At 40.7% G+C, this 288,358-nt stretch overlaps 1 pseudogene; it reads right to left on the bottom strand.

Annotated features, from left to right (window-relative positions):
• Positions 1 to 31,749: 31,749 nt before the first annotated feature.
• LOC147451344 (uncharacterized) lies at positions 31,750 to 34,575 on the bottom strand (annotated as a pseudogene).
• Between the last annotated feature and the right edge of the window lie 253,783 nt (positions 34,576 to 288,358).

The following is a 288,358-nucleotide window of genomic DNA, read 5'->3' as shown; positions in this document are numbered from 1 at the left end:
CTTGGTCTTGTACCGATTGAGGACATGGAACTTGTCCAAATGGATGTGAAGACAGCATTTCTTCACGGGGATCTTGATGAGAATGTTTACATGCAGTAGCCTGAAAGGTTTGTTCAGGAGAACGCATCTCGTGAGGAGCTAGTATGTAAGCTCAAAAAGGCACTTTATGGCTTAAATCAGGGTTCAAGGCAGTGGTATCATAAATTTGATGCATGTATGAGGTCTCAAGGATATAAAAAAAGCGAAGAGGATCATTGCTTGTACACAAGAAAGCTAGATGATCATTCTAGTTTTGTATGTTGATGACATGCTTATAGCTGGGGAAATCCATTGCGGAAATTGCCAACTTGAAGAAAACACTTAGCAATAATTTTGCAATGAAAGATTTGGGGGATGCTACACACTTTCTTGGCATGCGAATCAAAAGAGATCGCAAACGCCGTATTCTTGAGTTATCTCAGGAAACATACATTGAGAAAGTTTTGCAGCATTTCAATATGCAAGGGGGGGAAAGCATTGAGTACCCCAATGCAGGCATTCTTGAAACTCAGCAAGGAAGATGCACCCAAATCTGATGCTGAGCGAGCTGAAATGGCTAAGGTACCATATTCTTTAGCAGTGGGGGCAGTCTCATGTATGCTATGGTGGCCAGAAGACCAGACATTGCTTTTGCAGTGGGAGTAGTGAGCCGATATATGGCAAATCTTGACAGCAAGCATTGGGAAACAGTGAAGCACATTCTTAGGTACCTCAAAGGTATGTCAGCAGGTGTTTACGCTTGGGGAATAGTGATGCATCATCGTGGGTTACGGCAATAGAAGATCGACATCTGGCTATGTCTTCATATTTGATGGAGCAGCAGTATCTTGGAGGTATTCTTGAAACTCAGCAAGGAAGATGCACCCAAATCTGATGCTGAGTGAGCTGAAATGGCTAAGGTACCATATTCTTCGGCAGTGGGGGCAGTCTCAGGTATGCTATGGTGGCCAGAAGACCAGACATTGCTTTTGCAGTGGGAGTAGTGAGCCGATATATGGCAAATCCTGACAGCAAGCATTGGGAAACAGTGAAGCCCATTCTTAGGTACCTCAAAGGTATGTCAGCAGGTGTTTATGCTTGGGGAATAGTGATGCATCATCGTGGGTTACGGCAATAGAAGATCGACATCTGGCTATGTCTTCATATTTGATGGAGCAGCAGTATCTTGGAGGTCATGTCTTCAAGATTATACGTCGTCTTCCACTACAGAAGTAGAGTATGTTGCATTGTCGGATGCAAGTAAAGAGGCCGTATGGTTATTTAGCTTGGTCAGAATTCCTAGCATTGATGAGACTCCGGTGATATATTGTGGTGCTCTTGCATTGGTAAGGAATCCCGTGTTTCACTCCAAATCAAAACACATTGAAGTCAGGTATCATCTCATGAGAGATTTCTTGGCCAAAAAGCTCATTGATTTGATCAAGGTACACACTAATGACAACCCAGCAGATGCTTTGACAAAAGGATTAGCTTTGGAGTGGTTTACACATTGTAGTGAGTTGATGGGAATAGGTTGAAGCCACTAGATTTCTTCACGGTTGTACATACCAGGTCACTTGGGCTGCGTTGGCCTTCAAGTGGGAGTTTGTTGGGATTCACGCCAACTGGCCGGACATCCCACTTACTACTAACCCATCTACTAACTTAACCATAAATACACTTATTCTTTAATACAACAGAATAAGGAGCTGCAACAGATAACGTTGTTGTGCACTCCACCCAAAGTAGGTCTCTCTCTCTCTGCTCTCGCACTTGCACTCGCACACGCTTCCCTTGGCACCTTCACCCATGGTCCACCACAAGAGAAAGAAGAAAGGGATTCTATCTACATTGATGTTGCAATACCTACCAACATTCCCCAATGGGTGAAACAGAGTAGAGCCACTTCATCCTTTGATTACCTTGATTGTTAACACTTTGGATGGTCATGAGCAACGAGTGTTCTTGCCCCATGCAGGAAGTATTCGTTGCTGATGCTACTTAGGCTTATAGATCCAAAGCGATAAGAGCAATTGAAGCAATTGGAAGGGATACAAAGTGATCAAATATTGAAAATAGATCCACAAAGTACAGATAGGGCCAAACATGTTTATGGCAAGTCAATGATGCAATACCATGACCTTCCTTAGAGGTGTGCCATTTGTGCTTCCTTATGCAGCAATTATAGGTGCTATCCGTTCCTGTGTAATCATTAGGAGATGTGCATATTTGTTGCTCATCATTGGATATGCTTGAGGAGCTTCTTGTCCGAAATGTCATCACTTCTAGAATGCATTGATTGCATGGTATATGCAACATGATCTCACGCCAGAACATTGTAGGCTATTTTCAACGGATGAAAAGAGAGTGTATCTCTCTAAATTTAGTCACCTATACTTTTGTCTTGAAGGCTATGGTTACATCTGCAGTAGAAAAAAAAGCTCCCTCCAAATCGGGTCCTTGAGAGAGATTTAGAGGGAGCTTTCTTCCTCTCTCTCCCTCTCTCTCTCTCTCTCTCTCTCTCTCTCTCTCTCTCATCGTCTATCTATCTCCCTCTCCCTCTCTCTCTCCATACCCTTCTCTCATATGTGTGTGTGTGTGTGTGTGCGTGTGTATATATTTACATACACACACACACATATATATATTTATATCTATATCTATAATATTTCCCTCCCCCTCTCCCTCTGTCTCCCTCCCTCCCTCTCTCTCTCTCTCTCTCTCTCTCTCTCTCTCTCTCTCTCTCTCCACCATGCTCACAAGTGAGTGAGCACACACACATATATATTTATATCTATATCTATATCTATATCTATAATATTTCCCTCCCCCTCTCCCTCTGTCTCCCTCCCTCCCTCCCTCCCTCTCCCTCTCTCTCTCTCTCTCTCTCTCTCTCTCTCTCTCTCTCTCTCCACCATGCTCACTCAATGAGCATGGTGGAGAGCTCTCTCTCTCTCTCTCTCTCTCTCCACCATGCTCACTCAATGAGCATGGTGGAGAGAGAGATGGAGAGAGAGAGAGAGAGAGAGAGAGAGGGAGAGGGAGGGAGAGAGAGGGAGACGGGGAGGGAAATATTATATATCTATATATATAATATATACACACACACACATACACACACATATATACATATGTATATTTATATAAATATATTTCCCTCCCCTCTCTCTCTCTCTCTTTCTCTCTCTCATATATATGTATATATGTGTGTGTGTGTGTGTGTGTGTGTGTGTGTGTGTGTGTGTGTGTGTGTGTGTGTGTGTGTAGAGAGAGAGGGGGGGAGTTAGATAGACGGGGTGAGAGAGAGAGAGAGAGAAGGGAGAAAGCTCCCTCCTAAAGCTCTCTGATCCACGAGGGAGCTTTTTTTAATTTTTGCTACCGCAAGTAAAAATCAGAAAAAAGTTTCCTCAAAAAGCTCTCTCGATTCCCATCCCCATGTTCGTGATGACTTCTTAGACTAATTTTCCTTTCTTTTGGTCCTAAGTAGGACACAATAAGCGGAGAGCACTCACCAAGGGAATATAATCTTACAAGAGGATGAACATGGCCCTTTTAGGTGAGCAATAAAGCGAACGAGTTCACCTAAGATATGAGAAGCTAAACAATTAATAGCGACAGGGGTCTTGGATATGAGATAATACCCCAATCATGATGTTGACGAATAAGGACTCGAGTATCAAGACTAAGGTGCTAAAGAGGAGCTTGAAATTGAGTTCAATCAGGATGAACTAGCCTTCTTATGAGGGAAAACAAGGTATTCCATTGGTTTGTCACTTGTGAAAATTGCAAAAAATCCAGATGGTTCACTTTCAAGAGATGCAATGACACAATCACCTTTACCCAAAGAGAGGAGAGAATTGCAAAAGCAGTAGCAAAGGATATGTTGACTCCATCCCAAAGGATCTGTATCTTCCTTTGGAAGATCCCATACAGTAAATAGGAGAGGAACATCTCGCTCAGGAACTGTGAAGGATCGCCATAGCCGTCGCTAGAGATTAGGCGCTCTGAATTAGCCCACAATTGCGCCATAGACATGGCTAAGGTATAGCCATTCGTCTTTATACTTCTTCATACCTTCACTGTGATACCATTCCAATTCTTCAACGTCTCCTTTACCTGCCCTCTAGTAAAACTCATCAGAGGAGGGGCCATTCTTTGTGAGTTTTTTGTAGTAGGTTACCACACAGGCTACATAGCTTACTCAACGATAAAGTATCCATCTTTAGTTGTAAGTTGGAGATAGTGTTGCCACAAATTGAGGAAAGGGTAGTCTTTCTGAAGAGCAGAATGGTGAGTCTCGACCTCTAGAAAATGGCTAGCATGGTTATGAGTTTTTGAAAAATGGCAAGGCCAGGCCATCAATAGTTTAGGAATTTTTGGAGAGTATTGTTCCGCTTCATCATAAGAAGATGGATGTTTCTCTTAGCCTAAAATTCCTTGTGCTTGCACTCCCTCTACATAGGGGAATTTCCCCTCATTCTAGCTTCTCCCTTCCCATGCTCACCTCCATAAAATTGACCTTTAATGACTTCCAGATCCCGCTTCCATGAGTGCAGATGCATTCATGGGCTTCGTTACACGGATGACGCCTGCTCAGATGGCAGAGGCTTCTCAGTACTAGGTAGCCAGAGGCACAGGTACTACGCCTCCGGGATTCACACCAGAGGGTCCGACGCCTAGGGGAGGGACGCGTACGGGGTTCAGGACGCCTATGGGTACGACGCCTTCTTCTCCCATCACGGCCGTTCGACACCTAGGGGTGGGGCAGAGGCGGGTACATCCTCATCTCCGCAGCATAGGCGCACTCGCCGATCTCGGCGATTGTCAGGTGGAGGTGTTGGTTGCTGTGGAGGAGGGTCCACAGATGCTTCGACCCCTACTCGCTCACGACCCCCGTCTTACCCAGGCACACCTCTCGACACACCTCTTGGCACACCTCGGACACCTTGGGGGGCACACGATCCTAGTGCCTCCAAGCTCTATACTGTACGGGGAGATGGTTCTGTTGACATGGATAGAGTCGGGACTGAGATGCGAAAGCGGATTCGCCAGCTTGTGGAGCTGCAGTTTTCGACCAGCATTCTGACGTCTTGGGATCAGCAAGAAAAGGAAAAAGTCACTTACATAGTGGAGACCATCCTGAGAGAGTACTAGCCTGCTCCGGGTTCTTCCGTTGTTTCGACGCAGTGGATCAAGGGTGTTGCACGGGACACCATCAAACATCGACGAGATGTAGCTTGGAAGGCTTTCAGGACCGGCTCGCCGAAGCCTTCGGGCATCCCACACGAGACGTGGCTGCAAATCAGGGAGGATGAGCGGACAACGGCCACGCGGTTCAGATAGCAGCGTGAGGCCGCGTAGGTACGACAAATGACTAGGGGGACATCTCATCTTGGCAGCGGAGACTTCGACACCTTTCGCTATGAGTTTGTGAGTTTCTAATCCAATCTTAACTATGGCGTTTTTTAAAACGCGATGAATAATGTATTCTTATTACTTTGATTTTTGTATAAACGTAGAATCTTGCAATGCATCGAGCTCCATCACGCAAGGAGGAGTCAGATGGATATCGCAGAGGTATCTATGAAGTACTGAATGATCTTGAAGCTTCAGGAGAGCCTGTAGACTAGGAGGCCTTACAGTCTCGCAGATTGCTTGAGGTGAGACGTTAATATGTGTGAGTTGATTTAATTAAGTCAGTATATGTGAAGTAATATCAATACTAGTTTTGTGAGTTGTCCTATGTGCAGGTTGCAACGCCTAGTCATTAGTGGACCAGATTTCATATGTATGCTTTGTGAGACACAGACACGCTTCTGTGTCTCTTTTTTGTATAAACAGTTAGTGTTCAAACAGTTATTGTTTCCCTTATGGTTATGATTATTGTCATTGTCATGTATAGACAATTATTGTTTCTCTTTCTGGTTATGCTTATGGTTATTGTTAATTTTGTTTATGGTTATGGTTATCTGCATTATGGTTTTGATCAAAGTGGTTATAGCTGGTTATGGTTTTAAGTTATGGTTATGGTTCGTTATGGTTATGCTTTTAAGTTATGGCTATGCTTTTCAGTTGGTACGGTTGTCTTTCATTGGCCTTAAATCTCATGTGAGATCCTACATGGATAGCATGTAGGAGGCGTATACATGATATGGTTTTTTTTGAAAAGTTTATGTAAAAACAAAGAGAACTCTACCGAAATTTCTGCGCGCGGGAGCATGGTTGATATTTTGGTGCTGCTCGTTTTCTTGGGCAGAGGGCAGGAAGTCTGGCTGTGGCTGTGTCCATCTTTTAACTGGGCACAGGCCAGGCTACCTGCCCTCTACCCAATTTTTTTTTCTGCTATGGTCGTCGCTATCCGCGTCGCTAATAGAAACTGGTTTCACAGCGATGCGCATAGCGACGGGCCGCGTCGATATCTACGTCGATAACACGTTTTTTTGTTGTAGTGTTAAGACTTTGGTGATCCGTTTACAGAATGAAGGAGTCCCCAATAAATAGTGCTTCCATGAGTCTAAGGCATGTAGAACTGTGAGGAGTTCCTTTTCATATATGCCTAGAGCTTGCTCAACAGGGTCGAGCCTTCAACTTTCATAGCCTATGCCTTGCCCTTCTTGGAGCAAAACAGCTCCAAGGCAATCACCACAAGCATCACATTGGACCTCAAATGACTTTGAGAGATCCTATAGTGTAAGCACAGGTTGAGAGGTAAGCTTTTCTTTAAGCTTTTTGAAAGCATTGTTCTCCTTGGCAGACCATGTGTACCTAAAATTTTTCTTTGTTAGGTCATGCAATGGTCCTGCTATTAGTGAGAACTTTTCTATGAAGCGTCTATATTATGCGCACATATCTATAAAGCTTCTTAACTCATGAAGATTCCTTGGTTTAGGCCATCCTTTTATTACCTCCAACTTTGATGGATCCATTTGGATGCCATCTTGAGAGATAATGTGACCTAAATACTGAATCTCTTGTAAGAAAAATTCACTTTTCTTTCGATTAACATAAAGTTCACTTTTCTTTCGATTAACATAAAGTTTATTCTCTCTTAGAGCTTGAAATATTACCTAGAGGCGTTTCTTGTGTTCATCTAATGAATTAGAGTAGATGATGATATCATCAAAAACACTCCAGTAAAGGTTCAGTGAGGCTTGAATAGCTTCTCCATCAAGCGGTTGAATGTGGCTGGTGCATTGGTCAAGCCAAAAGGCATGACAATGTATTCGTAAAGACCAAATGTAGTGCAAAATGCGGTCTTCACAATGTCTTGATCAACTATCCTTATTTGATGATAGCCACTTTTTAGGTCAATCCTACTGAAGTAGCTAGGTGGACCCTTGTAGCTTATCAAATAGGTCTTCTACCCGTGGAACGGGAAACCTATTTTTGATAGTGATCCTATTTAGTACTCTATAGGCGACACACATACGATATGTGCCGTCTTTCTTTTGCACTAGTAGCACATGATAACAAAATGGAGATGAGCTAGGCCTAACCATGCCCTTCTCGACTAACTAATGCACTTGCCGCATAATCTCCTCTTGTTGAGCTTGAGAAAATCTATAAGGAGGTTTGTTAGGCGGTGAACTTCTTGGAAGAAGTTCAATTGCATGGTCATCATTACCTCGTTTAGGAGGTAGCTCACAAGGGATGTCGTCAATAAAGACATCCTGAAACCCCTTGAGAAAATTGGATAACTCTAATTCCTTTTAATTGTATATACTTTCTTTTGCTAAAACATTAGGTTCATTTTGAGAATCTTTAACAAAAATCATGTACATGGAAATAGATCTCTTTATTGACTTGTTGAAAGCTTGTGTATGTACAATGGGTATAGTGTTACCCATTTCCTTAGCATCTATATACATATATTTTTTCCTGAACTTAAAGGAGATTCTCCTTTCAGGGAATTTAACATTGGCAGCCATGCAATCAAACCATGGTGCCCCTAGGATTACATCCTCATGCTTGAGAGGAGAGATAAAGAAGTCCTCGTTGTCCACATAGCTTTGGACATGGAGCCTCAATTTCCCAATTAAGGGAGTGACTGAAGCTTCTTGCCCCTTGAAAGCACCATCTGTGGGTAGGACATCTCCCATCTCATAGGCTTGTATGCCTAGCTTGGTGGTCAACTATATAGATATAAAATTGTGAGGAGAACCAGGGTCAAAGAGAATAAAAGCATCATGTTCTCTTACCTTTCCCCAAGCATGGCATAGAGGAGATCCTTTGTGGTGAATTTCCTCCTCTTGGATTTCGACCAAGGTAGCTCTAGGAGGTTCATGGCGGGTGTTTTTTTGGGGACAAGCGCGGTACGCATGCCCTTGCTCGCCCCACTTGAAACAGTGGTTATCCTTGTGATAAAGCTCAAGCTCTTTAGGAGAGAGTTTATTTTTGCCTTTATAAACTCCCTTCTCTTTAGATTTGTTGGAGTTGCCCTTAGGAGACTTTTGGACATTGTCCTTCCCCTTAGGCTCATTGGAACCCTTGTTTTCCATAGGCTTAGAATTTCTTTTAGCCCCCATTTGGAAATTAATTCGAGAGGCCACCATAGTATGGTGTATAACCGCCGATATAGTGCTTGGCCTTTGGGAGTTGACATACTCCACCATTTCTTCAATGAAGCCCGCACAAAATTGTTGCTTTTGCTCTCCAAAATCCAACTTTTTGAAGATAGTGGCATTGAGTTGCAGGTCCCAAAACTTGTCTACATATTTGTGAATGGATTCATAGGGAGAAAGCTTCAAGATTCACCATTCGGTGTACTTTGTCTTTGGCACCGGTGGCCAAAAACTACTTCATAATGGAAGCTCTTAAAGCTTTCCATGTTCGTGGAGCTTCATCGTTGGCCCATAGGCTACACCACCATTGCCTGGCGGACTTTTGAAAGTGCATAGCTACATGGAGTAGCTTAGAGGACTCCGTGAAGCCCTCATCTCCAAACGCCGCATCGAACTGTTGGATAAAGGCTAAGACTTTGTCTGTAGCACCAAAGGTGCCATCATAGGTAAGAAAAGAGATGCTCTTTCCTCCCTCTTTGAACTTCTTGAGGTTGGATGACCTCTTCCATGCGGCATAGGATTTCCTATGGCCTCTTCTTTTTGATGGTTCAAAGGTTGCACCATCACTTTGTTTAGAAGATGAAGAATTTGAGGAAGATGGAGAAGAGGGTGACCTCTTTCTCACCTTTTTCTTGCCTTGATCTTCATTGTCTTGACCCATCACTTTCATAAGAGGAAGAGGATGAAGAAGATGGAGAAGAGGGGGTCATCTTTCTTGCCTTTTTCTTCTCTTGCTTTTTGTCATCCCTCCTTGAATTATGGTGTGGAGAAGTATGCAATGGTCTTCTCCGTTTTGGAGGTGATGGAGAGTGTTTATCCCGCCGTCTTTGTGGAGCCATCTCGATCGAGGTGGTGGGAGACTCACTTATTTCTTGTTCCTTCGGTAGAGACTCTTGATTTCTCCTTTGAGAAGGAGATGCATCATCAAGGAGAAAATTTTTGAGCCCTTCATATGGATCCTCTTCTTCTTCTCGAATCGGAGAGAGGCCTCTTTTGGAAGTCTCGCAAGAAGGATGCTTCCTAGGTGCTCTCTCGTCATGGTGGGGAGCTTGGAGAATCCCATGAGCACGAAGTTGCCGTTGCACTTCACTTTGGAGGGATGGACTGCCCAGGCTTGTTGAAGCCTAGAAACAAGATAGTTAACAAGCATCGGGGCATCCTTAGTAGCCTGCTCATTAGCAAAATTAAAGTTATCAACATTAATTTCACTCTCTTTACTATTGTCAGCCATTCTAACACTTTTAGGTGTAAAATTTTTAAGGTGTACTTTGGCACTTCAAGCCCTAGTTGCTACTCCTCTTTACCCCTTTAGAAAAAGCACTCAAGCTACTGTACCCGTGGCTCAAATACCATTAATTGTAAGGAATAGAAGAAAGGGTCGTTCAACACCAAAACATCACCGGCTCCTGTCAAGCTTCTAATAGCTCCATAGTGGTTAAGACATAGACAAGCCCCGTAGGACTCCACTATTAAGACCATAGCTCTCGACGGTGATGCCCCGTTAAGTGCACAAAGGCAGGTGCACTACAAGGCTGAAAATCCCTATTCTACTTACTCACATGCAATTAATAGTACCGACCATTTATAGCTAGCTTGAGGACCTACCTTCTTCAGCAAGAAAAGAGAAACCTTGTGCTCTGATACCAATGTAACATTTAATGGCCTAGTAACTTGTGTGTAGCGAAAAATAGCATGAACATAGTGAGCATCTCAGTAGAATAGATTCCTAATGAGATTAACAATAGTGCTTGGGTGGAGAGAGCAACAAAAAGCATAAAACCTAGTTAGATAGCATGAACAATACTTCAAAAGAGAGAGAAATTAAGCAATTGACAACAGTTGAGGACCGTATTTGTATGGAGCCGGTCCCCCCTCCAAAAGGCTTTGTATTATGGTTTCTCCCATCAAGAGAGACATTTTACAATACAATTCTTTGTGTTCCTTCAATACTAGCTAGTGCAATGAAGATGGAAACTTCATGCACTAAGCAAAACACTTATCAAACACAACATCAATTCTCACACCCAAGAACTCACACACCTTTGAAGATGGTGAGAGCTAGAGGGGTATGAGAGTAGATTGAGAGGAAGAAGGAGTATTCTTATGAGAAAGATGTACATCTCCTCACATAATCACTCATATTAGCATAGATTAGCTTAGTAACTAGCATGGTATAGGAAATGAGCATTCATTGAATCTTGGCTCTTAGTTGGATTTGCATCACAAAGCCAAGAGTTGTTGGTGTAGGCCTCCCTTCTCACAAGCTTGGAGTAGGTGGTAATCTTTCCATTAAAGCTTGAGAAGGAGAGAGAGTCTTCTTTGCTTCATACATGAGATTGTGTGAGTGTGTGTGTGTGTGTGTGTGTGTGTGTTAATGCCTTGCAAAAATCAGCCCCCTCTCTCTCTTGGTCGACCCCCCTTGCTAAATGCTCATGCTACAACCCTATTGGTGCTACAAACGGAAGACGTAGTGTCCCTGCAAAATACCTCGAATAGCATGATGGAAACAACAAAACACCGCAAATATGCATACCTAACAAAGCTTGTGAGCATATAATCAAATCGTACTCGAACAGAGAGACACGGAGAGCGAAAGAACATGTGCAGGCGCACCTCGATCCTAGAGTGGAGTGCTACACCGGCACGTGAAGAGAGAAGAGAGGAGAGGAGAGAAGAATAGACAGACACTGGGTGCAATCTCCCCCCGTGCAAGAGTCCATTTCCCTCTTGCACGTATTTGTTATATAGATTTCTTGAATGGTCAAATTGGTTACAAACTGGCCGGCCGGTCATAAATGGCCAAAGCTCATAAAAGAGCACTTGAATAATAAAATGTACATGATATACATATCCATTCACATAGGCCAAGCTGGGTCTAGTCTTTTCCACCTGTCAGCTGCAATAAATAACAAAATATCAATTCTATAACATACCTGTCCGTTGGAAAGCAACCGTCCTCAGTTGCGAAGATAAAAATCTGCAAACAATACTTGTCAAAAACAATGATTAGAAATTTGTATCAAATAGTAAAGAAAATCCATAAAATTAGACAACATTGCTTATGCCTGCCGTTGTGAGCGGGATGAAAACACACACAGCGCCTCTATAACGACCCGTCACACACTCTTGGGAAGATACACACACACACTATGGGGCACCACTCGGCTTAGACAACACACCTGGCCGAGACAGGGAACACACCTCTGGAGTGAGAGGAGAGAGACTATCCACTTGCCCACTCCACACAGACACACACACACACACACACACCCAAAAAACTCAGCTCAAAAGAGGAGAATTTCTGATGTTTAGATACAATTGAGCTTGGGCCAACACCAATGGGGCAAATAGCTCACACACTATGGGTGAAAGAAGCCAGATACAATCACAAACTGGAGCAGAAACTTCGCTCATAGGAGGAACTTACACAGAAAAACAGCAGGAAAAGAGTGAGGAATTTGGCAAAATGGACAGCGCCATCGCGTCCGGAACGGCCCAAAACCCCAGTCTACAATGTCAAAGTGCTCAAATCCGACCTTGGATGAGCAGTTTACGGCCAAAAAACAGGCTCCAAAATGGGCAAAAACACACCTGCGGCTGTTCCTCCTCTCTTCTCCACGTTTTTTCTGGTCTTTTCTCTATTTTTTCAGTTCCCACACTTAGCTTTATTACTTGGGCACCCTTGGCCTTTTAGATGACCTCAAACGGACCCCGAACAGGCCAAAAACTGACCTCGCAGTGCATAGTTGTCACCTTTTTGCATCATTCGCACACCTGGCACTCAGCTTTTTTCCAATAATGCATCTCGCCACCACGTGAAGTGGCCCCAAAAAGTGGTCCTAATGATGACCTTTCTGCATAATTATCACAAGAAAACACCCAAGCTGTGTCCGTACTCATCCACGTGCAAGTATTGACCCCGTTCGGCCTCCTGACGCCACTAGATGCCATCTGACGCACCTGCTGACCTCACGTCGTCGGCCAGCGGAGAGCTTCCTCGAGAAGTTTTACGCGCTACCAACTCCTCATTATTGTATAAAAAACACACTGGTACTGGTAATAGTGAAAATCGCTGCACTATGTACATGTTGTCCTACCTGTACACATGTGGGCCCCACATAACCACCTGGCTAAGGAAAATGGGCAATCCTTTATTTGATGCACCATGCATGTATATGTACATATGCGCAATCCCTTGCTCCAAAAAACTCCTGACATAATTTGCCCATCCCCTAGCCTGCTAGATCATTCATGATCAGCAGCAGCAAAGAGAGATATGAGACTCGCCGCATCACAAGTCTCCTCATCCTTCACCAACATTTCTTGCTCCACCGACAACTCATCTTGTTCCACCATCATCAATCTAGCATGATACAATTTAAGACGCAATCCATTTACCCTTGACGTATGTAGAACACCATCCAGGTTAGCCAGCTGATATGTGCCATTTGGAAAACACTCCACTACCTTGAAAGGGCCTTCCCACTTAATCTGAAACTTCTTTTGGAAGGTGTTGTCCAGCTTACTATTGTAGCGCAAAACCAAGTCATGTTTCTTGATACCCTTACTTTTAACCTTTTCATTTATCTTTGCCAAAGCCTTATCCTGCATCTGCCCATAATGTTCCAATGCGCTCATCCTATCCAACTGGACCTCTTAAAGCTGCAAAAGCCTTTCTTTGAATGCATCACTAGGCGGCCCAAGCAACTTCTCTAACATCTTGACCGCAGGCAACTCTACCTCCACAGGCAATAGTGCTTCCTTTCCATACACCAAATGAAATGGAGTAAACCCTGTACCTGTCTTCACCGAAGTACGGTAAGCCCATAATGCACTAGGCAATTCCAAATCCCAATTCTTTCCTTGGTGCTCTGTCACTTTAGAAAGAATTTGTACCAACTCACCATTGAACCTTTCATTTAAGCCATTACACTGCGGGTAATAAGGAGTGGTATGCTGGTGCCTAATCTTCATCTTTGTGCATAAGAAGTCTAGCAGTTTAGCTCTAAATCCTGGCCCCTTATCTGAAAGTAGCTCTAATGGCACCCCAAACTTGCAACATATTTCATCATACACAAATTTTGCCACATCCTTTGCAGTGATCTGTTTTACTGCTGTAGCCTCTGCCCATCTAGAAAGATAGTCCACTGCCGTCAAAATATAGCATTTGCCCCTGCTTGTGATAGGTAACGGGCCTATTGCATCAATCCCCCACTTTTCAAACACATCAAACGCCATAATGGTTTTTCGTAGCTCTGGCTTCAACACTCTCTTCCCAAATGCTTGACACCTATTGCAAGACCTACACCAATGGTGAACATCCTTGTGCAAACTAGGCCATACATACCCCTCTTGCAAAATCTTATGCAAGGTGATCTTTAGAGCAAAATGGCCACCACATGCGCCTTCGTGATTCTCTTCCAACACTCTGTAAAGCTCCTCCCGCCAAGGTACACGTCTCAACACGAGATCAGCCCCTTTCATGTATAAGACATCACCAATCAATTTGTACCTGTATGCTCTACGCACAAAGCCATACTTTTTAGACTTCTGAATCTCCTTTGGAATGATTCCTGTTAGCAAAAACTCCTCTTCTTGAGCCAAACTTTCCCGGCCATGATAAAGAGGTAAAGTGGTCCTCAACACAAATAGCTCCCCAATCATGCCTTGAGCTGCTTCATGTGCCTCTCCATTTAGAGCACGTTCAATGTGTCTGATACTCCATGCTTCAAACTTTTTTAACAGGCCTTTAATTCTGAAGCACATTTCCTTCAATGAGGTGTTCTTGCTCTTCCACACACCCAACACTTGCTTCACCACTAACAAGGCATCACCTTTTATGCTCAACCTTCGAACCCCATGCTTCAAACAAATGTGTAATCCGGCTTCCAATGTAGCATATTCAGCCTCATTGTTACTATGAGCATCCAATTTGAACCCTCTCTTGCATACTAGCTTCCCCTCTGGATCATAAAGTGCTATACCCCCTGAAGCTGCATCATGGCTCTTTCTGTATGAACCATCAAAGAACAACACATGTGCATTGCTGATCTGTGGCACTTCTTCAACTACCTTTCTCACCACCTCTTCCTTAACAATAAGGGGATTCTCCTTGTAGGTCAACAAATCAGCTAGGGTAGCCCAAACTCTTGCAGCTCAATTACCCATTTCTTCACCACATTTGACATGTTAATACCATTAATTAACTGTGGCAAAAAGGCATAACTCGTCAAGAAAACAAAAGGCCGTGGTAGCAAGTAATGACGAAATCGTCGACAAGCAAATATTACACTAGCCATCACTAGCTCTACTTCCGATAACTTTCTCTCCGCTACCAACTTCACTCGGCTTGCACAATACACTGGCCTCATATAATGGCTGCCCTTCCCCTTTTGCAATAGCATGGCTCCAATGGCATCATCCCCTACTGATGGATTTACATAAAAAACTTTCTCCCAATCAGGAGCCTGCATGGCTGACAACCCCCCTAACACCTCTTTCACCTCTTGAAACACTTCTTCACACTTGTCATCCCATTGCAATGGATCATGCTTTGCCACTTGTTGTAATGGATAAAGAAGCTGCGAAGACAATGGAATAAACCGTGCCATGTACTTCACTTTGTGTATAAAGGTTGCCAATTGCTTCGTACTCATAGGTGATGGAAGAAGAATAATAGACTTCACCTTATCTGGATCAGCCTCAATGCCATTTTCTGACACCATATGGCCCAATAACTTCACCCTTGGCTGTGCTATATGACATTTCTTTGGATTTAATTGTCCTCCACATTCATCATATCGAGCCAATACCATCTGCAACTTCTCATGATGCTCAGCCCTACTGCTATAGACACAGAAGTCGTCCATAAAAGCCTTAACACAACTACCAATGAATGGTTCTAGCACCCAATTTGCTCTTTCTTGATAGAAAGATGGTCCATTTGACAACCCAAACGGCAACACTGTGTAGCAATAGCAGCCCCATGGCGTAATAAAAGTTGTCTTTGTGCGGTCTTTAAGAGCAATCTTCAATTGAAAATAGCCTGAAAAACCATCACACACACTGTACCTCTCATAACCTGCCACTGAATCCAAGATCTGATCGATGAATGGAAGAGGATATGGGTTCTTCTTAGTGGCTGCGTTTAAGGGTTTAAAATCCACACAAATTCTCCACTTCCCATCCTTCTTTGGACTGACTACAACTGGACTCACCCATTCTGTGGTCTCCACTGGAACTATGAACCCTGCCTTCAATAACTTGTCCACCTCTACCCGCAAGGCTTCCATTTGCTCTTGACCCATCCTTCTTAGCCTTTGCCGCACTGGCTTAGCACCTTCTTTCAGCTCTATATGCATCTCTTCACCCTTGAACCCTCTGATCTCTTCATATGAAGTAATGAACAAATCAGGAAAACTAGCCAGCATATGCAAAAATATATCCTTCTCCATAGCTGAGAGGTCTCCACTAATCATTTGCGTCATTAATTCCTGCTTCTTTGACAACTCAACCTTGGTTTGCATCAACCCTTCAATCACTTCATAAGGTCCTTCACTTTCATCTTCAACTTCATTCGCAAATGCGACTAAACCACACTCCCGGATTTCTTTATCCATCAAAAGAAATGCAACATCAACATCCTCATCACTGCTGGTAGTGCTATCACTGTCCTCATCTGTCACCGTGGAAGAGTCTTCATCACTAGACTCATCCTCATCTTCATAAAGCTCCTCTAATCGTTTCCTTGTGTCCATATTATAAAGCTTCTTGGTACCTGTCTTTCCATAGAGGCTAATTGTACCATGTCGCCAATCTTGAACAGCTCCCACTGCACGTAACCATGGTTTGCCCAGTATAATAGGATATGCTCCCAACCCTGCTGGCATCACATGAAAATCAACCACTGCCTTTGCATCATATGCCTCCACTTCTAAGCTCTTTACAACACCCAAGCATTTTACTTTTTGATGGTTTGCCAATCTGATCCGAAAACCTGACACCCCAGCCACTGTGAGACCCATCTTCTCAACGCATGAGTGTGTTATGACGCATATTTGGGCTCCGCCATCCACATAACCTTGTCCCAAATTTTTCCTTTTATGCCACACATCTACTATTGGACAAATGTCTGGTAGCTCGTCCATTGCCAACACCTTCACTGAACCTCTCTCTGGCTCTTTCTCCATTGGGTTAACCATCCTCTTCCACTGTCGCTTTAGCTTAGGCACCATCTCTATAAGCTGCCCAAAAGTAACATCTGCCTTCCTGCTCGTCAGATCCTCCTTCAAGTCATAGCTTAATTGCCCATCCCCTAGTGGAAAATCTGAAACATGAAACTTTCGACGAGCTCTCCTTTTCCTCTTGGCCTTGACATCCTCGCCTTCATGGCTCTTTCCTTTCTTCTTACTAGGACCTGGGGCACTTCTTCCTTCCTTATCCTCTGTGGTCCTCTTCCCAATAGGCATCACTAATGTATCCTCTAGCTTTGATGCCTTCTCCAAGGTGACTACACTTAGCACTTTTGTCTTTCCCTTTTCCTCCTGGGTCAGTCCACTGGTTCCTTCGTCTCCCTTAATTTCGATGCCATAATCATTTGATCTAGTTAGCACCTGTCTTGGCAATGGATACATGTCTCCCCCCATCCTTGGTGGCTTATCACATTGCGGGCTGATGTGACCCAACTCTCCACAATTATAACATGTGGGCGTCTGCCTCCAAAACCTACTATTACTTTGTCCAGCACCATTCCTAGGTCTTTCTTCACCTCCTGGCTGATTTGCAAACCGCCCTCGACCTCGATTATTTCCCACTTGACCTAGCATGTTTAGGCTGAGATTCTTCATCAGATCAACCACTTGCCTCATGTCTTGCCTTAGGCCATCATCTTGCACTGCTGTAGTGACCACTGCTGGCATAACCTGAGTAGTAACAGGAACCACTGGTTCATGATGAACCCCTGACATGCGCCCTTGTAAAGACTCTATAGGCTGAAATTCAGACCTCATTGGCAAAGACTCCACCCCTAACTGGCTCATTTTCCTCAGCTTCCACTCTTTGTTCCTTGCTACCTCTAGTGCATCTTCATATGTCCTAGGCTTCTTTAGCTCCACTCTCCAACGTATATTCTCCCAAAGACCAGCCAAGAACCTGTCCTTCTTCATCATGTCAGGCGGGGGTACCTGTGGTGCTAAAGCCTTGCACATTCGCTCCCATGCCAATGAAAACTTACGTATGTACGCATCTACTGGCTCACCTTCCTTTTGCACCAAAGCCTGTACTTCTTGCCACACTTTGTCAGGGTCTTCTATCTTCACAAACTCCACTTCCAATCCATGCCTTAGATTGTCCCAACTCAATCTTATAGGTGGATCAGCCATACGCAACTCCTCTTCAAATGCTTTGGACCAAGCTCGTGCATCACTCTTCAAACAAATTTGGAGAAGGCGTAACATTTGCGTAGGGTCATGAATCTGGTTGCTAATGCAGGCAACCTCCATCTTTTCCAAAAATTCTTCCACATCTTCATCACTTCTTCCATGAAACTCGGGATAAGAGAAAGCCATGGCTACCCAAATTATGATGCTTTGAGAACCCCTTCGAACACACGTGCAAGAACCCAAAACTTTTCACTTCCCAATCCCTAGAAACTTCAATGGAGCTCAACTTTAGATAAGGACAAACACATGACCATCAAATGAGTTTTCATAGTTGATCATCGGAATGACAACAGGCAAAGGACATTCCAGGATCTCTCTCAATCTTCTTGGCCCAAACATAAAGACTATGCGCTGCTGGAAAAAGATCTTCCTGGACACATGAACATTAATCTGAATTCTTTGCGTTAAATGAAAAGGAGTGAACTGAGGGCCATTTTGATCATCCATTAAAGCCAACCATGAAGCTCCCAAGAAGGCACACCTGACTCAACCTCTGATTTTGCCAAAATCTCAACAGCATAACAGCATAAATGGCTCAAAATACCAAAAAACCAGCCATCATAACTTGGGAAAATTTCGACAGAGTTTCCCCAGAAGTAGAGCAGTAGGAACCCAAAATATAGACTGTATCTGTATGCATAAACTGTCAACAATAGAACCCGAGCATCAAGTAGGACTCACTAGTACATAGCCTATGGCGAGGTCACAAAAAGGGTGCTCCAGCTACCTGTATCACCGAAAGGATCTCCACATTTGAGAATCCCCCAGCTCAATAAAAACCTCACGCTATCGACCCTCACACGAAGGCTAATGCAAATCGCGTATAGTCAAGTCTCAGAAATGACTATCTTCCAGACCAAGTCTCAGAAATGGCTGGGACTGCCAAATAAAACCATATATGGCTCCACAAAGGCGTACAATGGCAGTTTCCACAAGTAACGTACAATCCAACAGACAATGCGCTCAAATAGGCGCCAAGTGATGCATTCCCACAACAACTGCAAGTGACATCACTGTACTCCAGCTACCTGTACCTGTGTGAATCACCTGTACCTGTCCCTGTCCCTGTTCCTGTAACCTGTAACCTGTAACCTATAATCTGCAACCTGCAACCTGCAACCTGTAATCCCGAAGCTCGAAGCTCGAAGCAGAAGGTACTCGAAGAAGATCCTCAGTGGGGGCGCCAAAAGAATGTGAGCGGGATGAAAACACACACAGCGCCTCTATAACGACCCGTCACACACTCTTGGGAAGATACACACACACACTATGGGGCACCACTCGGCTTAGACAACACACCTGGCCGAGACAGGGAACACACCTCTGGAGTGAGAGGAGAGAGACTATCCACTTGCCCACTCCACACAGACACACACACACACACACACACACCCAAAAAACTCAGCTCAAAAGAGGAGAATTTCTGATGTTTAGATACAATTGAGCTTGGGCCAACACCAATGGGGCAAATAGCTCACACACTATGGGTGAAAGAAGCCAGATACAATCACAAACTGGAGCAGAAACTTCGCTCATAGGAGGAACTTACACAGAAAAACAGCAGGAAAAGAGTGAGGAATTTGGCAAAATGGACAGCGCCATCGCGTCCGGAACGGCCCAAAACCCCAGTCTACAATGTCAAAGTGCTCAAATCCGACCTCGGATGAGCAGTTTACGGCCAAAAAACAGGCTCCAAAATGGGCAAAAACACACCTGCGGCTGTTCCTCCTCTCTTCTCCACGTTTTTTCTGGTCTTTTCTCTATTTTTTCAGTTCCCACACTTAGCTTTATTACTTGGGCACCCTTGGCCTTTTAGATGACCTCAAACGGACCCCGAACAGGCCAAAAACTGACCTCGCAGTGCATAGTTGTCACCTTTTTGCATCATTCGCACACCTGGCACTCAGCTTTTTTCCAATAATGCATCTCGCCACCACGTGAAGTGGCCCCAAAAAGTGGTCCTAATGATGACCTTTCTGCATAATTATCACAAGAAAACACCCAAGCTGTGTCCGTACTCATCCACGTGCAAGTATTGACCCCGTTCGGCCTCCTGACGCCACTAGATGCCATCTGACGCACCTGCTGACCTCACGTCGTCGGCCAGCGGAGAGCTTCCTCGAGAAGTTTTACGCGCTACCAACTCCTCATTATTGTATAAAAAACACACTGGTACTGGTAATAGTGAAAATCGCTGCACTATGTACATGTTGTCCTACCTGTACACATGTGGGCCCCACATAACCACCTGGCTAAGGAAAATGGGCAATCCTTTATTTGATGCACCATGCATGTATATGTACATATGCGCAATCCCTTGCTCCAAAAAACTCCTGACACCGTCATCCACATACTACCTATTCTAGTTTCCCATACCACTAGAATAAGCAGTATATGTCATACCCTGATGAATCAGGATATCATTGGTCACACTCATCATCAATCTCGTAATGTCAAATCTCATCACATAAACACTGCCATAATAATCACCAGATACGAATTCCCAATCCAATTCCAATTCCACAGTATAAGTCCAAATCCAAATCACTTTCATTATGTACCTGGGTAACAAAATCATACCAGTTGCAGTGGTGGCCAGCCGCTGCAGCATGATTTCGTGATCGGTGTTGCCTCAACCGACGAATCTACACCAATAAGACGTGCTGCCTAGATCGGAGAATCTGCACTAATGCTGCCTATATCGGCGGATCTGCATTTACCATTGTGACTTTGCAATTTGTCAGTGTGCTGTTTAAATCGGCGGATCTGCACAAATAATTGGTGTTGCCTAAATCGGCGAATCTACACCAAGGTGAGCATTTACACACTACCTAAATCGGCGGATCTGTGTGCATGTGACCAATGGACTAGACAAGACATAAAAAGACAAAACATTTACTACTTGTGTGACACCACGTTGGAGTATAGTTGAGTAACATAGTACTTACAATTTTTTTTGTTCACTAACTCAAAGCACCACAACTTATATGAGTAGCTGCATAGTTGAATATCAAATCCTCTCAATAGAAATTACACAAGGCATAACTTTACCGATGGGTAATGGCACCCGCTATAAGAGAATATATATATATACACAAAAGATTCTTTTTTTTGGGTGGAAATTGGCCAATGTTTTTATTCTTATTTAAAACTGCTTGAGTTGGTCTCCCTAAATATATGTATCAAGAAAACAATTGATAAAGAAATGGAGAGGGTAAGTATTCGCATAGTAGTATATCAAGCGAGTGCGTTAGAGAGGAGATGGATCATAATAACAAGATCTTAAGACAAATGATATCAGTAGATACTTTTTGGAAGTGACTCGTTAAAGGGAATCAAAATGAAATAGAGAACATTGAGAAATTACGTACCTATGGGTGGTTCAAGGAAATGGCGAGGAGTCAAATTGTCGAATTCTAAACAAGTACTTTAAAAGGGAAGGTTAGTAGAAAAAGAATCATTTGGTTAATGTCAGTCAAGATAAACAACTGGATTTTATAACAAAATTTATAGACTAAACCAAAATACAAATATTAAGCCACTTTCAATGCAATTATGATTAATATAAATTTCACAACTGTGTAGTGCGCATAAAGTTTAGATCGTACAACATTTTATAACTGCAAGTTGTGAAGGAAGCATGCAAAAATTATTGACTGAAGATGAGTATCAATGTTACAAAGGTTGTAAAAACGAGTAAATGTTTCTGTACGAACACGTTATATACTTATGCAAAATAGTCACAATTTTTTATCATTCTTAATATACATTAATAGTGTTTTATTTAGAAGACTTGTGGAAGGCTTCTATGTCACTAATGAATACATACAACATTTTGAGATGTCTATAGCGAGGTGCTAGTCTTGCTAATGGATCAAACATACAGCTCTTGTTGTGAAGGTAACGTGACTTAAATTTATATTTGGAGGTATTGGAAGGCATGTAACATGTCGCAAGCAGGTGTATATACCCATTGAGTTGTTTCTTAACACAAAAAGAAAGAAAATGGAAGTTGTTCCTACGTTGAAGACTAAGTGCTAGTATGTATAACGGAAGAGGAGGGGGAGGGAATACTAGCAGAGGCAAGGATTTGCCAATTGTGTCAAAAAGAGCCAAAGATAGAGTTGCATATGTCAGTGTCCAGTATATTATGAGATATGAGGCCACTTTCATTGTTCATTTAGTCAGGATCAAAGATTCCTCGGGTTGTTTTCGCTAGAGTTGGACAAACACTAGGAGAGTCGCTTGAGGAGATGAGACAATGAGAGAAATTTACAGAGGGAGATCATTGACTTCTTTAGAGCAGAGACTCGGCAGTTAGATGAACAAGCTTTATAGCCGACTTCAGAGTCCGGCAATACCAAAGGTATATTGATTATCGATAGAGTCATTAAGCTTGGAAGAGCTAGACGGTAATGTTTTATACGAGGGCCACCATGACATTGATGGAGGCGGTTATTGACCCGTTATTTACAACATGCTTCATGAACCAATGAGCTGTAATTTTCCGCCAATTTATTTTGTATCCAAACATTGTATTAGATCCACCAAGATTGTATCGCTTGGATCTCATAGGTCGTTAGCAAGTGATGCTACAAAGCAATTATGTGATTGCCGCTGTGATCACTAAAGCAATAGCTAAGAAGACAAACAAGATAGCTGTGAAAGACTACCCCAATTACAAGCAATTAATTAATGATTTACATAAGGGTGTGAGTATGAGGCCACGGTTAGAGAACCAGGGGCGTGCATTACCATAATTGATGATGGTCAGAAGATGTTGAGAGCATAATCCATCGATTGTAGCTAGCAATTGATAAGAATACCATCACTAGGGGTGCAAGAAACACAGGTAGGCCCTGCAGCTGATGAGGCATTTGGTGAACCTCCACCACCATTATATCTACTGCATGCTCACATGGAGAAAATGACCAGCAAAGACTCTACCGTGGTTACTGCAGCATGTGGATGGGATGATGTTTTCTGGCAAGAAGTTGGGCTTGAAGATGTTGTTGAAGGAAACTATGCAAAACTTTGGCAAAGTGTTGCATTTCCATGTTATCCATTAGGGTCTGGCTTGACCTCCACTATTGCAAAGCCAAGAACCTCATTACAATATCGATAGTTGGGCTTGAAACTATTGTGCACTTCCTGAGGAGCTTGGGTTGCTAGAATGAACTCCTGTTGGAACGGCACTCGTTGATGCTCATGCTGGTGGCATAGGAGTAATGAAAGGGGTGCCTCAGAGCTTGAGGGTGGCAAATTTTGATGAACCTTGGCACAATAGATGGTGCTGGTTTTGGGAAATCTATCTGCCACATGGATGTTTCAAAGAAGAAGATTTTCATTCCTGGTGTATGGGGACCTTACTGGTCAGCTATGATACCTGAATAGTATCATTGAGAATCATTCAGCAGCTCTTAGCCAATCGTGCAGCTGCTAAGAAGGTTTCTATCTGTGAACTTCTTAACAAAACCTTGGGACCGAGCGCCCTTTATCGAGTTGGTGAGGCTGGTGCATGGCACTTCTAGGAGTTGCAGCTGTGTTTTTACGACAGTAGGAGGTGCTGGGCGGCTCTAATAGGAGAGAGGGTGATGTTGGCTGGTGTGGTTGGTAGTGCTGCACTACAGGCTGGGCCACGTCCAGATGATAGAGGTAGTTATCTTGTTCACTAAAAGTCTCCAGCTATGGGCAGTTCACGGGTGTAAAAGGTGCAGTTGTTATGAGTTTTCAACAGGGGACATAGAGTGAGAGAGGGATGAACGGGTGGATTGCTCTCAATCCACCCACCACATGCACAACTGAGGGTAGTAGCTTACCGAGAGAGAGAAAAAGAAATGGCTGCATTCATGGTGGGTGGCATGCAGATGAAAGTGCAGGTCGGCCGCCCCTTTTTTGGTTTGAAAATATGCATGACGGAATCCAACAATGGGCTGCGCACCACCCGGAGAGAGAGAAAATGTTCGATGTCTGCATGATAACAAGAGGGAGAGAGATACTGTCATACGGTAGTTGTGGGTTGAATGGTTAGGGGTGATTGGTTGCCTGCATGGAGTTAGGTGGTTGAGCCGAGAGAGAGAGAGAGAGAGAGAGAGAGAGAGAGAGAGAGAGAGAGAGAGAGAGAGTTTGATTGGTCAAGAATAGCTCATGCGTTACCGAAAGGGGCGGGTTGTTGGTGGTCGCATGCTGGCCCGTTGGATTTTGGTTGGTGGTCTTCGCCCTGTGTGTCCCTCAGGCTACCCTGTGGGCTCCGCTTTGCTCTTGTCGGCCACTTGTCATAGGAGGGTAGGTATGCTCCTGCTCGTGCCTGCTGCAAGGGTTGCCAGGTCCCTGCCTGAGGTGGCGTCATACTATTTGGGTGGCATGCCATGCAGGGGAGAATACGGGGTAGGGTGCCGTGGGTTGCTGCGAGTTCTCGTTTCCGGGCGTAGCTGCCGTCATAATTTTCGCAAGCCTTATGTCTGGACTTACACTAGGTCTCTAGGCCTCATGTCCCTGGGCCTTGTCTCCCTGGAAATTCTTCTCAAATCCGAATTAGAGAGAGACCAAAAATACGCAGTCTAGAGGACAGTGTGTCATATTAAGAGCACACCGGTGTATGCGTGTGAGGGTCATGGGTGGGCAGTGCCATCATGCCCTTATGGTATCTACCCCGCCGTTTTCATGGAGCTTCGAGGGATCTAATGTTATGCAGAAAGTGTTAGTCGGTCGCATTTGCATGCATGTGCCGCTTCATGCTAAGTGACTCGTTTTTTTTTTTTTTTTTAAATGCTTGAAACTCCATAGCACAAATGGTCGTGCCCCTGTGTTGTACAGGGAGATATGGGTTCAAATCTCATTGGGGTTAACATATGCACAAACATAAATAATGTCACTGAAAAAAAAATTGGTCAATTTTTCATATTGTAGTTGATAGTCCAACAAGATTGTACTCATAAACTCGCTATGTAACTAAACTTCAACGCTTTACTTAGCTTCGCATGCGTAGTATCTTGCAGGTTGTGCGTCTACTCTTCATGTCGCAAGCCTCCTTGTCGCCATACCCAACAAGGCTTCTCGTCTTCATGTTACTTTGTGTAGGTAGACTTCTCGGTGTGAGGTTGATTGGAGCGTAGCCAGGGCTGTGATACCACTGCTACAAACGGAAGACGTAGTGTCCCTGCAAAATACCTCGAATAGCATGATGGAAACAACAAAACACCGCAAATATGCATACCTGACAAAGCTTGTGAGAATATAATCAAATAGTACTCGAATAGAGAGACACAGAGAGCGGGAGAGAGCGAAAGAACATGTGCAGGCGCACCTCCTAGAGTGGAGTGCTACACCGGCACGTGAAGAGAGAAGAGAGGAGAGGAGAGAAGAATAGACAGACACTGAGTGCAATCTCCCCCCGTGCAAGAGTCCATTTCCCTCTTGCACTTATTTGTTATATAGATTTCTTGAATGGTCAAATTGGTTACAAACTAGCCGGCCGGTCATAAATGGCTAAAGCTCATAAAAGAGCACTTGAATAATAAAATGTACATGATATACATATCCATTCGCATAGGCCAAGCTGGGTCTAGTCTTTTCCACCTGTCAGCTGCAATAAATAACAAAATATCAATTCTATAACAATTGGACCTCCCTAGGCCTAGCCAATGGAAATTAAGCAGTGTAAGTGATAGCCTTCTGACATGTGTCCCCCTTTCCCCTTTGTGAGAGCTTTAGGTAATTAATATATGCGACTAAACTCTCATTGGACCCCTTTGCCTCCTAGCCAATAGGAATCAGGCAAGCCATTGGGCTGTTGAATACTCATTGGTCCCCTTCGAAGACTGTCCAATAGTCTTCTAGAGAGCTTAATTCCTATTGGTTCTTTTATTAAGTGTTTTTAAATTAATTAAACTAGATTTACTCTAACTTAATTCTCCTTGGTCCACCTCCAAGGCCATCCAATAGGATTTGAGTACACCTTGTGGGCATCTGGCCGGGTTAGGGAGCTGACATGTATCCCTCTTTTCCCTTGTGTACAAATGAAGCTTGTGGTGTGTGTGTGTGAGTTTCTCTCTCATGCCCTACTTGCAAGGATTGCCCCCTCCTATGTAGGGATTATGAAGACTTTTTGTGACACACACAAAGCACCCAATTCCCCTAAGTCTTAATGGGCTGAACCTTAGGGTCTTTTAAGCCCATTGTTGCACATTGCTCTTTTGCAGATGGCGCCCCCTTTGGATCCCTATTTTCCCTCCTTTGGATCCCTACAGTGGCCGGTCTGCTAGCTTAACCAATATCTAGCTTTTTGCTCCCCTTTCACTTCCCCATATTAAATGATCACTTTAACATGAGAAAATCATTTAGGAGAATTAGATATTGATTATTGTGACATTGCTATCTCCACACTTAGGGGATTTCACATCATTTTCTACAATGCTTGTGGACCTTGTTGAATAAGAAGAACCCTTGCGAGTGCCAAAAGACATTGTATGTAAACTAAGAGATGAGAGGCAACTTTCCTTAACCTGTTTACTTCAAAAATGTTTGCTACAAAAATGCCTTCCATATCTCTAAATTTTTTTGTCTTCACAGCAACGTGTAGAGGGTATTCTGCTCTTCAATCAAGGCTATAGATCACCCAAATCAAAGTTTGGATGAAGAAGTTATGATCAAAAGAGTGAACTGCTCTCTACTAGGTCCAACAAAACGGCTACACTAGAGAGAGAGAGAGAGAGAGAGAGTAGAGAAAGAGAAGGAAAGTGTGTAGAAGAGAGAGAGAGAGAGAGAGAGAGAGAGAGAGAGAGAGAGAGAGAGTGCTTTACAAGAGAAGGAAGAGAGAGATCGTTATTGTTGAAGGGAGCAACATCTTTGATTGAGTTGTGTTAAATATTTGAAAGAGTGTGTATGTTTAATGATTCAGATGTGTTTTGTTCCTTGTGTATGTGCGCTCGCCAAGGAAAGAAATCTATGAGAGAGAAAAAGAGTGGAGCCTCAACTATCAAAGGTTGAAAAAGAGAGAGAATATTTTTGGAATCTGCTTGTTGGATTCCAAAAAAGCGCAACCTGAAAAATGCTCACCAAAAAATCATGTCCCAAACGTCTAATGTGCTCGGAGTGCATTGATAATCAACATAACCAACATGAACCTTTGCGAGCAAGATGATGCGACACTAGTAAGTAGTTAATTCTTGTCAGTTCTCATTGTTGTTTCTTAGAATCATAATCCGATGTTGTTTCCTTGCTGTCTGCTTTGGAGATGGATCTGTTTGCCCAATGGAAAGGTGGATCTAACATGGAGGGTGATTCAAAGGAGGCCGCCCTGTGGCATTATCTCCCAAGATTCAATGAAGAGATGATCTAGGACATTCACAACGAGTATACGGACTATGCATTAGTTGAGATGTACAAGTGTAGACTATTAAACTCTGTTTTGGCCGAGTTTTTTGGTAGCCCTAAATGACCACAAATGTATTCTTATAAGCAGAGAGGCAACAATCTGTAGTTTTGGTGAGAAAGGGGCCGAATGCCTTTTAGGATATTACAGCCTTTGCCTTAGGAAAGGAATAACAAGAAAGGAAGATATTATATTAGGCATTGATAAAAAATGAGCTTTAGGGAGCCTAGATCAAAGCTGCTTTCAATGATCTTGTAAAAAGGCTATCTTAGCCATGTGCATTGCACGTCTCAATGTATCTTTGAAACTTATAAAATTATCATATTGAGTAAAGTTTTGTCTTAATCCATGTGCGTCATGTGCAATTTACGTACTAACATGATGTTTGCTTGCAACCCCGAGCCCCACGGGTCACTATGAGCTAATGATCTGATCCGGTGAGAGAAAGGGAAGGGATGGCGAGAAGGGGAAGGGGATAGAGTAGATACAGTCTTATGGGTGGAGCATTAGAGAGTAGTTGATTCTCTCCTCCTTAAATTTACCTTATAACCAAACAATGGGAAATGGGCGGGCGCTCGACCACAACCTAGTCACACGGGGCCTGAAACACGCCTGAAACACAACAATCTCGCACTTGAAGACCAACGTGGCCCAAGTGGCTAAAGAATGTAGGGTCTACTATGTACAAAACGTGAAGCATGAGTGTAGCTTCACCCTACACCCATCATCTCTATGAAATGTGCAAACTGCTTTGAGGCTAAGCTCTTTGTTAAATCATCCACTAGGTTTTCATATGTGTGAAATTTGACTAACTCAATGTGTTTGCTAGCCAAAATATCCTGTACCACATGATACCTGACCTCTATGTGTTTTGACTTGGAGTGAAACACGGGTTTCTTTGCTAACACAATCGCATTATGACTATCACAATGTAACATTGGAGTCTGGTGTATACCAAAATCTCCCACTAGAGGAGATAACCACACAGCTTCCTTAACTAGAACTAGAAACTGCAACATACTCTGCCTCGATGGTGGAAGATGAAGTGAAATTCTGGATACATGATCTCCAAGAAACTGTCGCTCCAATAAACAAGAAAACGTAGGCAGATGTGGATCTCTTAGTGTCCACACAACCCGCATAATCAGAATCATTTTATCCAACTATGGATGCATCACTGTTCCCAAAGCATAAGCACTTGCTGGTTGAGCCCTTGATGTATCTCAAGATGTGCTTCATTTCTTCCTAATGGTTTTCTGCCTGGATTTTCCATAAACCTGCTGACCATTCCCACTGTATATGCAATGTCTGTCATGTGTTAACCATGGCAATCATGAGACTGCCAATTGCCAAAGAATATGGCACCTTTGCCATCTCTGCCTTTTCAACATCCAATTTGGGATAATCATGCTTGCTAAGTGTTTTGTATGCTGCCATTGGGGTACTCAAGGCTTTTCCCCTTTGCATATTAAAACATTGCAATACCTTGTGAATATACACTTTCTACGAAAGTTCAAGTATACCACGTTTGTGATCTCTCTTGATACATATACCAAGAAAGTGACGTGAATCACCCAAATCTTTCATAGCAAATTACTCGCTTAAGACATCCTTGAGAACTGCAATCTCATATTTTGACTTCCCAGCTATGACAATGTCTTCCATGTACAAAATCAAAATGATGAGGGAACCATTGTTCAACCTCTGTATAAGCAGTGATCCTCTTGGCTCCGTACATAACCTCGGACTGATTAATGTACTTATCAAACTTGATGTACCAATGCCTTGAGCCTTGCTTTAATCCATACGCATAGTAAAGAGCCCAATTATGACAGGCTATGTGTATTTGGGTGTGAAGCATTCTCACATGTACCAAAAGAGCTAGACCCCAAATCACACCCGCGCAAAGTAGTGTGGTTGAAAGGATGAACAAAACCATTCAAAAATGGTCACTTCTATGTTGTCTACGGACAACTTACCTCAAGAATTTTGGGGAGAAGCTGTTACAATGGCTGCTTACTTGATCGATCAGTCACATAGTACACCACTAAAGTACAAGGTTCTGCAAGAGATGTGGATGGGAAAAGAGCCCAATTATGACAGGTTACGTGTATTTGGATGTGAGGCATTCTCACATGTGCCAAAAGCGCTTAGACAAACAAATCACACGTGTCTGACATTATGCAGCATAAACTCAATGCCATTACACATAGTAAACTTGATATTGCCCACATCGCATATATTAGGCTCTCCCTATGCCATACATGGAAGTGTATATAAAAAACCACTCCTTGTGGGGAGTCATGTGAAAGCTAGCACCTGAGTCCACAATCCGATTCTGTGCATAACACTTGTCAAGAGCTAAGTTAAACAATGCATATGGACTCAAATCCGATGCGAAAATCAACACATCATTTGACACTTCAAAAACTTTTCAATGGCTAGAGACTCAACCACATTAAGCTCTTCAATCTTCACGATGCTTTTAGGTTTTTCAGACTTTGATTTCTCTTTGCACTTATCACATTGCATTGTGCAAAAATCTTTCTTCAAGTGTCCCTTTTTATGGCAGTAGTAATACTCAACATTTCTCATGTCTTTGCCGTGACTCTTGCTACGACCTTGCCTACAATCTTGAGAACAACCGCGGCTATGACCACGTTGTTTTTTCTTGTCATGATTGCCACTAGCCACATATGCACATTGGTGAAAACTAGCTTTCCATTGGGTGCATAATTGCTTATGACTGTGTTGAAGGTATCCCATGACGATGGTAGCGAATTCGTAGGAAGAAAATGGCCTTCATTTCATCATCGAAATTGAGACCTTTTGAAGTAAGCTGTGAATACACGTTGTTGAGCTCGTTGAAGTGAGAACTAACATTATTGCCTTCTTTCATGTTCATGTGTATCAATTTCTTCATCAAGAAAATCTTGATCAAGGGGCTGTTGCCATCCCAAGCCTGACATAGAGCATCCCACAAATCTTTGGAATTGGCCTTATCCATTATGGTAAAGTAAAGGATTCACCAAGGTGTAGGTGAATGGTTGCCATAGAAAGCTCATTCAAGTCATCCCACTCATCATTAGTGTACACATTCTCTCTTCTTGCAAACAAGGGTGCTATCAAGCCTTTGTGATCAAAACATCTTGCATACGTTGCTGCAAAATGACAAAGTTTGAGCAATCAAACTTTTTGATGTCGTACTCTTCTCTTTCGGAAGGACTACCCGTAGCCATGATTAAGAGAATGTATCAAAAAACTTTATGGCGAATTGCCTGGGATAATTTTGGCAGAGTTTCCTCTAGAACAAGAGTGAAAACTCAAATCAACAGTAGTAAGATCATTGTGTAAGGACGGCTAGAAGTGCAAAGAACGCATAAAACGGACTCGCGAGAAAAAATCCGGTAGAGTCTCCTTTGTAATGAGGAGTCAAAACTCAACTACAAACATCCATAAACTACTTAAAGAGAACAACTAGGAATCAAATGCTAAAAACCACTATTGTGTGACCGCCACCTCAACGTCAAAAGCACAAAAAATCGCCCAAATACATATCCTATGGCGAGGGTACCGTAAGAGGGGAACTCTAGCTGCTTGTATCACCGATGGTATCTTAACATTTGAGAATACACCATCACCTATTGACCCTTTAAAGGCTAAAGCAGACACACAATGACTAGCCACAGTCTCAGAAAGGGCTCTTCCGGTGCGAGCCTCAGAAACGGCTGAGAAAACTGCCAAAGTAGCCAAAAATGGCTCCACACATAGTACAATACTTAGTCTCTGCAACTCAACATACATGAGTGACTGCGCTCAAACAGGTGCCAAGAACTGTTACATGCACTCAAAGTGATCCCTGTAGGGATATTGACTCTCAAAAGAGCTCAATAGCACTATGATGTGCTAAAGCAAACATGCATCTGTCAACGCATCTATCCATCGAGAAACTGTTGTCAAAAGGATTGCCAAAGTCGCATAAAAGGCGCTCTATCTGTAAGTGTCTAGAAACCTCGAGAAAATGTGTGTAAACGTTCTCAAAATCCCCATATAACCTACATGTTGGTGTAGATATGTGCTGATTTCTGCTGTCGGACAAAAATGCATAATCAAATAGCCGCCAAAGGTGATCGGAGTCAAAACGAGAGTGCGAGCGTGCGCTCGGTGACGATGCTAGGTGTCACTCCTCTGTGTGGTAAAGGCACCTCACCCGTGTGTGTGGCAAGCACATCCATCCACAAGAATGCTCGCGTCGGGATTGGATATTGGAAATCCACCCGTACAAAGAGTGTCTCCAAAATCGGTGTCGAACCAAGTCGAATTGGCGCAAGACTCTAAAATCGGTGTCAAAACGGCTCTAATCGCCAATGTCAATGTCGTCTCTCGTCGCCGGACGGGAGTCTCCAATGACGAGACGAGGTGTCGAAGTTGCAAATCCTGCTCGCTCTCTCTCATTTGCTCGCTTGCTCTCTTTCAAGCTCTCTTGATTGCTCTCACTCTCACTCTTGTTCGCTCGCTTGCTCACAACTCTCAAGCTCTCTAACTCTCAAACTCTCTCAAAATTCTCTTGTCTACCCAAGAAGAAGAGTCAATCTCTCTCTCACATGCCAGATGTTTGGAGATCGGTGTGTTGGGGAGTCTGGGGGGTGGGGTAGAAGGCTTCATGGGAGCGGACCCTTGCACACAAAAGGTGTGTAATGGTTTTAAAAAAAGAACGATTTTTAAGGCCTTTGTCCAAGACTGTCAGTCTGGCAGTCTGACGAGTCAAACTCTAACGAGCGAGGGGATGTGTGTGCGGTGTGTGTTTGGACCTGCAATGCCCAGCGCTGCTCTTGCTTGTTCTTGCTACTCAAAGTCTCCTGCTGCCGATTTGCCATGCTTCGGGACTGCCTTGCCTGCACCTCGATCGATTCCCGATTCTGCTCGCTGTTGACCTGTCCAAGGCCTCAAAGCTCGCACACTCAAATCAAACTTGCAAGGCTTGCCTTCAATTTGCCAACACAAGATTCTCGACTTTATCTGCTGCACAATTTTCTCTTAATTGCCTTTTGTATACAAATGCCTTGAGCTTGAGTGTCTTGCCTTGCTCTTGCTCACAAGCACTCTTGCTCTTGCCCGTTGCCAGGCCTTACAACTGCCCCGATTTCCTGAGCTCGGCTCCTTCCAATTCGATGCTCAAGCCTTCTTGCTACAGAATCTCATTTCCATGGCTTCCAAGATTCCCCCAAGCTTGCCTGCAGATTCTCAAAGCTTCCTTGCTCGGGGTTCCTTCACGCGCCTGGTAGACTGGGGCTTGGGAGTCATTCTCTTGGGCTCTGATACCACTTAATACCACTTAATGGATCTGCGTCAGTGAGAGAAAGGGAAGGGATGGAGAGAAGGGGAAGGGAATAGAGCAGACACAGTCTTGTGGGTGGAGCATTATAGAGTATTTGACTCTCTCCTTCTTATTTACTACTTATAACCAAACAATGGGTCATGGGCAGGCTCTGGCCACAACCCGGCCACGAGGACTGAAACCCAACATGAACCCCGCCACCCTGCACTACGCGGGCTATCGAGCCGTTCCATGGCCCCATGTGCCACGGAGCTACTTTTGGTTGTTTGACCCTGCACTACGCGGGCTATCGAGCCGTTCCATGGCCCCATGTGCCACGGAGCTACTTTTGGTAGTTTGATCGGGGTCAAACAACCACAAGTCGCTCCGTAGCACACGATGCCACGGAACGGCTCGATATCCCACATAGTGCACAACAACGGGGTTCATACGGCTCGTGGGACTCAAGAGGGGCACCACGTGAGCTATTTTTGCTACTTGCCAAATTACACAGATCTTGGGAGCGTTGAAACATTTGTTATGAGAAACTTGTGGTTTCAATGTATGTCACGAGCAATTTGGGTGCAAATACAGCTGATTTCTTGCACCTTCCGAGCCCCATGGGCTGTATGAACCCCGTCGTCGTACACAGGGCAAAAAATCGAGCCGTTTTGTGGCCTTATGTGCCATGGAGCGACTTTTGGCAGTTTGACTAGAATCGTCAAAGTCGCTCCATGGCACACGGGGCCACAAAATGGCTCGGTTTTGTACATTGTGCATGTCGACGGGGTTCATACGGCCCATGGGGCTTGGGAGGTGCAAGAGATCAGTTGTATTTCTTAAAAACCTTTGTTCAGAGGACCTTGCAAATTTAATGTACATAACGAGCAATTTGTGTACTAACATGATGTTTTCTTGGAAATCTCAAGCCCTAAGGGCTGTATGGACCTTGTCGACATGCACGTGGAATAATATCGAGTTGTTCCGTGGCCCTGTGTGCCACAAAACGCCTTGATATTCTTCCACGTGCATGGCGACGGGGTCCATACGACCTGTGGGGCTCAAGATTGTCCACGTTAGCCCTTATTTGTAGTTTTTAGCTCACAGATTGAAATTCATAACCATCATCAAACAATACATTGCAATTGCCAAACATAGATATGATAATTTCATTTTCAAAATAGTGATGAAGCTGGCAAACATGCCTCTTGAGAAGTTACAATGGCGTTGCTATCTAGGTTTTACGAAAGCAATCATCATAACACAGGCAAATTGCTAAGCTTATATATGAGGGCTTTATAGTCGCACGCTTAGCATGGGCCATTGCCAAAATGGTGTCTTGCAAGAAGGATACAGTGATATCGTCCACTGATTTCTGCAATGCACCTAGTTCCACTGCTTCCACCCTTGTTACACTGTCTGAGTACTCATCCATAATCTCTTTCACAATCTGGGAAAATGGGACCTTAGGGACGATAAACTATGTACTCTTCTAGTACTTGCGGATTTCACGCAATTCACATGTGTCGGGTCTCGAACGACGCTTCTTCTTGAGAGGTGGTGGTGGTGGTGGAGGCTGGGCAATGCAAGACAAAGGGGAATTATTGTTGCGGTATTTCTTGCGTCTTTCATCACTCTGGTTGGCCTCCTTTGCAGTTTGTGGAGGATTCCTTGTCTTCTTCACTGTCTTCCCTCCTGGTGCATGAGTACTTTCACCCGTTGCTCTAGCTGGGGTTGTTTGGCCTTCTTTGGAATCTTATGAGGTGGCTTCTTGGGGCTCTTCTACGTGGCCTTCTTGGACCTTTCCTCCTCCACTCTCATTTTTGCTTCTTCTCTTTCCCTTGCAAGGTGGCCTACCTCTTCCATCCATGACCTTTGTGATGATTCTTCTATCCTCCTCGCACTGCCCAAGGACTTCTCATAGATTTCTTAAATCGCACTATTACAAACCTTCTCTATGACATCAACCACCTGCTCATGCGACAGTAGTTCTAAATCAGTGTGCCATTTGGACAAGCTATAGAACACAATAAATACCACCACAACCAATCCAAATCTAGCACTTCATTCAAAATTGAGAAATTTCTCCATACAACTTGAAACTTATGTACTTTTGCCTATAGGCCACATAAGACATACATCTCTGGATCCCCTTACCTATATTGGGTCTTCATCATTTCCCAAGCACTTTGGAACACATTGATGAGCATCCGAAGGAATATTTTCCACCATTTATTGCACTGACACACTTTGGTTGCACTGGGAATGAATATAACTATATAACATGCTCAAATGAAAGAGCAAGCGGAGACAAACACAATACAATAGTCAAAACTTAATTTGGATTTTCAAAAAGGAAGTTACGATGATTACAAAGTTTCTCTATGTAGTAGAGAAACTTCAAAGTCCTCTACAATGATTACAAAGTTTCTCTATGTAGTAGCAGTTGTTCTCATACAATGCTTATCCCAAAATGTTATGGTTGTCACTTTAATTTTGACATTTATAGCTAGGGCTTCCAAAAATGGCCTTAAGACCAACTCCTATGGATTACACCTTGACAATAACGATAGGAGAATCCAAACCTTACAATTTTATAGAAGGGTATCAACAATTTAATAACACAAATATGGATTTTATAAGGAGATCTAGACTAGAAGGGTTTTTTTGCATGAACATCTACAAACACCGAGTCTCCCTCCCTTCCTAGGAAGTTTTTATCCTTGACATCATTTAGTCAAGATCAGGGTATTGTGCTTGGATCACATGCCCGTACTTTGCAGCTTTTGCTTTGGCAATAGCTATGTGGGTATTACTACAATGGGTTTGAGACAACTGCACTATGGTAGCTATGTGCCAAGCTTGGAGATCCTTTATCAGTTGATTGAAGATTGAAGAATTGATTTCAAAGAAGCCAACGATAAAGCTCTCTTCAAAAAAATTTATGTAATGGATTGGCAGAAACATGAGCCTTGCATATAGCCCCATGATGATAATTTTGAAAGGTATATCTGCAAGCTGGTCCCATCATAATCTTGTGTTGCCTTTGATAAAAGAATTTCTAGGTGGACTACTCCTTCCACATCATTAAACGCTTTGATTGTAGAGATTAGTAATTTGGAAATATTACAGAGAATCTAGCATGGTAGATCTAGTACATCCTTGAGCATGTCAAGGGTAGACCTTTATGTTCTCAGCATAAACGTTTTTGATGGTAACATGTGTGAGACATGGATTTCTAGTACTAGATAGCTGAGCATAGACTTCCTCCTATCATTGCATTGTTGCAAGTGTAGCCAAAGTTTTTCTTCTAGAAACAAGGCAATAGGTTGGGTCAAGACTTATGTGTTGGGGTGCTGCCTTGTACCATGTCTCATCGCTTGGTATTTGTCTAGCAATTTATTTTTCCACAGAGGTTGGTTATTCAAAATCTACTCAGCCTTCTCCCAGGGGATTCACTATGTAAAGAGGGGTTTTAAATAGGGGTGGCATAAGCGTATACAATAGAGGTAACCCCCTACTTATTTCTTGATGTCTACCGTAGGTAGAGAGGGGCCGGCAAGGAGGGGGGGATTGGAGGAGGAGAGAAAAATCTGTAAGACTTTATGAAAAACCTCTCAACATTGTCAAATTTTGACCTAAAATTTTAAAAAATCCCATATTTTGCATTCACATACATGAACTAATGTGGACGCTATGAAGAGGATTTGTCCACATAATTTTTGGATGATCTTTCTTCCTTGCCCTCCAAAAGAGCATCATCCATGCGGTTGGAGTTACAGGCCCCTTTACTATAGTCCAATGCATCAACCAATAGTCAAACACCGAGCTAAATAGTGGGCCAAGGTCTAGTGTTCAGCAAAAGTGTGTCTTAGCTTACACTCATGCCGCTTCAAAAATAAAAAATGCCAGCTGAGAGGAAAAGTAAAAGGACAATTTCGATCTATATTTTAAGAAAAACAATGTAACAATGTGAAAACTCACGGTGGCTTGCATAATAATTTGAAAATGCAATGTCTACTCCATCACTAGCAAGTCTAGGCTAGCAACAAAGAGGTATCTTATAACATAAGCATAGTATTTTGATTGTACAACACTTATGCAGGGTGCCAAAAGAAGAGCAATGTGCTAATCACAAGAGAGCATGATCACATTGTGTACAACAAGACTCAAGAGCACGGACAATAAGAAAAATTGAAAAGTCATAATTTGTTAGTAGTCTCCTTAAAAGATCATGAATTACTTTAGCTACATGGGAAAACTACATGGAATCATATATCCAATTTTTACCGTAGCGATGCCCAAAGAGGTGAGGCCATAGTGATGCCTCCCCTTTTTGCCAATGAAAAGCATTGGTATTTTCTTAAAATTTTATTTGATGAAATTGAAGAAAATGCCAATAAAATCTCATGCTCTTTATGTTATGGTTGGTGGTAGACTCATAATGTCACGCAATTTTATTGGGTTGTATTGAGGGTGAGCTAGGGTTACGGGATAGTTATCATTAAGTGCTCATATGTAGGGAAGCTCAAGCCTCAAGTTGAGCCTCCCTCTCTTGTTTTCCTTCTTCTACTTCTAGATATGTGCTTCGTCGTTTGACTTCTGCTTCTAGGCTTGCACCAACCTTGTTTACCCCCTCTTGACTCTTGCGTGTAACATCCTGAGGTGTTCGAAGAACCCAGTTTGTAGATATGGAGATGGCACAGCTTGAAAAGCCATCTGAAAGTGATTCCCCTCATTAGCTTTATATATTTTTGCAGGTATCTTTACCTCTAAGCTTGCCTGAGTAAGCCATGGCATCCAGGTCCCACTCTCCTTGCTTGCACTCTCATATCTTTTTTTTTATAAAATTGCTATAACTTTGCCTTCTGATAGGCACGTTTCTTTCTAGCTTGCGCAGGCAACTTGCAGGCGCGTTGGCGAGTTTCTTTCCAACTTGTGCAGGAAGCATCGGCCACTCTGCATGTTTTGATTAACACTAGAATGGTAATAGGACACTTTTATGTCCTTGGACACTTTTGTGTCTTGTTAAGTGACCATTTTTCTTGAATTATTTGAAGAGTATGAAAATGAACTTTTAGGTGCTATATATCCACAAAGTTGCCTTATGAGCTGAAAAAAACTTAGCATTTTTTTTATAGTATCGATCTCACCATTAACCTTACTCTTGCACAACATTTTTTGAACCTAAACTGTGTGAAAAAACGGGTCCTGTTTTTGGCTTTTTTTCAATTTTTGGCAACTATACCACTCTAAACTTCATGTTTGTGAGGTTTAGATGGCTAGAGGGTAAGCCTTCAAAGTTCTCAACATGTTTTGTGCTTGTAGGGAGAGCTAAGTGTTAAAATTGAAAGTTATGACCAATTTACAAGAATTGCATAATCCAGTTTTTTGGCCAAAATTAGCACTTTTATGATTTTTTTGGTGGCTTTCTTGATATCCAAATTCAATTTTGATTGTGTAAGTGTAGTGTATAACATAAAGCTAATCTTCCTTGAGTTTTGAAGGACCTAATATGTTATATAGCATAGTATATGATGATGGTTGAGTTTTTTGATTGCTGAAGAATACGATAAATTTTAGAGTAGCAAGTATAACTTTCTCAATATTGCTAGTTTCTTAGGCCAATTGTGTGTATTTTGTAGGTAGTAACCATATCTAATCATAGACTACAAACTTGGCTAGATATTAAGTAGTTTCCATGGGTTTCTAGAGGTCATAATGCTAAACCCAATTTTTTCATGTTTGCTGTATTTAGCACTTTATCATTGCCCCAAGGTTCCAATTGTAAGAGATCCAATATCCTTTTGACATGCTCCATGGCTCCTTTTGAATCCAGAGGCCCAAAGGGAACTAAGAAAACATGTATATAGTATCTGTATTGAGCGTGACTATAGAAACTTTGATGATAGGTCCGCCGAATGGCACAAATGAAACTTTTTTGTACCTAATTTTTTTGCCCAAAAAAAAATTAGTGAGGTAAAAGCAACCATATGTTTTGGTCACCAACCCATTGAAGTTAACTGGGCATTTTATCTCATGTCCTACAAAAATCTCCACTCTTATTTATATGCAATCAACCGTAAGAAATTGCTATTTTGGGCAAAATACACTCGTTCATCAACTTTGGAGGCTTGTAGTGACCAAGGGATGAGAAAAATTACAAGTTTCTCATTTTTTCCATATGTAGTAGTTATTGAACTATAAGCTCATGAAAGGATTTTTCAAAATGAGTGGATCTACTATGGTTTTGGATTTTTTTCCCAAAACCCTAAAAGGACACTTTTATGTCCTGTTAGGTTACCATTCTAGTGTTAATGCTTTATTGGTGCATTTTGTCCATTGTCTTGTATTTTGTTTGCTTGGACATCGATTGGTTGTGCTCTTGGGTACACTCACGTTCGACAAGAATCTCCAAGCACAGTTGGTGTTGTTTCCGTAGGAAAGATGCTAGCGGTTCAGACTGTACCTGTGCTTTGGTTCATAGTAAAGATGCTAGCGGTTTAAACTATAGGTGCTTTGGTTTGAGCTAAGCCGAAGAGCCAACAGGGTTTGAGTTCAAACCCTTTTGAGGCTTATGTACTGAAGAGGCAAGGACATATTGAGAACATACAATTTGTTTTTTGATTAAGCTTTGATTTTATTATATCATTGCTCTTAGAGCTTTCTATTGCTCTTTTCTGTTGCAAGTCTTATGTTGACGGTACAGCTCTGCCCAACCAAGTTATTTTAGTTCTTGTTGTGTAGAAGGTTTTTAATGCCACTTACATAGCCTTTTCTTAAAGATTAGATGTGAAGTTGGTAATTATTCTTTTTGTGTGATTATAACGTAAGTGAGCATTTCAAAGATATCAATCAGGTTTTACAATTATTAAGCTGTGGATTTCTTCCAAATCATCATTATAAATATTGTGCTTGCACACTAGACTGAGCAAACTTTATTCGATGAATTTTCATTATGGCAATTCATTCAATATGGTTGTATGCTATCATGACAGTGAGTGCCATTTTAAATATAAAAAAATAATTTATATTTTTATAGTTTGCAAGAAATGCAACAAAAAAGCAGTTATTTTCAATAATAGAAGCTCTTTTATCCTTGTGCTGAAAGAGTAGTGTCAATAGTTTCTTTGACACTTTTATATATGGACCTCATGGTATATTTTTTGTCTTTCCCCAAAGGGTGAGGCTTTACTAATTCCTCCCCTTTTTCTAATGAAGAATGGATCGGTATTTTTTGGCCTTCCCAAGGGGGGTGATGGTTGAGGCCTTGGTGAAGCCTTCCCTTGTGCGGATGAAATAGAAAGGGGGAGATTAATTTTAAAAAATACGTTATCTTTTATTGACAGATAAAGTTAGTGGGTATTCATTGTGGGAGGAACACTCTCAAGAAAATGATGAAGCACGATGGGTCCATGGTCTGGTAAGCTCGAGAGTTGAGAGACATAACAATTGATGCATAGTATTTGTATGTTGCTTTTCTGGAAGTTCTATGATGAATGTTTACATGTTGCTTTTTTGGAAGTTTTATGACAATGATGGAATTCTTAGTCAGGCATGTCAAGATCAAGATTCAATTGCGTGGTGCTCTCTAGGTGTAGTCACTTTAATTTGTGTGATCTATGCATAGGATTTCTTGCCAAAGAAGCATTTGATTGTAGGGTAGAGATTGTTTGGTTGGTATAGGAGGCTCCAAGACAAAATTGATCTATAAACTCGTGACATTGGACATGTGTAGGTCTAAAAAAATGCCATTGGAAGTAGGATATTTGTACACTTGGTTGTATCTTTGACCCTTTAATGTATGTGACAATGTAGAAAACTTCTTGTATGACTATATATAAGCTATTCTATTGAATGTTTCTGGATGGAAATTAGCAACAACAGTTTTTTATCACTCTACTCCAATTGATTGACTTTGGATGCGTGGCAAGAGGTTGCATTGTGCACAACACTTTGAACTCCAACCAATATGTCGGCATTTGAAGCAGTCATAGGACTTACCATGCCTATAGAAGAAAGGTGAACTTAGGTGAAGTACCAAGGCTTAAGATAGCCATAGCTTGTTATACACATAATGCGATTAGGTAGGAGGTTATCGACGCGTTGGATAGAATTACACAAAACAAATGCAAGAAGTGCACGAGGAGTATGCAAGTTGTGCAAGGAGCATAGTTATGAAAGTTGCTAGAGACATTGGTTGCATGTTGTGCTACTAGGTGAACTTGAAGGTAATCGTTCTTGCCCTTTACATTATTAACTTAAGATCTAGAGCGATAAGGAACACATAAGGGTCCCATGGGCCCTCCCATTTTTTAACATAGGAAAACATGAATCCTTCAGTAATTCCCCCAAAAAAATTTAACAAGGGTCTAATTTGGTCATGGTGCAAGTCCTATTTTCACAAATGTAACTATCAAAATTTTTGAAATTAATGTTAATATACAAAAAAAACTATCAAAATTTCTAAAAATGAAAATATTTACAACCTGAACACGTATTACAGAGCGGGTCAAGTTGACTATAGAAGCATCATAGAAAGGGGGTATATGGGTACTTTAGCGTTTGTAGATAGGGGGTTGGGCTAGTGCTTTGGGGTCCGTAGATAGAGGTTTTTTTCCATATGGTTGCACGCAGGTGACATCCCCCCCAAGTATAAGTTAACCTCCGAGAGCCTTCTTTACTGTGATGGCTATGCCTTCACTGTGTCTAAGTTGTGAGGTTTAGGCTCAAGGTTCATGTAAGGTTTCCACCTTTCTAGCTACAAGGAAATGAACTCAAAGCTTTAGGAGAAAAAATTGGGCATACAAAAGGTAAAACACTATCTCGAAAGCGGTTAAAATTGGTATTTTTAAAATCTTAAGCACGACAAACCTATAGGTAGAAACTCTCAAAACTGATTTCGGGTAAAAACTTACACTGCTATCCTCTCTGGAAGATTCAATGCCACTTTAAATTGAAAAAAAATTTGAATGGTTTTTAGTAATCATTAAAGCTAGGACTTTTCATTATAACCCTTAGATATTTTCCCAGAAAATTTTCAAAATAGCATAAAAATTAGCAAATTTGATTTTTAAAGCAGACACGTACCATCACTGACCTGCCAGGGACTGAATTAGAAGCAAGGGGTGCCATTTTGAGCCTGGGTGGTGCTTGAGCTGCAAGAAACTACTAGATCAACCTATGAGAGCCTGTGATGCCATAAAAGCTATAAATAGGACCCTAGGCTTCTCATTTTCAGTCAAACTCGAAGTCTTGGCCAAAAATCTCTCATACGAGAGAGTAAATTTACAAAAATCACTAAGAGAGAAAAATCTAAGTGATTAAGCGAGGTAATTATGCTAATCTCAATTAATTAGCAATTTATTTATATATTTTAAAAATTAATCTATTAATTTTAAAATATATTAGACCACTATCTACTATTAAGTACTTTATTAGACATTATTTAGTTGTTGATTACTTAATCTTAATGAAGATTAATAATCTACTTAATTACTAATCATAATTAGGATTGCAATTAGTTTTGGCTTAATTAATGGGAATTATATTAATAAAGCTTAGTTAATTTTAAGATAACCATCATAACTTAATTATACTAAGAAGCTAGGAAAATCAAATCATAATTTTATGATTAATTTTGTAAATTAATCAGGAAAAAATTACCTATTTTCAATTATAAAACCAATTGGAAACTTAGTAAACCATCTTAAAAAATCACAAGAAAATTATCAGAATTAGAAAACATTGTTAAGAGCATCACAATTATCTCATTAACAAAAAATTAGTTTAGGTAATTAATAAAGCTAAAACTTACTGCTTTTAGCTATAAATTAAAGTGGGAAATTAGTTAACTAATTTAGATAGTTAGAAGATAATTACTAGAGTTAGCAAAAATTACTAGTTAACTGGGATAATTATGTCATTAATAAAAAAATAGTTGAACTATTTAACTAAGCTAAAATTAACCAATTTTAATTGTAGATTAAAGAGAGAAATTAGCTAATTAGCTTAGATAATTATAAGGTAATTATCACACTTATTAAAAATCATCACTAAGCCATGATAATTATCTCATGAACAAAAACTTACTTTAGCTATTTAGTTAAGCTAAAATTATCTAATGCTAGCTATAAATTAGAGACAAAAATAGATAATTAGCCTAGATAATTATAAGGTAATTACTAGAATTAGTAAACATCACCAATAAGTCGTGAAAATTATTGCATCAACAAAATATGAGTTTAACTATTTAATTAATCTAAAATTGACTAATTTTAGCTATAAATTAAAGAGGGAGACTAGATAATTAGCTTAGATAATTAAAAGGTAATCTTTAGAGCTAGCAAACATCATTAGTAATCTCAAAGAATTAGTTCATTAACAAAAAGCTAGCTGTTTATCTATTTAATTAAGCTAAATTTGATTGAATTTAACTGTAAATTAAAGGGGAATTAACTAATTACTTTAGATAATTATAAAGAAATTCTCAAAGTTAGAAAAAATCATTAGTAAGTGGAAGTAATTAGCTCATGACCAAAAAGTGAGTTTAGCTATTTACTTAAGCTAAAATGGATTGATTTTAGATGTAAATAAAGAGAAAAACTAGGTGACTAACTTGGATAATTACAAGGTAATTATCTAGTTTAAGAAACATTATCAACTAGCTGTGATAATTATATCATAAGTTTTCAATTAGTTTAAGTAACTATAATAGATGAAAAACTCTATTTTTTAGGTAAAAAGCTAATTAGGATAAATAAAAATTATAGCCAAAAGTTTCTAGAAAAATTATTGGAAGTATAAACCACTGATAGAAAGATGAGGAAATTCAATCTGTAGGAGACAATAAATCTAATAAATATTAAACAAAAAATAAGCAAATTTTAGGCTTAATAAAGAAGGGATGCTTGGTTTTGTGTGGGATGCAAGTTCAATGATATTAAATCAAAAGTTGAGATATATCAAAAACCTTCCTCGATTCCTACTAACTCTACTGCCAATCAAATCAACAAATGTAGTGGAAAGTGTCCACCAACACTAATTTTTTTGTGTTTTGGTTTGCTTAAAAAGTACGTCAATCCTTAGACTTTGACATACTCTAAGCTATCAACCACTCAAAATTAAAAGACCTAATCTAAGCCTAAAAGTCCTTGGTGAGTATGACTATTCCCAAGAAACCTCTACACAGCTGAAGTAGACGCACCTCAACCGTGCGGTTTCTAAAATTTGGTTTTTGTACTCTAGGCAGACGTAGGGGAAGTTTTGGACAATTCTACGAAGCCCTAAGGTTTTTGTCTACTTTAGATCACTTCCATCCCCGGAAATGGTGCCAAAATGTTGGGCTCTCCGAATGTCGAGCCTCACTTTATTATTGTAGTGACAATGAGAACCACAAACACAAATGTCATATTGTGGGACGAGTCGAGTCGACTAGTGCATGGAGGCTACAAGAAGTTTTCAATCCCTCAGAAAACACACTCACTCGCTATGTTACTCAAAACCATACTCAACTGCATGTCAGAGGGAAATAGCTAGATCTACGACACTACAAACAAATCTCAACGATTCACAAAGAAAACGAAGTCCAAACAAGAAATAATTTCTAGGATAGGTAGACAACAGCTAAAGACACATGCCTAAACCCTAAAATTCCCCTTTTGAACATATCCCAAAATCGTGCCTATTATCTACAGGGTAGATTTGACCTCACTATGTTTAGCCCCAAATGCACACTAGAGCTTAGCAATGATATCCCTACACTTCTCTTATGCTTAAAATGAAATTTATTGACTAAATCCTAAGTTATGACCAGATTAAAGAGTAGGTGAGAAATAACAAAAACACAGTCTTACCGCAACAAAGTAACAATGCCGTGAAGAGATTTCACCTCTGAACACAACAAAGAAGACAACAATTCAAATGAAGTATTCATGACGGTGTTATGAGCTTGAGAAGAAAGTAGGAGAGTACTCAGTGCTCTGCGAAAGTGTCATCATAAAAAAAAAAACCCCTCTAGGGTTTACGAAAATTGGCTTTTATACCAACCAAAGGTCTTGGGTTAAAACATTCTAACTCTTTTGCTATTTACGATTCCATTGATACAATCTAGAAGCATTTATCCCCACTCTATCTAGCTCATAATCACATGACTGTTTATAAATTAACTCCAAAAATCAAAGAATTACAAGTTCTTAGGGCTATAGATATCCATATGGATCAAAAAAATGAAAGATTACATCATAGCCTACGTATAATGGCTCCAATTTTAGCAACGTGCTAACATGTGCATACATATATCTGTTTGACAGTGCCAAATAGTATATGTGCACACTGTAGTCAAACCAAATGGATTTGCATCTTCAAAATGCAGATATGCAGAATCTTAAACCTTATAGTTTCTACATGCAAACACTTTCTATTGACCCATGGGTTAACAATAACTCACTTTTCATACCAAATCCTTATTTCTTGAGAAATGTCAAATGATGCGGATTATGTCTAAAAATATCATATATAATGAGTAGCTCTTCTATTTGCAAAAGCCAGGTGCAATGGCACTTCCAGATTGTAAATACAAAGCCATTTGACCCATTGAACACTATTTTAGGTCTAACCTATGGTAACATTAGTATATAAGGTACCTAGGTCATTGTGTAAAGAAAACCTTATCATAATCAAAGTTTTGAGCTGCCATCGACTGGGGATTTTATATTTGCGAGCTTCTATTTTTGAGCTGTTGCAATTGAAACTTTATTTTCCATCTTTTTAACACACATTACACTATAACATCTTAAAATATCATTGTGGCATGAGAAAAGTCTACACTTGATTGTACATTCCTTCAATTACTGAACAATTAAATGCAACCTGCATGCATGTCTATGCTTGAGGGAATGTAAGCTTAAGCACTCTCTTATTAAATTGAAATGGAACTTAAAAAAAAACTTACCATTTGTAACTAGTTTTGATTACCACATTTTGATCTTGTTGAGCACACCACCACAACAAAACAAAGAACCCTCCTTGGGAATCTAGATCATCATGGATATATCATGATTCCCCCCCTTTGATAATCCTAGTCCCAACATTGGCTCTAATAATACAAGCATACATTGTCTCAATCATAAGGATGTTCTCATGGTGCACCTGCTCAAAATAGTTAGGATCTTGTTGGTTTGGCCCAATAGAAATACACTTTTCAATAAAAGAATCATAAGGGAAAACTCTTCAAGAAGGAAGCTTTGTAATTAAAGCATCATACAAGATAGCCCTTCAAGAAGGAAGCTTCTCTAGGAGGCCCATCCTTGACATCAAAGAGCATCAAGATAACCTTGCCTAGAAGTTTCATCATGGACATGCTTCCCCATTCCATGGGGCGAATCCCAACATACAGTCTAAGGATAGAAGCATAGGCCATCTCAATTACAAGAATGTCCTCATGGAATTATAAGAGAATGCTAGGAGAAGGGATAGTCTCTAAGACACTTGGGCTTGATGTATAGCACCATGCACACTTGGCATAAATATTGACAAGAGAATTACCACATAGTATGATACTAAGTAAGCAATTTCTAGAACACCCCAAACCTAGTTGAGTTTACCTTGCAATCAAAGCACTCTAAGAAAGGATAATACACAAAGGTAGGGCAAGTTGCAGTACACCACAAGTTTTGCCTTCCATGTGACAGCAATGGGAAACTTAGAAGGAGTTCCCAAGTAGGAAGGAGTGTTTTTTAGGAAACGTGGAATGAGAATTCTAGTGTGTGGTGTGGTTAAGGATGGTGAATTGGTATTGATGTAGGGTTTTGCGTATTGTAATGGGTATTTTCATTATCACATATCTCGTTAGATTCTACCTTCAGCTTGTGCCAAAAATTTCAAAGTATTGCAAAGTAATCCAATGCTATGTAAGTCTTCATTTTGATGTGTACATTTTTTCACATTTAATCATGACATGTAACAAGATTTAGAGACTTGATGATGCATTCAAGCATTGTGTTTTGATCAGTAAAATTATTAAGTTCTATAATACATTATCTTTCATAGGTCACTTTTATATAATCATCTATGTGGATCCAAAACTTGAAAAAAATGGTAATTTTACTTTGTAAAGTATCTTTCATAGGTCATTTTTTGATAATCACACATTCTTTCAATCTCTGGTGCAATTTTTTCCCAGATTCATCATTTAACGCAAGTGCAAGTTTCAAGTTATCCATAAGACAACAAACTACATCCAATATGAATAATATTGACCATATACTACAAAACATCTGGACTAGGTATCAATATCCTCTCTCTCTCTCTCTCTCTCTCACACACACACACACACACACACACACACACACACACACACACACACACACACACACACACACACACACACACACACACACACACACACACACACACACATAGAGTCACATGCACATATACTAGAGTACATTGTCCATGAATTGAGTTCCTCTTAGATTGCTAATGCAGACCCACCCAAAATGAAGCCTAGCATACTGTGATCAAAACATATACTTTGCCCCAATTATTTCATGTTGGTGACCTACCAAATCCCAAAATGCATGCTTCACCTAAATTATGTTTACAATTTGTTTTGAGAAATATTTCCACATGACCCCCCAATTAAGATGGTGGTTTTCCAATGACATGGCCTAGATACAGCTAGCTGCTCTTAAAGCTTCTGCCAATAATAAACCTAACTTCCAAATGGAGGGTCCCATTTTGAGAGAAGCTTAAGTATTACTTGCGTTTAGTGACTGCCATCGTCAAAACAGGCCTTTCGCTATGTATCAAGATGCTTACAACATGTTTTAGACGGTTATTTGGACAAACAATTTGAATCGTAGAGTCTACATACATATGAAATCTTTGTACGTAGAAAATGGGATACACCAATAGTCGTATATGGTCACAAAATTCTCATGACCATGTAATTCCAACCCTTTCCTTAGGCCATCACGTGGTAGCTAAACCGTTTCTAACCAATTAGTAGGTATTTCTACCCATAGAAGAGTATCCAACTCTTGCCCTTTCCTTAGGCGATCATGAGGTAGCTAAACCCTTACTTACTTATTAGTAGTTATTTCTGCTCCAGGCCTCTTAGAGTCTTTCTCTGGTTTGCTCCATGCCTACTCTATGAAACATAGTTAGGCCTTTCTTTTGGTTTATGTGGTCTTTAATTTCTAGAGCACTGTTATCTATCATGAATGGTACTTTATCTTAGATTGCAACTCTCACCAATAGCATAGGAGATGTTAGGCCAAGCATCTCCAACACACTGCTTGTTTCTTGATGAAGTCTTTCTCTAAAGGTGAAATAATAGCTCTTATTGGCAATTGAAAGCATGACCTTTGAAAATAAGCTAATTTTGAGCAATCAAAAGCATGGCCTTTGCAAAAGAGGCTAAATGATGCAATAATTTTGTACCTGACATACAAATATAAAATTTTAATATCCACCAAAGAATGAAAGGCAACATTTTTTGTAGAGCTCATGTTCCAAGTTTCTTATACAATTCTGATGCAGGAGTGGGAATGCATCTGAACATGGAGCTTTTGTTGTGTATGCCAGGAGATTGTGAGAGTATATGGAGCTTTCAAAGCTTTAAGTTTTATTTTTAAGTGTTTGAATTTTAGCTATATCAAAGGAAATAATGTTCCACCTATAGGGATATCCTTGGCAAAGGGTGTCTCAATTAATGCATGGGGTGGGCATTATTTTCTATGTAGACAAGGCCTTAGAGTATGAAGGATTCTACATTATGAGAAATCTTTATATAAGACCTCAATGGGGAGATTCTACTTTGATATCACAATCATTATCTACAGAGTTAACTAAGAGTGAGGAGTTACGTAGGTTATGCTAAGCTAGAGCTATATTGGTATGCTTATGGGCACTGGCACTCCCTGAGGTGGAGTAAGTTAAGTGAGCTCGGGTTTGGCTAAAAGAAATGTGAGATTTTTGGTGGGAACCACACCTTGTTCAAATTATTTAGAGGAAAATCAAAATCTTTTTATGTCGCATGCAATGATTGGTGACCTGGGCTTGCAGATGAAGGGCCGCCATCGAGAAGGGGTGCCATTGTGAAGGGCTCAAAATTCGGGTAAGTGGAAAGGAGCTAGGCTTGAGTTCAACCTACAGCGAGAGGAAGCACGAGAAGAAAAGGGAGGGGTGCACTTATAGATTGGCAAAGAGAGTGGGAGATCAGAGACGAGCTACAAAAGGGGTTCAAGTGGAGATAGAATCCAAGGGGACAATACTAACTACTAGTCATGGGCTGATTGAGAGGGTGAATTGCCATGTCAAGAACATGAAAAGGTGCATCCCGCAAGGATTACAGGAGGAGGGCTCGAGCTCAAAGAAGACCAAGAGAAAAGCACAAGGAGCTTTAGACCAATTTCCACCTAGTAAATATCATCCCATTTTATTATTTTTCTAGATTAAACTAGAAAATCTATAGAAAATATAGCAAATGCAACTAGCAAAAGTGAGGCCTTGCTATGTATTTGCTTCATAGAACTAGTAAAATCATGCTTCCTACAAGATCGCTATATAGTAATCTAATGTTCTTGCTAGATGGATCTAGCAAAATGGAGTTTCTTTGTGATTATTGTATAGTATATATAAAGCATGGGGTGCAACATTTCCTACATAGTAATAGTTTTTACACATTTGCTCTCTAGTAATTTAGTGTAAGTGATTACTATATAGTAAGTCATAGGTTGTAGCATTTCCTACATAGGAAATTTGCTATCAATAATTTAGTGCAAGTACATTGATGGATATAAAAAAATTCATTTTCTATATAGAAAAATGTGTGTTCTTATGAAATTTATATGAGTTAAATGTTCCGCCGTCACTCTCTCTCTCTCTCTCTCTCTCTCACACACACACACACACACACACACACACACACACACACACACACACACACACACACACACACACACACACACACACACACACACATTTCCAGCATCGAGTGGGTTCACTTGTTTTCCTCATAGACATGGTCCAACACAATGGATTATGTTTTAGAAGCCCAATTTCATACCCTCTATTCAAGACTTTATAGTCATGCCATGCCTATTGCGGTAGAAGTAGATCGCAATTTCCTCACATTTATCGTCTCATTCCAATTTAGCACAGCTCGACTAGCACATGCACCTACGCATATTCAATACACTTTTACTTCAAAGATTGATTCTGTCTACATAGATGGTATCTACAGATGCTTATGCACAAATGATCCAAGAGACCTTTAGCCGGGGAGCTCACTTATGTATTAGCAAAAACATAGACGCATACCCACACACTGAGCCTGGGCAACGACATGTTCTGGAAGCACACCCCAAAATAGCTAGTATGACGAGGAGTGTAGAGAGACCTGAGCCTGCCTTCAAAGGGAGGTACTTCTAGGAGTCATTACTCACAAGCACTCACAGATTGCTTCTCGACATTTGGTACGACGGAAGAAAAGGGCATTTCTAGCTCGGCTAGAGCAGGATTTATGTTAGTTGTTTTTTAGCCAGGATTCAGGCGAGGCATGGAGACTCTTCCATATGCACCCCCCCCCACCGGTCATCACTTCTACGGAGGTGGGGGGTCACTATGAATCATCTCTCTACACAGTCTTGGGGCATCCACCTCTTCCAAATCCTGTAGACCCATGCCCACACACATGTGCTTTCTTTATCGCTGAGATGGTAAAGAAAGACATTGATAAGATGAAGACTAGGAGAGAATATGATCACCATGGCGTGCCAGAAGAGCATTTTATACATGCCAAAGATTTGCTTGCAGAGCATCTAGTAGTGATGTTCAACCATGCCATGTGCAAGGGCCTACCTGATACTTGGAGTTTGTCCACGATCGTACCTATCTTCAAGTCAGGGGACCCTAAGGAGCCTGGGAACTACTCCACTATCATGATTGGACACACAGTGGCACGATTGTACACACTTCTTGCAAATATGATCCATCATCTCTTCTTGCACATGCTCTCATTTGCTGCTTTGTGAAGGCCATTCAGCATTCTTGGTCAGCGCAATGCCTAAATCCCTGCAAGCCTTCAAAGAAACCTGACCCTTTACATTCTATATCCTTCGACGATGCTCCGAGAGGAAATGCATTTTGCTAGGGTTCTTTTGAATATACAGAGGACGATGATGCCATCATTGAAGACCATATTAGGTATTTTGGTAAAAATCTCACATTATGGGAATCTCCAAATCGACCGAATTCATGTAATTTGGGAATTTTCCACTTAAAGTGGGAAAAATCGAGGTGTGTGGCTAGTAAATAAAGTGAAAATCTCATAGGATTGTGGTGTTGATAAACACCAAAAGTCAAGAGGATGTACAACACATGGATTTGAATAATAACTATAAATTACATAAAACAAAGGAAGATACAAAAAAGATTTTGTTTACAAATTGACTAGTATAGTCACAATAGAAGCTCCACATAATTCTACTCCACATTTGATACCATATCTGAACTTTGATCCAAGTGTGGCTGATGTGCACGAGTGAGGCCTTCTTTGGCTTTTAGAGCATGTCTTTCTAGAATCTTTATTCTAGAAAATGGTCCTTCTTTGTTGGGTCTCCAGGACCAAACAATTGCATCTATAGTTTCCCACACTTGTGGGTCCTTATAGTTGACAGCTCAATAACCCTTCCAACAATTACTGTAAGCTTGAGTATCTATCATCCCACTTTTTCTCGCGCAAGGTGCCCAATATTGAATCAAGAGTTTTCTGTAGTTTGGTGATGTAGGTTCATTATCAATGTCAGATAAAGCCATTGCAAGCCACACTGGATAGATTTCTGTGTCACTCGGAACAAGCATAAGAAAGTCACCTTGGTGCACATCAGACATAGGGTCAAACTCTTCCCTTGGCCTATCTCGTTGAGGCCCACAAAAATGATCGTTCAACTCTTCAAGGCCTAGGAATCTTTCTGCTCCTTGTTGCAAATTCATTGTAGTGCTTTGTAGGTGAGAATATTCTTGAGTTTTTGGCCAAAACATTTCATACAAGACTCCCTCTGATATGATTGCTTTTCCAATCTCTTCAATAACCTTACTCCAATAATCTATCACGGGTCTATAATATCGCGGAATACTTGAACCATTCCCTAAATTTTTCCAAAATTTTATTTAGTTCTTTAGCCCCAAAATGACTTCTTCGTGGGCCTTGACATACTCCGCCATTTGTACTAGAGGTGGATCTCCATGTGGTAACATTGGCTTGCCTTCTGTGTCTGTTTTCCAAAGGCGAATACTTCCACTCCAACTTGATACACCAACATGTGCCTTATATTGCATCATTGGTGTCTCATCCTGCATAAAGAACCTGAACTGAAGCGGTTTGGAATGTCCAACAAGTATGTCTTGTCCATCACAAAGATAGCCATCACAATATTGCTTGAAATCGGGGATCTTTGTGAGAAAAAATGGAGCTGGAGATGAAGATGAGCTGTTTCGTAATGTATCCATCAAATGTGGCAAAGTATAGGTTTGTGTAACTCTCAACTTCTCTGAAAACCTACTAAACATGGCGTCAATGTCCTCATGTGTATGCCCAACCATTAAAAATCCCAGCTGGATGGTTTTGAAAACACCCCTTGCAACAAGCATTGACAAATAGGCAAATAAGTATCGATTTTTGTTTTCCCCTGCACAATTATCCAATTGTAGCAACAAGTTCTATGGCAATCTGCGAAATGTTGACCCCAATTCCTCTTATGCAATTTCTGACGACTGCACAATGGGCTCTTTTCCATCACTCAAGTTATGGTAGTCCAAAGCATCCCTTGAGTTCAAAGCATGTAGTAGTGAAATATTGCTCCTTGGAAGTCCATTTGTTACTAGATCACCAAGAGGATGCTTATCTATCATCTCGAGGTTATGTAAACAATTAGCAATTGAGCCAATTGTAAGATTTGGATCAGCTGGCCACAAACCATTCAAGACAAAGTGTCCGTAATGACCTTCTCCATGTCCATGAGTGATCATGCCAATCAATGCCACCTGTAGATTATATCCTGAATCCACACCCTTGGGAACAATGCGTAATCTAGGAATGGCAGTCTTCTTTTGATCCATCTTATCATGGATTATGCATACATATTTTTGTGGTTGAGTTTCTGAATACGTTGTCGTGCTGTGACACGTACATAGTGGGAACGCATGCTACAAAATCTATCTTGTATTTTTTTTAGATACATAATTATATTTCCTATAATGTACATATGCATATGTAAGTATAAAAATAAGCTTTCTATCTCATCTTATTATTTATCTCAAGGGTAATGTATTCTTACTTTACCATCAAAAAAATACTATGGGAAAAGTGTCAATAGCTCCGCCTCTTTAACTTGGGGCAAAAAAGCATTGATTCTTTATTTCTACTATTTCATTATCATCTCACACCCTAGCTAGATCCTATATCTAGGGTAAACTCCAATATATATATATTCTATGTATTTTTTATACTTTTCTTATATTTCTTTTTAAATAGCTACTAGGAGAGAATCAAATCCTAGTGGGACACTAGGTGGCATGATTTCAAAGATACACTTATTTTAATGCATTATTGCAAGCATGATTACAAAACTTTGTCAAGGAGAAATGTCATGATTCCATATGGCATGAGGTGTCCTTTGGAATCAAATGAAAGTCTAGGCTAAGGGGACCACATGAAGACTTTTGCTGCCAGAAATGGACCCTATTTTGATGAATTTTTTACACAAGGTTCCAATCCGAATTGGAGAATGATTTTAAAATGAAAATCGTAGCTAATGAGCTGAAGTTTCTGCCCATATTTTTACTTTTTTTATTTGGAGCTACGGTTGAGGAGATATGATCAAAATACTGGACCCCAGTCTGCCCACATCATGCAGGGACAGCTCATTTCCAACTTTTCCAATTCCTGTTCACACTGGCTCCTCTCTTCTTGTGTAAACCCTTGTGGGTTCCCTTCACCTATAAAAGGGGACCTCTTCTTCCTTGGAAGGAACTCAAGCATTCAAGCCATTGATGAGAGGAATTCTTGAGGGAGTGAGTAGTAATGCCTAATTGTACTTAGCCCCATTAACATAAGCCCAAGCCTACACTTTCTCCTAGAGGAAAACTAGCCATTCTTGTACGCCATCCTTGGAGGATCAACTCTAATCAAAGAAGGTGTTGTACTTGGCGTATCAATCAACGTTGAATTCTCCCCTCTTCTTCTCTCTCCATCAATAATGGTGCCGAAGGGTTTCAAGTAAGATGTGTTCTACATTGATGTTTTCTTGATTTCTTGTTGTTTTCATTTTCATCTCTAATCCAACATATATATATGTACCTAATCTCATCTCCTTAACCAAACCTATCTCTCTCATTCTTAGTAATTCATCCTCTCTAGGTTCTCTTTGCTACAGGTACATCTCTCCCCGCAGTATCCTTATTGCCTACGGGCAAGAATAGGGCTTGGGAGGGAAACTTCTCATCTCTTCACTTCTCTCGTATCCATTTATCATATACCTCTCATAGACTATAATTTTTCTTTTGATGTAAGCGTAGTTATCTTGCTATGAACCAAGAGGATTTGTACACACAATTAATCCCAATCACTAGACAAATTATATATTTATGGTAAGCACAAAACTACAATTCCAAAGAACAATTCGTAGCCTATTTGGTCAGCCAAGATTGAATGCCATTAACTCATCCATTAACCCTTTCATATTACCCATGATACGATATGACCATAGCCTTGATGTTTTCATCTTCGTATTGTTTTGACATTCTCTTTTGCGTTCTTTCTTTGTGTGTGTGATGCAAGAGAGAAAGAGTGAGTCTTCTTTGATTGCACTTCTTTCCAAACCCTAGTCTTCATGGCATCTATGGTTTAACTCCTTCATATAGTTTTTGTTGAGTTCTCTCACAAACTCTCACAGCCATAAGCCGGTGCTTTCCTGGCAAGACCGCAAATTTCTCGACATATTTTTGGTGAACCCGACGCGAATCTGCTAGGGTGAGAGTTTGTGGGTAACCATGGGTGATCATGTTGAGCAACAGGGTATGCATTTTGACCCAGCAACAATGCAAATGTTTCAAGCATTTGCAATGTTCATGCAACAACAACATGCTACTGAAAGAAGGGAGATTTCAGCAACGAAGGCCATACAAGCGGTCGTCAACAGAATGGATCAGTTCAATGGCAAAGATGTAACCAAGTACTTACGCGAGTATGTGAAGGAGATGGAGCTGCATCGCGTGTCAGAAGGTGAGATGATTCAAAGCTTTGAGCTAGTTGTTGCTCCAGAAATTAGGGAGCATGTTAGGGCAATTAAAGATGGGCATGGGAGAAATTGGAAGAACTCAAAGTAGCTTTAAAGGAGGAATATTTCATGGAGGACTCGGAGAGAGTGACCAAAAGGACATTCTTAGAATGGGTAGTCAAGCCAAAGCAAGGACTATCAATAACAGAGCTACTTAGGGAATTTGAGCGGCGCTATGCACAACTCACTAGGACAGAAAGGGCCACACTAGATGCAGAGAAGACAGATCTTTTCTTACAAGCTGCAGGTAAAGAGTTTCAAGAAAATTTGGAGCTTCTTCTTGAAGATAAAGATGCTGAGCAAGGACTAAAGACCGACTGGAATGAGGTTGAAGGTGCTGTCTCACTGCTTGCCAAACGACAAAGAAGAAGGGACAAGATGGTAGTAAACACTACAAGTCCTTCCACCTCAACTTCTGACAAAATGGTAAAGCCTACTTTTATCGCTCCTAAGTTTGATGAGTCCATGCTAGATGAGCTTGTGAAGGGAATGCGTGACTTGAAGGTGAAGTTTGCAAAGCTTAAGAAAAAGGCCAACCATCAGGGCCACTTCCTAGGCAAAGACAACAGCCCAAAGAAGGGTTTGTTAATAGATGTATTTGGTGTGATAGTACAAACCATGTAAGAAGGGATTGTGATGATTTTAGTGATGCTTTGTCAAAAGAAGATGTTGTCTTTTTTAAGGATGGTAAAATCCACTTAAGAGAGACAGGTCTACCCTTGAGAACTAACTTTGGGAAGGGGGGAATGCAAACCTTAGTTGAAGATATGGCAACCAAGCATGCCACCTCTTCAGTTGAGGCAGCTACTTATGGAGTAAAAATTGAACATTTTTGTGATGAAGAGGTGAGTGACCATCATGGTCAAATTTGGCCAAATGTCATGCAATTAGCTAAAAAGGGAAAGCTTACAAAAGAGATTCTACATGAAGCAGGTGATTGCATACGTCTAGAAACAGGATGGAATGATCCAGTGGACTCATTGTCAGTGCATGCCTACATTACAAAATGCCAACAAAATGAGGCAATTGTAGAAGAGAAGCGCAGACGTGAGAATGATGATGAAGGACCATAAAAAAGAGCTTCTAGAAGTGGGGGAAGAAGCGACTCAATGCCTTCTCAAACACCCTCAACACAAGGAGCATCTCCACCTGAAGTACTCATGGAGGAGTCTACAACAGGAAAGAAGAAAGAGCCAACGAAAGGTAAGACAAAAGGCCCAACTTATAAACTACAATCTGATATTGAGGTTGCTACAGATTTAAAGAAAGTCTTGGAGGAAAGGATCTTGAATAGCAAGATTGAGTTTACTCTGGGAGAAGTTCTTGGCATTGCAAAGCGTGAATTCCATGAGGAGATCATTGACATCATCAAGAGAAAGAGGCAAACCCTTGCTGAAGTTTCTCGTCCACAGGTTGAAGGGGAAACCTCAAAGACACAAGGGATGCAACTGCAAAATAAGGAGAATGATGGAGCTGTGGTAGGATGCTACCAATCTAGTGGGAGAGTGAAGCAAGTGTATTTCTCAAATGATGATGAAGAAGTTGAAGATATTCCTAGGAGTTACTATTCACGAAGTCATTGGGCAAGGGCTACTACGAAACTTTGGTCAAGGTAGGTGATCTTGAAGAGCCATTTGTTGCCTTGATTGACCATGGTTCAGAAATAAACATAATGTCAAAGAGTCTCTACAACAAGTGCAAATGGCCAATGGACACAGATCATGGTTGGATGGTAAAAGTGGCAAACAATTCATCCGGTGAATTGTATGCAGCATGTCCAGGTGTGAAGGTAACAATAGGTGATGTAAAGATTGACCAAAACTTCTTTGTACAGGATACATCTTCATATCATCTCATCCTTGGACAACCCTACATTGTGGGAGTTCGAATGGAAACAAAGGTAATGGACGATGGTTCAGCATATGCTAGAATACGTAGCAAAGATGGTAAACGAGCTGTCCAATTTCTCACAGTCGTGTGTAAACCATGAAAGAAATCGTGACAACCTCAGAGAACATCCTCTACCAAAGGTAAGCAAAGAGTTTCATGATCATAGAGAAATGATGGGTTTTGGCCAAGTACCATTGTAAAGCGGGATTGCAGTGGTACAGAAAGAAAAAGGGTCTCGCTTGATCCAAAAATAGGTGAAACTTTCTCGATGAGCTCCTTGGTAACAAGGAATGGATCAGTATGTTTTACAAAACTTGAAGATTTGAAGAGATATGAGAGGCAATATGTGCATAATGTACAAATAGGCATGAAAAAGAGTGGGTTGCTAAAGCCTACTGAAAATGTTTTGGGTTTGTGTGAACAAGTTTCTTTTGTAGATACTATGGGTGAGCTTGATGCTATAATGAGGTCTAGTTTGCATCTTGAAAATGAAGTTGTGGAAGTTTGCTCTATGGAAATGTATCAAGTAATAGAAGCCTTTAAAGAAAGCCAAACAGTTGGCCCAGAAGTCCATGTTGAAACTAAATACAAGAGTGTAGCAAAGAAGGTGAAACCAGTAGCTTCACCCTTACCACCCAACAACAGGGAAAAGATTGAACAGGCTTCTTTACAACCAAGTTTGCGGAATCCTAAAAAGATCGGGCATACCTTCACAAAGGAGTCCTTTCAAGAGTTGCAGATTGGTTGCGAGGAGTTTCTAACACAGGAGGAGACAAAGTGCTTCAAAGAAATGCTTTCAAAGCATGGTAAGGCTTTTGCATTTGAGCCACATGAGATAGGATGTGTTGATCCTTATATTGTAGCTCCTATGGTAATTTTCACAATACCTCATGTGCCTTGGAATCTGCGGCCTATTCCGGTTCCAAAGGCTCATTTGCCAAAGTTAGTAGAGCTACTGAATGAGAAAATCAAAATGGGAATCTTGGAGCCTTCTTGTGCTCCATACTCAAACAGGTGGTTCACAGTTCCAAAGAAGAATGGTTCTCTACGCTTCATCCAAGATATGCAACCAGTGAACAAGGTGACAATTAGAAATGTAGGTACAGGTCCAATTGTGGATGAATTTGCAGAGGCGTTTGCAGGGAGGGCAATCTACTCAATGGGGATCTCTACTCAGGGTATGATCAATTTCAGCTTGCAATCGAAACAGAGACTTGAAAACCATGAGGAACCTTTGGGTTTGGTAAGGATGTGTACCTTGCCACAGGGAGCAACCAACTCGGTTGCACATATGATGAATGGGATGAATAAGGTCTTACGTGACTTTATTCCTCAAATCACAATGCCTTTCATTGATGATTTGCCTATCAAAGGATGTGAAGAAAGTGACAAAGATGAAGCTTTGGATCTCAAGGGATGTCGCAGGTTTGTGGTAAATCACATAAATGATTGTGATAAAATTTTGTCTAGGTTGGAAGAAGTGAATCTTACATTGTCAGGGAAAAAGTCTATGTTTGGTGTCAAAGAAGTGCTCATTGTGGGGCACATGTGCGGGCCATATGGTAGGAAACCTTGTCCATCAAAGGTAGATGCCATCCAAAGAATGAAAGAAACATGCACTAGCATCACTGAGGTTAGAAGGTTTCTGGGAGCATGTGTCTTCTATGTTATTTGGATTCCACATTATGCACATGTAGCTGATCCTCTTTATCAGCTGCTTAGAAAGAATCAAAAGTTTAAATGGACAGAAGCACATGTAAAATCCATGAAAAAGCTAAAGGAGTTACTCCAGTCAGCAACGACTTTGAGAAAGGTAGACTATGAGTGTCAAAGGCCAGTGATTGTGACAGTAGATACCAGTCCTACAGGGATTGGATGGGCAATAGGGCAAGATGACAAAGAAGGACACAGGTATGATGGTAAGATTTGGAGCAAAGGTACTAAGTGCTCGCCAAAGAAACTATCCACAGATAAAGAGAGAGTTATGGGGTATGGTTACAGCCTTGAAAAGTGGGAAAGAGTACCTAATTGGTGCATGTGTGGTTGTAGAAACAGATTGTCTACCACTTCTTGGGATGATTACAAGCTGCTCAACACCAGACATTGCTATGTTGCGGTGGATTGCCTACATTAAGTCCTTAAATCCCGAGTTTAAGCACATTGCAGTTAAAGACAATACAGTGGCAGATATGCTATCAAGGGCAAGGTATGAAGATGAGTCACAAATGATTGATGAGGGAGATGATGTAGGCACAAAATTCTATTCTATCTCTCATGTCAAAGGTAACAATGTCTGCATGACTAATTCACTTGAATTGTTCTTGAAAGATCTTTATGAAGGTGATTGGATTTCTATTGGAAGGTACTTGAGTACTCTAACAAAATAGGATGATTGGTCTGAACAAGAATTCAAGAGGATACGCAGGAAAGCATATGGGTACTTTTTAAGGGATGGTTACTTGTGGAAGCATCCTAAACAAAAGGGTGCTACACCACAACGGGCTATATGTAAAAAAGAGACTCAAGTAAAGCTCATGCAAGAGTTTCATGAGAGTCTATGGGCTGGAACAGGGGGGTGTGTGGGCAACCTTCTCCAAGTTGAAAGAAAAATACTGGTGGAAGGGTATGTATAAAGATGTATCTCAGTTTGTAGAGTCATGTGTAACTTGTCAAATGTATTCAAATGTTCGACATCGTGATGGATTGCACCCTACATATCCACTAGCCATGCACTATAAATGGGTTGTGGATCTAGTCACGATGCCTTTAGGACTCTGGCAGATGAGATACTTGGTTCTTGCACGAGAGGACCTAACTAACCAGGTTGAAGGAAGAGCATTAAGAGCTAAGACCACAGAAGCTGTGTGCAAATTCCTTCTTGATGAGGTGATTTGCCGTTATGGTGTGTGGGAAAAATCACTGCAGATCGAGGTGAACTGGATGCCGAAGAAGCAAGGGAGTTCTTTTCTAGATTAGGGATCAAGCTTTCTCTTACTACAGCTTACAACCCTGAAGGCAACGGAAAGAGTGAAAGAGGGCATCCTCCTATCATCAAAGCTTTGGCCAAGGCTTGCGAAGGAAGAGTTGGTGAGTGGCCAAAATTGTTACCATATGCTTTATGGGCTGATCGTACAACACATAGCTCAGTAATTGGCTACATGTCTGCGGAGCTAATGCATGGTCAAAATCCAATGATGCCGATTGAGATACAATTCCCACATGGAATGTACTACCTTGGCAAGAGGGGCTTAGTAGGGAAGATCTCCTTGCACTACGTATAAGGCAGCTAGAGAGAAGACCTGGAGACATTGAAGCTGCAAAAGAACGACTCAAAAATGCAAGGTTGAAAAACAAGGACTATTTTGATAAGAGACATCGACTCAGGAGCAAAGCAATTGGACAAAGGTGACTGGGTTTTAGTGTATGATAGTAGCCTTGATAACCAGCATACAGTCATGCGTAAGTTCTCAAAAAGATGGTTTGGACCGTATGTTGTAAAGCATGTGCATGAAAATGCTACTTACAGCTTGTCTGAACTAGATGGTACAGAAGTAAAGATTCCCATTGCAGGAAAAAAGATTAAAATGTTTAAGAGAAGAGGAGACAATGATCTCGAAGATATGGATGAGGAAGAAGAGAGAAACACAGGTGAAGATCAAAGTGAACATGAAGCCCTGGAATCATCCAGTAAAGAAGAAGACAAGGAAGATGTACAATCTTACAAAGAGACAATGTGGCACATACCGGAGGATGTGCAGGTTTAGAGGGGGTGGATGTCGTGCTGTGACACGTACATAGTGGGAACGCATGCTACAGAATCTATCTTGTATTTTTTTTAGATACATAATTATATTTCCTATAATGTACATATGCATATGTAAGTATAAAAATAAGCTTTCTATCTCATCTTATTATTTATCTCAAGGGTAATGTATTCTTACTTTACCATCAAAAAAATACTATGGGAAAAGTGTCAATAGCTCCGCCTCTTTAACTTGGGGCAAAAAAGCATTGATTCTTTATTTCTACTATTTCATTATCATCTCATACCCTAGCTAGATCCTATATCTAGGGTAAACTCCAATATATATATATTCTATGTATTTTTTATACTTTTCTTATATTTCTTTTTAAATAGCTACTAGGAGAGAATCAAATCCTAGTGGGACACTAGGTGGCATGATTTCAAAGATACACTTATTTTAATGCATTATTGCAAGCATGATTACAAAACTTTGTCAAGGAGAAATGTCATGATTCCATATGGCATGAGGTGTCCTTTGGAATCAAATGAAAGTCTAGGCTAAGGGGACCACATGAAGACTTTTGCTGCCAGAAATGGACCCTATTTTGATGAATTTTTTACACAAGGTTCCAATCCGAATTGGAGAATGATTTTAAAATGAAAATCGTAGCTAATGAGCTGAAGTTTCTGCCCATATTTTTACTTTTTTATTTGGAGCTACGGTTGAGGAGATATGATCAAAATACTGGACCCCAGTCTGCCCACATCATGCAGGGACAGCTCATTTCCAACTTTTCCAATTCCTGTTCACACTGGCTCCTCTCTTCTTGTGTAAACCCTTGTGGATTCCCTTCACCTATAAAAGGGGACCTCTTCTTCCTTGGAAGGAACTCAAGCATTCAAGCCATTGATGAGAGGAATTCTTGAGGGAGTGAGTAGTAATGTCTAATTGTACTTAGCCCCATTAACATAAGCCCAAGCCTACACTTTCTCCTATAGGAAAACTAGCCATTCTTGTACGCCATCCTTGGAGGATCAACTCTAATCAAAGAAGGTGTTGTACTTGGCGTATCAATCAACGTTGAATTCTCCCCTCTTCTTCTCTCTCCCATCAATAATGGTGCCGAAGGGTTTCAAGTAAGATGTGTTCTACATTGATGTTTTCTTGATTTCTTGTTGTTTTCATTTTCATCTCTAATCCAACATATATATATGTACCTAATCTCATCTCCTTAACCAAACCTATCTCTCTCATTCTTAGTAATTCATCCTCTCTAGGTTCTCTTTGCTACAGGTACATCTCTCCCCGCAGTATCCTTATTGCCTACGGGCAAGAATAGGGCTTGGGAGGGAAACTTCTCATCTCTTCACTTCTCTCGTATCTACATTTCTCACATACTATCCTAGATGAATAACCCACATGATGATCATTTCTATCGCTTTCACTCTGTACGATCTATTAGAATTAACGTATGGATTAGCCGTAAAATACACTTTCAACAACGTATAGTGTTTCTCTTCGGCCCTGAAAGGCTCAATGAAATACTTCTATCACCGGATCCCATCATACTACCTCTCATAGACTATAATTTTTCTTTTGATGTAAGCGTAGTTATCTTGCTATGAACCAAGAGGATTTGTACACACAATTAATCCCAATCACTAGGCAAAATATATATATTATGGTAAGCACAAAACTACAATTCCAAAGAACAATTCGTAGCCTATTTGGTCAGCCAAGATTGAATGCCATTAACTCATCCATTAACCCTTTCATATTACCCATGATACGATATGACCATAGCCTTGATGTTTTCATCTTCGTATTGTTTTGACATTCTCTTTTGCGTTCTTTCTTTGTGTGTGTGTGAGTGCAAGAGAGAAAGAGTGAGTCTTCTTTGATTGCACTTCTTTCCAAACCCTAGTCTTCATGGCATCCATGGTTTAACTCCTTCATATAGTTTTTGTTGAGTTCTCTCACAAACTCTCACAGCCATAAGCCCGGTGCTTTCCTGGCAAGACCGCAAATTTCTCGACAACGTGCGCCATGCATAATATAGGATTATGAAACTCTTTTGTTGTGCCATGTGAACTTCTCTCTCCCTCAAGAGAAGAGCTCTCTCTTCAAGAGAAGGTTTAGCTTCTAACCTTGCCTTGATTGAGCTACAAATATTGCACTTAGAGAACTCACTCGTCTTTGTTAAAGTGACATGTGGGTACTTTTTGTTCCAAATTCTACCAAAAGAAGATTGGGATAGCTTCTTCTCATAGCCCATTTGGTCAAGTGTCGTGTTGATTTCACATAAAATATTCACTTGTTTGTATGTTGATGGAATCACCAATTGAGTCTCTCTTGAGCCATCTAGCAATGTTCTACTTCTATGTGGCATCTTCTTAGAGTTGTTTTCCACAAACTCATTTAGTAGTGCTCTTGCTAAACTAGTATGTTGAAGTCCCCTTCTCAATGTACATGTGTTCCCATGTACATATTGGCGCACACCATTTTCAAAGTTCTCCTTGTATCGATAAAATGATGTCTTTGGTATTCCATGTAGCTCATACCATGCTCTACAACAAACAATAGAGCCATTTAGCCTGAATTGGTATTGTGACTTCTCATCTTTCTGATAACATATAGAAAGAACATCATAAACATAATTAGTGCGTGATTTTTGAGACTCTCCCCAAAATTGTTGTCGCAACCTTGTCACCATATCACGATCTGCAAATTGGCAGCATTTTTGTGCACAACAATCAATGCATGATACCCTTTGAATTGATTTGTTTGAAAGGTAAAAAGTCGAAGCTGGTGCTGCTTTTGATTTTTGAGTCCTGTTCATGAAAGTGTATCGTCTCTTCCTTGACAACTAGACAACATTACTCCCATCAAGTTTTTTTCCAACATTGCCATCGTTGGATACATCCTTATATGTAGCATGCATGCCATCAACAGGAACAAAGCTTTGTAATGGGCTCCCATTCAACATTGTTGTCTGCTTGATGGGCCACTTTAGCAAAGTGATGCTACCCACTTCAACCACATCATCAATGCTTGCATTTTCTCTTTCAATACCCACACCCACACAATCAGGACCAAGTTCTTGAAAGTTGACATAATCATGTGGAAATACATATAAGATGGTCCCTTCATTCATGGTTTGCATCATTGTGTCATCTTTTAAAAGGACCCTCTGATTTCTCCAAGACTCTCGAATCATTGCTTCAAATTCTGGGCTTGTCATAGGTATTGCATCTGTAACTAGAGGATCAGAATGATCATGTTCTTCATCACCATTGTAGCTTTCGTGTGGATCAATTAAGTTCCCATTCAATAAAAAATATTGCAAAAGAAGCTTTGACCATCGAACAGCACTCCATAATGAGCCTTGGAGAGATGAAGTATCCAGTGTAGGAAAAGGTAGGACCACATCCTTCAAGCATTCCTCCACTAGTATGGAGACATTTCCCAGCCCTATCTTTGTACCACCACAAGTGGAATCTGGCTCTGTTCTACACGCACAACCAATACCAACGATTTCATTGTCAAGTATCATATGTACTTTCTCCCCTGATTCGAAGTCCATCCTGTAAGTAAAAAGATTACATTGTTAAATCCATAGTTATAGAAAAATACTCTTCAAACAAAAATTCATGCTACAACATGAAAGGACCTTGAAACCAAAGCCTCTTTGCTATATGAGAGCATAGGTTGGACAAGTGGTGGACCTAGTTGTAATACCCACTGCCACCTATCAACTACTATAGGACTATGCTTTCCAATGTCCAAGTATCCCTTGAGTCTTTCAAGGTTGAACACGTGGTGGACCTTGAAACAAAAATCCCCTTTCTATATCAGAGCATAGCTTGGACAAGTGGTGGACCTAGTTATAATGCCCAATATCCAAGGTGAAATACCTTAGGACTTTTCTACCTTGCTTGCCAATGTTTACGTAGCCCCTCATTTCTTTAATGGAAGTAAGGTTGGACAAGTGGTGGACCTTGAAACCAAAGCCTCTTTGCTATATTAGAGCATAGGTTGGACCTAGTTTTAATACCCACTGCCACCTATCAACTACTATAGGACTATGCTTTCCAATGTCCAAGTATCTCTTGAGTCTTTCAAGGTTGAACACGTGGTGGACCTTGAAACGAAAATCCCCTTTCTATATTAGAAAGGTTGAACACATGGTGGACCTTGAAACGAAAATCCCCTTTCTTTATCAGCGCATAGCTTGGACAAGTGGTGGACCTAGTTATAATGCCCAATATCCAAGGTGAAACACCTTAGGACCTTGCTACCTTGCTTGCCAATGTTTACGTAGCCCCTCATTTCTTTAATGGAAGCAAGGTTGGACAAGTGGTGGACCTTGAAAGCAAAGCCTCTTTGCTATATGAGAGCATAGGTTGGACCTAGTTGTAATACCCACTGCCACCTATCAACTACTATAGGACTATGCTTTCCAATGTCCAGGTATCCCTTGAGTCTTGCAAGGTTGAACACGTGGTGGACCTTGAAACCAAAATCCCCTTTCTATATCAGAGCATAGCTTGGACAAGTGGTGGACCTAGTTATAATGCCCAATATCTAAGGTGAAATACCTTAGGACTTTGCTACCTTTCTTGCCAATGTTTACGTAGCCCCTCATTTCTTTAATGGAAGTAAGGTTGGACAAGTGGTGGACCTTGAAACCAAAGCCTCTTTGCTATATTAGAGCATAGGTTGGGCCTAGTTTTAATACCCACTGCCACCTATCAACTACTATAGGACTATGGTTTCCAATGTTCAAGTATCCCTTGAGTCTTTCAAGGTTGAACACGTGGTGGACCTTGAAACGAAAATCCCCTTTCTATATTAGAAAGGTTGAACACATGGTGGACCTTGAAACGAAAATCCCCTTTCTTTATCAGAGCATAGCTTGGACAAGTGGTGGACCTAGTTATAATGCCCAATATCCAAGGTGAAACACCTTAAGACCTTGCTACCTTGCTTGCCAATGTTTACGTAGCCCCTCATTTCTTTGATGGAAGCAAGGTTGGACAAGTGGTGGACCTTGAAAGCAAAGCCTCTTTGCTATATGAGAGCATAGGTTGGACCTAGTTGTAATACCCACTGCCACCTATCAACCACTATAGGACTATGCTTTCCAATGTCCAAGTATCCCTTGAGTCTTGCAAGGTTGAACACGTGGTGGACCTTGAAACCAAAATCCCCTTTCTATATCAGAGCATAGCTTGGACAAGTGGTGGACCTAGTTATAATGCCCCTCCTTTCTTTAATGGAAGAAAGGTTGGAAAAGTGGTGAATCTTGAAACCCAAACCCTTTGGCTATATATAGAGGATATCTTGGACAAGTGGTGGGCTTAGTTGTAGTATCCAATGTCCAAGCTTCAAGGTGAACTATGTAAAGACCTTACTTCCAAAAACAAAGTCGTACAAGTGGTTCTCCTTGAAACCAAAACCTCCTTAGTGTATTAGAACATAGCTTGGAGAAGTGGTGGACTTAGTTCTAATGGTGAATGTCCAAAGCAAACTATTATAGGATCTTGCTTCCCAAATCAAGTTTGGACAAGTGGTGGATCTTGAAACCAAAACCCCCTTACTCTATTAGAGCATAGCTTAGATAAGTGGTGGACCTAGCTACCATGGAAAATGTTCAATCTGAACTGCTGTAGGACCTTGCTATTAAATGTCTAAGTAGAGCTAGCTTCTTTAATGGAATCAAGGTTGGGAAAGTGGTGCATCTTGAAACCAAAAGCCCTTTATTGTATTAGAGCATAGCTTGGACAAGTGAGGGACCTAGTTTTAATGTGTGATGTCCAAAGAAAAGCATTACAAGACATTGCTTTCCAATATTTGAATTGGTCAAGTGGTTGAAACTAAGTATAAAACTTTGACAATTTTCTTCTCGAATTGCCAAAAAGCTAGTTTTAGACACCCCTAAATGAAAATGGTTTAGGGTGGCCTTAAACAATGTTTTTTCAAAGACTTGAACAAAAGGGTTGCCGAAGAGTAATGACAATTTATTGTGGCTTGAAGTGCCTGAGTATGTGAAAACAAGCCTAGGTTTTCCACGAGGCAAAAGGTGGCATAATAAGAACATTGGAAACTTAGGATTGACCATGTGGCCTAAACTTTGGCAAGTGAAGTGGTGGCCAAGTTTTGTGGCACAGTGTGCACTTGGTCCTATATGTGTTGACCACTTGGCTAAATCTAGGACCATAAGGCCAAACCTTTGGCACCTTAAATATAGTATGGGACATAATCTAGAACTGCTATAGTAAATTAGTAGTATAGCTAATATATTAATAATTGTATTATATTTAAGTATATGCTAATGCCACAATGGGGTGACAAGGCAGCGCTTCCACGTGAGGTTTGGGGGTAGCACTCTTGATGGGGATGTGGAATATAGCGCTCTCGATGGTGGGGCTTGGGAGGTTGATTTTGGGATATTGTTCTGGGCGGGGTCCTGGGGCAGCGCCTTAGGCGGGGTCCGAGGCCGCGCCCCGGGCGGGGTCAAGGGGCCGTGTGAATTGGTTAATTTTTTATATTGCTTTTGTTTTTTTTAATCCTATGATAAAAATGGACTTGTAGCATACGTGGCATTCTAATAAACCCTATCAAGATTAGGCACACAGAGAGCGCACGAGCAACGCACACAGAGAAAGGAGGCGAGCAGCAAACACACAGAAAGCGCACACGGATCGCACACAGTTGGATTATACATGCACGTAGAGGAGCAAGCTCGGCATCGTACACAACACACAGGTGGAGTGCACAGGATTGAAAGTTCGCGCACAAGATAAAGAAACAGCAGCGTACACAACGCTTTCCAGAAGGGCAGGATCGGGCAGTCTTCTCAGGAGACATTGCACACCTCACGAATAGAGAAAAAACAGGTATTTCTCTCTCTCTCACTCTCTGTCTTTCTCCATATAGAGAAGATGGTTCTCTGTAACTCTTCTTGCACACACACTCTCTCGTCAAAAGACAGAGATACATAGTTTAAAAGTATCCCCGCACACATACACATATTCCCACACATCGTCTTCCTCTCTGCCACATACATAACCACAGTGAAATCTGTTATCTTGCTGTCTCTCTCTTGAAAATACATGCACATATTCCCACACATCGTCTTCCTCACTTCCACATACATAACCACAATGAAATGTGTTATCTTCTTGTCTCTCTCTTGAAAATACGTGCACATATTCCCATACATCGTCTTCCTCTCTTCCACATACACAAACACAGTGAAATCTGTTATCTTTCTCTCTCCTCTCTCTAAAAAACAGGTATTTATCTCTCTCTCTCTCTCTCTATCTATCTCTGTATCTTGCTATCTCTCTCTTGAAAATACATGCTCATGTATGTGTGCGTCTGTGTTATCTATGTGTATGTATGTATATTTGTGTTATTTCATTGTAATACTCATACATAATGCAGATACACAATTACACTTAATTACGATATGCACACTAGTATATATACATACATAAATATCACAAATAACTAACACATTGTAATACTAGTAAAATTGAATGGAAGACTTACTTGCGTGATCTGTTAAAGTCGATTCTTGTAGCGAGTTCTGGATGTATGCTGAGCTGATTTTCCTCTAATCCATTTGTAGATATGATTGTAACTTCTGTTTCTCAAAAATAGTAGTGTTGTTTAGTGATACACCTAATGGACATAAATGGTTTAAACTAGGATATGTAGACAAAAAATACGTGTATTTATTTGGATGAATATATACACTTTTTGGTGACCCTTACCACAAGTGGTGGACCTTGAGACCAGTGGACTATAAGGACCTCCAAACAATACCTTGTACACTCAATCCTTCTTGGTATCTAGGTTGGACAAGTGGTGGACCTTGTTCAAATTCTCTAACCACTCTCTCTAACATGGTGACATAATTTAGGTGTGATAAATTCATATCTATGCAAACTAATATCAGTTTAGGCTTGTTAATTTGAATTTGTTTGAATTTATGTACAATATAATGATTTGGGGTTTGCATATTTGAATTTAGGTGGTATAATGATATCTTTTTGTGGTAAACTTGAATTTAAAATCAATTTCGCGTGGAATATTTTAAATTTGAGTAGTAAAATTTAAATTTTTATAAAAAAGTTTGAATTTTAAAATTTGGGCGGGATATTTTAAAATTTAGGCGGGATATTTAAGATTTGGGAGGGATATTTTAAATTTAGGCGGGAAGGTTTTGAATTTATAGCGAGATCTCCCTTACATAAGAGAGTATAGGTTGGACAAGTGGTGGACCTTCAAGCTAGAGCATCCATGCTACTGGACATGATAGGTAGGGAATCTAGTTGAATATTGTATGTATAATATATATGTAATATATCTAGCTTGGACAAGTGGTGGACCTTGGAACAAAACCCCATGTAAAACATATCATGCACATTCCAAGTGGTAAAAAAAATATCATTTAAGATATAGCCTTATAGGTTGGACAAGTGGTGGACCTTAACACCCAGATATTCTTCATATAATGACATAGAGTGGAAAACTGGTGAATCTTGAGACCAAACCATGCTACTAGCGATAATAGCTTGGACAAGTGGTGGACCTTGAAAGTAAACCCCCCATCTACGAAATATCGTGGGTTTAAGGTATTTTGATGGAGCCTAGCATCTTGGAGACATCGTGCATCTTGCTTCTCTTCATGTTTCAATGGAGCCTATCTTGGACAAATGGTGGAGCATCCTTCTCTCCATGTTTCAATGGACCCTAGCTTGGACAAGTGGTGGACCTTTGCTTCTCTCTATTATTCAATAGAGTTAGCTTGGACAAGTGGTGGACCTTGGAACCAAACCCCCATGTAAAACCTATCATGGTCACTCCAAGTGGTGAGAAAGAATAACCTTTAAGATATAGCCTTATAGGTTGGACAAGTGGTGGACCTTAACACCCTAATATTCTTAATATAATGACATAGAGTGAAAAAGTGGTGAATCTTGAGACAAAACCACTCATGCTACTAGCACTAATAGCTTGGACAAGTGGTGGACCTTGAACGTAAACCCCCCATGTTTCAATAGAGTTAACTTCGACAAATGGTGGAGCATCCTTCTCTCCATGTTTCAATGGAGCCTAGCTTAGACAAGTGGTGGACCTTTGCTTCTCTCTATGATTCAATAGAGTTAGCTTGGACAAGTGGTGGACCTTGGAACCAAAGCCCCATGTAAAACCTATCATGGTCACTCCAAGTGGTAATAAAGAATAACCTTTAAGATGTAGCCTTATAGGTTGGACAAGTGGTGGACCTTAACACCGCATATTCTTAATATAATGACATAGAGTGGAAAAATGGTGAATCTTGAGACAAAACCACTCATGCTACTAGTGATAATAGCTTGGACAAGTGGTGGACCTTGAATGTAAACCCCTCATATACGATATATCGTGGGTTTAATGTTTTTCCATGGAGCCTAGCATCTTGGAGACATGGTGCACCTTGATTCTCCTCATGTTTCAATGGAGCCTACCTTGGACAAATGGTGGAGCATCCTTCTCTCCATGTTTCAATGGACCCTAGCTTAGACAAGGGGTGGACCTTTGCGTCACTCTATGTTTCAATAGAGTTAGCTTGGACAAGTGGTGGAACTTGGAACCAAACCCCCATGTAAAACCTATGATGGTCATTCCAAGTGATGAGAAGAATACCCTTTAAGATATAGCCTTATAGGTTGGACAAGTGGTGGACCTTAACACCCACATATTCTTAATAAAAGTGGTGAATCTTGAGACCAAGCCACTGAGGCTACTAGCAATAATAGCTCGGACAAGTGGTGGACCTTGAATGTAAACCCCTCATCTACGAAATATCGTGGGTTTAATGTATTTCGATGGAGCCTAGCATCTTGGAGACATGGTGCACCTTGCTTCTCGTCATGTTTCAATGGAGCCTATCTTGGACAAATGGTGGAGCATCCTTCTCTCCATGTTTCAATGGACCCTAGCTTGGACAAGTGGTGGACCTTTGTTTCTCTCTATGTTTCAATAGAGTTAGCTTGGACAAGTGGTGGACCTTGGAACCAAAAACCCATGTAAAACCTATCCTGGTCACTCCAAGTGGTAATAAAGAATAACCTTTAAGACGTAGCCTTATAGGTTGGACAAGTGGTGGACCTTAACACGCACATATTTTTAATATAATGACATAGAGTGGAAAAGTGGTGAATCTTGAGACCAAACCACTCAGGCTACTAGCAATAATAGCTTGGACAAGTGGTGGACCTTGAATGTAAACCCCTCATCTACGACATATCGTGGGTTTAATGTTTTTCGATGGAGCCTAGCATCTTGGAGACATGGTGCACCTTGCTTCTCCTCATGTTTCAATGGAGCCTACCTTGGACAAATGGTGGAGCATCCTTCTCTCCATGTTTCAATGGACCCTAGCTTAGACAAGGGTGGACCTTTGCTTCTCTCTATGTTTCAATAGAGTTAGCTTGGACAAGTGGTGGACCTTGGAACCAAACCCCCATGTAAAACCTATCATGGTCACTCCAAGTAGTAAGAAAGAATAACCTTTAAGATGTAGCCTTATAGGTTGGACAAGTGGTGGACCTTAACACCCACATATTCTTAATAAAAGTGGTGAATCTTGAGACCAAACCACTCAGGCTACTAGCAATAATAGCTTGGACAAGTGGTGGACCTTGAATGTAAACCCCTCATCTACGAAATATCGTGGGTTTAATGTATTTCGATGGAGCCTAGCATCTTGGAGACATGGTGCAGCTTGCTTCTCGTCATGTTTCAATGGAGCCTATCTTGGACAAATGGTGGAGCATCCTTCTCTCCATGTTTCAATGGACCCTAGCTTGGACAAGTGGTGGACCTTTGTTTCTCTCTATGTTTCAATAGAGTTAGCTTGGACAAGTGGTGGACCTTGGAACCAAACCCCCATGTAAAACCTATCATGGTCACTCCAAGTGGTAATAAAGAATAACCTTTAAGATGTAGCCTTATAGGTTGGACAAGTGGTGGACCTTAACACGCATATTCTTAATATAATGACATAGAGTGGAAAGTGGTGAATCTTGAGACCAAACCACTCAGGCTACTACCAATAATAGCTTGGACAAGTGTTGGACCTTGAATGTAAACCCCTCATCTACGAATATATGGGTTTAATGTATTTCGATGGAGCCTAGCATCTTGGAGACATGGTGCAGCTTGCTTCTCGTCATGTTTCAATGGAGCCTATCTTGGACAAATGGTGGAGCATCCTTCTCTCCATGTTTCAATGGACCCTAGCTTGGACAAGTGGTGGACCTTTGTTTCTCTCTATGTTTCAATAGAGTTAGCTTGGACAAGTGGTGGACCTTGGAACCAAACCCCCATGTAAAACCTATCATGGTCACTCCAAGTGGTAAGAAAGAATAACCTTTAAGATGTAGCCTTATAGGTTGGACAAGTGGTGGACCTTAACACCCACATATTCTTAATATAATGACATAGAGTGGAAAAGTGGTGAATCTTGAGACCAAACCACTCAGGCTACTAGCAATAATAGCTTGGACAAGTATGGACCTTGAATGTAAACCCCTCATCTACGACATATCGTGGGTTTAATGTTTTTCGATGGAGCCTAGCATCTTGGAGACATGGTGCACCTTGCTTCTCCTCATGTTTCAATGGAGCCTACCTTGGACAAATCGTGGAGCATCCTTCTCTCCATGTTTCAATGGACCCTAGCTTAGACAAGGGGTGGACCTTTGCTTTTCTCTATGTTTCAATAGAGTTAGCTTGGACAAGTGGTGGACCTTGGAACCAAACCCCCATGTAAAACCTATCATGGTCACTCCAAGTAGTAAGAAAGAATAACCTTTAAGAAGTAGCCTTATAGGTTGGACAAGTGGTGGACCTTAACACCCACATATTCTTAATAAAAGTGGTGAATCTTGAGACCAAACCACTCAGGCTAGTAGCAATAATAGCTTGGACAAGTGTTGGACCTTTAATGTAAACCCCTCATCTACGAAATATCGTGGGTTTAATGTATTTCGATGGAGCCTAGCATCTTGGAGACATGGTGCAGCTTGCTTCTCGTCATGTTTCAATGGAGTCTATCTTGGACAAATGGTGGAGCATCCTTCTCTCCATGTTTCAGTGGACCCTAGCTTGGACAAGTGGTGGACCTTGGAACCAAAACCCCATGTAAAACCTATCATGGTCACTCCATGTGATAATAAAGAATAACCTTTAAGATGTAGCCTTATAGGTTGGACAAGTGGTGGACCTTAACACGCGCATATTCTTAATATAATGACATAGAGTGGAAAAGTGGTGAATCTTGAGACCAAACCACTAAGGATACTACCAATAATAGCTTGGACAAGTGTTGGACCTTGAATGTAAACCCCTCATCTATGACATATCGTGGGTTTAATGTTTTTCGATGGAGCCTAGCATCTTGGAGACATGGTGCACCTTGCTTCTCCTCATGTTTCAATGGAGCCTACCTTGGACAAATGGTGGAGCATCCTTCTCTCCATGTTTCAATGGACCCTAGCTTAGACAAGGGTGGACCTTTGCTTCTCTCTATGTTTCAATAGAGTTAGCTTGGACAAGTGGTGGACCTTGGAACCAAACCCCCATGTAAAACCTATCATGGTCACTCCAAGTAGTAAGAAAGAATAACCTTTAAGATGTAGCCTTATAGGTTGGACAAGTGGTGGACCTTAACACCCACATATTCTTAATAAAAGTGGTGAATCTTGAGACCAAACCACTCAGGCTACTAGCAATAATAGCTTGGACAAGTGGTGGACCTTGAATGTAAACCCCTCATCTACGAAATATCGTGGGTTTAATGTATTTCGATGGAGCCTAGCATCTTGGAGACATGGTGCAGCTTGCTTCTCGTCATGTTTCAATGGAGCCTATCTTGGACAAATGGTGGAGCATCCTTCTCTCCATGTTTCAATGGACCCTAGCTTGGACAAGTGGTGGACCTTTGTTTCTCTCTATGTTTCAATAGAGTTAGCTTGGACAAGTGGTGGACCTTGGAACCAAACCCCATGTAAAACCTATCATGGTCACTCCAAGTGGTAATAAAGAATAACCTTTAAGATGTAGCCTTATAGGTTGGACAAGTGGTGGACCTTAACACGCGCATATTCTTAATATAATGACATAGAGTGGAAAAGTGGTGAATCTTGAGACCAAACCACTCAGGCTACTAGCAATAATAGCTTGGACAAGTGTGGACCTTGAATGTAAACCCCTCATCTACGACATATCGTGGGTTTAATGTTTTTCGATGGAGCCTAGCATCTTGGAGACATGGTGCACCTTGCTTCTCCTCATGTTTCAATGGAGCCTACCTTGGACAAATGGTGGAGCATCCTTCTCTCCATGTTTCAATGGACCCTAGCTTAGACAAGGGGTGGACCTTTGCTTCTCTCTATGTTTCAATAGAGTTAGCTTGGACAAGTGGTGGACCTTGGAACCAAACCCCCATGTAAAACCTATCATGGTCACTCCAAGTAGTAAGAAAGAATAACCTTTAAGATGTAGCCTTATAGGTTGGACAAGTGGTGGACCTTAACACCCACATATTCTTAATAAAAGTGGTGAATCTTGAGACCAAACCACTCAGGCTACTAGCAATAATAGCTTGGACAAGTGGTGGACCTTGAATGTAAACCCTCATCTACGAAATATCGTGGGTTTAATGTATTTCGATGGAGCCTAGCATCTTGGAGACATGGTGCAGCTTGCTTCTCGTCATGTTTCAATGGAGCCTATCTTGGACAAATGGTGGAGCATCCTTCTCTCCATGTTTCAATGGACCCTAGCTTGGACAAGTGGTGGACCTTTGTTTCTCTCTATGTTTCAATAGAGTTAGCTTGGACAAGTGGTGGACCTTAACACGCGCATATTCTTAATATAATGACATAGAGTGGAAAAGTGGTGAATCTTGAGACCAAACCACTCAGGCTACTACCAATAATAGCTTGGACAAGTGTTGGACCTTGAATGTAAACCCCTCATCTACGACATATCGTGGGTTTAATGTTTTTCGATGGAGCCTAGCATCTTGGAGACATGGTGCACCTTGATTCTCCTCATGTTTCAATGGAGCCTACCTTGGACAAATGGTGGAGCATCCTTCTCTCCATGTTTCAATGGACCCTAGCTTAGACAAGGGGTGGACCTTTTCTTCTCTCTATGTTTCAATAGAGTTAGCTTGGACAAGTGGTGGACCTTGGAACCAAACCCCCATGTAAAACCTATCATGGTCACTCCAAGTAGTAAGAAAGAATAACCTTTAAGATGTTGCCTTATAGGTTGGACAAGTGGTGGACCTTAACACCCACATATTCTTAATAAAAGTGGTGAATCTTGAGACCAAACCACTCAGACTACTAGCAATAATAGCTAGGGATAACCATTAAGATATAGTCTTTCAAGGGGTGAGAAAGAATAACCATTAAGATATAGTCCTATAGGTTTGACAAGTGGTGGACCTTAACACCCAAATATTCTTAATATAATGACAGAGAGTGGAAAAGTGGTGAATCTTGAGAGCAAACCACTCATGCTACTAGCGATAATAGGTTGGACAAATTGTTGATCTTGAATGTAAACTCCCCATGTACAAAATAACGTGGGTTTAAGGTATTTCGATGGAGGCTAGCATCTTGGAGATATGGTGCAGCTTGCTTCTCTTCATGTTTCAATGGAGTCTATCTTGGACAAATGGTGGAGCATCCTTCTCTCCATGTTTCAATAGACCCTAGCTTAGACAAGTGGTGGACCTTTGCTTCTCTCTATGTTTCAATAGAGTTAGCTTGGACAAGTGGTGGACCTTGGAACCAAACCCCCATGTAAAACCTTTCATGGTCACTCCAAGTGGTCAGAAAGAATAACCATTAAGATATAGTCTTATAGGTTGGACAAGTGGTGGACCTTAATACCCAAATATTCTTAATATAATGACACAGAGTGAAAAAGTGGTGAATCTTGAGACCAAACCCCTCATGCTACTAGCGTTAATAGGTTGGACAACTGGTGGACCTTGAATGTAAACCTTCCATGTTTCAATAGAGTTAGCTTCGACAAATGGTGGAGCATCCTTCTCTCCATGTTTCAATGGAGCCTAGCTTGGACAAGTGGTGGACCTTTTGCTTCTCTCTATGAGAAGAATAAAGTTAGCTTGGATAAGTGGTGGACCTTGGAACCAAACCCCTATGTAAAACATATCATGGACATTTCAAGTGGTGAGAAAGAATACCCTTTAAGATATACCCTTATAGGTTGGACAAGTGGTCGACCTTAACACCTAGATCTTCTTTATATAATGACATAGAGTGGAAAAGTGGTGAATCTTGAGACCAAACCACTCATGCTACTAGGGATAATAGCTTGGAAAAGTGACTGACCTTGACGTTAAACCCCACATGTAAACAATATCGTGGGTTTAAGGTATTTCAATGGATCCTAGAATCTTGGAGACATGGTGCAACTTGCTTCTTTTCATGTTTCAATGAAGCCTATCTTCCACCAATGGGGGATCATCCTTCTCTAAATGTCTCAGTGGAGCCTAGCTTGGACAAGTGGTGGACCTTTGCTTCTCTCTATGTTTCCATAGAGTTAGCTTGGACAAGTGGTGGACCTTGAAACCAAACCCCCATGTAAAACATATCATGGTCATTCCAAGTGGTGAGAAATAATACCCTTTAAGATCTAGCCTTATAGGTTGGACAAGTGGTCGACCTTAAAACCTAGATCTTCATAATATAACGACATAGAGTGGAAAAGTGGTAAATCTTGAGACCAAACCACTCATGCTACTAAGAATAATAGCTTGGACAAGTGTGACCTTGAATGTAAACCCCCATGTACGAAATATCGTGGGTTTAAGGTATTTCAATGGATCCTAGCATCTTGGAGACATGGTGCAGATTGCTTCCTTCATGTTTCAATGGAGCCTATCTTGGACAAATGGTGGAGCATCCTTCTCTCCATGTTTCAATGGAGCCTAGCTTGGACAAGTGGTGGACCTTTGCTTCTCTCTATGTTTCAATAGAGTTAGCTTGGACAAGTGGTGGGCCTTGGAACCAAACTCCCATGTAAAACCTATCTTGGTAACTCCAAGTGGTGAGAAAGAATAAAGTTTAAGATATAGCCTTATAGGTTGGACAAGTGGTGGACCTTAGCACCCAGATATTCTTAATAGAATGACATAGAGTGGAAAAATGGTGAATCTTGAGACCAAACCACTCATGCTACTAGAGATAATAGGTTGGACAAGTGGTGGACCTTGAATGTAAACCCCCCATGTACAAAATATCATGGGTTTGAGGTATTTCAATGGAGCCTAGCATCTTGGAGACATGGTGTAGCTTGCTTCTCTTCATGTTTCAATGGAGCGTATCTTGGACAAATGGTGGAGCATCCTTCTCTCCATGTTTCAATGGACCCTAGCTTGGACAAGTGGTGGACCTTTGATTCTCTCTATGTTTCAATAGAGTTAGCTTGGACAAGTGGTGGACCTTGAAACAAAACCCCCATGTAAAACCTATGCTGGTCACTCCAAGTGGTGAGAAAGAATAACCCTTAAGATATAGCCTTATAGGTTGGACAAGTGGTGGACCTTAACACCCAAATATTCTTAATATAATGACATAGAGTGAAAAAGTGGTGAATCTTGAGACCAAACCACTCATGCTACTAGCGTTAATAGGTTGGACAAGTGGTGGACCTTGAATGTAAACCCCCCATGTTTCAATAGAGTTAGCTTCGACAAATGGTAGAGGATCCTTCTCTCCATGTTTCAATGGAGCCTAGCTTGGACAAGTGGTGGACCTTTGTTTCTCTCTATGTTTCAATAGAGTTAGCTTGGACAAGTGGTGGACCTTGGAGCCAAACCCCCATGTAAAACATATCATGGACATTTCAAGTGGTGAGAAAGAATACCCTTTAAGATATACCCTTATAGGTTGGACAAGTGGTCGACCTTAACACCAGATCTTCTTAACGTAATGACATAGAGTGGAAAAGTGGTGAATCTTGAGACCAAACCACTCATGCTACTAGAGATAATAGGTTGGACAAGTGGTGGACCTTGAATGTAAACTCCCCATGTACAAAATATCGTGGGTTTAAGGTATTTCAATGGATCTTAGCATCTTGGAGACATGGTGCAGCTTGCTTCTCTTCATGTTTCAATGGAGCCTATCTTGGACAAATGGTGGAGCATCCTTCTCTCCATGTTTCAATGGACCCTAGCTTAGACAAGTGGTGGACCTTTGCTTCTCTCTATGTTTCAATAGAGTTAGCTTGGACAAGTGGTGGAACTTGGAACCAAACCCCCATGTAAAACCTATCATGGTCATTCCAAGTGGTGAGAAAGAATACCCTTTAAGATATAGCCTTATAGGTTGGACAAGTGGTGGACCTTAACACCCAGATCTTCTTAATATAATGACATAGAGTAGAAAAGTGGTGAATCTTGACATCAAACCACTCATGCTACTAGTGATAATAGGTTGGACAAGTGGTGGACCTTGAATGTAAACCCCCCATGTACGAAATATCATGGGTTTAAGATATTTCAATGGAGCCTAGCATTTTGGAGACATGGTGCAGCTTGCTTCTCTTCATGTTTCAATCAAACCTGGCTTGGACAAATGGTGGAGCATCCTTCTCTCCATGTTTCAATGGAGCCTAGCTTGGACAAGTGGTGGACCTTTGATTCTCTCTATGTTTCAATAGAGTTAGCTTGGACAAGTGGTGGACCTTGGAACCATACCCCTATGTAAAACCCATCATGTGCATTCCAAGTGGTGGTAAATAATACCATTTAAGATATAGCCTTATAGGTTGGACAAGTGGTGGACCTTAACACCCAGATCTTCTTAATATAATGACATAGAGTGGAAAAGTGGTGAATCTTGAGACCAAACCACTCATGCTACTAGGGATAATAGGTTGGACAAGTGGTGGACCTTGAATTTAAACCCCACATATACAAAATATCATGGGTTTAAGGTATTTCAATGGAGCCTAGCATCTCAAAGACATGGTGCATCTTGCTTCTCTTCATGTTTCAATGGAGCCTATTTTGGACAAATGGTGGAGCATCCTTCTCTCCATGTTTCAATGGACCCTAGATTGGACAAGTGGTGGACCTTTGCTTCTCTCTATGTTTCAATATAGTTAGCCTATATTAGACAATTAGTAGACCTCGAATCTCTCCATGTTGTCTAGAGCTGAGCTTGGACAAGTGGTGGACCTTACTTCTCCCTTCCCTTAGTTTACTAGCTTAAATGATCACTATGTATACTTGCTTAGATCTAGCTTGAACAAGTGGTGGAACTTGTATTCACACAAACTTAATCCATTACAAAAAAGTATATGTTAAAATAACATTTGGTTTTTTTTTGTTTCAGGAAAGATGGCTCCAAAAAAACAGGTTGCAAGGGTTGCTGTCTCAGTTGACTATACTTGCAATGATCTTAGGAAATGGTATTTGGACATACATGGTATAGAGGGTGCACAATTTCATAAGGTGCATCTATTTATTGCCAAAAAGGAGAATGACAGCTTGTTTGAAGATGTTGGACAAGTTGTGGAAGCATCTGTCTCTGTAGTTGATAGTCATCCAGAGGTGGAATGCATTGACATTCTAGTTCCAATGAATCTAGAATTTCAACTATCTCCAGGAGCATATGCATTGGAGCGCATGTCTAGAAACAAAGAAGAGACAATGTTTTCTCGAGGATGGAAGTTTGCAGAATCAAATCCAAATATCACAGCAGATCAACTTCAAAGCTCCATCATTGCCACACTACAACGAAAAAAGGTGAAAGCTTCACGACCACCATCCACAAAGAAGCAAGCAAAAGTGCAGAAAGTAGAAGCTAAGCGAACTAGTTCCATTTTGGATGTAGACAAGGCATCTTTGGCATCCTCATCAACAGAGGGTTCAATGTCAAAGATGAGAATTGTGGATCCAGATGTTTTAGAAGCTGAGGCCATGAAAGGACAAGAAAAAGATACAGGTGGAATGAATAAGTACATAAATTATTTTCCTTTCCAATATAGGGAATTTGATATCCCTATTCAAAATTGTTGGCTTGCTCCTGATCACTATAATGCACGTATTATGGATAAAAAACACGCTGAAAGTGTGTTATTTGGATTTTCACGGAGTACGACCAAGCCTGCAGCATGTGCATATTTGATGCCTGTTCGAAATGCAAAATCAAAGAAGGGGACTCCTTTGGCAGTAGAAGAGGTAGAGGAGCAAAAAATTAAAGATTATCATTATTGGATTCTTGATGGGCAGCATTCAATCTATGCTGCAAAAGTTTTGCTTCACAATGAACAAAACAACAAAGAGATCTTTGAAAGACTGATTAGCGTGTATAAATTTAGAAAGGCTCGCATTGTTGTGAATGCTCCTCCATTTGTTGCAACTGCTATATCTGCCATTGCAAATGAGGAGGCTCAGGCATTGTATGTCAAGCAACCTTACAGCCAAATATTGAGACATTTACGGAGTCAATGGATCTTCTCAGGACGACCACCAAAGGCAGCAAGTGGAATTGCAGAGGGACATGCATCTCGTGCCGGATGGGATGTAAGTTATTTTCTTTGTCTTTTTGATAGTGTTTAATTAACAAATCTTGCTCAATAGTTTAATTATTTCTCTATTTCTTTTTAGGCTTTTCTTCGATTGGCAAGAATGAGTGCAGCAGCAAGTTGGATTGCTAAACAGGCACACATGGTCACGTACTCTGATTTAGTTTATGATTGCTGGATAGAAATCATTGAAAATCTAGAAGAGGAGAATAAGAAACCCCCAACAACTGTATTTAGATACCTTTGTGGCCTTGAGGAATCAGAGGTAAAGACTATTCAAGAAGAGATTAGAGATGAGAAGATTTTACTGTCAAAGAGTGCAAAGGATGGTGATGCAACTGACATGTATGATCGAATCAAGCAGTTGAAGCAAGACAAATTGATTCAAGATGCACTTCTTGAAGGCTTCAACAATTTGAATGAGTCTTCACCATGTAAAGACTGGGAGGAGGTGGTCAAAATGTATAACATCAATGATGTTGTTTATAAAACAATTTTAATGCTATGCGAGGAATGGATCAGATCTAGTTTGACGCGTGGAACAAAGAAAATGGCTTTTCCAGATGGAGCAATAAAATACATGCAATGGGCAATTCACCTTCAAAAGGAGAAAACTGAGCCTAGAGATTTGCCATGGTCAATCTATGTGGTGAGCCTACAAATGGAAGGCAATCTCTACTTGATGCGCCACTTCAATAATAAAGTGCCTATTGGCTTATGTGTTTTAGATATGACAAAAAACGTTGGAGGCAATTTGAAGTGGAGTGAGGAGACATTTAACAATGCTTTGGATGGGATCTTGGCTATTGCTGGAGGGTCAACAGATCCTGGATTTGTCTTTCTTGCATTTGTGGATTTCACTAACTTCACAAAATTGCAATGTGCCTTTCACGCCATGGGAGATAATCTGAGCTACCATTGTTGTGGTGCATTGCATCACTTTCCATCAGCTCCTTGCAAAGGAGCAATTCAATTCCTAACAGTTATTGCCTTCTTGGGACAAGGCAATGCATTTGAAGACCTGAGAAGAAGATCAGAGGAACATCCCATGCCAATTGATTGTTCTCTTCTTCAAGTAGCAGATAACGATATGTCAGATTTGCAATATTTGGAGGCCAAAAAAAGAGCTTTGGTCAAGCACTACATTCGTACATATTGTTTTGAAGACCGCAAGCTTGTTGATGTTTTTGGTGATGGCTCCTTGGTTGCACAAGAAGGAATACAACAGAAAAAAGAAGTTATCTGCTTAATTGATAGTGTGGAGGAGGCAAAAAGCATGGAGACCATGCTGCTAGACTTTGTTAAGTCTCATGAAGATATAGAAAAATGGGCTGGACTTCAACAATCCACTTCGCAATCAGGCGACATTGTGCCTGTTACAGAGGAGTGCTCTCCACAAAGAGAAGAAGAACAACAACAACACCATCCTCTGTCAATGGAGGACTTTTTGGAAATGGAGACACGTATGTTTTGAGTTTCTTGTGCATGTTAGTGTTTCTTGTTACTGATTTGATACTCTTAATGTTAGATTTTTCTTTATATAGTATTGATTGAGTTTGTATTTTTTATCTCAAGCATTCAAGGTTTGAATGTAAATAGTAAATTACTTGAGTTTTTGAATGTTGGATCTGTAGACTAAAACTATAACATTTAATACTCACAAAGACTTAATTACTTAAGAGCTTGAACTCAATAAGTTTTGGACCTTTTATCAATACCCCCTTGATATGATACATTAGATCGTAGCATGGTTTTGAACCTAGCTTAGACAGGTGCTGGAGCCTAAATTTAAACTAACCTTGCTAGAAGGGAGTTTATGTTTGGACTTTGAGAACTAGCATAAGTAATCAATTAGAGCATAGATTAGACATGTGGTGGTGGCCGGCCTTAGAGACCAAAATCTTAATGAGCTTGGAAAGGTATTTAAGTACTGCAATTTACTTAGTTTTAGTACTCATTAAATGCATAGCTTGACAAAAGGTGGACCTTACATGGATCCTAATTTCAAGAGGTGTGGTAGACCTTCAAAACAAGCTCATATAGCTTGGACATGTGGTAGACCTTGCATGAAGACTAGTTTAGACAAGTGTGGTACACCTTGTAGCCAACACCCATTTGTTATATTAGCTTGGACAAGTGGTGGACCTTGCTTTTATGTTTCAATGGAGCATATTTTGGACAGGTGGTAGACCTTGTTTCTCTCCATGTTTCAATGGAGGTTAGGGTTATTTGAGTGGTGGACCTTGTTTTTATGTTTTAAAGGAGCATATTTCGGACAAGTGGTAGACATAGTTTCTCTCCATGGTTCAATGGAACCCACCTTAGACAAGTGAAGTACCTTGAAACCAAACCCCCATAATACAACCTACTAAATAGGTTGGAAAATTGGTGGGATATGAAACCATCCATGATAGAGCATAGTATAGGTGAAAACGTAGTGGTCCTTATATCAATTACCCATGCATAGCTTGGACAAGTGGTGGACCTTGATTCTCTCTATGTTTCAATGGATCCTATCTTGGACTAGAGATATATCTTACTTAGTTCCATGCTTCAATGGATTGTAGCTTGGATAAGGAGTGGAACTTCAAACAAAACTCCACAGCATAGCATATATTAACAATTCATGGGTTTTATAGAGATTGTCTTGCCTATTTTGGAGAGTTGGTACACCTTTATTCTCCATTCTTCAATGGATCTGAGGTTGGACAAGCGGAGCTGGAGAAGTGGTCAACCTTAAAATGAAACCTCCCATGCTACAACCCATCATAGATCGTATATGTAGTGGACCTTGAAACTCTTTTATGTCCCTAGCTTAGAGAAGCATTGCACTCTTGATTATCTCCATACATGAAGGCAAGGTTGGACAAGTGGTGGACCTTCAAACCAGAATCTCTATGCAATAATAGGCAAGTGGTGGAGCTTGTTTTCTCCATGTTCCAATGGAGCCTAGCTTAGACAAACAATGGAGCTTGCTTCTCTCCATGTTTCAATGGATCCTAGCTTAGAAAAGTGGTGGAGCTTTGCTTCTCTCCATGTTCCAATGGACCATAGCTTAGACAAGTGGTAGACCTTGAAAAACACCCCCCGTATACAACATATTATGGGGTTTTCATGTTTCAATGGCTCCTAGCTTGGACAAATGGTAGAGCTTGCTTCTCTTTATGTTTCAATGGATCCAATCTTAGCCAAGGGTGGACCTTGAAACAAGAATCCCCCCCCCCATGTACAACGTATTATGGGTTTTGAAAGCACTGGGAGAAAATAATAGCTTTGATAAGTGGTGGACCTTGCTTCTCTCCATGCTTCAATGGAGCCGAGGTTGGACACATGTTGGAGAGAAGATGGTTGCCCATGAAATAAGACCATGCATGCTATAATCAATCATATGTTGTACACATGGTGGACCTTGCAATTGTTTTATATGCCTAACTTGGACAAGTGGAGGACCCTTGATTACCTCCAGATATCAACAACAAGCCAAGTTTGGACAAGTGTAGTACCACCAAACCAGAATCTATATGCTACAATAGAGTATAGGTAGGACACGCGATGAACCTTGATATCAAACCATCCATGCTACTAGAGATGATAGGTTTCACATGTGGTGGGTGGAACCTTGTATGACTGTTCCTTGAAACTAACCTCTAGGCTACAAGAAAAAAGAGATGGATGAGGAGGCTAGACTACTTTTGTTGCATCAATGCATCCCATGTTACCACATATACTATAGGGTTCTTGGATAAGTGTTGGATCTTGTGTCAATGCTCCATGTCTAGCTTGGACAAGTGGTGGACCTTGGTTCTCTCTATGCTTCAAATGGGCAATAGATTGGAGACACAGTGGCCTTTTTTTTCCAATGATTTTATTTTTTGGAAACCTTGGAGGCACCATGTAAGAGGCACTCTAAGTCTTCCATACAATGGACCTATTGGACTATAAAATAATGATATCTTTCTTTGATATTGTCATTATTTTATGCATAATATTTTCTTCTTTTTGCAGACACAAAGGAGTTAAGTGATATAAAAACTAGATGTATTTCACACTATGATTGGCATGAAGATCCTTTTGGGACACCAACTTTTCCTATTCCCAAAGATGTAATTTTCCATATTAACGGTGTGGATTTTGAAGTGCGACTTTCATGTATTGAAGGAGCTGGTTATGGGCTATTTGTGCATACTACCCTGGAAAGTGGTTTGACTATTCTAAACTATGGAGGGCATAAGTATAGATTTCAAGACTGGAAAAAGATATGCAAAATATTTCCAAGAGCTTATAAATATTCTCTTCTAGAGGATCCAAACATAGAAGAAGAGGAAGATCAATCATACATTATTGGTTGTGTAGAAGAAGGAAACGTGTCGGGCTATATAAATAGTTCTCACAGTACAAATGTCTGTCCCAACGTACGCTATACATTTGATCCAAATTTGCCACCTTGGCATAAATGCACCTCTTCACACATCAAGTCAGAAGAATATGGCCATGTATGCATTGAGACTATTTGTCAAGTTGAAGCAGGAGAAGAGTTGTTTGCTGACTATAACTTTACTTGACATTGTAAAGTATTGTACATGGATGGAAATCTCAAGTACATGCATCATTTTCATTTTTCATGGATGAAATCTCAAGTGAATATAACATTTGATTATTGTTTAGTTTATGCTCAACGAGAATCTAGAGTGCTCTTATGCTTTGTGTGTTGTCTAACATATTTGACTACCTTGGCCATAGAATCTTGATTCTACTCTAGATTTGTGATAAATCTTACCAAAATTTAATCAATGTCTAGGTTGGACAAGTGGTGGGGCTTCAAACATTACTGTCTTAAACAAGTGGAGTTATCTTACTTGAATAAGTGGTGGCCTTTGAATCCAAATCTAAGCCAAATCTCTAATTATTTTCTTGTAGTCTAGGTTGGACATTTGGTGGACCTTGTATCCATGTTTCCTCAACAAGGGTGGCTTTTAGTTTTCACTTTAAGTACTCATCTTTAATAAAGTGTAGGATGGAAAATGTTGAGTTAGTAGATTGTATTTTAGACAAGTGGTGTTTGGTGTACGAATGCTGAAAATGGTTGCAAGGATTCTAACAACGACTTTACCTTAAATAAATTTCTTACTAGGAGTTCTACATATAAATATGGTGAATAAAATTCTAGTGGTTTTGAGATACCATTTGTGTGTGTGTTTTCTTAGATTCACAAACTGGGATGGATAATGCTCCTATGGTTCAGTCAACAACTATAGAATCCATAGATTCTATGGTTTCTAAAGTGCCCAAGATGGATGATATTTCTATACTAGAGTCTAGTGTTGTGCAACTTGAGCAAGCTTCCAATAATGAGAACCAAGAAATCGATGCTTCAAAAATGCAACATACATCAAAAGAGACTGAAAAGTCCACTCACGAGCTATTGCCAATTGGTACTACGTCATGTAGCGTAGATGTTGAGAAATCCATGCTTACAATTATATTGGATTTAAATGGTCTATTGTTGAAACGTTCCCCTCAACCATCCTCACACCACAACTCAGTGCAAATGGATTCAAAAAGATATATTATACTCAGGCCAGGTTGCATCCAATTCTTGAAGACTATTTTACAAAGGTTTAATGTTGCAATTTGGTCGACAGCTACTAGGAATAATGTGTATCAAATCCTTGCAGCACTAAACAACTTAGCTGAGGATACATTGCCTTTCTTTGCAATTTGGTCGCAAGATGTTTGCTACACCGCTCAAACTCAAAAATTGTTTAGACCCGACAATCCAAACGTTGAGGCAATGTTCAAGCCTCTAGCCAAAATTGCCATGGGGTTTGAATGTGATCCACAAAGAACAGTGCTTATTGATGACTCTCCTTACAAGGGATGTATTTCACCAGCAAACAATTGCATTTTTCCACCACAATTTGATGCTGAGAAGATGGTTGACAATATGCTCTTGGAGGAGCTACTGCCATACTTGATTCAGCTTGATGAGAGAAGGGATGTGCGTGATTTAATTGCTTCTAATCGTTATGGACAACCTATAGTGACAAATGATAGTGAATACAAACAAATCATGGAGTATTGGAAGCAGAAAAATGATGTTTGGTCAGCTAAGGTGTTCTTTACAAGAAGAATACCACCTGCAAAAGGTGACAGAGATGAAACTATCATTGAAGATGCAAGTGACACAAGCCACCGCAATGAAATGAGAAGAGCCCAAATACAAGAGATCTTGGCAAAGGAGCGTACACCCATTGAAAGCATGAAGGCGTCACAATTGACCACTTTAGCTAGGCAATTGGGTTGTAACACAAAAGGAGTTTTGAAGGCAACCACAGCAAAGGCTTATATAAATAAGGTGAAAGCTGAGAACAATCTTCTAAGGCTGGATAGAAAGCAACCCTAAGGTACTAGTGACATGTCATATATTCTTGATACACATGCTTGAACACTCATGTGCATGGTATCTAACAAATCTTTCTTTTTATTCCTTCTTGCAGGATCTTACAAAGGATACTACTAGATGGAGCTCAATCAATAGAGATTTTGATATTTTTGCTCAAAATAATGAAGCAGTCACCTACATTTTTTGTTTATCAATTTCTTGAGAGACTTTATTTTAGTTTGTAATCATCAAATGAAATGAAAAGTATCCTTCTTATTAAGATTGTTGATCTTTTTCTTGTTCAAACCTTTCAATTGTGATTTATAGTTTTGTTAGCATGAGATTGTGCTTTTTTAGTTTGAAAAAAACTGTCAAAGATCCAAGTCTTTTTGGCTTTACTTAAGTTATTAATTGTGAAAGATCCAAGTCTTTTTGCTTTACTTAAGTTATTGATTGCCTATGTAATAGTCCTTAAAACAATATCGGATGGCTTTCTTGCTCCCATGTCTCACATTGGTCTTTAGGTAAGACAAGTGGTGACCTTGAAAGTATGGTCTCATATCTCGATCAAGTGAAGAGACATGAAGCTTAAATATCACTACTATGTATCTAGTGTTAAACTCCATCGAGACAAAGACTAGATAGCCAAATTGCAGTCGAGTTTAAGTGAAAAATCCATTTGAGCTAAGGTAAAACTTATAGTGCCTCATTTTTCTAGGATTCTACCCCATCAAGGAAGTTAGAATCTAGCACAAACCAATTAAGACTCTTTTGGAGCCTAGATAGGACAATTCGTGGAACTTATGAAACTTATTATTGAGTTAGAGTCTAGTTTAGATAAGCAAAAGATCTTCAAACCAGCACTTGACTTTCTTACTATTCAATATTCAAAGTCCCTTGAGGCTAACAAATTACATACCCACTTGTAACCTAACTAATGAGTAATTATATAGATCTAAGCAAGTATATATAATGAGTCTTCAAACTAATAATCCAAGGGAAGAGAGTAGCAAGGTCCACTACTTGTCCAAGCTCAGCTCTAGACAACATAGAAAGATGCTAGTTCTACTAATTGTCTAATTATAGGCATGGAGAAATGATAGAAGGTTGACCACTTGTCCAACCTATCATCTCTAGTAAGATGGGAGGTTTGGCCTTAAGATTCACCATGTAACCAACCTATACATCATTGTATTATGAAGAGTAAAAAAGCAAAGCTCCACCACTTGTCCAAGCTAGTTCTAAAATCCACATGGAGATAAGCAAGCTCCACCATTTGTCGAATCTCTCTTCCATTAAAACATGAAAAAACTCATCTATGTTGTACAGGGGGACTTTTTTCCAAGGTCCACCACTTGTCCAAGCTAGGATCCCTAGTAGCACGAGTGGTTTGGTCTCAAGATACACCACTTGTACACTCTATGTCATTATATTAAGAAGAACTATGTATTAAGGTCCACCACTTGTCCAACCTATAAGGTTATATCTTAAATGGTATCCTTTCTCACCACTTGAAATGCCCATGATATGTTTTACACGGGGGTTTCATTCCAAGGTCCACCACTTGTCCAAGCTAACTCTATTCAAACATAGAGAGAAGCAAAGGTCCACCACTTGTCCAAGCTAACTCTATTCAAACATAGAGAGAAGCAAAGGTTCACCACTTGTCAAAGCTAGGCTCCGTTGAAGTATGGAGAGAAGTAACCTCCATCATTTTTCCAAGATAGGTGCCATTCAAACATGGAAAGAATCAAGATCTACCATGTCTCCGAGATTCTAGGCTCCATTGAAACACCCTAAAACCATGATATTTTGTACATGGGGTGTTTACATTCAAGGTCTACCACTTCTCTAACGTATTATACCTAGTAGCATGAGTGATTTGGTCTTAAGATTCACCACTTATCCACTCTATGTCATTATATTAAGAATAACTGGGTGTTAAGGTCCACCACTTGTCCAACCTATAAGGGTATATCTTAAATGGTATCCTTCACCACTTGTCAAGGTCCATCACCACTTTTCCAACCTATAAGGTTATATCTTGAATGATATTTTTCCTCATCACTTGTAATGTCCATGCTATGTTTTACAAAGGGGTTTTGTTCCAAGACCCACCACTTGTCCAAGCTAACTCCATTAAAACATAGAGAGAAGCAAAGGTCCACCACTTGTCCAAGATAGGCTCCATTGAAACATGGAGAGAAGGATGATCCACCATTTCTCCAAGATAGGTTCCATTGAAACATTGAGAGAAGCAATCTCCACCATGTCTCCAAGCTAGGCTCCATTGAAATACCCTAAACCCATAATTTTGTACATGAGGGGTTTACATTCAAGGTCCACCACTTGTCCAACCTATTATCCCTAGTAGCAAGAGTGGTTTGGTCTCAAGATTCACCACTTGTACACTCTATGTCATTATATTAAGAAGAAATATGTGTTAAGTCCACCACTTGTCCAGCCTATAAGGTTATATTTTAAATAGTATCCTTTCTCACCACTTGAAATGCCCATGATATGTTTTACATGGGGGTTTCATTCCAAGGTCCACCACTTGTCCAAGCTAACTCTATTAAAACATATAGAGAAAGAAAGGTCCACCACTTGTCCAAGCTAGGCTCATTGAAACATGGAGAGAAGGAACCTCCACTGTTTCTCCTAGATAGGCTCCATTGAAACATGGAGAGAAATAAGCTCCACCATGTCTCCAAGTTGCTAGGCTCCATTGAAATACCCAATACCCATAATTTTTTGTACATGGGGGGTTTACATTCAAGGTTCACCACTTGTCCAACCTATTATCCCTAGTAGGTTTGGTCTCATGATTCACCACTTGTCCACTCTATGTCATTATATTAAGAGGAATTAGGTGTTAAGGTCCACCACTTGTCCAACCTATAATGTTATAGCTTGAATGGTATTTTTTCTCACCACTTGTAATGCCCATGACATGATTTACATGGGGGTTTTGTTCCAAGGTACACCACTTGTCCAAGATAAATCTATTGAAACATAGAGAGAAACAAAGGTCCACCACTTTTCCAAGCTAGGCTGCATTGAAACATGGACCTTAATACCAAATTATTTCTAGTAGCATGAGTGATATTTTGTACATGGGGCGTTTACATTCAAGGTCCACCACTTGTCCAACCTATTTCCCTAGTAGGTTTGGTCCCAATTTCACCACTTATCCACTCTATGTCATTATATTAAGAATAATTGGGTGTTAAGGTCCACCACTTGTCCAACCTATAAGGTTATATATTGAATGGTATTTTTTCTCACCACTTGTAATGCCCATGATATGTTTTACATGGGGTTTTTGTTCCAAGGTCCACCACTTTTCCAAGATAACTCTATTCAAACATAGAGAGAAACAAAGGTCCACCACTTGTCCAAGCTAGGCTCCATTGAAACATGGAGAGAATGATGCTGCACCATTTATCCAAGATAGGCTGCATTGAAACATGGAGAGAAGCAAGCTTTACCATGTTTCCAAGCTAGGCTCCATTGAAACACTCTAGGGGGTTTTATTTCAAGGCCCACCACTTGTTTAACCTATTATCCCTAGTAGCATGAGTGGTTTGGTTTCAAGATTCACCACTTGTACACTCTATGTCATTATATTGTGTTAAGGTCCACCACTTGTCCAACCTATAAGGTTATATCTTAAATGGTATCCTTTCTCGCCACTTGAAATGCCCATGATATGTTTTACATGGGAGTTTCATTCCAAGATCCACCACTTGTCCAAGCTAACCATATTCAAACATAGAGAGAAACAAAGGTCCACGACTTGTCCAAGCTAGGCTCCATTGAAACATGGAGAGAAGGAACCTCCACCATTTCTCCTAGATAGGCTCCATTAAAACATGGAGAGAAGTAAGTTCCACCATGTCTCCAAGATGCTAGGCTCCATTGAAATACGCAAAACCCATGATATTTTGTACATGGGTGATTTACATTCAAGGTCAACCATTTCTCCAACCTATTATCCCTAGTAGGTTTGGTCTCACAATTCACCACTTTTCCACTATATGTCATTATAATAAGAGGAATTGGGTGCTAAGGTCCACCACTTGTCCAGCCTATAAGGTTATACCTTGAATGGTATTTTTTCTCACCACTTGTAATGCCCATGACATGCTTTACATGGGGGTTTTGTTCCAAGGTTCACCACTTGTCCAAGCAAATTCTATTGAAACATAGAGAGAAACAAAGGTCCACCACTTTTCCAAGCTAGGCTCCATTGAAACATGGACCTTAATACCAAATTATTCCTAGTAGCATGAGTAATATTTTGTACATGGGGGGTTTGCATTCAAGGTCCACCACTTGTCCAACGTACTTTTCCTAGTAGGTTTGGTCGCAAGATTCACCACTTGTCCACTCTATGTCATTATATTAATAATAATTGGGTGTTAAGGTCCACCACTTTTCCAACCTATAAGGTTATATATTGAATGGTATTTTTTCTCACCACTTGTAATGTCCATGATATGTTTTACATGGGGATTTTGTTCCAAGGTCCACCACTTGTCCAAGCTAAATCTGTTCAAACATAGAGAGAAACAAACGTGCACCACTTGTCCAGGTAGGCTCCATTGAAACATGGAGAGAATGATGCTCCACCATTTATCCAAGATAGACTCCATTGAAACATGGAGAGAAGTAAGCTCCACCATGTTTCCAAGATGCTAGAGTCCATTGAAATACCCAAAACCCCTGATACTTTGTACATGGGGGGTTTACATTCAAGGTCCACCACTTGTCCAACCTATTATCCCTAGTAGCATGAGTGGCTTGGTCTCAGGATTCACCACTTGTCCACTCTATATCATTATATTAAGAAAAATTGGGTTTCCATATCTAAATGGATCTTTGCTTGGATAAGTGGTAGACCTTGAGACCTAAATACCCATTCTACACTAGAGCATTGGTTAAGCCTTATACACTTCAAGCATACCTTTAACAACAAGTAGTAGTTATTAGTTGACTTAAGTCTAGTTGAACTCCATGGTATTGAGACTAAGAGAGAGTGTAGCATAAAAAAGAGTCAGGATTTTAATTTGACTTTCTTTCTATTAATGAGTAGATCATAGATGGATTTTGGTATCTAATAAAACCTTAGGGTAGACAATGTAAAACTCATGTCTATTGTTGTGTTTGCATTAAGTGTTCTTGTTCTTTAATTTCAGAACCATTACAGAAAAATGGATTGGCTATATGCTGGCATAAATTGAAGAAAACTATTGAATTACCCATCCAACCTCCTCCAAGACCTTGTCCAAGGAATGAATCACCTCCTTATCACCTACCACTTGCTTTCAAGGACATCAAAAGAGTACTTATCTTGGATCTAGAGGGGTTACTTCTCAAGACAGTTGAAATGAAACATGGAGATTCTATGCCATCTTGGGCTCAACACATGCGACTTGTGGAGGACAAAGATGAAGTTTATCATGTGGTGCGACCAGACGCACAAAGTTTTTTGGATTTTTGTGCTGAATACTTTGAGCTATGGATATGGAGTTGCTATAACTTAACAAGGGTGCAACGCATCACACAAAAGTGTTTTCCTGAGCAGTATACCAAGTTCAAGGTGTTTATGAGTAACAAAAATTGCCAAAATCCAAATATCATGTTAGGATTTACAAGGGTTTATCACAAAAATCTGAGTGATATTTGGAAGATATTTGAGGATTTGGATGCAAACAATACCTTAATTTTTGATGACACTCCATATAGGGTGATGTGGAACATGCCAGGGACATATCTTATATTTCCAAAGATGTGGAGGCAAACTTCCGAGCAACTTCAAAACTTCTTGCAGAGAACCATAATTCCATGGTTGGTAGGATGGTTGTATGCAAGAGATAAGAGAGTCTATACATACAACACAATTGTAAATCAGTATAGTGATTCTGAGACAAATTATGTCCTTGGTGTGTACTTGTCAACACGAAAGCATTGAATAAATATGGCTATAAGATGCTTTTTTTATTCTAGTGTGTATCTTTCAACATTTGTATAATTTGATATAGTCTTTTTTTTTAAAAAAAGGTGTGTCAATTTTATGAACACTTGAATGGAGTGCACCCTACTCTAAGGGGACTTCAATGTACTATTGGAGTGCATCCTATTGTAAGGGGACTCTGATGTATTGCTAGAGTGCACCCAAATTTTTGGGGACTCATTTTTTATTTGATTGGGGCCTATGTTGGGTCATATAGTAAACGAAATTCATTTTTTGTCAATTCATATCGAGGTTGCATTTATTTGGAACTATGAAAGAATTGATGTTTGATGTCAAAATAAAACTTGTAAGTGTGGATCAGAGAATTCATGGACTTTAAATATGTGAGAGGGATCTTTTTCTTGGGCACAAATGTTTGCTTCAAGAATTTTGTCATTACATACTTTATGTGAAAGAGTTTTAGAACCTAAAAGACTTTGAAAACAAAACTATGGAATCTAAGTGCATGTATTCTTGAATGGCTTGAAAGTTGATGTATACATGCATGTCGCCTTGATGAAGATTTAGATCTGACAAGATGGAAAGATATAATTCTTGGACGTTACCTTTGTCAATTTGGTAATAACATATTTAACTTTCTTTTAATATGGGTGGAAAATATATTATTATGTGCATTTGGAACCTAATTGCTTGACCTTCAAACCAAGATTCCTATGTTATTTTTTCATATACTTTTTTGTACTGAATTAAGATTGTGGATGCAAGGTCCACCACTTGTTCAAGCTAGATCTAAGAAAGTATATATACTGAGTCTTCAAACTAGTAAACCAAGGGAAGAGAGAAGCAGGGTCCATCACTTGTCCAAGCTCATCTCTAGACAACATAGAGAGATGTTATGTCTACTAATTGTCCAATATAGTCATGGAGAAATGATAGAAGGTTGATCCACTTGTCCAACCTATCATCTCTAGTAAAATGGGAGGTTTGGCCTTAAGATTCACCATGTAACCAACATATACTTCATTGTATTATGAAGAGTAGAAAAGAAAAGCTCCACCACTTGTCTAAGGTAGTTCCAAAATCAACATGGAGAGAAGAAAGCTTCACCATTTGTCCAAGATAGGTTCCATTAAAACATGGAAAACCTCATATATGTTGTACATGGAAGCTTTTTTCCAAGGTCCACCACTTGTCCAAGCTAGGATCCATTAAAACATGGATAGAAACAAGGCTCCACAACTCGTCCAACTTTATAGCTGCGAAGTGTACCGGTTGTCTAAACTAGGCATGGGAAAATAATAGAAGGTCCACCACTTATCCAATATATTATCTCTAATAGCATGGGAGGTTTGGTCTCAAGATTTAGGAATTGGCTGACCTGTATTTCATTGTATTATGATGAATTTGGTTTTAAAGTCAACTACTTATCCAAGCTATAAGTTTATATCTTGAATGGTATTCCTTCCCATCACTTAGAAAACCAATGATATGTTGTACATGGGAGGGTTTGTTACAAGGTCCACCACTTGTCCAAGCTAGTTTCATTGAAACATGGATGAAGACAAGCTCCACCATTTGTTAAAGCTAGACTCCATTGAAATCTAGAAAATCCATTCTATGTTGTACATGGGGTTTTTGTTTTAAGGTCCAACACTTGTCCAAGCTAAGATCCATTGAAACATGGAGTAGAGAAACACTCCACCACTTGTCCAAGCTAGGCAACATTGATAGTAGTTGGTTTATTTTGAAGATCCACCACGTGTCTAAGCTAACTCTATTGAAACATAGAGAGAAGCAAAGGTCCACCAACTGTTCAAGCTAGGCTCCATTGAAACATGGACAGAAGCAAGCTCCACCATTTCTCCAAGATAGACTCCATTGAAACATGGAGAGAATCAAAGGTCCACCATTTCTCCAAGCCAAGATCTAGTTGTCCAACCTATAAGGTTATATCTTAAATGGTAATCTTTCTAATCACTTGGAATACCCATGATATGTTTTACATGGGGGTTTTGTTCCAAGATCACCACTTGTCCAAGCTAACTCTATTGAAACATAGAGAGAAGCAAAGGTCCACCACTTGTCCAAGCTAGTCTCCATTGAAACAAGGAGAGAAGCAAGCTCCATCATTTCTCCAAGATAGGCTAGCATGGATAAGTGCACCTTGAAACCAACCTTCCTATGAGGCAATAGAGCATATGCTACATATTTTATGTATGCCCCATGCCTCAAATTAAGAAGTTATAGATTAGAAGTGGACCTTGCTTAAATGTCACATGCAATAAATTAAGGAAAAATGGCCAAGTGGATTGTATTCCTCAATGGATCCTTGCTTTCACAAGTTGTGAACCTTGAGTCACTTTTACATTAACTTGGACAAGTGGTGGACCTAGAAACCAAGCTCTCCATGTTGAGATAAGTTGTAGGTAGGACAGTAGAACATAGACAACGATAATGGATGCAATATACTCCTCTCCTAATAATCCAATTGATTGAAACCATGATATTTTAGTTGTTTTCATTGTGTATTGTATGTGCATAAAGTGGAATGAGACCTTAAGAAAACTCAAATTTTTGACAAAATCTCTATATTTTATACATGATATATTGAAAGTTGTCCAACCTGGGAATTGGGATTTTCCCACTTTACCTAATATGGTCTTATTGAGGCATTTCTTGCTTCCACAGGAGAGGCACCTGAAGTGGCTGGTGACAAGACTCCCATGTACCCTCTGAAATGTCTGTCGGGCCTACTAACAGTGATGTTCAACCTTTCTATTTGCGAGGGCCTACCTGATACTTGGAGTTTGTCCACGATCGTACTTATCTTCAAGTTAGGGGACCCTATGGATCTTGGGAACTACCGCACTATCATGATTGGACACACATTGGCACGGTTGTACGCATCCATCCTTGAGCAACACTTGAGTAGATGGGCAAAGACAGAGGGTGTAAGGGAAGTAGGATAGGCGGGTTTCATGAGAGGTTTCTTTACTCTTGATCATATTCTGACACTCAGAGCCATTATTGAGGAGGGGAGATTACGTGGGAGACTTCTCTATTGTTTCTTTGTGGACTTGTGTAAAGCCTTCAATACAATGCCTAGAACTAGATTGATGCACATATTGCAAGAGACGAGGGTACCCAAAGAGTTTATTTAGGGGATCATGGCTCTATACAAGTCAGTAGTGGGGCATGTACGCACTCATATAGGGGAATTTTGATTTGGTTCACTCCACTGTTGGGATGAAACAGGGTTACCCGCTATCTCCTGTACTATTTGACATGTATTTGGATGAGGTTGCTGACTACATTGAGAAGGATGGTGATAGAGGAGCACAATTGGGAGAGATATGGATCTCACTATGTCTATATGCTAATGATGATGTGTTAATTTTTGACTCCTCGGAGGGGATGCAACGTCATCTAGATGCTTTGTACACATTTGCCCACAATAGTGGATTGTCTGCTAGCCTGAGATCTCTCAAATGAGTTTCGGGCTAAGGCCTCAGTGCCACCTGAGATTACTCGAGCTGAACTAGATACCAAAAGCACATAAATGCAGCCAAGTACAGGAGTTTGTTCAATAGCACTCAAGGGGTTTTTCAGGACTACTTCCTTAACACTGTTTCAATTTTGTTTGTTGTACTAATTTGTACGGTTCTTGTTTGGTAAGCTTTGAGATTTGGTAGTTGCCTTTTTACAATTTAGCACTTTTAAAGCCTCTGAGTATGGCCTCGTGTACAATTCTAGGTTCCATACACTAATAAGCTTAGCAAATGTTTGGTTATGCGCATAGCCCATTTCATTTTTTCAACTTGTAGAGGAATTAAAATTAAGGAAAAAAACCAAAATATCCTCTAATTGTGGAAATTCCCGAAATACTCCTAATTTTTTAAAAAAAATCAAATATCCTCAAAATTTTGTCATAAATTCTCAAAATGCCCTTCAAAATTTCAAAATACCCCTAGTAATGAGAATAAATGTTACCAAAGGAGATTAAAATTTTTGTAGCTTTTGATAGAGTTTGAGTTGGTAATGTAGGCTGAGGAGATAATTGTTTCATTATTTTTAGACATCTTTGGGACAACGTTGCCAAGAGACGTTGGAGCTGCTCCCACCATGCTCGAGCGATTGGAAAAGAGAGAGAGAGAGAGAGAGAGAGAGAGAGAGATCAGAGCTGCTGGCGCGCGTTGTCGAGACCAGAGAGGAAGAGAGTACCCAGCTGCTGCGGCTTGCCTCTTCTACCGTCGCGTGCAGAGATTTCTTGTCAAGATTAGATTTCTCTCTTACGTCCGTCGTGTGCTGCAGAGATTTCATCTGCTCAATCTTCGGACGTTATCGCCGGGTAATTAGCAGAATCTTTGTGAACTTTAATCTTTTTTAACTCCTCCACTTTGTGGAAATTCCCAAAATACCCCTCAAATATAAAAAGTTCCCAAATTACCCCCAATATTTTGTCATATATTCTAAAAATGCCCTTCATATTTTCCAAAATTCCCAAAGGGTTTGAGATTAAATTTTTCCAAAGATAATTTTATTTGTAGATTTTGATAAGAAGACTATTAATTTGTTTATCAATACTAGATTCGTAGCTTTTTGATAAGAAGACTGTTTGTTTATCAATACATCTACAAATTTTTTTGTTTATCAAAATATTCTTAGCTTTTGATAAGAAGACTTTTGTCCAATTATTTTTCGACATTCAGCTAGTTACGTTCTAAGCACCCAAAAACGGATCTCAATTGTCACAAAAAGGAATAAAGATTTGAAAATCTCGAACAATCCAACCAAAATAGATACAAGGGTATTGCTGAAATTGATTTAATTATATACGACACTCAAAGATAAATCCCTATTGTGAAAAAGACTAAGCTATGCAAATTTTTTGTTTTGTTTTTTTTCGGGGGGGTTTTGGGGGGGGGGGGGGGGGAGAGAGAGAGATACACTCATTTGGAGCCATCCATCCAAACTCAGCCACTCATTTGGCTCATTGTTGAAATTGTTCTAAATATATAAGACACTCAAAGATACATCCCTATTTGAGTGTCAACTTGATTATAAATGGTACTCAAATTTCTTTAATAGATGGCACTTATTTGGAGCCATCCATCCTAAATAGACGGGTATTTTGGGGGTTTTGGGGGGGCGGGGGGAGTGTTTTGATACTCAAATTGATTATATATGACACTCAAATTTTTCTAATACATACACTCATTTGGAGCCATCCATCCAAACTCCACCACTCATTTGGCTCATTGTTGAAATTGTTTTAATTATATATGACACTCAAAGGTGGAAGGCACACACACACACACACACACTCACACACACGCACGCACGCATAGAGAGAGAGAGAGAGAGAGAGAGAGAGAGAGAGAAGGGTATTTTGATTTTATGTTTTTTGTTTTGTGGTAGCTAGGACAATGGTTGCAAAAAAAACACCGTATAAGGTGCGCTCGGAGTTGGTGCATAATATTGTGACCAATTTGGGGCAACATGGTGCGGAGTATGATCCATGGGTAGAGAGACAATATTACTTTTTATTTGGACACACAAAACCGCCAACCATAGGAGTCACCATTTTTTTGGACGATCCAAAGGACTGGTACTTTAACCTAGGAATCACTTTAATTAAAGAGACACTAGGTCTTGTTAGTTTTTACAAGATTTCTTCTTGTGGTTGCAACATCGTACCCACCTATGTATTGGGCCTTAGGTTGAGCTATTTGATGACTATGCTACCTAGGAGAAAGATAATAATTTGTGATCTTCCCCCATTATCTCCTGAAATTGGGAATAGAAGAATGTTTCTATGAAATCAGCAATTTTTGTGAGGTTAAAGTATTCTGTGCATTTTCATATTTGTGTATCTTTCATTGCATAGATGTGCTAACCTTTGTCACGGAGATAGATTTTTTTTTTGATGAAATGCGTTAGTCCCTCTTTGTGTCTTGGATTGGAAGCGTCTTTTCTTGTAACCATTGAGAAATTTAAACATGTTCAAAGTAGAAAAATCTTTCAGATCTCTAGTCTCTCAACTGTTCGATCCCAATTTGAGTAGCTTGTAACTAGTAATGCAAGGGCGCTTTGAATTTCATGTTTGATAGATCTAATTATGTTTGCTATGCTTTTAGGCAAGGATGGCTACAACAATAGGTAGTCTGGAGATCCATAAGTGTCAATGCAATTATAAATGCAAGCACTCAAGTGTGGGATGGAAGTTCATAACAAGGAGAACATTTTATAACCATCAAGTTCAGGACTCTTTAGGGAAAGTTCATCCATTGGTTGGTAAAACCCAACTCACACACATACAGAGCCATGAGGGAGATACTACTCCCTTGCAAGGAGGCATAGAAGCAAATGTACACTCGATGGGTTGTACGCAAAATGCGACAAATAAAACCGCTTTTGGTACTTGCAAAGTCTAGGTGGACGACATGTTCATCTATCAACCTTTTATAGACATCAAGCAATCATGCATAAATTTGACATACCGAAGAGTGGATTTGGCCTCTATGGAGGTTGTATGATCTCTATGTCTTTGATCTTTCTATTGGCCTAGTGTCTGATGCCATTCACACATTATCGATCACTAAATGTCTTCAAAAAGTATATCTCCCACTTGATGGAGAATGCCTCATCAAGACTCAAGAAGGAAATTGATGATATTGTGACAAAGGTTTCTAAGCTGGTGCCTACATCAATTTGATTTGGTCGATGGCCAAACTATCCTAGAATATATTATGATAGCTTCAAGGCATAGGAAAATCAAAAGTTCATATATTGGTGCTTGCCCTATCTTATCAAAACAGTAAGAAACATCCCTTTTGACATGGAGATATTGGGTGTTTTGTTAATAGAAATAGCACACTACTTTTACAACTATAGTAGAGATCATGGATGGTCTCTTAATGGTATTGAAGTTGTGACTAAGCTCTTACAATCATGACGAGTACGAAAAGATGACATGGTGGGTGCAACCTCCTCACCACTTGAACATGTTTTTGGTGAGTATATGGACCCAATATGTTAGTGTGGTCTATTCATATTTTTCCAATTTATGTTCATATTCTTTCATGTCTAATGAGAAATTTCCCTACTTTCACGAAATGGTGAGCTTTTAGATGATGTCTTGCACCATGGCCTGCATCACTCCTATGGGGGAGTTCTCTGAGAACTTTGAAAAAAAGAGGGGGACTCGAGCCTCCCATAGTCCGCACGCGCAAAGATGATGGGAGGGCTCCAACCCCCCCTATTGTTTCAAGGGAAAATTACCGAAATACTACTCTAGTTTGTGGAAATTCCCAAATACCCCTCAAATTTCCAAAGTTTCCAAAATATCCCCAATATTTTGTCATAAATTTCCAAAATGCCCTTCAAATTTCCTAGAATTTCCAAAATACCCCTAGTTGTGAGATTAAATTTCTCTAAAGATAATTTTTTTGTAGCTTTTCATAACCAGACTGACTGTCTCTCAATACAAGAAATTAAAACTAGACTTTGAGTTGGTTATGTGGGCTTTGGAGACGAATTGCTTCATTATTTTTAGACATATTTGACAATAAGTAGCTCAAAAAGACTCAAGCATGGAATGCAAGGTATGTCGCTCTCTCTCTCTCTCTCTCTCTCTCTCCTCCTGCTATTAGCAAGTTAGTGTCTGCCTTGTTTAGTATACTATAAAAAGAGAATGACAATCGTGCTTCATTAGGAAGAGAATGGGGTCTAGGAGGGCCTCTTTATTTGACAGTTTAAGGGAAGTCAAATCTCTAGTATTAAGAAAGCAATCAAAGAACAACATCTGAATTTAAACAGGCAAAAGGACTAGTTTATTTGAATTCAAATTTCCCCCCCAAAATGAAATTTAAATTCTAGCGAGTAAAACCATATCATGTAGCATATCTACGGAAAGAACTAGACGTGAAGATTACAATCTATGATATCCGATCAAATCAGTGATCATATGTAGGAGTTATGGAAGACCGAAAATCATAAATTTGTCCACTCCCTTTTTAGGGGGGAAAAGTGCATCTTGTGACCACTCTTACACCTCTCTTACACACCCACCATTCTTGCACACATGGCGTGCATCTATTTGTCAAAATGTTTATCGCCTTCATAATTTCATGGAAAATAAAGAGGCCCTCCTAGACCCCATCCTCTTCCTAATGAGTCAACAACCGACATTTGTTGCATGTGTGGTGTGAACTAATGCTGTGTGTGTGCCAATGTGAAAGGTCACACATAGACATCATTTGAAGCGTCATCTAGATGGGTGATTTCATTTGGAGAGACGTCCTCACTTGTAACCTATTGAAAATAGCACACAACTTCTTTTCTTTGCCACAGGTCAACCCAAGCAGTACCTTCAAGTGCATGAAGACCTTTTATTTTTCAAAAATTTAAATATTTTGAACTTTTCACCTACTCAAAATATCCAATTCTTTTGAGGAAAAAGGGGGGCAAGAGTTTCCCAATCATCCGCGTGCACGTGGATGATCGAGGGGCTCCTGCCCCCCTTTTATTTTTCAAAAATTTAGATATTTTGACCTATTGACGTACTTGAAATATCCAAATTTTTGGAAACAAACTAGGGCGAGAACCCCTTGATCATCCGCGTTCGGGCGGATGATGAGGGTATCTTGCCCTATTTTTTTTTTTAAATTTAGATATTTCAAGTACATCAACAGGTCAAAATATCCAAGAGAGATAGATAGATAGATAGATAGATAGATAGAGAGAGAGAGAGAGAGAGAGAGAGAGAGAGAGAGAGAGAGAGAGAGAGAGAGAGAGAGAGAGAGAGAGAGAGAGAGAGCCTATAGTGCATTGTCTAGGTAAAATTCCATATACACGAAGATTCTAGTCTTGTGTGTGGCGACCCTTGGAGTCAGGGTGTGTGCATGGCTTCCTTCTCAAGTGCTGACTCCCAAGTGCTGCTCCTGATAGTGACCTCTTAGTGTTCTTTTATAGGTGAATGCTGCATTACTCTAGGATAATTTGATGAGGTTAGGGCCCTAAGCCGGAAAGACAAAGCGAGGAGTTGGGTCCCAGACGGTTGACCCTTGCTATATTTTAGGAGAACTTTAAAATGATATCTCTTAGGTGGGCCTTTGTGACCATCACCTAGAGAGAGGTGACAATATACACTTGGTTTTCTATACAAGGTTTTGGCTTGAAAACGGAAAAAATAGATTACACTACGTATGTTTACTATGGAGATGTGTCGTGAACAAGATGTCGGTGAATGGCCGGCTTTTTCTAGTGCGTTGGTGTAGCATGTTTGTCATTTTCGGGGCAGACGGGGCATGCCTTCGGCGTCATTTCTTGATTGATGGTCGCCATCACATGATTTTGTCATTCTTCTTTCGTTGTTTTGGGCGTTAATGTCAAGTTTCTCGCGGTTTTCTTTTTGTGCGTGCGTATGGCGTGCATGTACTTGTGTGAATGGGTGTGTGCACTCATGCATGCAATGTACTTGTGTATGTATGTGCATGTGCTCATGAGTGTGTATGCGTGTGTGTAAGTGTTTCTGTATGGAAATAGAGGGAGAGATATAATTTTAACTGAAAGAGGGAGAGGGATGGAGAGAGAGCGAGAGATAGGTGAGAGAGAGACTGAGGGAGTCCGTGTGGGTGTGTATATGGGGTTGTGTGTGTTTTTGTAAGTGTGTGAGAGTGGGAACGAGAGAGAGAGAGAGAGAGAGAGAGAGAGAGAGAGAGAGAGAGAGAGAGAGAGAGAGAGAGAGAGAGAGAGAGAGAGATAGTGAGCGAGAGATGGGGAGAGAGTGAGAGGGTGTGTGTATGTGTGTGTGGGTGAGTGTGTGTGTGTGTGTATATTGATGGGGAAACAAGAGAGAGAGAGAGAGAGAGAGAGAGAGAGAGAGAGAGAGATCCTATAGTGCACTCTCTAGGTAAAGTTCCGTATACACTAAGATGCATCTGTGAAGACGTAAGGCGTGATGGCAACACTTTGTACAATGCTGAGCCTTTTAGCAAGCAACAATTGGATGCTATTACCATAATCAGCATGCCGAATGAAAGTGACACCATTAATGTGCAGCACATCATCAACTAAGATAGTTTCCTTAGATTGAGATAACTTCTTGAAAATTAGCAGCAAAGGTAGGGCAGGGAGGCTTTTCACCCGGTCTCCAAAGCACTTTGGACAATATCCAAAGTGATCTTCACACGGATAGGAGGTTGGCTTGGGATTGGTGGTGTCTGGATTCACAAAGTGCACTGGGAGCACTCGCAGACGGGAGGCAATCTTGTAGGCAAGCCCTCGCCTCTTTGCTTCAGGAGGATTTAGGGGTGAGAGTCGTGGTTGCAAGTTGGAGGTTGAAGTTGGTTGCTCACTAGCCTTTTTCTTGCCTGTAGTGGTCATGTAATCCTTTATTAATGAGATTAAGCCAAATGTTACCTTACGCTTGAGCACGCGCTGTGGCCTTGGGCCACTTAGGTGTAGAGGTGATCTTCCTCCTCTTAGTCGGCTCCTCAGGAAAGAGAGGTCTGGTGATGCTTTCTCTTCCCTTAATGTGTGTCACAATACCTTCGTGTATGTTGATGTAGAATATTTCAAGCTCGTGTGCGTTGGAGGTTTCTGGAGCACTCATAGGTTGAGAGGAGAGGTATATCAAGCTCTTCTTCTCACTCTCCTTCGTTGGCGACGATCACGAACAAGGCATGTAGAAGAACTTACTTCTTGAATTTCAATGACACTGCAACCTAGTAACAAGACCTCGATGAAAGCTTTTAAGGCCTCTAAAGCCTCCTCCTCTTCTGTTCTCCAATTTGCAAACTCCTCACGCCATTCATCCATGTTGTAGATTGCACATCTTCATTGCTTGTGGACTGAAGGTCTGTGTAGCCCTCCTCAGTGGGGGCACCAAAATGATAGCGGGAAAAAGAGCAGTGCAATCGCGTGGCCTCTGTACTCGTGCACACTCCAAAAACCACGCCTCATGCAAACAAGCAAAGAACAAAACAAAGGGGGCACCACCCTAAATTAAGAGGTTTAGGGACCTCACACATAGTGCACATAGGCAAGTGAGACTTCTGGCATTATGATGGCATCAAAACATATGGCAAAACACATAGAAAAGAAGCTTAGGGACCTTATGTAGCATATATATACACAAGACATCAGCTTAACAATACAACGGCATCTGATCATACATAACAAGGATATAGAGAAGCAAGCCAAGGATGGCATAATCCCTTGTCAAAAACAATCAACCCAGCAAGTAGGTATGATCCTACTAGCAACACATCAATACCTTAGAGAATGATGGCGAGGATGGTGGCCATGGAGCATGAGAGAAGAATCCTTATTTAGGTTTTAGGGCTAGTAATGTAGCATACTAGAGAGAGAGAGAGAGAGAGAGAGAGAGAGAGAGAGAGAGAGAGAGAGAGAGAGAGTAGAGCTCCATCCATAGCTCCTCGTTGTGAGCAATGTCGTCATAGCTTCATTGCTTGGTGAAGTGGGTGAAGTGTTGGTTTTGAGTGAGAGAAGGCCTCCTTATATAGGTTTCTGAGAGGGTTTAGGATTAGGGATAAACATGCTTAAATCCGTTGATTGGGGTTACTTTTTGCTTAGGGTGGTTAAGAGATTGAGGTCACCTGATATGTCACCATCAAGATATTCTCTAGAGTGATGTGAGAGGGGAGGGTAAATGCTGATTTTTCTGATTGTGACACATAGGGATAAGGCCTTGACCAGCATTTAAGAGCAGGTAAGGTGGTTGTTGAAACTGGAGGTTCTGCACATGTCAAGGGGGGACCTGCGGGGAGGAGGTGGCAGTTGGGTCCTCCTGAATATCAAATTCTCAAAAAATCCTCAACCATGGCTTCTTTTGACATGTGTTCTTTGAAAAAATCAGCATGTCTCTTTTCAACTCAAAAGTCTTTATCCCTGTTGACTGACCTTTACCATAAGATTTTCCCCTTTTCTCCTCCTGTAACTGCATTGTTGATGCCCAATCACTGCTTCTAGTAACAGTGAACTGTTACCTACCAAATACTTATGGTGCAGTAAAAAATATTTACCATGGGTAAAAAAGGTTACTGTAGGTAAAAAGTGATTTGTATTTACCATGTAGGTGAAAAATATTTACTGTAGGTAAAAAAATATTTACTGTGGTAAAAAAGTGAAAACGGAGTATGCTGTGCTGTGAGTCCACACGAACATCCTCGTGTAAATTTCACTAGAAATTCACACCTAGAATGGGCTATTCTGTAAGATATAGGTTGTAGGCATGCATAAGAGCTCGTTCCCACGTATCTTCTGTCCATGGCACTTTTTACTCTTTGGTGCTTGTGAAGTAGATTTTTCTTCTCTTTCGAGATCCCTTGGACTAGAGTATCCTCATCTCCCCAACAACTGACTGTGCCTTTATTGCATCTTCAGAAGGGGTCCTCAAAACCATGCATCACCCGCAATACCTAATACACTTGGTAGAGGCACCTAAACACATCAGAGACAACCTCAGCTTCTGTCCTCTACCAAGGGTTAGGACATGGAAAGCACAAGAAATCTTACAAAGAAGCCAACCCACTTGACTGAACTACCCAAAGCTGCCGGGTGTGAAGGCAGGTGAGAGAATAAGTGTACAATACATGGTGAAAACCCTAACGGGTGCCATAAAGTTGTTCACTGGCTCACCTGACCTTACATGCATTATGATGAGAAAGATATGCAGAACCATCCTAGCAGTGTTAGAGATCTTCAAGCCAGGCCAGGTGAGTGACAGCATATTCTTCTTCCAGGATACATACAGATGTGCTTATGATATGTCAGGTCAGCCTTCCAGGAGGTGATACATGCGTTGTATCAAAGAATTATGTTTCTACCATCCTATCACCTCCAGGCTTTTGAAGAAGCATTCTACACGGGATTCTTCACCATGCATACAGATATCTTTGGCCCAACAATGCTAAATCTACATGCACGGTACGAATCACTGCTAAAGATGCGGGAGACCATAAGATGAAGCAAAGGATCAAGGCCATGTTGGGGACGACATGAACAAGGAGGGGGGGGATGTAACTACTCGGCGGACTATTATTTTTGTAATTATTCATTCATTGAGGAAAACCCGATTTTTCACCTTGTAAATATTGGGACTTAGAGAAGTTTCCAGATTGTATCCTAGTTTTGATAGTTAGATTGAGTAGATGGTTGATTTTGGAACTTTAGGGTTTGAGAAGTTGTAAGGTATATATACCACATTTTGACCTTAATGAAGGACCTTTTGTCATTTTAAACAAGTTTGAAGTCTGTGAGTGAGCGTACTGTGTACGTGAGAGAGAGTCTGAGCTTCGTCTTGACGCTACGTGTGCTACGGTGGTCGGAATCGAGTGTGGAGAAGTGCAGCGTGTTGCCCCCGACTAGAGCTACAAGCCGATACCAACATTGCGCATGTACGGTCCGGCTTTGGGAGATCCTTCTACGAGCTTCATCGGTTGTTTGGGTGAGCATACGTTATCTGATTTTGCATTGCATCATATCCACGTGTTCACATTGAGTAGAGCTACACATTAGGCACTTCAGATTTCGGAAACAAAGACCTACAGATTTTGGCCAGACATCCTACGTGTTTTTGCACCGGGTGTTTTGGGTCGTGATTTTGGTTTATAGACCTTAGGGAGAGAGGACTATAGGTATTAGTAGAGTCTCCTTCAAGTTCTATGGTGTTTCAAAATTGTTTGATGGGTGTTCGGCTCTAACAAGCGTTGTAGGAAGATTCCTCTTTTGCACTTTTGAAGACTGTGAGTTAGACAATTGGTAGGGACCTCTGTAGGAATTAGTTAGGAGTCGATCAAGTGTAGGTTGACACCTTATGCTTGCTTCCACGTGCCTGCGAGTCGAGCTTCATCCTTAGCTGACATTACTTGTTAGGTGAGTTCTCGCTGTGCTGACGTCCGTCGCGGCGTATCCGTCCAACAGCCATTCTACCCATTGAGGTACAGATAGCCAGCTTGGGAGTGATGGCTAGTGAGTTCAACGCCCAATTGCCCATCTCCGCAACCACACCTTGGATCTAGAAAGGCTTCGACTAGATAGGGAATATTCAATCAACCACTATGCAAACACAAGCAGAACGACGCTAAATAATATTCAATCAAGGGCTTAAAGGAAAGGGTCTAAAGAAAGGGATTTTAGTATTGAGATGCGACAATAGATTGGACACTAGGAAAGATAAGAAGTTTCAGTCCAGATGGGAAGGACCATTCATTGTCAAAAAGCGATACGCCAATGGTAGCTACAAATTGATGGAAGCAGATGGTCTCATTCACAACACCACAGTCAATGGATGGAGGCTAAAAAGGTACTTCTTAAGGTTTGATCCAGAGTTCATACTAGATATTCTAGAGAAGGGAGAGACCTCCAAATCCCCTGCTAGGGAATAAGAAGTATAGCTGGAGACATGAATGCCTCTAGCCAGATGCCTTAAGCCAGAAGGGGAGGGCTAATGATGGCCGGCTTTCGGAACCTGGCCATGAGAATCAACCCCAAAAGGGGGAAGCTTAATAATAATTAAGATAAACTAAAATATTTTTATCTTCCTACTTGCGCCACCTCCCCCCCCCCCCCTTGCTCTTCATGCGCATGCAGGTGGGCCGCCCCCCACCCCTAGCACCACCCTTACCTCTCCTCCATTATCCACCTCTCTCTCTCTCTCTCCTCCCTCATTTGGCACCAACAACTTCTCTCTCAGCCAAGCTCTCTCTCTCCCTTGTTCTTCACTAGCCAAGAAAGCGGAAGGATAGTCTCTCCCTCTCTCTCCATTCACACCCACACACACTCCCTCGCTCTCTCTCTCACCGTCGTTGATTCCCACTCTCTCTCTCTCTCTCTCTCTCTCTCTCTCTCTCTCTCTCTCTCTCTCTCTCTCTCTCTCTCTCTCTCTCTCTCTCTGTCCCTCTGTCGGCAATCAGGTGCAAAAAATCTCTCTCTCTCTCTCTCTCTCCCTCTCTCTAGCTCTCTCTCTCTCTCTCTCTCTCTCTCTCTCTCTCTCTCGTTTCCCTATCAATACACACACACACACACCCTCTCACTCTCTCCCCATCTCTCCCTCACTATTTCTCTCTCCCTGATTCAGCCTCCCTCTCTCTCTTTCTCGTTCCTGTATTGACAAGCCATGTAAATCTCTCTCTCTCTCTCTCTCTCTCTCTCTCTCTCTCTCTCTCTCTCTCTCTCTCGTTCCCACACTCACATACTTACAAACACACACACAACCCCATATACACACCTACACGGACTCCCTCAGTCTCTCTCTCACCCATCTCTCTCTCTCTCTCTCTCTCTCTCTCTCTCTCTCTCTCTCTCTCCCTCTTTCAGTTAAAATATATCTCTCCCTCTATTTCCATACACAAACACTTACACACACGCATACACACTCATGAGCACATACACATACATACACAAGTACATTGCACGCATGAGTGCATGCACCCATTCACACAAGTACATGCACACCATATGCACGCACAAGAAGAAAACCGAGAGAAACTTGACATCGACGCCCAAAACAACGAACGAAGAATGACAAAATCACGCAATGGCGACCATCAATCAGGAAATGAGGCCGAAGGCATGCCCACGGCCGGCCTCGAAAGTGACGAACATGCTACACCAACTCACTAGAAAAGCCGTCCATTCACCGACATATTGTCCACGACGCATCTCCGTAGTAAACATACGTAGGGTAATCTATTTTTTCCATTTTCAAGCCAAAACCTTGTATAAAAGACCAGTTATATATTGCCACCTCTCTCTAAGTGATGGTCACAAAGGCCCACCTAGGAGATATCATTTTAAAGTTCTCCTAAAATAAAGCAAGGTTCAACGTCTGGGACCCGATTCGTCGCTTTGTCTTTCTGGATTAGGGCCCTAACCTCATCAAATTATCCTAGAGTAATGCAGCATTCACCTATAAAAGAACACTAAGAGGACTATCAGGAGCAGCACTTGGGAGTGAGCACTTGAGAAGGAAGCCATGCACACACCCTGACTCCAAGGGTCACCACACACAAGAGTAGATCAGGAAGAGTCGAAGTGATCCGAGGTGCTGACCTTCTGTGGCTGATCAGGCTCATTGGTCCCAAGGTGGTGCAACTAAGCTACGCTCTTGTGTGTAAGTATGGATGCCAATAATGAGAATGATGATCCCCGCATGTTTCCTTTCCATTTTGTGCATCATATCCGTGTGAATATTTGTATTGATAGAAAAATCTTTTATCAGCAAAGAATAGCCCTATTGTTTGGAGCCGAGAGACTTGGGAAAATCTTGCGCTCTCCTCATCCTGTCATTCTACCCTTACTAGACTATTACCATTCCTTTGATGTGTCGATCTTCATCCTATTTTGACTAAGTTGTGCTAAAGCACCAAATTGTAATTACCATACTCTATTTTAAAATAAATTGGAGTTGTTTGTGTAATTGTTTACTCTCTCACTTATGGCCTTCCCTAATTTTTATGGTAAGCCTGGGGAGGTTGCTCCAGACTTTTTGGATAATTTGGAAATGGCCTTTCTGGTATCGGGAAGGGATGACGAAGCTACTAAGTTAAGGGCCTTTCCTTTGGTCCATAGGGAAGGTGCAAAATTATGGTATCAAACTTTGGCACCTGAAGAAAGAAGAGACTGGGAGTCCTTAAAGATGGCCTTCATCGAAGAATTTCGCCGCCATGAGCCTCCAGAGGAGATATGGAGACAACTCTTAGAGCTATACCAAACATCACCCAATGACTATAGAAGCTATGAAAGAAAGTTTTCCAACCTGTGGGAGAAATGGTGTGCATCACTAGGTGAAGGAGAAAGGGCACCAGAATGCCTAAAGAAGGACTGTTTCTTGGCAGGGCTTTACCCCATCCTTGAGAAAAGGTAAAAGGTAAATTCCCAGATACCTTTGATAAAGCTATGACTTATGCAAGGGAGAAGGATAGGAAGTTAAAATTCCAAGCTCAACTACAAGGGGGAATGGAGCCTCCACCGCTAGCTCAACCTACGGCAAGGGTAGTAGCAGGGACAGAAGCAACAGACCAAGAGTCCTCTCAACAAGAATTACTTCAACAAATCACCAATCAACTAGAGAGCTTGTCCATCAATCTGGTTCAAGGTGTAAGGGCTCCCCAGCCAGGAAGTGAACGAAATAGACAAGAAGGACAAAGGCAAGCACGTGAGTACATTTGCTACAACTGTGGAGAGGTAGGTCACGGCATGTATTATTGCCCCCATCCACGACGCTATCAAGGAAATGGTAATCAAAGACGGCCTCCTCGCCAGCAAGTCACTCCTCCTCGAGCTAGGCCACTAAATGGACAAAATGCACACGTGGCTCCACCAATCCAAATATTGAGACCCCCTCCTCCACCACCACAAGCACCAGCAGAGATCCCTCCACTACCATCGGGAGGGGAGGACAGGGCTATCTCTGTCATAAGTCTTGACAATGGTAAGGATAAAGGGAAAGAAAAAATGGAGGAAGCTGTTGCCATGCCAATAAAGAGAGTTAGGAGACAAAGAACTGATGAAATGGAAGCTTCAGAGCCGGATAAAGGGAATGAGGGTTTCTCCCAAGTGATAGGAGACAAGAAAAGGAAGAGTAGGTCAAGGAGGCACATAGGAGTAGAAGACTTTCCACTTGGGTAGGATCCATACCTTACGACCTGGTAGCAGATGTGAGTAAGCAAGGACCAAAGATTTCATGGCAGAAACTCCTCCACCTTTCCCCAAAGATGCGTAGAACCTGGTCTAAGATGGTCAGCACCAGGAGGGCTAAGGCAAAGTCAGTTGGGTCTATTAGTGCAAGAGGCATGAAGGATATCGTGCCAGTCATTGATGCAGAGATTAAGAGTCAGCGAGTCTCCAATGTGTACGTAGATGGTGGAGCCGAGATTTGTGTTATGACAGAGAAATTAATGCACAGGTTGGGTTTGGAAGTAAACGAGCAAACTTCCTTACAAGCTAAGATGGAAAATAATGTAAGGGTGGCTTGTGTGGGAAAGGTTAATGGAGTGAAGGTTTCAGCTTTTGGTGTGGAAATCTCAATTGATGCTTATGTGATCCCAACTAAGGGGGAGGGCTATTCGCTAATCCTTGGAAGACCTTGGCTTATGGCTATGAAAGCTAGGCAAGATTGGGAGACAGGTTCCCTTGAGTTGCGACCAAATCATAAGGTAGGTGGCAAGCAACAAAAAATTGTGTATGACATAAAGCAGGGTAGACAACAAGACCTAGAGATGAAGACTTCTATGGATGAATGGAGCACAAGCAGTTGCTCTTCATCTGAGGATGAGTCATCTGAGGAGGATGCTAGCTCTTTGGAAGTCATGGGTATAATACTGCTAAACCCAGAAGGAGAAGGTGGTCAAGACTCTCTAAACAAGGAAGAAGCCACAGGCTTAGAGGAGATGCTAGCTAAGGACCTACTAGAAGAAGAGAGAGAACCCTATTTGCAGGTACTAAAGAAGCATGCTGGCCTTTTTATAACTGATTACGAGCACATTAAAGGAGTAACGGTAACCCAACACCATATCCAATTAAAGGAAGGTGCCGTCGACCTTGTTGGTGATGAGGTATTTGCACAGGTTGAAGCTCTAGTAGGTCATGTTTCTGAGTATAAAGAGATGGTTGTGGAGACGTTTACAGAGGGTTTGGATACAGGTTTGAAAAGTGATCAGGTTTGCTTGGCTATGCAGCAAGTGGAGGCAAATGGTAGGGTCTTGCTATGTTATGTGATGCTATGGATACATGTGTTATTGGAGGTTGCTTTACATATATTTTTGTGTCAATGGCGAGGTTTTTTTGAAGTGGAATATACCATGGAGGGTTCTGTAGCAGATGGTAGGATAACTGCTTATGATTCAGGTTTCTCAAGTGATGGCAAGTATGCTTATAATGGACACGAAGGATTATGGATGCAGGGTGACGAAGCTCCGTGCTATAAAGAGCTGGAAGGGTGGCCTGTCTATTGGCCTACAAGTGCAAAGGAAGGCTTGGATATACATGTTTTACAGGTTGATGGCAATGAGCAATGCTTTACTTTTGATCCAGGTGGATTCTACACCATGCATGGGGGAGCTTTGAGCTTTCCATTTGACCCTGGAGGGTGATGCAGTAGCAGATGCTTTTTTCTCTATCTCTATCCTATCTATATAGACACTATACTATCATTTTTCTTATACATTCTATAGCTCTATGTTATATAATTCTCTTTATATAGTCATCTTTTACCTAAATAATACTATGGTTGAGAATGAATGCTCAACGAGGGGTTGGGCAAAAAAAAAAAAAAAGGAAAAAAAGAGAAGAAAATAAGAAAAAAAGAGAATGCTACCAGTGAAAGCGGATATTGACAATGGGTGGGGTATGGCTTTCAAGGGTCTAGGAGACCAATTGTTAGTCATGGATGGATACAATTATTCATCAGAAAGGACTAAACAGGGTGCATCAGCCAAGAAAGCAGTAACATGGAAAATTCAATTGGTACCAGGTGGGTAAGTATTCAAGAGAACCCTATTGTAGCACAACCTACAGCTAGAGGCATCAAATACCTCTAGCTTAAGGGGGAGGGCTATATGATGCATGGTTTTTAGGACCCCTTCTGAAGATGCAATAAAGGCACAGTCAGTTGTTGGGGAGATGAAGATACTCTAGTCCAAGGGATCTCGAAAGAGAAGAAAAATCTACTTCACAAGCACCAAAGAGTAAAAAGTGCCATGGACAGAAGATACGTGGGAACGAGCTCTTATGCATGCCTACAACCTATATCTTACAGAATAGCCCATTCTAGGTGTGAATTTCTAGTGAAATTTACACGAGGATGTTCATGTGGACTCACAGCACAGCATACTCCGTTTTCACTTTTTTACCGACAGTAAATATTTATTACCACAGTAAATATTTTTTACCTACAGTAAATATTTTTCACCTACATGGTAAATACAAATCACTTTTTACCTACAGTAACTTTTTTTACCCATGGTAAATATTTTTTACTGCACCATAAGTATTTGGTAGGTAACAGTTCACTGTTACTAGAAGCAGTGATTGGGCATCAACAATGCAGTTACAAGAGGAGAAAAGGGGAAAATCTTATGGTAAAGGTGAGTCAACAGGGATAAAGACTTTTGAGTTGAAAAGAGACATGCTGATTTTTTCAAAGAACACATGTCAAAAGAAGCCATGGTTGAGGATTTTTTGAGAATTTGATATTCAGGAGGACCCAGCTGCCACCTCCCCCCCGCAGGTCCCCCCCTGACATGTGCAGAACCTCTAGTTTCAACAGCCACCTTACCTGCTCTTAAATGCTGGTCAAGGCCTTATCCCCATGTGTCACAATCAGAAAAATCAGCATTTACCCTCCCCTCTCACATCACTCTAGAGAATATCTTGATGGTGACATATCAGGTGACCTCAATCTCTTAACCACCCTAAGCAAAAAGTAACCCCAATCAACGGATTTAAGCATGTTTATCCCTAATCCTAAACCCTCTCAGAAACCTATATAAGGAGGCCTTCTCTCACTCAAAACCAACACTTCACCCACTTCACCAAGCAACGAAGCTATGACGACATTGCTCACAACGAGGAGCTATGGATGGAGCTCTACTCTCTCTCTCTCTCTCTCTCTCTCTCTCTCTCTCTCTCTCTCTCTCTCTCTCCCTCTAGTATGCTACATTACTAGCCCTAAAACCTAAATCAGGAGTCTTCTCTCATGCTCCATGGCCACCATCCTCGCCATCATTCTCTAAGGTATTGATGTGTTGCTAGTAGGATCATACCTACTTGCTGGGTTGATTGTTTTTGACAAGGGATTATGCCATCCTTGGCTTGCTTCTCTATATCCTTGTTATGTATGATCAGATGCCGTTGTATTGTTAAGCTGATGTCTTGTGTATATATATGCTACATAAGGTCCCTAAGCTTCGTTTCTATGTGTTTTGCCATATGTTTTGATGCCATCATAATGCCAGAAGTCTCACTTGCCTATGTGCACTATGTGTGAGGTCCCTAAACCTCTTAATTTAGGGTGGTGCCCCGTTTGTTTTGTTCTTTGCTTGTTTGCATGAGGCGTGGTTTGTGGAGTGTGCACGAGTACAGAGGCCACCCGATTGCACTGCTCTTTTTCTCGCTATCAGCGGGTACTTGGTAAGCCATGCCTTCCTCCACTTTGGCTGAGAATCCACTATGATCTTTACTCCTTTTGGCCTCGAGGTGTCTGCGTTGTAGAGAGGGACCATTGGCTCTTCTCTGATTCGCCTGTTTATTGTTGCCACCTCATATTTCATCAATGGATATGGGGAGAGGGTTGAAGCCATTCACGCCTGAGATTGCTGGCGTTGATTTTTTGAATTTTCATAGATTTGAAAACCCTCTGTTCCCATTCCAAGGCTTCCTTTGTGCTTTCTCTGAGCTTTGCCTCTATTGCTTTACACAATTTTTCCTCCTCTTCTTGTGTTAGATTCTGTGGCTCTTGAGAGGATCCTGCTGTGCTTTCCTCTGGCATCGGTGTGTCCATAGGATCTGCCACATTGTCGAGGTCGATGCCCTCATTGGCAGCTGGTCGTGAGCTTTCTGCTTCTGCTTGTTGCCGGCCTTTCAACTCCTCAATTTGCTTGAGGAGTGTCTGCTTTTCCGCTTCGGCTTCTCCACCCATAGTCACGAGGAGGTCATTGAGTTCAGCGTTTACTTTTTCATCATTCTCAAGCTTTATCTTTATGCTCTCCAATTCTTCTTGTAGGGCTCTTTGGCTGTACTCCATTCTGGTTTGCATTGTGATAGAACCTTCAGCCATCATCAACCTCTTCTTCTTCTCGAGAGTCAGCTCCTTCTAGAGTTCTTGCATCTGCTCTTCATATATTTGACTCTCGGAAATGATTTGAGTCGAGCTCGTAGCTCTAAGTGTAGTGGGTGATTCTCGCAGCCTCTGGATGGTTTGATCTTTGATTTTTAATTGGTCCTTGAGCTCAAGGACTTCATCCAGGCTTGCTTCTTGTTCTATCTCCGCCTTTTCCTTGGCATTCCTCCTGGCCTCTACTTCTTTACTTTCTTTTGCTAGCTGGAGCGTCAGATTATCCCGTTCTTTTTCGGCATCTCGCAATGACTTGCTGAGTTGCAGACACTCTTCTTCAGCTGCTTGTAATCTTTTTGTTGCTGCCTCATTTGCTTCTTCCTTTGCTTGGCAGTTTTGTAGAGCCGTTGCCAAGCTGGCCTGGAGGTCAGCTTCTCTCTCCTTTTGTCCTTGGCTTTGTTCCTGCAGAGTATCCCTTTCCATCTTGGTCTTTTCTTCGGTGGCCTTTAGAGTTATCAATTCTTCGTCTGATGCCACAGATTGTGCTCTTATTCCAGCTAGCATTGTCATCACCACGTCCCAATCATTAGAGGGCGGGTGCAGGTCTACCATGTTGGTAGCAATTTCCTTTAGCTCAACTAGCCGGATGCCTGGCATCTGTTCTTTATGCCCTGTCCTCGCCAAGTCGAATGCGACTGTGGCGGCTTCTTCCCTTGTATAGCCTGCAGCTAGCAGGTCCAAAAATGCATAATATGCCTCCTCTAGTTCTTTTTGCTCAGACGCAGGCTTGGCCTCTTCTTTGGGCTCAGGTTCTTGCCTTTGCTCTTGCTCCTCAGCCAGGTGTTCTTCTTGATTGTCCTCAGCCTCTTTATCTTCTGTTGGAGGGTTGCTAGGAGGTGGTGATGGTGACGGTGATGGCTGTGGGCGTAGATAGGACTTGCTTTACCTCAGTGAACTGTTGTTCATTCACCTGCTATCTCAAGTGGTCCTTCCCCTACAACAACTCACCCAAAGGGATGTTTTCTCATGGAGTGAAGAGAATGAACAACAGTTCACTGAGGTAAAGCAAGTCCTATCTAAGCTTCCCACTATTCCCCCCCCCAAGTGGGACGAGCCATTCTATGTGAACCCTAGTTTGGGAAATGATACTCTGGGAGCAGTACTAATGCAAAAGGATCCCCAAACTTCTTTCATGCACCCTATTTACTTCTCTAGTCGGGTCATGACCCCATCAGAGAAGGGATTCACCGAAGTAGAACACATGGTTCTGGAACTGATGTTTGCTACCACAAAATTCCGCTCCTATCTCTTGCCTAGACCATTTGTAATCCTGACAATGGAAGAGGTTTTTCCTTATGTAATGCGACACATGGATGTCTCATCTAGGATCTCAAAGTGGTTAATTAGACTACAAGAGTTTGATTACACCATGCAAGTAGAAAACTCCACCAGGGCTAGTCTAGCAGGAATTCTCACTCATCGCCACTACGAGAGAAAATTGAAGGTCAACACGGAAGCAAAGGAAGGAACACCAGATAAAGAGAGCCCTAAGCTAGAGAGAGATCACTCTCTTTTCTTTGACGGAGCATACAAGAGAACAATGGATCAGTCCGCAGCAGGCATGGTCATTTTCAATGAACAGCAGGAAAGAGTATTCTCCATGGGGCAGTTATCACACTCCCACTCTAACAATGAGGCAGAATATGAAGCCCTAATGCTTGGGTTGGAACAATGTATTTCACACAAAATTCAGCGCTTGAATGTGTTCGGCGACGCTTTACTTTTGATAAGGCAGATAAATGGCACCTGGGAGTGTAAGAATCAGGTTTTACTTGGTCAACTTCGCCAAGTTAAGGAACTTCTGAAGAAGTTTGAAGCGGTAAGACTCTTCCACATTCCCAGAGCAGAAAATCAAGAGGCAGATGCACTAGCTAAAGAAATAATACAAGATGCTTCCATAGGATCAATCAAATTAAAGCTACCCCTCTTTCAAGGCAGTGACGCTATGCCTGATATCATCAGCTTCCTGAATACAGGGGAATGTCCAACAGGACACACGAAAGGCCAAAAACAATGGCTGGTAAGGAAGGCTACTAGGTATCGCCTTATAAATGACCACTTGTATTGTTAGGGCAAAGATCAAATTCTCAGGCGGGTGCCAACCTCCAGTGAAATCACTGAGGTAATCTCAAGCTGCCATGACGGCGTCTGCGGTGGTCATTTTTCTCTAGATATCACCAGTAGGAAGATTCTACAAGCAGGATACTTTTGGCCTAGTTTGAACAGAGATGTACACCATTGGTGTAAAACATGTAAGACCTGTCAAGTGGCCAGTGATTGCACGCTAACCTACGAGCCACAAACCCCTATCATTTCATATGGTCCGTTTGAGAAATGGGGAATAGATGCAATTGGTCCCTTACCAAGGGCCGAATTAGGTAAACTATACATCATTGTGGGGGTAGACTACATGACGCGATGGGCAAAAGCAACGGCCACCACCCGCATTACAGTCCAAGAGGTGGCAAAGTTCATTTTTGAGCATATCGTTTGCCATTTTGGCACTCCTCTTGAGATAATATCAGATAGAGGACCAGGATTCAGAGGTGATGTGGTAGGAGAACTGATGAAGAAGTTAGGCATCACAGGTCGGCATTCCACACCATACTATCCACAATGCAATGGTCTGGTAGAGAAAGTAAATGGACTGATTTGCAAGATCATCACCAAACAGGTGAACAACCATACGGGACATTGGGATAAACATCTCATGGCAGCTCTTTGGGCCTATAGAACAACGTTCCGAACATCACTAGGTTTCACCCCTTTCCATCTAGTTTATGAGAAGGAGGCAATTCTACCCATTGAGGTACAAGTAGCCAGCTTACGAGTCTTGGCCAACCAAACCCACCGTCCAATCGTAAACCTTAGAAACCACATCTTGGATCTAGAGAGACTACAACTGGATAGGGAAGAAGCAATCAATCACTATGCGGCACAGGCAGAAAGACGCCGACTCACTTTCAATCAAGGGCTTAAAGAGAAAGGATTGGAAAAAGGCATGTTAGTGCTACAATACGACAACAGATTTGATACCAGGAAGGATAAGAAATTTCAGCCCAGATGGGAAGGACCATTCATCATCAAGAAACGCTACGACAACGGCAGCTATAAGCTGATGGAGGCAGATGGGAGAATTCACAAGACTAGAGTCAATGGATGGAGACTGAAGAGGTATTTTCTTAGGTTTGACCCAGAACTCGTTCTAGACATTCCAGAAGAGGGAGAACCCTCTAACTCTATAGCTGAAGAATCTGAAGAAGGGCTAGAAGCATGAATGCCTCTAGCCAAAAGAGAGAGGGCTAATGATAGCCGGCTTTCGGAAAATCAAAGAAAAAAAAGAAAAAAAACTCATTTCACACCCCCCCCCCCCCCCCCCCACTCTCAGTACCCCCCACCGTAACTCATCTTTTCCTTCCCGCCCCACGGGCATCAGATAAAACTCTCACACTCTCTCCCCCCCATTTTCTTTACATACCATCCTCCCCCTCTCCCCCCCCCCCCCTCGATTTACAATCCCCAGCCAGGCAGAGATTAGGAAGAAACCCCCCAACCCCTCTCTCGTGCTCCCTCGGTGTGAGCCGCGTGAGACCCCCCCCCCCCCCCCCCCCCCTCTTCGGCCCGCCAATATTCCCTCCACCGACCCCCCCCGCCCCCCCTCCCTCTTCCCCACCCTCCTTCCGCCTCATTCTCTCCCCCCCGGCCCGCGGATATATTCCCCCCCCCATTGACTTAGTTGTCCTTCGTCCTTAAGCCCATGCAAGACACACCACCCTCCCCCTCTCCCTCTCACCCACACAAACCCATGCCCCGCCATACCCCCTCTCTCCCTCACACACTCTCTCTATCCCTTATCCCCTCACCCTCACCCTCCCCCTCTCCCTCTCACGCCTTGCGGCAGCATGCCAACTCTCTCTCTCTCTCTTTCTCATCCGGATGCCGCCAGCGCAAATCTCTCTCTCTCTCTCTCGCCTTGCGGTAGCAGCCACACACACACACACACACACACACACCACCACACCTTCCCCCCACCTCTCCTCTCTCTCCCATGCGCAGTCCGCAGCATACCACTCACTCACAAACACTCTCTTGCGCGCAGTCCGCAGCATACCACACACCCACACACACTCGCCTTTCGGCAGCAGTTGAAACACACATACACACACACCCCACCACACTCCTCCCCCCTCTCCTTCCGCCATGCGCAAACAATCCGCCATCCGCCACAGGAAAAAAGAGAGAAAAATATACATAAAAAAAATATATATATATACATTATATAACCCCCCCCCCCCCCTTTCTCGTGTTCCCACGCACGCATGCGCACATACATATACATATACGCACTCACCCACAAAAAAGAAAAGATATACACACACACATGCTCCCACACATACATACATACACATATGCATAAACGCCTATGACATGGACAAACGGAAGAAGAAGGATCCAAAGCACGTGCCACCAACGACAAAAATAGAAAATGCGCCGAAGGCATGCCACGGCCGACTCCGAAAAGAAGTACGCTCCACACCAACGCACCGGCAGCTCGCCATTCGCCGGCAACACGCAATCTCGATGCCATCTCAATAATTTTAGGTTATTTTACCATTATCTTTAGTTTTCACCCAAGCCATTGTAAATTTCCCTTTTGTAAATATCCTCTCTCTAGGTGAGGATAACAAAGGCCCACCTAGAGATTCCCATCTTTTAATAACCATCCCCAAAACAAAGCAAGGGTCAACCACTCCAGGCCCACCACTTGCTTTGTCTCCCCGATTAAGATTACCCTAACCACACTGGGATTACCATAATCCAAGCAGCCAACACCTATAAATTGGAACTGAAAAGTCACTATCGGGGGGGGAAACTTATGTGGAACCAAGCATTGGGTAGAGTGTAGTGGGAGGGATTGACACCATCACCATCACGGGGAGAGGGTTTAGGGTCTTGTGTGTTGGGTTTGCCTTGGAAATTGCACCATGTGAAGGGACTCACACCCATCTCTTGACTCCAATGGTCGATGCACACACGTATGCACGCTCTTGGCAATGAACATTTGCAGTCATTGAGTCGCCCTAGAGAACACACCAAGTAGGTTGCACCATCTCTTCCCCCTACCTCTCTACCACCACGGCATGCCACCTTGTAAATATTGTAGAAATAATTCACCTTCACACCCCCGAGGTTGTTTTTATCAATTGCGAGTGTTCTCTCTCTCTCTCTCTCTGTGTAGGCTTGCGGTGTTCATATCATCGTGGGCTTTGCGTCCTAGCCGCTCAAAGCTAGGTGGTGCCCCTTGTTTGCTTTACCGTGGCAGGCTCGAGGCGAGCCATTCGGCCCTCGGAGTTTTAGAGGCCGTTGGGGTTTGGGGTCTGCTTTGCGTCCATCAGTGGGTGCATCCAAGATCCATCACTTGGCCATTCTAATCAGATCTTGCAAGGTGGATGCAATGGTTAGTTTCTCCTACATCCATCAACTTCCCATTTTAAACAAAATGTGTGCAATATGCAGACCTTAGATCAACCACTTGGGCATTCTAAGCAGATCTTGAAGGTGGGTGCAATTTAGATCCACCACTTAGTCATTCTAACCAAATCTTGCAAGGTGGATGCAATGGTTTGTTTCTCCTACGTCCACCACCTATCAATTTTAAATAGTGTTTGTAGGAAAGGTAGACCGTAGATCCACCACTTGGCCATTCTAACTATGTCTCAGAGTTAGGTGCATTCAACACTTGGCCATCATAAGACTTGTATTTTTACACACATTTTGTGGGATGAGTAGACCTTAGATCCACCACTTGGCCATTCAAAATAGATTTGGAAATTAGTATGTGCATCAAAGAGCCACCACTGGGCCATTCTACCCAAGGCTTGAAATGTGGATCCAATTGTTGGTGTCTCCTAGATCCATCACCTTGCAATTTAAAATTAAGTGCATGAAAAATTTAGAACTTAGACTCCCCGGTGGGCCATTCTAACCATGTCCCGAAGCGTGAGTGCATACAAGATCGTACACTTGGCCATTCTGGCCATGTTTTGGAAGGTGTGTGTAATGGTTGGTGTCTCTTAAATCCTCCAATTTATAACTTTCAACAAAGTGTGGGAGAAAGGTAGACATTAGATCCACCACCCAGTCATTCCAGCCAATTCTTGAAGGTGGTTGCATCCAAAATCCACCACCTGGCCATTCTAACCATGTCTTGCAAGGTGGATGTAATGGTTAGTTTCTCCTACATCCACCAACTCGCTATTCTAAACAAAGTGTGTGAAATATGTAGACCTTAGATCCCCACCTAACCATTCTAATCAAGTTTTTAAGGTGAAATATATAGACGTTAGATCCATGATCCACTCCCTGTCCATTCTAACCATGTCTTAAAGTTAGGTGCATTCAACACTTGGCCATCATAAGACTTGTAATTTTACACAAAGGTTGTGGGATGAGTAGATCCTTGATCCACCACTTGGGCATTTGGACTAAGATTTGGGAAGTAAGTGCATAAAAGATCCGCCACTCGGCCATTATAACCAAGGCTTGAAATGTGGATCCAATGGCTGGTGTCTCCTAGATCCACCACCTTGCAATTTCAAATAAAGTGTTTGAAATAGGTAGACCTTAGATTACCTAGTGGGCCATTCTTACCAAGTCCTAGAGGGTGAGTGCATCCAAGAAGCAACGCTTGGTCATTCTAGCCAAGTTTTGAAAGGTGGGTGCAATGGTTGGTGTCTCCTAAAATCCTCCAATTTACAACTTTCAACAAAGTGTGGGATAAAGGTAGTCTACCTTAGATCCACCACATAGCTATTCTAGCTAATTCTTGAAGGTGGTTGGATCCAAAATCCACCACCTGGCCATGCAAGGTGGCACTTGGTCATTCTAGCCAAGTTTTAAAGGTCTCTGCAATTAAGATCCACTACTTGAAAATTTTAACCAATCTTGCAAGGTGGATGCAAAGGTTGGTTTCTCCTACATCCACCAACTTCCCATTTTAAACAAAGTGTGTGCAATATACAGATCTTAGATCCACCACTTTGTCTTAAACCACCACTTGACCATTCTAACCAAATCTTGCAAGATGGATGTAATGGTTTGTTTCTCCTACGCCCACCATCTATCACTTTTAAATAGTGTTTGTAGGAAACATAGACCATACATTCACACTTGGCCATTCTAAACAATCATTGGTAGGTGGGTGATCCACAACTTGAACATTCTAACCATGTCTTAAAGTTGAGTGTATTCAATACTTGGCCATCATAACACTTCTAATTTTACACAAATTTTGTGGCATGAGTAGACTCTAGATCCACCGCTTGACCATTCTGACCTTGAAATTTCAAATAAAGTGTGTGAAAAAGGTAGGTCTTATATCCATCACTTGGTCATTCTAAGAAATTCCTAGAAGGTGAGTGCATGCAAGCTCGAACACTTGGCCAATCTAACCAACTTCTAGAAAGTGGATGCAATGGTGGATGTCCCCTACATTTACAAGCTTCCACCAACTAACCAAGTGTCTGGGATAGGGAGCCATCAAATCCACCACCTAGTTATTCTAACCAAGTCTTGAATATAGTTGCATCTAAGATTCACCACCTGGACATTCTAGACAAGTCTTGCTAGGTGGATGCAATGGCTGGTTTCTCCTACATCCAACACCTTGAAAATTTAAACAAAACATGTAGGCTAGGTAAGCCCGAGATCCATCACTTAGCCATTCTCACCAAGTCTTGAAGGTGGATGCATCCAACATCCACCACTCACCCATACTAACCAAGATTTGGGAGGTGGGTGCATCCAAGATCCACCAGTTGGTCACTCTAAAACACTATCAATAGGTGGGTGCATCCAAGATCCACCACTTAGCCATTCTAATAATGTTTTGAAGTTGGGTGCATGCAAGGTCTACCACTTGGACATTTTAACCAAGTCTTGAAATGTGGATACATTCTTGACACTTCAAATAAAGTGTCTGAAAAAGGTACATCCTAGATCCACTATTTGGACATTCTAACTAGGTTTTGAAAGGTGGATGCGGTCATTGGTGTCTTCTTCATCAATCACTTTCCAATTTTGAATAAAGAGTCTGGGATAACTAGACCCTAGATCCACCACTTGGCCATTCTAAGCACTCTTCACTTGACCTTAGATCCACCACTTGGCCATTTTAACCAAGTGTTAGAAGGTAGATGCAATGATTGGTGTCTCTAGATCCACCTCATTGGAATTTTGAACAAAGTGAATTCAAATTTTTCCATACAAATTCAAATTTTCCTGCTTGAATTCAAATTTTTCTACTTCAATTTGAATTTTCCCACTGAATTCAAATTCCCAGGCTCTAGTTTAAATCTTTCTGCTCAAATTTTCTTGCTTGAATTCAATTTTTCTTGCCTAAAGTTAGATTTTCTTGTAGATTGAAACTCAAAACTGAGATCCACCACTTGGCCAACCTTAACATATAAGCAATTGTGAAGAAAATATATGAGACCATGCCTCATGGATATATTACAACATGAGAGCAAGGTCCACCACTTTTACAATCTCAATTTCAACTTGAACCTCAACCCTAAACCCTAGGGCCAACTAGCATCCTATGTGAAATTAATATGATAGATGGTCTCCTAGATCCAACTCATTGGAATTTTGAACATAGTGAAATTCAATCTTTCCCACACGAATTTAACTTTTTCGCTTGAATTCAAATTTTCCCGCTTCAATTTGAATTTTCTTGCTTGAATCTATTTTTTTTGGCTCGAATTTTTTTTGCTTGAATTCAAGTTTTCCTGACTAAATTTAAAGTTTCTTGCATAGTGAAACTCAAACCCAAGATCCACCACTTGGCCAACCTTAACATATAAGCACTTGTGAAGAAAACATATGAGACCATGCCTCATGGAGATGTTACAACATGAGAGCAAGGTCCACAAATTGTCCAATGTCAATTTTAACCCGAACCTCAACCCTAAACCCTAGGGCCAACTAACAGCCTATGTGAAATTAATATCATAGCTGGTCTTTCTTCATGTTTAGATCTTTGTTCATTTTATCCCACTAGGTCTTTGTCACTAAGCTATTATACCTTTGTTGAGAAAGAAAACTGAAAGTCACAGTTTGAGATGTATTGGATATAAAGAAGCCAAGCAATACCAAAGCAAACCTGAGTGCAAGAATTAGCCTCACCAAATCTCACAAGTAGGTCTAGTCAAACTTACACTATCGTGTATATTATTGTTTTTACCTATACGTATGTACGTTTAAATATGTGCGTAGAACCTTTACAAAGGAAAAATAATCACACAGTGACTCATACATCTATACATACAATTCATGAATAATATCAACACAATGGATGTACCTGCACAAGAAGGATAGACAAAGCCATAATTGAAAAGTTTGGATTCCATCTGAATGTTTGTGTGAGAGAGAAAGAGTATGTATTTGATTATGTATGCTTATGTGTCCCTATGGTTGTGCATGTGAGTGAAGATAATATTTAGAGGAAGAGAATATGTGTGGGTTGTATGTGTGTGTGTAAAAGTAGGCAGACAAAAGCAAAGAACCATGTTGGTTTCTTGAAATCTTAAAACCGATGCAAATGAGGGTGATAGACAAAAAGACAAAGAGAGAGATTTGTAATACCTGCACCTTGACAAACTCTTGAGCGCTAAACATCAAGAGATGCGGTTTATGACGATGTGAAAAAATTTTGTGCAATTCAGCTCTGATGTGACCTACGTGTATGACTCTCTTGGACAATGCACGATCCTAGTTTACAGGAGCTACAATCTTCCCTTGGTTGCAAGTGCAATATTCTTCTATTTTGCCTTAGTTATACTAAATCAACTTTGTTTTTGTTGAATCCCCGTTGTTTTGTTGAATCACCTCTGTGTTTGCCAAATCACCTTTGTATTGCTGAATCGCCTCTCTCTTTGTTGAACCGCGTCTATTCTATTGAACATCCTATGTTCTACAACTTTTCTTTTCTTTTGCAAGTCCTCTTTGTTCTACTACCTTATTTTTCACTATCTTCTTGTAGTAGGTTATCTAAAAATCTATAACGCGTGCTTTTTCTACTTAAAAAACAAGGTTAAAATTTGAAAAATTTTCTTTCAAATTGGACGTTTTGACCCAGACCCTGTTGTGGGGGGCGTGCTCCCAAACCCCCACAAGGGTTGTTGCCCCCTAGATCCCCCAGACCCCCACCAAGGGCATTGCCCAAGGACCCTATTAAGGACGTGGGCTTAAGACCCTATCAAGGATGTTATTCCTAATCCCCATCGGGCGTATCATTGGGGGTACTGAATATGGAGAGTTGAAGTGTTTGATCTATGAGAAGTTGTAGGATGGGTGCTACTATGTACACATTTAGGTTTCAAGATGCAACACTTGTCCAGATGTGCAATAAAAACTCAATTGAATCCTACATATAAGAAATATCCTATGATATGTCTCAATATGAAACATAGAAAGATGCAAGGTCCACGATTTGTGCAAGCTAGTCATAGGGAGTTGATGAAACAAGGTTAGAAACACTTTATGGCCATAACATCATATCTTATCTCCAATCTACTATCTCTACTATCATGGATTCATTGCTCTCAAGATATTCCATATGCCCAACCTATAGTCCATGCCGGCACAAGGTCCCATGTTTAAGTTATGCATGGACAATGGATGAAAGTTAAAAAGGCTTAGCTCAAATGAAGTAGAGAGATCCACAAGGTCCATTATTGATGAAACATCCACCACTTGTCTAAGTTAATCTTTATTTTTTGTCATATAGGATCACAAGGCCCGCCAATAGTCCAATCTATGCTATATTGGAGCATATAGAGGCATAAGGTGAACCATTTGTTCAAGATATGATCCAATCAAGCATAGAGCACCATAAGGTCCCCCACTCATCCATGCATAACTTTATTATAGTGTAAAGAGAAAAAATGTCCACCACTTGTCTAAGCTAAGCTCTTTTGAATCATAGAGGGCCATAAGACCAACCATTACTCTAATGTATACTCGATCAAAACATAGAGAGCCATCAAGTACACCACATGTCCAAGATATGTTTGTTTCAAGGATATAGGACCATAAGGTCCACTAATCACTCAAGTTGTGCTCCTTTCAACTATAGAGGACCATATTGTCCACCACTTGCTCATTCTATGCTCTATTGAAGCATAGGGATCCATAACATCCACCAAGCTATGCTCCATTTCAAGGATAGTGAGTCAAAAGGTCCACCACTTGTCGAAGATAAGTTCCACTCCAGCAACGAGAGCCACAAGGTCCACCACTTGTCCAATATATGTTTTGTTGAAGAATAGAGAGCTATAATGCGCACCGCTTGTCCATCTATGCTCCATTCATTCACAGAGAACCATAAGGTCCACCACTTGTCCACTCTATGCTCCATTCAAGTATAGAGAACCATAAGGTCCACTGCTTGTCCAATCTATGCTCCATTGAAGCCCATAAGGTCCATTGCTTGTTCAACCTATGATCTATTGAAGCATAGAGAGCCATCATGTTCACCACTTTCCTTCATTAAAGCATTGATAGCCACAAGGTCCACCACGTGTCCAATGTATGCTCATTTTAAGCATAGTGATCCATAAGGTCTACCAATTTTCCAAGCTATGCTCCATTTAAGCATACGAGTCCACAAGGTCTACCACTTGCCCAAGCTATGCTATATTGAAGTATAGAGTGCCATAAGATCCACCACTTGTCCAAGATATCCTCCATTCAAGCATAGATATCCATTAGGTCCACCACTTGTTGAAGGTGAGCTTCATTCAAGCATAGACAGCCACAATTAAGGTCCACCACTTGTCCAAACTAGGCTATATAATATGTGCATGAAAACACATGTACATTGAGAAGAGGGCTTAAACATACTAACTTAGCAAGAGAATTTCTCAAAGAATTTGTGTATAGCAACTCTGAGAACATTCCACATAGAAGTAGAACAATGCTGGATGGTTCAAGGGAGTCTCAATTGGTAATTCCATCAACATACAAACAAGTGGATATTTTAAGTGAGATCAACATGACACTTGAACAAATGGGGTATGAGAAGAAGATTTCCTAGTCTTCGTTTGGTAGAATTTGGAGCAAAGAGTACCCACATGTCACCTTAACAGAGACAAGTGAGTTCTCTAAGTGCAATATTTGTAGTTCAATCAAAGCAAGATTGGAAGCCAAACCCAAACTTGAAGAAAGAGCTCTCCTCTTGAGGGAGAGAGAAGTTCACATGGCACAACAGAAGAGTTGCAGAAGACTATATTATGCATGGTGCACATTTTAAGAAACTCAACCAGATAAATATATATGCATAGTTCATGATAAGATGGATTAAAATAGTCAACAATTCCAAGACTATGCGTTGTTCTCAAGGGTATGGATTCATATTAAAATTGGCAGTGGCACTAATTGACATGATCACTCATGGACATGGAGAAGGTCATTATGGACACTTTGTTTTGAATGGTCTATGGATCTAGCTGATCCGAACCTTACAGTTGGCTCAATTGCTAATTGTTTACACAACTTAGAAAGGATGGATAAGCATCCACTTGGTGATCTAGTAACAAATGAGCTTCCAAGGAGCAATGTTTCACCACTACATGCTTTAAACACAAGGGATGCTTTAGACTATCACAACATGAGTAACGGCAAAGAGCCTATTGTTCAATCACTTGAAATTGCAAAAGAGGATAATTTGTGGTCAGCATTTTTCAAGTTGCTAGAGAACTTAGTGCTAAAACTAGATATTGTGCTAGGGAGAACAAAAATCAAGATTTATTTGCTTACTTGTCATTGCTTGTTGGAAGGGGAGTTTTCAAAACCATCCAGCTAGGATGTTTAGTGGTTGGACATACACATGAGGACATAGATGCTAGGTTTAGTAGGTTTTTAGAGAAGTTGAGGGTTACACAAACTTATACTTTGTCACATTTGATGGATATACTAAGAACTAGCTTATCTTCATCTCCATCTCCATTCTTTTTCACTAATTTTTCAGATTTCAAGAAATACTGTGATGGCTATCTTTGTGATGGACTGGACATACTTGTTGCTCACTACAAACCACTTCAATATAGGTTCTTTATGCAAGATCAAACACCACCGATGCAATATGAGGCACATGTAGGTGTTTCAGATTGGAGTGGAAGTATTCATCTTTGGAAACTAGACAGTGAAGGGAATCCAATGTTACCAAAAGGAAATCTTGCTTTGGTATCAATACACAATATGTTAAGGCCCATGAGGAAGTGATTCTAGGACTAAATAATTACGTAAGGTTTTGGCAGAATTTAGGAGGTGGTATAAGTGTGCCAAGGTACTATAGACTCGTGATAGATTATTGGAGAAAGGTGATTGATGAGATTGGAAAAGAAATTAGATCAGAAGCATTGTTGTATGAACATTTTTGGCCAAAAAATTAGGAACATCATCAATTACAAAGCAATGTGATGAATTTTGAACAGGGATAGAGAGGTTCTTAGGCTTGGAAGAGTTGAATGATCATTTTTGTGGACCTTAATGAGATAGACCAAGGGAAGAATTTGACCCCATGATTGATGTGCAACTAGATGACTTTGTAAATGCTATTGACAAGTGACACAGAAAAATTTCCTATTTGGCCTGCCATGGATTAGTCAGACATTGGCAAAGATTCTACATCACCAGAATATAGAAAGATTTTGATTCCAATGCACTCATTCTATCCAGTTGAACCTCTTGTAACTGTAAGAGCCTCTCTTTGAATGCATCACTAGGCGGCCCAAGTAACTTCTCTAGCATCTTTACTGCAGGCAACTCTACCTCCACAGGCAATAGTGCTTCTTTTCCATATACCAAATGAAATGGAGTAAACCCTGTACCTGTCTTCACCGAAGTACGGTAAGCCCATAATGCACTAGGCAATTCCAAATCCCAATTCTTTCCTTGGTGCTCTGGCTTCAACACTCTCTTTCCAAATGCTTGACACCTATTGCAAGACCTACACCAATGGTGAACATCCTTGTGAAAACTAGGCCATACATACCCCTCTTGCAAGATCTTATGCAAGGTGATCTTTAAAGCAAAATGTCTGCAACATGCACCTTCATGATTCTCTTCCAACACTCTGTAAAGCTCCTCCCGCCAAGGTACACGTCTCAACACGAGATCATCCCCTTTCATGTATAAGACGTCACCAATCAATTTGTACTTGTATGCTCTACGCAAAAAACCATACTTCTTAGACTTCTGAATCTCCTTTGGAATGATTCTTGTTAACAAAAACTCCTATTCTTGAGCCAAACTTTCCCAGCCATGATAAAGAGGTAAATTGGTCCTCAACACAAATAGCTCCCCAATCATGCTTTGAGCTGCTTCATGTGCCTCTCCATTTAGAGCACATTCAATGTGTCTGATACTCCATGCTTCAAACTTTTTTAACACGCCTTTAATTCTGAAACACATTTCCTTCAATGAGCTGTTCTTGCTTTTCCACACACCCAGCACTTGCTTCACCACTAACAAGGCATCACCTTTTATGCTCAACCTTCGAACCCCATGCTTCAAAAAAATGTGTAATCCGGCTTCCAAAGTAGCATATTTAGCCTCATTGTTACTATGCGCATCCAATTTGAACCCTCTCTTGCATACTAGCTTCCCCTCTGGATCATAAAGTGCTATACCCCCTGAAGACGCATCATGGCTCTTTTTGTATGAGCCATCAAAGAACAACACATGTGCATTACTGATCTATGGCACTTCTTCATCTACCTTCATCACCACCTCTTCCTTAACAAGAAGGGGATTCTCCTTGTAGGTCAACAAATCGGCTAGGGTAGCCCTTGTGCTGTCTTCCACTAGAAAAGAGAACTCAAACTCTTGCAGCTCAATTACCCATTTCTTCACCACATTTGACATGTTAGTGCCATTAATTAACTGTGGAAAAAAGGCATAACTCGTCAAGAAAACAAAAGGTCATGGTAGCAAGTAATGACAAAATTGTCGAGACAAGAAAATATTACACTGGCCATCACTAGCTCTACTTCCGAGAACTTTCTCTCTATTACCAAATTCACTCGGCTTGCACAATACACTGGCCTCATAAAATGGCTGCCCTTTCCCTTTTGCAATAGCATGGATCCAATGGAATCATCCCGTACTGATGGATTTACATAAAAAACGTTGTCCCAATCAGGAGCCTGCATGGCTGACAACCCCCCTAGCACCTCTTTCACCTCTTGAAACACTTCTTCACACTTGTCATCCCACTGCAATGGATCATGCTTTGCCACTTGTTGTAATGGATAAAGGAGCTGTGAAGACAATGGAATAAACCATGCCATGTACTTCACTTTGTGTATAAAGGTTGCGAATTGCTTCGTACTCGTAGGTGATGGAAGAAGAATAATAGACTTAACCTTATCTGGATCAGCCTCAATGCCATTTTCTGACACCATATGGACCAATAACTTCACCCTTGGCTATGCTAGATGACATTTCTTGGGATTTAGTTGTCCTCCACATTCATCATATCGAGCCAATACCATCTGCAGATTCTCATGATGTTCAACCCTATTGCTATAGACACAGAAGTCGTCCATAAAAGCTTTAACACAACTACCAATGAATGGTTCCAATACCCAATTATCCCACTCTTGATAGAAAGATGGTCCATTGACAACTCAAATGGAAATACCATATAGCAATAGCATCCCCATGGCGTAATAAAATTGTCTTTGTGTGGACTTTAAGAGCAATCTTCAATTGAAAATAGCCTGAAAAACCATCACATACACTGTACCTCTCATAACCTGCCACTGAATCCAAGATCTGATCAATGAATGGAAGAGGATATGGGTTCTTCTTAGTGGCTGCATTTAAGGGTTTAAAATCTACACAAATCCTCCACTTCCCATCCTTCTTTGGACTGACTACTACTGGACTCACCCATTCTGTGGTCTCCACAGGGACTATGAACCCTACCTTCAATAACTTGTCCACCTCTTCCCGCAAGGCTTCCATCTGCTCTTGGCCCATCCTTCTTAGCCTTTGCTGCACTGGCTTAGCACCTTCCTTCAGCTCTATATGCATCTCTTAACCCTTGAACCCTCTGATATCTTCGTACGAAGTAATGAACAAATTAGGAAAACTAGCCAGCATATGCAAATATATCTCCTTCTCCATAGTTGAGAGGTCTCCACTGATCATTTGTGTCATCAATTCCTGCTTCTTTGACAATTCAACCTTTGATTGCATCAACCCTTCAATCACTTCATAAGGCCCTTCACTTTCATCTTCAAACTCATTTGCAAATGCGACTAAACCAGACTCCTGTATTTGTTTATCCATCAAAAGAAATGCAACATCAACATCCTCATCACCGCTGGTAGTGCTATCACTGTCCTCATCAGTCACTGTGGAATAGTCTTCATCACTAGACTCATCTTCATCTTCATAGAGATCCTCCAATCGTTTCCTTGTGTCCATATTATATAGCTTCTTGGAACCTGTATTTTTATAGAGGCTAATTGTACCACGTCTCCAATCTTGAACGGCTCCCACTGCACGTAACCATGGTCTACCCAGTATAATAGGATATGCTCCCAACCCCGCTGGCATAACATGAAAATAAACCACCGCCTTTGCATCATATGCCTCCACTTATAAGCTCTTTACAACACCCAAACATTTTACTTTTTGATGGTTTTCCAATCTAATCCGAAAGCCTGACACCCCAGTCACTGTAAGACCCATCTTCTCAACGCATGAGTGTGTTATGACGCATATTTGGGCTCCAGCATCCACATAACCTTGTTCCAAATTTTTTCTTTTGTGCCACAAATCTACTATTGGACAAATGTCTGGTAGCTCGTCCATCGCCAACACCTTCACTGAACCTCTCTCTGGATCTTTCTCCATTGGGTTAACCATCCTCTTCCAATGTCGCTTTAGCTTAGGAACCATCTCTATGAGCTGCCCAAAAGTAACATCCGCCTTCCTGCTTGTCAGATCCTCCTTCAAGTCATAGCTTAATTGCCCATCCCCTAGTGGAAAATTTGACAAATGAAACTTGCGACGAGCCCTCCTTTTCCCCTTGGCCTTGACATCCTCGCCTTCATGACTCTTTCCCTTCTTCTTACTAGGACCTGGGGCACTTCTTCCTTCCTTTTCCTCTGTAGTCCTCTTTCCAATAGGCATCACTAATGTATCCTTTAGCTTTGATGCCTTCTCCAAGGTGACTTCACTGATCACTTTTGTCTTCCGCTTTTCCTCTTGGGTTAATCCACTAGCTCCTTCTTCTCCCTTAATTTCGATGCCATAATCATTTGACCTAGTTAGCACCTGTCTTGGAAATGGATACATGTCTCCACCTATCCTTGGTGGCTTATCACATTGCGGGCTGATGTGACCCAACTCTCCACAATTATAACATGTGCGCGTCTGCCTCCAGTACCTACCATTGCTTTGTCCAAAACCATTCCTAGGCCTTTCTTCACCTCTTGGTTGATTTTCAAACCTCCCTCGACCTCGATTATTTCCCACTTGACCAAGCATGTTTAGGCTGAGATTCTTCATTAAATCTACCACTTGCCTCATGTCTTTCCTTAGCCCATCATCTTGCACTGTTGTAGTGACCACTGCTGGCATAACCTGAGGAGTAACAGAAATCATTGGTTCATGATGAACCGCCAGCATGCGACCTGGCAAAGAATCCATAGGCTGAAATTCAGACCTCATGGGCAAAGACTCCACCCCTAACTAGCTCATTTTTCTCAACTTCCACTCTTTGTTCCTTACCACCTCCAGTGCATCTTCTTATGTTCTAGGCTTCTTTAGCTCCACTCTCCAACGTATATTCTCCCAAAGACCAGCCAAGAATCTGTCCTTCTTCATCATTTCAGGTGGGGGTACTTGTGGTGCTAAGGTCTTGCACATACGCTCCCATGCCAATGAAAACTTACGTATGTACGCATCTACTGGCTCACCTTCCTTTTGCACTAAAGCCTCTACTTCTTGCCACACTTTGTCAGGATCTTCTATCTTCACAAACTCCACTTCCAATCCTTGTCTTAGATTGTCCCAACTCAATCTCACAGGTGGATCAGCCAGACGCAACTCCTCTTCAAATGCTTTGGACCAGACTCGTGCATCACTCTTCAAACATATTTGGAGAAGACGTAACATCTGCGCAGGGTCATGAATCTAGTTGCTAATGCAGGCAACCTCCATCTTTTCCAAAAAGTCTTCCACATCTTCATCATTTCTTCCATGAAACTCCGGATAAGAAAAAGCCATGGCTACCCAAATTACGATGCTTCGAGAACCCCTTCGAACACGCGTGCAAGAACCCAAAACTTTTTAGTGACTCAATTCCCAGAAACTTCAATGGAGCTCAACTTTAGATAAGGACAAACACATGCACATCAAATGAGTTTTCATAGTTAATCATCGGAATTACAGCAGGCAAAGGACATTCCAGGATCTCTCTTAATCTTCTTGGCCCGAACATAAAGACTATGCGTTGCTGGAAAAAACTCTTCCTGGACACATAACCATTTATATGGATTCTTTGAGTTAAATGAAAAGGAGTGAATTGAGGTCCATTTTGATCATCCATTAAAGCCAACCATGTAGCTCCCAAGAAGGCACATCTGACTTATCCTCTGATTTTGCCAAAATTTCAGCAGTATGACAACATAAATGCCTTAAAAGACCAAAAGACCAGCCATCATAACTTGGAAAAATTTTGATAGAGTTTTCCCAGAAGTAGAGCAGTGAGACCCAAAATATAGACTGTATATCTATGCATAAACTTTCAACAATAGAACCCGAGAATCAAGTAGGAACCACTAGTACATAGCCTATGGCGAGGTCACGAAAAGGATGGTCCAGCTACTTGTATCAACGAAAGGATCTCCACATTTGAGAATCCCCTAGCTCAATAAAACCTCACGCTATCGACCCTCACACGAAGGCTAATGCAAATCGCGTATAGTCAAGTCTCAGAAATGACTATCTTCCATACCAAGTCTTAGAAATGGTTGGGACTACCAAATAAAACCAAATACGGCTCTAGAAAGGCGTACAATGGCAGTTTCCACAAGTAACGTACAATCCAGCAGACAACGCGCTCAAATAGGCGCCAAATGATGCATACCCACAACAACTGCAAGTGACACCACTGCTAGTATATCACTGTACTCGAGCTACCTATACCTATACGTGTACCTGTCCCTGTAACCTATAACCTGTAACCTGTAGTTTGAAACCTGTAATCCAAAGTTGAAGATTGAAGCTCGAAGCAGAAGGTACTCGAAGAAGATCCTCCGTGGGGGCGCCAAAAGAATGTGAGTGGGATGGGAACACATAGAAAGCCTCTATAATGACCCGACACACACTCTTGGGAAGATACACACACACACTATGGGGCACCACTCGGCTTACACAACCCACCTGGCCGAGACAGGGAACACACCGATGGAGTGAGAAGAGAGACATTTCCCACTTGCCCACTTAACACAGACACACACACACACACACACCCAAAAAAGCTCAGCTCAAAAGAGGAGAAATTATGATATTTAGATACAAATGAGCTTGGGCCAACACCAAGGGGGCAAACAGCTAACACAGTATGGGTAAAATAAGCCAGATATAATCACAAACTGGAGGAGAAGCTTCGCTCATAAGAGAAACTTACACAGCCAAAACAGTAGAAAAACAGTGAGGAATTTGGCAAAATGGACAGCGCCATTGCGTCTGGAATGGCCCAAAACCCCAGTCTACAATGTCAAAGTGCTCAAATCCGACCTCGGATGAGCAGTTTACGGCCAAAACAGGCTCCCAAAACCCCAAAAACACAGTTGAGGCTGTTCCTCCTCTCTTCTCCACGTTTTTTATGGTCTTCTCTCTATTTTTTCAGTTCCCACACTTAGCTTTATTACTTGGTAACCCTTGGCCTTGTAGATGAAACAGACCTCGAACATGCCAAAAAGTGGCCTCGGAGGGCATAGTTGTCACCCTGCTACATCCATCCGCACACCTAGCACTCAACTTTTTTCAATAATTCATCCCGCCACCACGTGAAGTGGCCCCCAAAATATGGTCCTCATGATGGCCTCTCTGCATAATTATCACAAGAAAACACCCACGTTGTGTCCGTACTTCTCCACTGTAAAGAATGAGGATGCAAGAGAGCTACACAAGACAAGCACACAAGCACACAGAGATGGAAAGCTTCTTCTTCTTCTTCACAGAAAAGAGAGTACAAAATGACCAAGTGCTAAAGCTGAAAAGTAGCACATATGTACATGCGGTCACTAAGTGTGAACTCGCTAGAAGCGTACTAGGCTGGCACTATAAGTGTAGTCCAGCTGTAGAATCACTGGCAAAGATCCTCCGTGTCGGTCACCTAATGCGCCAGTGAGTAAATGCCGTAAGCGGCCAAGACCCGTAGTGGATGCCAGCTCAAGGTGTAGAGCTCGACATCTCAACATCCACGTGCAAATATTGACCCCATTCGGCCTCCTGACGCCACTAGATGCCATCTGACGCACCTGCTTACCTCATGTCATCAGCCCACGAATAGCTTCCTTGAGAAGTTTAACGCACTACCAACTCCTCATTATGATAGAAAAAAAACATTGGTACTGGTAATAGTGAAAATCGATGCACTATGTACATGTTGTCCTACCTGTACACATGTGGGCCCCACATAACCACCATGCTCTAGAAAATGGGCAATTCCTTATTTGATGCACCATGCATGTGTATGTACATATGCACAATCCCTTGCTCCAAAAAACTCCTAGCAACGCCTGGAGTGTTGGGTTGCTATGTGAGATATTTGGGGTGGTTTACAAGAAGGAGAGGGGCCTATTTATAAGTTAAAGACCTCTCATTAAGATTATCAAAATCCCAATTTACAAACTAACAAATAAGGATTATGATTTTTTATGAATATCAAAACATTGTAGGACTTATTTGTCTGCTGAAGTCATGGATGTGGGCTCAAAAGAGAGCATTATTGATGGTAGATAAGATGAATGTAGAGTTTTAGGGAAGGGCGGAGAGAGAGAGATAGAGATAGAGATATATATAGAGAGAGATATTGAGAGAGAGAGAGAGAGAGAGAGAGAGAGAGAGAGAGTTACTATGCATATGTAGGCTTGAGATGAGGTGTCTTTTCTAGTTAGATCAATGGCTATTTGGTGTTAGTATGCTAGTGGGTTTTATTGTTAGTAATTTGTAGTTAGTAGAATGGGATATAATTACATGGCATATGCACTCAAGGTGCATTATATGATATATAAAATGATGAAAAGTAAGAGAAGGATTAAAATATACACCATTTTGATGGAAACCACAAGATGGAAAGGGAACTTTTCACCTATCTCCTCTGCAAATGAGCGGTTGTAGAACTTTGTCGGTGTAGTTCTTGTGACCATGGAGAAGTTAATTTTCCATGATAAAACTCCTCCTTTTGTAGAACTTAAGCTTGGTTATTTACTATTTTTTTCTCTTTTTGTGAAAGGATGAAGAGGTTATGGTAATATGAGTTTGATTCTAGAGAGAGAAATTGAGCTATATGTGTTTAGAGATAATAATTTTGAGCTATGGAGGAAGGGAGAGATGGGAATGGTGAAGAAGATGAATGAAAACCATGGAAGTTTCAAGTTTGAGTGAGGGATGGAGAGAAATGAGTGTGTGTGTGTGTGAAAGTAACAAAGGAGGTGAGAGAAGACTATGGGTTACTTTGTGAGAAAAGTGGGCAGCAGACTGGGGTCCACTTAAAAAATCCTATCTCACCGGTGGTAGCTCCAAAAATTATCAAAATAATCAAGGTGATTATTCCGCTCTTGGTACATATTTTTTCTTCTAATCACCACTTCAAATTAGTAGTGAAGATATATTTTAAAAATTCCACAAAAATGTCTAGTTGTTTTCACAAAAAAGTCTTCAGTGGCCCCCCTTTTGTTGAATTTTCATATAACACCAAAGGGGACCCCCTCCTTGCATGAGATCATGACCTAATTGATTCTTAGGGGTTTAAAATATGCATGGTTTGCGGATTATGCATAAATATAATATATGGATATGATGGGAAAAAACAAGCTAGTAAATATAAACAATTCATGGAATCTAGAATCGTGTGGCCTATATATACAAAAAATAAGTATATAAAAATATAGGGAATCAAATGAGGAGGGTCCTCATTTTTTTCATTGATGTATATTTATTTAAAAGAGATAAGAAAAAATACCTGTAAGAAATAGGAATTTAGTGAAAGGAAATGACTGATAATGAAAGGTTTTTTTGAGGTTTTCCTTGGAGTGGATTCACAAAAAGAAAAAGAGAAGCTTGCATGAAAATATATCTATATGGAATAAAGAGTGTTCAAAATGGTAAGAAAAATTGTGATAATGGTGAATCAATGTACATAGCATACATAGGCAAATAACGCACACCTAGGTAGAAATAATGATGAAAACTCCTTATATTTATGCACTATACATTATGAAATATTTACACACAAATGTGCCACAATATATATATATTTATTTATTTATTTTATTAAATTTTTTGGCTCAACTAGCCCAATGACTAGTTAGCTGAGGGTTCTAAGGAGATTTGGGAAATGTCCCCTAACTCACACACGCCTATGTACAATGAAAAGGTGGGGATAGCCACAATGTTTGGGTGATTTTGATAGGTGAGGTAGCTCACTATGGTTAAATACGGAGAACCAAAAAATAGCTATCATTAGCCCTTCCCCAAGATGATGGTATATTCATGTACCATCATAAAGCATCTTTTCCAAAGACAATGCTTGTGAGTCCTTGACCATATTTTTATTGTTTGGCCCCTTGGTATTTTGGCTCAAGTTACACTCATGATTCATGCAACAAAACTCACATGAGATAGTTGCCTTTTGACAGATATTTGGTAGATCCTTTAGTAGAAGGCGACTCAAAGAGGGATTCAGGCGATACCCGTTTACCTTCCTAGAGTTCTCTTTACCATTCAAGTCGATAAGCTAATAGTAACTTGAATTGAAAGCCTTCTTGACTATGTATGGCCCCTTCCATCTAGTTTCAAACTTAGCATCAAAATAATTATCAACTCGATTGTCATACCTTAGCACAAGATCTCCTTGATGCCTTTGTCCTTCAGTTTCTTGTTAATTTTTTCTTTTGCTTGTATAGATTTCCACGTGTAGCACTCGTAAGCTGCTTCTCTTTTCCACTCAAGTTCTACTAGGGTAAGAAGTCGATCCATCCATGCTTCTTGATTATCTTGTGCTACTTTGCCATGAAGTCGCATTGTTGGAATGTTGAGCTCGATTGGCTGCAAAGCCTCTTGATCATACACCAAGTGAAATGGAGTGAACTCTATTACCTCCCTATATGTGGTTTGATATGCCCACACGGCACCATCCAAGAGGTCATCCCATAACCTAAGTTGCATTTATACTCCTGTATTTAAAAAATTGTACGTATATTATGTAGTTATACACTGTATATCCGTACTATTGCGTATATCCACGTAAAATGTACTTCGATTGATATATATTTCGATCGAACTATTATTCGATCAAAATATAGTGATAGTGATTGTTAGAGAGAGGTATAGAAAGTTGCTAGAGAGAGAGGGTAGTAGAGAGAGAGAGAGCAGGTACAAAGTGAGCAGAGTGGACCCGCACAGAGACAGACAGAGCAGGTAATTTTTTCTTGTACTGTTTTTTTTGGAAATTTCTTTGCTAACACTGTTGTTGTGAAACTTTGCTCGCACCTTAGTGTTAGTTTATGTTTTGCTTTTTACTACTGTTGCTGCTGTGGAGCTTTGCTCACACCTCATCGTTAGTCTGTAGGTCTAGACCCCCGTCCTTGATTGTGTTGATCCTCATGATGCATTGCAAGGGGGGTTAGACTTTAGATGCTTCATCCTTGATTGTTACGGACCTCTGTTTCGCATTGTAGGGAGTAGATCAGGTTGTTCATTAGACTTTCCATCCCTAGTTGTTGCTGACCACCGAGTCGCACTACAGGGAGGAGTTAACTAACTTACATCTTTTCTTCCTAATTTTTGTTGACCATTGTGTCACACTATTGGAAGATCGAGTTTAAAAAAATAGATTCCTTGTCTCTGGTTGTTGCTGACAACCGTGTTGCACTTGAGGGAGGAGTTTAGGGTTGTTAAATCCATTGTCTTTGGTTCTTGCTTACCATTATGTTGCACTGCAAGGAGATTGGATTTAATAGATTTCTTGTCTCTAGTTGTTGCTGACCATCGTGTTGCACTGCAAGGATGGGTTTAGGGTTGTCAAATCCATCATGTTTGGTTGCTATTGACCATTGCGTTACACTGCAAGGAGATTTGATCTCATAGATTCCTTTGGTTGTTATTGACCACCATGTCACACTGCAGGGAGGGGTCTAGGAGTTTTAAATCCACCATCCTTGGTTCCTGCTGACCATCACGTCGCATTGCAAGGAGATTGGATCTAATAGATTCCTCATCTCTGGTTGTTACTGACCACCGTGTTGCACTGCTGGTGAGGCGGTCCTGGGTGGGCCCTTAAGGCTCCCGTGCTGCTCAATTGGGGCTGGGGCAACCACAAGCACAACAAAACAACAAACCCACAACCAAAATCCAACTTCACAAGGGGCACCACCTAGTTTAAAAGCAAACTAGGACGAAAAACAAAGGAGAATCATTAGAGCAACCCAAAATCAAGTAAGGGATTTACACTAACCCTAACACCAATGGAACACTCTCACGCACTAAAACACGAGAGAGAGAGAGAGAGAGAGAGAGAGAGAGAGAGAGAGAGAGAGAGAGAGAGAGAGAGAGAGAGAGAGAGAGAGAGAGAGAGAGAGAGAAAGTTGGTGTACAACTTAGCTTCAACCTTATGATTTGCACAAGAAGTCACCTAGAGCTTGCGGATTCAAGTGACAACATTTGGTTATAGCATCACTAGAACTTTGTCTTAGGGTTATGGGAGCCCTCTCACCATCCACTCTTTTACAATGGTAGCCAACCAACAATAGCCAATGAATCACAAGGACAAGCAACAAAACAACAACCTTCAATGAAACAAGTCACCTTATGAAGCTGAATGAGTTTGTCAAGCCAAATTTAATGAGAAGCGTGAGCCTTTGGACATGAAATTGCACCAAAAACTACCAATTCATTGATGTTGGGATAGATACAACAATGGTAGAAAGAATATCTTCTACTCGCACTCACTCAACTAGCTCAAGCTTTTCTATGAACCAAAGAGATGGTGTATAGAAAGCTTTCTCTCTCCTTACAACCAAGATAGAACTGGCATGTGCTACGCTCAATCCAGTGTGCAATGGTGTAGAGATGCCTTTTACAAGGAGAGATGGGTTCTATTTATAGGTTTTTGGAAGCTTTTATTAGGATTAGTTCTAATCAATTTTATTGACAAAACAAGAGATTAGGAAATATTTTGATTTTTTTAAATGGGAGTGGGTCTTCCTTATCCCTTAAGCCACATGGATGTGGGCTCAAGGGGGAGAATTATTGAGAGTGAGATGAGTAACTTGGAGGTGCCTACTCTAGTAGATAGTAGAGGGTGCAACTTACAAGAAGGGTTAGTTGTTAGTGATCACTAGAAAATGTTAGTGACGTATTTACAAAAGTGATGATGAATTGATTGTCGAGGAACCAAGGGTGAATGAGGTGGATAAGCTCTTGAGATTGATGAAACTTCTAAGAATTATGGACTCACCCTTATGAAAATGACTGCCGGTTCTTCTTCTTCTTCTACTTCTGCTTCTTGGGCCGCCTTCACGATTCATCTCCACGATGAAGATGAGGATTATTGATGAAAAACCTCTGATTTACAGAGGTTATGCAAGGATAAAGTGCTAAAAGTTCATGCCTTTTAGAGGAGTTAACATGAAATTGTAATTTGGGGGTAGCAGAGAGCGGTATGAGAGCATATGTGTATGTAGAAGGCTATGGTGGTAAGAGGGGAAGGAGAGATGGTGAAGAAGGTGAGAGGGCATGGAAATCTGTACATTTGAAAGGATGATGGAGAGAGATGAGTGTGTATGTGGGTGGGAGTGTGAATATGTGAGAGAAGAGTGAGAGGATCCTTGTGTGCATATAGTGGGCAGACTAGGTCACACCAACCAATTCACCAAAATTCGTGCTTTTCTCCAAAAATGCTGAAATATTTATGTAAAATAACTCATCTCACGAGCTTCATTTTGTATGTTGACAAGTTTTGCTCATTCGGATGATAGAAGGGTAGCAAAACTCACCCAAAAATATGTGTATTGTGGGACTGCAAAGGTGCTTATGTGGGACCCTTTTTGGTTGAATTCTCCTTATACATCCATGAGCCATGCCATGACCTAAGGAATCCAAGTGGCCCTTGTCACATGCATGGATGATGAATTTTGAAGAATAAAAAACAATTGCACATGATAGACCTAGTGTTTGGATTTTTCCTAGCCCTTGTCTTTATGAGCACAGGGTGTATGGAAAAACTTATGTGCAGGACCCATGAAGGAATATCATGATAGGAGTATTTTATTTTGTTTTTGGGTGAAAGAGGAAAATATGCAAGCAAGAAAATATCTGGTGAAAGTGTAGAAACAAATTTTGACTTCCACGAGGGTGCGGGATGAAATGTATAGGTTTATTTTGTAAAAATAAATATTATAGGGTATGTACACACTAACATAGAAATATTTCATGCCTTGAAAGGATGCAAATAGATTTAGAAAAAATGCACACTTAGGAATATGGATTTATATAAATACAAAACTTTTGTAAAAAAACCCTTTATACTTAGGTACTTTATTTGATAGAAAATATTTACATGTAAAGAGGACCGTAATATTATAAATTTATATTTTTGTCTCCTATTCCAATAACTCGCTCAATGATTTGATAAAATAAATGTGATAAAAACCCTAAACGCATGCACACTATTTACAATGAAAAAACGAGCCTAGTCATTGTGCTAGGGTGTTTCTTTGGGGTGAAGTGGCTTCTTAAAACATTTTATGAGAGCCGAAAAAATGCTATCATTTAGCCCTCCCCTAGATGATGGTACATTCATGTACCATCAAAAGGCATACCTTCCAATGAGAGTGTTTTTCGATCCTTCGTGATATTTGGTGCCTTAATCGAATCTTCATCTTGTAGTACCAAGCTCAAAGACTTAGATGGTATTGTAGCTGTTTGTTGCTCTTGTAGATCCTTTGGTAGAGCTCGACTCAAGTAAGGCTTTAATCGATACCCATTCACCTTCTTGGGGTGCTCCTTGCCATCCAAATCCATGAGTTGATAGTAGCGTGAACAGTAGGCCTTCTTTACAATGTAGGGACCTTGCCATCTAGTATTGAACTTACATCAAAGTGATTGTCAAGGTGATTATCATACCTTAGCACCAAATCTCCTTCCTTGATCCCTTTGTCTTTCATCTTTTTGTCGAGCTTGTCCTTTATTTGCGTAGCCTTTCTTTCATAGCACTCATAAGACGCCTCCCGTTTCCATTCTACTTTTGCGAGGGTGAGAAGTCGAGCTTCCCATGCTGCTTCTTCGCCTTGTGCCACCTTTCCATTAAGTTACATCGTTGGGATGTTGAGCTCGATGGGTTGCAAAGCTTCTTGACCATAGACTAGGTGGAAGGGTGTGAACTCTGTCGCTTCCTTGGTAGTTCAATAGGCCCATAATTCTCCATCGAAGAAGTCATCCCATAGCTTTGTCTTGTTCTTTACCGTCTTTTGGATGATTCTTGCAATGATGCCATTAGCCTTCTATACCAAACGATTTGATTGAGGATAGTAGGGTGTGCTATGCCAATGTAGAATGTGAAGCTCATCACAAACTTCTGTGAGTAAGCCCTTCCTAAATCCCGGACCATTATCAGAAACAATCTCCAAAGGTGTACCAAATCTGCAACAAATGTGAGTGTACACAAACTTGCTAATTGTCCTCTCATTTACTCTTACCACACTTTGAGCTTCTACCCACCTAGTCATGTAGTCTATGGCCACCAAGATATACAATTTTCCATTTTTAGTCCTGGGCAATGGACCCATAGCATCAATGCCCCATTTTTCAAACGGACTGTTTGCAAGGACTAACTGACGTGGACCATGTAACAGACGCTTGTTTCCATTAATCTGACAATTGTGGCAGCTTTTACACCAATGTTGAACATCAATGTGCAAGCTTGGCCAAACATACGCGGCAAGCAAAATCTTTTTCGCAGTGAGTTCCTGTGCAAAATGACCACCACACGTTTCCTCATGCAAACCTTCGAGAATGGATGGAATATCCTTGGTTGTCGGTATTCTCCTGCAAACTTGATCTTTTCCTCTTTGGTAGAGGGCACCTTCCAAAAACAAATAAGAACTCGCCTTCTTAATGAGCCTCCTCTTTTGAGCCTTTGTGAAGCCTTGTGGAAACTCGCCCTCTAAAATGTAGCTCACAATGGGAGCCAATGACTCCATCTCCTGGTACCTTGGTTGTTTAATCACTATTGCTGCCATGATGACCTGCACTTCACCTTCAACACATGCAACTGCTTTTTGGGCAAGCAAATCAGTATCTTCATTTTGTTTCCTAGGAATATGATACAATTGTACTTCTTCAAATTGATTGAAGAGTTTACGGATGGCATGAAACTTTTGCATTAGCCTTTCATTCTTACAAGCCCAAATACCTAGAATTTGCTTCACAATGAGAAGTGCATCCCATTTTACCATGAGACGTTGTATAACTTGGCCAATGCACATCTTCAAACCATGAAGTAGTGTGTCGTATTCTGCTTCATTGTTGCTAGTTGAACCTGGTAGATTGACCTTCTCTTTCATCACCACCTCTCCACTTGGGTTGAGCAACACTAGCCCTCCCCCTGCTTTTCCTGTGGCTTGTCGAAAAGCTCCATCAAAGAACAAGGTAAAAGCATTAGGAGTACTTTTAGGTGGTGGCAATGGTAGGGTCTTTACTTCAGGAACCTTTATTTCCTTCTCATGTACCTTATAAAACTGAGAATCCCTGCCAATTGTGTATGTACACTATCTTCTACCGTGAAAGAGTATTGAAACTCTTGCAACTCCATAATCCACTTTGAGATCCTAGTACTAAGATTCATTTGAGATGACACCCAAGGGAACAAATTTTTTGCAGAGTGAGAATTACAAAAGGTTTTGGTAGCAAGTAAGATCCAAACTTTCTCAGTGCAAAAGCATCATGAGTTCTGCCTCCGTGTAGCCTCTCTCTAAAGCATTCATGACCCTACTAGCAAAGTAGATGGGTCGCATCCTGGTACTGTGGGTATCTTATTGTAATAAAACTGCACCAATCGTTTCCTTCCCAACACTGGAGCTAACAAAGAATGTGTACTCCCAACAAGGAGGCATGAGTGTTGGTAGCTCTGACAGAATGAATTTAATATTACAAAAATACTCTTCAAGATCATCAGACCATGCAAATTCTACTTGTGTGTCATAAGTGAATGAAGCGGGACATATACTTCACCTTTTGAATGAATGAGATGACGTCCTTAAGAATCTTTGGTGATGGTAGCTCAATGAGAGCTTTTGCCTTTGCTGGATCCACCTCAATACCTTTATAGGAAACCTTGTGACCAAGCAAGATCACTTCATCCTCACCTATGTGGCACTTGCTGGGGTTGAGTTGACCTCTCATGTTGTAAAGTTGTTTTTAACCTTCTTCTACCTTTCGTAGACACAATGATTGTGAGCTATAAATGTAGAAATTATCAATGAACACCTTGATTGACTTTCCAAAGAATGCTTGAAACACCATGTTCATGAAACGTTGGAAAGTTGTAGGAGCATTTGTCAGGCCAAATGGCATAACTCTAAAAGCATAACAACCCCAAGGAGTGATGAAGGTTATTTTCAATTTGTCCTCCAAAGAAATCCCTATTTGAAAGTAGCCTGAGTAGCCATCACACATAGTGTACTTCTCATGACCAGCTACCTCATTTAGTATCTCATCCTAAAGAAAGTGATCTCTTTTTGTTGCGTCGTTGAGTGGACGATAATCCACACACACCCTCCACTTACGGTTTTTCTTAGGAGTGACAACAACAACAGGAGAGACCCACTCTAAATTCTCCACTGGATAAACGAAACCTACAGCTAGAAGCTTTCTTACCTCCTTGAGTAGAGCCTGCTCCTTGATGCATTAGGAAAATTTTGAACTCGTTTTTTGGCCTTTTAAGAGTGCCACATCATCAAAATTGTACAAAAGAAAGCAACCCGGTAGACCCCTCTAAATATTGCTTAGAACCCCATGATATGACCTATCATTGGAAAGTTCTTGAAAAATGGATTCTGAAGAGCCAAGGTCAGAAAAGTTTGGATGACTTCTATGAAAGTTATGCCATTTTTTTTCAATCAGCCAGGTTTTGTTACCATTACGGTAATCTAAAATCACCTTTTTCTAGATCTACATTAAGGAAATGTCCGATACATGCATGCTATATATCAATAGATAGCATTTGAAGAGTAGATTCTAAATATCCAATCTCCGACAAGTTTGGATCTTATTTGAAAAAAATTACCGATCCCCACTTTTTGAAAGCTATGCCACATCAACAATTCTTACAAGGCCCATTTTTGAGTCCAAACTTTTCCTAATGACTCCTAGCCTTCGTAGCTTTTGAGCCTTAGGTGTGGCCTCTGGTTTCAACTCAATCTTGTGCTGAACAACATCTACTCCATGCACATCAGTGTAGTATTTAGCAAAAAGCCTAGGAAATTTCCTTAGCACGCATTTGAACTCCTCTCTTTCGTCCTTAGTAAGTGTTGTAGACAACATACCTTCTAACATTCCTTAATCTTGCACATTTTGGTTCTCTTGAGTACCTACCTCTTCCAAACCTCGACAAGAGGCCTCCTGGTTGTTTGGATTAAACCTTACCCCCATGACTTCAATGGAAGACTCCTCTTCAGTAATGTTGTTGCTACTTTCTTCTTCTGAAGTGTTAACGGTCCAATGTTCTTCCGTCTCACTTTGAGATGATTCTTCATGGAGCTCCTCTTGGCGTTGCTTCTACATATCAAAGACAACCTTCTTATGATTGTCATTCCTGCAAATTAGCTTTCCACTCTCCCAATCCTGCAAAGCTCACATTTCATTAGCCATGGTCTTCCTAGGATAAATGGGTAACCATTTCCTTTGTTAGACATGGCATAGAAATCCACTGCCTTCTTAATGCCAAAGGCCTCTACAAAAATATTTTTACAAATGCCTACAAACCTAGCTTTGCTATTGTTTGCCGTCTTCACTTTGATTTCAGGTGTCTCATGGATGTGCATGCCTAGTCTTTGTACGAGTCTCTTTGTCATGATGCAAATTTGTGCACCCCCATCCACTAGACCTTTCCTAACCAATCTTCCTTTGATGTAACAATCTAGCACAGGTGTAATATCCTCATTCATTTCAGCATGTGAAATTTTTACAACAGGCACACTCTCTTTTACCTTTCTCCTAGTGCTAACTGCCTTTGTTAAATCCCTTCTAACTTGTGTACATAATGCAAGGAATTGAGGCCATGAAATATCAGGACCCTTACCGCGCATGTCTTCCAACAAGTTGTATGGAGCCATACCATGTCCAAGAGGGAAGTCTTGGAGATTGATACGACATTGAGTCCTCTTAGCTTCCTGGGTCTCCTTTGCCTTCTTGCCTCGTCCATCGTCACTCTGTGATGTGACACCTTCTTTCTCTTTACCTTTTCCTCGGCCACGCTTAATGCCATTTGCTTCCATGTCAACCTCATTTGAATTTGTCACCTCTACCACATGCACATTTGGATCTGGCAAAGGTGGAACTCCTTCTACCCCTTGTGGAGGTGTTCTTCGTCCATTTGGTCTTTTGTAGAAGCCTTGGTTGTTGACCAGTTCCCTTACCTACATTAATCACTGGGTAATTCAAGTTAGGTCTCCCTGGCTCCCCATGGGGCCAAGGACAATTATACATTGCAAGACTCTCCTAGGTGGTGAATCTCGCTCTCCAGACTTCTTTGCTTGTCCCTTTGGACCTACAACTTGTGCAAGGTGAATTGACAAGCTGCTTAAAGATTCATTTAACTTCTCAATCACTTCCAACGTTACCTCAGGAAGCTCCCTAGATGTTGATGCCTGTGACTTACCTTTGGGTCTAAGACCTTCTATTGGAACCTCCCCCCTTAAGCACTTGAGTTTCCTATATTTCTCAGCAGCCCCAGTTTCAGCTCCATCAAAGGTAGCAGGTGCACCGGCCTCAACTTTTACCTTAAGGTCTGGAAAGAGTCCGGATATGAAACTCTTCTTCTTTAGAAATTCTGCACCATCACCAGGGCTAGCAACATTTCGTATCCATAGAGCCCAAAGATGTAGAAACTATTGCTTGTACAAGTAGTAGTGATCTGAGTCTTTTTGCTTATGAGAAACAATGTCTTGCCATAGTCTTTGAGTGTTTTGGGGATCAAAGAAGTATTTCTCGAAATGATTCAAAACTTATGTGTAATTCCCCTTAACTTCCTCAGGCAAAGAGTCAAACCAAGTGCTAGGATCTTTCCTAAGGACCACCTCAAACATTTCTACACATTCTTGATCAGTTACTATCCTCTTGATACGGCAAGACATCTTGAAATTTGCTAAAAATAATTCTGATCCTCTCTAGGCTCTCCAAAGAAAAGAGGATATCCAAACATTTGGCGTTGGATCTCCATTGAATTGATTTCAAAGTGACGCACGTTTTTGTTTTTTGTTTCTTTAAAATATTTACACAATAATATTTTCTCAATTGCAATCTATTCTACAACAAAATAAAAATATTCACATCAAATGACCTATGATAATCAATAAGAGGTAGGATGACAGGGTTTGGTGACACGAGAATTTCTCCTACTCTTTGGGTACCAAACATGAACACCATACGTTGTTGAAAATGGATTTTTCTACTAATTGCAATGTTTACTCTAATGTGTGGAGTGAAATGAAAGGGGAAAATCTCTATTCCTGGGCCATTATACATGGTCTATGCATGCCATAATTCTTAAAACAAAACAAGAATATAGACGTCCAGACTAAGGTCGTACCTAATGAGACGCAAAATAAAAGGATTTACTGAAGCGTTTATCTCGTCTAACCTAAGAGGACCTAAAATTCTACGAATTACACATTGAAATTGCAATTTAGTCCTAACAATTATGTGTGCCTTTTGCCTTGCAATGGGAATGAAGGGATCATACAAATTCTTGTGATTCATGCAAACTTCTTGACTATGCTAAAGGTTGATCCTACACAAAAATACACAAGCCGTCCTCAACGGGGGCACCAAAATTGAGGCGGTCCAGGGCGGGCAACAAGAGAGGCGACCTCTAAAAACCCCTCAAGGCTCCCGTGCTACTCAATTGGAGCTATGGCAACCACAAGCACAACAAAACAACAAACCCACAGCCAAAACCACACTTCACAAGGGACACCACCTAGTTTAAAAGCAAACTAGGACACAAAAAAAGGAGAATCCTTAGAACAACCCAAAAGCGATAAAGTGCTAAAAGTTCATGAAATTGTAATTTGGGGTAAGTAGAGAGCGGTATGAGAGCATATGTGTATGTAGAAGGCTACGGTGGTAAGAGTCGAAGGAGAGATGGTGAAGAAGGTGAGAGAGCATGGAAATATGTACATTTGAAAGGATGATGGAGAGGGATGAGTGTGTATGTGGGTGGGAGTGTGAAAATGTGAGAGAAGAGTGAGAGGATCCTTGTGTGCATAGAGTGGTCAGACTAGGTCGCACCAAACAATTCACCAAAATTCGTGCTTTTCTCCAAAAATGCTGAAATATTTATGTAAAATAACTCATCTCACGAGATTCATTTTGTATGTTGACAAGTTTTGCTGATTCATATGATAGAAGGGTGGAAAAATTCACCCAAAAATATGTGTATTGTGGGACTGCAAAAGTGCTTATGTGGGACCCTTTTTGGTTGAATTCTCCTTATACATCGAAAGGTGAGCCCCCCATGAGCCATGCCATGACCTAAGGAATCCAAGTGGCACTTGCCACATGCATGGATGATGAATTTTGAAGATTAAAAAACAACTATACATAATAGACCTAGTGCTTGGAATTTTCCTAGCCCTTGTCTTTATGAGCACATGGTGTATGGAAAAAAATATGTGCATATTTTATTTTGTTTTTGGGTGAAAGAGGAAAATATGCAAGCGACAAAATATATAGTGAAAGTGAGTGACAATGTAGAAACAAATTTTGACTTCCACGAGGGTGCGGGATGAAATGCATGGGTTTATTTTGTAAAAATAAATATTATGGGGTATGTACACACTAACATAGAAATATTTCATGCCGTGAAAGGATGCAAAGAGATTTAGAGAAAATGTACACTTAGGAATATGGATTTATATAAATACAAAATTTTTGAAAAAAAACCCTTTATACTTAGGTCCTTTATTTGATAGAAAATATTTACATGTAAAGAGGACCGTAATATTCTAAATTTATTTTTTTGTCTCCTACCCTAATGACTCGCTCAATGATTTGTTGAAATAAATGTGATAAAAACCCTAAACGCACGCACACTTTTACAATGAAAAAGCGAGCCTAGTCATTGTGCTAGGGTTTTTCTTTGGGTGAAGTGGCTTCTTAAAAAAATTTATGAGAGCCGAAAAAACGGCTATCACTGGGAGAGGTTTAGAATTTTTAAATCCATCGTTCTTGGTTGTTGCTGACCATCATGTCACAGTGTAAGGAGATTGGATTTAATGGATTCTCTATCTCTGGCTACTGCTGACCACCATGTCACACTACAGGGAGGAGATATATATTTTACATACTTCAATCCTGAATGCTTTGACCATCGCGTTGCACTTTAGGCTGATTGGATTTAATAGATTCCTCGTCTATAGTTGCTACTGACCACCATGTTGCACTGTAGAGAGAGGTTTGGTAGTATTAATTATTTGTCCCTGATAGCTGTTGCCTTCAGCGTCGCTCTGCAAGGTGATTGTTATTATATGCTTTTTGTCTTTGATTGTTGTTGACCACCATTGCATCACACTAAAGGTAAAAATTATATATGTTTTAAAGTCTTTCATTACTGTTGTTATTATGGTGCATGAAATGTTTCGATCTTTCATTAATGGAGGTTATTATTGTCCATGAAATGTTTTTTTTTAGAATATTTACAATCATATATGTAAAATTTCTACCTATTCTAGATTTACCTTACTTATATTTGCTCTGATTAGTGATGCTTTGATTTTGTCTCTCTATGGAGATTCATACGATTTCTTGCAACGAGCATTTGATCCCACTATAGGAAAAGTTCGATGATTTTGTGATTGAACTCGTGGAACAATGTTGGATAAAGCTTTGTAGTGCATTAACTAGACTTGGAGTCTAAGAGTGAATGTAGCTTGTAGCACAGCTACATTCAAACTTGAAGAGCAAAGATAAGATTGAAGGCTCTTCAAAACATTCTAGGATAGAAGAGGATGTACCTCCTCCATCAGGTGCTCAACCCTTAGCTATACACCTGGATGATACAATATGTCCTCCGATCCTACACTTACTTGGGGAGATTCCATCTTTCACTTACAAGCATGCCAATTAGGTGAGGGACGTTTTGCAAATGTGAAACAAGTATCAGTGGCTCATCCTCTCTTCAAAGATCCTGTCTATACCACGACAAAGATTTACAAAGACCAAATAGGAAGCAAGCCGACATTACATATTGTGCTAGAGGAGGCAGCTGCTACAACTGTTTAGCATTGTGGCATGATATTGCCTTGTGCTCTTTTTCGGTATAGAAAAATACCTATGCTGATCTTCAAGCTTTGGAATGGAGGTCATCTTGAGCAGTGGATTCAGGCATGTCATCATGATGGAAGAAAGCCTGCAATCAGAGAGTTTCAACACAGGTCTCGAATTGTACAACAGTTCACAGACAACATTTTGCCAATATGCAATGCTCTTTTGTAGACGATTAAATTTATGCATAGTCACGAATTCATTCACAATGATCTACACACTAGAAATATTCTAGTTCATTTTGGCGAGCAGGGAGTGCATGTTGGAATTGCGGACTGGGAGCAAAGCACACCATCAAGCATGTTTACAACATTTCCCAAGCTACCAAATCTCACCCCTCAATGTAGAGCTCAATTTGAATGAGATTATCCATGGACTATCCCTGGACTACCCCTAAAAATATAAGCACTAATCCTCCTCCTTTCACCAAGGCATCTGATATATATAGTCTCTCATATATTCTTAGACGCTTGATTGTGTGTATTCCAAAGCCAGTTGAGGTTCTCAAGCATGAATTTTTGCAAAATGTAAATAAACATCTTGCAAGTGAGAAATCTCTTAAACCCTTAGATAGACCTAAGATACGGGATTTAAGCCTTTGTTTGAATGGAGGCCATAATGTTGGCTATCATATTGTAATCGAATCTGGCTTGAGGCTTGTTAATTATTAAACCATTAATCAACTTTTTTGACATTAATGGTGTGCAATGTGTGGTGATATGTAAAGTGTTTCATTGATGGTGTTCAATTACATCTTTAAAGTTATTCAATTTGAGGTTTTAAAGTATTTCAAGTTGGATTGCTCGATTCTCTAAAACAGCTCTCATTTCCAACTGTTAAGACCTATTTAACTAAAGTTTATTATTTTGCATTTCAGTTATGGAAGATATTGCTCCCGACCACAATGCATAGTAGCCTAATGATCCTTTGCTTAATCATGCATTGGCTCAGCAAATTTACAAAAAGGAAGAGATTTGGGTGGCTCAAGGAGATCTCAATGCTTTGGCTGCAACCCATTGGCTGCAACCCAATAAGACGAATCAGAACTTCAAGGGGAAACACTGAATTACAGGCAATGCAAAAAGCTATGTCCGAATCACTTTGTACGCAACACATTATTCCGAGTCAGTGGAAATGCTAAACATTCCACTCCATTGAAGGTTTCCGATTTGCAACACACTGTCCTCGCAGAAATATCCTTGCAAGATTTATCCAAGTGTACAGATCACCACCAAACGATAATCAAGTGAAAATTTACTTTGTACAACAATGCTATTGCTACAAGTGGTGTTGGCAAAGGACGCCCAATAGAGAAGATTCATGCACGAGAAGCTAATCAACAAAGACCCTCCTCGCAAGAGAGTATATACATACTTGCCCAAAGAAACTGCAGTCATTGAGAAGCTTGCTACCCAAGGCGTGGATTTGGCAAGTCAAGCAAAGACCCTAGCCATGTTGCGTGCTCATATAGCAGTTCTAGAAAGAAAGTTGGCATGGTATGAGGCAATGTATGGGTCTGTTAATGAAGTGGAGATGGGCAATTTGGGTGCAAGTGATTCATTTGGCCAATCAAAATTTTGTATATCTGGCCTATTAGGAGATGTAACCCATGATTTAAATTAAATCTCCCTCACAATACTAAGCTCTTTTTGTATCTTAAATCTCAAGATTTGTAACAAAAACCTCTTTCTGGTATGTAAATATTTATTTATTGCAACAAATGAACATGTCGCCTGTTGTTACAATTGTGTAATTTTTGTTCTCTCTCACTCTCTTTTTGACGATGATATGGAGCAGATGGAGAGAAAGGGAGAAAAAGAAAGAGGAAGGGAGTGAGTGAGTGAGATAGAGAGAGATTTTAAAGATAAACTCTACAAAATTGATAGAGAATAGGATACAAACTTTATAGCTCATCCGCCCCCTCAATCACAGGCACCATGTCATCAATTTCTTCAACATTTGAATATTCTGGATCAATATCTTTCGGGTTCCATTCCAATTCATCATCGAAATTCAGATTGGAATTGCTTAGTGTGTTTGAAAGCACCCGAAGCTTTCTTCTGTGGCACATGTGGCAAATCTACATCTCGTTTAAGACTTAGTCGGCTTCTCTTTTTACTATGCACGAAAGCAAATGAAGACCACTTTCTTTTACAGCTACCACTTGAAGCCGCAATAGACAATAATCTCACAGCCACATGTTGAAGTTCCACTTTTCCTCCACCACATTTGATTTCGTTCATAGTATATGCCGTCTTCTGTGTGTATGCCACTTGTCCATCCACATTGCCTACTAGTTGAGTACACACTTTCTTGAAATCACTGATCACTTCATTGTTTGAATATTGCTCGTGCATCTGGAACTTAGGATCTAAAACAAAACCTACTCCATGCAAAGGAGTATGCAGCTGCTCCTATCGTCTTTTGACAAGTGACATCATCATGGCTTTCTCTTTTCCTGCATAAGATGTACAGTCTAGTGGCTTCATGCATATACCAGTAAACCCGTCCAAAGATAGAGGCTTCTTTATCCACTAATCATATCAGATGAGTGAAGGGTTTTGTGATAGTAACAATTTTGTCTACATTTCTTCAAAAAATAGGAAAGTTTACAAGATGATAGCATTTGGCTGCGGGGCAGGTTCATACTTGGGATATTTATCAAGCCAAATGTCCCATCTTCTATCTGACACTGTTTCAACAAGGGCCACATTAACCTGTTACAATGTTGACAAAATGTAATATGCTGTTGCGAAACGGGTCACACAAAAAATCTGTAAATTTTTAGTGGGGGCCTTTGCTCTGAACAAAGCATAAGAAAATGAATGCTCTCTTATAAACTTCACCAAGTGTTATGCATCTAGAAGAGTTTGTTTAATAGAAGGAACTCTTCCATAGTCCTTTGAGGGTAGATCCAAAATGTGAGCAGCACATGGAACCCATGTTATCTCTTGTACTTTGCTTCAATTGCTTTTCTAGCTGCTTTGTAGCTAGATGCATTATCTGTGACAATGGTTGTCACATTTTTAGGTCCTCCTGCCCTTCTGATCAAACGCTCATACACACCAGCAAGATATCCCACTAGTTTTATCTTTCAAGGATGTATTGATCACCTCCAGAAAGATGGAACCTCTTAGACAAATCAACATCACATCAATCAATGGTTTCTTCTGACAATTTGTCCAACCATCTAGATCAATTGTGCATCCATACTATGGCACATAATCAAGAGTTGTACACTGTACACTTTAAAATATTTTCTCATGGATTTTTCATTTTATCAAAGTAGTTTGTATGCATCTTATTATAATCAGGTACCACAAAACCCTTCTTCGCTGCATGCTCATTAAAGCATCTTTGAAGATAGGATTTTGAATGACATTATAAGGAATTTCACATGCAACAAATTCTTGCGCCCACTTAAGATGGAGTATAAGAAGCCATTGTTTACCAAATGCTTGAGGCAAAGTAGGACCACTTGATGCAGGTTCTCCTCCAGTCCATGCTTCACTTTGGCTTATGTTAGCAGAGCTTCTGGTAGGATTAGAGCTACAATCCCCAGCAAAGGATGAATGATGCCCTCCTTGACCTGAAGTAGGGGTAGAGGGAGGGTTTTGATCATTCTCGAGTGTCATCTCGATGTCCCTAGCCATAGATGAAACAATCATTTTGGGACCTCCCTTTGTTTTCCTTCAAGAAGTGCTCTCTTTGCCTTGAGCGCCCACTTGGGAAATTTTTCTTCAATACCGTTTGGGGGGTTTTTGCAAGCTAAAACGTTTCCATGAATTTTGAACACATGTTCTTTTATGCTGTGCGCGTTTCTGCTAAAATTATGGCCGCAGGTCTTACACTTCAACTTTGATGTATTCTTTCTATCGACCAATTCGTCTACGTAGTTCCACTCATATCCTTTCACCATCTTCTTAAGATTTGCAAACTCAAACAGTAATAATTACTAAATACACATCTAAAAGCAAAATTGAATACCATTTACATTACTTTATTTATAAACGTTTTCAGCCTCTTTAATTAATAAATACCAAAAATAATTTTTTTTCCAAGTGTGAGCTCTCACTTTACATCTGAATCATGATAAATAAATCGCTTAACCTATCTCAATAACTTCCAAGTGTGAGTAAACTCTACACATGGCAAGCAATCAAAACTCACTACTTCTATATATCTCTTCTAGGGGAGAGAATACCTCTACACAAAGAGAGAGATAATTATTTAATCTACCTAGATTGTATGTAGTGTGAGTACTACTCTACACATGATATAGAATCATTAGATATATCTAACCTAAGTTAATTCCAGGTGTGAACATAGTTCAACACACGACAAGTAACTCCTCATTGTAACTATCTAACTTAAGTTACTTCTAAGTGTGAACATAGTTCAACACAAAGCAAATAACTGCTAGCTTTAATTTTATTGAATCACTTCCAAGTGTGAGTTTCATCTACACAATGCAAGTAATCATTAACTACCTTACTTAATTTACCTCTCATTGTAAGACATACTTCACACAAAGCAGATAAAGACTAATACCAACTCCAAAACATAAAAACACATTTTGTTTAAAGCTCTAAACTTCTATTAAAAAATTCAATATCATTAAAACTGATTTTTTAATATTTTTCTTGTTGTTGAGGCTCACCTATGGATGAGAAGAGAAGAAGAGAGCTCAATGGAATGAGCAACACAAGCCGTTTTCACGGTATATAAAGAAACTTATTTCGATCGTAACATTATTTCGATCAAATAATACTTCGATCGAACTAATATATAGATCAAAATGTTATTCGATCAAAATGCTAATAAATTATACGATACGACGGTTTTACTGATATGGCACCGTATAATACACTTGAATAAAAATAGGTGTCGTATAATATGTCTATTTAAAACGTATTGTGCGTACATCGTATAGTATACAATGCAGCTTCGCCCATAACTTTGTCTTGTTTTGCACCATATTTATAGTGATGCCTGCAATGACACCATTAGCCTTCTCCACCAAACCATTTGACTGTGGTTAGTAGGGTGTAATGTAGAATGAGAATCTCTTCACAAAATTCTATGAGTAAACCCTTTCTAAACCCTAGACCATTATCGGCAACAATCTCCAAAGGTGTGCCAAATCTACAACAAATATTAGTGTAGATAAACCTGCATACTATTTTCCCATTTACCCTTGCCAGGCTTTGAGCTTCTACCCACCTATCGATGTAATCAACAACCACTAGAATGTAGAGTTTACCATTTTTTGTTCTAGGAAGAGGAACCATAGCATCAATGCCCCACTTTTCAAAGGGTCCATTTGCAAGCAGTATTTGCCTTGGACCATGTAACAACCTTCTATTTTCCATTAACTTGACAATTGTGACAACTTTTATACCAATGTTAGACATCCACATGCGGTCTTGGCCAGACATACCTTGCATCCAAAATATTTTTCACGATTAATTCTTGGGAAAAATGACCACCACATGCCTCTCCATGCAAACCTTTTAGAATGGCTAGAATTTCCTTGATAGTTGATACTCTTCTACGCACTTGATCCTTCCCTCTTTGATAGAGGGAGCCTTTTAGGAAGAGTTGTTTCCTTCTTCATGAGTCTCCTCTTCTGAGATTTTGTGAAGTCCTGTAATCCTTGGTATCTTGGTTGATTGAAAGCTGCTGCCACCATGACGACCTGCACTTCTTTCTCAACACATGTAACTGCTTGTTGTGCAAGTAGATCGGCTTCTTCATTTTGTTTCCTAGGAATATGATATAGTTGCATTTCTTCAAATTGATTAAATAACCTACAAATGGCATGAGCTTTTGTCCTTAGGCTTTCATTCTTGCATGCCCAAATGCCTAAAATTTGCTTCACAATGAGAAGTGCATCCCCCTTTACCATGAGACGTTGTATACCTTGGCCGATGCACATCTTTAAACCACAAAATAGTATGTTGTATTTAGCTTCATTGTTGCTTGTTGAACCTAGTAGATTGAACTTCTCTTTTATGACCACCTCTCCACTTGGGTTGAGCAACACTAGCCCTCCCCATGCTTTTCCTGTGGCTTGTCAAAAAGCTCTATCAAAGAACAAGGTAAAAGAATTTGGAATACTTTTTGGTGGTGGCAATGGTAGGGTGTTTTCTTCAAGCACCTTAATCTCTTTTTCATGCACCTTATAAGTGAGAATCCCTGCCAATTGTGCACACACACTATCTTCTACCTCGAAAGAGTATTGAAACTCCTGCAAAACCATAATCCATTTTGAGATCATAGTACTAAGATTCATTTGAGATGAAACCCAAGGGAACCATTTTTTGCAGTGAGAATTCCAAAAGGTTTTGGTAGCAAGCCTAGGATCTAAAATTTCTCACCGCAAACATGAGAGAAAGCATCATGAGTTCTGCCTTCATATAGACTCTCTCCAAAGCATTCATGGCACTACTAGCAAAGTAGATGGGCTGCATCCTTGTACTATGGGGATCTTACTGTAGCAAAATAGAACCAATTGTTTCTTTCCCAACACTAGAGCTAACAAAGAATTTGTAGACTACAACAAACAGGCATAAGTGTTGGTAGTTCAGACAGAATGACTTTGATGTTACAAAAATATTCTTCAAGCTCATCAGAAAAAAAAAATTCAACTTGTTGTGTCAATTTCTGCAAGAGGTGAAGTAACTCGGAGGCTAAGTGAATGAAGTGTGACATGTACTTCACCTTTTGAATGAATGAGATGACCTCCTTAAGACTCTTGGGTGATGGTAACTCAATAAGAGCCTTTGATTTCGAAGGATCCACCTCAATACCTTTATAAAAAACCTTGTGACCAAGCAAGATCACTTCATCCTCACATATGTGTTGAAGGGAGCAAACCGAACCCCGAACCCCGACGGCCTCTAAAACACCGGGGATCGAATGGCGCGCCTCGAGCCTGTCATGGTAAAGCAAACAGGGGCACCACCTAGCTTCAGCGGCTAGGACGCAAACAACACACCACCATAACAAAGTTTTCATGCAAGAGAGATGGATGCTTGGGAGTAATGATGAAGAGGAAAGGGAATGAGATCGAGAGAGACAGAGAGAGAGAGAGAGAGAGAGAGAGAGAGGGTATAGCGGCTTAGTACTTAGGCACCACAAAAGGATGGCGAATCCGCACACCCTTCACACATACACAAGCTCACTCCAAACACAAGACTAGGTGGCGATTCCGCACACCTCACATGGGCAAAACATTGCAAGAAAACATACTCACAAAACCTCAAGCTTTATTTAGAGAATAAGGCGATGAAATGGGGAGCATAGGGTAGGGGAATGAGAAGGGAGAGAGTGGTAGAGCACATGGAGGATAGGTGGGAGTTGATGGCGAAGACTCGCACGAGGGTTATGGCCATCATCCTTCATTTAGTTGCCCTTCATCTTCCATAGCCAAGGGTGTAGAGGTCATGCTCAAGACAAGCATGGTGATTGCGGTGATGGTGATGGTGTGGGTGTGTGTGTGTGCACTAGGCACACACAATGCATAGTGTATTCTTAGGTGATGTTGTGTGTGTCTTTAGTGTGATGGTGACCCCTCTTTATATAGGAGAGGAAGGGGGAGAAATTCTAGAATTTAGAAATGAAGAAATCATTATCTACATAGGCCATGTGACTGTGGGCCCCACTTGTCTGGCTGTGTGTATATGTGCCAAAACAGCAGTCTCATGAGAGACAGATGGGCTGATGAAAAAAAGTGAGAGGTGACATGGAGAATAAAGTAATTACAAGAGGGGAGAGAGGGGAGTGTGTTAAGAGGTGAATCTGTGTGCAGATGTGTGTGAACACAAGAAAAGTGAGGTAACCACCGGGTGGAGATGGGTCTGTGGGCACCTTTTTCAGTGAAACTGAGTGTGTGTGAGTGTGGGGGAGGTTATTTAGCTAGAAGACAAGAGACATGGCGCCCTTTAGAGAGAGAGGGGGGTATTTGGGTCATGGGATATGATAGGAGAGAGAAAGGGGGGGTGGGGTATACTATTTTGGAAGATATGATAAGTTGCATGTGAGTTACGGTGCATTATTGGTGAGTTAGAATGCATTATTGGTGAGAGGTGGGGTAGCTTGAGGGGAGAGAGAAAGGAGAAAGGACAAGGGGAAGAGAGAGGGGGTTGACCTTTTGAGTGGAGGAGAGGAAAAGGGACACACGGCGGGGCATCGGTGAAGAAAAAAGAGGCAAGGTGGGGATGGGCTGCCCGGCAGGCATGAGGTGGCCTATTTTACCTTTCTCATATATTTACATAATCATACTTTATTTTTTTCTTACTTTTCCAATGACTTTTATCACTCCCTCCCTAAGAGGAGGTTTCCATGGGATGGGGACGAGAGAAGAGGGGTATGGGAGCTTGGCTTGTGAAAAGCCCCCATCATTAGCCCTCCCCTTTTGGCTAGAGGCATTCATGTCTCTAGCTCTATTTCTTCTTCCGCTTAGCTATAAGATCCGATATCGAGTTGCCTTCTGAACTAGCCATTCCATTTGGCCATTGGTGAGATTTCTGGGATATTCATTAATTTGTAACAGGTCCGAGTGATAACTTGTTCCTTGGAATAGTGACGGTTAATTAAAGGGGAAGCCCATGGCTTTCAGAACTTTGTGCCAATGTCCTCCTGGATCCCAAGTGAAAAATAGGATCATTGTTTGCAGTGTCCGAACAATAAAATTTGCACGCCAAATTGGATCAAATTTGTAACCACCATTAGCGAGAGGGGAAATGAGCATCTTGGCTCCTACAAAGACAGAACTGAAAATTATGATTCCGAAGAGTGTACCAAGAATCCACCATATATGGACGCCTTGTTGGTGTGGTGAGCTCAAGTTGTCTTCAGAATCCTGATTACTGCCATGGCTAGAAAAAGCTGCGCGCATATCATGCTTCTTTTGGGTGTGCTAAAAAATGTCAGCTTCCTTTACTGATGCTAATAGAAAGATACCTACCTTGCGGCTTAAATTCAAGCGTAATCCACTTACCTTTCTCCAAAGAGAGGATGCACTATTTGTAAAAAATTGTACCAAATTGCGAATGAGGTCTTCATTCTTGCATTCTATTAGGCTTTTGTCTATCCATGGCTCCTTTGCTCTTATCTCCATACTTATCTTCTCTCTATATGTTAGAGCAGCTAGCCATAGCCATAGGTCTGATGCATCCCATGCAAACACAATGCTGTGTTGTGGAGGAGTTTGGAACATCCTTAAAAGGTTGGCAACATATTGATCATCAAACTTACTCTGAACACCCTCACATAAACTGGAGGCATTACCCATCTCCAAGTTTATAACACCCTTCAGTAGACTAGAGGCATTACCCATCTCCAAGTCTATAACACTACACAATAAAGTCTTGCTTGACTGCCAAGCCTCTGGAGCAATAGCCAACTCCAAACCTTCAGTCATACTTACCTCTTCGTTATGGTCCTCAAGTGAAACTGCCTTGATGCAAGATTCCTTTAGCTTGCTACACTGTCCTGGGTCCATGCTGGTGCACAGGCTTCCGTTTTCAAAGCCCTCCCCTTTGCTTGATATGTTTTCCATCTTCTGCAAAGCCTTGCTAACAGGCTGGTTTTCCTCTTCTCTTGTATCTTTCATGACCTTTGCATTCCTCTTACTCTGACGAGGCCTAATCAACACTTTACACCTTCTTATCCTTACTGCCCAATGCTGTCAATTGATCGCTTTGGTGCCTATTTCATCCAAGGTTAAAGATGTACTCACATTTGTAACACAATTTTCTTGACTTACCTCCCCCACCTGGGTAGCATCTTTTGATTCTTTAACCTCTTGTTCCACTGCTTCAGTTCTTTGAATAGTCTTCTTACTTAATCCTTCTTCTGCTACACTCATCTTGACCTCTTCTGCAAGACCAATAATACTTGGTGTGCGTGTACCAATTGGTGGTGCGCGTAGGATGATTGTAAGTGGTGATTGTGGTGGTGGTTGCATTGGTGACTGGCGTCGAATTGGTGTGGCCAACTGTGGTTGCACCACTGGTGGTGTGATTTGAATAGGTGGGATTGGTTGCCTGAGTGGCGGAGTTCTTGCTCTTGGTGGAGAGATCTGATTCTGTCTCCCCCCTCTATTGAAATTATGCCTCCTCGGGTGTGGGTAGTAGTACATTTCATGGCCATCTTCCCCGTAGTTGTAGCAATGATACTCCCTGTTTTGTCGTCGTGCTCTTCCAGGGTCTTGATCTCTTTCTTGACTCCTCCCTTGCTGTATTAAGTGGACAGACAAATTCTACAGCTGGTCAGTAATATGGGCCAACATATCTTGTTGGTCATCTCTTACCCCAAGAGCCGGTGGTGGTGGTGGAATGGTGGTTGTCGTAGTTGCTGGTCGACGCAATGTTCCTGATTCTGTTGACTCGGTTTCTTTGGCTTTCATTTGCAGCTTCTTGTCTTTAATGCGAGCAATCTCAACGGCTAGCTCGTACGTAGCCAGGAATCTACCTTTCACCTTCTCCTTGAGAAGCGGCCATAAGCCATGCGTGAACGGATCTTTTTTTAGGAAATCGGGTGCGGCTTCCCCCCTTGCCAGTGACTCAACCCACCGTTCCCACAAATCCACAAATTTGGACTCATACGTGGCATATTCTAAAAGACCCTCCTGCTTCAAGTCTCTCAACTTGTCCCACAACTTTTCTGAAGTGGTACCTCCCCCAAAGCGCCTCTTAAAAGCGGTTTTTAAGGGTTCCCAGTCATCCTTGGTTGCTTGTGGAAGTGCATTGTACCATGATCTAGCTTCTAGCTTCATGAGATGCTTAAAGATTCTAATGCGGGATTCATCCGTATCTTTGTTGCTCACTACACATGCTACTTCAAAGTCATCTAGGAAGTCTGTTACCAAATCCTCCCCCTTCTTTCCTTTAAATGTTGGAAATGCTACACTTGCCATGATTACTGAGAGAGAGCTAGAAAGACACACTGCATAACTTGCAAAAGTTTTTTTCTTCTTTACAAGGAGGCGTGTATACCCTCTTATACTAGGACATAGATTAAAACTTCAAACGGTACATTGCCTTGTACCAAAGGTAAGACAAATGGTTGATCTGATGCCAGAACCTCCAAAAACCGCTCCCCACCCAGCATGGTGTCAATGACGTGCTAGTAGTGAGCCTTCAAATCTAGTATTTCCTTGATTGAGCGTACACGTGTTGGTATGTGTGATCTGTCTTGAGGTAGGTTGTACTGATTCATGTGAAGCTTAGAGGTGCTTAGTCACTGTCCAAGCTTGTGGGAGAGGGTGGTGTTCTTTCCTGAAACAAACTCAGTAGATCCCTAGTTTCTCTAGTGAGAGTGTGAGCCAATGATTCCGTTATCTGTGCTGCAGCATCAGGTACGACTTGAAAATTGACTGTGATAATTACCTCGGTGACTTGAGTTACCCGATTCTCAAAGTAGAATAGTGTTGATTCTCTATTGTGTAGAGCTCCTTCCATTTTGTTGTTGTGGGTTGGTTGTAGGTTGCGGACATGGTTTCGACCTTCTCCTTCTTCTTCTTGGCACTTGGCCTATGTATATCCACTGGGTTTGGTGTGTTGGTTGACTCTCCCACTGCAAATCGATTACCGTTACGTCTGGCACTCGAGCTTCGATGGAGATGCGGAGTTCGTCTAGTTGTGCTTGGAGCTCTTCTTCTTCTGTCCTCCAATTAGCAAATCCTGCTAGCCATTCATCCATTCACAATAGTTTAGGGATTTCAGTCTTGTAAACTGAAGGGTTTCATGAAAAGTTCCTCAGTGGGGGCACCAAATGAAGGGCAAAGCGAACTCCGAACCCCGACGGCCTCTAAAACACCGGGGATCGAATGGCGCGCCTCGAGCCTGTCATGGTAAAGCAAACAGGGGCACCACCTAGCTTCAGCGGCTAGGACGCAAACAACACACCACCATAACAAAGTTTTCATGCAAGAGAGATGGATGCTTGGGAGTAATGATGAAGAGGAAAGGGAATGAGATCGAGAGAGAGAGAGAGAGAGAGAGAGAGAGAGAGAGAGAGAGGGGGGGGGTATAACGGCTTAGTACTTAGGCACCACAAAAGGATGGCGAATCCGCACACCCTTCACACATACACAAGCTCACTCCAAACACAAGACTAGGTGGCGATTCCGCACACCTCACATGGGAAAAACATTGCAAGAAAACATACTCACAAAACCTCAAGATTTATTTGGAGAATAAGGCGATGAAATGGGGAGCATTGGGTAGGGGAATGAGAAGGGAGAGAGTGGTAGAGCACATGGAGGATAGGTGGGAGTTGATGGCAAAGACTCGCACGAGGGTTATGGCCATCATCCTTCATTTAGTTGCCCTTCATCTTCCATAGCCAAGGGTGTAGAGGTCATGCTCAAGACAAGCATGGTGATTGCGGTGATGGTGATGGTGTGGATGTGTGTGTGTGCACTAGGCACACACAATGCATAGTGTATTCTTTGGTGATGTTGTGTGTGTCTTTAGTGTGATGGTGACCCCTCTTTATATAGGGGAGGAAGGGGGAGAAATTCTAGAATTTAGAAATGAAGAAATCATTATCTACATAGGCCATGTGACTGTGGGTCCCACTTGTCTGGCTGTGTGTATATGTGCCAAAACAGCAGTCTCATGAGAGAGAGATAGGCTGATGAAAAAAAGTGAGAGGTGACATGGAGAATAAAGTAATTACTAGAGGGGAGAGAGGGGAGTGTGTTAAGAGGTGAATCTGTGTGCAGATGTGTGTGAACACAAGAAAAATCAGGTAACCACCGGGTGGGGATGGGTCTGTGGGCACCTTTTTCAGTGAAACTGAGTGTGTGTGAGTGTGGGGGAGGTTATTTAGCTAGAAGACAAGAGACATGGCACCCTTTAGAGAGAGAGGGGGGTATTTGGGTCATGGGATATGATAGGAGAGAGAAAGGGGGGGTGGGGTATACTATTTTGGAAGATATGATAAGTTGCATGTGAGTTAGGGTGCATTATTGGTGAGTTAGAATGCATTATTGGTGAGAGGTGGGGTAGCTTGAGGGGAGAGAGAAAGGAGAAAGGACAAGGGGAAGAGAGAGGGGGTTGACCTTTTGAGTGGAGGAGAGGAAAAGGGACACACGGCGGGGCATCAGTGAAGAAAAAGGAGACAAGGTGGGGAATGGCTGCCCCGCAGGCATGAGGTGGCCTATTTTACCTTTCTCATATATTTACATAATCATACTTTATTTTTTTCTTACTTTTCCAATGCCTTTTATCACTCCCTCCCTAAGAGGAGGTTTCCATGGGGTGGGGACGAGAGAAGAGGGGTATGGGAGCTTGGCTTGTGAAAAGCCCCCATCAGTGTCATTTGTCGGGGTTGCCTTGACCTCCCATGTGATAGATTTTCTTCAAACCTTCTTTTACCCTTTGTAGATGTAATGATTTTAAGCTATAAATGCAAAAATTATCAATAAAAACCCTAATGGACTTTCCGAAGAATGCTTGAAACACCATGTTCATGAAGCATTGGAAAGTTAAGGGAGCATTTGTCAGGCCAAATGGCATGACTTTGAAAGCATAACAACCCCAAGGAGTGATGAAGGTTGTTTTCAATTGATCCTCTTGTGCAATACCTATTTGAAAGTAACCTGAATAGCCATCGCACACAATGTACTTCTCGTGACCAGCTACCTCATTTAGTATCTCATCCTAAAATGAGAGGGGGAAGTGATCTCTTTTTGTTGCCTCATTTAGTGGATGGTAATCCACACACACCGTCCACTTGGCGTTCTTCTTGGGAGTGACAACAACAGGAGAGACCCACTCTAAATTCTTTACACTAGATAAATGAAACCTACTGCTAGAAGCTTTCTTACCCTCTTGAGTAAAGCCTGGTCCTTGATGACTCCTAGCCTTCATAGATTTTGAGCCTTAGTCGTGGCCTCTGGCTTTAGCTTGATCTTGTGTTGAACATCATCTACTCCACACACGTCAGTGTAGTCTTTAGCAAAAAGCTTAGGAAAATTTCTTAACTCACCTTTGAGCTCCTCTCTTTCATCCTTTGTAAGTGTTGTAGAAAACATACCTTCTTCTAACATTTTTTCATCTTCCACATTTTGGTTCTCTTGGGAACCTACCTCCTCCAGACCTTGACAAGAGGTCTTTTGGTTGTTTGGATTCAAAAAATGAGCTTGGATGAGCATGCAACTGAAGGGAAAAATGGTGAGGGTCTCCTCACATAGCAGTTTGGCACCACTCGATTGTGATTTTGTGAAGGTTGGCCTTGGCCTACCACGTCATCAAGGCCCTTGTCACGTTATTGTGACAAGCAGTAGGGAAAGCCATATATAGAAGAGGGGTCTTTTGAACGATGAGGGGAGGAGGAAACAAAATCATGACAAGGGAGTTGTTGCAGGGAGCAAAGGAGAGGAGAAAAAGACTTCAAGGAGCTCTATCGCTTGCTCAACTAAGGCACGAGATTTCTCTCTTTCTCTATCGATGGAGGAGAGAGTAGGAAGAGGAGGGAGAGCAAAGAATAAGGCAAGCAAGGAGAGAGTTTGTGGTGTTAAGAAAGAGAAGAGTTGAGAAGTAAGAGGTGAAGGGTAAAGAGCTCGGACAAGGAAAGGAAGATTCTCAAGGATCTCGCAGAGTTGAAGGAAACTAAAGAAGAAGAACTTTGGACGACCAAAGTACTTGAGATAAGTTTTGATGACTAATGCGAGAAGAACCACTCAGCAAAGAAAGAGAAAGGATAACTTTTGACGACCAAGAGAGAAAGGAGAAGTATATGGAGAAGCAAGAGGATCTAGCTCTTTCTTGTGGATCATAAGCAAGAGGAAAGCACAAAGACCAACACAAAGGAGTTCTTCATCATAATCACTAGCTCAAGCTTCTATATCATGTTGATTAATTTTGGAGACATTAACGATCCCCGTAATCATGTGAAGGAAGACTAAACTCCTATTTGTCAGTTGATCCAAGTGTTGATGCTGCTAACAACTCGCCTTGGCTACCAATTACATTGAACTTAAAGCTTGACTTGATTAATCAAAGTGCACAATCCTTGCCATAGCCGTTTGCACATGTTGTTCTTATTCTCTCTCACACCTCTCACAGCCAAAGGCCCCGTGCCTTCCCGGCTCACATTTCAAACGCATATCCCCCGACATCTTTGGATGCAAAACCGAGCTAGGGTGGGAGGTAAAGATAGAGATGCGAGAACAATTGAAGAAGTTTATTAAAGATTTCAATTCCAATGGATTTGATAAAAATCTAGCAGTTTCAAATTTACCAAAAATGTGGGAACTAGTTCAGGGATGTCTGTAGGAAGTGAAAGCCATGCAGATAGGGAATTTGATGTTGTATGAGAGCAATATTCTAATTTTTAGGGATATGATCGAGAAGGTTTTATTGCATGCTATGAAGCCGAGATGAAGAGCCAAAATGTTCCAAAAAATCGGATGATTGCATCTTTTGAAGAGGTTGTAAACTCAGATTTTGAAAAGCAGGTTCAAGAACTGGCACAAGCATTTCCCACACGTGCGACTATTGTGTAGCAAAATTCATTTGAAAAAGCTCAAGGATTCTAGATCTGGAAATAAAAGAGATTACAGAACAAAGAGAAGTTGTCTTCACTAAGGTGAAGGGGTTCATATGCATTTGTTTAATTACGATCAATTTTGGGAGCATATTTGTGCAAGAAGAAAAGCCAAAAAAATGCAAAATGGGAAGTAGCAGATTCACTTTCAGAGGAGCAAATTTTGAGCTAAAACAAAATTATATGATTTTTTTCAAAGCTTACTTGCATGGATGCTACCTCCAATAATGGTCCGAGTGAAGACGTAGACTATACAACAAGTGGTTCACAAGTTGCTAACCTTGACATGGGCTATTCTAAAGGAGTTCATCAAGAAGATGAGCCTCTACAAGATACTAATGAAACTATCAGCATTGTAGCCGAGTAGGAAAACATGCTTGCTACAGATGATTGCATTAATAAAGCTAATATATACACAATAGTAGATGAAGTGACCAAGATTGTGGACCCAATACAGGATGAGCCTAAGAATGCCAATGAACTTATTCTTTCTACCAACAATATGTTTGCAGATGTTGCTATCAGAGAAGAAGATGCCATATCAATGATTTCTTGGATGGATCTGAAGGAGATGATCATGACAGTACATAAGAGATTTCTGATGTGTGTAACTCTTTAGAGGGGGTGCAAAATGAGCCTTTATAATGCTATGATGGATTACTAAGTAACATAGATGCAAAGGAGGAAGCAGAGGATGACATGGGTGAGTATGAAGTTATCCTAGATCATGCTGATTGTGAGCACGTTATCGACATGGGTCTTACATCTATGCTTGTACATAGGCTGCATGGAGAGATACCTCCTACAATTTTGATGAATGTTGAGACTTCCAACGGTTATTTTCTCAAGGATGCTATGGATGAAGATTTACAAGATAAAGTTTTTTTTCATCATCAATATCAACCCCAAAAGGTAAAAATTCCTATGATGGTACAAGTCCAGCAACTTCTAAGGTTTTTGCAGATGGCTATGAATCTAGAGAAGTTGATGATGCTAAATCATCATTGGTACTGCAAAAAATGCACAAGGTTTTCTGTTTCCTTGGACAATGTGCCAAATATGATTGAATTTGGATGTTATTTTTATTGATGCTTATGTCAGTGATGTCTTCGCTGCCAGTAAAAGGGAGTCAAAATTCTTTAACACTTTTTGGTAATGAGCTTAAGTTGCCAAAAGTTTATGAAATGTGGGTGCTGCACTATGCTTCACGTGAATCTCTAGTATATTGTGGCCATCAATGCTATGTAATCTCAATGGTAGTTGATCGAGGAGATTTATAAGAAGACTCAATATGGATGGATATTGCTAAATATGCATAGAAATGGCATGCTATTTGAAGCAGGGGTAGCATTTGCACCAGAAATACTTGATTTTGATTGATAAAAGAAATGTATGCCTATGTGGATATTATGATGCTCTAGTGTGCGAGAAATTCCTTATTATTCCATTTGATTCTAGGGGCTACTGAAGTGAAAGTTGTAGATTCAAAGGATACTAGATGTCTCTTGTAGCAGGTTGTATGGTACATGTTTTGGTTTCTAGATTTATGCAGAGTGGAAAGAGTTTTTGGTTATGCAATCAATAAGCCTACATGGACAGCTTGGAGTTGACTTCTTTGGACAATTGATGAAGTATCTTCACATCTTTTGAGTTGGTTCTGCTACTAGAACTTGAAGTAAAGGACTTGACGGCCAATCCAAATGCAGATAGAGTAAGACATACTTGTGATTTGCAGGGTTCCCTAAAGAGAGCTTGATGGTCAATCATGTGCATTATTAACTGGAGCACTTGAGTCTGGCGGAGTTTACTAAACAGGTTTTTCATAACTGAATGCTTTGGAGTTACGATATAGAGTTCAAACTAAGGTTGTACCTAATGAGAGGCAATATAAAAGGATTTACTGAAGCGTTTATCTCGGCCAACCTAAGAGGACCTAAAATCCTACAAATTACACGTTGAAACTTCAACTTAGTACTACAATTATGTGTATCATTTGCCTTGCAATGAGAATGAAAGGATCATACAAACTCTTGTGATTCATGCATGCTACTTGATTACTCTAAAGGCTAAATATTCACAACAACATACACAAGCCGTCCTCAATGGGGGACACCAAAATTGAGGCGGTCCAAGGCGGACAACAAGAGGGGCAACTTGTAAACACCCCTCAAGGCTCCCATGCTTCTCAATTGGGCTTGGGGCTACACAAACAAGCAAAACAACAAGGAGCCCACAACCAGCAGCAAAGTGAATGGGTACCACCTAGTTATAGAGCGAACTACGATGCAACAAAGGAGAATCTCTGAGCAATACAAGCGATAAGGAAGGGTAAAATATCACTAATATCAATGCTACAAATACACACACCAAACACACACACACACACACACAGAGTTTTGTGCAAGAATTTAGCTTCTATTTAGATGAATTGATGTAGGTGTAAAAACAACTTGGAGGAGAGTCAAGAGGCACAATTAAGTTTGATGATGTTGAGATCTACACATTATATTAAGGTTATGAGAACCCTCTCACCATACAACCCTCTTATAATGTTTTCCCAAACAACAAAACAAACACAAGAGCTCTTGAGTCACATACAAGAAAATACTGCAAAAGAATCTCAAAATGAAAACGCGTCACCTTAAACCAAAGGAGGTATGGTTGCCAAGCGTGAATTGGAGAGACTCAAGAGAGGTTTGAACGGAAATTGCACCCAAATTATTCATTCAATTTATGTGCAAGAGTAGATACAACTTTGATTGGAAGCTAGCTACAACTAGCTCAAGAAGCTTCATATAGACCACAAGTAATGGTGTATAGAGAGCTCACTCTCTCTCCCTACAACTAAGATGGAAAATGATATGCTCAAGTTAGTGAGCAATAATGTAGAAATCATGCTTACAAAGAGAAATGGGCTCTATTTATAGGTTTTTGGGAGCCTTGATTAGGATTGAAAATAATCAATGTTATTGTTAATACAAGAAGATTATGAAATATTTTTATTTTCAAAATGGAAGTGGGTCTTCCTTATCCCTTGAATCACATGGATGTGGGCTCAAGGCGAAGAACTATTGCAAGTAAAAGAAGAGAGAGGTGAGCAACTTGGAGGTGCCTACTCTAGAACATAGTAGAGGGTGCAGTTTACAAGAAGGGTTAGATATTAGTGTTAGTAGTTTGGGGTAAAATTACATGGCATATGCACTCAAGGTGCATTATATGATTTATACAATGATAAAAAGTAAGAGAAGGATTATAATATACACAATTTGATGGAAACCACAAGATGGAAAAGGAATTTTCCACCTATCTCCTCTAGTGAATGAAGCGGTTGTAGAACTCTGTCGGTGTAGTTCTTGTGACCTTGGTAAAGATGAATTTTCCATAATCAAACTCCTCCTTTTTTAGAGCTTGATCTTGGCTATTTATTTAATTTTTTTTCTTTTTGTGAAAGGATGAAGTGGTTATGGTAATATTAGTTTGATTTTTAGAGAGAGAAATTTAGCTATATGTGTGTAGAGATGATGGAGTAAGGGAGAGATGGGACTGATGAAGAAGATGAAAGAAGCCATGAAAGTTGCAGGTTTGAGTGAGGGATAGAGAGGAATGAGTGTGTGTGTCTGTGGAAGTGTGAAGGGAGGTGAGAAAAGACTAGGGTGACTTGTGAGAAAAAGTCGCAGACTAGGGTCCACCATAAAATTCATATCTCACCGATGGTAGCTCCAAAAGTTATGCAAAAAATTGAGGTGATTATTCCTTCTCTGGGCTACATTTTGTTTGTTGATCACTTTTTCAAATTCTAAGCAAAGATAGGCACCAAAAAGCCTATTTTTTATGCGTGTAAAGTCTTTTAGTGGCCCCTTCCTTTGTTGAATTTGCACGATGCATCCAAGAGTGAGCCCCTCCTTTGTCATATCATGATAGAAAGCATCCAAGCTACCTTTACACATGCATGGAGAAGGATTATTGGTGAATAAAGAGTTTTATACATGGTGGGACTAGTGTATGGACTATTCATAGATTTTAATTCAAAGAGCACATGATATTAGATTAATGAGTATATAATTTTTAAAAAATGGAAGAATTATGGATATGAAAAAGAAATTTGAAATCATATGATATGGTCGCTCTTTTGTTTATTTTGGGTGAAAGAAGAAAAGGTATGCAAGTAAATGAAAAAAATATCATCAACATGACTAAGGGAGTGAAAATCAATTTTTTATTTTCACAATGGTGAGGGTGAAAATGTGGGAGTGATTTGTATAAAAGAAAAATATGAGGTTAGAGTATGTACACATTGGCAAAAAAATATACTTATGGTGCAAGAGAATGAAAGAAGGTGTACATAGGTTTAATAAAACACACACCTAGGTAAATCGTTATATTTAGGCCATGTATACAATGAAATATTTACACACAAAAAAGACCATAATATACTTTCTTTTTTATTTTATTTTCTATTTTTGACTCAACTAGCCCAATGACTAGCTAATTGAAGGTTTTTAAGGAGATATGGGGAGAGCTATCTCCTAACTCACACACGCCTATGTACAATGAAAGGGTGAGGATAACCACACTGTTTCACTGATTTGATAGGGTGAGGTAGCTCAATATGAAAATTTTGAATAGCCAAAAAATGGTTGTCACTAGAGAGAGAAAAAAGTCAAATTAAACATCACACCTACACATAAAACTCCTTGTATGTTCAAAGTTAAATTAGTTCTAATTCAGAGTGAATTGATGTGTGAAAGATGTGTATCTTAAATTAGAGAAAGAAAAATAGATTCAAAACGAGAGAAAAAAATAAACATTATGTATTAAACATTAGAAAAAGAAGAAGAGAAAAAGTGATAGAGTATGATAAATTGTATATTAAAAAAAAGGTTTGGATCGGTACTAGAGAGAAAAGATTCAATTTAGTGTATGTGAAATTAAAGAGTGTAAGAGAGAAAAAGAGATGGGAGAAGAAAGCATAGAGGGAGGAGAAATATTAAGATAGTGTAGAATGGATGAGAGAGAGAAGAAAACAGATTAGGGAGAGGAAATGAGGGATAGAGGGTGTAGATAGAGGGAGTACAGAGAGATTCTTAGATTAGAGAGAGAAACAAGGATAGACATTCTATAAAGAGAGTGTGTACAGAAGAAGAGAGAGTAGATAGAGTGTATAGAGATAGAGATTACGTGGAGACATAGTCAAGATTACGAAATAGAGAGAGTAGAGAAAGGGTAGAGATAGAGATTAGGTAGAAAGTTGATAGATAAGGTTAGGATTTAGAAAGAGATTAGAGTGTAGAGAGGTGAACATAAAGTAAATAGTGTGGGGGTAGAGATTAGGTAGAGTAGGTAGAGATGGAGAATCTGGAGAGAGAGTTGAGATGAGGAGATAGAGAGAGACTTAGAGAGAGGGTAGATATATAGACTAGATTAGGAGTTAGGAAAAGATTAGGGTGTAGAGAGAGGTGTGGAATAGAATATATAGAGTGGTTGTAGAGATTAAATATATTAGGTAGAGAGTATGTCGAGATATAAGAGATTAGAGAGAGAGAGAGGTGTGAATAGAGGTTAGGATGTAGAGGGAGAGTAGAGAGAGGTTAGTATATGTATATAGAGGGAGTAGAGAGGGTGTAGATAAAGAGAAGCAGGATACATAGAGTGTAGAGATAGATATAGGGACTAGAAAGAGTGTAGAGATTTACCTCTATTTAGCGTTCTCTCTATGTTTAGAGGGTAGAGAGAGGACATATATAGAGATTAGGTAGAGAGTAAATATATAAGATTAAGATTTAGAAAGAGATTAGGGTGTAGAGAGAGGTGTAGATATAGTAGATAGAGAGGGTGTAGAGTTTAGGTAGAGAGGGAGGATATGTAGAGAGTGTAGATAGAGATTAAGTAAAGGGTAGACAAATAACATTAGGATGTAAGAAGAGGTTAGGGTTTAGAGAGAGGTGTGGATAGTGTAGATAGAGGGAGCAAAAACAGAGATGGAGGATACATAGAGTGTAGAGATAGATTCATGGATTAGAAAGAGTGTACATATTTATCTCTACTTAGTGTTCTATCTATGTTTAGAGGGTATCTCAAGAGGGTAGATATAGAGATTAGGTAGATACTAGATAGATAAGATTAGGATTTATGAAGAAATTAGGGTGTAGAGAGAGGTGCAGATAGATTATATACAGAGGGTAGATATAGAGATAAGGTAGAGAGTAGATAGATAAGATTCCGATTCAGGAAGAGATTCGGGTGTAGAGAGAGGTGTGGATAGAGTATATAGAGAGGGTGTATAGTTTAGGTAGATTTGGTAGAAAGGGAGGATACATAGGGAGTGTAGATAGAGATTAACTAGAGGGTAGATAGATAAGGTTAGGATTTAGGAAGAGATTAGGGTTTAGAGACAGGTGTGGATTGAGTAGATAGAGAGGATGTAGAGAGGGAGGATATATACAAAGCAAAAATAGAGAGAGTGTAAATATAGAGATTAGATGTAGAGAGAGAAATTGGATATAGTTAAAGGGAGTAGAGATAGAGATGTGGATAGTGGTTAGGGTATAGAGGAAGAGTAGAGAGAGGTTAGGATGTAGATAGGAGTAAAGAGGGTGTAGATAGAGAGAGGGAGGATACGTAGAGTGTAGAGATAGAGAGAGTGTAAAAAGGATAGTGGTTAGGGTATAGAGGAAGAGTAGAGAGAGGTTAGGATGTAGATAGGAGTAAAGAGGGTGTAGATAGAGAGAGGGAGTAGAGAGAGTGTAGATATTTACCTCTCTCTATGTTTAGAGCGTAGAGAGAGGATAGAGATAGAGATTAGATAGAGAGGAGACATATAAGGTTAGGATTTAGGAATTGATTAGGTTGGAGAGAGAGGTGTGAATAGAGTAGATAGAGAGGGTTAGAAACTAGGTAGAGAGGGAGGAGACATAGAGATTGTAGATAAAGAGATTTGGTATAGATACAGCCTCTCTATCTACCTCTCTCTATGTACTCTCTCTATACCTCCTCTCTCTACACCCTCTCTATCTAGGTGTGTAGATTAGGTAGAGATCAGTGTATAAAGAGAGGTTGATAGATGGCTACTAATATTCTATCTAAATCTCTCTCTACGCCCTCTTTCTCTGTCTCTACAACATTGAAACCCTAGACTTTTCTGTCTTGCATTGTCCTTAGCTTGTCCCTCTGCAAGGGGCGACCTTGTGGGAGAGCGTTTACACAGCCTTGACCTCCCAACAACACCACCTTTCCCCCACATTTAATCATTCCCACGATCTTGGCTTTGTTTGAGATACCCACAACCTTAGTTTTGTTTGACTAGCCCAACCTCTCGACTCTGCCTGAGCTGCCCTCAACTCTCAGACTCGTCTTGAGCACCAACTACAACTCTATTCAAGCTGCCCATGACTCTCTAGCATTGATACTTTGAGCATCTTCTAGGAAGCTTGTACATATCATGGCTATTCAAGCCTCATCTCAAGGGATAGAGCTGAAGCATAGACTCGTCACCATCAAGGCTTGACTCACCACAATGGAGAACCGCAAAAGGGAAGAGATGGAACATATTGAAATCAAGCTCAATAACACAAAGGTGGAAGTAGAGACCACCTTCACAAAGGAGTTCAGAACCCAATTGTAGGATATCATCTTTTATAATGTTGAAGACTGTGTAGTGTCCACGCTATGTGAACGACAATACCAAGAGGATATAGACCTCAATATTCACATTGGTGGGCTTCCAAGCAGTTTGAAAGGGAATGGTGACCTCAAGCTCAATAATACAAAGGTGGAAGAAGATACCACCCTCACAAAGGAGGTCAAAACCCAAGTGCAAGATATCATCTTTGGTAAGGTTGAAGATTGTGTAGTGGCCATGCTACATGAACGACAATGCCAAGAGGATATTGCCTTCGATGTTCCATGATTCCTTTTCTCACATCCAAAAAATAGCCCACATGGTACAATGGGGTCAGCCACAGTCATCTCTCTTACACACAAACATCACACCAAACATGAAATACTCACTTTCAAGAACCAGGCGGATCAAATCTAACTCCTTGAGCAATTGAGGGTTCTCAAGGAAACTAACTTTTTGTTTGCAGAAGATCTAACACCTGGCTAACTCAAATAGAAGAAGGAAGAACTCCAAATAATGTGAGAAGCGCACATAATAGGAAAGTGGTCAGTTTATCAAGAAAATAAAGCCATTATCAAGGAGTTTTGAACTCCCAAACTGGCTCTTGCATTAGCTACCCCTTCTTAGGTTTTTTCATTTCATCTTATCTTCCCTTTATCACACCTCTCTAGACCCTTACTCCTTAATTAAGCTGTATCCAACAACCCCTTTATCCGGAAGAAACTTTTGAATGTTTTGTTTTTATTCCCATAATTCATATCTGACCTTTGTGGATGATAATATATATTTGTTTATATATATATACCTATCATAGATGTCATAATGACCAGAATTCATAATCAATGAGAATGCCAAATGGAAACTAGCACGCAAAGAGAAAATATACAAGCAAATTAGAGAAGTAGGTCCCATATGCAATCCACCAAGGGGAGATCCAAAAATATTTAATATGCAGCTACAAACAGAGATGAACTTCAATTCTAGCAAGAGGTCAAATCATATAAGTGAGAAAGTCTTGGATTAACCTTTGAAGCTCAAGAGAAGGTGCAAGTATTCTTTAATTTAAAGTGTTCTTTTCCCTAGGCAGCTTGGAGGCAAGCAGCAGCCACATATGTTCAAACTTTTTTGAGACCCAATATGTTGAAATGCATCCATGCATGGAGGAGAAAATGAGCTTGTATGAGGCAATTGGCACGAACATGGCAATGGAAATGACAATGCTACAAAGTGCCAAACCCCTTGACATAAATAGAGCTCCCTTGTGAGAGAAGAGTGTGAAGAAGAAGAGACCAATATTTTGATGATGTGAACTACGTTGTTGAAGAAGATATTCATAGACCACATGAATTCATGCAGATCAACATTAAGATGCTCATCTAGGCCATCCAAATTGGATGGACTAGATGAGCATCTTTATTTTTGAAAATCTATATGTCGAGGTAATATGTGAGGTAATAGTTCTGATAACATTTGTAGTAATGATCATGACTATATTATTGCACCTATTATCGTGTATATTGTTGTTAAACCACTACCGCGTCCTTTTCCACTACTATTGCCACACAATATATTTTTTCTTTCTATTTTATTTTGCTAATCCGCGGCAATGCTAGCTGTTCTAGAATTTTCCTCTTATAGTGTGCAAGCATAGGCTGCTTTTCATGGGTGAGACGCCATGGGAAGAAGGAAGGAGCATCAAGGAGAAGAAGGGGAAGGAGTATGGGCAGCATGGGTTGCCAAGCTGGTGGCCATCTAGAGGAGGATTAAAAAGAGAGACAAGAGAGAGAACATGATCCAGGGGAAGGAGAGAGTGCAGGGCATGGGACAAGGCTGATCTTAATCTGGGGAGATTGGATGAGCATGAGAGAACGGAAGGGGGCACGGGACAACAGGGCAGGGCTGATTTAGAAGCTTTCTTGAAGAGGGAAGATAGCCAACTTAATAGAGTCTACTTGATGATTGTGCTAGTGAGAAGGTGGAGGATCTCTGCCAGTAGGAGGAGATAGCTCATGGGCAAGAAGAGTAAGAGTTAGAAGGGGATATAGAAGGCCATATTGGGGGAGCTTGTGTAGGAAAATGTGACGCATAGCCCGGAATGAGGAAGGAGGTCAATCAAAAACACTACAAGAAGGGGTGGCCAACTAGGGGAAAAAGCTAATTGAAGCTTCCCATAATTACCATGAGAGGCAGGCAACTAGTTCAAGGGTGGTATGCACTTTGAGTTCCCAGAAGAAGAAGCAAGAGGTTGTGGAGTTTGATATTGTAGGCCCCAAGGTCATGGTTGCAAGAGGAAGTGAATTAGAGAGTTTTCCATTAAGAGGAAGGCTCACATCATGCATTAAAGCCAATGGAAGACGCTGTGAGGCCACTAGATTGAGGGTGGATTTTCAAGCTCCCACCTCCTTGTGACTGGGAAAGAAAAGGGTATGCTGGAGCCTCCCCATTGTTCACATGCACAGACAATGAAGGGAATCCAACCCCTCACTTTTATTCCACGCATCACACTTTATTAGTTGGGACTGCCTATAACTATTTCATAGAATGCTAAGATATCCCATACAAGCTCTTATGGGACTCCCACGTAACATAGAGTCTATGTGAATCTGCTATGGACTTTTGTGAAAGGCTTTGAAGTCAACAAAGATACAATAAATCTTCATCCTATGAGAGACATGAAGTGGTGGAAGTATTTGGGAAAAATGTGTCTTAGCTAGCAATCGTCCACTTTGAAGTTAAAAAATTCATGTTAAGAGGAAGATGAAAATGAAAAATCATGCCTATATTTTGAAGAAAATAGTGCTAAATTGGTTGAAATTAGCTTTAATTTTTGAAATTACTTCTTGGAAAATTGATAAAAGAAAATTATATATGGTTTTGTGAACACTTAGTGTGCTGGAGTTCCTCTTTCAACAAGGTACAAGATCTCAAACTCATCTCGACTTATTCACAAAGAAAAATGCCAGAGGGAGACCCCTATGCACATATTTAAAGGCCATTGTTCTCCCCAAAAGTAGTTACATGAAAAGAAAGACATCCAAAAGCTAAAAGGTTAAAATTTGCCCCCTAAAAGGAATCAACACACATCAGGGGATTTCTTATAGTTTTCATAAAAAATATGGGCATTCTTGTGTAGTCCACCATAGTAGCATATATAAACAAATCTAGGTTTCTTTTTATCTTTTGGGGTTTTATCCCCCTCAGCTAGCTATGTAAGTTAGTTCCGGTTAGGATTTCAATCGTAATTCCCCCCTTTGCCACCTGAATAAGTTAGTCATTCCCGTTAGGATTTTAACATGATTCTCTTTGTCTTCAAATCCTATCTATAATATGGTCAAGGTTAGGATATTATCCACATCAAAAGTTTTTGACATAAACCCCTCTTAAAAGAAGGTAATTGTCCACATTTGGATTTGCGAAACTGAATTAAGTTAGCTACAAAATATGAGGGTCACTTAGTATTCCCATTCCGTATTGGAGCTCTTGACATTTTGATATAGCAAAGGTAGCCATCACACCTAGATCATGCTAACCTTTATAGGGGTGTCTTGATGCACTAAGATCACATACCCAAGCAATCTCACACAAGTTGAAACACAGATGGTTATAGATGTAGTCACAAGGCATAAAATCCCCCATGAATACTCCCACTTAATTATTCTATGATGCTTAGAGTATAATTGTTGGGATATTATTTTTTGCAAGTTCATGGTCGTGCACTGGCTGCTATACTCTCTCTTCTATTCAATATGGATGGCTATGAGTATAGCTGTTGGGAAGTTATTCTAGGAGCTGCATGGTCTTGATTTCTATATTCTCATTTTAATGCAATATGGATGGATAAGAGTGGCCATACACTACTCCCACTTAGACCTTGATGTGAAGAAATTCCATAGAGAGGGGGTGCAAGTTGTTGATTGTCACATATAGGTGATCTTGAGGACATCATGGAGGTTGTGCATACAAGAGTAGGAGCTATAGATGTAGCTAATGACAATCGAGCTAGTTCCGGCATTGACAATTGTGATGATGCAACCTAGTGGATACTATGTATACTTTCTTGTATTCAATTCCATATGAATGATCCCCCTCGTCTCTTATTGCGAACTTGATCAAGAAATCTAATATGCACCTCTTTCAAATTTGTACATTGTCTCTTAAACTAGTAGTTTCTTTCTGCCTTTATGTTATAATGTGTATATGTTTTTTAATTCTAACATCATTGATTATGACACAACGGTCTTGTTCGTTCCATAGCCATAATTCTTTCATAGGCCTCAATCAAAGTCTGCAACCAAATTATGGCTATGTTTCAGTAAGACACCAACATATTTGGACTCCAATCACCATCAAATCCACCTTGCAATGGTGGGTTGGGTGGGATAAGAACTCGGTGGACCTCAAGAAGTCTACCTAAGACATGACAACCTCTAGGTCTATTGTGGTAGCTCACATCCAACCCTATGATGCTACAATGGATTTAGAAAGGGACCAAATACCCTAATCATCCAAAAATGGACGCATGGGATTTAGAAAGAAGCAGAAAAATATTACAGGCAGCTAGTACTATGTTTGTGACCTTATGGAGGTGTTTATATTAACCCAAAGGCTGCATGTCACAAGGTCATGAAAATTTTGTTTTAAGGTTGGCTCTTGTGTCAGTGGCCTCTATGTAATTTTTTTGGATAATGTATTGGTTGTTGGTGAATTTCCCCATACTATGGTATTATGCAGTTTTATCCGCTATCCACTTCATTTTCTTCACTTGTATGTCACCCACACGATTTATCATTCATTTTTTGTAAGTATTAGTTGTTGTGATGCAAGACATATATCAATGTGTAGTTTTGATGAAAATACAATAGTGAAGAAAACTAGAAAAAATAGTTTCAATTGCAAAAGCACACAAGAAAAAGCTCACATTGAATAAAATACACTCGTTTTGAAGCGTGTTGGGCAGTGTTACCATTAGGGAAAATTTGGACTCTCAAAGAGGCACTATAAGGACTTTGATTATCTCTCTTGTTCAAAACGGGCACACAGTAAAAGTTTTTAAAAATGAAATCAAAACTTGTTAGAACTTTTGGATTTAGAATGTACTCATTGAGATCTATCCATATAGCGTGCCATCAGATTCCTTATATTCTAGAATATTCCATTTTTTTAAGTGACAACTCCGTCTTATAAATGGAATCTCTCCTCACATTTAAGTTCTAGTGGGGAGACCATAACTTCTACAAATCAGCTTCAAATTTGTCGCAGTTTAGGGATTTAGAAACTACTTTCTAAGATCTTTCCAATGATATGCTGGTTGACAAACCATTCATGGACTTCACTGGGTTGCCCACCTTGGACAAGAGAGGAAAAGTCAAACATTCTTATAGGGCCCCTTTGAGAGTCCGAAATTTCCCTAATGTGATAGCTATGTAGCTGGCTAATTGACATCTTAAGGTGAGAGAAGGTAAATTTTGAAAGTCAACCAAAGAACTACAATGGTGCAATCAAAATTCAAGATAAAAAAGAAGGAAGATATAGAAGAGAATTGAGTAGGATGTAGTAGGCTACGAGGCTGTGGCTCCTACCCATCCTTAGAGCCCCTGAGAAACTGTTGAAGAAGAGAACCATGCTAACAAGGGTAAAGTAGTTGTGCCACAAAATTGGGTATGGATGGTTCAAGGCTTGTCAGAGCAGATGCAAGAGTTAAGATGACGTGTGATTGATAGGGGACAAGCGCGAGGAGCAAGAGACATCGTAAGACCATTTCTTGAGACACATGCTATAATTGTGGAGGAGAAGAACACTATGCACAGAAATGTCCCCAACCCCCAAGAGAGAGAGGAGGTACATATCCTTTGTTTGGTAGAGGTAGATGTCAAGGAAAATACAATGGTCAAAGAGAACAAACAGTTGAAAATCAAGTGCAGACAGCCCTAGGGTGAATATCATTGGAGTGGATAAGCATGAGGTTGAAGTGCTGGCCAACAAGAGGGCAAGAGCTTAAAAGGAGACAAGGACCGAGAGGGAAACTAAATCTTGTAAGGGAAAAGAGAAGGTGTATGAGGGCAAAGAGACCAACAAGAGGAGAAGGTACTACATGATCAAGGAAGTAGGTTTTCAGCTAGGGCATGACTACCCTGAGTATGATCTGGTAAGCGATGTACAAGGTCAAAAATCTACTATAGCATTTGGACACTCATTGGATATAGACCCCAAAACAAGGAGACTGTGGTCCACAAGCATTAGCACCAAGCTACCAAAAGCTAAGGACAATGTGATGGCAGTGCAGAATATGGCCCTAAGGGTGTACAGTTTGACTGATGTTCTTCCTCTGATGGATGCCATCATTGAGAATCCAATGTAGGTACAAGCTGACATAGATGGTGGAGCATAGGTATCCGTGATGACAGAGATAGACATGAAGGAAATTGGCGTGAAAGTGGTAGCTTGGTCAATTGTGCAAATGAGGATGACTAACCATGTTAAAGCTAGGTTCTTGGGAGTGGCTAGGTGATGAGTACTGAATCTTTAATTGACTTTGTACATTTGGATTCCTTGTTCCAAGAGCTTTCTATTGATCTCATACATCATAGATCTTAAAAATCTAGCTTGTGTTATTGCACTAGTTAGCATATGTCAAAATTGTGCTAACTAGCACTCTCCAAGATAGCAAAAAGCATGTCATGTTAACATGATTTCACCCATCTTTGAAGATGAAGATGGAAAAAGATGAAGAGGATACCATAACCAACCATGAGTATGATGGAAAAAGATGAAGAGGATACCATAACCAACCATGAGTATGAGACCGAGACTACATATGATGAAGGCTACATAGATACAAAGCAGGAGGAGAGTGAAGATGATATACTAAATATTGCAGCAGTTTTTTTTGGAGTGATGATGGAGCGTTATCCTGAGAAATACAAGATGCAACCGCAATTTCATGGTATAGGATCTAGAGAGTTGACTCCGGGAGGTCACCTATAAAAATGTAACCTATTACGTGAGTTCAATAGAAGGGTATTTAAAGTTCTTGAAACTTAAAAACTATATATATAAAAGAATACTTGTTTTTAAAATTTGAAAAATGAATAAATTTGTAAGAAACTGGTACATTGTATTTTTTTTAAAGACTCACAGATAAGGGGTTCTACAAACATGTCTTGAATACATGTGATATGGTAGTTTTGCGCATAGTGACCCCCCCCGAGAGAGGTAATAGGTATGATGAGTAAATATTTATCTAAGCAAGAGAATGCAATGTATCCGCAACTATGTGCATCCTATCCAAATCTTTTTGTAATGGAATACAAGGATCTACAAGGTGCGAAGGGGGGTCTTTGGCACATTGTTCTCAAGGAAGGATACAAGTTGAAAGCATAGAAACTACAAAGACTATGGGAGATACAAAAGGAGGGTCTTTGGCACGAGATTAAAAACTTATTGGATGCAGGTATCATCTACCCCATGAAGGAATCAATGTGGGTTTCTTCAGTGGTTGAAGTGAAGAGTATGCGTCAACTACAAGCCATTGAATTCAACCACAAAGAGGAATCACTGTCCATTTCCATTCTAGGAGGAGATCTTAAACTAGGTAGCTAGGGTATTTCTAGACATGTATCACATTTGAAGACCAGTTGAAGACTACATTATCTCTCCATGGGGTTGTTTTGCATACTGTAAAATGCCTTTTGGGTTGGTAAGTACTTATGCTACTTTTTAGGATTGGATGATTAGGGTGTTTGGTCCCTATTTAGGCAACTTTATTAGGGTATTCATGGATGATATTGGTTGCTATAGCTCTAGAGCAAAACATTTATTAAAGCTACAACTGTGTTTTAAAAGCTTGGATGAAGAGAGGGGTCAATTGAGCTCAAAAAAATGCAAGCTAGCACAACCTCGGGCATCATTATTAGGCCATGTGGTGTCACAAAATGAAATTAAGGTGGATCTAGAGAAGGTTAAGGCTCTAGTTCTTATGGAGCCTCCCTCTAGTGCTCAAGGTTTGGCATCATTTGTGCATAAATTGAAGTATCCATCAAGGTTTTTTTGGATGTTGTCCTTGTATGTGTATCCTCTTAAAAAGAGGGAGGAGTAAGTGCATGGATGTCAATGGGATGATGAAGCTCAAGAAGTACTCAACAAGGTGAAGGGAGTTCTATGTCAGCTACCTACGATGTGTCCAGCCAACCAAGAGGATGATCTCTATATTGCTTTGATGGTAGGTACCATGGAAATTGGATTAGTGCTGGTACAAAAAGTGGGAAGAAGTTAGAAGCCGATGATAGCTATTTTTTGGTCCATCTATCATGGAAGAAGAAACAACAAAAAACCATAAGAATAGCCCAAAATAAATCGAGTATATTTATGTAAATAGTGATAATAACTTTATTTAGCATAGGTGACCAAAAACATATGTTCAATATTTCCCATGGGAACCCTACTCTGTATGTTCAAGATTTCCCATGGGAACCCTAGTTTTCTATATTCAAATTATACTTTGGGGGTATAAATAAATAAGTGCTTCACTAATACTTAGATATTTTAGTTTATATATTTCTTCTTTTACTATCACTTATGAATATCCATATCGAATAATAAATAAAATCTGGTGATTTACTGCACATGGAAAACAACTTAAGATGGATATATTCAAATGCACATGTACATTTCCTCACAAATTTGGCTATGGATTCTATGTATATCTATAAATTCCAATATTTTTCAAGCATATTTGACCTTTTTTTTTCTTGCTCTATGTCTCATACCCTAGCACCAACTCTGTAATTTCCTATGAATGGCATGCACGCAAGCGGAAAACGAAGAATAAATTTAGTGAATTATCGACTCCATCCAATGGAATCAATACAAGACACACGAAAATGGCGATGGTTATATGGGGAATCTTCCAGGTCTGGTTAATTTTTCATCTCACCAATATTCCCATTTGTAAATTTCTCATTATGTTGTCCATTGTATAAATCCATACTAACACTAAATCCAACTCTAACTCTTACTAACCTACTGACCTAAACTATAGCCCTACCACCTATCTCTTTACTTAAATCAACTACCTCCTAACAAAGCTTTGTTACGTGTAATTAGAAGTGATCATGCAAATTCTAATCCCTCCAAAAATCTATAATTAAATATAGATGAGAAGAAGAAGTGAGAAGTATAGATAAAGAAAGTGCAAGAGAGGCTAATTTGTGCAAGAAAACTTGCATTATGCCATGCTAGCTTGTGAGTGCAAATAGCCATACCCTTTGCCTAATGGTTGTTAAATACACAAATGCAAATTTTTTTCTGTCATGTGCATTTTGGTGGTCTCATCAAAGAAGATGTGGTTTTGGGCTTTGCATCTTGATGGTTTTGTTTCATCTTGTGTTTTCTTAACATCATGGTGGTCTCATCAAAGAAGATGTGGTTTTGGGCTTTGCATCTTGATGGTTGTTAAATACACAAATGCAAATTTTTTTCTGTCATGTGCATTTTGGTGGTCTCATCAAAGAAGATGTGGTTTTGGGCTTTGCATCTTGATGGTTTTCTTTCATCTTGTTTTTTCTTAACATCATGGAATCCGCACAAGTGTAAGTATTTAAATCGTCCTGTTGTTTTGTATGTCGTTTGATTGATTTTTTGTGTGTGTAGTTCTTTCCTCGAGTAAGCCATTGTACGAAGGTTTCAAGGTGGAGAGGGATTCCTTGACCTTCAGAAAATGCATGGGGTGGCTAGGTTTGAGTGTGCATTTTTGTGTTATATATGATAAGGATCCCCACTTTCATGAGGTCTCTTGAAGATTAGGATGAAGAAGGATTATTTAGCTATGCAGAAATCATTGTGAATAAGATGCAATTCTATATTGAGATCCTCATTTTGTTCTCAATGATATAAGGTTTTCTCTTAAAAAACCTCACACTATTTACAAAGTTAAGAGTCAGAATGAAGCTCAGTACATGGCTAGAGGAGAAGGCACTGGCAAAGAGAGCGAGGACACTAAGTCTAGATCGGTCTCCCATTAGGAGGGATTGTGCCCATTTGGGCCCCAACAACGCCAATCAAACATTGTTGACACTGTAGTTGCCACACTTCACGCGGACGCTCCCCAAAGTCACTTGAGGTTCCGCGAAACCCATCCCAAAACCCTCTTGATTGATCTGGAATACCTTGATGCACGAAACATTCAGTACAAAGTCTTCCCTCTGGTGGCCTGTTACATGATGATGATGATGGTGATGATATATAGAATGGTTGTAATTAGGGATCATTACCTCTACAGGTCCCTCCCTCGCAGCCTCTACGCCAGCCTCCGCTGCCCATGATATTAATGCTACCACTATCAAAAGAAAAACTCCAGCATCTCGGAATCTTATCCATCTTCTTTTTTGTGCCCATATCATCATTTTGTGCCACATGCCTTCAAGATGCATATATAGGTGATTACATCTGCTGAAAAAAACTAGATCTTTCTTCTGCAGGGCAAATCCTGCAATCAATTCATTCCAAGAGTCCACACTCCAGATAGAAAGCTAAAAATAGCCTACATCTTTTTGGCCCTACTCCTATTGTGTGCATTTTAATGCTTGCATCCACTAAAAATAGCAAAGAGATTTCTAGCCCTATTCTTGTTGTGTACATTTTGTAATAAGTGCATTCCAAGAGGCAGCATTATAGACAAGAAGATCCGCAAGCACTTTTTGTTCTTTCTCAAGCACACCACATTTGGCATGCATATCAAACAAGGCAGTTCCAAGAATGAAATCTTTCTTTCCTTGCTCCTATTGTGTGTAGAGTCACATGTCTTCAAGATGCATGCATAGGTGATTGCATATGCTGAAAGCAGACTAGAGCTTTCTCATGTAGAAAATCCTACAATTACTGCATTTGAAGAGTCCATACTTCGGACTTTAGAGTTGCTCTTGTTGTGCACATCTCACAATTAGTGCATTCCAAGAGGGGTCATTTCCGAGGAGGAAGGTTCTCGAGCAATTGTTGTTCTTTCTTAAGTGCACCACATTTGACATACTTATCAACCAAGACAATAGTAGGCACAAAAACTTTTTTCAACACCCTTTGATGGTGCTCCGATTGCACACATCCCACAACTAACCCCACTATCATTGTGCATATCTTGCGACCAATGCAGTTCAATGCTTTGCATCCGTTGAAAATGGCTTAGAGCTTAATGGCCATGCTCTTGTACATCTCCCAATCAATGCCTTCAAAGAGGCGACAACAAGCTCATCAAGCACTTTTTGTGCTTTCTCAAGTGCACCCCATACTGTTGTGCGTATATTGGGACCCATGCAGTTCAATGCTTTGCTTTCTTTGAAAATGGCTTAGAGCCATTAGGGAATTTGGGAGGTCATTTGGAGGGCCTTCTAAAAAAATACAATTTTTTTCCTCCTCTCTCTGGAAAATTGGTGTGGTAAAAGAAAAGGTGTCCTCATCAATCATTTAAAAAATGTACTTCAAGGTGGATTCTTTTGACAGATTCATGACAACCATAATGATTGATGGAATGTCCATTTTTAGCTATATTGAATGCACCTCTTCATATAGGAGGGAAACTCTTCTCTATACGATGTTTGCACAAGGGAGTCTTAGAGACTGGTGGCTTTCTACTCTTTTGTTTCTTGATTTTCTTAACTATGTATTCATGGCTTCTTCATCCACTACCTCAAACCTTTTCACTAAACGACATAAATATCATCTACATGTTAATTTGAATCCTGAATATGAGCCTTTATGCAAGCGAAGTAGAACAAACACAATAGTAACACCCATAGAGAAAGAAAGACTCAAAGTAGAGAGATAAAAACACACATATTTATGGACAAATGGATCACTCTATCGTTTGAATGTCATGATCAATGCCTCCCATGCATTTGCAAATCCCACTAGTTTATTGACCTTTGTAGGTGATGGATAGAATGGGTTACTTTGCTATTGCAAATCTCTAATTGGAAAATAAAAAATTCAAAAAATCATGGTTCACCATCAAGAGAATGAGATTCTACGAATTTCTAATCTGCATTGTGAGGAACCAAAACCCTTTTGTAGTGCACAGAAGAAATACAAGTTCTTGCAAGAAAAAGTGTAGAACTTACAAAGGAAAGATAAAGGCTTAGGTGCTCATGTGCAAAATAAGAGACTACGGAATCTTGAAACCTTGAAGGTTGGCTCTGGAAATCTCAAGAAAAGAATCCAAGCATTGAGGTTGGGGTTGTAAACCTTATGATTAATTTCACCTATACATAGTTTTTTCTTATGCCTGTTATATTTTCCATGTAGACATGCTATATATCCAGACAAAGAAAACATCGATCCAAATGCCAATGTAGGAAAGCACTTGAAGACTTTGATAACAAGTGCTCTTGCAAAGGATATAATGCATGACAAAAAGTATAAGGTTTTGCAATGGGATGTTGTTGACTATTTTTTTACAAAGAGCGCAATGTCTGCCAGTGAAATACATGGCACACTTGACTCCCTTGGCGTGAGTAAGAGAGGGTACTCAGCTATTCAACAGTCTATCTCCTTCATTTTTGTGAATAATGGAGTAAAGTCTAAACTTCTACCAACAATAGCAAGTGTCTGGAAAGAGAGACTTCAACTTAACCACGAATAGACATACTTCATTGGATGTCCATTTCATATTAATGGTAATTATAGATCTCGGGGAACAACTGTAACCTATGATGATTACAACAATAAGGATATCACTTTGTTGCAAACTAGAATGGTTGAGTTCTATAACGTAACATTTGAAGAGACAGATGGCATTCTACATTTTGTTTTGAAGCTAAATGAGTGTGAAATTATCAAAGACAAGAAGCTAGAATTAGACACAATAACACTCATGAATAGGGCTCTTTCAAAATGCCCCACTCATTATCCTTCATACTTCAGTGTTCAATTAGAAACAAACATATGGTGGCTCGGTGCTTTTCAGGTATTCCATTTCCATCTTCTCTTCAGATTTGGTGAGCCCTCTTTGTGATTTAATTTAAGATTTTGTTTCACTTCTCATGCGGATTTAATCTTGAAGGTAGAAAAATAAGACCACAAAAGTTTATATCGGGTGCTCCATCAAACCCCTATCCTTGATATCATTGATAAACAAATGAATCAAGGAAAGGTGCTAGTTGTAAATGGGCGGGGATAATTTCAAGTGCAATGGCATCTTACCGGTGATCTTAAAACACTGAAGTGTATGTATAATTGTGGAATGGGTGCTATGGTAAAGGTTCCATGCTTGTATTGCATGGAACATGCAAAGATGATGGACCCAAATGGTGGATAAAGGCTCCCACTCGCCACAATAAGGATCCTAGTTTTCACCTAGTTCTAGATATTCAACTTGTCAATGTCCACATTTGTACATTGCATGCTCTTTCTAGAATTCTAGAGAAGTTTGTGTATCAGTACATTGGGTTTTATTGTAAAATCAAGAACTCAAAAGAACAGAAGGGTCGTGGTAGAGGCACTTGAACAAGTTTTGTCAGAGATGGGTCTCCATGGGGGCATGGTGAAAATCCAACGGGACAAGAAAAGGTCAACTAGCGATAAAGGTACCTTGCAAACCATATATTGGTGGGATCAAGGCACGTCGTTTTTTATCAAAAAGAACATGCGTGAAATATAAGAAGCTAATCAAGCGTGGAAGGGTATATAAGTCCAACTATGTCAGCCAAATTGAGTTTCAGTAATGGAAAACTTTGCATATGGAAAAGAAAGGACCAAGAACCCACAACACGCAATGCCAAGCATGAAGTGTGGCATTCCATTGATGTGCTATTTTTAGAGGTGTGACAAAGATGAGTGTACAAAAAATGATCTAAACAATTTTAAGGAGAACCTTTAGCTACTCAAGAGAGCATGTAGGAAAGCATGGACTGAAACTCAGATTACTCATTACATGGTATTGTTAAAGCACCCTTTAAATGAAAAGGACTAAAAAGATGTTTAAAATTTGTGAATACTTGTTTTATTTGCAAGAAATCATTTTCAATCACCTACCATACTTCATTCAAAATTATGGAAACCCAGGCATATGCAACACCCAAGGCTTGGAAAAGTCTCATTACATGTCCAAGAATCCATATTTCAGACACACACAACATGGTGGATCTCGAGATGAGGCAAACAATTGGAAAGATTTGTTTCAGTGGTTTTATCAGAGAATCCTTCAACGACTGCAACAAAAACATGTATTGGACTGTTCGAAAACAACACAAGCAATTAGGAATTTGCAACGAAAGGAAAGGGAACAAGTAGCGGCATTCCATAACTCCACTGCTCATGAAGGCCAAAGAAAGTGGAGAGAGAAAATGAAATATGTTAACCATAGGTGGATCAAGAGAATTTGATTTTAGGTCACAACATCTACAAGAGATGCCTAATGATATAATAGATACAGTACAAGTCACAAGTTTCTCAACTTGATGATAGATAGTGGATATCTTTTGGCACATTACCGTTGAATCGGATGATCAAATGTCTGCCGTAATATAGGAGTTCATTTGGGTTTTATTTCCCAAAAGTGAGTTCCATTGCTTTGTATCTATAATAATAAGTTGCACGACCACCAATATACCCCAAACAATATCCAAAAGATTATGTAGTAAAAACTTTGCTGAAGAGGATAACTTTGTCTGCATTTTGTGGTAGCATTGGTCCACCTAGGAAGCTTGAGCCCATCTTGAGGGAGAGCATTACAATAATTCTCTCTTGGTACATTCCATTGTGAAATACTAGCATGGGTGCCTTAGAGAGTCTGGCAAGGTATTGTCCTAGTGTTGCATTCCTTCCACAATACTCTCTTGTATGACAACAAAGAAAGTCATCATTTTCAGTAATCCATGACAGTACACAAAAGGATGAGTTAGATAAAGTTAGGGACAGTTAGATTTTGGTTTTGGGGGGGGAGGGGGGAAGGGGGGCTATCACATAGCTCATATCTTGCATATATAAGCCATCCTTCCATAGGTGCACTGACCTCGTGGACCCTTGTGTAGGATTCGTAAACCAGTCCTCTACTCCTTGAGTACTAGTGGATGGCCTGAGGCTATTTTTTAAAGCTTCGAAGGTAGCCTCGTCTGGGAGTGTCTCTCTATACTTTTTTGCCTTCTCAAAGCAGAGTTCAAGGCACTCCATTGGGTTACTAGAGGTTTTCATTGCCTCATCCTCATTTCTATCATCAAATACAAATCCACTCCTTTCCTCGTGAAATTTGGAGATGGTGGCAAGTGCAAAGTCCTCCATTAAAGGAGATACACTTTGAGTTTTATGGAGGAAAATGTATGATCTCCCACCAAATTTGAACTCTAGTAGTCTAGGAAGCATCATTGTGGCTTGCTTCTCATTAAAACCAAGCACATCTAAAGGTAGTTTGATTTCAGATGTTTTAACTGGTAGTATTTTTCTTTGTTCCACCTCTTTAGTCTCTACCTCAAGATTAATATCCTCCCCAATATCACGCACCTCATTGAACTCCATGTCCTCATCATCTTGCTCATCAAGTGGTAGATCCTTCTCCTCCATTACCACTAAAGGATCCTTCAAGAGACTAGGAAAGAGAGAATCTAAGAATCCAAGGAACCCAAAGATTCTTTGGTTAGCTTGCAATCTCATTCATGCATAGGACACCATGAGGGTCTATAGATGATAGGCAGCTGATGGTACTTCTTGTATGACCATCTTGTGGAATCACAATATTTTGAGTGCACCACCACCATGTCACCAAGAACCACCCTGTCCCTTTAGACCTCAAGCTCAAACCTGTCTCTTTTAGACTTAAGGAAATTTTTGTGTTGAGTTGTAAGGTCATGAAGAATGAGTGAGTCATTAAATATATAAGAGACCTTATCGAACATTTCTACAGTATCTTACACATACTACAAAATCAAACCGTCTCTCATCCACACATGCAAGATTTTCAGCACCATCTACCCCTTTGTCCTCACATTTTGTAGCTATCTCATAGGCAAAAGAAAGATCAATGTATCTCTTTTTGGCGCTAGTCACTTGAAGCTTTAGGATTACATGCAATTCTTCATAGTCAAATGCTTCTGAGTCATTGATGGGTTCCTCTGTCCCCATAACATCATCTCCAAGAAATATATCTTTGGCCTCCGCAAAGTCCACATATCTTGATCTTTAAAGAGCCTCTCATCAGCGGAGGTGGTCTAAACTTCTGGTTCTTGTCACCAAAGACAATTTGTGGAGAGACCCTCTGCCTCTTCCTTTTATGAGATCTTAATCCTAACATAATAGGTAAGTATTAGGACTAAATAGATTCAGCCACATACCACAGACACACCAACATTTCACTTTCTTATGGAATATTATAACACATTTCTCAAAAATTGCAAATTGTTGGGCTCTCTCTCTCTCTCTCTCTCTCTCTCTCTCTCTCTCTCTCTCTCTCTCTCTCTCTCTCAACCACCTTGTGTGTGTGTGCACGTGCATGTGTTTGTTTGTAGCTGTATTTTGCTTTTTCCTCTCTCTCTGTGTACGGACTCTAGTTAAGTCTCTCTCTCTCTCTCTCTCTCTCTCTCTCTCTCTCTCTCTCTCTCTCTCTCTCTCTCTTTCTCTCTCTCTCTCTTATAATCGAAGCATTCATATTACCGTTTCTTCCATGCATGGCAAATAACAACTACATGCTTTACATGTGTCAAAAAGCTAAAATTAACTAATGGGCATTTATTGCACCATATAATTTTGATAGAGAGGTCACTTTCACACTTTATGGGTTATACCACATTTGTTGGTATTACTGTATCACCTTAGAGAGAGAGAGAGAGAGAGAGAGAGAGAGAGAGAGAGAGAGAGAGAGAGACAAGGATAAGAAGATACAGTCAGCATACTTCATCATGAGAGAGAGAGAGACAAGGAGAAGAAGATATAGTCAGCATACTTCATCATGAGAGAGAGAGAGAAGGAAACTAAGACAGAGACAAAAACCACAACTTAAAAGAGCATTGTACAAGGTGACAATGGTGAGGGTCTTATTGTCCTTTAGAGCAAACCAAATTGTACTTATACTTGGAGGTATGAGAGAGAGACATAGAGAAGGAAGTAGATTAAGGGCAAAGGAGAGAGAGAGAGAGAGAGTAAAGTAGTGTGTGTGTGTGCATGCATGCAAACTATAGGGGAAATGGTATGTTATTGGGACTACTTCATAAGCAAAAATGACCACTCACTATGATTTTGTCCCGTTTGCACAATGGCACACGGAGACGATTCTAATTTTAGCAACACGCCATAATACCACTTTCTCACAGATAGATAGACAAATATGGGAATGATACAAGGGAGCAAAAGTAGAGTCAGGGTAGAGAAAGGATTAGAGAGAGAGATACAATGTGTGTGTGTGTGTGTTTGTGTACATGTGTGCAATAAAGAAAAAATGAAATGTTATATTAGTCCAAAATCATTTATGACAATGACTTGGACGAGTGTGCATAATAGCACAAGGATATCAATCTATCTATCACAAAATGGCCCCTGCGTTGTAGAGAAATTTGCGGTCTTGCCAGGAAAGCACCGGGCTTATGGCTGTGAGAGTTTGTGAGAGAACTCAACAAAAACTATATGAAGGAGTTAAACCATAGATGCCATGAAGAATAGGGTTTGGAAAGAAGTGCAATCAAAGAAGACTCACTCTTTCTCTCTTGCACTCACACACACAAAGAAAGAACACAAAAGAGAATGTCAAAACAATACGAAGATGAAAACATCAAAGCTATGGTCATATCGTATCATGGGTAATATGAAAGGGTTAATAGATGAGTTATTGGAATTCAATCTTCGCTGACCAAATAGGCTATGAATTGTTCTTTGGAATTGTAGTTTTGTGCTTACCATAATATATATATATTGTCTTGTGATTGGGATAAATTGTGTGTACAAATCCTCTTGGTTCATAACAAGATAACTACGCTTACATCAAAACAAAAATTATAGTCTATGAGAGGTAGCATGATGGGATCCAGTGATAGAAGTATTTCATTGAGCCTTTCAGGGCCGAAGAGAAACACTATACGTTGTTGAAAGTATATTTTATGGCTAATCCATACGTTAATTCTAATAGATCGTACAGAGTGAAAGCGATAGAAATGATCATCATGTGGGTTATTCATCTAGGATAGTATGTGAGAAATGTAGATATGAGAAAAATGTAGATATGAGAGAAGTGAAGAGATGAGAAGTTTCCCTCCCAAGCCCTATTCTTGCCCGTAGGCAATAAGGATACTACGGGGAGAGATGTACCTGTAGCAAGGAGAACCTAAAATTTGTAGAGAGTATGAATTACTAAGAGTGGGAGAGATAGGTTTGGTTAAGGAGATGAGATTAGATACATATATATATATATTGAATTAGAGATGAAAATGAAAACAACAAGAAATCAAGAAAACATCAATGTAGAACACATCTTACTTGACAAACCCTTCGACACCATTATTGATGGAGAGAGAAGAAGAGAGGAGAATTGAACTTTGATTGATACGCCAAGTCCATGCCCTTATTTGATTAGAGTTGATCTTCCAAGGATAGCATGCAAGGATGGCTAGTCTTCCTCTAGGAGAAAGTGTAGGCTTAGGCTTATGTTAATGGGGCTAAGTACAATTAGGCATAACTACTCACTCCCTCAAGAATTCCTCTCATCAATGGCTTGAATGCTTGAGTTTTTTTTCAAGGAAGAAGAGGTCCCCTTTTATAGGTGAAGGGAACCCCCAAGGGTTTACACAAGAAGAGAGGAGCCAGTGTGAATAGGAATTGAAAAAGTTGGAAATGAGTTGTCCCTCCATGATGTGGGCAGTTTGGGGTCCAATATTTTTATCATATCTCCTCCACCGTGGCGCCAAATAAAAAAGTAAAAATATGGGTAGAAACTTTAGCTCATTAGCTACGATTTTCATTTTAAAATCATTTTCCAATTCAGATTGGAACCTTGTGTAAAAAAGTCATCAAAATAGGGTCCATTTCTGGTAGCAAAAGTCTTCCCGTGGTCCCCTTAGCTTAGACTTTCATTTAATTCCAAAGGCCACCTCATGCCATATGAAAGCATGACATTGCTCCTTGACAAAGTTTTGTAATCTTGCTTGCAATAATGCATTAAAATAAGTGTATCTTTGAAATCATGCCACCTAGTGTCCCACTAGGATTTGATTCCCTCCTAGTAGCTATTTAAAAAGAAATATAAGAAAAGTATAAAAAATACATAGAATATATATATATATATTGGAGTTTACCCTAGATATAGGATCTAGCTAGGGTGTGAGATGATAATGAGATAGTAGAAATAAAGAATCAATGCTTTTTGCCCCAAGTTAAAGAGGCGGAGCTATTGAGCTTTTCCCATAGTATTTTTTGATGGTAAAGTAAGGATAGGTTACGCTTGAGAAAAATAATAGGATGAGATAGAAGGCTTATTATTATACTTAAATATGCATATGTACATTATAGGAAAGATAATTATGTATCTAAAAAGTTACAAGATAGATCTTGTAGCATGCATTCCCACTATGTACGTGTCACAGCACGACATCCACCCCCTCTAAACCTGCACATCCTTCGGTATGTGCCACATTATTTCTTTGTAAGATCAGCCCTATTGTACATCTTCCTTGCTTTCTTCTTCACTGGATGATTCCAAATCTTCATCTTCGCTTTGATCTTTACCTGTGGTTTGCTCTTCTTCCTCATCAACATCTTCTGGATCATTGTCTCCTCTTCTCTTAAACATTTTGATCCTTTTTCCTGCAATGGGAATCTTTACTTTTGTACCATCTAGTTCAGACAAGCTGTAAGTAGCATTTTTATGCACATGCTCTACAACATACGGTCCAAACCATCTTTTTGATAACTTACGCATGACTGTGTGTTGGTTATCAAGGCTACTATCATACACCAAAACCCAGTCACCTTTGTCAATTGCTTTGCTCCTGAGTCGATGTCGCTTATCAAAGTATTCCTTGTTTTTCAACCTTGCATTTTTGAGTCGTTCTTTTGCAGCTTCAATGTCTCCAGGTCTTCTCTCTAGCTGCCTTATACGGAGTGCAAGGAGATCTTCCCTGCTAAGCCCCTCTTGCCAAGGTAGTACATTCCATGTGGGAATTGTATCTTCAATCGGCATCACTGGCTTTTGACCATACATTAGCTCTGCAGGCATGTAGCCAGTTACTGAGCTATGTGTTGTACGATCAGCCCATAAAGCATATGGTAATAGTTTTCGCCACTCACCAACTCTTCCTTCGCAAGCCTTGGCCAAAGCTTTGATGATAGGAGGATGCCCTCTTTCACTCTTTCCATTGCCTTCAGGGTTGTAAGCTGTAGTAAGAGAAAGATTGATTCCTAATTTAGAAAAGAACTCCCTTGCTTCTTCGACATCCAGTTCACCTCTATCTGCAGTGATTTTTCCCACACAACCATAACGGAAAATCACCTCATCAAGAAGGAATTTGCACACAGCTTCTGTGGTTTTAGCTCTTAATGCTCTTCCTTCAACCTGGTTAGTTAGGTACTCTTATCCTCTTGAATTCTTGTTCAGACCAATCATCCTGTTTTATTAGAGTACTCAAGTAGCTTCCAATAAGAAGACAATCACCTTCATAAAGCTCTTTCGAGAATGAATCAAGTAGATTAGTCATGCAGACATTGTTACCTTTGACATGAGATATATAATATAACTTTGTGCCTACATCATCTCCCTCGTCAATCATTTGTGACTCATCTTCATACCTTGCCCTTGATAGCATATCTGCCACTGTATTGTCTTTACCTGCAATGTGCTTAAACTCAGGATTTAAGGACTTAATGTAGGCAATCCACCGCAACATAGCAATGTCTGGAGTTGAGCAGCTTGTAATCGTCCCAAGAAGTGGTAGGCAATCTGTTTCTACAACCACACATGCACCAATTAGGTACTCTTTCCCACTTTTCAAGGCTGTAACCATACCCCATAACTCTCTCTTTATCTGTGGATAGTTTCTTTGGTGAGCACTTAGCACCTTTGCTCCAAATCTTACCACATACATGTGTCCTTCTTTGTCATCTTGCCCTATTGCCCATCCAATCCCTGTAGGACTGGTGTCTACTATCACAATTACTAGCCTTTGACACTCATAGTCTACCTTTCTCAAAGTTGTTGCTGACTAGAGCAACTCCTTTAGCTTTTTCATGGATTTTACATGTGCTTCTGTCCATTTAAACTTCTGATTCTTTCTAAGCAGCTGATAAAGAGGATCATCTACATGTGCATAATGTGGAATCCAAATAACATAGAAGACACATGCTCCCAGAAACCTTCTAACCTCAGTGATGCTAGTGCACATTTGTTTCATTCTTTGGATGGCATCTACCTTTGTTGGACAAGGTTTCCTACCATATGGCCCGCACATGTGCCCCACAATAAGCACCTCATTGACACCAAACATAGACTTTTTCCCTGACAATGTAAGATTCACTTCTTCCAACCTGGAAAAAATTTTATCACAATCATTTATGTGATTTACCACAAACCTGCGACATCCCTTGAGATCCAAAGCTTCATCTTTGTCACTTTCTTCACATCCTTTGATAGGCAAGTCATCAATGAAAGGCATTGTGATTTGAGGAATAAAGTCACATAAGACCTTATTCATCCCATTCATCATATTTGCAACCAAGTTGGTTGCTCCCTGTGGCAAGGTACACATCCTTACCAAACCCAAAGGTGTCTTCATGGTTGTCAAGTCTCTGCTTTCGATTGCAAGTTGAAATTGATCATACCCTGAGTAGAGATCCCCCATTGAGTAGATTACCCTCCCTCCAAATGCCTCTTCAAACTCATCCACAATTGGACCTGTACGTATATTTCTAATTGTCACCTTGTTCACTGGTTGCATATCTTGGATGAAGCGTAGAGAACCATTCTTCTTCGGAACTGTGAACCACTTGTTTGAGTATAGAGCACAAGAAGGCTCCAAGATTCCCATTTTGATTTTCTCATTCAGTAGCTCTACTAACTTTGGCAAATGAGCCTTTGGAACCGGAATAGGCCGCAGATTCCAAGGCACATGAGGTATTGTGAAAATTACCATAGGAGCTACAATAGAAGGATCAACACATCCTATCTCATGTGGCTCAAATGCAAAAGCCTTACCATGCTTTGAAAGCATTTCTTTGAAGCACTTTGTCTCCTCCTATGTTAGAAAATCCTTGCGACCAATCTACAAGTCTTGGAAAGACTCCTTTGTGAAGGTATGCCCAATCTTTTTAGGATTCCTCAAACTTGGTTGTAAAGAAGCCTGCTCAATCTTTTCCCTGTTGTTGGATGGTAAGGGTGAATCTACTGGTTTCACTTTTTTTGCTACACTCTTGTATTTAGTTTCAACATGGACTTCTGGGCCAATTGTTTGGCTTTCTTTAAAGGCTTCTACTACTTGATACATTTCCATAGAGAAAACTTCCACAACTTCATTTTCAAGATGCAAATTAGACCCCATTATAGCATCAAGCTCACCCATAGTATCTACAAAAGAAACTTGTTCACACAAACCCAAAAGATTTTCAGTAGGCTCTAGCAACCCACTCTTTTTCATCCCTATTTGTACATTATGCACATATTCCCTCTCACATCTCTTCAAATCTTCAAGTTTTGTAAAACATACTGATCCATTCTTTGTTACCAAGGAGCTCGTTGAAAACGCTTCACCTATTTTTGGATCAAGCGAGACCCTTTTTCTTTCTGTACCACTGCAATCCCGCTTTACAATGGTACTTGGCCAAAACCCATCATTTCTCTATGATCATGAAACTCTTTGCTCACCTTTGGTAGAGGATGTTCTCTGAGGTTGTCATGATTTCTTTCATGGTTCACACAAACTGTGAGAAATCGGACAGCTCGTTTACCATCTTTGCTATGTATCCTAGCATATGTTGAACCATCATCCATTACCTTTGTTTCCATTCAAACTCCCACAATGTAGGGCTGTCCAAGGATGAGATGATATGAAGATGTATCCTGTACAAAGAAGTTTTGGTCAATCTTTACATCACCTATTGTTACCTTCACACCTGGACATGCTGCATACAATTCACCGGATGAATTGTTTGCGACTTTTACCATCCAACCATGATCTGTGTCCATCGGCCATTTGCACTTGTTGTAGAGACTCTTTGACATTATTTTTATTTCTGAACCATGGTCAATCAAGGCAACAAATGGATCTTCAAGATCACCTACCTTGACCAAAGTTTCTGTAGTAGCCCTTGCCCAATGACTTTGTGAATATTAACTCCTAGGAATATCTTCAAATTCTTCATCATCATTTGAGAAATGCACTTGTTTCACTCTCCCACTAGATTGGTAGCATCCTACCATAGCTCCATCATTCTCCTTATTTTGCAGTTGCATCCCTTGTGTCTTCGAGGTTTCCCCTTCAACCTGTGGACGAGAAACTTCAGCAAGGTTTTGACTCTTTCTCTTGATGATGTCAATGATCTCCTCATGGACTTCACGCTTTGCAATGCCAAGAAGTTCTCCCAAAGTAAACTCAATCTTGCTATTCAAGATCCTTTCCTCCAAGACTTTCTTTAAATCTGTGGCAACATCAATATCAGATTGTAGTTTATAAGTTGGGCCTTTTGTCTTACTTTTTGTTGGCTCTTTCTTCTTTCCTGTTGTAGACTCCTCCATGAGTACTTCAGGTGGAGATGCTCCTTGAGGGTGTTTGAGAAGGCATTGAGTCGCTTCTTCCCCCACCTCTAGAAGCTCTTTTTGATGGTCCTTCATCAGCATTCTCATGTCTGCGCTTCTCTTCTACAATTGCCTCATTTTGTTGGCATTTTGTAATGTAGACATGCACTGACAATGAGTCCACTGGATCATTCCATCCTATTTCTAGACGTATGCAATCACCTGCTTCATGTAGAATCTCTTTTGTAAGCTTTCCCTTTTTAGCTAATTGCATGACATTTGGCCAAATTTGACCATGATGGTCACTCACCTCTTCATCACAAAAATGTTCAATTTTTACTCCATAAGTAGCTGCCTCAACTGAAGAGGTGGCATGCTTGGTTGCCATATCTTCAACTAAGGTTTGCATTCCCCCCTTCCCAAAGTTAGTTCTCAAGGGTAGACCTGTCTCTCTTAAGTGGATTTTACCATCCTTAAAAAAGACAACATCTTTTGACAAAGCATCACTAAAATCATCACAATCCCTTCTTACATGGTCTGTATTATCACACCAAATACATCTATTAACAAACCCTTCTTTGGGCTGTTGTCTTTGCCTAGGAAGTGGCCCTGATGGTTGGCCTTTTTCTTCAAGATTTGCAAACTTCACCTTCAAGTCACGCATTCCCTTCAGAAGCTTATCTAGCATGGACTCATCAAACTTAGGAGCGATAAAAGTAGGATTTACCATTTTGTGAGAAGTTGAGGTGGAAGGACTTGTAGTGTTTACCACCATCTTGTCCCTTCTTCTTTGTCGTTTGGCAAGCAGTGAGACAGCACCTTCAACCTCATTCCAGTCCGTCTTTAGTCCTTTCTCAGCATCTTTATCTTCAAGAAGAATCTCCAAATTTTCTTTAAACTCTTTACCTGCAGCTTGTAAGAAAAGATCTATCTTCTCTACATCTAGTGTGGCCCTTTCTGTCCTAGTGAGTTGTGCATATCGCCGCTCAAATTCCTTAAGTAGCTCTGTTATTGATAGTCCTTGCTTTGGCTTGACTACCCATTCTAAGAATGTCCTTTTGGTCACTCTCCGAGTCCTCCATGAAATATTCCTCCTTTAAAGCTACTTTGAGTTCTTCCCAATTTCTCCCATGCCCATCTTTAATTGCCCTAACATGCTCCCTAGTTTCTGGAGCAACAACTAGCTCAAAGATTTGAATCATCTCACCTTATGACACACGATGCAGCTCCATCTCCTTCACATACTCGCGTAAGTACTTGGTTACATCTTTGCCATTGAACTGATCCATTCTGTTGACGACCGCTTGTATGGCCTTCGTTGCTGAAATCTCCCTTATTTCAATAGCATGTTGTTGTTGCATGAACATTGCAAATGCTTGAAACATTTGCATTGTTGCTGGGTCAAAATGCATACCCTGTTGCTCAACATGATCACCCATGGTTACCCACAAAATCTCACCCTAGCAGTTTCGCGTCGGGTTCACCAAAAATATGTCGAGAAATTTGCGGTCTTTCCAAGAAAGCTTTGGGCTTATGGCTGTGAGAGTTTGTGAGAGAACTCAACAAAAACTATATGAAGGAGTTAAACCATAGATGCCATGAAGACTAGGGTTTGGAAAGAAGTGCAATCAAAGAAGACTCACTCTTTCTCTCTTCCACTCACACACACAAAGAAAGAACACAAAAGAGAATGTCAAAACAATATGAAGATGAAAACATCAAGGCTATGGTCATATCGTATCATGGGTAATATGAAAGGGTTAATAGATGAGTTAATGGCATCAAATCTTGGCTGACCAAATAGGCTACGAATTGTTCTTTGGAATTGTAGTTTTGTGCTTACCATAATATATATATATTGTCTAGTGATTGGGATTAATTGTGTGTACAAATCCTCTTGGTTCATAGCAAGATAACTACGCTTACATCAAAAGAAAAATTATAGTCTATGAGAGGTAGTATGATGGGATCCGGTCATAGAAGTATTTCATTGAGCCTTTCAGGGCCGAAGAGAAACACTATACGTTGTTGAAAGTGTATTTTACGGCTAATCCATACGTTAATTCTAATAGATCGTACAGAGTGAAAGCGATAGAAATGATCATCATGTGGGTTATTCATCTAGGAAAGTATGTGAGAAATGTAGATATGAGAGAAGTGAAGAGATGAGAAGTTTCCCTCCCAAGCCCTATTCTTGCTTGTAGGCAATAAGGATACTATGGGGAGAGATGTACCTGTAGCAAGGAGAACCTAAAATTTGTAGAGAGGATGAATTACTAAGAGTGGGAGAGATAGGTTTGGTTAAGGAGATGAGATTAGATACATATATATATATGTTGGATTAGAGATGAAAATGAAAACAACAAGAAATCAAGAAAACATCAATGTAGAACACATCTTACTTGACAAACCCTTCGACACCATTATTGATGGAGAGAGGAGAATTCAACTTTGATTGATACGCCAAGTCCATGCCCTTCTTTGATTAGAGTTGATCTTCCAAGGATAGCATGCAAGGATGGCTAGTCTTCCTCTAGGAGAAATTGTAGGCTTAGGCTTATGTTAATGGCTAAGTACAATTAGGCATAACTACTCACTCCCTCAAGAATTCCTCTCATCAATGGAGTTTTTTTTCAAGGAAGAAGAGGTCCCCTTTTATAGGTGAAGGGAACCCCCAAGAGTTTACACAAGAAGAGAGGAGCCAGTGTGAATAGGAATTGGAAAAGTTGGAAATGAGTTGTCCCTGCATGATGTGGGTAGACTGGGGTCCAGTATTTTGATCATATCTCCTCAACAGTGGCTCCAAATAAAAAAGTAAAAATATGGGCAGAAATTTCAGCTCATTAGCTACGATTTTCATTATAAAATCATTTTCCAATTCCGATTGGAACCTTGTGTAAAAAATTCATCAAAATAGGGTCCATTTCTGGTAGCAAAAGTCTTCCCGTGGTCCCCTTAGCTTAGACTTTCATTTAATTCCAAAGGACACCTCATGCCATATGAAAGAATGACATTGCTCGTTGACAAAGTTTTGTAATCATGCTTGCAATAATGCATTAAAATAAGTGTATCTTTGAAATCATGCCACCTAGTGTCCCACTAGGATTTGATTCCCTCGTAGTAGCTATTTAAAAAGAAATATAAGAAAAGTATAAAAAATACATAGAATATATATATATTGGAGTTTACCCTAGATATAGGATCTAGCTAGGGTGTGAGATGATAATGAGATAGTAAAAATAAAGAATCAATGCTCTTTGCCCCAAGTTAAAGAGGTGGAGCTATTGAGCTTTTCGCATAGTATTTTATGATGGTAAAGTAAGGATAGGTTACCCTTTAGAAAAATAATAGGATGAGATAGAAGGCTTATTATTATACCTAAATATGCATATGTACATTATAGGAAAGATAATTATGTATCTAAAAAGTTACAAGATAGATCTTGTAGCATGTGTTCCCACTATGTACGTGTCACAACACGACAGCGTGCCATAATATTACGTTGAGAGAGAGAGAGAGAGAGAGAGAGAGAGAGAGAGAGAGAGAGAGAGAGATAGAGAGATTGTCTTACAGGTAAATGGAAAGAACAAATGGGACTATGAGAAAGGCAGGCAAAGGTCCATATTTGGCTGCTAAAGTAGGAGGAAGGTCTGTTAGTAAAAGAAGAGACTAGGAAAGCCCATGAAAATCTTGAAAGCTCCAAGGATGAAGAGGCTACAAAGACGTATCAAGCTATTCAAGGAAATCAAGAAGACTCAAAAAGGTATTGAGCTTCTTGTATCAAAGCTTCCATTCCAAAGACTAGTCAGGTCAACATGTGAGGAAGCATGTATTGGCACCATGAGGTGGAAACCTCTTGCACTGCTCGCACTACAAGAGGTAGAAGAAGATTTCAATGACATAAAAATTGTTGCATCACATACACACATGGTAACAATTATGGACAAGGACTTGAAAAGAGTGAGGTGGAGATATGATAAACTGCTCTAGACCAATGAATTTATAGACAACAAAATGAAGGACATCTTGCTTATTCCTCCATCAAGGCCACATGCAGAGGTGAAGATTGTAGAAGTCACCCACGATGAGATTAAGAGCTACCATATTGTTACACACAAAATTGATGTCAGCAACAACAAAATTTTAGCATCTATGGAGGAATGATTAATAGTAGATATACATCTAGAAAACGGTATAAGAAGACTTGCATTAGATTCTATGGATATCAATGTATTGCAGAATCTAGATGCTCAAATCACATATTCAGTTGTCTATATCTTCCTGACATAAGATGCTTTCACCAACTTCATCATATTTTTATTCAGCCTTGAGGCTAGAGACTAAAAACTAGTAATTTTTGTGTCATTTGATCAAGAGCTAGCCACTACAAGAGGTTATGTGCACTTGTACGGCTTTAGCGACAAAAATACAATGGATTTTTTTACCCCCGACATTGCTAAAAGCGTCGCAATGAGAACATCTCTATATGCGTCTCTATATAGCGATGCATACAATTTCCAATTTAGCGACGGTCATAGAGATGCTGTAGAACCTTAAATAGAGACGTCTATAGCCACGCTAGAGAATAAAAAAAATTGGGTGGCAGGGCAATGAATGCCCTACCACCCATCAAAAATATTGAAAATTGTTTCCAGAATAAAGATGAAAAACAAACAAAAGTATTTCAGCAAAAGTGAATTGACAAAAGTAATACAGTGACAAAATTATACACATCATAGGAAAAATTGCTTGATTGTTAAGCTTTGACCAAAACGTAATAGTTACAACATAATTGTCATTATTGATAAAATACATCATTGACCACTAGTTACAAAAATGACGTACAAACCTCATCTCATTATACATGCTATGACAAAAGAAAACTAGTGCTATCTAGATTGACGTGGCCTAATTAGACGTCTCATTACGTCCAAGCGGCGTATCTATCGAATTTTGGAGAAAAAACAAGAAGACTTTCTGTAAGTATAAACATATAATTACAAAACAATCTATTTTTTAGCTTATCATTAAAATACAACAAATATAAGAGAGTAAAGTTAAATACTAACCATGCCGGAGCCAGAACTGAGAATGTCCATAAGGGCGTTTAAACCCTTTCTGCACGTATACTCGTGCTCGTACAGTGTGGGGTCACGCCTTGTCATCGACCACTTTTCAAAACATACAAAGAATACATTATGTTAGATTTTAAAAGTACAATTATCCATAACTACCAAACCTAAAGGGCAATGCACAAACACTTACAATGTCGGCCTCAAATGATAACCACCCTCTACTCCCCAAGTGGTGTGAGCTCCCTGTCTCTACTCGCCCTTTGGCTGCTTCCTTCTGTTGCTTCCACTTGTCCAGATTCTCGCACGCTGCTCACTTTGCATTCTTCAAACCTTCTTTGGCCACTCAATCTGGCATGTTCCACCCATGCTTTATTGCTTATTGTACTTCAAAATGCTTGTGCTTGCAATATTTGCGCATCTGCACCTTCATCAGGTCTTCATTGAAACGCTCATCCCAACTTGACACGAGAAACTCATCATGCAGCATGTCGATGACTCTGTCTTTTAATTCATTTGGCACTTCACTCCAGGTGTTTAGTATGTAGTGTCGAAACACCTGAGAGCAAAGGCCACGCACGCATGAGATCACCTTCTTGTCGTTGTCATCCAAGATGATGTTGTCTCTCATGTCGACCAAGTACGACAAGTCCTCTTACCTATGATACGTGAACTTGGGTGTCTTGATAGGGGTCTCAAGTGGTGTCTCAATGGGGGTACGGAAGACAGGAGTCTCCACTAGAATCTAGGTCCCAAAGCAAGGAGTGTTGACCGTGGTGGCTGCTGGAGGACTAGCAAGTGGTAAGTAGCCAAGAACGGCCGATAGTCGTGAAAAAACCTGGAGTAGAGGGCAATGCTATGGCTAGTGTGGGGGCGGAAAAAGAAGGGGAAGGTAAAGCTCCTTGTCAACTAAGAGGTGGTGTCAAAGTATCAATGGTGGAATCTCCATAGCAACCACCACTAGAGCGTGAGTGCCTAGAAGAGTGTGTAGATTGTGTAGTCAACACCAAAATCTTGGAGCACGCTGACATCTCCAAAGAAAAGGGAGACATTGAAGGAGTGGAACAACATCTTGGTGCTCTAGAGCGATGACGCTCCTCATACCACCTCCTCTGCTTGGGGTCCAAGGAAGAAAGAAATGGATCATCCTCCATACCTGCATTGAATACACTAACATTAAATCTTAATGATGAATGGAGAAGAAAATCTGAACAAGTTATAATTTGATTAATCACACTTTGAATTTCAGATGTATAGCATATAGAGAAGAATGGAGAAAACTCCACGTGAATACAATACTTATTATAAAAAGGAGAAAAATTTCTTAGATACAATGTTTATGGATTTAAGAGGTCTCTCTTTCATCCTCACATAACTCAGCATAACACCCTATGTCTATATAGAGCTCTCCATTTAGGCAGATGTCCTCCGTTTCATTTTGTAGGTCCTCTGCATGCATCACATAGAGAGTAGCAGCGCCAGGCTTGTCTGGCACTACCTCAACGGCTTCCAAATCAACATCGTCTCCAATCTCCTCCCCACTGATGTTGTTGTCATTGGCACGTTGTATCCCTCGTACGTCTGTGCACTACCAGGGGCTACCTCTATGACATAGCACCAGTTTGGTGTAGACTTTGTAGGATGAAATACCACCTGCAAGAGCCATATAACTTACATGAGTGCTTCCAGACCACCAGTCCTCTAAAATTGGATGTTAAATATTTACAGACTTACTTTTTCACAATGCTTGGGTAGTAAAAAAGTGTCTTCTCTTGAGCATTTTCATGAAACTTTCTAAAGAGAACATCCATCTAGAATGCATTGTATATACTATTTCTAGCTCATCAGGCATGTGAACAAGAAGATGCACTTGAATGGTTAGCATGGTAGTAGGAAAGTGTTTCTCAAACATGCATACAACCTCCGCATCATTTAGTTTGGAGGATTGTTTGGAGCCTACATGAATCTCCTTTTTGGAGATCCATTGCACCAACTTCACAATTTTGTAGATTGTGGTGTGGACGTCAGGAGACAAACATCCCTCAATGGCCATCGATAAAATAAATTGAAAAATATATCTAGCAATGGTATTAAAGTCCACACACAGATATGCTACACAATTTCCACTATAACATATTCCACTTAAACATACCTGATACATTTTATGCCAGCCGTGTGACTTCAAGCGAGTAAGCTTCCCTTCTTTTGTGAAACATATTCGGAGCGAGTGCATTACGCAAGCGGGTGTCCACACGGATCGAATGATCTCTTTTACTTCTTGTTCTTGGCCTCCTCTCAAAATCCATGGTGCTTTAGGGAGTTCTATTGATCCATCAAGTGTTGTCTCTGCAGCCAGTATTGCTCCATACGATCCACATTGCTCCATAGTATCTTTATTGCCAATGAGATGGTCTCACAATAGATTACCCACATTCTTGAATATGTGCATTGGATTGAGCAAGTGATTGATCATGAGCGTGGCCCAACATGGTTATTCGTACCATAGAGAGATTCTCTTCATCCCTGGGGGAAAACCGTCATCACACATCTCCTTTTTCTCTAACCATGCTCGCGCAGACATCCTCGGTGGCTCTTTTCCCAAAAAACCATCGCGTAACTCGTGATTCTCTCAAAGATGCACTTGATGACCTTTATAGATTGGCTTCTTTAGTGAGGGCACCCGACATGCATTAAGTCTAGGTCCACATGTGACAAATGCTCTATATCCACTTGTTTGGAAGCCCTACATGTATACACATGACAATAGATAAGCTTGAGAAAAAAAAAGATTTATAGTGTTTGAGTTTGAGTATATATCACCTGAGCATTCTGTTAGTCGGAGATAGTCATGCATGGTCCACATTAAAATGCTTCTAATCAAAGCATTGCGTTGACCTGTGTGTTGTCACTTATATGCCAATCCACAATTGTTGTAGCTCTTCCAATAGTGTACGAAGATACACATCCATATTCTTCACTTTATACCGCCCTAGCACAATCAAGCTTAGAAAAAAGTCCCCCTTCTTGGTAGTCCACCACGGGGGAATATTGTAGTTGACAATGACAATTGGCCATACACTATAAGATGTTGAGGTCAAAAGAAAATGTATTTACGCCATCATAGACAGGCGAAGGCGTAAATTTTGAGCTTCTCTGGCAAAATTCGGCCATGTGTCATCTATATGATTCCAAGCCACACAATCTGCAGGAATCCATAGCATACCATCTGAAGATCTATTCTCCTTATGCCATGATGCTAGGGCAGCCATGGACTTACATTCAAAGAAATGTTTGATGTGAGGCAGCAGAGGAAAGTGTCACAAAACCTTCTGTGGATTTTTTTGTGCATGGAGATCTACTCGATATCTCTTGAAGTCACATTCAAACACTTCTCCATGTCTATGTATTCCCCTCTAAAAAGAATGAAGTTGTTAAGACAAGCATGAACAGAATTCTAATCCATCCCCAAGTTTTGCAAGATATTTATTGCTTACTCTATGAAATATGGCATCACATTATCAGCTGGCTCTATGTGCTCTTTGAGAAATCTACATAGCAAAAAAATGTAGTACACGTGTGTAACTAATCTATCGGATCATTATACATTTAGAGTTTTGTATTGAAGTAAACACATTGTAATAGATCACTTGAAAAGTGCTATGACGCTAGTGTCACTCTCTCCAAACTTTGCCTGCATGTTGAGAAGAACCAGGAGCACCTTCAATCTAGACACACGTGCTCCACTATACAATGGCGTATTGGCTTCACTTTTCATGTCATCATAGATAAGCCTTTATGAGTCCATGATCGTCTCCATCAATTCATTGATCTCAGGCTCAAACATAGCCTTGTTATGAATGTGGTCTGCATGATCACCCTTCGATCTGTCAAAGGCTACATCTTGTGGCCTCACGTATGCTGCTTGACCAAAGCGCCTGCCAACACGTCTATTGGACTGCAAGATTGCTGCATGTTGGCCAATGTTAGAGTCCAACGATTTGTAATTGGCAACAACTTGATATATAATAGACGAATCAAACTCGCCTAACTTGCAAATGTGCTGCAAAGAAACGTGTCTTCTCTGTCGTAGAGCATGTTTGCACTGATTACAAGGACATAAGATCCTTGTTCAGAGATAGGCGTTTTGGTTTGACGGCCCCACATCATTGTCACTACTCAAAAAGAATGTAAAAATCTTATAACCTGAATTTAGATTTAATCTTCTATTGGCATTCTCTATCTCTTATCTATCTCTCTCGTAATCTCCCTCAATCAAGAAACCATAGATCACACTGTAAAGTACCTCACATGCTCTAGCCATGTTCGAGCCCTATACACCTCGGTCTAGAGGTGCGCAAAGATTAGAACCACCAGGTTATAATCTCGTCTTTATTGGTCAATGCCTATATTTGTGGATACACAAAATCTACACACCCATCTCTACATGACAATGCATGTAGTGGACAAAACCCCTTTCCATCTTGTTCATTTGTAGAAATTCACAGCATCTTAACATCTCTTCATAGCAGCTCCTTGTTTGAGGGATTACTGTGCACATTAAATGTCTGCCTCCATTTTGAGTATCATGTCGTTGAAAGCTTTCCAACTTACTGCCGTATCCGTGGAGAGGAAGAGAGGGATTACCATAAACGTAACTCTACATTTAAACCGTAATCCTGAAGCTAAATTTTAATATAAAAACTAAATCCAAAATCTAATCTTATATCTAACCTAATCTCTCTCTCTCAAACATGCATGCACATGCCAACTTGATATGTTGTGAAAGTCCTGAGTTATCCACTTTCCTCTTCCATCACTCAAGCTCAACAGAAGGAGAACGCTTTCAACAACTACTATTGTTGCCTACCCTTTGAACATTCTGAAGCTAACTAGCCTCAAACACTGATAAGCTCTACAAAAAAGAAAGAGATGGTTGGGCCTCTTCTTTAACTCTAAACCTTAAATCTTGAGTTAGATCCTAAACCTAACCCCAAATCTCTAATATTAAATCTAAACCTAAAATCTAAGTGTAGTATAAAAACTAAATCGGAAACCTATGTCAACACACTCTCTATTGTGTGCCTTGAGCTTCCTTTGTATTCTCCAAGCTATGTGTGTTTCTCTGCAACCCTAATTCCAACAACAATACCTCTTGGATCCCACTCACATATTCATGAATGTAGCCCACACCCTGAGGGGACCACATTATTGGCAAGAAGGACTCATTGGGGTGGAGGAGGATTTGAGGGTCTTGAAACCTCTCTCCACCTTTGCTACTCCACGCCGTGCCCCCAATGGGAATATTGTGCTTCCTAAAGCGCCATGGATGCTAGCCAAAGAAGAATTGGACAAAGCTAAGTGTACCATTGCGTCTATTCACACACCAAAAGGATGCATGAGGTGGCTAAACGGATCTTTCACAATATCAAAGAAATGTGGAAGCGTTCAATTGTATGGGTTGAAGTCCCATGATTGGAACAAGATTCTTCAGGTAATATCCATTTCTCTATTCTCTCAATTGTTTGTTTTTTAGGGCACATATGATTTGTGTGTATGACTTTCTCTCACTTTCCTTCCTGTAATTTACATTGTAGTTCATTCTGCCAGTGAGGAGTATGTGTATATGTCGAGACAAGAAAGTCAGGGATGCTATTTTGAAACTTAGAGATCTAGTAGGGCACACCACAAGACTCCACTCAACTACACTTTTTTTATGTACACAATAACCTCAACAATCACTCAGTGTATTCTTGTGTGTTTTCTTGCAGATTTGTGAGCTTTAAGGAAATTGAAATAGATGCTATCCATGCTGGTCAAACACTTGCAACAAAAATTGTGTGTGCCATTGAGAATGCATTTCCTCGATTGGTCCTTCTTAGTCAAATCCACCTCTTGGTTCACATGGTGGAGGAGATCGCTATAAGTGGAGTAGTGCATGCCAACTTGTGCCATGAGAGAGAGAGAGAGAGAGAGAGAGAGAGAGAGAGAGAGAGAGAGAGAGAGAGAGAGATTCATGCCTATATATTATGTCTTCTGTTTTAGTAGTAGTGGAATAGACATGTGCCATGGGGATAGGGGGGGGGGGGGGGGAAGAGAGAGAGAGAGAGAGAGAGAGAGAGAGAAAGAGAAGAAATGAGATAGGATTATGCCAAGTGAACATCGATTCAAATATGGTATCTTCTATTTTAGTAGGACTAGAACAGACCAATGCCATGAGAGAGAGAGAGAGAGAGAGAGAGAGAGAGAGAGAGAAGAGATAGGATTATGCTAATTGAACATTGATTCAAATCTGATATCTTCTATTTTAGTAGGACTAGAATAGACTGATGCCATGAGAGAGAGAGAGAGAGAGAGAGAGAGAGAGAGAGAGAGAGAGAGATTCATGCTCATGTCTATTACTGTTGACTCGATTCCAGATTATGACAAATGATCATGGATTGAAATCTGATATCTTCTGTTTCAATAGTACCAGAATAGACCTTTGCGAGACAGAGAGGAGACAAAGGATTATGCCAACTTATCATCGATTCAAATCTGATATCTTCTATTTGAGTAGGACTAGAACAGACCGATGCCATGAGAGAGAGAGAGAGAGAGAGAGAGAAAGAGAGAGAGAGAGAGATAGAGAGAGAGAGAGAGAGAGAGAGAGAGAGAGAGAGATTCATGCCCTTGTCTATTACTGTTGACTCGATTCCTGATTATGCCAAATGATCATCGATTTAAATCTGATATCTTTTGTTTCAATAGCACTAGAACGGACCTTTACCATGAGAGAGAGAGAGAGAGAGAGGGAGATTCATGCTTGTATCTATTTACTGTTGACTCCTTTCCCAATTATGGCAACGTCTAGACATCGATTGAAATATGATGTCTTCTATTTCAGTAGAGAGAGAGAGAGAGAGAGAGAGAGAGAGAGAGAGAGAGAGAGAGAGAGAGAGAGAGAGAGAGAGAGAGATTCATGCCCGTATCTGTTTATGTTTATTCGAGCTTAACTCATACCCATCATGTCTATCCCAATCTTGAGAAATTCAATCCAATCTCTAGTTTTGAACCACAAGTCCCCAAAATCCTTCATCATTGCATCAAATTGACATGCATCCAAAGTTCTGCAAAAATCGTAAAACCAGCCAAAATGGAGCAAATTGTGTCAAAATGAGCCTCACCTTTCACATACTTGACATATTGTGTTTCAAATCTTAAAAGGCTTGCTTCCTCGTCATACTCATACATCATAGTGCACTCACCTCTACAAGAAGATTCAAAGATACTAGATAAGGACAAGAAACGTGCAAAGGGGAAAAAAGAAGGAAAGGGAAGAGTGTACCTCTTCAACTCCCACAAGCCAAAAAGCAAACAATGTAGGTACACGGATAGTTATATAGCGAAGGACAAAACAAAATGAAAAAGATATTGTTCATCATGGGGATGGGACAATTTCGAATGTTAAGGTAGACGTAGGTAAGTCTGACCCGTGAAAAAAAAGGTCGATTCCAACATGCCGATGAGGCAAACGATGACAGTGTCTTGTTTTTCCTTGCATGCCCTGTATTTATTTTCATGCGTATTTTGTGTCCTGCAGAGAGAACATTTACTCACAACACTGGACATTTGGATTGCACAAGCGTAACTCTATCTAGGGATTACACTGCAAGGTTCGTTATCTCCATCCAACTCCCCATGACTATGCATTTGCTTGGCGCAACACATAAACGCTATGGGGCAGGGCACAACTTCCGTTTCTTATAACTTTTGGAGAGACCACAATGCCAACTCTCCACCATACTTTCGTATGGCACTTCTGCATGCCGTGCATTGTATACTTAGCATCTTCATTTTATGGCGCTTCAGTGTAGGATGAAATGTTTAGCTATTCACATTTCTTTTCTCTATCTTGAGCCAAAGATTCAGCGTGTAGCTTGGACAATCCGAAAACATCTGTACCACATTTCAGGTCAGTGAAGCACTTCATTTCAAATTGAAATTCATTGATGCTTTATCGATTTGCTTGTTTTAGAATTTTGTAGCTTGATTCCTTCATTTGGGTTTACTTGCATACTACTTGCATAACTATACAATCGATGTCGACCAACACCTATATATATTAATTATACCTACAAATCTTTGAGTAGTAAACACATGTAGTATATTGCAATCGTAAATCCACTTTTTGCAACTTTATTTTGACCTAAAAAATTCATGCCATACTATATTTGTCCTCATTTCTCCCATAGTAGGTATCAATATGAAGTTATCAAGACCTACAAGGTTACTGCCCAAGCGTCATGATGCCAGGAAATGAACCGCAACAAGTTGAAAGTAGCTCACCATCCATATGCTAGGTCATGGTTTGAAATTATTCCATTATATAAAAATTGGATCATGCAATGTGACATCCTCGCTCACAATCTAGAACTGTGTCCTTCTTGCACGGCGACAAACCTCATGTACAACGACAAATGAGGCCATGAGACAAATGAAATAGAGAGTCCCGCTGCACTCACTTCAGTATTATTGTTGAGCGCTTTGGAACATGTAGAAGCCAAATACTCATGGACGACTTGTACTTCTTGTAAAACAACTAATTCCCATCAAAGATATATTGCCATTCATGCACTTGACTACATAGAGTGTATTCTCTCTGCTCGACAGATACACACACAATTGCTTAGCATTATAGATGTATCGATTAGTGTGACAAAAACTACACATGCAATAGCACGAGGATCACTAGAGCGGAGGTTATTGCTAGATAACCCACTAATATCTTGGTGAAGTGCTGCTAGTCTACACTCTACAAGTCATGAGCTATTCACCTCAACCATTTCAGATGTCCTGGCTTTCAATATCAAGAACAATCCCATATTGCAGAGATATAAGCGCATGGCCAAACGACCACACAAAAGAATAGGATTGTGCATACTGTCTGAAGAGGTTCTAGGAGAAATGATCCGTCGTCATTCAGAGGTACAACCCTTTGACTTGATGGAGCAAGCCCAGAATGAAAACAGCTTCTTAAGTTTGGAAACATTGGCTGAGCCATTAAGACGAGACGCATATACCACATACGACACGCATTAGTTTGGTTTCATACAGCTCCGCAACGGAGATATGCTTCTCAGTTGTGTTGCTTTCTTCATGTACAATGGCTTGCCAACCCGGATATCAGATTTCAAAGACTTCACAATAGAGTCAGCTCTTTTTCCGTTCTTCTTTCCTTATGGACAATGGACAGATTCGATTTAGTGACTACATTCGAATGAGAATCCACAGCCTATTCTCTTTGTATACAATGTACAAGCATACCTCCTGCTAATGTACGAGCTAAAGTAGATAGTTTTTATCGCAAACATTACAACAACCACCATTATACAAAGAGATATCGACAAGTACAAAAAAGCACACAAGAATGAAAACGATGAGGAAGCCATAAGGAACATATTTCGCTTCAACCTCCCAGTGTCAATTGTTGGCAGTCCATCCTAGCATAGAAGTTCATTAAAGGATTTGATCAGCAAGGCTAATGCATGGGGTTTGCCAAACATATTCATTACTTTAACAGTTGATGAAGTGACCGCCACAAAATGGACTGAAATCCGTACAATCGAGAGGATAGCTCGGACATTCAACGCGGAGTTCTCTTGGAAAGATTTTCTAGTTGAATGTGCATTGCTCTTTCACAATCGATTAAAACATCTCATGAATAAATATATCTTACAAGGAAGCTATATCCTAGGCCGAATTCATCACCACCTTGTACGGTATGAGATCCAAAACAGAGGATCCCTTCATACCCATGTCATCCTATGGGTGGATGAGAACGACATCGAGCAAACAACATCAGAGATTTCTGCTCATATTCCTATTTCACTTGCTGATGAAATGCATGTAAGCACAATTCGTGAGCTCGTCCTTAAGAAATGTCGCGATGCATGTCACGTGCACAGCCACAATGGCAAATGAAAGTACGGATCTCCATACGACATTCAACCAAATCCTTGTCCATCTCTAGATTCCCATTCCTTGAAGTGGATGTACTATCCACCAACTCACAATGATCAAAATGTGGTTCCATACCATTCAACTGTTCTTCTACTTTGGGGCGGTCATATGAATATCCAACGTGTCACAAGTTCATCTTTGTGGTATTCTCTACTCAAGTACACAATGAAGACTGAAGATATTGGACCATTGAACATATCTGCAGAAGCACGCACAAATTTGGGTTTGGAAGGACTCGACAAGATTAAACTACAACTGATAGCTGCTGCTCTTTTGACTAAGCCAATTTCTACCACAGAAGCTACGTTGAACTGCTTAAAGATTCCAATCATAACAAAAAGCGACGTTGTATTCTACATAGATTCGTCGCCTCCAGAACTCAGACAACATATCATGTCCAAATCACACAATGTTATGATGCACCCTGTTGATTTGTATTGTGCTAGACCAACCACCCTTGAAACCTTGACATTATTTGAGTACCACAAAAACCACATTGTCGAAAAACGTCGACAAAGTGCACAATCTACACCTTTGCTGGACAACTATGGCAATGCCATTAAACATCAGAAAAGATTGGTCAGATTCAGCAAATACCACCTAGGACACCACACAGAAGCCTTCTTCTATACCATCTTGCTACGTCATGTATGCTTCTAAAGAGAGACAGAGCTTCTATCCGCTAATAATACAATGGGCTCTTACTTCGTAGAGTGTCAGGCAAGGGATCTGATCCAAAGCAACGAGGACTTGGAGATGTACATTACAGAGTACATACTACACACAAAGAAACATGCTAGTCAATGAACAAACTGATCAGCTTGTCCATATGATACTTCAGAAAACTGCATTGCAAAGAGCAAATGAAACAATTACATCTTCAACAGATAATGATCCAGACATGGATCACCATCGAGTAAAGTCACTAGCCATATTGAAGGATTTCGCTAATGTCAATGACTTGGAACTCACAACGGAACAGTTAAATATATACAACAAATTGTTGAATGCCAAGAATGGCTTGCATGTCATCACGAGGACACCAAGGAGCGGAAAAACACATCTTATCAGATATTTGACATATGAGCACGTCAGACGAAACATGAGTGTCATACTTGCTGCATCGACCGGAGTTGTAGCAACAAGACTTAGCAGCATTTCATCTACATTCCATTATCAGTTCAAGATACCAACAAGGAATCGATAGGATTCCCTCCCTATTCACGAAATCGACGAGCGATATTTGGATATAAAAGAAGCAGATATTATAATCATAAACGAGCTGTCTATGTTAACACGGACCACTTTTGACCTTATCAAAGACATATTGTACATTGACAGATCCCTTCAACCACAAATGTATTCTCTTTCTTGGTGACCTTGCACAGTTGCCCCCAATTTGTAATCACGCACGGGACCTTTGTGAAGGATTCCATATCACAAGCTCGGTGCAATGGCTACATGCAACTTTCTACAAGATGTCATGCTCCACACGACATGCAACGGACCCTGAACTCCTTCAATTCTTGACCATTATTCGTGAAAAAAGACCAACCACAGATGAGATCAATTGTACCTTGCTAGCATGCATTATATGTGCATGACTACATCAATGACTCCATACAATAATTTTCACTCATAGATTAGACGTCCAACACTACAACAACCTTGCCTTGAATAAGTTGTACAATCAAACTGACATTACAAAAGGTGACCTAAAGACGAACGTGGGTAACATAAATGTACTTCAGCAATGGCTCCTAGACCCTAAGTTCACGAGTTGGACTCAATCGCGATTGGGGCTCGTTGCATGATCACTGAAAACATCAACTTAACAATCGGTGTAGCAAACGGTGCAACATGTACTATTGACACCATAACACATAACAACAAAGGTCAAATTATATGTATCGTTGTTCTCATTCATTGTACCAGTGAAAAGATGGCACTTTGTTGAACAAAGCATAAACAAACTTCAGTCAATGGCACATGGTTTCACAAATCCACATTCCCCTTGGCACTTGCATATGCCATGACTGGACACAAGGCATAGGGTGCAACAATTTCTACCAAAGTTTTTCTTATCTTCAGAGATACATTTGCACTAGGTCTTGCATACGTCATGTTATCGTGAATCACAGATCGTCGAAATCTTCGAATTCTCAATCTACAGACTCCTGATATCGCTCTGTTCCACTTTATATTATACATGGAACTCATTAGGAAAGTTTTGGTGGCTAGTTTATCATGTATTCTAATAGTTCGTAAACTTTTCATATGACTTTGTTTTTTAGCATTTGTGCAACAAATAATCTATAAATATGTAACTGATGTCTCAAGAGTTCTTCCATGTTGATCTTTCAAGACTGTCATTAACTTGCACTCCCCTCTTTGTAGCATTGTCTTGCGCTCTACTTTTGTCTCGATTCTTATGAACACTTTCTACAATTGGTTTTTTTAGTATGAACTCTAATCATGTCACCATTGCAGGCGACATAGATAATGAAGAGAATCAAATGAGCAATTCACAAGTATACTGCTCTATAAAACATATCACATTATGTTCCTTCAATGTACACAAAATACTAATCGCATTTGTATAACGTTGCAGAGACTTGCTTCCCTTTCCAAGCAAAACATTGCCTCGAAGAAAAACCCCCAAATCGAACCACGTTAGTATCCAATAGAGAGGCAAATGCACCTGCTTAACCTGGCAGGTTGCCGCCCGGACACTTACATCAAGGTTTTGCAACCTATGCAGAGTTGTGATTGTTAATAGACAGATCCGTAAAGCAGCGAACCAAACAAGAGCATGGGTATCAAAAGAGCCACATGTTAGCTCTACACACATACAATTTGTTGAGCTTATATATGAAGCTACTCAATATATGGCTTCTCTATATATGGCACCCACGTCCCCTCTATATATACATCATCCCATGTGTGTATTCTACACACTTTGGGGTTCTACTTCTGTGCTCTCTCCTTTTCTCTCAACATGGTATCAGAGCAGTACGTTTTTGTTTTCGATTTTTCTCCTGATAAAAATCGATTTTGCAGAAACTACCCGCTTGAGGGATCGGAACCGATGTGGTCTATAACTTTGTAGAAGGAAGTTTTTTGAAATTCTGCACCGATTTTGAGTTATCGTTCACGGACTGCGTACATACCTGAAAAACAGCTTTTGCGTTTTGTTTTTGATTTTTGTGCTAATTGGAAACGATTTTGCAGAAACTACGCGCTACACAGACCGGAATCGATGTGGTCTACAACTTTGCAGAAGGAAGTTTTTTCAAATTCTGCACGGATTTTGAGTTATTGTTCGCGGACTGCGTACATACCTGAAAAGCAACTTCCGCTTTTTGTTTTTGATTTTTGTGCTAATTGGAAACGATTTTGCAGAAACAACCCATGAGAGAGACCGGAATCGATGTGGTCTACAACTTTGCAGAAGGAAGTTTTTTCAAATTCTGCACGAATTTTGAGTTATCGTTCGCGGACTGCGTATATACCTGAAAAGAAGCTTTTGCTTTTTGTTTTTTGATTTTTTTGCTAATTGAAAACGATTTTGCAGAAACTACTCGCGAAAAAGATCGGAATCGATGTGGTCTACAACTTTGCAGAAGAAAGTGTTTTCAAATTTTGCACCGATTTTGAGTTATCGTTCGCGGACTGCGTACATACCTGAAAAACAATTTTCGTTATTTGTTTTTGATTTTTCTGCTTGTTGAAAACGATTTTGCAGAAACTACTCGCTCAAGAGACCGGAATCGATGTGGTCTAAAACTTTGCAGAAGAAAATATTTTTAAATTCTGCACCAATTTTGAGTTATCGTTCGCGGACTGCGTACATACCTAAAAAGCAATTTCCGTTTTTTGTTTTTTATTTTTCTGCTTATTGAAAACGATTTTGCAGAAACTACCCGCGTGAGAGACCGGAATCGGTGTGTTCTATAACTTTGCAGAAGAAACTACCCGCGATGGGGATTGGAATCGATGTGGTCTATAACTTTGCAGAAGAAAGTTTCTCTAGATTCTGCACCGATTTTGGATTATCGTCTCGGACTGCGAATATGTTTGAAAATCAAAATTTTACTTTTTGCTTTTGATTTTTCTCATAATTGAAAACTTCTCAATTATATTTTTCTTCATCAATCATATATTTGTTACTGACGTAACTTTGCTGCAGAAGCCAGTTACACATCGTTCCGATTCAGTCGAGCCGTTGATGATCGTCCAAATTCTATCGAGCTACTGTTGGTACATGATCTTTTGTTATATGATATACTCGTTCATTGATTCTCGTATAATTATTCTTTTAGAGATATAGTTTACGTCGTTTTATTGATAATTTCTCATTGATACCATAGTGATTTTGATGTTACCATGATGATGTTTTGTTAATACTTTGGTCATGGTGATTTTCGTTGATACCATGATGATATGTCATTGATAACATGGTTATTCTCGGTGGTGCCATGATGATATTTCGTTGATACCATGGTTATTCTCGGTGATTCCATGATGATATTTCGTTGATTCCATGGTGATTTTTGTTGATACCATGATGATGTTTTGTTGATACCATGGTTATTCTCGGTGATACCATAATATTGTTTCGTTGATACCATGGTTATTCTCGGTGATGCCATGATGATGTTTCGTTGATACCATGGTTATTCTCGGTGATGCCATGATGTTGTTTCGTTGATACAATGATTATTCTCGGTGATATCATGATGCTTTTCGTTGATACCATGATCATTTATTCATTTTTATTGATATAATGATGATATTTTGTTAATACTTTGATGGTATTCATTGATCACTACATTGATAAATGTTGTTTTACGTAGTATATACACATATCATTTGTATCACGTAATCACACATTTTGTACTTTTATGTTTATACTTTATGTACCATATGTTGTCGTGCGTATATATGTCGTCAAAAGAGTGGCGTTGCGAACCATCTCTTATGGCATTGTGAACGTAATTATTTCATTAACGATGCTAATAATTTTCATGACATGTTTTTTTTGGAGTCTATGATCTATGTAGGATTGATCAAAGAATTGATTTTATGAAGACAAACTTGGTGACAATAAAAGATTTATGAAGATATGTTTGGTGATGCCATATTGATGACAACATGAAGACATGTTTGGTGATGCGATATTGATGACAAGCTACACAGCAGATTCACGGAGACACTTTTGATTACAAGCTAATCGATAGCTTTTACACCTCTTTATTGAACCTTTGTATTCATTATTGTATTGATAGGATAGGAGTAATGTAACTCCTCATAAAACATTCATTGTAAAAGGAGTGATGTAGCTCCTCGTAAACATTTGTATATTCAATGATTTTTATAATATAACGGTGGGTGTATATAGAGCTGTGGGTTTTTCCCTTGATCCCCCAAGGGTTTTTTCATCCACAGTTAGGGACCCTTATTTGAGCGGGGGTGTTGAGCTTATATGTGAAGCTACTCAATATATGGCTTCTCTATATATGGCACCCAGGTCCCCTCTATATATACATCATCTCATGTGTGTATTCTTCACACTTTGGGGTTCTACTTCGGTGCTCTCTCCTTTTCTCTCAACACAATTTTATCTTTTTTTCTTCTTCTCATTGCTTTGCTATCTACAATAAACAGTAAAAACATGTTTTTGTTATAAGGAAATTTTTTTTGTTTGTCCCTTCTAATACTCTTTTTTTCTAGGTCTAATGAAAGAGATGATTTGCAAACTATTTATAGAGACTGACGTGTCCGAGGATCTCATGAGAGTCGAGGACGGTAATCGTTTGCTTTAATTGAAGACACCAATAAAGCCCCACATTCTTGAGATGTTGCACTATGGCTACGATGTCGCGCTCGAGGACCTCTAAGATATAACGAACAATGACGCAAGTGAGATCTTCGCAAGATTCAAGAGACAGTGCAATGACGAGCCACCATCAATTACAGAGCAAAAGCTGACATGGCAACACAACAAGGATGTTTACAAAGCACGATTTGGAAGTGACGATCCGTATGCTTTCATCACCATCGACAACCCACCCACAGGTAACATCACCATGAAAAAAAGTCAAGAAATATCCCGCTCGATTACTTAGTTTAATATTCTCAAGTTTCAACATGCAATCTTGCACTAATCCTGTTTCTTTTTTTTTCTGCTTTTGCTGTTCTGAACAGGACAACTAGACTCGAGTTCGGCTTCTCGAACACGAAAATCAACCGAGCAAAAAACAACGGACGTCGAATACACCGTCTATTCCATCACATGCCGCCAAAACGGACGAAAGTACATAGGTGTCACAAACAATTTTAAAAGACGAAAAGCAGATCACACTCGACAAACACCTTCAAAAATGCGATCCGAAGTTATTTCGCTACGAGCCATCCGAAGAAAACTTTATTTTTGACATACTTTCCGTCTCCAAAAATTTACATGTAGTACATGTACTAGAAAAAACATTTATCAGTACACATAGTAGTACAAGTTCATTTGGATATAATATTCTACGAGCTCATCCTCCTCACTGCAAGAAATACATGTTCTTGAAACAAAAAAGAAAGATCTAAATTATCTTTGTCATTTTCGTGCACGTCTCAATGAAATCTGATATCTTGTCTGCTAACACAACATCCTTTTTCTCTCTTTTTCCTCAATTATTGTGCACAAAAACCATTTGCAAAATTTCTATCAAGTAGTTTTGTTCATTCATTATTAAAAAACTCATATCAATCTCTATTCTTTTACATTTAAAACAATTTTGGATCCTCTCATTTAAAAAAAAAAACCAAAAACCAATTTCTCTCTCTTTCCTTAATTATTGTTCCCATAACACATTTGCAAAATTCACAACAAATACATATGTTTTTTCAGCGCAAAAAAACAAAAGCATTGCTCAAATGTATATATGTTTTTCACACAGTGCCAGTGCCAACATTGCCAAAATAGTCATGCTTCTTCTTCTTTCATATGTTAAATGTCAATTTTCATGTGTCCTATTGTATTCTATAGATTAACATATCAATTTTCATGTGTCCTATTGTATTCTATAGATGATCATACATAACTAGTTAAATTGAGAAAGGTGGAAGAGAACAAATGAAGCTCAGTACGTGGCTAGCGGAGAAGGCGCTGGCGAAGAGAGGGACGATACCGAGGCTTGGCCAGGGCAATGGAAGGTGGCGGAGAGAGGGGAGAGAGGGAGGCGAGAGTGCATGTAGATGAAAGCGGTGGTCGAGTTGGGGCTGAGCGTGTGGCCGGAGGCCACCAGACACTGGCCATTGCGCTCTACGCGGAGGCTAGATCGGTCGCCCGTCAGGAGGTCTTGCGTCCATTCGGGCCCCGAGCATGCAAGCCCGACGTTGCTGACGCTGCAGCCGCCGCACAACACGCGAACGGCCCCCACAGTCACTTCAGGTTGCGTGAAGTCCATCCCAAAATCCTCCCGATCGATCTGGAATACCGTGATGCACGAAACGTCCGATACGAAGTCTTCCCTCGCATAGCGGTGATGATTATGATGATGCAGAGAATGGTTGTAATTAGGGCCCATTAACTCTGCAGGCCCCTCCCTAGCAGCCTCTACGCCGCCCTCCATATTAACGCTACCACTATCAAAAGCCAAACGCTGCAGAAGCTCGGCATCTTCACCATCTTCTCAACTTCTCTTTTATAAAATTCTCACCCTTGCTTTGCCTTAAATATCTATTCAATTCATGATCCGCTCGACGTTAGAGAGGCATCGTGTGAATGAGTCTCAAACATCTCTTACAAAAGGTATTCGCAAGTCATATCCCCTCTATAAACTCAGGTTCCATAAGAGAATCTAGGGGCTTGAATGAACAAGGCAATGCCAAGGATGACATCTTTCTGGCCATGCTCCTGTTGTGCGTAGAGTCACATGCCTTCAAGATGCATGCATAGGTGATTGCATCTATATTGAAAACAGACTAGAGCTTTCTCATGTGGCGAATCCTACAATCACTGCATTCGAAGAGTCCAAACTCTTGACTTTGGCGCTGCTCTTGTTTCGCACATCTCGCAATCATTGCATAATTCTAATTGGCGACATTTTAGACCAATAAGCTCCTCAAGCGCTTTTTGTGCTTTCTGAAGCGCACCACATTTGGCATACATATCAAACAAGACAATGCCAAACACGACATCTTTTTTCAACGCCCTCTGGTGCTGCTCTTGTTGCACACATTCTCCAACTGACTCCTCTCCTGTTGTGCGTATCTGGCGACCGATGCATTTCACTGCTTTGCATATGCTGAAAACAACCTAGGATTATTGGCCCTACTCTTGTACTTCTCCCAATCAATGCATTCGAAGAGGCAACAATAAGCTCCTCAAGCACTTTTTGCGTTTTCCCAAGTGCACAATATTTGGCATATATAATGACCAAGATAATGACAAGCACGATATCTTTTTTTAGGATATTTAGCAACGATGAAGATTGGAAAAAATGACTTTGTGTATCACGACGTCAAGTTTGCAAAGGTCATCAAGTATTTCTTTAATCTTGCTGCTTTTGATTGCTCTTCCTATCCTCGCTTGCAAAGAGTGTAGCGATTATTGCTTCTTTTTTGGATTTTTGTCATGGAGCAGCTTGTATCCATTTGCACCACACATCCTTGCTACCACTACCTCCTTTAACATCCCTTTGTTCCATCGCCCTACTAGCTAGCTAATATGGGCACGGTATCTTTTTTCAACTAACAATGTAATAGTGAATTTTTGTGTCCATATTATCATTTTGCGGAACATGTCTTCAAGATGCATATGTAGGTGATTACATCTACTCAAAACAAACTAGTTCGTTCTCTTGTGGGACAAATCCTGCTATTAATGCATTCCAAGAGTCCACACTCCAAATATATAGGAAGCTGAAAATAGCCTACATCTTTCTAGCCATGCTCTTGTTGTGCGCATCCCATGACTAGTGCATTCCAATGCTTCCATCCATTGAAAATAGCCTAGAGATTTCTAGGCCCGCTCTTGTTGTGTACATTTTACAATCAGTGCATTCCAAGTGGCGGCATTCCGGACAGGAAGCTCATCAATCACTTTTTATGCTTTCTCAAGCACACCACAATTGGCATGCATATTGAACATGGGAATTCCAAGCATGATATATTTTGCGCACATTGCATTCCAAGAGAGGACATTTCTGACCAGGAATCTCCTCAAGCACTTTCTGTGCTTTTTGAAGCACACCACTTGGCTCTGGTCTTATTGCGTTCCAAGAGAGGACATTTTCGACCAAGAATCTCCTCAAGCACTTTTCATCAACTGGCTCCGCTATCATTGTGTGTATCTTGCGACTAATGTAGTTCAATGCTTTGCATCCGTTAAAAATGGCTTAGAGCTTATTGGCCTTGATCTTGCATTCGAAGAGGCAACAACAATCTCCTCAAGCACTTTGTGTGCTTTCTCAAGTGAACCATATTTGGCATACATATCGACCAAGATAATGACAAGCGCAATAACTTTTTTTAGGATATTCAGCAACCAGAAAGATTGGAAAAAAAGGATTTTGTGTAGCACAACGTCAAGTTTGTGACGGGCATCATTAGGAAGAGAATGGGGTCTAGGAGGGCCTCTTTATTTGGCAGTTTAAGGAAGTCAAACATTTAGTTTCAAGAAAGTAATCCAAGGAAAGATTTTGAATTCAAACAGGCAAAACGGCTAGTTTTTTTGAATTCAAAATTTTCTCCCAAAATGGAGTTTAAAATATAGTGGGTAAAAGAATATCATTTAGCATATCTATGGAAAGATCTTGACGCTTAGATTGCAGATCTATGATCTCCACTCAAATCGGAGATCATATGTGGGAGTTATGGAAGGCCAAAAATCATAAAATTATCCACCTCCTTTTTTGGGGAAAAAGTGCATCCTTTGACCACTCTTACACACCACCATTCTTGCACACATGGCGTACACCTATTTGTCAAAATGTTAATCACCTCCATAAGCTCATGGAAAATAAAGAGACCCTGCTACACCCCATCCTCTTCCCGCATCAAGAACTTCTTTAAACTGGCTGCTTTTGACTGCTCTTTCTATCTATGCTTGCAAAGATGTTTAGCAATTATTACTTATTCCCTAGATTTTTTTGTGTAATTTAAGATTCTTGTTGTGACTACCAACTCCAACAGCCCTGACTATAAGAGGAGCATTCCACAACCGCTAGCATTGCCGTGAAAAAACAAAGGAAAATAGGAAGAGAAAATATTGCATACGCAGCAATACTAGTGGCAAAAAAGGCGGTAGTGGTTTAAAAGCAACCCTAAACCGCGTGACTTGCCGATGCTATTAATACGTATATTATCGCTAAATGCCTACTAAAAAATAAAGGTGCTCATTTGGGCCACCCAAAATTGGGAGGCCCAAATGAGCACCTTTATTTTTTACCCGCATAAAACAATGAAACATCAATTGCTTTTCAAAAGAGTAGACAGAAAAAAAATTGAAATTGAATTTAGTTTATCTTGACAATTTAATGAGCAGAAGATCAACTATTTAAAAAAGTTACAAATAAAAAATAAACTATTGTATATACATTGTGCCACATTGGGACTTTATGAAAGTTTGGATAAATATTTTTCCATCCAATCCTCCTCCTCCTCCATAGTCATGTACGTTTGATCACCTTCACACTACATAAGCCTAGACGAGACTAAACAAATATCAACAGCTGAAAATAGTTGATACAAAATTATTTGTTTAAACTTATCGCTTGTAGTGACACTACAAGAGGTTGTGTGTACTTGTGTTGTTTTTAGCGACGAAAATACATTGGGTTTTTATACTCATTGGTATCGCTAAGACCGTCGCTAACAGCATCACTACGAGAACGTCGCTATATGTGTTGCTATCTGCGTCGCTATATAGTGACGCATATAATGATGGTTGCATGCTTCATATAGCGACGCTCATAGAAACGTTGCAGAGCCTTATATAGCGATGCTTATAGCGACACCCGAGAGTAAAAAAATTTGGATGGCAGGGCATTCATCCATCAACCATATTGAATGTTTCAATAATAGAGTAAACCTAAATGAATCCAGGATAAGCCGAGGTTCACCTTTGAAAAAAAGTGCAAGGTATAGACCCAAAGTAGTCACCCACAAGACAATATAACCATTAACTCCATCATCCATTGTAATGTTTGCAAAATAAAGATACAAACTGAAAAAACTAAATTGATGAAAGTAAATCAATCACAATTGTACACATCATGGGCAAAATCACTTGATTGTTAAGCTTTGCAAATGTAATAGTTACAAACACCATTGTCATTATTGAGTAAATATACATGGTTTTCCACTAGTTACAAAAAGACATATACACTTCATCTCATTATACATTCTATGACAAAAGGAAACTAATGCCATCTGACTATGGCTAGACTGACGTTGTCTAATCAGACGTCTCATCGTGTCCAAACAGCGTATCTGTCAGATTCTGTAGAAAAAACAATAACACTTTCTGTACGTATAAACATATAATTTACAAAACAATACAACAAATGGAAAAGAGTAAACCCTAATACTAACCATGCTGCCGTGGAACTCAGAATGTCCATCAGGGTGTTTAAGCCCTTTCTGCCTGAGTACTCACGCTCATACGGTGTGGGGTCACGTCCTATCATCGACCACTGTTCAAAACATAACAAGAATCCATTATGTTAGAATTTAAAAGTACAAATAGATGTAAATACTAAACCTAAAAAGCAATGCAAAAACACTTACAAAATCAGCCTCAAATAATGCCCATGCATCGCTCCCCAAGTGGTGCGAGCTCCCTGCCTCTACGCGTGCTTTGGTTGCCTCCTTTTGTTGCTTCCACTTGTCAGGATTCTCGTGTGTTGCTTGCTTTTCATTCTTTAATCTTATTTGGACAGCCAATCTGGTATGCTCCACCCATGCTTTATTGCTTTTTGTACTTCAAAACGCTTATGCTTACAGTATTCCGCATTCAAACCTTTATCAGGTCTTCATTGAATCTCTCATCTCGACTTGACATGGGAACCTCGTCATGCGGCATGTTGATGACTCTGTCTTTTAATTCACTTGGCACTTCACTCCAAGTGTTTAATATGTAGTGTCTAAACACCTGAGAGAAAAGACCGCGCATGCGCGAGATCACCTTCTTGCTTTCATCATCCAAGATGATGCCGTCACTGATGTCGATGGAGTACGACAATCCCTCTCGCCTCTGATGCGTGAACCTGGGTGTCTTTGCACGAGTCTCTAGCGGTGTCTCGATGGGGGTACGTACATGAGGTGTCTCCACTGGAGTCTTGGCCCTGAAGCGAGGAGTGTCGACAAGGGTGACTCCCGAAGGAGTAGGTAGTGGTGTGTAGCTAGGAACGGCCGATAGCCACTCAAAACTTGGCATATATGGCAATGCCATGGATCGTGTGCGAGCGGGCAAAAAAGGGGAAGGTAAGGAGCCAAGTCAAACATGAGGCGGTGTGGAGGCATTAGTGGTGGCATCCACACAACAACCGCCACCGCCACCGTTAGAGCATCGGTGCCTAGAAGAGTGTGAAGATCGTCTCGTCGACACCGAAGCTTTGGAGCACGCTAAATGCTCTAAAATAGAGGGAGACACTGAAGGAGTAGAACGACCTGATGGTGATCTAGAATGATTAAGATCCTCGTACCACTTCCTTTGCTAGGGTGACAAAGAATAAAGAAACTCATCATCATCCATACCTGCATTAAACATAGGAACATTTAATCTTAATATTGAATGGAGAAGAAAACATGGACAAGTTATAATCTATACTATAGATAATAGGGAGAGGGATTCTTGTGTAGAGAGAGAGAGAGAGAGAGAGAGAGGACTCATATAGGGGGAGGGATTCCTGTGTAGAGAGATTCCTGTGAAGTTCTTGTGAATTTGTCTCCCGTGTGCATTTTACGTATCTTGTAAAAGGATGAAACTTGTAGTGCGATGGAGACTGAGGCTGCAATCGCGAAAGAGGTGATCCATATCTGCTCATAGATGCAGCATCTATGATCAAAGACATATCACCTCCTTCGCAATTGCAGCCTCAGTCTCCATCGCATTTGGAGTGGAGTGCTATGTCTGCATATCAAAATTTCACGACACACCGAGGAGTGTACCTGCTTGTGAGAACATACCTGGAGCATACCTAGAGTGGAACCAATGAAAATTAAACACAATTTAAATTTCTCAAGTATAGCATATAGACAGGAATGGACAAAAAGCTATGTGAATATATATATTATAAAACTGAGCAAAATTGTTCAAATACATTGTTTATGTCTTTAAGAGGTCTCTCTCTCATCCTCGCATAGCTAAGCATATCTCCCTATGTCTGCATAGAGCTCTCCGTTTAGGCAGAGGTCCTCCGTTTCATTTTGTAGATTCTTTTACATACACCCCATCAAGAGTAGAAGCTTGATGCTTGTCTGGCACCACCTCGGCGGCTTTTGGCTGAGCATCTCAAACATGCACACAACCTTCATAGCATTTAGTTTGGTGAATGGTATGGAGTCTACATTGATCTCCTTTTGTGAGATCCATTGCACCAACTAGATTGTGTTATGGAGGTTAGGAGACAAACATCCCTCAATGGCCACCGGTAAAATAAACTGCAAAACACGTCTAGCAATGATATTAAAGTCCACACACGAATTTGTTACACAATTCCCACTATGATATATTCCACTTCAAACATACCTGACACATTTTATGCCAGTCGTGTGACTTCAAACCGGTAAGCTTTTCTTTTTTAGTGAAACACGTTCGGAGCAAGTGCATTACGCTAGTGGGGGTCCGCATAGATCACATGATCTCCTTTCGTTTGTCAAAATCCATGGCTCTTTTAGGGAGTTTTATCGATCCATCGGATGCTGTCTGCGGCCCATATTGCTCCATACAATCCACATTTCTAAGGTCAACCTTTGCTCCTAAAGTGTTTTTCTTTCCGGTCAGATGGTCCCACAGTAGATTACCCACATTCTTGAATATGTGCATTGGATCGAGCAAGTGATTGATCATGTGTCTCGGCCAATATGGTAACTCGTACCATAGAGACAGAATCTTCATCCCTGGGGGCAAACCATTTTTTTTCCTTGGCACCTGCATAATGTGAAGCTAAATTATCTACTTCACTCTCAATGCTTTTGCTATGTGGGACCAAATGCTATGATGTACATAGTGTGATATATGCGAAAATCGATGCCACGATTGCAGCTCTGTATATACCTTGCGAGGACAGTGAGTCCCTCGCGTGGCACTATGGCATGATTTTGCACATACATATATTCCTTTTTTTATTTATAAATGTACAAATGTCAAGTGTATCGAAGTGGCATGTTCGTTTTTCCTAGAAAGTTCAATGCGGGCGATCTCAACCAAAAATAGCAGGTTTCATGCACAGGCAGAAGAGATGCATCCAAAGTGATTTTGAAGTGTTACAATGAGGTTCAAGATGAAATTTAATCCCAATGGGAATTTTCCATAATTTTAGGAAATTTTCCTAGCTCGTTTGGGCTTTTTACGAGCAAAAAAGGGCATTTTTGGGCTAAAAATGTCAAAAAATGGTCAAAAATGACCCAAAAAGGTCAAAAATGGCTCAAAATTCCACATCACTCAGGGTGCCATGACTATGAGAAGTGAGGGAGAATTTTAGAAGAGGAATATCAGCACTGAAATCTCCTATGTGAAACGATACAAAGCCTGCACCTAAGGTATGCTAGTGCAGTCCCGTGCTGTTCCAACCCTGTATTCGAGGCTATGATGCCACCAATTAGGGTTTACCCTTTTCAAATAACCACTTGGGAATTAATAATGAAGTTATGAAGCTTCCATGAAATGGCTACGACGGAGAATTGAAGCGTTTGTGTAGGGTTTTTATCAGGGGGAAAGAGCAGTGCAACTGTGTAATCGGCAGTGAGGCCACACCAAATCATCACACACACAAGAGTTTTGAGTTGATTTTAGTTATTTTTCAAAGAGAATATTTCATTGGCTGGATTTTTTTTCTTTTTTAGTGTTTTTTTGGCTTCAAATCATCTGCGCCTTTCTTGATTTTGCTGCGAACTCTCATAGTCAAAGGGCCGGCGCTTTTCTAACTGCAGTCCGTACTTCTTGACATAAGTTTGGTGAACCCAACGTGAAGTAGGATAGGTTGAGGGTTCAAAAGCTTCATTGAAGGTCTCAAAAAAAAGTTTTAAATCTATGGAGCAACAAGAGCAACAGGGGGTTCGGTTTGATCCTGTCACAATGCAAATGTTTCAAGATTTTGCGGTGTTTATGCAGCAACAGCAAGCTGCGGAAAGGAGGGATCTTTCCTCAACTAAAGCGCTTCAATCTGTGGTGAAGAAAATGAACCAATTTAAAGATAAAGATGTAAGAAAGTATCTTTGTGGATATGTAAAGGAGATGGAGGCTTCATTGAGTGCCCGAAGCAGAGATGGTGCAAAGTTTTGAACTAGCTGTGGTTCCCGAGATCAGAGAGCATGTAAGGGGAATTAGAAATGAGCATGGGGCAACTTGGGAAGCATTTTAATTAGCCTATATAGAAGATTATTTCATGGAAGACTCTGAAAGGGTGACAAAGAGGACTTTTCTAGAGTGGGTAGTTCGGCCAAAAGAGGGACTTTCGCCTACCGAACTGCTAAGGGAATTTGAATGTGGTTATGATCAACTTTCAAGGACTAAGAAGGCTACCCTAAACTCAGAGAAGACAGAGCTCTTTTTGCAAGCTGTAGGCAAAGAGATTCAAGAGAAGTTAGAGTTACTGCTTGAAGATAAGGATGTGGAATTGGGGTTAAAGACTGATGGGAATGAGGTCAAAGATGCAATTTCACTGCTAGCCAAGCAACAATGACGAAGAGACAAGATGATCATCAAACCTAGTCAAGCCCCAAGTGTTCCCGAGAGTCCCATGAAGCCTGTGATTGTGGTTCCAAAGAGTGACAAATCCATCCTCGATGATATTGTTAAGGGAATGTAAGAATTGCATTTAAAGCTTACAAGGCTAGAAGAGAAGGGGCAACCATTAGGTCAATCTACAGTGCAACGAACTCAAAGTAGAGAAGTTTTTATGAATGGATGCATATGGTGTGATAGTATTGACCATGGAAGGAGGGATTGTGAAAGTTTCAAAGATGCTTTGACAAAGGAGCTTGTTTTCTTTAAAGATGGGAAAATTCACTTAAGTGAAACAGGTAAGCGCTTGGGTACAAACTTTGGCAAAGGTGGAATGAAGAAGCTAGTCGAGGATGGCTACTATCCATTCCATCTCAATGGTTGAGGAAGCCACCTATGTGTTGAAGGTAGAACCTATTAAGCAGAAAGGAGTCAAGGTTGGAGAAGAAGCATCTAATGGGATTGGAGAATTGTGGCCATGGGAAATAGAGTCTGCTGTGAAAGGTAAAATGACTAAAGAGGATTTACATGAAGCTAGAGACTGCATTCGGCTAGAAACAGGTTGGAACGACCCTGTTGACTCTTTGTCAGTGCATGCATACATTTCCAAATGTTAAGCCAATGACACCGTTCTTGAAGAGAAATGTAGGCATGAGAATGGGGATGAAGGGCCTTCCAATCGGGCAACGAGGAGTGGGGGCAAAAATGACACACTGCCTCCTAGACCACCTTCGCTGCAACAGATGCCTGTCCCCGAAGTGCCTATGCAATAAGCCTCCAATGAAAAGAATAAGGATGCAACAAAATCCAAATCAAAGCTTCCGGCCTACAAGCTCCAATTTGACATAGAGGCGGAAACATACCTCAAAAAGGTTTTAGAAGACAAGATTTTGAACAGTAAGGTGGAATTTCCATTGGGTCCTTGGAATAGCGAAAAGGGAGTTCCATGAAGAGATAATTGATATCATCAAGAGGAAGCGACAGTGTCTTACTGAATATATCCATGTACAGGGTGAAGAAGAGACTTTAAATAAACAAGGAGTACACGTCTATGTTGAGCAAGGTGATCAAACTATTGTTGGATGCTACAAGTCTAGGGGAGGACTAAAACAGGTTTACTTCTTGGATGAAGAAGATGAAGTCGAGACCACTCCCAAGAGCTACTACTTGAAGAGTCACTAGGCAAGAGAAACTACTGAGACCCTAGTGAAAGTGGGAGACTTAGAAGAGCCATACATTGCACTGATAGATCATGGGTCAGAAATTAATCTTATGTCAAAGAGTTTATATCAAAAAGGAAAATCGCCAATTGATATAAATCATGGATGGATGATCCGTGCAGCAAACAACTCATCACGAGAGTTGTACGGAGCTTGTCCAAATGTAAAGGTGACTATAGGGGATGTGAAAGATTACTAGAATTTCTTTGTACAGGAGATGTCTACGTACCCTCTTATCCTTGGGCAGCCATACATCACTGCTATTCGCATGGAAACCAAGGTAGTGGATGATGGGTTAGCTTATGCTAGGATAAGAAGCAGGGATGGGAAACGTGCAGTACAATTCCTTACTGTTTGTGTGGACCATGAAAGGAACCGTGAAAGTCTTAGAGAGCAACCCTTGCCAAAGAAAAAAAAAGAATTCAAGGACTACAGGGATATGAGGGGTTTTGGCCATGTACCATTGTAGATCAGGATTGCAGTGGTACAAGAAGAGAAAATTTCTCGCATGATGTATATGCAAAGGAAAAATTTTCTTCAGCTTTTGTAGGATTAATAGACTATAGATCTATTGCTTTTACAAAGTGTGAGGACTTAAGGAGGGGTGAACGACAACATGTAAATAGTGTGCGAAGAGGTTTGAAGATGAATGGTTTGCTAGAAAATGATGAATGCATTACAGGAGTATTTGATGAGTGTTCGTTTGTGGATACTATGCAAGACTTGGAGTCCTTAGCGGATTGCAATTTGTGTATGAAGGTGAGGTTGTGAAAGTTTGCTCAATAGAAATGTATAAAGTCATTGAGGATTTCAAAAATGCTCAAGGTGTTGATGTACGAGTGGAGACCAAGAACAAGTATGTGGCAAAGAAAGTGAAACCAGTGGCATTACCTCTACCAAAAGACTATACGGATAAGATGGATCAAGCTGCTTTGCAACCTAGCCTTCGTGAGCCGATCAATATTGGACATACGTTTACACATGATACTTTGAAGGAGTTAAAGACAAGTTGCAAGGAAATTTTGACAGATGTTGACAGAGTATGCTTTGAAGAAATGCTTGCCAAACATGGAAAGGCTTTTGCATTTGAGGTGCATGAGATAGGATGTGTTGATCCATCCATTGTTGCTCCAATGGTGAACTTCACTATCCCTCATGTACCTTGGAACTTGAGGCCTATTCCAGTTCCAAAGGCTCATTTTCCAAACCTCATTGATTTGCCTAATGAAAAGATCAAGATGGGTATTTTGGATCCTCCTTGTGCTCCATATTCAAACAGGTGGTTCACAGTTCCGAAGAAAAACGGTCCTTTATGCTTTTTCAGGATATGCAACCTGTAAATAAGGTGACAATCAGAAATGTGGGTACAGGGCTAGTTGTAGATGAATTTGCAGAGGCATTTTCAAAAGGACAATATATTCTATGGGAGATTTGTACTCAGGGTATGATCAGTTCCAACTAGCAATGGAAAGCAGGGAGCTGACTACCATGAGGGCACCTTTGGGCCTAATAAGGATGTGCATATTACCTCAGGGAGCAACTAATTCTGCTGCACATATGATGAATGGTATGAACAAAGTCCTAGGTGACTTCATACCTAGCTGCTCAATGCCCGACATTGCTATGTTGAGATGGATTTCCTACATAAGGTCCTTAAATCCAAAATTTAAGCATATTGCAGGGAAAGATATTCTTTCGAGAGCAAGGTATGAAAATGAAGAAGAAATTGTTTTTGAGGGTGATGATGCCAAGGTTTTATTGTAGCTCTTATGCAAAGGGTGATCATGTTTTCCTGTCAAATGCACTTGAGTCATTTACAGAGGACCTATATCAAGGTGACTGGTTGCTCATTGGACGCTATTTGAGAACTTTGACAAGGCAAGAAGGGTGGACCGATCACGAGTTCAAAACAATACGCAGAAAAGTCTATGGATACTTTGTGAAATATGGATACTTGTGGAAACATCCAAAACAAAGAAATGGGATGATGTTGAGAGTTGTGAATGATAAGGATGCTCAAAATGAGCTTATTAAAAAGTTTCATGAGAGTCTTTATGCTGGACATAGAGGTGTATGGGCCACCTTTACTAAAATGAAAGAGGTGTATTGGTGGAAAGGTATGTATAAAGATGCATCTCACTCCATCTCTTTGACCTTGGTAAAACCTCAGACGGCACTTATGTAGTTGCATCTTAAGTACAAGGTGTCAAAAATGAGTACACACACACATATACATACACCATAAATACACACACACACACACACACACACACACACAAAGACTTGTGTTCTTGTGTAGTTATATATATAAAAAATGGTCGGAAGCTCTAAGATCCTAAAAATATAGAGGTTTAACATCCCTAAAGTGATGGAAAAGTGATACTATAGCGTTGGAAGGATGTCGTGTACGCAACGCTCCTATAGAAATGTCCCATAGTGTTGTAAATTTTGTCATTTAAGCAACACAAAAAGGCATCCCTAGTAGTGTGTTGACCTGCCGGTCAACAACACGACATAACTCAAGAAAGCCTTATTTTTTGAGACATATGAAATGTTGCGGACTATGGTTAAAAACATCATTTGTAATGAGTAGTTAGTCTAGTTGCAGAAGATCGCATGCAATGGCACTTGGAGATTGTACATACAAAGCCATTTTACCCCTTGAACTCTATTTTAGGTATAAACTATGGTAGCCTTAGTATATGAGGTACCTAGGTCATTTTGTAAAGAGTAATTTTATCATAATCTAAGTTTTAAGTTTCCGTTGACTATGTGTGAGAGAGAGCGTGAGCTTCATCCTGGCACTACTCCCCCTCGTTCATCACATTGGAGATCCGACTGCACTATCGTGATTGGCCAACAAGAGCTACACATTGATTTCAAACATTTCTCACGGAAGGGAGCATGCATGCTAACGCATCTACAAGCTATTCGTGGTTGTAAGTGTATTGAGCGATGTCTTTTTTCTACCTGCAAGTAGCCATTAGAAGCGTGGCAGCATAAGCTACACATAGGTACTCATAAACTCCAGTTTCGGGCACTTCAAAAATTCAGCTCTATCTTCATACTACATTTTCCACAGATGGGTCTAGAGTGAGGGTTTTGAGTGTAGAGATTTTGGGACAAGTGTATCCTAGTGAGGGGATGGTGTTCCTTAAGTTTTGTACGTTCTTGGTATGATTTAGTGAGTTTCCTTCCGTTTGTGTGCATGTGGGTTGGGTGGTGTAGTCGAGAGTAGTGAGATTCTAGATTCTGGTTTAATTAGCTTTCTAGAGTTTTGTATGCGTGGGATGATCTCAGTCTGACAAGCTAAAGAGATTGCTTATGTGCACCTATCGTGTTATATGTGTCCTCGATTGACATTATGTTGATCTAGGTTGTGTTGCATGCACTTTATAGGTGTTGTGATTCGCTCCCTCAACAGTGGTGCCGTTTTTGGGGACATAAGGACTTGATTAGGAGATCCTACTAACACTCGTGTGATGGTTGCTTGCTTTAGTTTTGGTTAAAGATAGCATTCTTCTTAAGTGGATCTAGAAGAGGGTATTCCGCGATCAAGTGGATAGCCAAGAAGCGTGTGTCTTGTCGAGGGTCTATGACTAGATATGTTTAGTTAGGATCAGTTTAGATTAGAGTAGTTGTTGGTGATTGAGTGATTTGTGAGGTAATAAGAGCGTTTACTAGTCTATGTGTGTAGTGAAGCATTGTTCTACTCATAAATGCAAAACCCCATATGATTTGTAGGAGTAGCTTTAAGTAAGTGATCTGATTTTGATTGAGAGCTATTCATCACTGATTTATTTTCTAAGTGTTTGTTCGCATTTGAAATCACAAAGAAGTATGATTTTGAGGAAAAAATGCGATAAACAGCTTTTTGTTGATATTTTTGCATGACTGATAAATGCAGAGCATATAAGAGGGCATGTGCAAGAGTTATGTATACAAAAATTGTAATTTTGTAAACTTGGAAATCATACACGTATGATGACTCAAGGGGCATCAAGAGACCAAATTTGAAATCTCTGACTGCACCAAAGTGTTTAGAAGGGGGCCTTTACCCTAGGTACACACTGAGACTAGATTTTTGACCAACTCTTAGTACCCAAAAGACAAAAGACAGAGTGTTGAGACCAGGGAAAAGAAAAACTTGTGATCCTGAGCACATTTTTACATGAAAATTGGTAGAAGTTCTTGAAAGCTATTGATAGAGACTTGGGGATGCTTGTGAATGAATTTTGTCCAAAAATTCATCAGCACACATCATATGTGTATGATGTATGAGAGGAGATTCTGGCAACAAAAAAGAACTTTTGACATTAAGCCCATCTTCTGCATGTTGTAATGAGCACATACACCAAATTTTATATCATTTGGGCTTACAGATTGAAAACTGGGGGAAATTTCCTCTTTCAGGGGATTTCTTTGTCAAATATGATAATTTTGCGCATTTGAGTTCCAAAATTTGTTCTGAGCACATATTCTTGTTCTACACAAGTCAAATATGATAATTTTGTGCATTTGAGTTCCAAAATTTGTTCTGAGCACATATTCTTGTTCTACACAACAAGGGGCACCTTGGGTAGAAATAGAAGTCCATTCTGACCACCTGGACATCATACACGTATGATGTCGTAGAGGCCAAATTTGAGTTCAAAAGTTACAACAGAGTGCACCCTTGTGATCTACACCATCTAGGAAGCATAGAGGCCAAATATCATCAAATTTGAAGCATTTCTGGGCTTGCAAATACATAGACAAATCTAGGCAAAGTGATTTCTTGAAGTGATCATAACTTGCTTAAAAAGGTGGTCAAATTCAATTTTGAAAGTTATTGTAAGTTTCTAGTGTTGTGAGGAACCTATGGAGTGAGTTTCACCTAATTATGACCAGTTAGACATCACACGCAACCTAGGTCTAAAGGGTACTTTTAGGGACCAAAAGTGAAATCTGAGCAAAGAGTCATCATTCGCGTATGATGTCTTAGAGGCCAGATCTAGGTCCAATCAGACATGTGAGTATACCCTGGTGTCCTAGAGCATAAAAGAAGACCCTAGCCAAAATTTCATTGAATTTAGAGCACATTTGAGCTTGCAAGGCCAAAAGATAGAAATTGGACAAAGTTCTACTTGTAATGATCATAACAGCACAAAAAGTGTTCAGATTAAATTTTAAAAGTTGATGCGAGTTTCTTGAGTAATACAAAGTCATTGGGAGAAAAGTCACTTCATTTTTCCTCAAAAGACATCATACTCATATGATGTCTCAAGTGACAAATTTGAAGTCATTACTTGCATATGAGTTCACAGAAGTGTTTGCCAGCATAAAATAGGCCTAGAAACCAAGTTTCATTCAATTTGGATCACTTTTGGCTTAGTTAACCTCTTGAGAAAGTTGCAGGCAACCTAACAGAAAAAGGAGTGATAGACGTGTCTAAAAGAATTTGAGACTTAGAATGGTTAGAGTACATGAAGGAGAGTGTACAATTAAAGTTAGGAGAAATTCTGAGTCACGCGAAATCATACGCGTATGAAGTCTCCAAGCAGAGATTGACTGTTTTGGCCATAACTTGAGCTATCGATATTGGATTTGGAAACGAAGCTCCAAAGTAGCTCTACAAGTTTCAATGTCAACCTTGAACAAAATTACTGGTTAATCATTGTTGGTCAACGTCCAAAAAAAAGTTGTTTAAGGCCTCAAAATTCATCCGGAAGCTGGGGGTGTTTAAAACCAACAATTTGAGAGAATTGTGAGAAAGCGATCGCGGTTTTGGATATATTTTTAACTTTTCCCTAACCAAAGCACTTGAACACTTTGGAATAAGCCTTCTTACATCAAGCAAGAGCTATTAAGCCTAGAGATAATGTTCTCCTTAGAGTCAAACTCAGCTTATACAAGCTTCGCGATCCCAGTGATAGAGGAACATCCACCCATAATGGATCTTCGAAACTTGCAATTGATAAAGACCAATCTTGTTGAAAGAGTCTAGATAACATATCATAAGAGTGGAGGACTGTATAGATATATTGCCGATACTGAGGTCAACCTTGATAGGTGCTTAGACCCATACCCAGAAGAGCTAACGAATTACAACCTCTTATATGTCAATACTTACAAAGTTGAGTATCAGTGGAAATCTATAGTTGTTGACAAGTATGGATGATAATAAAAAGCTGTAGAAAGCACAAATCCATAGACTCTGTTGAGGATGGGTGAATATTTGGTCAATGGAGGATCACATATATATCCACCAAACACGAGGATTCCTACAAAAATTCCAAAAAGGGAGCCACCTGGATCCCCTTCTAGAGAGATAATGAGAGATGAAGTGATCAGAGAGATGGCATACATTAGCTCTCAAGTGAATCTCCCTAATGCACCAATTTACAACAAAACAACTAATCCCTTCAAAGAAGAACCTAGGCATGCTAGAAGGCCTGAAGCAAGAGAAAATTTGGGAGAGTCTATGGTTGGACTTGTAGACAATCAGCAAGTTGAACCATCCCATATCCAAAAATGGGTTTGGATATGGGTAAACAAAAAATACGCCGAAGATAAAGATCCAAGAGACCACGTAGCGGATTTTAGAAGAGTAATTAGAGTAGAGGAAGTTTCAAATTGTGCGTCAAAGTTTGTTGGATATCGATTGAGTTTGGAAAATGACACGGCTACATGGTTTGACTCAATGAAAGATGTGATTCAGAAACTCTAGACATGCTGTTTGAGAAATTCATCGAAGAATTATCAGAGAAAGGCATAGCTCACAATACAGTCTCGCAAGTCCACAAATTCAAACAAAAAAAGGATGAATCTGTACGCAAAGCGGAAATATGGCTCAAGAGATATATCAAGTTCTATCCAAGAGCAATATTTCACACGCAAGCACGTTAATGTTGATCTTTATCCAGGGGATGATACATGCGGGTCTTCAGAAGGATCTTCATATGATAAGGACCCTGATGCTAAACAAATTGATCGAAGAAGCTCTTTATCTAGTGGATAACTATGAGAAATATAAAGAAATCAATTGTAAGAGCCAAGAGGATGATACATACTCTCAGCACAATGATTCACAAATGACTGAGTCCATTGCAAAACCAGTGGCACCTATCGATCAAGAAAAGTTTATCAAATAAAATGGTCAAGAGGTTAGCTCCTCTTGTAAATTTTGATCTTAGGGAGCTTAAGTGGTGCAAATCTGAGAGAAAATAAACAAACTATCCGAGAGAAAAGTGCTACTATGGCATGGAATATTCTAGGGAGAGGTATGTACAACCTATTCTAGTAGCACCTACTCCACCCAAATACGTTATAAGGAATGTGCCAAGTCCAAAAGGAGTTGCAATACCACAACGATTCTGAGGACAACAACCTCCACTGCCAGGTTTTAGAATGCCTGTAGACATAAGATACACACAGATGATGGAAGCATCTAACAAATAAGCACTAGTAACAGCTACAATGTATTATAACAACCAAATCGGGTAGTACCCTTCTAAGCCACAGAAGATGAGAGAAACATATGGAATGGTGAGGCTGATACATCATCCACCTCTTGCATTCAACCTGAAGAAATAAGGTACAACATGGAAAAAAGGACGTTGCGGTTCATTGCAAATTGAGGCTTAGCTAGGCTAGGACTTGTTTATAGTAAAGAGAAAATGCAAGAAGAAGCTCATCAACCAGATTGTTACAAAAGTTGTGGAAACCACTTGGTCAAACAATGTCCTCAAACGGAGCTCACTCAAGTAAATGCCTATTGTCTTCACTATGGTGTCACTCACTTGATCCCCAATTGTCCAAAAAACCCAAACCGAGTCAGAAAGATCACAACAAATGTCTCAAAAATTATTCAGCTACCTAGTAGCTTGGAAAATGAAAACATTGCACCAGTTCATGTAGTTACAAGAGTGCAAGCTCAAAAGGAAGTTGATGACAACCCAAAGACAAAGAAATCAAAAATTGATCTGAGTCTAGAGAGGGGTGAACCAAAGTTTGATGCACTTAGTAAAAAACCAAGAGCAAACAAAATAGTTGGAAAGCTAGAAAGGCTAGGATGAAAGCATGTAAGAAACGGGAGAAGAAATCCCTAGCTCAAGAGCTTACCCAAGCTAAAGAGAAGATAAGACATCATGAGGAAATGGTTGCACCTTCTCTTGTGCAGATGTCTCAACCTCTAGAAGAACCATCCACATATGCAAAACCCAGAAGTGTTAGCTTGAGAGGATCAGTATCGGTTAAAAAGGTTAATGAGCCATTAGATGCCCTCTTAAAAACCTATGAAACACGACTCACAAAAAACCAAACCAAAGAGCAGAGGTGGATGACATATCCCGATGCGAAACTAGAAAAGGATAGGCTTGAAATGTGTCAAAAAATGATTCAAGCATCCTAAGCTTTACTAGCACCACCATTTGGAAAATTTAAGGGGGTGATCCCTGTCCCACCTACACCAATAATCCCACCAACCAAGGAACAAAAAGAGCCAGATTTGAGTCAAGATCACAACAAATGAGTGATGGAAGAGGAGTGTCTCTTCTACCAATAGAGGAACTTGAGGCTGGATCTCAAATGAATCCAGAAGTGGAATCGTATTGGGGAGACAAAGGATTTCAATGGTCTATGGATAGGTAACCCCATTTTCTAAGAACATTACCATCCTTTATGGGAGAGTACGAGGCCAAGTCAGATGTTATTACAATCCTAACACAAAGATTTTCTCCCAACAAGGTCATCTATTCGAAAGGATTTTTGATAGATATTTTGTCAACACTAGTCACCTTTACAAGCATTATCCAAGTTGATCAAAATACGACCAAACATGTCGGCTACTGTGGAAAAATGTCTAGAGAAATTTGGCGTTAAAAAAACAATGACTCAAATTGAGGAAGGGATCAAAGACCTAGAAATGCCTCAACTAAACACTAGGTTGGTGCCATTAAACAAGGTTGGAGAGTAATAGGAGGGAGAAGATGGGAACACCACTCTTCCTATGGAGTTACAAGGTGTAAAAACCATGGCAATCCTTGACAGCAGAGCCAGCGTTTCCATCGCAACAAAAGAGATCTAGAAAAAATGAGGAAAACCAGCAGAGAGGACTACCAGGTTGAAACTACAGCTTGGAAACGAACACACAGAAAGGCTCATATGACTGCTAGAAAAAGCAATTGTTACTTCTTGTGGCATTGAATATGAGAAAATATTTGCTATTGTTGACTTTGGCAATAAGAACAACTATGAAATCATTCTAGGAAGATCCTTCATGTGACAATTGACATTTTCTAGGACTGGGGTTATGACCATATCTACTTCAGACATATGGAAACCACAACAAGGATACACTTGAAGAACCATAGTTACAAGGATGTGACAAGAACACCTGTGGAGGAGTTTGATTCCGCTTCTAGCATGGTTGGGTAAGCCTAAAGAACTCTGGAGCTTTGCAATGCAAAAGATTAAAGTGAGAGGCATGTATTTTAGAAAGGGAAATCAAAGATAAGGATTATATCCCAAGACCATTTCCTAAGGAATCATTAGAGCCACTTGAATGGGACCACACCTTGGCTACTCTGTATGTGTGCGCTATTCAAGACGGTCCAATGAAGTTTTGTGATTAAGAGGGCTATGATGTCATTCTTTACTTTGCACTGAGTGTGATCGAGGAAAACGAACATGAAGAAGAAGATGAGCTCTATGACTTTGTACAACACTTGGAGCTTCAAGAAGATATCAACATTGGAAATCCCCACAACCCAACATGTGACATAAAAGACACTTTAACTAATGAATGGTTTTTGGATTTTCTGGATCAAAGACCCTAGAACCAATGTCACCACTACAAGAATAAAGTGATAAAAAATGGATTCCAAAACGCTTGATGGTGACGCAACCCCAACAAACATCCTCATACGTGGATCCAGCACATACAAAAAAGACTCAGTCAAGAAGAACACAATCATGTCAATGAGCAATGCTCTAATCAAGTGAATAGAAAAGCCCTCCAAAAAACAGCAATCTAAGAGCAAACAAGTAGTAGCTTTGCATAACAAGCTAAATCACAAAAGGAAAGTGCTAAAATGTAACCTTGCTAAGGATAGTAGTGACAGTGATGATTCTTATGACATCGGTTGGACGGACACGCCGCGACGGATGTCAGCATAGTGAGAACTCACCTAACAAGATTTGTCAGCTAAGGATGAAGCTCGACCCGCAGGCACGTGGAAGCAAGCATAGGGTGTCAACCTACACTCGACCAACTCCTAACTAATTCCCAAAGAGGTCTCTACCCAATGTCTAAGTCACAACCTTCAAGAGTGCATAAGAGGAAACTTCCTACAATGCTTTCTAGAGCTCAACACTCATCAAAAAATCTTGAAACACCACAGAACTTGAAGGAGACCCTACTAACACCAATAGGTCGCTCTACCTAAGGTCTATGAACCAAAACCCCAACCCAAAACACCTGGTGCAGAATCACGTAGGATGTCTGGCCAAAATTTGTAGGTCTTTGTTTTTGAAATCTATAGTCCCTAATGTGTAGCTCTACTCAATGCGAGCGCGTGAATATGCTACAATGCAAAATCGGACAACGTATGCTCACCGAATCACCAGATGAAGCTCATAGACGGAGCTCGCAAAACCGGACCCTACACGCACAATGTAGATATTGGCGCGTAGCTCTTGTCGAGGGCAACACGCTGCACTTCTCCACACTCGATTCCGACCATCGATACGCACGTAGCATCAAGATGAAGCTCTCACTCTCTCTCGTACACGATACGCTCACTCACATACTTCAAACTTTTTTTTTTTAAATGACAAAAAGGTTTTTCATTAAGGTTAAAAAGTGGTATAAATACCTTACAATTCTCAAACCCTAATGTTCCATCTTAACCATCTACCCAATCTAAATGTCAAAACTGGGATACAATCTGGAAACTTCTGTAAGCCCCAATATTTACAAGGTGAAATGTCGGGTTTTCTCAATAAATGAATAATTACAAAAAATGATAATCTGTCGAGTAGTCAATTTTTGTAGGGTGTGTCTAGCTTCTAACACTCCCCCCCTCCTTGCTCATGTCGTCCCCGAAATGGCTATTGAGCTGCTTCTTCATCTTAGGGTTTCTCGCATCTTGAGTAGCGACTCGTATCTTGCATGTTGAGCCAGTAGTGTTGGGCCGAAGATGTCGGTGCTGATGGTGAAGAAGCCAGTGTAGAAAGCTTCTTCAAAGGCCTGGAGCAAAAACATGATCCTTTGATACAATGCATGTATCACCTCCTTAGAAGGCTGACCAGACAGATCGTATGCACATCTGTAAGTATCTTGAAAGAAGAAGATATTGTCTGTCGCCTGGCCCGGTTTGAACGTCTCAAAGACTACCAAAAGGGTTTTGCAGATCTTTCTCATCATAATGCAAGAGAGGTCAGGCGAGCCAGTGAACAATTTGATGGCACCCGTTAGGGTTTTCACCATGTATTGAACACTTATTCTCTCGCCTGCCTTCAAGCCTGGCAGCTTTGGATAGTTTAGCCAAGTGGGTTGGCTTCTTTGTAGTAGCTCCTAAGCCTTCCACGTCCGTATCCTTGGTAGAGGGCAGAAACTTACGTTATCTCTGATGATTTTGGGTGCCTCTACCAAATGGATTAGGTACTGTGGATACTTCGTCGGCCATGCCTTTCTCCACCTGGGCTAGGAGTCGACTATCAACTTTACCCCTTCATGCTTGGAGATATCTGTTGTGTACAGTGGCACTATTAGCTCTTCTCTGATTCTTTTGTTGATCGTAATGGCTTTGTACTGTAGCAAAGGATATGGGAGAGAGGGTTGTAGCCATTCATGCCGAAGGTTGCTGGCATCTATCTTCTGAATGGTCATGGGTTTAAAAACCCTCTGCTCCCATTCCAAGGCTTCTTTGGCTGTTTCTCTGATTTCCGCTTCTATGGCCTTGCGCAGCTTCTCTTCTTCTTCTTGTGTCAAATCTTGTGGCTCTTGAGAGGGTCCTACAAGGATTTCCTCTTACATGGGTGTGTCCACAGGATCTGCCACATTTTCTAGATCTATTCCTTCCATGGTTGTTGGCCCTGTGCTTGCCTGCTCTTCTGCCTGTTGGCCCCTCAGTTCTTCTATCTGCTTTTGGAATGTCTGTTTCTCTGGTTCAACTTGTTCTCTCATGTTCACGAGGAGTTCGTTCAAATCATCATTTACTTTCTCCGACTCCTCGAGCTTTCTGTTGATGTTCTCCAGCTCATCTTGCATTGCCTTGCGCTCTTCTTCCATGCATGTTTGCAAGACCACTAACCCTTCTACCATCATCAGCCTTTGCTTCTTCTCTAAGGTCAAATCTTTTTGGAGCTGTTTCATTTGTTCTTGGTAAATCTGGCTCTCTGAAGTGGTGTGAGTCGAGCTAGTAGCTCTGACTCTAGTAGGAGATGCCTTTAGCGGTTGGATGGTTTGGTCTTCAACTTTAAGCTGGTCCTTGAGCTCAAGGACCGCATCCTGGCTAGCCTCCTGCTCTATTTCTACCTTTTCTTTGGCATTCCGCATTGCTTCAACTTCCTTGGACTCCTCAGAAAGTTGTAGGGTTAGGTTATCCCTTTCCCTCTCTACATCTGTCAATGACTTGCTGAGTTGTCTATATTCTTCTTTGGCTCCTTGAAGTCTTTGAGCTACTGCTTGATTCTCTCTTTCCATCTCTTGGCATCTTTGCAATGCCTTTGCCAGACTGGCTTGCAGATCTGCTTCTCTCTCCATCTGCCTTTGGCTTTGTTTTTGTAAAGTGTCGACTTCAGATTTGATTTGCACTTCAGTGGCTTTGAGAGTTTCCATTTCACTTTCTGAGGCCATTGATTGTGCTCTTAGCCCGGTTAGCTTGGTCATCACCACATCCCAATCATTAGTGGGTGGATCAGGTCCACTGTATCAGTGGCCATCTCCTTTAGCTCCACTAATCACAGGCTCTGCATTTGCTCTTTGGGCTCCGTGCTTGCCAAGTCAAATGCAATTGTGGCAGCCTCTTCTTTTGAATATCCAGCAGCCACTAGGTCTAGAAATGTGTTATACCTTGCTTCATTTGGCTCTGGCTGCTCACTTTTAGGATTAGCTTCTTCCTTTTGCTCTTGTTCTTGGCTATGTTCTTGCCTTAACTCCTCTTGATCTTCAGGTTTGTCTAGCTCCTTCTTCTGTTGAGTTTGTGGAGGGCTACGAGGAGGTGGTGAGGGCGATGGGCTGGACTCAGGGCTGGACGGTGGAGTTGTCGGCTTTTTCTTGAAATCCCTGTCCGCCTTTGTCTTCCTCTCTCTCTCTCTCGGCATTCCTGTTCCTCTAGCAGTTGCCGTCGGACTTGCTCCACTTCCGCTCCTGTAAATGGTACATGTGGGATATTTTCCACCGTGGCATCCAGAATCTCAAAATTCTTAATATAGTCTTCAAATCTGTCTCGCTGCACCCTTCGGGATGATCCTAACATTGCTTCTAGAGACGGATTCCAAAGCTCGCTCAAATCTCCTTTGAGGGCTCTTTCGGCTCTGAAAATTTCCATCAGCCGCTTCCAACAGCCGCTCTAGCCGTGCCGCCTTTTGTGATTTCATCTCTTTTACAAGCACTTGGATAGATTCCTTCTTTCCCTTCTTCAGCTCTGGCTGCTCTTCTTGCATAGTCTCTAACCGGTGTTTCAAACGTGTTTCCACCCTTGGTGCTTTGGGCTGTTCCTCTTCCTTATCTTCCTTGAGCCGTAGCCAGTCATTTTGTGACGGAGGGTCAGACCATCTCCCCTTGGCGTGCAATGCCCCATGAACCACCTTAGTGATTAACTCACCCGGCACAATGTATGTGGGGTTCTTGTATGTGGGGTTATTGTTGCCCATCTTCACCAGGTTGTGATGTATATAAGCTACATAATTGATTACCTTCGGCTTGCTTTTCTGCATTGCCCAGGTGAAGGTTGTGGCAATTGCTCCAAGCGGCATTCTGTACTTTTGTGGCCACTTTGTACACATATGGAAATACTGGTTGTACAACTGACTCATGATTGCCGCTTTAGGGTTGGCAATGTCTTCAAAGGTGTAGTTGCCTTTCTTTTCTGTGTACACCTTTACTTCGTCTCTTCTTTTGGTTACACTATCCCCTTTGTTGGAGAGGTCTAGTGCAACTGCCACTACTCTCTCCATGATTATAATCTCCGTGTCTGGCTTGCCCTGGAGATACGTAACTCTGGCCACTCCATCTTCTTTGATTGTCGTCAAAAATTCCCATACTCTTTTTATGTCGACTCCTTCCGGCATAGCTTCAAAATAATTGTGGAGATCAATCTTCTCCAGATACTTTGCGATCTTGCTTCTAACAAACTCATTGAGCTCCCGCGGTAGCATGGGTAGCTCTATTACATTTCCTTCGGTGTCTTTGAACACGCCTTGGTAGATCTTTAGATCATTGGACTCTAGAAAGTCTTCTTGGATCCATGTGCTAGTTGGCTTTAGAGTTCCTTCTGGTATGACGAAGGGCTCTACTTCTTCCAGATAATCTTTTATGGTCATCCTTTTCTTCTTTGCCGGTGACTTTGCAGCTGCCATAGATCCTGTTACACTCAGTAGTCCGAAGTTAGCATTTTTTCAATATCAGATAAGAAACTGAGTTTTAACTATCTAAATGACTTGAAAATTGAAAATAAAACTTAAAAGGAACTTGGAAAACTGTGCATGTGTTCACAATGCAATTTTGGCGAAAATTTATCATCTAGACATCCTACGCGTAGGATGTCTTTTTTATCAAATTTTGGTGACACTTGACATGCTGGTGGTCCTTGGCCTGTACAACATGGCTATATGATTGGAATTGGGTTTGGGCATCAAAAAGTGCATTTTTTGGGCAGATTCAGGCTTTAGGCTCACAAATTGGGTAGAAAGTCCACAACAGGTGGCAAATGATATCCAAATGGGTTGAAAATTGATATATGGGCTCCTTGCACCATGGTAATGGCTCCCATGACGTCATTGTTTGCACAGAAGTTCAAACTTAAGCTAGAGACATCTTACGCGTAGGATGTCTTTTTCATCAAAATGATTTGAGATTTGTTCTGTGGGTAGTCCTTGGCATGTGGAACATGGCCATGCTCTTGGATTTTGATTTGGACAAGAATTGATGTTGGTAAGACCCTGTGTAGTGTTTTTGGGCTCAAAATGTGTATCTTGCAGGTGTTGGGGGTCAAAAATGATTAGAATGGCTTCAAACTTGATATATGAGCTCTTGAAGGTGATATAAAAGGATCTGGAATGGAAAAACATCCTCTGTAGGCCAAAAATCTCAGATACACATCCTATGCGTAGGATGTCTACTTCATCGTTTTTTGCAAGTAGCCACACAGATTGGTTGGCTATGTGCTCATGAATGTATTGTGCAAGTTTCATGTGATTATATTTGGACAAGTTTTGGTAGATTTATGGCCCATTATTGCCTCTATGCCCTGACTTTGCATTTTTTCCTACATATGAGGTCAATTTTGGCCAAAATGTGATGAAACTTGGTGGCTAGCATGTAAAGGCTATTAAGAAAATGTGTGTGATGAGAGTTGTTGGGTTCTATGCCCAGAAATATCCTTGAGACATCCTACGTAGGATGTCTCCTAATGATTTCTTTATGGAAACTGCTACTGGTGCCTGCCCTTAGTCCCCCTGAGTCCCTTTTAACACTAGGTTGGTAATGGGACACTTTTATGTCCTGTGAAGTGACCATTTTCCTTGAATTATGTCAAGAGTTTCAAAATGGATTTTGAGGTGCTATCTATCTAGAAAGTTGTCTCATGAGCTGAAAAGAACTCGACATTTTTTTGGAATATCAATTCCATCTTTAACATTGTCCTTGCACAACATTTCACAACCTAAACTGTGTGAAAAAACGGGTCCTGTTTTTGGCTTTTTTCAACTTTTTGCAGCTATACCACTCTAGAATTCATGTTTGTAAGGTCTATAATGCTAGAGAACTATCTTTAGTAGTCGCCAACATGTCCTGATGCTTCTAGGGAGAAATAAATATTAAAGTTGTAAGAATGACCAAATTACAAAAATTGTCAAATCCTGTTTTTTACCCAATTTTAGCTCTTCTATGATTTTTTTGTGGATTTCATGATATCCAAATTCATTTTTGATTTTCTATGTCGCATATTGTAACATAAAGCTAACATTCCTTGAGTTTTGGGGCACCTAATACCCTATTTTGCATAGTACACAACGATGGTTTATTTTTTCAATTATGGAAGAAAACGAAACATTCTAGTATATCAAGTATAGCTTTTTTAATATTGTTAGTTTCTTGTGACAACTATATGCATTTTGTAGGTAGTAACCATATCTAGTCATAAGGATCAAATTTGGCTAGATATTGAATAGTTTCTATGGGATTCTACAACTCATAATGTTCAACCCAGTTTTTTCATGTTTGCTGTATTTAACACTTCATCTTTGTCCCCAAGATTCCCCTTGGTAAGAGATGTATTATTCTTTTGACATGCTACATAGCTCCTTGTGAACATAAAGAACAATAGGGAACTAAGTAAACATGCATATATTATTTGTATTGAGCATGGCTATAGAAACTATGATGATAGGTTTGCAGATTGGTAAAAAATCAACTTTTTTGTACCTATTTGTTTTGGCAAAACAAAAAATAGTGAGTGAGAAGCAATCATATGTTCTGATCACCAACCCATTGAAGTTAACTAGGGAATTTATCTCAAGTCCTACAAAAATCCCTAGTCTTATTTTTATGCAACAAAACACGAGAAATGATTGTTTTGATGAAAATTCACTGGTCCATCAACTTTGGAGGCTTGGTGTGACCAAAAGATGAGAAATTTTACAAGTTTCTTATTTTTCCATGTTTAGTAGTCCTTGAACTATAACCTCATGAACGGATTTTACAAAATGAGTGGATCTACTATGGTTTTGGAGGTTTTTTTCAAAACCCTGAAAGGACACTTTTATGTCCTGTTAGGTTACCAGCCTAATTTCATCAAAAAAGTCAAATGGATAGAAAGTAACTCCCTGTGTGGATTTCAGAGCCTCCGAGCCGTTTTTTGACTTTTGGAGTGCTTTTCGGCGATGAAATTTCTTGATGTTGGTCTCCATAGCTTCGCGACCCCTTGGGGATCCTTGTAGTATGGTTTTTGTCGGCTTTGGCTTCACCGGAGCTCCATTTGGCAATTTGTCGCTCTAGAAGCACCCATGGTTGCGTTTACATGTCTTCAATGACTTGTGGTGGTCTTCTACCATAGGTCTTGGTTGTTGATGGTCTAGGAAAGCCGCTCGTGAAGTTTGGTGGCAAACGGACATGCGGTTTGGCCGCGAGAGCTATTTGACGCTTTGTGTGTCTGATGCCGTTGTCAGGAGTTTTTTGGAGCAAGGGATTGCGCATATGTTCATACCCATGCATGGTGCATCGAATAAAGGATTGCCCATTTGCCAGAGCCAGGTGGTTACGTGGGGCCCACATGTGTACTGGTAGGACAAGGTGTACATAGTGCATCGATTTTCATCGTTACCAGTAGCAGTGTGTTTTTTCTACAATAATGAGAAGTTGGTAGCGCGTTAAAATTCTCCAGGAAGCTATCCGCGGGCCGATGACATGAGGTAAGCAGGTGCGTCGGATGGCATCTAGTGGCGTCAGGAGGCCGAACGGGGTCAATACTTGCACGGGGATGAGTACGGACACAACGTGGGTGTTTTCTTGTGATGATTATGCAGAAAGTTCATCATGAGGACCACTGTTTGGGGCCACTTCAAGTGGTGGCGGGATGCATTATTGAAAAGAAATGAGTGCCAGGTGTGCGGATGATGCAAAAAGGTGACAACTAAGCACTACGAGGTCAGTTTTTGGCCTGTTCGGGGTCCGTTTGAGGTCATCTAAAAGGCCAAGGGTGCCCAACAAATAAAGATAAGTGTGGGAACTGAAAAAAGAGAGAGAAGACCAGAGAAAACGTGGAGAAGAGAGGAGGAACAGCCGCAAGTGTGTTTTTGCTCATTTTGGAGCCTGTTTTGGCCGTAAACTGCTCATTCGAGGTCGGATTTGAGCACTTTGACATTGTAGACTAGGGTTTTGGGCCGTTCCGGACGCAATGGAGCTGTCCATTTTTCCAAATTCCTCACTTTTTTTTTGTTGTTTTTGCTGTGTAAGTTTCTCTTATGAGCGAAGCTTCTGCTCCAGTTTGTGATTGTATCTGGCATATTTTACCCATATTGTGTGAGCTGCTTGCCCCATTGGTGTTGGCCCAAGATCTATTGAATCTAAACATAAGAAATTCTCCTCTTTTGAGCTGAGTTTTTTGGGTGTGTGTGTGTGTCTCTCTCTGTGTGGAGTGGGTAAAAGGGTAGTCTCTCTCCTCTCACTCCATCGGTGTGTTCCCTGTCTCGGCCAGGTGGGTTGTGTAAGCCGAGTGGTGCCCCCTAGTGTGTGTGTGTGTGTGTGTGTGTGTGTGTGTGTGTATGTGTGTATCTTCCCAAGAGCGTGTGTCGGGTTGTTATAGAGGCGCTGTGTGTGTTCTCCTCCCGCTCACATTCTTTTGGTGCCCCCACTAAGGATCTTCTTCGAGTACCTTCTACTTCGAGCTTCAAGCTTCGAGATTCGGGATTACAGGTTGCAGGTTGTAGATTATAGGTTACAGGTTACAGGTTAGAGGGACAGGTACAAGTACAGGTGATTCACATAGGTACAGGTAGCTGGAGTACAGTGATATACTAGCATTGGTGTCACTTGCAGTTGTTGTGGGTACGCATCACTTGGCGCCTGTTTGACCACATTTTCTGTTGGATTGTACGTTACTTGTGGAAACTGCCATGGTACACATTGGTGGAGCCATATTTGGTTTTATTTGGCAGTCTCAGCCATTTCTGAGACTTGGTATGGAAGATAGTCATTTCTGAGACTTGACTATACGAGATTTGCATAAGCGTTCGTGTGAGGATCGATAGCGTGAGGTTTTATTGAGATGGGGGATTCTGAAATGTGGAGATCCTTTCGGTGATACAGGTAGCTGGAGCACCCTTTTCATGACCTTGCCAGTGCTACTGGCTCGAGAGGCGTGAGCCACTCAGCTGGAACTGACTTTGAGATGTCCTGACACATGCTCTCCACCCCTCTCATGCCCTGTAGCTGGAAACCCTGCACCTCCTCTGACAAACCTGTGAACTCTAGCCATTCGCCTAGAGAGCGCGCTGGACCTACTGCCATGGGACCCCAAGAAACATGAGGCCGACTCCCAACCAAGTGGCCTCTCTGAGTGCTAACCATGGGGTTCCAGATGAGGGGCTACCGTAGGCGCTCCTCCGTGCACGTCGGTTGTCTCTGCTTTAGGCCACGCCGTCAGAGCTCCCAAGAACGAAGCAAACTCATAGCGAAGCGGTCCTCCAATCTCCTGCTCAAACCAACTCGGCGCAACTACTAGTGGTTCCTACTTGATGCTTGGGTTCTATTGTTGACAGTTTATGCATACATATACAGTCTATATTTTGGGTTCTTACTGCTCTACTTCTGGGGAAACTCTGTCAAAATTTTTTCAAGTTATGATGGCTGATTTTTTGGTCTTTTGAGCCATTTATGATGTTATGCTGCTGAAATTCTGGCAAAATCAGAGGATAAGTCAGGTGTGCCTTCTTGGGAGCTTTATGGTTGACTTTAATGGATGATCAAAATGACCCTCAATTCACTCCTTTTCATTTAACCAAAAGAATCCAGATTAATGTTCATGTGTCCAGGAAGATTTTTTTCCAGCAGCGTATAGTCTTTATGTTCGGGCGAAGAAGATTAAGGGAGATACTGGAATGTCCTTTGCCTGTTGTAATTCCGATGATCAACTATGAAAACTCATTTGATGTGCATGTGTTTGTCCTTATCTAAAGCCGAGCTCCATTGAAGTTTCTAGGGATTGGGTAGTCAAAAGTCTTGGGTTCTTGCACGTGTGCTCGAAGGGGTTCTCAAAGCATTGTAACTTGGGTAGCCATGGCTTTCTCTTATCGGGAATTTCATGAAAGAAGTGGTGAAGATGCGGAAGACTTTCTGGAGCAAGTCGAGGTGGCATGCATAAGCAACAATATGTGTGATGAGGAGAAGATTTTGAGGCTATTTGGATTGATTTTGAAAGATGAGGCCTGTGTTTTGTTCATGGATTTGGAAGCTAAAGAAGCAGTGGCTCCTTCTTATGGTTTGAGTCTTGACAAGTTTATAGAAGCTTTTTTAGAGAGTTTCCAGGTTGTGGAAGATGCAAATGCAATATGGAATGAGCTCAATGCTCTTAAGAAAGGTTCTTGTCAAGGTGTTGATGCCTATATACAAGTTTTTACAGATTTATGGACTCGTTGGTGTGTTGCTCTTAAGGATGAGACCCCCCCTTGTTCATTGAAGAACAATTATTTTGTTGATGGTTTGTCACCTAGGTTGCGGTTCGAGGCTGATTTGAAGACGCCCGAGTCTTTTGAAGATGCGGTATGCATTGCAAAGCACAAGGAATGGAAGTTTAAGCGACATGGTATGTATACAGGTATGCATGTGCAAAATGAATTTGACATGGAAGATGAAGTTAAGCCTAAGCAGGTGGAAAGTAGCCTATCCTATGATGTTTCTCGTTTCTTCCCAAGGTCTATTGTGAAGCGTAAAGAGGTCTTGCAGGTGGACAGGTTTATGGAAGAGCCTAAAGAGGTGAGTAATGCTTTGGATACAGGATTGAAAAGTCTTGAAGAGGATGCATTGACTACTTGTGTACCTTGTGATTCTGGATGTGAGTGTGAGGTTGAGGTTATTGATGATGAGCAAGTATCATTGGATACTAGTTCCTTGGAAATTAGGGAAGAGGGCAAGGTTGAGAGCCATTTTGTGGATTTCTGGATGTGGAGCCTGTTTTGAAGCCATATTTTGATGTATGTGTAGTGATTGAACCGATTTATGAGCATGATTGTGGTTTAGAGCAGGGATCTGTATTCTTGGAGACTGATGAACCCATACTAGAAGCTATGGATAGTGGTGCTAGCCATGATTATGATGTGGATAAAGTGATGTGTGATGATGAGTGTGCTTATGATGATGCGAAGGGTTTTGGCATATATGAGTCCAATCTCTGCTATGTGGATGCCTATGCTAGGGATATGTGTGCTGCGGGGATACTTTTGTGCTTTGGATATCGACAACTTTACCTTCACACAATGCTTTTAGGTACTTGGGTGCAGCATTTGCATGTTGATGCTATGGTTGGTGAAGCCAAGATGCCAGGTGATGAATCACTTGAGTTGTCTCTATCGGTTGGGTTGAATGTGGCATGCAATATTTATGATTTTGGAACTCCAGATAGGGCGGATGCGTTAGTTGAATATGCCTATGCTTCATTTTGGTTGATTGTTGACAAATGTAGGTGTGGTGTTATGATTCTTCTTGTGAATCAGGCAATATGCCTTTGGCCTTTTGATCCAGGTGGAATGAGCATCTACTAGTGCTGCTGCTGAGCATGAATGCTCTAGCAGACTAGGGGGTGGGCAGATTATGTCAGGAGTCTTATGGAGCAAGGGATTGAGCATATTTTCATACCCATGCATGGTGCATCGAATAAAGGATTGCCCATTTGCCAGAGCTAGGTGGTTACGTGGGGCCCACATGTGTACAGGTAGGACAAGGTGTACATAGTGCATCGATTTTCATCGTTACCAGTAGCAGTGTGTTTTTTCTACAATAATGAGGAGTTGGTAGCGCGTTAAAATTCTCCAGGAAGCTATCCGCGGGCCGATGACATGAGGTAAGAAGGTGCGTCAGATGACATCTAGTGGCGTCAGGAGGCCGAACGGGGTCAATACTTGCACGTGGATGAGTACGGACACAACGTGGGTGTTTCCTTGTGATAATTATGCAGAAAGGTCATCATGAGGACCAATTTTTGGGGCCACTTCACGTGGTGGCGGGATGCATTATTGAAAAGAAATGAGTGCCAGGTGTGCGGATGATGCAAAAAGGTGACAACTATGCACTGCGAGGTCAGTTTTTGGCGTGTTCGGGATCCGTTTGAGGTCATCTAAAAGGCCAAGGGTGCCCAACTAATAAAGCTAAGTGTGGAAACTGAAAAAAGAGAGAGAAGACCAGAAAAAACGTGGAGAAGAGAGGAGGAACAGCCGCAGGTGTGTTTTTGCTTATTTTAGAGCCTGTTTTGGCCGTAAACTACTCATCCGAGGTCGGATTTGAGCACTTTGACATTGTAGACTGGGGTTTTGGGCCGTTTCGGACGCGATGGCGCTCTCCATTTTTCCAAATTCCTCACTTTTTTTTGTTGTTTTTGCTGTGTAAGTTTCTCCTATGAGCGAAGCTTCTGCTCCAGTTTGTGATTGTATCTGGCATATTTTACCCATATTGTGTGAGCTGCTTGCTCCATTGGTGTTGGCCCAAGCTCTATTGAATCTAAACATAAAAAATTCTCCTCTTTTGAGCTGAGTTTTTTGGGCGTGTGTGTGTGTGTGTCTCTCTGTGTGGAGTGGGTAAAAGGGTAGTCTCTCTCCTCTCACTCCATCGGTGTGTTCCCTGTCTCGGCCAGGTGGGTTGTGTAAGCCGAGTGGTGCCCCCTAGTGTGTGTGTGTGTGTGTGTATCTTCCCAAGAGTGTGTGTCGGGTCGTTATAGAGGCGCTGTGTGTGTTTTCCTCCCGCTCATACCATTTCTAAAGTTTAGTGCCGCTTCGGGTCACCTTTTGGTCATGTGGGCTACATAGACTTGTCGACCATGTCGAGATGCTCCTACCCAGGAATTTTGGTAGCATTTGGGCGCCTTTCCGCCGATTTCCCATTTGGTGGCCTCTTGCGGGACTCTAGGAATTAGGGTTTTTCTTGATGGTTTTCTAATGCCTTTGGACATCCAAGATTGGTCTCCTATGCTAGGGTAAGCTGCTGATGAAGTTTCGTTGCTTTTGGGTCAGCCGTTAGGTAGCCACTTCTACTTAGGTCTCTACTATCCGGTTTCCGTGTGAACCCTACGCTAGTTTTCGCGACAAAACGACAAACATGCGTGAAAAGCTCAAGGTGGTGAGCCTACCTCTCATATCTGAAGCCCGTCGGGTAGTCGTGTGCGTCGTAGAAGCTGCTGGAAGTTCCGTTCGCTCTAGGTGGCAGAGGCTCTCTCAAAGGTCAATAGTGGAAATGAGCTAAAAATGAAGTGAAAATTTCTTATAATGGGGGTCCCCGAACCACTTTTCATGAAAATTGACAAGTGCTTCCAACTTCTTGTGAGATGCGGTTTAGGCTCAAAACTTTCTTGATTTTGACTCCATTTGCCCTGTTTTCCAAAAATTTGGCATTTCGGTCAAAATCTGGCCAGGTCACGCTTTCCGCTCCAGTCTCATAATTGCACGCCCAGTGTACCATAGGTTGTCCTATTTTCACTGATCATCCCCATATTTTTTGTTTTTCATTACGATCGTTTTTCACCTGCTTTTTGTATTTTTGAAGTTTTTCTGCCAAAAATTAGCAAAATTCAAAGGAAAATAGCAAATCAAACCCCGAAAATCCCCAAAAATCATACTAAATCAGAAACATCACCGCAAAACATTATATACACTCACATGCATTTTTTATGGCCGGATTTCTCCGTTTTACCAATATTTTGTCCAGAAAATATCTATTTCTACTTATATACACACACCTAGGGGCTTGATTGGGCGTTTGGCCCCATATACCTGTAGATTCATGTCGTATAAGGGCATATGTACTTGAGTTAGTCCAGCGAATTTCACAATCAAACAACAACCCTTAAAAATACTCGAAAAAAAAGCCCTTTTTTTCTCTTTCCGCCATTGGGTCCGCATTTGCGAATTCCTCCCCCCCTCCTAGCCGGAGTCCTCCCGGACGACAAGGTATCGCCTCGGAGTATGTGCCGTGCACGCGTTGAAAAAAATTGTGCTAATGCTTGGCCGTGTAATGTGGCCCTATTGTATGCATACTCGGTCAATGCATGGAAAAATTAATGTTGTGCAAGAGAAGGGTATAAGCAAGATGCTTATTGGCATTCGCCGTCGAGGTTTCCTATTTTCTTTGCAAGTAAAAGCTGTAACTCTACTACTCTTTGTTTGATTGTTTTGCTTGCAAAAGTCGCTTGCTTTGCTGCTACTGTTGATATGGCCATAGTTGTCTCTTTGGAGAGAATTGGCCTGGCCAGAATGGCCATAGATCTTATCTCTTTTGCTTGCCATTTGTGGCTTTGTGTGGCCGGTCTTTGTAGGTTTCTTGCTACTTCCTTGGTTGCCACTGTTTTGTTGTTGATTGACACCCACATAAATCGATTTGTTGGTTTCATATGTAGCTGTCTGCCTTCTGATGTTGCTTGTACTGATTGGAGGTCCTTTTGCTTCGGGTTTGGAATCCAAATGCGAGTCGCATTTGAGTTATTGCTGAGCATTTATTTGGGATCCATATCTGTGTTATTCCCTTGGTTTTTGGTTGAACTATATGCTTCGGTTGAATTCTTCTGTTGTATTATGGTTTGTCTGCCATGTCATTTCTATCCTTCCGCATATATACTTGTTTCTCTTGTTTTGGTAACCTTGATGTTTGTACCGTGGTTTGTGACTTCTTATGCCTGTAGTGAACTTTGTTGGCAGTCCCCTATTTGTTATTGAATGGTACCCTTCATTTTGGCTTTTCATCCAGTATTTGCATTGCTGGCAGCTGATTATTCCGGGGTTGCTGAGCAAAGGCTACCACCTGTTGTTCTTGTGCATGCTGAATATTGACTGCATTCGCATTCCAATCTATCTGCACATTGTACTCTTTTTGCCAAGGTTGTCCCAAAAACATGGGGTGTTGTGTGCTTTCATCCTTCACCACATAAAACTTGTGTGGGTAAATATATTGATGTACTTGTACATGCAATATAATCCATCCCAATGTTTTTAGCGAATGTGATGTACTACTTTCCAGCACTTGTGAAGTAGGATGAAGTTGATTTTTTGGCTTGAGCTGTTTGTATAATTTGTAAGAGATCAAATTGGCTTGAGCTCCCGAATCAAGCAATGCCGTCAATTCAACTTGATTGCTACCCACTTTGACTTCAATCATTGGCTCCACTGTGTCTTCATCAAACTTTGTTAGTCGGATGGCATTGATTCGCAATGGTGATCCATATTGTTGTTGTTTTCGTGGAAGCCTTCTTTTTGCCATGCGTTCTTTTGCTTTTGCTTGAGCTTCTTCTCATACCCACTATTTCTCCTTCATTCGTTGTTTCTCTTGATGGATTTGTTGAAGCATATCCTGTGTTAGTGGTAAATGATATTTCTTTAATCGACACCCACTAATCCAATGTGGCATTTCTTCACCTACTAATGTAGCAAGCTTGACAGCTCCGCTTTGTGATAGGTCACTAATCACAAAGGGTCCCATCCCTCGCTTTTTAAGTTTCTTGGCATGTTTCTTCAAGGTATAAATAAGGACATAATCACCTGTTTTGAACTCCTTCGTGCGCACATGCTTGTCAAAAAACTCCTTTTGCCTTCTCTTTTTAGCATAGATCGAAGCTACAGCTCTTAAGAGAAGTTCATCTAGCTTTTCAAGGTCATCTATTCTTGAAGAGAGCTCATGCCCTGTCCATTCTAAGCGTTTTGCTACTCGTAGAGTTGGAATTAAAAACTCTATGGGTAATATAGCATTTAGGCCAAACACCATGTTGTACGGTGTCGTTCCTATTGATGTTTTGTAAGTTACCCTGTATGCCCATAGTGTTGACTGTAGCTGTTGATCCCAATCTGTTCTTGACTCTGATACAATTTTAGTGAGAACCGTGCATAGTGTTTTATTTGTGGCCTCAACTTGTCCATTTGCCTGTGGATGATATGGAGAAGATTTTCTATGTATGACCATGAATTCCTCTAACAGATATTCAATGACTTCATTAAGAAAATGTGTTCCACGATCACTGAAAATTTCTATTGGTAAACCGTATCATACAAAGACATTATCATACAAAAATTGTGCAGTGGGTCGTGCATCTGCTTTTTGTGTTGCCTTGGCTTCTGCCCATTTTGTGAGATAGTCTATAGCCACAATGATATATTGTGTATGGGTGCGATATGCAGGGGGTGAAATAGGCCCAACAAAATCAATGCCCCATTTTTCAAATGCCCTTGCTCCCATCATTGGTCGTAGTGGCATCTCATCTCTCTTAATCGGCACCTTGGTGCATTGACAAGCGTCACAACGCTTTACAAACTCGTCAGCATCCATATGCAATGTAGGCCACCATATTCCTGCGGTTAAGAAATTTTTTGCCGTCTTATCGCCTGAAAAATGGCCTCCACTTATTCCGCCATGTGCGTGTTCTAGAATCAATAGGTATTCACTTTCACTTACACATATTCTAAGTTGATTGTCCTTTCCTCGCTTATAGAGTTGGTTACCAATTAACTGAAAGCCACGAGCCTCCAGCTCTATAGCCCTTTTCCGTGCTCTTGCTATGTTTTCAGGAAACGTCCTTGTGGTTAAGAAATCAATGATATATTGACTCCATGCAGGTGCAATGTTTACCTGAAACAATGTTGCGTGATCCATTGGTCGTTTGGCACTACATATAGTACAATTGTTAACATAAGCATGTGTGTCCGCGTACATCATTGGCCAATAAACCCCTAACTGTTTCAGTCTTTGGTGTGTTTTCACAGTTGAACAATGAAATGCACAATCTTGGACATGTGCTTCTTCAACATAACACTCGAATTCCTCCGGATTTATACATAGTCGTAGAATTTAGTCCGGTCCTAGATGATACAGCCGTCCAATCAACTGGAAGTTTTTGGTTTGTCGAATTGTTTGTTGTTTGGATCTGTCTTCTGTGTTATCAAACCTGCCTCCAAAGGAAAGAATGCTAACAATTTCTTGAGACCATTTGGATATCATTTCAATATTGGAAAGATAAGCATCTGGTATGTCATCATCTACTCCTTCATGAGCTTCCCCATTGTGTATCCTTGAAAGATGATCAACCCGTAGATGAGTTTTACCCTTTTTGACTACCACTGTGAAATCAAACTCTAGCAATATAATAAACCAGCGTACAATCCTCCCAGTATTTCATGGCTTATTCACCAGATACAAAAGAGCTTGATGATCTGTAAAGAACACAAATTTGTTTGCGAGCAAATAATGCTGAAATTTCTTTACAGCATAGATCATTCCTAACCCCTCCCTTTCGGTGGTTGTGTAGTTCTTTTCCACACCGTTTAACTGTCGGCTTTCATAACAAGCTGGAAAATCCATTGTTCCATCTCCAGGTTGAGCCAGAATACTCCCGATTGCATATGCAGATGCATCAATGTGAACATGGAATATATTTTCCCAATCCGGTACTTTAAGTACAGGTGTTGATACAAGGTTTTCCTTCAGCTTTTGAAATGAAGTTTCACACTCATCAGTACAGTCAAAACTGACTAACAAACGATACAAAGGTTGTGCGATGACTGCATACATATATATGAATCTTCGATAATACCTGCAGTGTCCCATGAAGGATTGCACTTGTTTCGCATTAGTAGGCCTGGGCAGGTCTACTATGACCTTGATTTTGTCTAGGTCTGTGGTTATGCCATTTCTAGAGACAATGTGTCCTAAGATGCGGCCTTGCCTAACCATGAAAATGCACTTTTCCGGGTTAAGATAGATTCGATATGTTCGGCATTTTTCAAATACCTTTTGCAAATGGTCAATATGTTCCTCTCGTAGAAGAGAGTGTACAAATCTCATCCATGTATATTTCTAAGAATATTCTCAGGTATTCTTTGAACGCATGCGTCATTAACCTTTGAAAGGTAGCTGGGCATTAGTTAAGCCAAACGGCATAACTCGATATGCATATATTTCCCATTTTGTGGCAACTGCTATTTTGTGTTGATCCTCTATTGCAATTGCCATTTGGTTGTATCCTGAAAACCCATCTAGAAAGGAATAAGCCCATTTCTCGGCCACCCTCTCAAGTACATATTCTGTGATCGGCAAGGGATAATTGTCCCTTATGGTGGCTGCATTTACCTTTTTGAGGTTTATACACACTCGCAGTTTTCCGTTCTTCTTGGGGACTACCACAATGGGTGACACCCAATCTTGTTCGATTTCATAGGTGAATTCGGCATCCATCAGCTTGTCAATCTCTTCTTTGATTCGTTTAGCAAATGTGTCATTATATGTATAAGGATGTTGTTTGCTCGATTTTGCATCTGATTTCAAAGGAATTGTATGCTGACATATCGATGGATCAACTCCTTTGATGTCTTTGTAGGACCATGCAAACACATCTTTATACTTCTTGAGAAGTTGTGTTAGTAGTTCTTCTTCTTTAGGCTCTAAATCGGTTGCTATATAGACCGGCTGAGGCTTCTCACCTGGTTCCGCAAGGTCTATTCGTTTTCCATTTTCCGGCCCATCGTAAGATTCTTGGTTTTTTCTTTCCCTGACTGGTGGTGTCATTATCATTTTTCTATCCAGGATGGTGAATTTCCAATAGTGTGATGGTACATTCATGTTTCCCTTTTCTGACTCCCCCTTACCATCACTATCTTCCTCGGTAGTCCACTCCTCTCGTAAAGACCGTTTCAGTTCTTGGTATTTTTGTTTACGCTCCAGTTTGGTCCACTCTAGGTCTTTTATTGTTTTTGTTTTTAATTTTTGAGATTTTTGTGATTTTGTTTCTGTTTTAGCTTTTCGTACTTGTTTTATTTCCTCTCGCGTTCTTTCCCTTCGAACTTTTGAGAATCTTCCTGATACTTGATCTTTTACACAATCCTCTGCTTTTACAAGCATTAGATAGTGAGTTTTACCTTTTATCCTCGGCATCAGGTTCTCTCTCGCTTTGTTTCCTGCTCGTTTTCTCCTATAGCGTTCCCGGAGTCTAGGTGCTGATTAACAAAATCATAAAACTTGATATTCTTTGCTTTTTTTCCTCCAATTGAATTGTCTGAACACTCATTATCTGCATGTTTATTTACCTCCAGATTCTCAGAGGAGTTATAAAACTCTTCTTATTCTGGTGGTTCTACCATCTCATCTCCTCCTAGTATAAGGCTTACAATGTCATAGGGTAGCACATCATAGCCATCTTTATCGCAAAATTTTGTTGTTGGACTATCTGTGATGGTACAGACATCCAATGTTGCTAGTATGTGTTCCCATTCCAGAGGTTCCAAGGCATCTTCAGGAAAAGGTTTTGGAATATAATCCTTGTCCTCGATCTCTCTTTCTAAGACGCATTCCTCTTTTTTTAAGCTCCCACAATGTGAAGCTCCACACATCCATAGCTCTTTTTGTTGCCCTAACCATGTTAGGAGTTCCACTGGTGTTTGGTTCACATCCTTGTAAATATGGTCTTTCAAGTGTATTTTGGTTGCTGTCTCGCCATGTCTGAGGTATATGTGGTCGTAACCCCAATCCGTGACCATCTTTAATTGTCACATGAACGGTCTTCCCAAGATGATCTCGTAATTGTTCTTTTTGTCAAAATCAACTATTGCAAATGTATGCTCATACTCGATTCCGCACGAAGTGACAATCACTTTTTCTAAGAGTCCTAGAGGCTTCTCCATGAACCCATCAGCCAATTGCAATTTCATTCTGGTAGCTCTCAAATCTCGTTTTCCCCATTTTTTTCAGATTTCCTTGGTGGCGATAGCAACTCCCGCTCCACTGTCAAGAATAGCCTTGGAAACTACTCCTTGGAATTCTATTGGTAGCGTGGTGTTTCCATCTTCTCCCTCGCAATACTCTCCAACCTTTTTTAAAGGGACTGGCCTAGTGTTTAGTTGAGGCCTGTCCAATTCTCTGATCCCGTCCTGAATCTTTGAGGTGGGGTCTTTCACTTCAAATTTTTCTAGGCATTTTCCTATTGTGGTCCACATCTTTGGTCGTAACCTTAGGAGTTCACCTAATGTGATTGTGCATGCCACAGGAGTGGACAATAACTCAATAAACCCTTGTGAATCCATCACTTTGTTAGAAGAAAGTCTTTGAGATGGGATTGCTCTCACTTCAGACTTGGATCCATACTCTCCTAGGTAAGAGGGTAGAGTTTTTAGCGAGTCTGGTTGGCTGTGCCCCGAAATAATTGACCCCTGGTCTCCCCCTTGTGAATGTATATCAAAGTTCATTTGTGATCTTGCCTCAAATTCTTCAATAGGAGGTAAGATCTCAGTTTTCTCTTTTTTCGTTCTGTTCATGTGGTAACTCACCCAGCTAGTTTCGTTGCCTCACGGATTTGCTTCCACGGATCATCTAGACCGTTACAATCCTTACCCATTTTTCCCAATGTTTTAGGCTGGAACCCGTCACTTGCCTCATCTGTTGTATTTGTCACTATGATAGGCTCTCCCCTAGACTCATAGGCATTCGTGAGTCTTTCCTTCATTTCTACTTGTTCCTCTAAAGTTGGTTTGATAGGGGTTGGAGCTGGTACTTCATGCCAATTTGCAGGTTTACCAAGTGGGTTTTCTATCAAGGATTGAGCTGTTTCAATCATCTTTCTACCCATTTCCAACCTTTGTTTTTCTATTTCATCATATAGATAAGTCATCCATCTTTGCTCTTGGGTTTGGTTCTTTTTGAGTCTAGCTTCATAAGCTTTTAGAAGTGCATCTAGCTGCTCATTTACCTTGTCTGCTAGTACTGATCCTCCTGATCCTGCACTTTTGGGTTCTGCTATTTCCTTGGGAGCTATGGTTGCCGCAGTGTGTGAGCTTAGGCTAGAGAGATACTCTAGCTGTTCTAATCTATCCTTTGTGTGTTTTAACTCCTCGGATAGAGCCATTTGCTCTCGTTCTTTCCTGGCTTTCATACGCGCCTTTCTAGCTTTCCAAGTGCTTCTCTGATTTTTCGTTTCTGAACTTGGGGCATCGGTTTTTGGCTTTTAAATTATGGGTTCCTTTGTCATTCTTTGAGCTTGGGCTCGTGTCACTACATGGATAGGTATGATAGTCTCATTTTCTGACCCTCCACTGGAAGGCACTGCTTCCAGCATATTCAAGGTAGTTTTTGCTCTTTTGCTTGGGTTCTTAGGGCAATCAGGAATCAAATGAGTAACTCCACACTCGGTGCAATATGCGTTGACTCTAATGATTTCATCATGAGGACAGTCTCTTAGCCAATGGTCTCCACCACACTTGTAACAGGGTCCCTTAGGTTGTTGAGGTGCTCCTTAAGCTCCTCTTTGTTGGTATGCATGTCTCGGCCCGCTCATGCCTCCGTTGGCTATGAACAACAATGTTCGTTCATCCAAGCTATATCTTCGTTCTCATGCTGCCTGAAAGCTGTTGGTGGTCCTGCACCTCCCATCATGCTCCATGGTTTTGGTGTTGAGGGTTCTTCTAGTGGATAGTAGATAGGATTTGCCGCATATCCAGTGGGATCTTCATAATATGCATGCATAGGCACCAAAGCCTTCTCTTCTCATTCGGTTACGGTGGGTGTGTATCTTATGCCAACTGGTCGTAATCCTAGTAGGGGTGGTTGTTGCCCCAACACTGGTTGTGGTATTTCTACACCTATAGGTCCTGGTAGGTTGCCTGCTTGATACCTAGGCATCGATGGAACTTGAGGAGAAGCTACCTGATCTTGGAGAGCATAAGGTCTCTCTCTCACATATCCCTTGTTATAAGAACATTCCTCCATCCCATGGTTTGTCCATTTTTGTTCAATAGCAAACCACTTGGGCTGTTTAGCCTGGGGTTTGGCGTACAAGTTAATCTTTTTTAGCACTTCCTCTACAAGCTGCTCCTGGTTTACAACTACTTCTCCTTTCGGTGCTGTCTTCCAAGACTTGCTTCCACTTTGTTGTGAGGATGAATCGTCGTCAAGATCCTTGAAATCACCCTCTTTATTGACCGCACAATTGTCTACAAGGTAAAGAGCCTCCTTGGTTAACACTAGAATGGTAACCTAATAGGACATAAAAGTGTCCTTTCAGGGTTTTGGGAAAAATTCCAAAACCATAGTAGATCCACTCATTCTGAAAAATCATTTCATGAGCTTATAGTCCAATAACTACTACATATGGAAAAAATGAGAGACTTGTAATTTTTCTCATCACTTGGTTACTACAAGCCTCCAAAGTTGGTGGACCAATGCATTTTGCCCAAAACAGCAATTTCTTATGGTTGATTGCATATAAATAAAAGTGGGGATTTTTGTAGGACATGAGATAAAATGACCCGTTAACTTCAATGGGTTGGTGACCAAAACATATGGTTGCTTTTACCTCACTAATGTTTTTTTGGGCAAAAAAAATAGGTACAAAAAAGTTGCATTTTTGCCATTCTGCGGACCTATCATCAAAGTTTCTATAGTCACGCTCAATACAGATACTATATACATGTTTTCTTGGTTCCCTTTGGGACTTTGGATTCAAAAGGAGCCATGGAGCATGTCAAAAGGATAATGGATCTCTTAGAATTGGAACCTTGGGGGCAATGATAAAGTGCTAAATACAGCAAACATGAAAAAACTGGGTTTAGCATTATGACCTCTAGAAACCCATAGAAACTACTCAATATCTAGCCAAGTTTGGAGTCTGTGATTAGGTATGGTTACTACCTACAAAATACACACAATTGGCCTAAGAAACTAGCAATATTGAGAAAATTATACTTGCTACTCTAAAATGTATCGTATTCTTCAGCAATCAAAAAACTCAACCATCATCATATACTATGCTATATAGCATATTAGGTCCCCAAAAACTCAAGTAAGATTAGCTTTATGTTATAAATTACACTTACACAATCAAAATTGAATTTGGATATCAAGAAAGCCACATCATAAAAGTGCTAATTTTGGCCAAAAAACAGGATTATGCAATTCTTGTAAATTGGTCATAACTTTCAATTTTAACACTTAGCTCTCCTTACAAGCATCCAAACATGTTGAGAACTATGAAGGCCTAACCTCTAGCCATCTATACCTCACAAACATGAAGTTTAGAGTGGTATAGCTGCCAAAAATTGAAAAAAAGCCAAAAAAAGGACCCGTTTTTTCACACAGTTTATGTTCAAAAATGTAAGGTTAATGGTGAGATCGATACTCCAAAAAAAATGCTAAGTTTTTTTCAGCTCATAAGGCAACTTTGTGGATATATAGCACCTACAAATTCATTTTCATACTCTTCAAATAATTCAAGCAAAATGGTCACTTAACAGGACCCAAAAGTGTCCAAGGACATAAAAGTGTCCTATTACCATTCTAGTGTTAACTCATTCAATGTTGTGCTCCTCTTCATATGTAAGTCCTTCTGGAGATCTGCATTCCTTAGTCCTTGGATAAATATAAGCATAAGTCTGGACTGAGTTGGCAGTTCTTCCAGAGGGCAGAACTTAACATACCTTTTTAGTCTTAGGGCTGCCTTTCGCAGAGATTCCTCGTCTTTCTGTTTGAATTTATGGATTTGTGAGATGGTATTATGAGCTATTCCCCTTTGTGAGAATTCCTCGATAAACTCGTCAAACACTTCCTCCATAGACTCAAAGTCTCTACGCTCCATAGAGTCAAACCAAGTAGCTGCATCATCCTCTAAGGTTAGTCCAAACCCTGCAAATTGGGTAGGGAAGTCTAACACCTCTTCCGCTCTAATTACACGCACAAAGGTTGCTACATGATCTCTTGCATCTGTGTTTCCTGTGTATTTCTTGTTTACCCATTTTTGCACTTGAGAAGGTCTAATTCTACGATGGTCTACAAATCTCATCGTTGGATCTCCACGTCCCAATCTATAAACCTCCTCGGGTCTTCTGTAGTAGGCTGGTTCCCCTCCCAGTGGTGCTCCTAAGCCATAATTTCTAACAGTTCTTGCAAGAGATGGTTCATCTCTTCGGACTCGTTCTATGGGTGGTCTTTCAGGCTCTGTTGATGCTTGAGTCTTTGCCTTACTCTCTCCTTGATACTGTGAATAGAGTGGTGGTTCTCATAAATCCCTTAGCCCTCGTGCCGCTTGATAACCATCTGGATTTCGGTCCTGTTCCAATGTTGCACTCTGTCGAAGCCATGCCTGCAATGATGGCTGAGTTGCTGGTTGGTTTTGATTGTTAAATGTCAGCGGTTGGGTGGAATGTGAGGTCGCATCATACTTCTCTGAGAAGGGATTTGTTGACTTGCTAGGGGTGTAGGTGGCTCTTCGCACTTCATCAGGGGTATATGTTGATGCTCCTAGAACTGTTGCCTTTTCTACCTCCTCTGGGAGAATACGTTGGTATTCTCACCCGTACCTATAAAAAAAAAACGATATCCTTACCCATAGCAATTTCATAAGAGAATAAGTAAAGAACCTTGTCTTTGCCTAACTCGTTTGGGTATGGTTCTTTGCAGCGAAAGTAGGAGACTATTCCCTTGCTCTCATGCTTGTAAATTCCCACATTCTCATTATAAGTTGAAACCCTGGTTGTTTTCTTATCATACATAAAAATTGCTCCAGGTTGATCAATGTTTGGAGGCGGTTCTTGAGTTTCTGAAACCATTTTCCCCTTCGCCACGTTATCTCCATATCTATTGTAATCTTCAGGGTTACTAACTATCAGATAGTGGTTCCCATTTTCGTCTCGGAATCTATCTCCATCATCATAGACTCGAATTATCTCCAGTCTATGAGCCGGTCTTTCCTCAATACAAATACACTTGTGTCCTCAATAGTCAGAATAGACTAGGGCTCCCCTCGAGTTGTTCCTTCTAAGAAGATCATAGTGAACTTGGAATCATTCAAAGGATTTAGGGAGGTGCTTCCTCTTGGCATGGGTCCGTCATAGGTGAAACCTCCTGGCTGTTGACTACCCATCATGAAGAAGGATTTGTCTAATGAAGTGTCAGTATCACTACCCTCCTCAATAATTGGTGCTAGTGGATCTAGCCTTGCCTGAGTTACACTCTCCTCGGTGGACACTAAGCTACCTTGGTCACCTGCCACCTTTTGGTCTCTAAATATGTATCTTCCTGATCTTAATTTCATCAAACTTATCAATGCAATTTATCACAAATCCAATCACTCACCTGATAAAGGATCAGTCTCCGCACAACTTCTTCCTTTGCTGCTGAATATACCTGTACACAAGTGTTTAATTTCGGCAATCGAATCAAAGAATTTAACCGCTAGAGGTTATCTTAGTAATGATTGGTATAACTGGAGAGTTAACCTCAACCACTACTGTATTTTATATATTGTTGGTGTTCTGGATTAGGTCTACTAATTTGGAACTGTACTTCCCTCGGATGTTGGTCAAAGTGTGAATTCAGTCTTTGCTCCGTCAAAAGGTCAAACAAGGTCCAGATTCACTCCTGAAAGAAGTTCTGGAACCCTTAAGCCAAATGGAACCTCACTGTATAAGCTTAGTCAAATTTTCTCTTCACTAAGCCATAGTAGACATCCTATGCGTAGGATGTCTCCTGCTCTGTTTTGCATGGATTCTTGCACTATGGATTTCCCTTGATGTGCTGAGTCCATAGCCGTTTTTACTTTTTGATTTGGACACCTATAAGCTGGTCAATGGATCAGAGATCTATTCCGACAGCCTACTGTTAGTCTTGATCAGTCTAATCAACTCCAATTTGGACCAAAATTGACTAGGAGGCTTGCCTCAGGCTATACAATACCTTGCTATGCCCACATTCAGTATCTGGCTTCAATTTCTTGCTTTAGAAATCCTATGTGTAGCATGTCTTTTTGCCCATAATGGCTTCAAATGCAAAGCATAGACTCTCCTTGAGATGCTGATCGCTTTAGTATGCTCAAAGTTGAGTTTGGAGTGCAAAATCACATAGATGACATCCTACACGTAGGATGTCTTTTTGGTCTGTTTGACCCCAAACTTGACCTACAGCTTCCCCTTGATGTCAGCAACCTAGTGGTATGCTTAGAATTTGGTTTGGATTTCAAAAGTCCCCAATTTTAGCTGTTCTAGCCTTTTTCAGTCAAAAGTGCTAAAGTCTGCTTAGAACCCAATTTTCTCACCCAAATGAGATGAAATCTTTCTCAATCACTCAATATATCATGCAGATCATGCTCATGCAGCCATCCTATGGTTTTGGTCTTAAAATATGCCTTGATACAATTTGGATATGAAATCTAGCAATTTCAGTCTATCTGGCCTTATCGTGTCAAGATATGGTCAAATTTTCACTTTCCAGGTGAAAATAGGTTAAAACCTACCTTCTGAACACACTGGTCAACTCAAAATTCTAAAATTCCCACCAGATTAGCATGTAGACATCCTACACGTAGGATGTCTCGTGGCTTAAAATTAAATTTTTTTCCTGACAAAAATGCTCCTGATGCTCTGCAGCTCTATCAGAAACACTCACAGTAACTTTTGGACTCCACTTCAGCTTTCCAACACACTTTCGTGTCTTTTTGCGTCTTTTATAACCTTGTGATGAATCCAACAAGCAAGTATACATGCATTAAGTGCTCTAGATCTTGAATCATGATGTCCTACTTACTCTACTCCTACTCCTCATGTGAAATGGTGTTTTGGTTTCTTCCTGGCCTCTCCAGACTCTCAAGCTCTCCTCTCACCGCTTCTACCACTCCAACTCCTACTCATCAACTCAACTAAGAACTAAAAATCTACCTAAATCTACCTAAGTCGAAGGATCTAGGTCAGACACACGCTCCCTAGACTCCCTCTAAGACCTAGAGATTCCTCCACCCTCTGATCCTATCCAAATGTAAAAAAGTACTCTGCCAAGCCAGAGGGACCTCTATACTGTAGGACTAGTCTCGGCCACCTACCTAAGGCCCTCCTCCTTGGCAGCCGCACCAATGTTGGACGGATACGCCGCGACGGACGTGAGCACAACAAGAACTCACCTAACAAGATTTGTCAGCTAAGGACGAAGCTCAACCCGCAGGCGCGTGGAATCAAGCATAGGGTGTCAACCTACACTCGACCGATTCCTGACTAATTCCCAAAGAGGTCTCTACCGAATGTCTAAGTCACAGCCTTTAAGAGTGCATAAGAGGAAACTTCCTACAACGCTTTCTAGAGCTGAACACTCATCAAACAATCTCAAAACACCACAGAACTTGAAGGAGACCCTACTAACACCAATAGGTCGCTCTCTCTAAGGTCTATGAACCAAAACCCCAACCCAAAACATCTGGTGCAGAATCACGTAGGATGTTTGGCCGGAATTCGCAAGTCTTCGTTCTTGAAATCTAAAGTGCATAATGTGTAGCTCTACTCAATGCAAACGCGTGGATATGCTACAATGCAAAATCGGACAACGTATGCTCACCGAAGATGAAGCTCGTAGATGGAGCTCGCAAAACTGGACCGTACGCGCACAATGTTGGTATTGGCACGTAGCTCTTGTCGAGGGCAACACATTGCACTTCTCTGCACTTGATTTTGACCACTGGTACGCGCATAGCGTCAAGATGAAGCTCTCACTCTCTCTCGTACACAGTACGCTCACCCACAGACTTCAAACTTTTTTTTTAAAATGACAAAAAGGTTTTTCATTAAGTTCAAAAAGTGGTATAAATACCTTACAATTCTCAAACCCTAATGTTCCATCTTAACCATTTACTCAATCTAAATGTCAAAACTGGGATACAATCTGGAAACTTCTGTAAGCCCAATATTTACAAGGTGAAATGTCAGGTTTTCTAAATAAACGAATAATTACAAAAAATGATAATCTACCAAACAGTCAATTTTCGTAGGGTGTGTCCAGCTTCTAACAACATCCCCTACCAAGAACTCAAGTCATGACCCTCACTAGCAACTTTCATGACAACCATGGAAGGCCGAAAAAAAGAATGAGACAAAACCAAAAAATGTAACCAATTTGGATACCAAAGAGCCATACTGTCCAAAAGCAAGTATGGAACAAGAAGAAGAAGATCTCTAATGAAAAATATCAATCTGATCCAAAACCGAAAGGAAAACAATGGAAGTGTGTAGGAACAGCTAAGAAAATCACAAAGTCGGAACTCAAATTTGGGTTTCAAAGAAGTTGACTCAAGCACAGAGAGGTTAGAAGTTTAGTTGGATTCCAAAAAAGTTAAAGTATCAACTCCCAAAGTCGGAATCTCATCCTCAACCAAGAGTACAACTTTACAAGGATTGAAGCAAAGACAATTGTTGACTCACACAATGACAAGGTGGAATCCAACGAAGTCTCTTCAAACACAAACAAAGCAGGGACAAGTATGGGTTCCCATGTAAGAAACATCAACAAAACAACCATTAATCATGAGCTAGTGGATCCCAAAGAAAACTAATAACACCGTTGTCAGTGAACCCCCGCTTCAATTCTTTCAATTTCCCCTACGGTATAGTACAGCTAGACGAGAGCAAGTTGCTCACTTGAATCCAAAACCCACTACTCAGGAGTAGTGCCAAATATTATAACCAGCCACAAGGCTAAAATGGATCCCAAAGAAGCATCAACAGATAAGTAGGCTGCAAAAAAAACAACTCAACAACCTTCATCAAGTAAACAACACAAAAGCTTCAAAAAACATCACATTACTTAGAATAGGATGATTCACTAGAAAATGCCAATAAGAAAATTGTGTATACCCACATCTTGTACAACATAAATTTTCCGATGCATTGACTATGTATGCATAATAGGGCTACATTACAAGGAATATGCACAAATCTTCATTGCCCAAGCACAACACATACCATTGGTGATACCATGTCGCTGTGAGTGGGTTGGAAACACACACAAAGCCTCTATGATAAGCCGCCATACACTCTTGGAATAACACACACACATTATGGAGGACCACTTGGCTAACCGAGACATGAAACACACATAGAGAGTGAGAAGAGAGAGATTTCCCACTTGCCCACTCAACCCTCACACATGCATGTCACACACACACTATCAATTTAGCTCAAAGGAGGAAAATTTCTATTTTTTAGACTCAATGAAGCTCAGCCCAACACCAATGAGGCAAATAGTTTACACAATATTGAGGAAATACACCAGATACAACCACAACATTAAGCAAAGGCTTCACTCACCGAAGAAGATTACACAGAAAAAAAAGAAAATTTGTGAGGAATTTGGCAAAATTTACAGCACCATTGTGTCCGAAATAGCCAAAAACCCCACCCTGCAATGTCAAAGTGCTCAAATCCGACCTCGGATGAGCTGTTTAGGACCAAAAAATGCTCCAAAATGAGCAAAACTTGAGCTGCGAGTATTGCTCCTCTTCTCCACATTTTTTATGGTCTTTGTCTCAGGTTTTCCAATTCCCAACTTAGATCTATTACTTGGGCACATTTTGCCTTTTAGTTGACCTCAAACGGACCTCGAACAGGGACCTCGAACAGGCCAAAAAGTGGCCTCGCAGTGCATAGTTGTCACCTTGCTGCATCCATCCGCACACCTGGCCCTCAAATTCTCTCAATAAGGCCATAGCTTTGGTCCCACAATCACGTGAAGTAGCCCCAAAATATGGTCCTCATGATGACCTTTTGCATAATTCATCACAAAAAAATAGCCCCCGTTGTGTCTTTACTTACCCAAGTGCAAGACTTGATCCCATTTGACCTCCTGGTGCCACGCCATGCCATCTAATGCACCTGCTTACCTCATGGCGTGGACCCGCCGATAGCTTCCTCGAGACGTTTTACATGCTGCAAACTCCTCTTATTATAGAAAAAAAACACACTGATACTCGTGATAATGAAAATCGATGCACTATGTACACCCTGCCTTACTTGTCCACATGTAGGCCCCATGTAACCACCTGGCTCTGAAGAATGAGCAATTCTTTATTTTATGCACCATGCATGTGTATATACATATCCACAATCCTTTGCTCCAAATAACTTATAACATAGTATGCCCATCCCCTAGCATGTTAGATCATTCATGATCAGCAGCATCAACAAAAAGAGATATGAGACTCGTCGTGTCACAAGTCTCCTCATCCCTCACCAACATTACTTGCTCCACAGACAGCTCATCTTGGTCCACCATCATTAACCTGACACAATATAATTTAAGAGGAAATCCATTTACCCTTGACTTATATAGAATCCCATCCAAGTTAGCCAGCTGATATGTACCATTTGAAAAACACTCCACTACCTTGAAAGGGCCTTCCCACTTAATTTGAAACTTCTTTTGGAAGGTGTTGTCTAGCTTACTGTTGTGGCACATAACCAAGTCATGCTTCTTGATACCCTTAATTTTGACTTTTTCATTTATCTTTGCCAAAGCCTTATCCTGCATCTGCCCATAATGTTCCAATGCACTCATCCTATCCAGTTGAACCTCTTGTAACTGTAACAGCCTCTCTTTGAATGCATCACCAGAATTCCCAAACAATTTTTCTAACATCTTTACTGCAGGCAACTCTACCTCCACATGCAATAGTGCTTCCTTTCCATATACCAGATGAAATGGAGTAAACCTTGTACCTGTCTGCACCGAAGTACGGTAAGTCGATAATGCACTAGGAAATTCCAAGTCCCAATTCTTTCCTTGGTGCTCTGTCACTTTCGAAAGAATTCGTACCAACTCACCATTGAACCTTTCATTTAAGCCATTACATTGTGGATAATAAGGAGTGGTATACTGATGTCTAATCTTCATATTCTCACATAAGAAGTCTAATAGTTTAGCTCTAAATCCTAGCCCCTTATTCGAAAGTAGCTCCAATGGCACCCCAAACTTGCAACATATTTCATCATACACAAATTTTGTCACATCCTTTGTAGTGATTTCTTTTACTGCTCTAGCGTCTACCCATCTAGAGAGATAGTCAACTGCAGTCAAAATATAGCTTTTGCCCTGCTTGTGATAGGTAATGGGCCTATTGCATCAATCCCCCACTTTTCAAACACATCAAATGCCATAATGGTTTTTCGTAGCTCTCGCTTCAACACCCTCTTCCCAAATGCTTGACATCTATTGCAAGACAATGGTGAACATCCTTGTGCAAACCAAGCCATACATACCACTCTTGCAAGATCTTATGCAAGGTGATCTTTAGAGCAAAATGTCCGCCACATGCGCCTTCATGATTCTCTTCCAACACTCTGTAAAGCTCCTCTCGCCAAGGTACACATCTCAACACGAGATCAGCCCCTTTCATGTATAAGACATCACCAATCAATTTGTACTTGTATGCTCTATGCACAAAACCATACTTCTTAGAATTTTGGATGTCTTTCGGAATGATTGCTGTAAGCAAAAAATCTTCTTCTTGAGCCAAACTTTCTCGGCCATGATAAAGAGGGAAATTGGTCCTCAACACAAATAGCTCCCCAATCATGCTTTGAGCTGCTTCATGTGCCTCTGCATTTATAGCACGTTCAATGTGTCTGATGCTCCATGCTTTGAACTTTTTTAGCAAGCCTTTAATTCTAAAACACATTTCCTTCAATGAGGTGTTCTTGCTCTTCCACACACCCAACACTTGCTTCACAACTAGCAAGGCATCACCTTTTATGCTCAACCTTCTAATCCCATGCTTCAAACAAATGTGTAATCCAGCTTCCAATGTAGCATGCTAAGCCTCATTCTTACTATGTGCATCCATTTTGAACCCTCTCTTGCATACTTACTTCCTCTCTGGAGCATAAAGTGCTATACTCCCTAAAGCTGCATCATGGCTCTTTCTGTATGAGCCATCAAAGAACAACACATGTACATTTCTGATCTGTGGCACTTCTTCAACTACCTTTATCACCACCTCTTCCTTAACAAGAAGGGGATTCTCCTTGTAAGTCAACAAATCAGCTAGGGTAGCTCTGGTACCATCTTCCACTAAAAACAAGAACTCAAACTCTTGCAGCTCAATCACCGATTTCTTGACCACACTTGACATGTTAGTGCCATTAATTAACTGTGGAAAAAAGGTGTAACTCGTCAAGAAAACAAAAGGTCATGGTAGCAAGTAATGAAGAAATCGTCGACAAGCAAATATTACAATGGCCATCAGTAGCTCTACTTCCGAGAATTTTCTCTCTTCTACCAACTTCACTCGGCTTGCACAATACACTGGCCTCATATAATGGCTTCCCTTCCTCTTTTGCAATAGCATGGCTCCAATGGCATCATCCCCTACTGATGGATTTACATAAAACACTTGCTTCCAATCAGGAGCCTGCATGGCTAATAGCCCCCCTAACACTTCTTTCACCTCTTGAAACACTTCTTTACACTTGTCATCCCATTGCAATGGATCATGCTTTGCCACTTGCTGTGAGGGATAAAGGAGCTGCGAAGACAATGGAATAAACCGCAGCATTTACTTTACTTTGTGTATAAAGGTTGCCAATTGCTTTGTACTCGTAGGTGATGGAAGAAGAATAATAGACTTAACCTTGTCTAGATCAGCCTCAATGCCATTTTCTGACACCATATGGACCAATAACTTCACCCTTGGTTGTGCTAAATGACATTTCTTTGAATTTAGTTGTCCTCCACATTCATCATATCGAGCCAATACCATGTGCAACATCTCATGGTGTTCAGCCCTACTGATGTAGATGCAGAAGTCATCCATATAAGCTTTAACACCACTACCAACGAATGGTTCCAATTCCCAATTTGCTCTCTCTTGATAGAAAGATGGTCCATTTGACAACCCAAATGGAAATACCGTGTAGCAATAACAACCCCATGGCGTAATGAAAGTTGTCTTTGTTCGGTCTTTAAGAGAAATCTTCTATTGAAAATAGCCTGAAAAACCATCACACCCATTGTACCTCTCATAACCTACCACTGAATCCAAGATCTGATTGATGAATGGGAGAGGATATGGGTTCTTCTTAGTGGATGCATTTAAGGCATCCTTCTTTGGACTAACTACTAGTGGACTCACCCATCCTCTGGTTTCCACTGGGATTATGAACCCTACCTTCAATAACTTGTCCACCTCTTCCCGCAAGGCTTTCATTTTCTCTTGACCCATCCTTCTTAGCCTTTTCCGCACAGGCTTAGCACCTTGTTTTAGCTCTATATCAATCTCTTTTCCCTTGAATCCTTTGATCTCTTCATATGAAGTAATGAACAAATTAGGAAAACTAGCCAACATGTGCAAATATATCTCCTTCTCCATAGCTAAGAGGTCTCCACTGATCATTTGTGTCATCAATTCCTGTTTCTTTGACAATTCATCCTTGGTTTGCATCAGCCCTTCAATCACTTCATAAGGCCCTTCACTTTCATCTTCAATCTCATTTGCAAATGCAACTAAGCTAGACTCCTGGATTTCTTTGTTCATCAAAAGAAATGCAGCATCAACATCCTCATCAATGGTGGTAGTACTATCACTATCCTCATCATTCACTGTGGAATAGTATTCATCACTAGACTCATCCTCATCTTCATCAGTCTCTTACAATTCTTTTCGTGTGTCCATATTATATAGCTTATTGGCACCTGTCTTTCCATAGAGGCTAACAATATCACCTCTCCAATCTTGAACAGCTCCCACTGCATGTGACCATGGTCTGCCCAGTAGAATAGGATATGATTCCAACCCATTGGCATCACATGAAAATCAACCACTACCTTTGCATCGTACACCTCCACTTCTAAGCTCTTTAGAACACCCAAACATTTTACTCTCTGGCTCTTTCTGCATGGGGTTAACCATCCTCTTCCACTATCGCTTTAGCTTAGACACCATCTCTATAGGCTACCCAAAAGTAACAACTGCCTTCTTGCTTGTCGGATCTCCCTTCAAGTCATAACTTAATTACCCATCTCCTAGTGGAAAATATGAAACATGAAACTTGCAACGAGACCTCCTTTTCCTCTTGGCCTTGACATCCTCGCCTTCATGGCTCTTTCCCTTCTTCTTACTAGGACATGGGGCACTTATTTCTTCCTTGTCCTATGTGGTCCTCTTACCAATAGGCATCACCAATGTATCCTCCAACTTTGCTTCCTTCTCCAAGGTGACCACACTTATCACTTTTGTCTTTCCCTTTTTCCTCTTGGGTTAATCCATTGGTTCCTTCTTATCCCTTAATTTCAATGCCATAATAATTTGACCTAGTTAGCACCTGTCTTGGCAATGGATACATGTCACTATGAAAATCTCCAAGTGTTTACCCTGCTGTTTTACCGCGTTTTGTAGAGACAAGGTGTAAATTCAATGAGAGAAACACGAGAGAGGAGGGTGGGGTTTTTTTTTTGTGTTTAAAGTATTACCGCGATTAACCCCCCCCCCCCCCCCCCCCCCCCCCCCCCCCCCCCCCCCTCATTTAAATTTTTGTGTTTCCCTCCTCAATAAAAAATAAAGAATATTGTATATAATTTTCAAATATAAAAAAGAAGAGAAAGAAAGAGAGAGAGAGAAAAAGAGAAAGAGGGGGGAGAAGGAGGTGGGGGATATAAGGCCCAGTTCAGACGCTGCGACGGAAATGCTTCCCATAGGGGCGTCTAAGCTGGGTGGCAAAAGCCTATTTGTTGCAGCAAGTATCATCTTCCTCCAGGCCTGCCAGTTTTCTCCCCCCCCCCCCCTCAGAAGATCTGCTGGTCTCTCTCCATCTCTCTCTATTTTTCGCTCTTCTTCCTCCAACATCGTTGAGACGAGGCAGCGGTAGATGTAGAAAGCCTTTCCTCCTCCAGCCTCGTCTGAACCCAGCCTAAGATTACCCTTAGTTACAACTATAATAATCATTGTCAATTGATTAACATAATTGAGCATATTCTCAAATCTAAACAGAGAAAGAGGAGGGAGAGAGAGGTGAATGGATTACACGACCAAAAAACTTCATAACTGCAAAATGTTTATAAATCATCTTCCAAAAGATCTCTACATGAAGCATCATCCAATTCTAAGCCCATGGCTCCTAAATCAATAAAGAGAGAAACGGAATTGTCATTTGTGGATGCATTGCCAGCTTCATCATCTTTGAGTTCGTCATCCTCCATCTCATCATCCTTATCATCATGACAATCATCCTCTCTAAGACTTGCTGCCACCGGACTTGATTCATCAACCTCTCTCTCCTCTCTTTCCACCTCATCCAAATTCGGAGGTGAGTCGGAGGTGGAAGAGGGTCGAAGATAGTCCCCGAGGTGTTACGGGAATTACAAACCAAAGTTTTGGTTCGTGGATTGATGGGATATAGATGACCTATAAAATAGAAGCTCAAAGTGAGTAACATTGGTATAACTAACACTACAACAAGTAAATAAGAAAAAAAAGGGTACATGTCACTCACCTGCTCACAATTTCACGGTAAAACTAAATTGTCATACCTCCTTGTGTGATGCACACTAGAGTCCACCATGTAGAGGCCATTCTCATGTCATCTAGACACATTTGCAAACCACTTGCACTCAAAGATAAAGCTATGAAAGGTTGTAAAATTAACCTTTAGTATCCTTTCAATAGTTCCGCAGTACCTGGTTTCCTCACCATCTGTGTCAAAGTTGCCCATGATGGCAAAATCCATGGTGGTTCTACGCTCGTCAATGTGGCACGTAGGAAAGTGACGACCCTTTGACCACATAGAGTTAAAGGAAGGCACTACAAAATAAAAAATATATTAACTTATCAAACACATATTACAGATAATTTCAAGAAATAGCGAGACAATATGGTTTAGGTATACGAGTACTCTACCTTTGGTACGCAGCCTTGTGCATACTCCCATTCTTTGTGAGTGATGTCTTCTCCGTGCAGTTTTGCCTCGGTCACTCTCTCATGAATCCACTCTACACTAATGAGACCTGGGAAACATGCAAGGTGTCTAGGAACTTGGGGTGCCCTCCTTCGTCCATGTGCTTGTTTCCATGCTTCCCTCTCTTGCAAACGTCTGGCCTTTGCCATTGTCCACAAGTCCACCCACTTGGTCATAATCTTTGCATTGAGAATGCAAAAGTTATCGACCACTTGGGATAGATTCATATCCATGTTAAGTAGTTTCCCCTTTCCACTTGTCAAGTGTGAAGTCATTGTTGAATCTTCCTCGTCTGACCACATGCGAGGCATTGAAGGATCAACTTGTGCCAAATACTATGTTGTGTAAACAAATGCCTCTTGAACAATCCACCCTTCGGCCATACATGCCTCTGGTTGAGACCGTAGCTACACAAAATCTTTGAGAGTCCTTTAAAACCTCTCTAAGAAGAACATCCATCATGCGTGCACTACTCCACATATAGCTATTTCCTCCACCACATGAACCAAGTGGTGAATTTGACTAATAAGGACCAATCGAGGAAATGCATCTTCAATGGCACACACGGTTTCTATTGCAAGTGTTTCAGCAACAGGGATTTGAATTCCCCGGAGCTCACAAATCTGCAAGAAAACACACAAGGATACACTAAGTGCTAGTTGAAATTATTGTGTAAATAAAAAAGTTGTAGTTCAATGGAGTCTTGTGGTGTACCTTACTAGCTCTCCTAATTTGAAAATAGCATCCCTGACTTTCTTGTCCCAACATATACACATACTCATCAACAGAATAAACTACAATGTAAATCAGGAAAAGGGAAAGTGAGTGATAGTCATACACACAAACTATAGATAGAATTGGGAGTATGAAGATTACATAAAGCATCTTGTGCCAATCGTGGGACTTCAACCCATATAATTTAACACTTTCACCCTTCTTCGCTTTTGTGAAATCTCCCTTTAGCGACCTCATTTATCTTGTTGGTGTGTGAATAGAGGCGATGGTACCATTCACCTTGTCTAATTCTTCTTTTGTTAGCATCCATGGTGCTTTAGGAAGCACAATATTTCCATTTAGGGCACGCCGTGGAGTGGCAAAGGCGGGGAGACATTTTAAAAACCTCAACTCCTCCCTCGCACCCAAAGAGTCCTTCTTGCCAATAATGTGGTCCCATAGTTTTTGGGTAACATTCTTGAATATGTGCATGGGATCAAGAGGTGTTGTATTTTTAAATCCTTCCAATATGAGAGCCTTAAAAAATATGGAATACCTTCACATACCTTTTGGTGGAGGACACGGAGCCGGATTGTTGTTGTGGTGTTCCTCCCAAATGGTTGCCCAATCTTCCATTGTGAGCTTTAGAGGAGCCTTCCCATTTGTTGGAGCCTTGTGCTTGTTATTCCCTTGGGGTAAGAAATGATGGTTGTGTGGTTATATTACCTTGCACAAGGAATTTGGCCTCTCCGTCACCAACGATGGCCCGCAAGTAGGACACGCATTGTGGCCCGATGTGGACAACCCTGCATACATACCATATGGTTAGAGAGATGAGTGACATAAAGTGAGGGAATGAGGGAAAGAGAGATAGAGGATAGGGGGTTACCAGAATTCTCTCCAAGCCTAGGATAGTCGTGCATAGTCCACATAAGTATTCCCCTCACTTGAGCCTCTCTCCCCCCTTTGAAAGTGAGACATCAACAACAGGAATGCCTCTCCATAACTCCTCCAACTCCTCAATGAGGGGCTCGACGTAAATGTCAATATTTGACACTTTGTATTGCCTGGTACTTCCCTGTCATAGTTTTTTTTTTTTTTTTGCAGGCATGGCCATCCTACACTTACCCTTCTCAGATTCCTCCAGCGGTCCTAGATCCTGAATTAGAGCGCGCTATCTCTTTATGAGAGTAGTACCTCCATTCAATGGAGGATTCGTTTGGCCACTACACTCCACAGTAGCTTGCAACCTATGGCATTTATCTACAGACTACACCATGGGGGAGTCAGGGAAGGACTCCTTACCTACAGAGCCTGGCATCGATGGCACCTCCCTCTACTCTCCCTTCCTATCTTCCTACTCCTATTCCGTCGTAGGGTCCTACTCCCCTTGCATTGCAGGGTCCTACTCTCCTTGCATCACAGGGTCCTACTCCCATGTCATCACAGGGTCCTACGCCACTCCATTCCACTCCGGCTTTGCTAGAACATCGTCGCAGGACTTCCTCTGGCAGCGCATCGACGCTCGTATCAGGGTAGCGAGCACCGTGAGAGATGAAGTGGCTTTGGATCTTCTCGTTTTTCATCTTTTGGTAGTGTGGGGGAACAGAGTCCCCGCTTTCAGAGCATGCCGCCCTTGATGCAGAGGACGAGGATACTAATGCACTCGTGCCCGACACGCATGGGTGCTACTACAGGGTTAAATATGGCAGGGAGGCTGATTTTGGCTCAGCACAGGGTAGGGCATTTTGATGCCATCTACAAATTCTTATACATTAAATGTATAAGAATTGTTTTATAAAGTTCAGAGACCAACTGCACAATCATGCACGGTACATTGAAGAGGCTCTGTTAGCTAGATTTCCAAACGCCCCCGATCAACGTTTTTGACAACAATGGTTGGAGGGCTATATAAAGAAATTTCTAAATAACAAGCAGTCCAGTGTGCGCCGCGCAGCAGCCAACTAGGTCAGGGATCCAGCCAAGAGTTACCGCAGTGGCAACATGACAGACACGGAGTGGGAGTGGGAAATTCAAGAGAAGAGTAATCAAGCTGCGAGTAAGGCTCATCATATAGACAACAACGTGAGGCCCGCGCAAGACAAATCTTCCACGCACTATGGCTCAGGAGGCAAGGGATCTTGGAAGAATAAATAGGTAAGAATATTTGAATTATAACGTCGATCGGTGATTATAAAAACTGTAGTTTATAATTTGGTATTATTATTGCTAACTTAGGAAAATGTCACTCTCTCTCTCGACCAACGAGAGAGATGGTCAAGTATCGAAAGAAAAATACAAAATTTGATACTTGGTGATGGTTGTTCGAAAACAACCACATCTCTCGCGAGCAATTTGACGCGGCGGTTGGAACACTACAAGCGGTAAGCTTAAACAAATAATTTTGTATCAATTGTTTTGAGCTGTGGATAATTGTTTAATTTTGTTTGGGTTTATGTAGAGTCAAAGTAATCCAACATATGTGCCTCTGGAGGACGACGAGGATTAGATAAAATAATGTTTTTTGAAAACTTTCATAAAGTCCCAATGTGGCACAATGTATATACAACTATTTACTTTTTATTGTAACTTTTTAAAATAGTTGATCTTCTACATTTTTAATTGTCAAGGTAAAGTAAATTCAGTTTCAGTTCTGTGGTCTTTTTTATACTCTTCCAAAAAACAATCGATATCTTATGATTTTATGCAGGTCAAAAATAAAGGTGCTCATTTGGGCCACCCAAAATGAGCACCTTTATTTTTGAATTGGCGTTTAGCAATAATATACGCGATAATCACAACGGCAAAGGTCACGGTAATAGTAGCAGGTATATTGCCGCGACTATTACCACGCTTATTACTGATAAACCACTACTGTGTTCATAGCCACGATTATTGCCGCCCCCATAATTTTTTCTCTCTCCTTTTTTCTTGTTTTCCCGCGCCACTGTTAGCGGTATAGATGACTTGTCTTATAGTGTGTCTCCCCCCATCATTGGTGGCTTATCACATTGCGGGTTGATGTGTCCCAACTCTTTATAATTATAACATGTGGGCGGCTGCCTCCAGACTCTACCATTGCTTTGTCCAACACCATTCCTGGGTCTTTCTTCACCTCCTGGTTGATTTGCAAACCTCCCCTGACCTCGATTATTTCCCACATTACCTAGCATGTTTAGGCTGAGATTCTTCATTAAATCTACCACTTGCCTCATGGATTGCTTTAGCCCATCATCTTGCACTGTTGTAGTGACCACTGCTGCCATAACTTGAGGAGTAATAGAAACCATTGGTTCACGATGAACCCCTTGCATGTGACCTTGTAAAGAGTCCGTAGGCTGAAACTCAGACCTCCTGGGCAAAGAATCCACCCCTAGCTTGCTCATTTTCCTCAGCTTTCACTCTTTGTTCCTTGCCACTTCCAATGTATCTTCATATGTTTTGTGCTTCTTTAGTTCCATTCTCCAACGTATATTCTCCCAAAGACCAGCCATGAATCTATCCTTCTTCATCATGTCAGGTGGGGGTACTTGTGGTGCTAAGGCCTTGCACATCCGCTCCCATGCCAATGAAAACTTACATATGTGTGCATCTACTGGCTCACCTTCCTTTTGCACCAAACCTTGTACTTCTTGCCACACTTTGTTAGGATCTTTTCTCTTCACAAAATCCACTTCCAATCAATGCCTTAGATTGTCCCAACTCAATCTTACAGGTGGATCAGCCACACGCAACTCCTCTTCAAATGCTTTGGACCAAACTCGTGCATCACTCTTCAAACAAATCTGGAGAAGACGTAATAGCTGCGCTGCATCATGAATCTGGTTGCTAATGCAAGCAACCTCCATCTTTTCCAAAAAGTCTTCCACATCTTCATCCGTTCTTCCATGAAATTATGGATAAGAGAAAGTCATGGCCACCCAAGCTACGATGCTTTGAGGACCCCTTTGAACACACGTGCAAGAACCCAAAACTTTTCACTGACTCAATCCCTAGAAACTTCAATGGAGCTTGTCTTTAGATAAGGACACACATATGTACATCAAATGAGTTTTTATAGTTAATCATTAAGGCAAGCTTTTCCATGCATGGGAACCCCCCATATATTTTTTCCCTTTTACCAAAATATTTCCTATTATATAAGTTACTTTTGATTTTTTCTTCCTTTTTCACAAACGTTTTAGCCTTTATTAAATAAATAAGACTTATGCTAATCAATCACGATGTAGCATAAATAAGTAAGCTTTCTTTGTCGATCTCTCTTTTGACCTTAAATATTAAATATATATATTCTAAATTACATTATATATTTTAGTACTTTCTAATATATTTTTCATGTATGTATATTATTCCACCCTACCAAATATTTTATTCACTAGTTTTCATTTTCAAACCTCAACCCCACTTTCAAATTTCAATAATACCTCCATCTAGATGATTGCCACTCTTTTCAAAACTCTAGGTCATGTTTTCATACACATGAAGGAGCTTACACTTGAAGGCAAGAGAGAAGTCCACTCAAAAGGGACCACCAAAAGACTTTTGCAGCCACAAATAATACATTATTTGGCTAAATTTTTTAAGTAAAGAAGAACCCCAAATCTGAAGCAGCGTTCAACATGAAAGATGTAGCTCGTGATCTCAACTTTTAGCTCAATTTTTTTCACAATTTTTGGAGTTATGAACGCAGAGCTATGATTTTTGTAGTGGACCCCAGTTTTCTCATGTAATGGTGACACAGGCCATCCCTAGTTTTCTTCCCTCTAGAATGGCTATGGTTGTAAAAGTCTTCAAGCATGATTACAAGAGACAAGGCTCTTTTAATGAGGTCTTGGAAAGTCTAGAGTGATTCTATCACCATTTTTGGAGGATCCATCCTCATCAACAATTATCCACCTTCGACAACCTCTCTATAATTTTCTTACCTCTCTCTTCTCTCCCTAATAAGCTTATGTCTAGCCAAAGCTAGACTATTGTAAATATCTCGTATCCTCTACATCCTACCCACATTCTCTCTTCTTATCTCTCTATTGACTCTGGTATTTTAAATAATTAGGAGACAAGATGGGAGCCACAGTCACATGCACCCCATTTTTCTAGTCACCAAAGTGGGACACTCACCTGAAATAGAAATATTGCTAAATCCTCCCCTCCTTCCCTATATAAGGAGGCCATGAGAGCTCACTTAAAACACACACACACACACACACCTATCCATACACACTCTTGTGCTACATGCTTGTAGCATAAACCCTAATCACATAATCACAACACCATCACCATGCACAAAAGATGAGCACCACACCTCCACACCACTTGTAATTAAGGGTTGAAGGCACAATTTCAAGAAGAAGAGGGGTGGACACACTCATGATATTCCTCGCCATCAACTCCCATCTCTCCATTATGCCTCCTACGATGTTGTCCCCTTCTCATTTTCCTTCCATACGCTACCTATTGTATTCATCTTTTGCAAACAATCAACACACTCCATCTTGGTGCCATACTTTGTGTTGCTTTGGATACATCTCATTATGAGTATGGTATATGCTTGTTCCTTGACTTTTTTTTTGCTTATGTAAAGGTGTGCGGATTCGCCACCATACACACACACTCTCTCTCTCCCTCTCATATTCCTATCATCTTGCTACTTCCATCTTGAGGTGTGCAGATTTGCCACCTCTTGTATGATAAGTGAGCATACTCGCAAGTTTCCCCTACCTCATTATCTTCCTTACTAACATGCACGAGTAGAAAGACCATTCTCACTCATTCACCACTCCTCTCACCTTATTCTCCGACCACCCCATTCCACATTTGGATGTGGATCTTGAAATTGTTTTCCATGGCATGCTTCATTGTGTATATGATGCGTCCTAGCCGCATATCTTGCTAGGTGGTGCCCCTATTGTGTATCCCCCATGATGAGGCCATTGTGCACAGTATTGGTGTAGAGGCCACCGGGTCTATTTTTCACTTCCGCCTCTCATTTGGTGCCCCCATTGAGGAGGGCTCTTGAAACCTTCAGTTTACAAGGCTGACATGTTTACTTCTCTTCATGGACGAGTGGCTTCTTGAATTATCTAATTGGACCACTGAAGAGGTGGAGCTTTAAGCAGGTTTGACACAAGTCATCAAGACACTCTTGCCAGGGTGTTGTATTGTTAGCATAGAAGAGGTGGGAAGACCCTCTTTCTCTACTCAAATTGTTTACATTTCTCAACATCCCCGCAAGCGTAAAAGCAAGGCACAAGCTTCATCATGCTCACATTGTAGCCAAAAACCGCACCTTCGACATGAGTGCAACCCAAAGTGAAGAAAATGCCATCATTTTCTCCCTCGACATCCGCACAGGCGTTCGCACATCAGTAGGCTTTCAAGTAGCGCCAGGCTTCTCTACATCTACATCCACATCTTTGCCACCTATTCCACCTATGCCCACAACAAGCCTTCACAACTTGAGGAAGCTACTACGAACACGTGGTCCCTCCCTCTCCCTTGCACCAAAAGATTCAAGGGTTTTCTAGGGCCGACAATCACCCCGTCTCCTTAACAAAAGGGTAAATCCTCCAAAGTCTTTCTATACCTCACTCTCATCTCATGAGCCAGAAACTAGAAACAACAGCATGGATTCTACGTCGTCTACCGAGTGAAGTGGCGGAGCTTGTCATCGACATGGTCTTTGACATAGGTTTTTCTTGGCGGAAAGACAAGACCCTCCACCTTCAAGGGGTGTTGCTTGTGAATCAAGGCTATGATGACGACTTTACAGCTTGCTATGTATCTATCCAACTTGTATTAATACAAGTGGTAAGACTCACCACCTACCTCATCACACCTGTGTATACATTAGATGGCACTCTATCTTGAAGGAAAGTGAAGTTGCTCAAAGAGAGAGAGTTCAAGCTTTTCCAAGAGCTTGCTAGAGGGGCAGTCCTAGAGCTAGAAGACAAAGACAACCTTGTTATGTGGTACTATAAATTTGACCTCGACTACCAAGAGCTCTACACCTCCGACTATAACCTTCCACTACGAAGGAGAGAGCCTTTCCAAATTATCATGTGATGGACCCAACGCATGAGCCTTTTGCAAGGAACCAAACTTATGCACCACAACGAATTCAATCAATCAAAGTAATCTCGGACCGCAAGATGTTTTATCAGCAGATCATTACAACCATGTTTGGTAGAGAACGGCTGCAAGAGATAAACACCTCTTCTCTACCCTTTATCCTCCCTATGATTAATCATGAAGTGTCTTTTGATGTAGTTATTTTCATCCTTGTATAGTATGTTTTCCATCTACCGAGCACCCATGTATTGAATCTCTATTATATATAAAAAAAATATTTCTAAGTCGAGTTAATTTTCTCACTCTCACAATGGCAAGTGTAGCATTTCCAACCTTTACTGGTAAGGTGGGTGAGGATGCTGCAGACTTTCTAGACAACTTGGAAATAGCATGTGTCATCTCTGCGAGAGATGATGATGCTTCGTGCTTGTGCATCTTTCCACTTCTAATGAAGGTGGAGGCAAGATCATGGTACAATGCCTTGGCACAAGCAACCAAGGAACAGTGGGACTTATTAAGAGCAGCCTTTGTCGAGCATTTTGGAGAGGGAACAACATCAGAGAAGCTATGGCAATTGCTGACAGAGTTGAAGAAGGGTAGTATGCTAGAATATGCATCATATGAGTCAAAGTTTGTAGATTTATGGGGGCGATGGGTCGCATCGCTAAGAGAGGATGAGGGGGCACCTGATTTCCTAAAGAAGGATCGGTTTGTGGCTAGGTTATGGCCAACTCTTAAAGAGAAGGTGAAGGAAAGGTTTCCTGCTACGTATGATATAGCAGTTGAAGTGGCCCGCCTTAAAGACAAGAAGTTGCGCCTACAAGCCAGGAATATCGATGAAGAGGAATCCATTAGGACCCGACCACCTCTAGCACCACCTACAACAGCCGCCCAGAGGATTCAACCACAAGAACCAATTGAAGATCAGCAAGACCTGCTCAATCGAATCACCAATCAACTTGAGAATCTCTTAGTCCATTTGATACAACAAGGGCATGCACACAATCGCAACCAAGAGCAAGGGAGAGGACAACAAAGGCAAAACCAAGAATACCACTGCTACAATTGTGGGGAGGATGGTCATGGCATATACTACTGTCCACACCCAAGGAGGCAGAATTTCAACAGAGGAGCGAGGCAAAACCAGGTTTCACCACCGAGAGCATGACCACCACCACCAAGGGCACCACAACAAGCACCACCCGTGCAAATCCTACAACCACCCATTCAACCACAACCAACACCACCACCACAACCTCTCATTCCACCCTTACCCCCACCACTATTTGGGAATCAAACAGTAAGCGTCATCCGTCTTGAAGGTAAAAGAAAGGAGAAAGTGAAGGAGGATATCAAGGGAGTAGCAAAAGGTAAGACTAAGTTTAAAGGAGTAGATGCCATAGGGGTAAAACGCACTAGGCATGGTGAATCTTCCCAAAAGGGAGAAAAGATGAAGACTAAAAGAGAATCTAGCAAAAAGCCGTCCAAGTCACGACGTAAAGTTGACATTGTAGATTTCTCTTTGGGTTAATGTTCTAAACCATATGATTTGGTTCAAGATGTTTCTGTGCAAGGCCCAAAAATCACCTGGCCCCAATTACTCCACCTAGCACCTAGGGTGGGGAGACAATGGACAAAGATGGTTAGCACGAGACGACCAAAGCCAAAGATACCTGGGGCTATCTCTGGGAGGAATCTAGATGACATACTACCAGTGATGGATGCTTACATCAAAGGGCAACACATCTCCAATATCTACATCGATGGTGGCGCACAAATATGCGTCATGAGTGAAAAAATGATGCACCATTTGGGTTTAGAGGTGAGTCGGCTGGAACCATGCCGAGCCAAAATGGCAAATAATTTAGAAGTTCAATGTGTTGTTGTTAGAAATGCAGTTAGGATAAAGGCATTCAACACCGAGGTAGATGTGGACATCTTTGTCATGCCACACAAAGGGGAGGGCTACCCTATCATTCTAGGGAGGCCTTGGCTTATGGCTATGAGAGCTAAGCAGGACTGGAACACCGATATAATCCAGATGAAGGATGCAAAAGGGAGGCCAATACTTTACGACATGAAGACAGGTCGGCAATGCAACATGGATCTAGAAACCTCTATGTATGAGTTTTGTAGTGGTGACTCTTCAACCACTTGAGAGGAGGAGTCAACAGGGAGTGAAGGATGTGATAGCTCCATTGAGGTAATGGGCCTCACATTCAACCACAACAAGGTGGACCCTTCAAATTTACAACCACAGGTGAAAGTGGTGAAGACACTTCAACTACCCCTATGGCACGAGATTGGTGGAAGACGACCAAAAGTTATATTGACGACGACCACTTGGCAAGTCCTTTCTAGAGAAAGACTCATGCAGAGAAATGAAATTGAGGTCTGCTCGCACTTTAGATTTTCCTTTCTAATTGTCAGCATTGTGTGTAACATTAATTTGGGAAGCTCTTTAAGTTGGGTTGCGACAAGAGTGTAAGGATTGACATCAACAACCAGTGGAATCAATCTAGGACACACCAATCAAGGAAGAATGGTTTTGCATACTAGTGGTAACATGGAGTCATTTTTCAAAAAAGACCATATTAGGTAAAGTGGGAAAATCCCAATTCCCAGGTTGGACACCTTTCAATATATCATGTATAAAATATAGAGATTTTGTCAAAAATTTGAGTTTTCTTAAGGTCTCATTCCACTTTATGCACATACAATACACAATGAAAACAACTAAAATATCATGGTTTCAATCAATTGGATTATTAGGAGAGGAGTATATTGCATCCATTATCGTTGTCTATGTTCTAATGTCCTACCTACAACTTATCTCAACATGGAGAGCTTGGTTTCTAGGTCCACCACTTGTCCAAGTTAATGTAAAAGTGACTCAAGGTTCACAACTTGTGAAAGCAAGGATCCATTGAGGAATACAATCCACTTGGCTATTTTTCCTTAATTTATTGCATGTGACATTTAAGCAAGGTCCACTTCTAATCTATAACTTCTTAATTTGAGGCATGGGGCATACATAAAATATGTAGCATATGCTCTATTGCCTCATAGGAAGGTTGGTTTCAAGGTGCACTTATCCATGCTAGCCTATCTTGGAGAAATGATGGAGCTTGCTTCTCTCCTTGTTTCAATGGAGACTAGCTTGGACAAGTGGTGGACCTTTGCTTCTCTCTATGTTTCAATAGAGTTAGCTTGGACAAGTGGTGATCTTGGAACAAAACCCCCATGTAAAACATATCATGGGTATTCCAAGTGATTAGAAAGATTACCATTTAAGATATAACCTTATAGGTTGGACAACTAGATCTTGGCTTGGAGAAATGGTGGACCTTTGATTCTCTCCATGTTTCAATGGAGTCTATCTTGGAGAAATGGTGGAGCTTGCTTCTGTCCATGTTTCAATGGAGCCTAGCTTGAACAGTTGGTGGACCTTTGCTTCTCTCTATGTTTCAATAGAGTTAGCTTAGACACGTGGTGGATCTTCAAAATAAACCAACTACTATCAATGTTGCCTAGCTTGAACAAGTGGTGGAGTGTTTCTCTACTCCATGTTTCAATGGATCTTAGCTTGGACAAGTGTTGGACCTTAAAACAAAAACCCCATGTACAACATAGAATGGATTTTCTAGATTTCAATGGAGTCTAGCTTTAACAAATGGTGGAGCTTGTCTTCATCCATGTTTCAATGAAACTAGCTTGGACAAGTGGTGGACCTTGTAACAAACCCTCCCATGTACAACATATCATTGGTTTTCTAAGTGATGGGAAGGAATACCATTCAAGATATAAACTTATAGCTTGGATAAGTAGTTGACTTTAAAACCAAATTCATCATAATACAATGAAATACAGGTCAGCCAATTCCTAAATCTTGAGACCAAACCTCCCATGCTATTAGAGATAATATATTGGATAAGTGGTGGACCTTCTATTATTTTCCCATGTCTAGTTTAGACAACCGGTACACTTCGCAGCTATAAAGGTTGGACGAGTTGTGGAGCCTTGTTTCTATCCATGTTTTAATGGATCCTAGCTTGGACAAGTGGTGGACCTTGGAAAAAAGCTTCCATGTACAACATATATGAGGTTTTCCATGTTTTAATGGAACCTATCTTGGACAAATGGTGAAGCTTTCTTCTCTCCATGTTGATTTTGGAACTACCTTAGACAAGTGGTGGAGCTTTTCTTTTCTACTCTTCATAATACAATGAAGTATATGTTGGTTACATGGTGAATCTTAAGGCCAAACCTCCCATTTTACTAGAGATGATAGGTTGGACAAGTGGATCAACCTTCTATCATTTCTCCATGACTATATTGGACAATTAGTAGACATAACATCTCTCTATGTTGTCTAGAGATGAGCTTGGACAAGTGATGGACCCTGCTTCTCTCTCCCCTTGGTTTACTAGTTTGAAGACTCAGTATATATACTTTCTTAGATCTAGCTTGAACAAGTGGTGGACCTTGCATCCACAATCTTAATTCAGTATAAAAAAGTATATGAAAAAATAACATAGGAATCTTGGTTTGAAGGTCAAGCAATTAGGTTCCAAATGCACATAATAATATATTTTTCACCCATATTAAAAGAAAGTTAAATATGCACATAATAATATATTTTGCAAATGCACATAATAATATATTTTCCACCCATATTAAAAGAAAGTTAAATATGTTATTACCAAATTGACAAAGGTAACGTCCAAGAATTATATCTTTCCATCTTGTCAGATCTAAATCTTCATCAAGGCGACATGCATGTATACATCAACTTTCAAGCCATTCAAGAATACATGCACTTAGATTCCATAGTTTTGTTTTCAAAGTCTTTTAGGTTCTAAAACTCTTTCACATAAAGTATGTAATGATAAAATTCTTGAAGCAAACATTTGTGCCCAAGAAAAAGATCCCTCTCACATATTTAAAGTCCATGAGTTCTCTGATCCACACTTACAAGTTTTATTTTGACATCAAACATCAATTCTTTCATAGTTCCAAATAAATGCAACCTCGATATGAATTGACAAAAAATGAATTTCTTTTACTATATGACCCAACATAGGCCCCAATCAAATAAAAAATGAGTCCCCAAAAATTTGGGTGCACTCTAGCAATACATCAGAGTCCCCTTACAATAGGATGCACTCCAATAGTACATTGAAGTCCCCTTAGAGTAGGGTGCACTCCATTCAAGTGTTCATAAAATTGACACACCTTTTATTAAAAAAAAAAAGACTATATCAAATTATACAAATGTTGAAAGATACACACTAGAATAAAAAAAGCATCTTATAGCCATATTTATTCAATGCTTTCGTGTTGACAAGTACACACCAAGGACATAATTTGTCTCAGAATCACTATACTGATTTACAATTGTGTTATATGTATAGACTCTCTTATCTCTTGCATACAACCATCCTACCAAC

The sequence above is a fragment of the Adiantum capillus-veneris genome, chromosome 9, assembly GCF_014529385.1.
Source record: "Adiantum capillus-veneris isolate H3 chromosome 9, ASM1452938v2, whole genome shotgun sequence".
NCBI classification, from domain to species: Eukaryota; Viridiplantae; Streptophyta; class Polypodiopsida; order Polypodiales; family Pteridaceae; genus Adiantum; species Adiantum capillus-veneris.
This window is presented reverse-complemented; position numbering and strand designations above follow the sequence as displayed.